The sequence below is a fragment of the Phyllostomus hastatus genome, unplaced genomic scaffold (assembly GCF_019186645.2).
Source record: "Phyllostomus hastatus isolate PE091 unplaced genomic scaffold, TTU_PhHast_1.1 phas_scaffold_585, whole genome shotgun sequence".
Taxonomy (NCBI): domain Eukaryota; kingdom Metazoa; phylum Chordata; class Mammalia; order Chiroptera; family Phyllostomidae; genus Phyllostomus; species Phyllostomus hastatus.
This window is the reverse complement of record NW_025334037.1, coordinates 3,227,368-3,489,850: the sequence shown is the minus strand read 5'-3', so window position 1 is coordinate 3,489,850 and position 262,483 is coordinate 3,227,368. Positions and strand designations below refer to the sequence as shown.

General features: G+C 41.3%; 2 protein-coding genes across 6 annotated transcripts; one reads left to right on the top strand and one right to left on the bottom strand.

The window, feature by feature from the left end:
* The first annotated feature begins 70,464 nt into the window (after window positions 1–70,464).
* On the top strand, window positions 70,465–113,642 carry DKK3 (dickkopf WNT signaling pathway inhibitor 3). Of its 4 annotated transcripts, none has more exons than XM_045825743.1 (8): window positions 70,465–70,483; window positions 71,554–71,798; window positions 78,264–78,401; window positions 81,524–81,607; window positions 108,731–108,823; window positions 109,949–110,093; window positions 110,869–111,025; window positions 112,023–113,642. In XM_045825743.1, the coding sequence occupies exons 2-8, from the start codon at window positions 71,586–71,588 to the stop codon at window positions 112,276–112,278; spliced, it is 1,086 nt and encodes a 361-aa protein (XP_045681699.1). In that variant the 5' UTR covers window positions 70,465–70,483; window positions 71,554–71,585; the 3' UTR covers window positions 112,279–113,642. The 4 variants fall into 4 exon arrangements, with proteins under 4 accessions (XP_045681699.1, XP_045681696.1, XP_045681697.1 ...); XM_045825740.1 differs by lacking the exon at window positions 70,465–70,483 and adding an exon at window positions 70,842–70,982; XM_045825741.1 differs by lacking the exon at window positions 70,465–70,483 and adding an exon at window positions 70,854–70,950.
* A 6,684-nt stretch (window positions 113,643–120,326) lies between these two features.
* Window positions 120,327–224,276, bottom strand: USP47 (ubiquitin specific peptidase 47). Of its 2 annotated transcripts, XM_045825180.1 has the most exons (29): window positions 224,033–224,276; window positions 192,390–192,449; window positions 187,822–188,025; window positions 184,089–184,202; window positions 182,149–182,287; window positions 177,454–177,550; window positions 173,111–173,256; window positions 172,490–172,569; window positions 168,368–168,517; window positions 150,431–150,526; window positions 150,201–150,353; window positions 147,158–147,325; window positions 144,689–144,820; window positions 144,171–144,247; window positions 143,563–143,618; window positions 141,114–141,226; window positions 140,291–140,395; window positions 137,722–137,929; window positions 134,659–134,774; window positions 134,216–134,335; window positions 131,677–132,451; window positions 128,108–128,283; window positions 127,688–127,768; window positions 126,363–126,478; window positions 125,898–126,016; window positions 123,669–123,799; window positions 121,935–121,982; window positions 121,718–121,848; window positions 120,327–120,886 (listed from the first exon to the last, which is right to left on the bottom strand). In XM_045825180.1, the coding sequence occupies exons 1-29, from the start codon at window positions 224,069–224,071 to the stop codon at window positions 120,712–120,714; spliced, it is 4,125 nt and encodes a 1,374-aa protein (XP_045681136.1). In that variant the 5' UTR covers window positions 224,072–224,276; the 3' UTR covers window positions 120,327–120,711. The 2 variants fall into 2 exon arrangements, with proteins under 2 accessions (XP_045681136.1, XP_045681137.1); XM_045825181.1 differs by lacking the exon at window positions 192,390–192,449.
* Between the last annotated feature and the right edge of the window lie 38,207 nt (window positions 224,277–262,483).

Genomic DNA, 262,483 nt, shown 5'->3' with positions numbered 1-262,483 from the left:
TTTTATTACTTTTAATTTTTATAATATCCATCACCTTATCTATAGCACAGTGTTCTCCAAATTAAATAAATTTTAGACTAGTTCAGGAACACTGTGGGCCAACCAAGTTTTATAGAGATAACATTGCTCAACACAGAAGTTTCTCATAGCTCAAAAACTAAAATTTATCAATGGGTTCCCATGACCTCTGCCTCCTCCCCCTATCCCACTCCCAGTGTTTTTATCTCAGGAGGGTCAGGTAAGAAAATCCTTTCTACGTGGGTCTCAGGACTGAGTGGTGAACTCTTTCTTGGATACAGGGCAAGCTGGGAGGTGATGGGGGCTAACTGCATGGAGGGAGATAAACCTTGGGACCTCTTGAGCCACTGCTCAGAGCCCTTCCCCACTACACAGAAGCCACCTTTGCTGGCCATCTCCTTGGGGGGCGGGTGGAGAGAGATGGGGACAGGAAGTCACAACTCCCCCTCCTCTGGACAAAACAGTACCATGGGATATCCTGCCTTACTCTGACTGTGTCTGGGAGTTTATACAACTAAGATCTTCACAGAAAAGAAATCATGCAATGTTAGAGTAGACCTTAGAGAAAATATCTAAGCCCTTCACTTAATAGATTAAAGGAATAAAAAATTAAATGGAGCCCTGGAGACGGGAAGGCACCTGTGAGCATCACCGAGTAGAGGAGTGGGTCCCAGGTTCCCAACTCTTAGCGTGCCAGGCAAACTCAACCTCTTTGTGCCACAACTCAGTATTCTATGTTTAATAGCAATCTCCTCCCCAGCCCCCTGTTCTAGGACGGTGGATGTGTGCTTGTGAAGGTTGTCTGGGAGATGCAGATGGCCACATTAGCATCAGAGGGAGGGAAAGAAAGAAGATCCAGATTCATCCTTAAAAATATCTCCATCTCAGACTGGAAGCGATGGATCTCAGCACCACTATGTGTTCCTCCCCGTGAGAGAACTGCCGGTGTTAACCTCCGTCATCACCGGTTACCCACCTGGTGGTGTTCCCGGAGGGCTGGTGGGGCGTGTGGCCTGGTGGCTTTTTATTTCCAGCTCAGCAAGTGGCTTGCAGAAAGGTAAAAGTTGAACTAAGTGGGTTCTTGATACAGAGATGTTCTGTACAGAAGCCAGGGTGCTTCTCACAGTGTTTGAAAGGCAGGGGAAAGAGTCACCACTGTGTCTCACCCCCTCCAAATGAAAAAGCGTCCAGGCCCCGGACATTTTCCTCCTGTGGAAATGTTCCAGGAAGGGGTAGAATAGTGAGCATGGCTCTCACTAGCTTCCTCCTCAAGCTTCTATCAAAGGGCTTTGGGCTTTCAGAAGGAAGAGAAAGGCTGGTATCTATACAGTCCAGTGACCTTGTAAAATGATGAGAAAAGTCTAATTGGCCTCAGGCCACCTTGGGAACTATCTTTGCAGAAGGACTTTTTAAGCCAGGAAGTTGAAACATTTGTACCTCCTGAAGGAAAACAAACTCAGGAATGTGTGAGAAGCAACATTCCCTGGGGCCTCATTCCAGTCTGATATACTGATAGGCCCCAGAATGCACCATTTTTCATGAATAGGACAGAAAGTTGTTCAAAGTCTTTTAGGAATTTATCAGGCCTACCCCACGTACGGTGCGTTTTTCAGAGACAGTTGGGGGAAGAAATGGCACTTGTCAAAATCAGTAATACTCTCAGAGGCACTGCGCCACAGCACTTTGGGGAATGTGTGCTTGTTGGCAGCAAAGACGGGAAAGTCAATGCTGGAGAGCTGAGGTTACAGGCAGGAGGTAATGTGCCAACCAGAGCACAGAGAGGGACAGAGAGCACGTGTGCAGAAGGAGGGAAGAAGAGACACAGGGTACTCCAGCTCCAACCCCCAATAACCTGGTGAGATGCACACACACACACACACAAAACACTCAAAGCCAACTGTGAAGTACAAGGGCATAATTCTAGAGATACAAGAGACTAAACAATGCCACAAAAACCACTGCACCCTCACAGCAGACTGGGCCATGCCTGCAGCCCAGGCAGACTATTGTTCATGCAAACTTGAAGCCCATTCTAGAACACACTGCTGTAATTGAATGGAGCTGGTGGGGAGGAGAGGCGGGCAGCTCCCAAACCCTCCACAGAGCAGCTGGCTGGCGATATTCTTCTCTGTTGTAGCCCATGGAGGGGACTCACTCAAGCTCATCTGTTTATCCACCCATGATGTATCCACCCCACAAATACGTACAGTGCAGTTATCCTAAGAGATGTCATAACCAAGTAATTAGTAGCACAGACTCTGAAGTCAAGATGCCTGAGTTTGAACCCCAGCTCTGCCACTTACTGGGTAACCTTGGGCAAATGACTTAACCTTTCTGTGCAACAGGTTCCTCACCTGTGATAAGGGCATCATAAGAGGAAGATATGTTCTATGCCCATATCTCACTCTATGATGCCCGTAACTGCTGGCAGTCTTACAAACTAAGCAGGGATGGCTTTTACTGAAAGTTCATCTGCAGGACATTAAACTCTGAGGATACTAAGAGAGCTGCCAGGTTGGACAATCCCTGGGCAAACCCCAAAGGCCTGGAGTAGCATCAATTGGTAAGAAGTAGAGAAAAACAAACAAGCAAATTCATAAGCCCCAAGTTTGAAGGGGGCAAGCTGCTCTGTTTGTACTTGCCTGGCAATAGAATATAGTCTTTCCAGAGGGTGGTCTGGTGCTGTGGAAATTCCAGCAGCCTAGAGTCACAGCACTGTTTTCTCAGTACTGTTGTGCATAGAACATACCTCCCTGGTACATAGTAAATGATTTATAAGGGTTTTGAATGATATAAACCGGAGGTTGATATTGATAAAGGCATAGAGAACTGAAGTCAATAAGAGGCATCATTTAAGCAGCTCCAGGTCAGAGACATGGCCACTTCCACCACTAAACTCATGAGTTTATCTGCCTGCCACATTTTGAAGTAAATACTATTATCACTGACACCTTAGCAATGAGAAAACAGAATCTTGGAGAAGTGATGTCACTAGCCCAAGGTCTCCCAGAAGCCAGTATATAGTAGGGTGGATCTAACTGGCTTGATCCTAAACCTGTGATGTTTATACCCTCCTCACTACAAGACTGGGCATCGCTCCCAGGGCTGGCCAACCGTATAGCTCCAGTGGTGATCGGTCCAATATTCATGCATGTGGTCCAAGCAGATTTCTTCTTCAGAATCAGCATATGCATATACTTGTGAGAGAAGCTCTGTTTTTCCACAGAAGTCAGGGCTTCTAGTAAATGTGTTCCACATGCAATGGAGGAGACCTGACTATAATAGAAAAGAAAGAAACTCCTATGATGAAAGAGTCCAGAAGTAAAAGCTCTAGTTGCCCTTCTTCGCAGTTCTCTTGGCTCTGCCCTCCTGTCTTCAGGCTGGTCTTCCTTGTTGTAGTCAGTGCTTAGAGCTCTTGTTGCCTCAAGCTACCTTATCAAAAAGAGAACATTTCTGGCCCTGGCTAGCATAGCTCAGTGGATTGAGCATGGGCTGTGAACCAGAGGGTTGCAGGTTCGATTCCCAGTAAGGGCACATGACTGGGTTGCGGGCTGGGTCCCCAGTGGGGGCCATATCAGAGGCAACCACACATTGATGTTTCTCTCTCTCTTTCTCCCTCCCTTCCCCTCTCTAAAAATAAATAAATGAAATCTTAAAAAAGAGAGAGAGAAAGAGAACATTTCTGACCCAGAATTCCAAGCAGGAGTTCTGAGATCCATTCTAAATAGATTGGGTCAATGCACACTCAAACCCCTGCCACAGCAGGAGAACTGGAATGTGCTGATTGGCTGTGCCTGTCAGGGCCCACATGTAGAGCTGGGGTGGGCTCAGCTTCCCCTGAGACTCACAGGTTGCATGGCAGAGAGGTGGATGCCTGACCAAATGTTGAGTACGGTTAGGAAGGGAGGAGAAGGGAGAGATGGCTATATGCTGGGTAGGAGTACCAGATGCTGCGGTTGCCCTATGTGCATGGCTTTCTATTGCAGGCACCTGTGACTATCTGCCTGTGGGTTTTCCCTTGCTTCAGCAGCACACTCAGACAATGCTCAGGGCCAGCTAGGGTACCAGAGATTTAACATCACTGGAGCAACCTTCAAACAAAGGTGGTAGGTGGGGTGTCTTGGAGCTGTGCGCACGCTCTTTCTCTCTCTTGCTCTCTCTCTCCCCCCACCCCAGAGATCCCTAGCAGAACTGAGTCCCAGATGCCCACAGCAGTAACCTGCTTGTTAACATACTCTGTACTGGTTTCCTACCGGCCACTTCCCAGTCCCATACTGGCATTTCCTGAGATTACTTCCCAAATAAACTGTTTGCACCCAAATTCTGATATCAGAGTCTGCTTCTGGGGGGACCCATCATAAGACAGTAGGGTCAGACAGTCAGACAGTAGGGTCAGCTCACCTGAGCTTCCTGAAATGAGCAACAGTGTGGTATTCGATGTGCGTTGTGTAAATAGCACCAACACATGGGAGTATCAGGAAGAAGAGAGGACCCTGCTTAAAAACAATCTACTAAGCAAGGTGTTTGTGTCATCGACCCACTGTTTCTCCAATGAGCCTGGACCACAGCTGTAGATACGGGCTCGTATGAACTCACAGAAGGAATTCATGCCCTTTCCCTCTCAGAAAGTCACCTGCCAGCCCTGCTGACCTACCCAACTTCGGGCCCACTGAGCACAGAGGCGACAGCTTCCATTGACCTCTTCACCAGCTCCCACAGTTGTATAGACTCTAATTCCTATAATACTCTCTTATTCCGTTCCACAGGAATGGCCCTGCTTCCCTGATCAAACCATCACTAATGCAATAGGTAGGTGAAACAGCCGCTTCCCTTGTGCCTATGATGGGCCCAGACATTACCTTATTAATCTTCACAACACCCACACAGGATTACTCCTGAGGGTTACTGATTGAAATCATTAATTCTATTTGACATTTGGTGTACTAGTTTAGGTTCTCCAGAGGAGAACCTTTAGGACATTAGATAGATAGATAGATAGATAGATAGATAGATAGATAGATAGATAATAGATAGACAGACATGTATCATGAAGAATTCACTCATGTAATTATGGAAGCTGAGCAGCTCTACAATCTGCCGTCTATAGGCTGGAGACCCAGGAAAGCTGGTGATGTATTTAGCTCCAGTACAAGACTGAAGGCCTGAGAACTGGGGGAGCCAGTGGTGTGAGCCTCAGTTCAAGGAAAGGAGAAGACTGATGTTCACAGAAGCAGTCAGGCTGAGTGAATCCTCCCTTCTTCTGCCCTTTTGTCCAATTTAGTCACTCAAAGGGTTGAATAATCCCTGCCCACCGGGGGAGGGCTAGCTGCTTCATTCGGTCTACAGATTCAAATGCTAATTTCATCAAGAAATACTGTCACAGACACAGCCAGAAATAATGTTTAACCAAATATCTGGGCAGCCTGTGGCCTGGTCAACTTGACACACAAAATTAACCACCACACTTGGAGAAGCCAAAGATCAAGGAGGTTAAATACTGTGTCCTAGTAGCTGGCAGAACTAGGATTCAAAGCCAGCTCTGTCTCCCTCTTCTGCCTAAACTCTTGTCACTTAGTCATCTGAAACTTATCAGAAGCGCGTATCTCATTCTAAAAGTACTGAAAATGTGACATGTACTTATTAGAAACAGGAAAGACTGCAAGACAGGTTGGTTTAAAATGTTTAAGACACCAAGGACATGGTAAAAAAGAGATGGACACATCTCGAAAGATGTGAAGACACTATCAAGAGAGAATAAATTGTAGGTCATAGGGCAAGTCACGCATTAGGCCAACTGGCTGAGACCATGTGTCACTGATGGGACTGATCCCTCTCTGCACAGGCATGTCTGAAAGAAATTCGACTTCGGGCAGAAAGAAATGCAACACTTGTTTCTCCGCACAGTGCAGCCCTCAGCACCCTCCCACTGGCCAACAGCCCGACAGTCCAACTGGGAGAAAATCAAAGGAGCGATTGAGTGAGGGCTGCTCTGGGCTTGTGCCCGAGAGTCACAGGATCCCCGGACAAAGTGGGAAGGCATGGCCACAGTGGCCTTCTAAGAATGCCTGAGAGGCCAGTCCTCAAGGTTTTCTATTTCCCTGAGAACCAAGGGAAGCGTCTTAGAACAAGGCTGTGGCTACCCTGTGGACAGCATGCAACAAAGCAAATTTATGTGGCATGGTTCACTCAGTTCCTTCTCTTGGGAGAGGAACCCAAGAGAAGGGCAGAGGGGACCCAGAAAAGAGGTGCCACAAAGCATCGCCCCACTGGATCCAGCCTGTCTCTCCCCATTTCCACCCCACCCCTCCTGGCTTCAGGGCATCATGCCTACTGTTTGCTGCCTCTGCAGGAGCCTCCCTCTTCTTTCCCACGCAGTGAGCACTGGCACTCCCTCAGACTGTGTTCTAGGTCACCACCTTCAGAAGTCTTCCTGTTGCCTTGGTCCGTGCTCCTTCCATACTCTGCATTCACCTGAGAAGATTCACATCCTCTCTAGTGGTTTCTTACATACCTATAACATCAGAGAGGACTGTACCTTTAAAGTTTTTTTCTTCCATATATTGAGGTAGGCTTTAGCCTATTTTAATCAAAGCTATGCCCAACAAAAAGAATATACAAAGCTATTGATAATTTCATCACCCTGAGATTTGGAGCATCAATGCCTTGATGGATATGGATCTTTTCACATTATCAATAAATCTATCTATGAAATCATGTAGCTACAGAGGCAATAGGAGAGAGGGGTTCAGAGCTTGGGCTTTATATAGTTAAATCAGCTTGGGTTGAAATCTCAAATCTAGCTGTGTGAGGTTGGATGAATTAGTCTCCCTGAACCTCAGCTTTTTCTTGTGTAAACAGCAACAGTAAAGTTACAAAGTTACCACAAGGTTGTCATGAGGATTAAATGATATGATCCACATGAAAAACCCAAGCAGGATATACAAAATCTCTGTGTGTGTGTGTGTGTGTGTGTGTGTGTGTGGTAAGAGACACATAAAAGTTCATCATTTCAACCATTCCAAGGTGGAAAACTCAGAGGCATTTAGTAAATTCACAGTGTTATGCCACTATCACCATTTCCAGGACACTTTTATCACCCCAAAAGGAAACCCCACACCCATGAGGTCATCACTCTCCATTCCCGCGCCCCAGCTCCTGGCAACCACTAATCTGCTTTCTATCTCAATGGAAAATCACTCTCTCTTCCTCCTTTCTCTCTCTTTTAGCTTTTTCCTGACAGCTTGGTCAAATGTCTCTTATCAAACAAAACAAATCAAACTTTAAAAAGGAAACAAGAATAATGCTACAAAACATATAAAAATGATTTGATGTTCATGGATTAGAAGAATTAACATCATCAGATTGTCCATACTTCCCAAAGCAATGTATAGATTCAATGCAATCCCTATCAAAATTACCTATGGCATATTTCACAGACATAGAACAAATATTTCAAAAATGTATATGAAACCATAAATAACCCCAAATAGCCTCAGCAATTTTGAGAAAAGAGAACAAAGTAGAAAGATTATAGTACCTGATATCAAACTATATTATAAGGCAACTGTAATCAAATACTCTGGTACTGGCATAAGAACAGACACATAGATCAGTGGAACAGAATAGAGAGCCCAGAAATAAACCCATGTCTTGATGGTCGGTTACCATATTTTTAGGACTATACCACTCACTGGACCATAAGATGTGCCTAGATTTTAGAGGAGGAAAATAGGGGGGGGGAGAAATTTGAAGCAAAAAATGTGGTAAAATATTTAATAACATAGGTCATCACCCCCACCCCCCACCCCCACCCCCAGTGAGCCAGGTAAGCTGCATTCGGACTATTAAGATGCACCCCACCTTTCCTCCCAAATTTGGGAGGGAAAGTGTGTCTTATAGTTCAAAAAAATATGGTAATATTTGACAAAGGGAGCAGGAACATAAAATTGAGTAAAAATAGCCTCTTCAATATATGATGTTGGGAGATCTGGACATGCACATGCAAAAAAACGAAGCTAGACCACCAACTTACACCATACACCAAAATAAACCCAAGATGGATAAAATACTTAAATATAAGTTGTGACACCATAGAAGTCCTAGAGGAGAACACCGGCAGGAAAATTTCAGATACCCCATGCAGCAGTATTTTCACCGGTATGTCTCCTAGAGCAAGTGATATAAAGGAAAGAGTAAACAAATGGGATCTCATCAAACTGAAAAGATGCTGCATGGCTAAAGAAACCATCATTGAAATGAAAAGGGAACCAACAACTATAAAGGACACACGGACAAAACCAAGGGGAGTAGAATCAGGGGAGGGAGGTGGGGATGGCTGGGGTAGGGGGTAGTGGTGAGGAGAAAGTACAGACAACTGTAGTTGAACAACAACAAATAATTTAAAATAACATATTTGCCAATGATACCTCAGATAAGAGTTTGATCTCCAAAGTATAGCAAGAACTCACATAACTCTACACCAGGAAGATAAGCTATCCAATTAAAAAATGGGCAAAGGGCCTAAACAGACACCTCTCCAAGGAAGACATACAGAGGGCCCATAGACACATGGAAAAATGCTCAACATCACTAGCCATTAGAGAGATGCAAATTAAAACCGCTATGAGATACCACTTCACACCAGTCAGAATGGCCATCGTTAATAAATCAACAAACAACAAGTGCTGACGAGGTTGTGGAGAAAAGGGAACTCTAATGCACTGTTGGTAGGAAAGCAGACTGGTGCAGCCACTGTAGAAAACAGTATGGAATTTCCTAAGAAAACTAAAAATGAAAATGTCTTTTAATTCAGCAATCTCACTGCTGGGATTATACCCTAAGAATCCTGAATCACCAATTCAAAAGAACCTATGTACCCCAATGTTCATAGCAGCATTATATATGATAGCCAAGTGCTGGAAACAGTCTAAGTGCCCATCAGTAAATGAGTGGATCAAAACCTGTGCTACATTTACATGATGGAATACTACACAGCAGAAAGCAAGGAGGAGCTCCTACCCTTAGCGACAGTATGGATGGATCTGGAGAGCATTATGCTAAATGAAATAAGCCAGGCGGTGAAAGACAAATACCATATGATCTCACCTATAAGTGGAACCTAATCAACAAAACAAACAAATGAGCAAAATAGAACCAGACACTTGGAAATAAAGAACAAATTGACAGTGACCAGAAGGCAGCAGGGAGGAGGATACAGGGGAAAGAAGGAGAAGGGGCCAGCAAAGGAATATGTACAGAGGACTCATGGGCATGGCCAATATGGGGGGTTGATTGTGGGAGTTGGGGGATGGCGACCAGGAAGGGGTGAGCAACGGGGAAAAGGCTGGACAACTGTAACTGAACAACAATTAAAAAAAAAAGATTCAGCACATCTCCTTGAGCCACTGCCCTCACCATCTCATTGCCAGACTTGTTGAAGAGTGATGGATCAGTGCTTAGTCGGTTTCTATCCTCCAGCTCACTCACCCTAAACCCTATAACCTGGCTCTCCTTAGGGTGTCAGGGGCCTCCCAGTTGTCAAATCCTTGTCCTATCTCCAGCCTTCATCCTACTTATTTTGTACCATGTGATGCTGTGGACCACTTTCCCTCCTTGAAACCCTCTTTCCCTTGACTCCAAAACCAGGTGTCCTATCTCTCTGGACACTACACCTCAGTCTCCGGTGCTAGTAAGTGCTCCTCAAAGCTCCTCTCCCTCCACATCTCTCTTCATGTGGTCACATCCATTGCCCTTGCCTCAGCTACCATATGGACACCAGTGACTTCCATCTCCCTCCTGAATTCCAGATCCAAGTGCCGATCTGCCCGTTGGACTCCTGGATGTCCTCCAAACATCTCAAATTCAACATGAGCAAACCAAATTGTCCAAAACCCATTTAGTGATCGAGATTCCTAATCTCACTAGTGGTGTACAAACTACTGAATTTCCCAAACTAGAAATTTCCCAATCATCTGTGGCTCCTCTTTTTCTAAATTTTCTTTTCCACCTGGATAACAAATTCTGTCCAGATAATTCAGAAGCATCTCTTGAGTCCTCTTCCTCCTGTCCACCCCTATTGTCACTCTCTTAGTTCAGATTCCCAACATCTCTTCTCCCAGCAGCAACGATAACCTTTTCTTTGTAGCCACGTATGTTCCTTCCATAACTGTCAGAGATATATTCTTAAAATACAAAAGTAGGCATGTCATTGTCCTATTTAAATATCTCCTTCTCCTAGAAAATAGTTCAACCCCTTACTTCCACCCCATCTGGCCCTGGCTAATCCTCGCCCTCAGCTCCCAGACATACGAGGGCCTGTCATATAAATACTCCACTCTTCACTGTGGGCTTTCAGGCCAAGCTTCCTCCAGTTCCTGGCTGCAGAGGGGGGACCCATGGCTCAGTTGAGCCAACCCCACCCCTCTGGCCTCAGTAATTGGTTCAGGCCCAAGTCAGAGCCAATGAAATACAATTCTGGGCTTTTATTTGAGCTTTGCATTGGATATGAAGAAAACCTCACCCTAGTGACATCCTTTGAGACTTGGATCAAACCCTACCCCAAAATACATTCCTTTCCAAATACTTCAAATTCTTTTTTGCTTAAGATAGTTTGAGTTGGGTTTTGTGTTACCTGCATAACATCTGGGGGTGAGAGCCAGGCATTAGCAGTATTTAGATATCTCAGGTGATTCCAGTGCATGGAACCACTTCTTTAAGCAAACCACACTGCTTTTTTCACTGCTGCCCCAGCTCCCTGCCCTCCAACTTCCCAGAGCTCTTTTCACACCATATGACTGCCCTACTTCCCTCTTGGAAGTCTGAGCATCTTATTGCCAGATTCATGTCTTTATTCCTCTGCCTTGCATATGGTAAGTCATCAGTAAATGTTAAAGAATAAATGAATGAGTGAATGAGAGAGAGAGAGAGAGAGAGAGAGAGAGAGAGAGAGAGAGAGAGAAGGCCATGCCATCTTCTTGTATGTTTTTTTTTCTTCAAGGTACCTTGTACTGAGTACAAAGTATAAGGATGTTCAGGCTCTGGAGATAGCGCCTTTGCCCAAATCCTGGTTCAGTGTCACACCCAGGCAAAACTCAACTGCTCCGTGCCTCCTTTTCTCATCTATAAAATGTAAATAACAATAGCACTTACATCACACTGATTTTGTAAGTTAACATGTATAAAATTCTTAAAACATTGCTTGGTACTTAATAAGAACAGAAAAAAATATCAGCCTCCTTCTTCCTTCCTCCCTCCCATCCTGCCTCCTATTCCTTTACTCCTCCCTCCCTTCCTTCCCACATGAATATTAAGCATAGAACCTTTTGGCTAACTAAGAGATGAATGGGAGGTGAGGGGGCAGCAAACAAACAGAATAGATAACTCCTTGCAAAGTCCGGCATGACTGGAAGGGGGATGCACTGTAGGAAGAGGCAGACCAAACCATGGTTTCTGGTGTTGTCATATTTTTTGACTAAAAACCTTATTTAAGTGTTGAAAGAAGAGCCAGGTGGAGAGGGAGCCACTGAAGCCTCAAGAGGGGCAGATTCAACACCTGATAGAGCTGGATGCAGGAGATGAGGCCACAGACCAAAGGGACATTTTCTTTCTCTCTTTCTCTCTCTCTCTCTCTCTCTCTCTCTCTCTCTCTCTCTCTCTCTCTCTCTCTCTGTCTCTCTCTCTCTCTCTCTCTCAACACTAGAGGAATCACAGAGAGTAAGGGTACAGAGGTATCCATGCCTGTCTGCACTTTGGAGGTTGTTTTGCTTTGTGTGTGGTCTGTTCATTTAGGGGCATTTTGTTCAGGTGGCTGGAATTTGACTATGCTGGGGTGGAGAGCCAACTACTGCATGGTGGCTGCAGAGAAGACCTATAAACTTCTCAGCACTGCTGGGCTGGTCCTGCCGCAATGCCAGTGGCACACAAGCAGGTGTTTTCAGAGTCACCTGATTAGAGAGCCTACTACTTGGACTGAGGTCAGGTGAAGGCCTGTTGTTTTGTATTATTCATCTCAGAGCATTTGGCCTGTTTTAAAGGAACGCTTCCTGCCTAAGGGGAAGAGAAAGTACTTCCCTATGAAGAATACAGCTTCATAATAGGATTTGTTGTGATGGAACTTCACCTGCCCAGGCTTTGTCTTTAAAAACCTATGTGCTTATAAATTTGGTAGCAGAAAGGTTTGAGAGGCAGTAAGCATCCCGCTAAGGACTTTATTGAAAATGTTACCGTCCCTCTCCAGCTCTCAGTTCTTATCTGCAGAAGAGGGAGTGGGCCTGGGGCCTGCCCGCTTCCTTCCTCCCTCCCTCCCTCCCTCCCATGACCACGCACCCTGAGAGCTGCTAGCAGATGCAGGGTGCAACTGCAGGCACTGTGGGTACACAGAGATAGACAAAACCCAGTTAAACCTTTGTTCCTACCCTCAGTTAATCTGCAGTTCTGCAGGGAAACCATAACCCAAGTCACTGTGCTGTAGTTCAGGTTTCATCACCTCTCTTTGAAACACTTCCAGTCTCTTCCCCACCAGTTTCCCTGCCTTTGTTTGTTCTGGTCTACCACTTCCAGGAGGATCTTTCTGAAGCACACGTCCATTCTGGATGCTGCTCTTCAGCCCCATCACACAACAGGCACTCCCATGCCCTTTCTTCCTACTCATGCTATCCTCTCCTTATACTCAATGTCTTCCAAACTCCTATTCAATTTTTGAGGCCCAGCTGCTTGCTTTTCCTGCACCCATTCCCCTGGCAGACTGAATTGCCCCGTCCCACTGTGCTATCCCACACCTCAGTTTTAGCAATTATTAGAGTATGATTATCTACCTACCTGTCTGTCTCATCTAACAGCCTACAAGCACCTGTCTTGGGGAGGAACAGACCTTAACTATTTGGTTTCCTCAGTGCCTGGCACTTAGCTGTGCTGAATCAATGACTGTGAAGTCACTGAATGTCATAGGGGAGGAGTGTGTTAAGAGAGGCACAATCTCTAGAAAAAGTGCTAGATATAAATGTAAGGGTGAAAACATTTCTGCCTTTACTCTCCCAAGCCATAGCCCTTGCATTTGGAGGGATCCCAGGGATCAGAGACCTGGCTTTGTTTGTTAAATTTCAAACATAAGAAAATAAAGTATTCAACACCAAACACTCATGAACCCACCATACAGTTTAGCAAATCTTGTCATTTTGCCATACTTGCTTCAGACATATTTTTTTAAAAGACATATTATAGGCAATGCATGCTCTGCATCCCAAAGGGATCTATTCTCTTTCTTTGTGAATTTGATATTTATCAGACTGATGTACATTTTTATACTTTTATTACATAGGCATACATTTCTAAATAATGTTTTGTATTGTTTATCATATTTTAATACATATTCACTTGATATAGATTCATACTAAATGCATGAAATTGCAATCTGTTTTCTCCCTTAATATTTTTTGAGATTTACCCATGTTGATATTTCAGATTTAATTATGAGAATATGCTAATTTGTTTTGACTGTTGCATTCCATTAAGTGAATATACCAATGTTATTTGCTCATTCCCCTGTTGATAGATTTTCTTTTTGCTATCATAATTGATATGACAGAAACATCCTTGCATATATGTAAGAGAGTTTTCCTGTGTATTTGGAATTGGTATTTCTGGGTTTTAGGGAATACTCATTTTCAACTTCACTAGCAAGTAGTACTTTGCCGTCCAAAGTGGCTGTACCAATTTACTCTCACTGGTGCTGGTTACCCAGCATGCAGCACTGCCTTCCACACTTGGTAGTGTCAGACTGGAAAGTCTTGTCAATCTGATGAGGATAAAATGATCTCCCACTGTGATTTTAATTTGCATTTCCCCAATTATCATGAAGGTGAGCTTCTTATGTTTATTGAACATTTGGGTGACATTTATTTGTGAATTTCTGATGCATACCCTTTGTATTCTATTGGGTGGCCTTTTCCTTATTGATTATAGGAGTTCTTTATATATTCTGGGTATAGCCTGTGACTAGTCTTATTTGGTTTATTGTGTCTTGTTTTGAACAAAAGTTTTCACCTTACCTCAGACACATTTTTGTATCTTATATGACCTATAGTCTTGCTGTTACTGTTATTCTCTCTTTAAAAGATATTTTCCCAACCCAATATCATATAGTCTCATTTACATTCTTTTACAAAAAATTTTAACATTGTACTTTCATGTGTGTCCCATCTTCACTGTTAACTTTTCCACATGGACAGTTAATACCCACACTGTTTATTGAATGGTCTATCCTTTCCTTATTAATGCCAGCTCTGTCCTTTATCAGGTGTTCAGACGTGTGTCGGTCTACTTCTGGGCCCTCTGTTCCAGCCCACCAGTCTATTTGCCTGTTCCTGCACCAATTCCTTCATATCAATGCCCCCACAATAGGTCTTAATAGCTGGCGGGGTCAACCTGCCCTCCTGATTCTTCAAAACCAATTAAGCCACTCTTTGGCCATCTTTTTTCCATATAAATTTTACAACCAGCTTGTAAATGTCTAGGAAAACCCTTACTGAGATTTTGATAGGCTTTTTATTAAATTATATATTGATTTGAGAGAAAGTCTCATATTTATGGTACTGAATCTTCCAACCCATGGGCCAGATAAAGCTCTTCAATCTGTTCAGGTTTCCTTTTGTGCGCAGGACCTGACAATGAACCCCAGAGCATCATTCCCAAAGGAATCCCCAGTGAAAGAGTACAGAGCATCTGAGAAAGCTATCACTGGGTGTGTGCAGAGCCAAGCCAGCAGGAAATGAAAGCAGGCTGTCTACACTGACTGTTAAAGTATGGCTAATCCAGGGATGGCAAATAAACTCCAGCTTACCCGTCCCACTGAGGCAGGTACTACTAGTCCACCTGGTCCTCCAAGCCTGGGGCTCTCCAATTCCTTCCCAACCTGTGGCGTGCAGAGTAATACCAAACCAAACCTCTCTAACCAGACAAGCATTTGCTGGGACACTCTGACAACCCAACATTGGTTGCTCCAAGGGACTTCACAGGCCTGCGCAAGGCTCTAAGCTTAGTCTTTCATAAATAGAAGTGCAGGTACATCACACATGTAACCTCCTCCTATTTTAGAGATTGCTTCCCCCTGGAGAAATGGTAGATTACGGCCAAACCAATTAGCAGAGTTGGCTGAATGGAGACATTCTTTGCTGCAGGATCTGGTTTGGGCTTTTCATTCCAGCCACCAAGCTACTCGGTTTCTACAAGTACAGAGAGCCCTTAAAATCTGGTCCCTGAATACTGGGCAGTGGAAGCTGTTTATGGTTCCTTACACCTTTTATGGAAACAAATCCTTAGCAATATATTATGAAAAGATTACAAGAAAGGCATAAAGATCTCCATCTTGCTCCCTTCTGGGCCTTTGTATCCAGCGCACAGTAGGTGCTTGCCTGATGCAGATTAGAGTCGGTTAATATCCATTAAGCACTTATTGTGTGTTAGGCCTTGGGTTAAATGCTTAAAAGATATGAAGCCATTCTGTCCTCACTTCAGTGGCATTATCTCCATTTTGAGATGAGAACAAAGGTTCAGGAAGCTGAGGTGACTCATCCAGTCAAGGTCACACAGCCAGTCAATGATCAAATTGTGAGCAGAGGTCTACCTACCTGTGACTGTGGAATTCAGGTCCAGTGCCAGTCCCCTGTTCTGCCTATTATAGAAGGCAGGGGAGTAGGGAGGAAAGGAAGAAAAGGGAGAGAGGAGAAAGAGGGGCAGGGAGAGACAATGGAAGAAAGAGACAGGAAGGAGGAAGCTGAGAGTGAGGAGAGCCAGCTGGTGGAGTTGAGGGCTGCAGGCCTCCTCCCTCCCCCAGGCTCACACCCTTGGGTCCCGTGAGTCTAGAAAGCCCATCGTAGCAGTCTTGCCAGAATGCTATTGTTTGTCCCTTGGAAGAAGGACAGAAGGAGGTCAGACTTTCATAGACGAGGATCCTCTCTGCAGGGGAAGGCACAGTGCTTTGAGGGCTGGTGAGGGTAGGGGGGAATCCTGAGCCTGATGACTGAGATAACTGCACCCTTTATGATGGGGACAGAAAAGCCATAGCAACCTCGTACCTGGAAGAGGGGCTCAGCTAAAGATGAAAGGGAACAACAGAGAGATGATCAAAAGACTATAATTTGGTTAAACATTTAAAAAAAATCTTCATCCCTGACTGGGTGGCTCAGTTGGTTGGAGCCTCATTCCATACCAAAAGGTTGTAAGTTTGCTCCCCAGTCAGGGCACATACCTAGGTTGCCAGTTCAATTCCCAGTCAGGGCTCATATAGGAGGCAGCCAATTAATGTTTCTCTCTCATATAGATGTCTCTCCCTCTCTCCCTTCTCCCCTTGCTCTGTCTTTGAAAACAAAACAAAAAACAAAAACATATCCTCAGGTGAGGATTAAAGAAAAAATTCTCCAGAATATAAAACTATTTATTTCTAGGGATAGAACTCTGGAAATTTTCTTTTTTCTGTTCGAATGTTCTATTATATGCATGTATTACAGTGGATATAATTCCCTTTGGCTTCATTTGCAGGATGTTCAAAGATCATCCCCATCTCTCAGTGGGTGGATGGAATGGAGGTGTGTGTGCAGAGGGGGCCCGGGGGAAGGCCAGTGCAGGGCGGGGCTGGCAGTACTGTGAGCACAGACTCAAAAGTGAGCTTTACATGTCACATTGCTAGGGCATTACCTCAGACAGGAAGGAGCCACTCAGGGCTTCTGACTTCACTTTCACCTCCCTCTTTCCTGCTCCCAGCTCCCCAGGACTCCTCCCTTTTCTGATGGCTGCTGAACAAGTTCCCTGAGGCCATCTCTTCCTCCAGGCTCTCTGGGGTATGGGCTTAATTAAAAACCAGTCCAGTTGCCCCCTCAATAGGAAATGGGGCAGACAGGATGCTGGTGCCAAAGCAAGCCAAAACCCCAGTCAGCGTGGGAGGCATCCACAAGCTTCCTGCCGTGACCCACTGGGCCCAGCTACAGGCCTGCCGGGACAGGAGAGGCTGGGGCCGGGTTCTCGGGGGAGCTGACTGGCTTTAGACCTGGCAGGGGCTCCTGGGCATGTGGGTGGAGCTCTGACAGGAAGAATCTTCTGCATTTGCCAAGGTTACTTATCCTCAGGTGGAGAGCAGCATCTTGTTTCTGAAGGGACTTCCTGTATGAAACTTCCTGTTTGAAATAGGAACTCATTTTAGAGTCAGGAACAGGATCTGGCTCCCAAGAGGAAAGGTGGGAAAAGTTAGTAACACCTTTGGATCCCAGCCAGAAGAGGCCCAGGGGGCTCCCTGTTCACTGGGAAACCTGTGAGAATCGGAGCCGGAGCTCAGTCACGCAAACTGGCCCGGAGAAGGGCCGGAGTTCAAGGACAGGTTCCTCGGGAGCACTCGGGTCCTGAACACAGATCTAAATCCTCCCTCCCCCACTGCGCAGATGAGGTTCCCACTAGGGCTCAGGCCTGGTTTCCCTCTCCATGGGCCTGGGCAGAGCTAAACAGGACAGTTTAAGATCTGACCTTCAGGTAGGCCTGGCTGGGGTGAGCAGAGACTGACACCTCCATTGTCACTGTATGAATAACAAAGTGAGAATCTCTAGTGGAACTTGTTAATCATCTGATTTTACCCTCTAAAGTTGCTGATACTGACAAAGCACTTGGCTGGAGTTGATTCTCTCTGTCCCTTCTGAAATTAGACATTTGCATTTCCTCATTCCCATACTGAAGAGCCCTCAGAAAAAATGAAAAAGAGGAAACCAAGGCCCAGGGTGGGTAAACAGTACCAGCTAACTCGTACCAGGTGGGCCACTTCCTCCTCTCCTGGCCCTTGGCAGGCAGTGAGTGCTGTTCAGTCACTGCAGTCTTTCCCACTGAGCCCACAGTTGACAATGCTTGGCTAGGCCCTGCAGGTCTTCCTTTCCAATTGCTCACCTTGAACCAACCCCTGTGTGATTACATGAGGAGCCAGAGAGGACAAACAGAAAGTGGGCTACAGGGAAGACAGGATCGTGGAGAACAAAAAGGTCTCTAGTTATCCTTGGCCACAATAACGTTCTGCTATGGCAGATTTTATTTCCCAAAGATGGTCCCAACATTGGGAACCATCCTCCCATCCGACATTCTCTTTGGAAATGTGATCTTGCCATTTCTACATCAAGAGGTGGTATTTATTCCTTTACCCTCTTAGATCTGGGATGATGCTGTGACTATTTTGGCCAACAAAATATGGAGGAGGTGGTACCATACTAGAGCTAGAATAGCTCTTAATTGGCCCTGCAGCTTCCTCTTCCTGCCTCTTGGAACCCAGAGGCCATGTTGTGAGAAGCCACACCACATGGAAAGGTCATGTGCAGTTAACAGCCCTGGCTGAGCCCCAGATGACAGTCAGCATCAAGCACCAGCACCTGCATGAGCTATCGCTGATGCCTCGTCTGCTTGCACTTCAGAGGACTACAGCCCCAGGTGACATCTGACTATAATCATGAAAAACTCCAAAGGGGAATTGCCCAGCTGACACCAATCAATGCATAGAACCATGGGAGATCATACTAAATTGTTTTAAGCCACTAATTTTGGGGTGGTTGTTACTCAGCAATAGATAGCTGGAACAGAAATATACTACTCCAGAGCAAATGCCATGAACAACCACCATAAGTTATTTCTCGTGAGTCTAGTTGCTCGTGTGTCTTCAGTCACTTGGCAGGTTGGCTAGGGTCTGGCTGGTCTGGGGTAGCCTCAGCTGGGATAGCTCAGGTTTCTCTGTGATTTCAGGTCTCTCATTCCTCAACAGGCCGACCCAGGCTGTTCTCATGACAGTAGCAGAGATTTAACAGACAGAATAGAAGATACAGGCTTCTTAAGACCCAAGTTTGGAAATGGCACACTATCACTTCCACTAAGTACTGTTCAGAGCAAATCTCCTGGCCAGCGTATACTCAAAGGGTAGGGAAATGGATTCTACCTCTTGATGGGAGGAGCCACAAAGTCACATTACAAAGGGGGAGGATGCTGGGATGGGTGGAGAAGTATGGCTGTTTTTGCAATCAGAGTATCCCAATATCTAAGGAGTATATTAAGAAGTCAACAAGAAGAACAGAGACAGAATCATGGATACAGAGAGCATTTTGATGGTTGTCAGATAGGAGGAGATTGTGGGGAAATAGATGAAGAGGTGGAGATATTAAGAAATACAAATAGGCAGTTACAGAATAGCCATGGGGATGTAAAGTACAGTGTAGCAAATGGAGAAGTGAAAGAACCTATACGCATGACCTTATGGACATAAACACTGGTATGCGGATTGCCTGAGGGAGTGGGGGGTGCTGGGTGGAGGGGGGCAAAAGGGGAAAATTTGGACAATGGTAATAGCATAATCAGTAAAATATAATTTCAAAAAAGAAGTCAGCTGGGGCTTGTGAGGTTTAAATTCCTCTTCTGTTATGACTGACATCATTAGTTAAATCTCCATCACTCAGTGTTACTTTTCATTATTTTAACTTTCCAGCCTACACATGGAGGTAAGCAGAAAAGGGGCCACCAGGAGGAGCTTTTGAATGGCCAGCCCTCTCTAGCCCAGCGGTTTTCAAACAGTGCTCTGTGAAGCCCTGCACTTCTGTGGTGGCCTCTCAGTGGCTACCAGGAGGGAGTAGCATGTATGAGTGTGAGGTCCCTGTCTTAACCAGGGCAGCTCTGTTCTCTCTTGTGATTTCCTTTGGAGAAATGTTATATAGCTTTGAAAAAAAATTTTAGAATGAGTCAAACTCCACTGAACTAGACCAACCTCTCCATCTTATAGAAAAGGAAACAGTCTTACTGAAGTTGAGTGTCTCCCTCAAGTTTCTCAGCAAAGGAGTTCTTGGCTGGTATTAGAATCCTAGTCTACTACATCATTCAATCCAAGACTAGTTCCCTACCCTATTTTCCCTTCCTTCACTGAGTGTAACATGGGAGAGCATTGCTGTAGCCTGGTGGACAGAGGAAAACTGAGGCAAGCAGAAGGTTATTCTAACACTTTCTCAATTCTCTACTTCCCCCAACAAAGAGACCATTCCTAGTCCTTGAGCCCTGAGCCTCAGTGACCCCCAACCACACACACGCATCCTCACATGACCCCCACAAGACTTGAACCCCAGAACCACAGACAGTTCAGCACATGGTATTGGCAGATAGGCTGAGCTTGCTGGTCAACCCCAGTGTGGAGCAGGGCACATGGTAGAGTTGACTCCTTCAAGGACAGGTGGAGCTCCATCTGGAAGAAAAGCTCATTTCTGAGATGAAGTGGCTGGTCTTGATGGGAGCCTATGATCTTCTTACTTTCCTTCCAGTGTGTTAATGCTATTTCTTTCCAAGTTAGTTTTTTTAGGACATGGGCTATTTATAGCTCCTCCTAAGCCCTTTCCAGTCTGTTTCCTGTTCAAGTACTGCATTAGTCACCAGAAAGAGACTCAGGCAATCTCGGAGTCCCTGAGTAATCTCAGCAACAGGGAACAGTGGCGCTGGTCAGATTCAGAGTGGGTCCCAGTGAGGAGGGGACAAGCAGAAGACAGCAAGCTGTGCAGGAAGGCAGAGGGAGCTTGTCCTCTGTCCTTTGTGGCCTAAAGCCCTGAGACCTTGTGGCTTCCTGAAGTTTACTTAGCCCTTGGAGACACAGACTCCCTGCACAGGCACCTCCACTTGGCTGCATATTTTTGCCATTACTTACTGACCTATTTGCATGCAGCTCCTTGCAGAGAATTTCCTCACAGGCCATATACGGTGATTTCATTGCACCACAAACAGGCTTCTATTTGAAGTAGTGATAGATGCTCCTTCTGACTTTTCTTCCTGCTTGTCCCTATGTCCTTGCCTTTACAGCAGGCTGCGTTGGCTGCTCTGAGCTTTCTCCAAGCTCAAGTCTCATTAAGAGTACTTTTTCTCCAGGAATTTACCAGCTTCATCTGAAGGGAGGGCCCCTGACTTTAGCTGAGTTTTTGTATCCACAGGCCCAGAGAGCAGTGACATTGAGGTCAAGGGGAGGAAAAGGAGACTTCAGGCAGGTGAATGGGCAAGAGGGCAGCAACCAAGCCCTCCATTCATTTCACCTCTCTGTGTCTTGTTCATGTAGGTTCCTTACCTGAAATGCACACCCTGGACTGGGGTGAATATTAAGGGATCCATTGCTAGAAATCTTCAGCATGCCACCAACATCTCCTGGCAGGCTCTGGCCACCTTGACTGCTTTGATAGACTTCTACAAATCTCTGGTAAAGGAGATGAGTACAAGGTTTTTGCTCTGCCTTGCTCCCTAGCAAAGGAGGGGAAGGTAGAGGGAAGTCTGAGCTTCTATTTGCACAGCAAGTCAGCAGGTGGCCCGCATCCCAGACACTATGATCTTTCCAACTGTAGCCTCCTCACCCCACAAACCCCAAACACAGGGATTCACATGCTTTGAACAAAGCTCCTGAAGGCTTCAGAAATACCTCACTCAAGGTTCTCCTCAGGGACAGTGGCCTTCTTAGCCCCAGTGTCAGGGTGCAAAGGACCACCTAATACCAGCCAGTCATTGAGAACCTGCTTTATGCCAGGCTGCATGCCAAGTGCTGTGGAGATGAACACTCAGAGATGTCTCAGAGAAACTCAGATGGTTTTGGTGAGAGGGTACCTGATCTAAACACAACCCTCCTCTCTAACTCAGACAGCTGGCATGGACACTAATGCCCTGAGCAAAGGAGGAAGAAGTAGAAAAGGAAAAGGAAATTGGACATGAGACGTGCCTGCCAGGCACCAGCCTGGGGCCAGGCATATCAGAACAAACTCTGAGCTGTGATTCACATCAGCAATCTGGCACAACTATGTTTATTTCCATCCTATTTCCATCCTAGGAAATTTATTATAGACTGTCTCCCACAGAACATGCTCAATTACATCCTCGGGAGTACAAGAGCCCAGAAGACACAATCAGGGATGGCTGACTCAGGCTTCGTCAAGGATAGGTTGCTTCTGCCAGCACATGAGGCCTTGGAACTAATTCCCAAGGGATGGATGACCCAGGGGCGGGACAGGGACATGAGGACCAAGCAAGGACATCTCTCCTCTGGGGCCATATAGTAGATTCTGAATCAGAGAGCATCAGTGGGTGAGACCCTCATTCAATTTTCTGTTAAAATGAGGCCCTCTCCCTCTTCCACCTTTTAAATGATGAAAATCAACACCATACAGAAAAGTACATGGAACATTATACATTCTAATAGATAATTAGAAAGCAAAAGCCAACATACTCACCACTCACATCAAGAAATGAAATATTGTCAATACTCTGAAGTCCCCTGCATGTCCCTACCTAATCACACCCTCCCTCTCCTTTCGACTTTTGTGGTCTCTACTTCTTTTCCTTTTAGTTTTACCACCTAAGTTCGCATCCCTAAAAAATAAATAATAAAGCTATTAATAAAGCTAATAATAAAGCTATTGCCTGTTTTTGAGCTTCATATGAATAAAGTGTTTAGGGGGTTTTGTGAGTCTGGCTTCTTTTGCTCTGCTATGTTTATGAGGTTCATCCATGTTGTCATGTATCTTTACAGCTGTGCAGTATTCCACTTCATGGATATGCCGTGTGTATTTATCCATACTTCTACTGATACACATCTGGGTTGTTTCCAGGTTTTGACTGCTATGAGCAACACTTGCAATGAGCATTCTTGGTATGTATGAACATATCCTGGTGCAAATATGCATGTATTTCTCCAGGGTTTATTCCTGAAGTGGAATTGCTGGGTCATAGGATATGCATGTTTTCGCCTTCACTACACAGTAACAAATGGCGTCCAGGTGGCTGCACTGCCTCTGGCTCTCTTTCTCCCTGTTGCCCAGTTGTAGGAAAGAAGGCTATGGGTTCAGAACCACAGGTCCCACAGATCCAGCTCAGGAGGAAGAACTTCTGTTGAGAAATCAATCCATGTGCCACTTGGTTTCTTTCCCTGTGTCACTTAGGGGGCCTGTCAGCTACTGCCTTGCTCCCCAGAGTGAGCTCATCACTCCCCAACCCAGGCTCACTTCACCGTGTCTCCCTGACCAGTCTTGTCAAGGGTATGGTGGGCGATTGTCATCTGGAGGGTGGGAGAACCCACCCATTAGACAAGAAACCAGAGGAGAGTGTACATGGTAGGGGCTTGAGCAGGGCTGGTGGCAGGACAGAACTGTCATGTCTGTGACCTGAGGCTGATGGTTTCTCATGGAATCCTGGAACCAGCAGCAGGGAAGAGATATAAAGATCCTCACTAAGCTTTTTGGGGTAGACGCAGGACTGCCTTCAGCATAGCCTATCATTTTTTAACCTATCTATCACACCAAAAAACCCAACCTGACTACTCTTAAACAAAAAGGGGAATTTATTGCTTTGTAACAACATATATGAATAGGCCTGCCTTCAAGAAAAGCTTGATCCAGAAGCTCTAACAATGTCATCAATGGGCTATCTTGCCTCTGCTTTAGGAGAGCCAGAAGTGATAAGATGAAGGGCTATAGAGAAGATAAAATTCTGGAACAGGAATAGAAACCAGTGGTCCTAGATGAGGCCAGGCCTCAGTAGGATCTAGAACAAGTTGAGGACAACTGTTCTCAAGTCGTTCCTTGAGGACAACTCAGGAAGTGAACCCCTATGTCTTAATGCAGTGGGTACCCCAGGGCATTCCTAGTGTTTAGTAAACTACATTTTTAAGTGTGTGGATAGGCAGGCTTGCACAACACTGGAAAGGCATGTGTGCAACCTCAGATTCCTGGAAAAAATAATGTATTACTATTCTGGGCATCTGGGAGAGGAAAGGAAAAAGAAGAATGTTCTTACTAGACATGAAAATGTTGAATATATTTTCTTTACTAGAAACTGGGAACTGAGGTCTGATTTGAGATTTGGCACTATTTCCAGGTAGATAAGGAAATTTAGGTTCCAACATACTGTCAGAATTTCTGGGACATTTCTATGGTGTATGTGACCAAAGGGACATCATATTCAGACTCAGCACTGTCTTGGAAATCTTACAGGTGCAGTAGCTACATTGATTTTGTAATAACATTTATTCATTTTTTAATAAAGGAAAAATAAAAATGAATTGGCCTAAAATCCCACTGATGAGAAAATGCCTTTGACATTTTTCAAAAATAACACCTCCATATGTTATTCATTACAGAATGGCATAAAGTGAAAAGGCTAAATCATCTTCCTTAGCACCTCCTCACCCCTCTTCCTTCCCACAGGGACCTACTAGTCAGACTTTCTTAGGCACATTCCACAAAATTATTTCTTCAGCAGCCAGACCCAGCATAAAGGAGCATCAGAGAATTGCTGTTAGCTGTCCCACCTAAATGAGGGGGGACCCAAAGCATTCCAGGCCCTCTGGCCTCCTCCCTCGCAGGCCTGGCTGCCCTGGCTGCAGATGAGATGAACTCAGCTACCTGGCTCCAGGTAGCCTCCCCAGCAGGCTAGCTATCCTGGCCCTCCACCACCCCCCACCCTGCCCCACCCACACCTTTTACCAAGGCAACCCCTTCCGAGAAAGTCACAGCAGGGGAATATTTACTGAATGACAATATGCTAAAGGGAAAGATTTTCCTAGTGATTACACATCTGGTGCTCTACAAAAATCAGTTTTTTTCCATGGTGATTCATCCAGGGATCATCAGAGACAGCCTGCTGAGGAAGATGCTCTCATGCTTCCCAAGCTTTGATCAGGACTATACAACCCTGTGCCGATCTGTGCTTCACAACCTCCTCACTTTCCCATTGCCACCCACCTCCAAAATTTAGGGAAGGAGACTGAATAGTGCCTGAGGTTTACATTGGTATTAAGTCATGTGTATCCACGAACATACTTTTGCATATGTGATATATCATATCCATTGATTTGTGAATATCATACCAACCTTGCATCCCTGGGATAAATCCCACTTGATCATGATGTATGATCTTTTTAATGTATTGCTGGATTGTTCACTAATATTTTGTTAAGGATTTTAACATCTATATTCATCATGGATATTGGCCTATAATTTTCTTTCTTTGTTGTGTCTTCATCTGGCTTTGGAATTAGGATAACACTGGCCTCATAAAAAGAGCTTGGAAGTCTTCCCTCATCTTGAATTGTTTTGGAATAATTTGAAAAGGATAGGCGTTAACTCTTTTTTGAATACTTGGTAAATTTTGCCCATAAAGCTATATGATCCAGGACTTTTGTTTGTTGGGAGTTTTTAATTACTGTTTCAAATTCATTTGTTGGTATCATTCTATCCAGGTTTTCTGATTCTTCTTAATTCAGTTTTGGAAGATTGTATGTTTCTAGAAATGTATCCATTTCACTCAGTTTGTCCAATTTCTTGGCATATAATTGTTCATCGTAATTTCTTACAGACTCTTGTATTTCTGTGATATCAGTTGTTACTTCACCTTTTTCATTTCTGGCTTCATTTATTTGAGTCCTCTCTTTTTCTTTGATGAAGAAAAAAGACTTAATTTCTCAATCTTCTTTATCTTTGCAAAGAACCAGCTACTGGTTTCATTGATCTTCTTTGCTGTTTATTTAGTCTCTATGAGCTCTGTCAGGAAAAAGTCCAGCCATTGTTAATGTAACAAGAACGGTTTGTGCGACATCAATGTAACCTGGCAGCCAAGGAGAGTGGACTGGAATGCACATGTACGAACAATGACAACTTCACTGTACTAGTCAGTGGGGGTGGTAGATGCCATTGAGTGAGCATACATACTCAATGTATGGCCATCACATTCAATATGACTGAGCAAGTAGAGCAACGGATCTGCATCAAATTTTGCATTAAGCTTGGTCATTCCTCTGTGGAAACTACTCAGATGACTTAAAAGGCCACAACTATAAGCAACTGGTGATTGGCAGCTTCATCACAACAATACACCCACTTATGTATCATGTTTCATACAGAGTTTTGGGGCAAAACATCAAATCACCCTGGTGACTCAGACCCCCTGCAGCCCACATTTGGCACCCTGCAACTTCTGGCTTTTCCCAAAACTAAGATTACCTTAGAAAGGGAAAAGATTTCAGACTGTTGATGAGATTCAGAAAAATAGGACAGGGCAGCTGATGGTGATTGTGAGAACTGTGTAAAGTCCCAAGGCGCCTACTTTGAAGGGGACTGAGCCATCATTGTCCTATGTACAGTGCTTCTTGTAGCTTGTATCTTCTTCAATAAATGTCCCTATTTACCATATTACATGGCTGGTTACTTTCTGGAGAGACCTCATATGTCATTTATTTCTGCCCTGATATTGATTGTCCCCTTCATTCTACTTGCTCTGGGTTTTGTTTGTTGCTGTTTTTCTAGTTCTTTTAGGTATAGGGTTAGATTGTTTATTTGAGATTTTTCTTGTTTCTTTAGCTATGTCTATAATGCTATGAACTTCCCTCTCAGGACTGCTTTCACTATGTCCCATAGGTTTTGGGTTGTTCTGTGTTCATTTTCATTTGTTTCTGGTAATTTTTTGTTTCTTTTTATATCTCATTGATAACCCATTCATTATTTAATAACATGCTATTTAACCTTCATGTGTTCCAGTGTTTTTCAGTCTTTTTATTGAGGTTGATTTCTTATTTCATGCTATGCTTGATGTGATTTTAATCTTGAATTTGTTAAGACTTCTTTTGTGACCTAACATGTGGTCTGTCTTTAAGAATGATCCATGTGCACCTGAGAAGAATGTGTATTCTGCTGCTTTGGGATGAAATGTTCTGTAAATATAAATTAAATCCATTTGATCTAGGGTATTATTTAATGTCACCATATCCTTGCTGATATTTTGTTTGGAAGATCTATCCATTGATGATAGGGGGAGAATGTTAAAATCATTTGCATGGAATATTTTTCTCCATACCTTTACTCTCAGCCTGTAAAAACTTTTCTTCTGAGATGGGTTTGTGGTAGACAGCATATATATGGGTCATGTTTTTTATACATTTGGCTACTTTATGTATTTTGATTGGAGCATTTAATCAATTTACATTTAAGGTTATTATATATAGGTACTTATTTATTGCCATTTTTTATTGTACCTGATCATATCAGTGGATGCAGAAAAAGAATTCAATAAAATCCAGCACTATTTATGATAAAAACTCTCAGCAAAGTGGGAATAGAGGGATCATCCCTCCACATAGTAAAAGCCATATATGAAAAACCTACAGCTAACATTATTCCCAATGGGCAAAAACTAAAAGTGTTCCTCTTAATATCAGGAACAAGATAGGGAGATCTACTTTCACCATTCTAATTTAATATAGTTCTCAAAGTCCTAGCCATAGAGATTAGACAAGAAGAAGAAATAAAAGGCATCCAAATTGAAAAGGAGGAAGTAAAACTGGCATTATTTGCAGACATAATATTGTATATAGAAAACCCTAAAGACTCCACCAAAAAACTACTAGACATAAAAAAATGAATTCAGCAAAGTAGCAGGATACAAAATCAATATTCAGAAATCAATGGCATTTTTATACACCAATAATGAACTATCAGAAAGAGAAACTAAAAAATATCAATCCCATTTACTATTGCAACAAAATAAAATCAGGTACCTAGGAATAAATTTAACCAAGGGTAAAGGCCAGCACTCAGAAAACTCTAGGTCATTGAAGAAAGAAACTGAGGAAGATACAAGAAAGGGGAAGCATATACCATGTTCAGAGATCAGAAGAATTAACTTCATTAAAATGTCTACATTTCCCAAAGAAATTATAGAGTCAATGCAATTCTTACTAAAATACCAATGGCATGTTTCATAGATCTAGAACAAATATTCCAAAAACTTATATGAAACCAAAAAAGGCCCCAAATAGCATCAGCAATCCTGAGAAAGAACAACAAAGTTGGAGGTATCACAATACCTGATATCAAACTATACTATAAGGCTGTAATCAAAACAGCCTAATATTGGCATAAGAACAGACATATAGATCATTGGAACAGAACAGAGATAACCAGACATAAACCCATGCCTTTATGGTCAATTGATATTTGGCAAAAGGGGCAAGAATATACAGTACAGCAAAGAAAGTCTCTTCAATAAATGCTGTTTGGAAAACTGGACTCATACAAGAAAGAAAGAGAGGGAGAGAGAGAAAGGAAGAAAGAAAGAGAGAGAAAGAGAAAGAGGGAGAGAGAAAGAAAGAAAGAGGGAGAGAGAAAGAAAGAGAGAAAGAGAGAAAGAAAGAAAGAAAGAAAGAAAGAGAAAGAGAGAGAGAAAGAAAGAGGGAGAGAGAGAAAGAGGGGGAGAGAGAAAGAGGGAGAGAGAGAAAGAGAAAAAGAAAGAGAGGGAGAGAGAGAGAGAGGGAGAGAGAAAGAGAAAGGGAGAGAGAGAGGGAGGGAGGAAGAAGGAAAGAAAGAAGGAAGGAAAGAAAGAAAGAAAGAAAGAAAGAAAGAAAAGAAAGAAAGAAAGAAAGAAAGAAAGAAACTAGACTACCAACTTACACCATACACAAGAAGGAACTCATACTGAATAAAAGACTTAAATGTAAGTTAGAAAACCATAAAACCCCTTGAAGAAAACACAGGCAGTAAAATCTCACATAGCAATATTTTTGCTGATACATGTTGTAGGGCAAGCGAAACAAAATAGAAAATAAACAAATGGGACTACATCAAATTAAAATGCTTCTTCACAGCTAAAGAAACCAAGATGAAAATCAAGATGAAATCAAGATGAAAAGGGAACCTACTATATGGAAGAATATTTTCATGAGTGATACTTCTGTTAAGGGGGTAATCTCCAAAAATACAAAGAACTAATATAACTCAACACCAGGAAAACACACAGTCCAATTTAAAAAATGGATAAAGGACCTGAATAGTTATTTTTCCAAAGGGGACATACAGATGGCTCATAGATATATAAGAAAAAATGTTCAACATCACCAATCATCAGAGAGATATAAATTAAAACTACCACGAGATGTCACCTCACATCTGTCAGAATGGCTACCATTGACAAGTCAACAAACAAGTGCTGGAGAGGATGCAGAGGAAAGGGAACCCTAGTATACTGCTGGTGGGAATGTAGACTAGTACAGCCACTGTGGAAAACAGTATGGAGTTTCCTCAAAAAATTAAAAATGGAACTGCCTTTTGGCCCAGTGATTCTACTGCTGGGAATATATCCTAAGAATCCTAAAACACCAATACAATAAAAAAAATAAATAAATGCACTCTATCTTCATAGCAGTACTATTCACAATAGTCAGGATTTGGAAACAGCCTAAGTGTCCATCAGCAGCTGACTGGGTAAAAAAAGCTTCAGTACATTGATACAATAGAGTACTGTGCAGCAATAAAAAAGAAGGAACTCTTACCTTTTGTAACAGCATGGGTAGACTTGGGGAATATTATGCTTAGTGAAATAAGCCAGTTAGTGAAAGAAAAATACCACATGATCTCACTTATATCTGGAATCTAATGAACATAATAAACTGATGAACAAAATGGAAACAGAAACATAGATAAATGGAGCAGACTGACAGCTGTAGGGGTTGGGGGACTGGATGAAAGATAATGGAGAGATTAATTGAAGAACATTTAATCATGATCCATGGATATGGGATTGACTGGGGCAGTGGGGAGCTGGATATAGATGGGCAGAGGAAGAGAGAGTGGAGACAACTGTAATACTGTAAACAATAAAAAAAATTAGAAATCAAACAAAAATATGCCTTTGCATAACATTGTACCTGGAAGAAAGGTACCAGGTTCTCAAAAATTCTCACTATTCATCCATTATACAATTCCTGAGATTTTATCATATACTAGGCACTATGGTAGACATTTAGTATCCTTGTATTAGGGCTTAAAAGATAGCCAGGTTTTCCTGAGCTGATGAAGAGAGAGGCAACTCAGACATAAGGAACAGTGGGCTCTCAGGTTAAATGACTCCTTATAATTTGATACTAGAGTAAGTGAAGGTCAGTGGCAAGAAACAGGCTGCAAAGGTAGATGTGGCTAAATAATGAAGGATCTTGAATCCCCACATCATCAATTTGAACTTCATTTTAAAGGATGTGGGAACCTTTGAGGGTTTTGAGTAGGAGGACTGAATCATCCAGGGATCCAGCAGGAGGAAGAGAAGGCACACTCAAATGAGGGTAATTTGACACGTGTTAAATGAAGGAGCTATTTACTAAGGTTTGAGCAAGGTGTAGTAAAAGTACAAGGTATAATGTCACACCTGGAACAAGCCACATCAGAGCTGTTAGGAGGGGTCAGGGAATGGGGCAGTTGCTATGCATCATGCAAAGGTCACCCTGCCTTTGGTTGGGATGACTCCACAGTGAGGGAGCCAGGGTGTGAAGACCCCAACCTCACTCTCCTCCCCTTTGATCTCTTGCCAGTGCTCTCCATTGGCTAAAACCAACCAGAGACCAGAATCCAAGGGAAGCCATTGTCATGGTCCTTACAGGCCAGGGCCCGGAGCCGAGAGAAGGGTAGAAGTGGATCTGCAGGGGCAAACAGAAGATGTCCTCACAAGAGCAGTGTGATCAGATGAGCCATTCAACAAGACCATCTTGGGCAGAGTGGAGGATAAATGAGGCAAGAGGGATGGGGACAGGAAGAGGTCTGAGGTCTGAGCATACATGGATCACAGAGATTGGGAAGAAGAGAAAGATTCAAGCAATATTGAGGATGTAGCATATCCTCAATATCCATGACCTATTGATAGGGATTAAGGACGAGAGGTGTCTTGGTGGATGGTGACACCATTACTTAGGACAGAGCTCAAGGCCAAGGGCAAACAGTGCTCCTGGAGAAAAGAAATCACTCTTTTCTGAAAGGAAAGGCCACCATGGGCAGAAAGACAGATGGCCTCCTACGTCCCTGTTCTGGGTAGAATTAAAACCACTCTGGCATCCTTCTTCCATTCCTGCTCCCCTTTTCTCTACCACTTAGCAGCCCCTAGACACCCGTTTTCGTAGAATCCTGACCTCCTCAAAGTGTCCAGGCTGCACATCGATTCTGTCTCCAAGGTCTCCTCTTTCCACTAATCAAAAAACTAGTTCTTCTTAATGAAAGGAAAAATTACAATGAAAAGAAACTGATTGCTATGGGCAGCTCTCAGTGGAGATAGATACATATTTTAACAAGATCTACTGGCATGGATTTCTAATTAATAGACTCTGAGGGGGAGGTTTTTATTTTTAACTCTAGACCTACCCAGGGGCACTCTGAAGGCTTAACGTCACCCAGTCCACCAACCCCATCCAGTCCTCCACCTCCTCAAAACAACAAGGTAAGCAACTGGTGCCCACTCAACAAAGCTGGCACCAAGCAGCCCCTAAATGGCATTATGTTTTACTCAGGACTTTCAATGGTGGGTGAAAATTTCAAGTTTGGCTCCTAAGAAATGTGTGATATGTTTGGGAATGGGGATCAGGGGGAACTAAACATGTTCTAAATCAGCAAGGCAACTTCAGGAAGCTTTGCAAGCAGGGTCTGCAGGGTGTCCTCTGCCTCCTCAGATGAAACCCAATTGTCCTACCTGCACAGAGGAAGTGTTGCTAGGCAGCTGACTTTGGTCCTGCAGTTGCCCTGGTGACGATGGTTTGTGTTCACAAGGGAGGTGCTCGTAGGTACTTGCTGTGTGTCTGTATAAATGGGCCGGCCTTTTTCGCCATGGTGCATTCCTGGAAACCATGTCATAATGTGGTTTGTCAAAATTTCCAAGAGGAATAGCATTTGTTCTCCTTGAGGTGTAGCATTCCTGACTGCAGATGCAGGCAGAGAGAAACCAAAACTGTGACCAATGATCCGTCATGAGCAGAAGGCACAAGCACCCACATATCCTCAACGAGGCTCAGATTACGCTCCAAGACTCACCATGACGCTATCACTTGACTCCCCGCAAAGCCACACATACCAAGGTCATTCATTCTATTATTCACTCATTTGAGGGCTTTAAGGGTAGTGACTGTGGTCACTCCCAACCTCCATCCACTTCAGATGATGAGTCTTCTAAGCCCACATTATGGGGTGTAGTCCCCCCAAAATATATGTTGACATCCTAACCCTTACCACCTCAGAATGTGACCTTATTTGGAGATAAGGTCTTTACAGAATAATCAAGCTAAAATGAGGTCATTAAGGTAGGCCAATCCAACATGAGTGATGTACTTATAAAAAGAGGAAATTTGGACAGACGGACATGCACAGAGGGATTGTAATGTGAAAACACAGGGAGAAGGCCATGTGAAGACAGGATTAGAGAGATGCATCTACAGGCCAAGGAACACCAAGGATTTGGGGCAAACCACCAGCAGCTAGGAAAGAGACAAGGAGGTATCCCCCTACAGGTTTCAAAGGGAGCATGGCCCTGCCTACACCTTCATTCTAAACTTCCACCTTCCTGAGACAGTTAATCTCTGTTGCTTTAAGCTGCCTGGCATGTGGTACTATTTTATGGAAGCCCCAGGAAACTAATACAGCCAGCCATGATGATCCCACACTCCTGGCCTAATCCTGGCAAAGAAGCTGTTACAGAAAAACTGCTCAACTGGATTCTGAGAAAGGTTTCCGCTTTCCCCTCTACACACGCATAAATGTGACCTTGGGGATTACTGCAGTCATCACGCTACAAATCTAAAGGGCAAAGCCTTCCCTGAGGAGGGTGAGAAGGGCCTGAAACAGATGACCTTGTTGAGTTGTTGTTTCAGCGAAGTGTACTCAGTCCTTGCACACTGTCTTGTGAGATGATATGTTTCTCTGTGGTTTAAGGCAGAAGGTGAAGTAAAGCCTCCTGACAGACACCAGGGTCCTCCATGTGTGGATTGACTGTCACCTGTCCTCAGCACTTCTGGCCACCTCCCTCATGCTAACTGCCCTCAGCCTCCTCCCAACCTCTTTTCTGCACCTCACTATTGACTATTTGCAGACTGTTTGCAAAGATGGCTGTAGTAATTCCTCCCTGCCTGTACACTCTGCAACGTGAATATGCTGCTTCTCCCATCAAGAGGTGGAATTTATTTCTCCACCCCTTGAATCCAGGCTTGGCCACATGACCTGTGTTGGCCAGTGGGAATTAGCAAATCCTAGCAGTCTGACTCCAGAAGCTTCAGAAGCACTTGTGAATTAGGGCTTGCTCTTTTGGCTGCTGTAGGAACCCTGAGACTGTGATGGAAATGGGCCTGCGCTTGTCTGTTACAAAGGCCACATGGAGGAGAACAGACGCACTGCAGCTGACAGTCAGCACTAACTGACAGGTGTGTGCATAAAGCCATCTTGGTTCATTCAACCTTGGTCAACTGCTCCCAACTGCAGCCACATGAAGGATCCCAGGTGAGACCAGCAGATAATCCACTGCACTGAGCCCAGCCTGAATTGTTGACCACAGAACCACGACAAACAAAATGGCTATCGTTTTAAGCTCCTAAATTTGGAGGGTGGCTTGTTATACAGCAATAGCTACCTGATACACTGATAGCAATCCCCAATCAGGCACAACCCTCTCGGGCTCATTCATATACCAGGCACCATGTACTGTGCCAAAGGCTTTTTAAAATGCATTAACCCAGATGACAATATTGTAGTTATCACCACTACCTTCCTGCTAAAGAAACCAAAGCTCAGAGAAAGTAATGAATTTGCAAATTGTTGCAGGCTGTTTTTCAAAGATGACTGCAACAGTAGCTGCTATCTGATTTATCTATTAGAACCTTGCCGCTCCCCACTGAGAGGCAGAATCTAATTCCCCTCTTGGCTCTGAGTGGGCTTGTGATTTGATTGTAAACTAGCAGAATGCAGCAGAAGAAACACTGCTGACTTGAGGCTAAGCCATAAAGGAAGCTGTAGGCTTTCCTTTATGATCTGGGGCATTTGCCTTTGAAGCCCTGAGCTTCCACATAAGTTCACGATCCTGCATGTGGACATGCCAGCTGACAACTCCAGCTGAGGATCCAGCTGGCAGCCAGCCCACATCAGACTCCAAGTGATTCTAGTCCCTAGCAGTTCAGTCATCCCAGCCTTCAAATATTGCCCCCTGCCACCAACCCAAAGGTCCAGAAATCACAGATCAGAGATAAGTTGTCTTCACTGTGCTCTGTCCAACCAACAAAAGGCATGAGCATAACACAAGTACAATGGTGGTTCTACACCACTAAGTTTTGGGATGGTTTGTTATGCAGCAATAATAACACAGCACCTAAGGTTACACAGCTGGATAACAGGAAAGGGAGTGAGGTCAGACTTTGAACCCTAGTAGTCTGACTGCAGAGCTCAAACTCTTAACCATTAACCCTTCCACCCATCCCCTTGGCAAGCCTTTTAATCCTATGCTTCTTTGCTTCCTCCCCAGAATAGAAGCTGGGCTCCCACACACCACCACCTTTCCATGAGAAACCACTCCACTCCACCCTGCAGGACTCAAAGGGTGACGAGGAAAGGAACAGTCTTCTTATTCTACTGCTTCCAGGCCACCACCTCCCAAGCCTCCTTCTTTCTGGAACCTCAGCCCCCTCCCTTACCTTGGCTCCACAACAACATGATTTCAACTTTAGGAAACAGCCCCACCTTCCTTGATGATTTTAGTTTCTGCTTCACAGATTTGCTTTGCTCCCCATCGAACTCCATGTGAAAAGGTACCTACTGTGGGCCAGCCACACAGTAGGGAAACAAAGTAGAATGTGCTCTGCATTTGTTTCCTATGGTTCTGTAACAAATTGCAATAGACTTAGTGGCTTAAAACAACAAAAATTAATTATCCCAAAGTCCTGGAGAGTGGAAGCCTGAAATGTTTCACAGGGTTGCATTCCATCCGGTGGGTCTAGGCGGGAATCCATCTCTCGCCTTTTCCAGTTTCTGGAAGCTGCCTTCATTTCTTGTCTCACAGTCCCATCCTCTGTCTTCAAAGCCACCAGTGTAGCATCATCAATCCCTTCTCTCTGACTCCCTTGCCTCCCTCTTCCTCTTGTAAGGACTCCACCCAGATTACCTAGGAAAATGTGCCCAACTCAAATTCTTAATCACACCTGCAAAGTCCTTGCTGCACGTCAGGTGACATAATCATGAGTTCTGAGGATTAGGATGTGCATCTTGGGGAGGCTGTCATTCAGCACACTATAAGTTCTTTGAAAGATCTCACATGTGGGAGAGGTTACATAGTTGTAGCAGAAACTGCTGCTCCTGGCCCATATTCATTCTCTTCTCACTACACACACACTTATTGTCCTTGCTTTCAGGTGTGACAATCATCCAACTGAGCTCTGGCCAATGAGGTGTTGGCAGCAGTGATAGGAACCATCTGCAGGCCTGGCCCAGACAAACCCATTTACAGGCCTGACTGCAAGACCCCTCCTACAGGCCCCTCACTTTTCCCATCCATGTGCTGAGTGAAGAGAACTCCAGGACCCAGACGAAGGTGGAACCACAGGGGAAATAGGTCAGGGCCCCTGAATGACCATGGAAACCATCTCCCTGCTAACTCACATCGTATTTTGACATAAATTATAACATTGAAATCTGAGCATTGTTTGTTGCAACAGTTAGCCTATACTGACAACACACAGCTATGGAAGTGTACTTTAAAAGAATTTGTAAAAATGTTCAGCCAAGATGGAGGCATAGGTAGACACACTGTGCCTCCTCACACAACTAAAAGAAGGACAACAACAAATTTAAAAGTAAAAAAAAAAAACCCAGAATTGCCAGAAAATCTAACTGTATGGAAGCCCAACAACCAAGGAGTTAAAGAAGAAACATCCACCCAGACCAGTAGGAGGGGTGGAGATGGCAAGGTGGCAGCTGGAGGATTGGGACAGGTGAGGCAGCAGCTGGTGGACCAGTGGTACCACATCGTGTGCAGATAACCTGAGAGGAACAACTGGGGAGTGAGACAAACTGCTCAACCCAGGGTTCCTGCATGGGGAAATAAAGCCTCAAAACTTCTGACTGAAAAAACCTGTGTGGGTTGAGGCAGTGGGAGGGACTCTCGGCCTCACAGGAGAGCTCGTTGGAGAGACCCATGGGGTCCTAGAATGTACACAAAGTCACTCACCCAGGAATTAGCACCAGCAGGGCCCAATTTGCTTGTGGGTAGGGGAAGAAGTGACTGAAAGCCAGTCGAGAGACAAGCAAGTGGCACTGTTCCCTCTTGGACCCCTCCCCCACATACAGCACCAAAATGAGGGGAAGTGGGTTGCCCCACCCTGGTGAATACCTAAGTCTCTGCCCGTTACTACATAACAGGTGCTCGGAGACAAAAAATATGGCCCAAATGAAAGAACAGATCAAAGCTCCAGAAAAAATCCAACTAAGTGATGAAGAGATAGCCAACCTATCAGATGCAGAGTTCAAAACACTGGTAATCAGGATGCTCACAGAAATGGTTGAATATGGTTGAAAAATAGAGGAAAAAAGTGAAGGTTATGCAAAGTGAAATAAAGGCAAATGTACAGGGAACCAACAGTGAAGGGAAGGAAACTGAGACTCAAAGCAATGGTTTGGATCAGATGGAAGAAATAAACATTCAACCAGAACAGAATGAAGAAACAAGAATTCAAAAAAATGATTAGAGACTTAGGAACCTCCAGGACAACGTTAAATGTTCCAACATTCAAACCATAGGGGTACCAGGAAAAGTGGAAGAGCAAGAAATTGAAAGCTTATTTGAACGAATAATGAAGGAGAACTTCCCCAATCTGGCAAAGGAAATAGACTTCCACGAAGCCCTGGAAGCTCAGAGAGTCCCAAAGAAGTTGGACCCAAGGAAGCACACACCAAGGCACATCATAATTAAGTTACCCAATATTAAGATGAGAGAATCTTAAACACAGCAAGAGAAAAGGAGACAGTTACCTACAAAGGAGTTCCCATAAGACTATCAGCTGATTTCTCAAAAGAAAATGTAACTGGGTACAGCCAGGCAGACACCAAATAGGGATTTGTAATGGGGTCCAAAACTCAGAGTATCCAGGAAATATTAAAAATATGGGATGTCCTCCCCACTGCAGGTCTGAACTGGGGGATGGGATGCATGGAGCAGGTCCCTTGAGAGTTGTTTTGCATAGCAACAGTTTCGAAAATAACCTCAGACATGGTCACTTAACACATCCATAAGTTTTACCTGGTTTCATGGATATGTTAAATAGCTGTGGCCATGCTTTGAGCCAGAGGGGATGGGAGTGACTTCCACACAGGATGTAACTGGGAGGCAACTCCCCCTGGTTATAGCGCCTGCGTGAGAGCTTGCAGATGATTGGCTCCATGCCATGAGGCCACACCTGCCTGGACTTACTATGACAGCCAAGAAAGGCCAGAAAAAAATACGGGAATGCTAGCAGGTGTAACTGATTGTGGGAGGAGTCGGAAATGGAGCTGCAGAGGAGGATTGGCACTGGCATTTAAACCCAGGCATGGCAGCCATGCAGGATGGTGGGGACCACATGGCTTTGGGGTGCTCCCTTTTGCCACATGGCTTAGGAAGCAGGAGAGACCTTGCTGGGAAGAAAGGGGTGAAAGGACTCTTGCTGGTGGGCCATGAAAAGGTGCCACATGGTTTTGGATTAACTGGAGATCACGGTGGTGACACAGCTGATGGTGCCAGGAACCAAAGGGCTACCTGAGCCATGGACTTCAACTTTTTTCCTGAGACACAGTACCCTGGACTGGGTAGAAGGAGAAGCAAGGACTGTGTGCGTTTGTGGGTGTTCTAAAGTACTTTAGTATTTTAGTGAAGACATTAAGTCATTACTCTAAGTTTGCATAACTTTTTAAATAAATAAGTCCTCTCCTTTTCACCAATCTCTGGCATTAAGAGACATCTTTCCCTGGCAGTGGACAAGGTGAACCTAGTGGGAAGGGGACCCCCAGAGCACAAGGGGGGTCCATCTGGTAATAGTATATCATTCACCTCCTCTGGGTCTGTTCTGTAACAAAGCCTTGCAGGCAAGAAGAGGCTGGAAAGAAGTATTCAAAGTCATGAAAGGCAAGGACCTACATCCAAGATTATTCTATCCAGAAAAGCCATCATTTAGAATGGAAGGGCAGATAAAGTGCTTTCCAGATATGGTCAAATTAAAGGAGTCCATCATCACCAAGCCCTTATTATATGAAATGTTAAAGGGACTTTCCTAAGAAAAAGATAAAAAATATAAATAGTAAAATGACAACAGACTCACAACTATCAACAACAAAACCTTAAAAAAACAAAAATGAACTAAGCAAACAACTAGAACAGGAATAGATTCACAGAAATGGAGATCACATGGAGGGTTATCAATGAGGAGGAGGAGGGAGGAGAATGAGGGAAAAGGTACAGGGAATAAGAAGCATAAATGGTAGGTACAAAATAGACAGGGGAAGGTTAAGAATAGTATGGGAAATGGCGAAGCCAAAGAACTCATATGTATGACCCATGGACATGATCTAAGGTGAGGGGGATGCTGGTGGGAGGGGGGCCCAGGGTGGAGGGGAATAAAGGGGAGAAAAGAATGGAACAACTGTAACAGCATCATCAATAAAATATATTAAAAAACAATTTGTAAAAATGTATTTTAAAAGTTTTATGTGGTATTCAATTGCATGTCAATATAAAACTTACTTGCACGAGTGAGTTAATCTATGACGTAGGCTCTGTGTGAACCAAGGAGGAGACTTGATAAACACAGACACAACCCCCCCGCCCCCCGGGTCAGCTGCAGGCAGCCCTCTTCATCTGCCTTATTTCTGGGTCTGTATTCCCAGTTTGCCCAATACTGAGGAGTCCTGATTAATAAGTAACTGCGAATGGTAACGAGTGTGTGTTAACTTACTGTGAGCTCCAGAAACTCAGCAAACTGAAATCTCCAGAAAGTCTTGACTCTGAGGTCAACAAAGAAACTAGTTAACTGGGCAACACAAATTAATATTTTAGACAGCTTCAACATAGATTTATTTATGCATTATTTACTTTCAAAAGAATCAAAGACAATTTACCCCCAAACTTGCAGGACATACGAAACCAAACCCAGGCAAACAAGAACAACAAAATAGGAGGTCGGTGGTCAGACAGCTGGGGTTAGGAATTTCATGGTCCGAGAAGCGAGGGAATGTGTGCATGTGAATGTGTGGGATGGGGTGTGTGTGTGTGTGTGTGTGCGCGCGCGTGCACGCTCGTGTGGTGAGGGGCCAGGGGAAGAGCGGCCAGAAACACTCTGTGGCCCAGAAACATGTACCCTATTTTCCACAGTGGTGCTTTCCAGACAGATGACCAAAGGGTCCTCGCATCTAGATGACCATGTGCCTGGCTAGAGGAAGAGCTGAGGGTCCCTGCAATCATCCATCAGTGACAGTAAACCCACACACTGAGGGACGGGGGGAGGCCGGAGTTCCAGAGCAGTTACCTTTAGGCAGTGATCTGTGTGTCACCTGTGATACATTGTGGGAGATTCGGTCTGTGGCCTCATCAGGACCGGGTGGAAGGTGAGTCCTGATGAGCCACTGTTCTCTCTGGCATCGAAAGAGATAGAATGTTCTGAAAGCCCAGTCAACAAGCAGGTAAGGCAAGTCTGAGAAGTGACCCCACCATGGAGCCCAGGACTGTGGTAGAAGGTAGCTTCTCCCAGACCGGCCTGAGCAGCCCACCCAGCAAGGCCCCCTGGGGGAGAGAGGACACTCTCAATGACCAAGCACACATTCTGTGCCAAGCTCTGTGCTCTGCCCTGTACATAGAGCTCAGCTGAGCCGTGTGTGGTAGGTGCATCTAACCTCCAATTTAGAGATGGGGGATCGAGTCTTAGCTGTACTGGAAAGTCAGCCCAGGCACACCCAGCCATGGCCATTCGTGGCTGAGCTGGCATTCAGGGCAGCACTGCCAGAGCCACAGTTCCTGCACTCAGACACCTGCCTAGAGCGCCCCAGTGCACCCTTCCGGCTGTTCACACCATGCCTGCCGATCCTTTTCCTCTTGACTCGGCTCAGACTGAAATAGACCAGAGGAGGAAGGTATTGTTGCCTCTTGTGCCACAGTTAGAGCTATAAATGTTACTGGGGGTGGAAGAGATGGCACAGCCAGGGTACAGGGCGTGCACTGGTGGCCCTCACCACAGGCACCAGGGTGGCGGGCACAACGTGCTCCCATCTTCACCGCCCTTTGGGCCTCAGATTTCACAGGCCCAGTGACACAGACCTTCCTGGAACAGCCTGAGGGCCCTTGGAACACTCCGAACCACTCATGGTTCACACAGCGCTGTTGTAGGCTTCCCAGGGTTCATCACCGTGTGACTGCCGGTGATAGAGTGGGGAGACTGAGGCACCTAAAGGTCTGTGTCTAAACCAGGACTCAGAAACTAGTGGGAGCTGATAAACTGGTAGGCCATGGTGGCAGTGGTATTGGCAGTGAACATTTCCTAAATAGAAGCCTGACTTGACCTCTGTGTGGGCCCTGCCACCTGGGGACCAGTGAGTAGCGGGAGGACACAGTGCTCAGAGTGCGGATGTCAGGGGGGACTGGCGGAAGAAGCACTCTCACCCCACTCCCCAGCCTAGTGGCTCATCTGCCACAGGAGACGCCTCACATACTCACCTGGCCACCTACGTAGGATGGGGCTTCTCCTCCTTGGGACAGCAGACACTGTTACACATAAGTCCCCGAACAACCAGCCTTGTCAGCTTTAAGTTGTTTGTTTTGTGACACTGTGTGATTTTATGTCACCTTTTCTTTCTAAGTGACATTGATAGTTACCTGAGTCCCAGCAGCCCAACCAGGGTTTCGCAGACAAAAAAAAATTGTTTTTTTCTCTAATAAAGTTGTCACCCCAATCTTTTTCTCCTCAGCATTCCCCTATTAGCTCTGCCGAGTCACAGGGATTTCAGAATAATACTGAAATGTGTAGTCTTCAGCGAGAAGTGACTTGAGACATTTTCTTAGACTGGAGCTTGGAAAGAGTGTGTGAGCTTTTCTACAAAATACTAATTTGGGGGCTTTATTATTTTTTTAACATTTTTAAACATGTTATTTACTTATTTTGTTAAAGATTTTTATTTATTTATTTTTAGAGAGAGGGGAATGGAAGGGAGAGAGGGAGAGAAACATCAGTGTGTGGTTGCCTCTCCCATGGCCTCTACTTGGGGACCTGGCCCACAACCAGGCATGTGCCCTGACTGGGAATCAAACCAAAAAACCTTTGATTAGCAGCCTTCACTCAGTCCACTGAGCTACACCAGCCAGGGCTATACTTATTTTTTAAAGAGGAGAAGGGAGGGAGAAAGGAGGAGGAACATTGATCAGGTGCCTCTCAAATGTGCCCCAACTGGGGACTGAACTCACAACCCAGGCATATGCCCTGGCCAGGAATTGAGCCTGAGACCTTTTGCTTTGTGGAATAATGCCCAGCCCACTGAGCCACACTGGTCAGGGCTATTTTTTAAATTTTGTGAAAATTAAACTTCATTTATACATGATTGCCTTTTTCTAGGCATTTGATTTTTATTGTTGAATGTCTTTCAATTGCCCACAAAGTCCTTGGGGAAGGAGCTAGGGCTGCTGGGGGAGGAAGGGTGAGGGGTGGATGCAGCACAGGGCCTGGCAGCGGCGGACCCAGGAGACGTGTCAACTGAGTGAACGAATGGATAAATAAATGAATGAAGCCATTATCCATCAGTGGATTCAACTGACCCTTGTTCATCCCATCCCTTCTTGTTATGTGCCAAATAGAATCCATCAAGTTCATGTACTTCACCCAGACACCCACCTGCTCAGGCCTCAGGCCCAGCTCAGCTTCAGGGACTGGATACCCGGGGCTCAGGCCAGGGCAGTGGCTGATGCGAGCCAGACGCCCCGAGGCAGCCTGCAGCCCTCGCCCACGAGGACACTATTGATTCAACAAGCCCCTGCCTGTGTCTCCCCGGCCACCCCTCAGAGCGCCCTGCCTACGAGGCAGAGTGGGGGTCAGTCCTGTTGTACACTTGGGGTCCTACACCTGGGGCCAAAAGGGCCACTGCTGCCCGTTGAGGAGGGGCAGTGGGGATCGATGTATCCAGCTGCACATCAGAGTGGGGAGGCTGCCCAAGGTCAGGGGTGCTGAGCAGGTGCAGAGCCCCAGCCAGCTTCCCAGCCCTTATGAGCTTACTCCTCAACAACACTCGCACACTTCATTTTCTCCCCCACCAGGCAAGGAAGTGTGTTGAACCTTGACTTAGAGATCAAATTATGAGAATACTAAGAATATTGTATATCCATTTTCAAATGCTGCGTCCCCTTCATCTCAGACTCTGTAGCATCCCCTGGGAAAAGACCCCCAGCTCCCCACCCCTCCCTCAGGCGAGCACTGCCCTTGAAGGGGACAGGGATGGTCCCTGCAGCCTCTGTGGGGCAGGACCACACAATGCAGTCACCTTCAGTTCCGCCCTTGTCACCTGGTCCTAAGAGTTGTGGGGGGCAGAGTCAGTAGAGATATTTGACCCCCCGAATCCAAGGGCCTCTACTTTGGGCTGCTGTCCACTGGAAATGTGGGGCAAAGGAAGGGAGTGAGAATGGATTAAATGCATCAATCCTCAGTTAAACCCACTGACTCCTCTCCCACCTAGAAACTCTGAGCATGAGGAAGCAAGCGACATGTTTGCTGGGGGAGGAGGGTCTCAACATCCGCAAATTGCCAAGACTTGCTAAGGGTCTCAGAAGCGTTCATCTATCTCATTGAGGGGCAGTGACCCATGCCGGGCCTTCAGAGGAGGGTGTCTAGGATGGTACTAACATGTGAGAGACAGCCAAGAGAAATGGCGATATTCATTCATCTTGAAAAACATGTGGGAGGCTGTTGTTTTCAAATGTCTGGGTGGTCCCAGTGGGGGAGGGGAATGGGTTTGCTTGGAGGGTCCCGATAAGTGAGGACAATGAAGAAGGCCACTTGGAGGTAGATAGCAGCATGCCAAGGAAGGGCCAATAGTCAAGAGCCATCCAGGCATAGGACAGACTGGCCTATAAGGTGGTGAGTTCACCATCCCTGGAAGTATCCAAATATCCATTTACTCTGTCAACATACATGTACTGAAGTCCAGCAATGATTTGAGTGCCAGACAGGCAGGGTTCTGGCTGTCGGGGAGCTTGCATTTAGTGAGGAAGGCAAAAATCACACACACACACCCATGAACCTAAAAAAGGAAAAAAAAACACAAAATACATGTTCAGTAGAGACAGAGTTATGCTACAAAAAATTAAATAAGGTTATGGCAGAGTTCATGCCGGATGTCACCTTTGGATCGGGTGGTAGGGGTGCATATCGAGCCTCTTAGCAAGGAAGGCATTAAGGGAGCATCAGGGGCTTTTGAAATCCCTTCTGCTCTGAGTCTACAGTCCCACATAATTCTATTCGCCAATTCATTCACTAATGACTTTTGGGTGACTCTTCCCCAGATGGCGGATGTGGCTGAAGACACCTTGAAGCAAGCCCCCCGTGGGTGCATGAATGGGTTCAGGGATCCCAGGTACAGCAGGGCGGTGGCTTCCCCCATGTCCCACCTGCCACCTCCTTGTGTTCCGCCTGCTTCACAGGCTCAATTGCGTAACCGCTGGCCCTGGGTTTAGAGCCTAGCGCCGCGTGGAGCTTGTAAATCTTCTCTCACATCATGAAATGCCAGCAATTTCACAGCCAGGGATTCCTGTTCTCATAAAGTCCCAACACCAGCAGCCTTGCAACTAAAAGTGTCCTCTGACTGATGGGTTGATGTCAGAGCTGCTGCCCTGGAGCCAAACACAGGGGCCTGCAGCCTCCACCACCTGCTTGGCTCCTCCGAAGCCCCAGAAGTGAAGGCAGTGATTGGCAGACCTGGTTGCTGGGGCTCTGCCTGCAATGTGACTCTCGAACACGTCTCCCGTTGGAGCAGAGGGACAGAAATGGCAGCCCCGCACTGGGAACAGAGGTCATATTTGTGTTAGAGACTATCTGAGGGGAAATTACACTTCTAATCAATAGGCACAGTTGCAAACCCTGTGAGGAAATATTCACTTATATTTACATTTGCCAGGTGACTCTCAGCTCTGGCTCCCATTAGAGTGACCTGTGGAGTGTTTAAAAAATAGACTTGCAGAGGGAGGTAGTTTCCTCTATGGAGTTTCTGAGCCAGTAGAATCTAGAATCCAGGAAGGGGTCCTTGCCTGTGTGTGTTCTACAGGTCAAAGTCACTACCTAATTCATAGGAAAAACAGAAAGCGAACGTGAAGGACCTTGTGGCAGCCCTCTAACCTGACCCCCAATGATCCCCACCTCCTAGCGTCCACACCCTTGTGTAATCTCCTCCCCTCGAGAGTGGGCTGAACCTGGTGACTCACCTCCAGGACTAGACCAAGGCACAAAATGACGGAATGTCACTTCCCAGACTAGATTGCAAAAAGACTGTGGCTTCTGCTTGGGCCCCCTCTCTCCTTTTGCTCCAAGGGAAGCTACCTGCCATGTTGCCAACTGATGCAACTTGACCAGAAACTGATGCCCCCACTCAACAGCCAGCAAGGACAGGAGGCCTGCCAGCAGCCACAGGAAACGCATGGGAAACGCGCGGTCTCATGGTCCAGCCCTGGCGGGACTGCCGCCCCGCAGACACCATGATTACAGCGCATGCGCGATCCCGAGACAAGGCACCTGGAAAAGTGCTCCCGGGTTCCCGGTCCACAGAAACTCTGAGATAATAAGTATGTGTCATGTTTGGGGGATAACTTGTTAGGCAGAAAGAGATAGCCAACACGGATCTATGCAACAAAGCGTTAATGGTGGCTTGTCCCTGGTCAGCCGGGCGATGAGTGATCTGCGTTTTCTTCCTTTTGCTTGTCTGCATTTGTTCATTGTTTTATACTACTATGGATTACATTCAAAATGAAAAAAAAAACACAAACAAACAAATGTCATTTCCAAATTATGTTCAAAACAACTTCTAGAGGAAAACAAAGGAGAAAATATTTATGACCTTATGCTAGGCAGAGCTTTCTTAGACAACTCATCACAGAGGGTTATCCAAAAAAAAAAAAAAAATTGGACATTATCAAAATTAAAAACTTTTGCTATTCAACAAACATCATTTTTAAAATATGAAAGACAAACTCCAGACTGGGAGAGAAGATTTGAAAATCATATCCGATAAAGGACTTGTTTTCAGAATCTGTAAAGAACAGTAAGAAGATAAACAATTCAACTAAAAAATAAGCAAAAGATTTGAATACACATTTCTGTAAAGAAGATACACAAATGGCCAATAAGCACATGAGACAATAATCAACCTCAGTTTTCAGGAAAAGGTGAATTCAAACCACAGAGAGATACCAAAGCATACCTGCCAGAGTGGCTGTAATCAAAATGATCAGTGTGGCTGAGGCTGTGAAATAAACATGCAACTTCATTCACTGCTGGTGCAAATGTAAAAATGATGCAGTCACTTTGGAAAAACAGTCTGGTGGTTTCTTAAAAATTAAATACAAATTTACCATATGACCTACTCTTAGAGAAATTAAAACAATGTCCACAAAGACTTGTAGGCAAATATTCATAGTAGTACTCTTCTTAACAGGCAAAACTGGAAACAATCCAAATTTCCATGGACACCAAGTGGATAAACAGAATGTGGTATATCCATGCAATGAAATACTACTCAGCAATAAAAAGGAACAAAGTCTGATGCATGATACAACGTCACTGGACCACAAAAACAGTATGCGAGCTGAAAGAAGCCACACAGAAGAGAGTACATAGTATATTATTCTGCTCACATGAATTGACCAGGGAAGGCAAGCCTATAAGACAGAAAGTAGACTAGAGGTTGTCTAGAGCTTGACTGGGAGTGAGTTTGACAGCAAATAAACAAAAGAAAATGTTTTGGAGTGATGAAAATATTCTGAAACTGGGTGTGAGAATGGTTGTATGACTATAAAAACTTATTAAAAGTCACTGAACTATGTACTTACAATGGATAAATTTTATGCTATGTAAATTATACCTCAACAAAGCTGTAAATAAGTTATGTTCATAACCTTGGACCCAGGAATTTCATGCTAAGGGTGTAATCAGAATTGTACACAGACACTGGATAGAATGGTATGCAGCCATTAAAAATGGTATTGAGAAAGAATTTTTAATGATCTGGAGAAACGCTTAGGATAGAGTACAAAGTTGTTCTTATGGCTAGATTTCCCCAAGAGTAAAAAGAGTCTATATATAAATATTCATTTTTTTAAACCTAGTTAAATTTTTTTGGTGAATATGTATGTATATGTATTATAACCAGATGCATGTATAAACATAGGTTGTTTAATTTTTATTCTGGACATTTATAAGTAGTAAACTGCTGGTGGCTATATTAGTAATTTTTGTTTTTTTCTCTGTCCTTCATTCTCTTTTCTGATTTTCCTTCCAAAAAAACACATATTCATTTTTAAATCTGGGAAAACAAATTGTTAGAAGAAAGGAAAGCAATGGTGGGTCCCTCCCATCCTGGTCAGAGGGAGGCTGTGGCCTCCTCAGTGACGGGAACGCCCGGCCTCAACAGAATGGTAGAGAGCCTGCCAGCAGCAGCAGGGGAGTGCCAGAGCACACCTGGAAACAGCCATCTCAGTCCCACTCATCCCAGCTGGACTCCGCAGTCCGCCAGAGACCCACTTCCCTCTCATTAGCCAAGAGGAGGAGGGGCTCCTACCATGGAATGGCCCCCAGGGCCGGTTTCTTTGTCACTGCACTGTGACAGGTAGGAAATGGAGCAATGGCCATAGAAACAGATGCATGAGGCTTGATGGAAACTGCTGGAAACCCAGTTCCCCAAGCTGTGTACCATAGAGAAAGCCCGCCTGGCGGGACAGAGAGACCAGGGTTGGAGTCCTGGTTTAGCTATGAAAGCCATTCTCTGTGGTGTCTGGGAGAAGTGTCCTCATAGAGCCTCAGTTTCTCATCTGTGAAGTGGGGACAATTAGATTGCTTATTTCCAAAGTGGAAATCTGTGTCACTAGTTCATAAAATTCAAGGAATAAAAGGGTTATATTAGTTCCCCAGGGTTGGTGTAACAAGTTATCACAACCTGGGTGAGTGAAAACAACAGCAATTTATTCTCTCAAGTTCTGGAGGCCAGGAGTCTCAAGGTATGGGTGGGGCCGTGCCCTCCCCACAGCCCAGGGAAGACTTTGTCTGTCTCCTCCCCTGCAGAAGCCCCACAGACCAGAGCAGAACCGGTACACACGAGATGCTCAACACGATGTGTATGGAGAGCAAACTGGTTAATGATTCAGGGGACAGTGGACTCCTGTGTTGTTTTATTATAAACTCTTCCTTCAGAAAGTGACACATTTATCTTATAAAATATCAAAAACACACACAAGCATAAAGATCAAAATACATCAGAATCATACCTTTTACAGATAAACTCCTGCTAATCGTTTTGCATATAGCTACGCAATATATTATTACATATAGTAATATTTTTAGCATCATACTGTAAACATATTTTTAAACTAATTTTTACACTTGACATGATATGAATACAGTGCCCCCCCATACTGTAATAAAAGTAATGTGGATGTGGTCTCTCTCAAAAGATCTTATTGTACGGTACTCTGCCTCCTCCTTGCAATGCTGTGAGATGGTGCGGTGTTACAAGATGAGAGGACCAGAGGTGAATGAATGACAGAGGCATCATCATGAAGCCTTTAGGCTACTATGTACCTTCTGACAATACATAACAAGCACTTGACAGCTTCTCTTTGGCATATATGAGTTGCCAGCATCACTACTCTTGTGCTTTGAGGTCAGTATTAAATAAAATAAAAGTTACTTGAGCCCTCACTGGTGTGGTTCAGTGGATTGAGTGCTGGCCTGTGAACCAAAGGGTCGCTGGTTCAATTCCCAGTCAGGGGACACGCCTGGGTTGCAAGCCAGGTCCCCAGTAGGGGGCATGAGAGGTGTGAGAGGCAACCACACATTGATGTTTCTCTCTTTCTCCTTCCCTTTCCCTCTCTCTAAAAATAAATAAATAAATTCTTTTAAAAAAAGTTACCTGAGCACATGCACTGCCTGTGCAGCCCTTGATCTGATAAGCAAGATGACTACTAAGTGACAGACAAAAGGAGCATATTTTTCTGTCCAGGGCCAGAAGGAGCAGGTGAGATTTCATCACATACCTCAGAACAGTGTGATATTTCAAAACTTACAGATTGCTTAATTCTGGATTTTCCATTTAATATGTGTGGACTTGGGTTGAGTACCAGTCACTGAAAGTGCAGAAAGCAGAATCACGGGTAAGGGAGGACTATTCTCTTATTCAACCCTGTCAGTTTCTGTGCATCTAGGTTAACACACCTTTGAAACGGCCACTTTCAGACCTCTCCTTCTAAGCAGTAACCACTCTCAAGAGAGCAAGTAATCTTAACTATCCTGTAATCCTATCCCCACCTTGCTTTCTCACACCTTTATGTATATTTCCTTGTTCTAATGCATAAAAGAAGCTAAACACTGTTATTTTCCAAAGCATTTGAAATCTTTCTCCCTAGCATACATCATCAGTTACACCCAAATAAACTCTTATAAAAATCCTCTACAGGTTTGGGTGTTTCTTACCTCGACAACGTGGCCAAGTGACCCAGTACCAGTCGGCAAGGAGGCCCCCTCTGTGTGGGCACCCTCCCACTGCCTCACCCCCCACAAATCCCTGGCACTACACACCCTGGAGAAAGGTCACAGCAGCCCCTGCGCTGACTGAGATGAATTTCCCTCATTCAATGAGATGGGTCTTAAAATAACTCATTTCAGGCAAAGGAAATTGTGCAATGTAAGCGTCTAGCCCAACTGAGTTAGTAGATCAAAATTTCTACTTGCTACAGCCATAAACTATTTTGTACATACTGGTATTGATATATGTAAATTTGAAAAATCCACATTTTTACAGATTAATACTGACACCCCTCAACTCCCTTTCAGATGCCATGTTCACACTCTAATCAGTCAGCTGAGAGACCATTTCTAAAAGTCACATGGGCAATGCTGGCCAGCTTGAGTGGGAGCATGCACTTTGGAGCGAGATTGCTCTGCTGTGTGTCCTCAAGCAGATTACTTAACCTCCCTGGGCCTCCCCATCTTTATCTGTAAAGTGGCAGTAATGGTAATAATATCCCCCAGGCAGCACTGCTGTGCGGATGGCATAAACCAGCCCATAGAGTACGTGTTTGTAAGTGTTGGCCATTGTTGTTATTTGTGCACTGACTTGCAGATTGCATTCAGTCCTTACTACTTTATAAGACCCCGTGGAAAATAGAGATGTAGATGCACTGATGTAGTGATCATTAAACTGTGACAGAGATGTGCAATCACGCAGAAAATCATTCTCAGGTGAACACCCTCTGGATCAGTGTGTCACCTGTGGGTTCACTCGTTAGAGAACAAGGCTGAGGAAACACACACAAAATCTAGAGATGCAACGTAACCCACTCTGTTAGTGTCCCGCCCTATCCCCTCAGCATTTACCGTTTCAGTGCACTCCAGCCTGGCTTCACTGCCAGCTCTGGGACTCCCCTGCAACCCAGGGCTTTCTCTGGCCTCTGGAGCCTGTTCTGCTTGTTCTTGCAGAACAGACAGGAAGTGCTGGAAGCCACCCTCTCAGGAGCAGCTGCAGCCAATGAGGATGGGAGGTAGCAGTTAAATACCTCAGCTCCCTGGCCCCTCGGGAAAGGTTTGTGCTACTCTATTTCCCAGAGGCCCTGGTGAAGTTAAGCTCCAGTTGCCTTCAGTGGTAACTTACTGCATAAATCACCCTTTTCCAGCTTTCTTTCCTTCCCTTTCTCACTTTCCTCTTTCCCCACCAGCATTTCCTGGGATCACCTTGCAAATGAACTACTTGCATTCAGCATTTTTGTCTCAAGTGTTAATTTTGGGGAAACCCAAACTAAGTGACGTATTATTAAAGAGTGTGTCTAAAATGTTAGGCACATAAGCACACACAACAGGGGCACACTCGTAGCCAGTGGCACACACTCTGAGTGCCATTCTTCCTCCTCCACCAGCCCCCACCCCTCCACACACACACAGGTGAGGCAACCACGTCAGCTTCAGAGCCTCAGGGGCCTGGGAATCAGGCATTGAAGGACATCAGGAGGCAAGATCAAAGAAGGGCAGCTGGAGTACAGGCGGGACAGGACACACATGTGTTCAGAGCTTGTGCACAGGCCGGAGTGCCACTGTGAATTTAGGTAAAAAGGGCTCTTGGCTACTTACCTGGAAACCCAGAGTCTCCGCCAACCAGTGTGCCCTCCCATAAATTAGTGTGTGTTCACCACGTGGACGATGTCCCTTAGACATACCTTTGAGCAGTACACAATCTGAATTCCTGAACATGAGCTGCAAGGCATCATATATGCAAGGCCTGTCAGCGGCATCCCAGGTGGTACCCTAGTGGCAGGCTTCTTCTTGGACCTCAGGTGGGCCCTGAGCCCAGGGATGGAGCAGAGATTTTGGTGACTTGAGCAGGGAGGGGCTGGGGAGGCAAAATCCAACCAGGCCTCAGCCATCATCAGGTAGTTCTCTGGGCTCAGACCTGCCAATTAAAGGCCTTGAAGATGAAAAAGGAAGGCTTTGTAAGCAGCCAGGAAAGATGAAAGCCAAGCCCAAGTGGTGTTTTATGGCCTCCTGATGGGAGGATTCTTGGTGCTCCTTATTATGCTCAATCAAGAGCCTGTAATTACAGAAACCCAGAGAGATTCTCACAGAGGAGGCCACCTGGCCTTGGCTTTCACTTCTGACTGGCTCTGACAAATCACGTGTTCTCATCTTCTCCCCACCATCAGGCATCTGGGGAACATGCTAATTGCCCCAGTCTCTGGCAGCAGGACCCACCCCTCCCGGACCAGATCTGGCACACCCGGCCCCTCCCCAGCCCAGGAGCTGTGAGCCTTAACTGTGCATCAGACCAGAGCCTGGGAGCATTGGGACCCAGCAACCCCTACCCCTCCAGCTATATGTACCCAGAGGGACATGAGAAGTGGGGGTGCCCACAGCTTGGGGTCAGCAGACTGACAAGCTCCAGCCAGGCTGTCCGGCTCCCTGCTTCATGCTGCTACATCTGCGCTCAGCAGCCCAGCTCACCGCCGGCAGGAAGGAGAGCAACTTCGCATCCCACACACCACTATTTTATTTATTTCCTTATTTTCTTTCTCCCCCTGTAAGAAAGTGAGCTCCATGAAGAAAGACTTACATTTACTATCTTCTTGCAGCTGAGAACAAATTCCCACAAACTTAGTGGCTTAAAACAACACAAGTTTATTATCCGACAGTCCTGAAGGTCAGAAGTTTCACTGGGCTAAGGTCAAGGTCAAGGGCAGGGCTGTATTCCTGCTGGAGGCTCCAGGGGAGATTCCCTTTCCTTGCCTTTTCTGGCTTCTATAGGCCTGGCTGCATTCCTTGACCCATGGCTCCCTTCCGTCTTCAGAGGCAGCGCTCACGTCACTCAGACCCCTGCCTCATCACCATACGTCCTCCCTGACTCTGCCTCTCCTGCCTCCCTCTTCTACTAAGCAGGAGCCTCGTGATGCCCTTGAGCTGCCAGGTAACCCAACACCATCTCCGTATCTTCTGGTCAGATGGTCAGCAGTCTTCATGCCCCCCTGCCACATAGCAGCATATTTGCTGGCTCTGCAGATTAGAACATGGACGTGTTTGGTGGTGGTTGGTAGGGACTCAACATCTACCTACGGGGTCTTGTTCACTGCTATATTCCCAGTGTCTAGCACATAGTAGGTCTCCAATAAATACTTGTTGAATACATAAGTGAATGAATACGTGAATAAACCATTAAGGATAATATTTAGTGTTATAGTAAACAGTAATCGTGCTTACTAAGTGCCAGGCACTGTTCAAAGTGCTTTATGTATATTATTAACTCATTTCATCCCCATCAATTCTATGAGTTTAATTTTGTAATTGTTCGCATTCTACAGATGGAGAAAACAAGGCACAGAGGAGCTGTCTACCCAGGCTACATGGCTAGTGAGTGGGGAAGGGGGGATCTGATCTCAAATGTATTGAGCACTTATGGTACCACCCGCCCTGACTGGGTAGATTACATTTCTGATCTCCTTTCATCCTCAGGAGAGGCCGAGAGGAAGGTGGCTGGAGTGTGAACTCTGACCTCGGGCATGGAATTACATCATGCATTTAGCTGAGAGGTTCTGAGGCATTCGCACCTCCGTGGCTGGGGCAATGGATTGCGTGTTGCTTCTTGAGTCCCCTTCAAGGCCAGTCAGACCAGGACCCAGAGCCCTCATGGAGACCACGGGGTGTTCATGTCCCTACCAGGAGTCCGGCTCTTGGCTCAGACCCTGCTCTCTGGCTCTTCTTCTCTATACAACTGGTGCCCAGGCCTCCAGTAGGCCTATAGCAGACCATGACTCTCACCCACAGCTGAGCTGAGCAGCCATGCCTTCTGAAAGCCTGTCCTCCTCCCCGGACAGGAGCGTGCTTCAGGCCCCACCCAGAGCTGAAGTGGCATTGCCTACTTCCTTGATGTAACTCTGGGGGCCCTCCTAGCTGGGCCCCACCCATATTTTGCAAGTGTTGGATCTGCTTGCACTCTGCATGCTGGTCCCTGTCACTGCCCCCTATGACAGGCTGTTTTTTCACAGCCCTGCCTGGTTTCCCCTGCCAGCTTGCTCATCAAGGCACACAAGCCTGCAGGAAGCTCCCAAACACAGGCCTCCGCCTGCCCCCAGCTCTGCGGGGCATGGGGGGGGGGAGTGATGCCAGGACAGGGAGGTGGCACCCTCCCCTCTCATTTGCATCTTAACCTTTGGGATCAAAGCCAAGAAGAGTGAAACTGCCTGTGCCTGCCAGCACAGTGGGGCATCGCACTTTCTGTTCCTGCCAGTACATTTTTCTAGGTCAATGTCAGGTCAGGAAAATCCAATTCCACATGTCCCAACTTTTTATTTGAAAACAGAGAAGTTGCTTTCCAAAATAAATAGTGTTTACAAGGAAAGCCTGGAGAAGCTTCCAGCAGAAACATACTCAGGGGCCAGACAGGACAGACGCTCAGGGGCTTGGTTGCTGTAAACCCAACCGCAGCCCCAGCACCAGTCCTAGAAGGACAGGCTGGGTTGGGGGAGAACATGTGTGTGTACACTTCTGTGTTGATATGTGCATCCATGCACATTTGCATAAATATGTGTATGCATGTTACCTTCAGGGTCTCTGGGTATGGTCAGCATGTGTATGCAAATTAGGAGCATTATACATGTGTACTTGTGTCTATGTGTGCATACAGGCATGTGTCCATGGGAGGGTGTGTGTTTCTGCCTTGTGATTTTGCATACCCTGTCCTCTCTGTAGATACTTTCCTCCTCTCGTCAGTGCTACTTCAGTCTCAGCCCTCATCCTGTTCTTTTTCTCAGCGGAATCTGGTGCTGGGGATCAGACTTTGATGTGCTCTAAATGCATCTCCCCCATCCTGTTTCCTCGTGGTGCCCACCCATGGCCGGCCCCCGCTGGATGTGGACTTGTTCTACAGACCAATTGAGGATCTTTTCTGGTTACCATGTGGGGCCCAGCAGTTTGAGCTCATACCTTGCTGAGGCTGCCTTGACTTCAGGATCTCAGCTCAAGGACCCACAGGCCTGGGAACCAGCCACCTGCCTCACCAAACTCAGTCAACGCCTCCTGGCTTCTGAGAGCTGAGTGGTTTTCTTAGCAAACCTGCCTGGTCTCTCCAGGCAGGCCTCAGCGGGGCTGCCCCTCACTGTGCATCAACTCAGGCCCCGCCTTCCCTGACCAGCCCCCTGAGCCTGCCCTCACTCCTGCTGCTCCCCGATCACAACACCATTCTCCACAGCTGCTTCTCTGCCCCAGCTCTGCCAGCTCTCACCCTCTGAGGCCTTTCAGACCAGTTCTACTCTTACCCCTCCCCCCAGGAGGCCTTCTCAGATAAACCTCCCACCCCACAAAACGCCTTATCCGTTGGCCCTGTATCACTGGATGACACACTGCCCTGATTATTACCTAAGAATTGCTTTCAGGTTGCTTCATGGCACGTATCTCGCCTTCCCACCTAGATCGCAATCTCCTTCTGGGTGAGAGGCAAGCCCTGTGCTCTCCTTGAATACGCTGTGGAACCTGACACAGGTTGGACACAGTGTAAACCAGCGATAAGGGCTGTGGGTGAGTGGATCCAAGGAGACAGAGTCAGGGGTGGGGGTGGTCAGGCCATAAAACTTTGTGCCAGGCCCTGTGTTCAGTGACTCATCTGCCTCACCTCATTTAATGCTCTGTAACCGGGGGAGCTGGGTAGTATTATCCCCATTTCGTAGATGAGAAAATAGAGGCAGGGAGAGGCTAAGTGACTTCTCCCAGGCCATAAAGCTGGTAAATGGCAAGGTCAGAGTTTAATCCTAGGTCATGTACTTCTCTATTAACTTCTCTATTACCTCTCAACAACTACATCAGTGGACGGCAGTGTTCTGGAGACTCAGGAACTTTCTGAAATCCTAAAGCACACCTATCCAGGAGAAGGTAAAGGTGGCACTTGATCCGTGCTGTCCAATTGAACCTTCTGCAATGATGAAAATTTCCCCCTCTGTGCTGTGCACTATGGCAGCTGCTAGCCACAGGTGGCCACTGACTGCAGTGGCCACCTGAAATGTGGCGAGTGCAACTAATGGCATGGATTTTCCATTTCATTTTATTTCAATTAATTTAAAAGTAAATAGTCACCCCTGGCTAGTGGCTACTGTATTGGACAGCATAACCCTGGATAACTGCTTCCCACCCATGTTCATGCTGAGCAAATACAGAAAATAGCAGCTCTGCAATGAATGAGGCTGCTTGTTAGTGGGGGCACCTGGCCCAAGGGGTTCTGCCCTCCTGGCCCACTTCAGCCATCCCAGGGGTCAATGTTACAACCACCTTGTAATCGGGCACACCAGCTCTTAATTATGGCCACCTTCCCTGCCAGCTCTAGCCCCCAAGCCCAGCACACTGAAACCACTGTGATTATGAAAATCCCAGCATAGGAAGTGTGCAGGGTCTTGCCAGTCCTTACGAAGCATCCTGCCCATCCATTCCCCCCAGGGTCAGTGCCAGGCCCTGGGCAGGGTTGGAGAACACAGAATGACTCAGAGTCCAGTCTCACTGAGAACAGAACAGCAGTAATAGACGGCGCCTTCTTGGCGGTGCAGCCCCAGACTTGTTGGAAAGCAGGACGCTGATCACAGCAACAGGTTTTGTCCAGGGCCCTCTCAGGTCCTGTGAGAGGAGAGCCCGGACACACAGAGACACACAGAGACGGAGGGATCCAGGCTCCCACCGGGCCTTCTTCTTGGTAGCACTTTAGCGCCACCTCCTGGGAAATTTGCATAATGCCAGTGGATCCGTTACTGATGGGGGCTATCCGACCTTCCCTGCCCGGATCCTGCTGTTGCCGAGGTCCGAGGGCCAACTGGTGCACAGCAGTGGGGTCAGCTCCCTTCCTGCAAGGAAAGGGCACGTTGGGATGGGAGGAAAATGGGCGAGGACAGCAACGCTGGGAAAGCGGGAGGGAAGGCAGCTCGAGCACTGCGTGAGTCTAGAATGGGAACCTTCCAGAATTCAGGATCTCATTCACACCTCCAACATTAAACTGCCAGGCCCTGGAGCATAGGGAGAAACCAGAGACAAGCTTGGTGGTAACTGCAGGAAGCAGGGTGGCACCTGCGCCGGCCTCTGAGGATGAGAAGAGCTGGGCACACATCAAGAAGGGAAAGAGGCATTTTCAGAGGAGAGAGAGGCTTGCGGGGACTACACCCTGAATGGGAGAAAGAGTCCACTGGGGAAGTGAAGTGGCTCAGGGTGCGGGGAAGGGGAGGATGTGTGGGAAAGGGAGGGCTGGAGGTGAGGCTGCTATGAGGGAGGGGCCACGAAGTCCAGCTCACCCGGAGCCTAGTCTTCTGCAGCCCGCACCCCATCCAGCAGACCCCCAGGGTCAAACCCCCAGGGGCCTCTGATTTTGAGTGGTTTTGTCCATGGCTATGGAATGACCAGCAAATGCAGCAGATGGGCACAGAGCCCCTGGGCTGCCTGGACTGGTACTGAGGAGGGGTGCAGGGAGGTGAAAGGAGAGCCCCAGAATGAAGGCTGCAGACTCTGACTGGCTCCATGTCCTGGCAACATTCCCTCCTGGGTCTGTTTCCTCATGGTTAAACTGCAGGTATTGATGGATGGTCTCCATCAACTCCTGTCTAACCAGCCTTCATCCAAACATGCAGGAAGGGAGTGGGGTATGGAGATGTTTGTGCTCTGGGAAATGGCCACCTGCCCAGGAAGGGTGTTGGGGAAGTGCTGTCCAGCCAGGTTCCAGGTTCATGCAAATTGTGAAAGGGCTTCTTAAGCTGAGTGTCCAGTTCTCCCAGTGGGAGAGCTGGGGGTGGGGAACACCCCCAGGGAGAGTTAGACACCCAGCCAAACCACAGAGGCACACAGGGTATGTATGGGTCTCCTGTTCAGACTTCAGCCTTGCATCATTCCTCCATAGCACAATGGGAGGCCTCTGTCAGGTGCTGGGGTGCAGGGGGAGCCTGGAGCGCTGACTAGCTCCAAAAGTCTGAGGGGCTCACCTCAGCCTTCTTCCCAAGGGGTTCCTAAGCCTAGGAAAGAGGGAGGAGACCCCTGAATGGGTCAGAAAATTATTTTCTGGGAGCTGCAAAATCGGCGACATCTTCCACAATGGAATCTTCTGGTAAACAAGTCAGGATGGCTTCTGGCTCTTCCCAGGAAGCTGAGAGGGGGAAATAAGGTCACCAGTCAACAGACACCAATTCAAAAGCACTTCCTGGGTAACAGCAAGTTCTCACAGGCTGCCCTCAGCTGAACCTCTTATCAGCCCATGCAGGAGGCAGGGCAGAGCAGGGTTTGGGCCTCATTTTATAGTCGTAAACCTTCCCTCCAGAAAGAACTGCCAGAGGTCAGCAGCCCAGCCCCATGTTGCACAGGAAAGGACAGCACGATCACGTTAGGGAACAGCGTGCACAGAGCCTTGAGGTTTGCTGGTGGCTGAGTGACAGAGGAGCCTCTCCAGGTCTCCTCGGAGGGAGGCATGCAGCAAGGGTGAAAGACCTGATTTCAAAGACGTGGTACAGAAAAAAAGGGATATAAAATATCTTATTACTGAATTTTATTTTAATTTCATGTTGAAATGACAAGGTATTGGATAGATTGGGTTAAATAAAAGATATTAAAAGTAATTTCTCCTGTTTCTTTTTACTACTTTTCGTGTGGCTACTAGAAAATGTGACATTAAATGAAGGGTCCGTAGCTGCAGCTTGTGTTATTTCTGTATCAGACAGCACTGCACCAGGTTCTCACGCTGGTGGGGCCAAGTTCATTACTGTCACCCCGATGTCTAATCCACAGAGTGTGAGAAGGTCAGGACAGGCCTGGGAACCAGACAGGCACGGGACTAAGTCTCTTACATCTCATTTTACTCTCCCAGCAACCCTATGCTGGGGAGGGGAGGGCAGAGAGAGAGGTGCAGAGCGGGAGGGTTCATTCAAGGCCCTGATCAGGGTCAGGTGAGGGCAAGGGGAGCGGGAGAGTCCTTGAGTGGCTCTGAGTTTCTGAACAGGAAGATGCCTCTTCTCGCCCTTCTGTCTACATACTTCCCGGTCAGTCGTCTCCCCACTTGGCCTCAGCCATGTCAGTTGTGAAATCTGTCCAATTTCCTTTCAAGCTCTGCACTCCTCTTCCAGATCCAGACACTGTTCCACCAGTGACCTGCCCTGGTGGCCATCACGGCCTCAGCAGGATGGTGGCTTTCATAGAAGTGCTCCTGAGTGAGGCAGCTGGGCCTGCTGCCAGGTGGAAACCTGGCCTCGAACCCAAGCCGAGGTCTCAGAAAGCCCCTTTCCAGCAAATTCAGAATCCCCAGTTCCAGGAGTTCCTTTAGAGACTTACCTTTAGCTCTGGGACCTGCTGAGGAAAGTGGCTAGGCCACCACAAGGTGGTGCTGTTTCCACACCCCTCCACTCTCCAGTGACCTCTGGTCACACCTGTGTCAAAAACGTTATTGAGCATTTGGAGGAAGTTCTCCCTGGACCAGCTGTTGAATCTCTTTCTCAGCTTTCAGCTGCTAAAGGTTCTCTAGACTCAGGAATTCTGCTATGAAAACAGGCCATCTCTGAGTGCACCCTTTGAAATAAGTCAAGCAGGCTACAAACTCATGGTCAATTCCCCTCTACAAAGGAATTCTGTGCCCAGAGGCGCTTGTGCACACGTAATACACACAAGAGGAACACATACCCATTAAGCAAATAGCACGCAGTCCACACATGTGTGTATGTGTGTGTGTGAAGTTGACCGTCAGAGTCAGAAAGATGTTACAGGTTACTTAGCTTGGGGTTTTTTTTTCCTTTTTGTTTTAGTTCCAGGAATTGTATTCCAAAGAAAAGAAAATGTTACATTAAAGCCAAATGTGTAAAATGAGGGGAATTTAAAAAAATTATGGAAGTTTCAGTTGTAGATGTGAGAATAAAAGAATGTCTTCCCAGTAGTTTTCTGGAGCAACCCTGGAAAACCATGGGTCTAGTCCCACTGCTTACTTCCTAGGAGGGGAACAAGACTCCAAAAGGAGAAATGACCTGCTCAAAATCACACGTATACTTGTAAATGTTTTCCCTTTCAATCTGAGACCCAAAGGCAGGTGTTTACTGGAAAATAAAATCTCTCCATTTTCTCTGACTTGTACCCAGATTCACTTCAGGTCATGGTGACAACCCAAGGCAGAATGACAGCAGCGCATGACACTTGCACTGGCTCTGTTTATTTCAAGCCCTTCAGCCTCCGTTGTCCTGCCTGGCCCTCCCAACGCTCCTGAGAGTTAGGAAGACAGCGGACAACCCAGGGGTCGGAGGAGAAACCATAGCACAGTCTGGCGGCTTGGTTTGCTCTTGAGCACAGTGAGCAAGCGTCAATAAAAATAATGAAGTAAAAGACTAGCACCCAGGACCCCCTAGACAGCTCTACACGTGGGTCTGGAGCTGAGGTTTTTTTCTCTAGGCTCAGTGGGAATCCAGTTTTTTAAAAAACGGAGGGGGCTGTTAGGTGTTGGTTCTCCAGGCAACAAGAAGTAAAAGTGAGAACAAGAGACTATGCTGCCTAAGGATGGGACCCTGCCTTCCTCGTTGTTGTATTTGCAGGGCCAGGCTTAGTGGCCAGTACATTGTAAACTTGTAACTATTCACTGGATGATTAAATAAATGTGACATAGACATGTCATAGATATTTTTGGCTCCCGAGACAAGAAATTAAGGTTCTGCACAAACTAATCCGTTTCCATAGTCCCCTAGACAGACGGCCTTGGAGAAGTGATGAGAGGAGGAAAGTGCACCACACCCAGGGATTTGTGTTTCTCTCTGGTTGCTCTGACCAGCCTCCTCCAAGAAAAGGCAGCTTCCGACAGGGCTGGGCTCCTGCCACATTTTTATTGTTTGAATCACGCATTTAGCTAATATTTTCTACCCACTTACTAAGGGTCACTGTGCATTAGGTCCTGAGGGGTATAAAATAGACAAGTCAGATAGCATATTTAATGGCATAATATTTCAGGACTTAGATTTAACAGGAGAACATTGAAGAGGAGCCATGTGATCCTGAGTAAGTGCTGACTCATAGTGTAGGTGGGGACAGGGGAAGCAATCATTAGCAATTCAGTCCAGCAATAGATTACTAAACCTTAACCTGCCCAAGAACAAGTGGTGGGTACGTGGGGAGACAGGGATGAGTAAGACAAGCCACGGAGCTCACCAGATGGATGGAACAAGATGAGCTCACAAATACGATGTGGGGAGATCCACAGCAAAAAATAGCTATCATCAGCCTTCCCGTGGAGAACCACTCGTTGTTCAGTATGCTTCCCATCTTTTACTCGTGGTTATATAACCAAACATGTCCTCTTAACACACACAGTGCATCTTTCCCCCCCACAGAAATGGAATCTTGTTGCACATATTTGTCTACCATCTTTCTACATTAACACATTGTGAGCAGCTTCATTCACTGTAAAGACTTTCCATGCCAGTCATTCTTCAAACACTGCCTGAAAGCTCACTGTGCACAAGGCACTGTGCTGGGTGTTGTATAACACAGACTAAAACGGGGTCCCTGCTCTCAGGTAGCTTAAACCATATGAGGATGCCATAATTCAGTAAGTCACTTCCCCATTACTGGAGATTTCTGTTGTCACATTTTTTCTTTATTGGTAGTGATAACAATAGCTAAGATTTATTGAGCACCTGCTATGGGCCAGGAACAAGGAGAAGCATTTCATGTGGATAACTTCATTTCGTCTTCGGAAACAGCCCGCTGTTGTGGGTTCTGTTGTAGATGAGGAAACGGAAGATGAGGGGTCATAACTCACTCCTGCAGCTGCTAAGGGGCAGGGTGGGGACTCAGATCCAGGTGTGTTGACCTGGAAGAACCCAGACTTCCATCAGGAGGAGCAGAGCTACAGGGAACATACTTACTCATATACCCTTTTCCCGTGAAGAATCAACTCTTGGAAATTGGAATTAGTGTGCCAAAGGGTATGCAAACATTTTTGTGTCCCAAAGAAATAAGCTTTAAGACAGAAAATGAAAATATCTGTTATGGATTGCTGAAAGATCATTTTGTGGCCAGCTAAGCCTGTGTGGTCCAACACGGCAGCCCCCAGCTGCGTGTGGCTGCTGAGCACCGGAAGTGTGGCAGTTCAAACTGAGATGTGCTACCAGCGTGGAACACTCCTCAGACTTTGAAGACTTACTAGGAAGAAAAGAGGGTAAAATACCTCATTGCTGAGTTCTCTTCAGGGGTGAACAAAAGTAGGTTTATAGTTGTGAGTGTGCCGAACACAGTTTATTCTTGTATTATTATTAATTAATTATTGTATTATTTTCCATACAAAGAACTGTAAACCTACTTTTGCCTACTCCTGTATTGATTACATATTGGAATGATGGTGTTTTGGGTGCATGGGGTTAAATAAACTATGTTGTTAAAATTTATTGTATCTGTTTATTTTTATTTACATTTGACTACTAGAAAATTTTACCCCTGGCTGGCATAGCTCAGTGGATTGAGCGTGGGCTGGGAACCAAAGTGTCCCAGGTTCAATTCCCAGCCAGGGTACATTCCTGGGTTGCAGGCCATAACCCCCAGCAACCGCACATTGATGTTTCTCTCTCTCTCTCTCTCTCTCTCTCTTTCTCTCTCTCTCTCTATCTCCCTCCCTTCCCTCTCTAAAATAAATAAATAAAATCTTTAAAAAAAAAGAAAGAAAATTTAAAACTACGTGTGCACTGGAGGGTGCTGGATTGAAGAATGGACCCAAGGGGGTTGAGAGTGGAGGCTGGAAGACCCCTTTGAAAAGCCCGTGTGTGGGTAATGGACGGGGGGCCCTGGGAGTGGGGTGGAGCGGAGGGCCTGCACCCGCGAGGTGACGAGGTTTGAGCCGGGTGCCCAGGAAGACAGTGGGTGTCAGACTCCTGGCTTCTTGTCTCTGTGACACCTCCCCATTCCCTGCAACCCAGGCTCTTTCTTCCAAGCGGAAGCCACTGCCCACACCAGCCAGGCTTAGCCAGTCTCCCAGTTTCCAAGTTTACTCCGGAGCCAAAGCAGTGTGCACCAAAGCCTCCCCCTCCCACCACCACCAGCCTGGCATCCCATTGCCTTTCCTGCCCCCATGTTTAAAGTCAGTTCTGAAATAAGAGTAAGTCAATGCTCACTTTTCACCTCTGCCGAAGAGAAAAGACACTCCGTAATCCTCACCAATATTTATTATTTATTATTTTTTCATTATAGCCATTCTAATGGGTGTGATGAGCTTTGACTTTCATTTCTTCAGTCACTAATGATATCAGGTGTATGGGGTAAGCTGTTGAGTTCTTTGCCTGTGTTTGTCGGTCATTTGTTTATCTACTTGGGAGAACATCTATTCAAGTCCTTTGCCCATTTTAAAGTTGGGTTGTTTATCTTTCTGTTGTTGAGTTCTAGGTGGTTTTTGTTTGTTGGTTTGTTTTTTACCTATTCTAGATGCTAGACCCTTATCGGATACCATTCCTCACTTTCTTCATGTCTGTTCCAATGCCACCTTATAAACGCACTATAAATAGCAGCTCCCATTTATCCTTTCAGTCTGCTTTCTGCTTTCTTTTCTTCATCATTGATTAGCACCTGATTAGCACCTGGAATATAGATAGGAAACATCATTTCTCTTTGTCTGTAGGTGTATGTAGGTTTGGAGATCGCTAGCCTGTGAAGTGCAAACTCTGAAAACAGAGGCTTTGCTCTTTTGTTCCTTTCTATTCCCAGCTCCCAGAACAGAGCCTGGCACATGTAAGCTCCGCACCGCCCCCCCCCCCAAATATTTGTGCAATGGATGGAAGCATGAATGAATGAGAATATTCTGCCACACTCTTTTGATAGGTGAAAATCGTATCTCACTGCAATTTCATAAAATGTGATTCTTAAAACACAATGTCTCTCTCATCTAAATCAAATTTTAAGGGAATTATGAGGTGTGACCCCCTGAAAACAATTATCTTCTGGAGGGCAGTCCCCTTGTAGTGAAGGCTTCCTCTCCTAGGTAAGTGTTTTAGGAACCCATCTGTATCAGTGTACCCACTGGCGTTGTTGTGAGAGGCTGCACTCGGCTTCAGTGAATTTTTTTAAGACTCTTTCAACACATTTGCCCATTTCATGATGGGCAATTTACAAGCACACCTGCCTACACTGCGCTGAGTGTTCAGCAGTTTTTGACTAAACACAGCATACCCCACCCTCCCTATTCACCCAATCTCGCCCTGAGCCGCTTTTATTTGTCTCCCCAGATGAAAAAATCCCTCAAAGGGAAACATTTCCCTGATGCGGAAGAGGTGAAAGAAAAAACGGCAGAAGCACTAAAAGGCATCAAAATCGATGAGTTCAAAAACTGTTTTGAGCATTGGAAAAAACGTTAGGTGTATTGCATCAAATACAGAGTACTTTGAAGGTGACTGAAGTTTAAACATGTAAGAATAAATGCATAATTTTTTATAAGTAAATCCCATTTTTTGGTCCCACCATTTGGTCCAGTCTGGTCCCAAACCATCAGCTGCCCACTCCAGGGTTTATCCAGCCATCGGCTCACAGAGGCAGGCTGCTACGCAGGTCCCATGCACCCTCTGCAGGTTTGGGGCTGCACCGCTTGCCCTGACCTGTATCAGGCACCCCATCCAAACCTGTTTCTAATCTGCTCACTTTTTATCATCTCCCTGTTTCTGACCTCGCCTTACCTTGGGTGTGACAGCCAGCCTTTCTTTGCTCAGCTCTGTCATGTGACTATCAACTGTATTCTATAAACATCCACCTTTGTCCGCTTGGTTTCAGGGCCTCTCCTCAGTTGTCCACTTTCTTTCTTTCTTTCTTTTTTTAAATTTACTTATTTTTAGAAAGAGGGGAAGCAAAGGAGAAAGAGAAAGAGAAACATCAATTGGTTGCCTTCCATGTGCGCCATGGTCCCCAGTCGGGGACCAATCCCACAACCCAGGCATGTGCCCTGACCGGGAATCAAACCAGCAGCCCTTCACTTTGCAGGATGATGCCCAACCAACTGAGTCACACTGGTCAGGGCAGTGTTCCATTTTCTTGAGCAGGTTGTTCACCAGTCTCTCCTCTCTTGGTTCTATAATTTAAACTCGATCAAGAATCTTTGATGGTAGCTGCTGGCAGGAGGTAGAATGTAAAATTTAGAAAACACTTCAATTTTCCATTCAATTTTTTCTGCAGTTTCCATCTCTCTTTCACTTGGACTGGGGTGCTACCGGCACCTCTTTCACCATCTTTTGACCATAGGGGAAGCTCAGTATCTCTTGCAATCATCAAGAATAGAGATTCTAGCCTTGGCTAGTGTGGCTCAGTGGATTGAGAACCAGACTGCGAACCAAGTGTCACTGGTTCAATTCCCAGTCAGGGCACATTCCCGGGTTGCAGGCCAGGTCCCCAGTGGGGGGCGCACAAGAGGCAACCACACATTAATGTTTCTCTCCCTCTCTTTCTCCCTCCCTTCCCCTCTCTAAAAATAAGTAAAATCTTTTTTTTTTTTTAAAGAACAGAGGTTCTAAAGATTAGTTTCTGAATGGCTAGGACTGGCATCACGTAGGAAATTGTTAGAGACACGAAGTATGGGGGAGTAGGTGTGTTAACACTGATGCCCCTATGCCCAGGTGATCCCGGTGCTTGCCACTGTCTGAGAGCCACCGGCTGAAGCAGTGATGGGCGCTGGCTGCACTGCCTGAGAGCGCTGGTCAGCCTCAGCACCGCCAGGGTGAATTTTCAAAGCAGCAGCATCAAACTAGCAAGGGGCTATCATTTTGCAGAGATCTACTACGCAAATGGACCCACTTCAAGTGTCTGCTTCAGATCAAGAAGGAACAGTCAAAGGAATAAAAGTAAGACACAATTCTAGCAGTATCTATCCAAATTGCGTCAATCATAGAAGTCTTTCCCGTGGGACCAGTGGGACTTTGAACAAGTCCCCTCCTTTGAATCTTGCACATGTGTCACCAGAGGGCGGGGGGGGGGGGCGGGGATCGTACTGCAGGAAGGAATGTGCGGACCCCGAGAGGGAAAAGAAAAGGAGTCTAAAACGTGAGAGCCTCGGCAGTGGGAGTTGGGAGCGTGTTTATCATGTGAACTTCTTCTGACCCAGCCATTCTGGCAACCCTATGCACCAAGACAGATAACAGCTTTGCCTGTGAAAACAGAAAAGAGCTTTCTGCACCAAGACACTCCTTCCCTGTCAGTGGTCTAAGCAAAACTGACTGTGGACACTCCCCTTACCCGGCCCTCCCTTGAGCCCCAGCTGAGCACACACAAAGGGGGCTCTGTTTGCTGCTGGCTCTGCAAGAGCCTTGTTGGCCAGGCCTGGTGATGGTGCTGAGGGTGATAATTGTCTTAATAGCTAACAATCAATGGGGCTTGCTAGGGGCCAGACACTTTGTTAAGGGTCTTACCGAACTATTTCTTATAAGACTCAAAATGGTCCCATGAGGCAGATGCAGTTCCTGTCTGCCTTTTATAGATGAAGGGAGTGGGGCTCAGAGAAGCGGAGAGACTTGTCCCAGTCACCTGGCTGGTTAATAATGCAGGACCGGGGCTGCTTGCTCCAGGGCCATTGCCCTCAACAGTGACACTGTAGTACCTCCCAACAAGGACTTGTTTCTTAAGGTCAGCTTTTATTGCTCTCCTTTAATAAGGAAAGATTATTTTTTTAAATGAGAAAACTAGGGTTTAGAGAGATAAATTAACTTATCCAAGAAATCTAGGAGGTGGCACAGCCGTGACTAGAATACAGTCCTTTTCCCCGCACCACGGTGTCTCACCTCTGGCTGCTTGTCTGACACCCTGACCACAGATGGAGCCTGAGACGTGCGGCCCTCACCTGCGGCACTGTGGGAGGCCGCAGGCAGCCACACTGCAGAACGGTTCAAAGTGTGGGTGTAAGGATTCAACGGCCCTGCTGGGATCACCGGCTCTGACCTTGGGCAAGCTGTGTCACCTCTTTTATACCCCATTGTCTTTGAATTTGGGTATAATTTACTTACACTCACTAATTGTCTTTTTAGTGTATAGTTCTGCAAGTTTTAACAAATCTGTATCAACATCCTCTGCCTACCACCACGGTCAAGGTATAGAATCCCACAAATATTCCTGCACCTTTCCCCCTCATCCCAGTCTCTGGCAATGATCTGTCTGTGGTCCCTACAGTTTTGCCTTTTCTAGAATATCATATGAATGGAATCCGTATGCAGTCTTTTGAGTCTGGTTTCTCTCACTTAGAATAATGCATTCAAGATGCATCTGTATTGTCATGTGTATAAGTAACCCATTCCTTCTTACTGCTGAGCATGAAGGATCTTAACACAGCAGAAACCAACAGCAGTTGCTCCTGCTTAATGGGAAACACCCTGCCAGGCAGTTGAGAACACCACTTGTTAAACCTTAACTCATTATTTTTACGAGGGCAAGACTATCTGGGGGATAGCAGTAATGAAGGTAACTGGAAACCAGGGCTGAACTCCAGATTTACAAACCCATCTTCTGGGGACTCCCCAGATTACCTTCTTCGTGACGGCAGGTGTGGGCTAGGGACCCTGTGGTCTGGGCAATAACACGCCCCTAAGCTAGAGAACCCTGGGATGTTCAGGTCGTGGCAGCTGGGATCAGAGCCAGAACCTAAACCCAGGATTATCTAACTCCAAATCCAGCCTTCTTTCCATTACTCCAGCAGCTTCCAACCACATCCATGCGAAAGCAAGCCCTGCTGGCCTGACCTCACTGTCCACAGATGGGAGGCTGATGGGATGGGAGGAGGGCTTTTTGTTGAGGTCTGATGATAACAGAATCCCCATCAAGGACCATTCCAAAATGTAGCCCGAGGGGCCCCACCTCTTACTTTGGAGATACTGAGTCAGCATCCCCCAAGGACACTCAGGCAACCGCATTACTTAGCAAGCTTCATGGGAGGTTCTGCTATGTACTGGGCATTGGAAATTGCTCCAGGGAAGGAATACATACATACTTCTGTCCCCAAGCAATAGATTGTAGAAACACATTTCTAGACATCCTTCCTCTGTAGTTGCCTAACAACACTAATTCTTTACTTTTCCTCTTTTGACTGTGGCTCTACCAAAATTCTCTTTCTCCTTAGTCAGCCTCCCCCACCTGAGACACACACATACAGTACAGAGCAAGAATCCACCTGCTAAATCAGACAACGAGACAGCCAGGCCCGGGGCTCAGCCCTCCTGTGCTGCATTCCGAGGGTGATGGTCAGGACCATGGTCCTCTGGGTCGCTTTTGTTCACCCACCCACGGAAACTTGGCAAAGTAAATGTATGTTTTGGATCTTCAGAGGCTGTTACTCATGGAAACCCTGAATCCACGTGAAAACTCTTTCCAAAGCCAGATGGAGTTTCCATTCAGAAAAATCTTGGCACCAGTTTCATCAGAACAATCGCGAGTTCCAGGCAGGACCTGGGAAGGCTCGACGAAAGTGGCGGCTGGCACTGGGTCAGGGGTCCTGGAACAAAGGGGAGGACAGCCTTCGCTGGCATGTCCCTGGCGGCCCTGTGTTTCTACCCCACGGGTCTTAGAGACTGGCAGTAATCTTTTCTAATGCAAACCTCCCTTGCAAAGGATTGCCTTGTTAAAAAATAACTGCCCAGACAGTTCAGTAGCCAGTAACAGAAAATTACTAAATCTAGCTCAAACAGAAAGAGAAGAATCCAAAAACATCTCACAGTGTCCAAGGGCAGATGGTGCAGCTGGGCCTCAGATTCATAAAAAGACTACAACCAAGGACCAGAATGACATCATGGAGCAAAGCAGCTACTCTCCTCCTCCCCGTCGCCCACCCCCCTCAGGCTCATGGGATCTCTAGATGTCCCTCACCCTCATTCCCTCTCTTTCTCTTTTCATATTGGCTTTTCTCTTCAGGCAGCTAAATGGTGTCTCCAGTCTCAAAATCTAAGAAAGAATCGGATGAGTAAAGAAAGAATCCAATCTCCAGTTCAATCAAAGTACAGGTAGGCCCTGGTGGGGTGGCTCCATTGGTTGGAGCATCATCCTATAGACCAAAATGTTGCAAGTTTGATCTCTCCCCAGTTAGAGTACGTACCTACATTTCGGGTTCGATACCCTGCTGGAGGCACATATAGGAGGCAGCCTATCAGTGCTTCTCTCTCTCTCTCTCAAATCAATAAACATATTTTCAGGGGAGGCTTTAAAAACAGTAAATGGAGATGGAGAGCTTATCCATGTGGGTACCACATGATACCCGACTCCCACTAGAGTTCATCGGACCAGGATGGACAACACCATAGACATTCTGGAAAGTTAGCTTTTATTATTTTCCCTTTTTAAATTTTATTTTTAAAATTTATTTTTCAACTACATGGACATACAACATTGTATCAGTTCCAGGTGTACATCATAGTGGTTAGACTTGCCAGGTGATCTTCCCACTAAGTCCAGTACCCACCTGGCACCATACATAGGTGTCGCACTATTATTGACTGTATTTTCTATGCTGTACTTTACATCCCTGTGATTGTTTTTATAACTGGCACTTTTACTTCTTCATACTTCTTTTCTTTAGTGCCACTTTCTCTCTGTGTTTTCCTCCATCTTACCGTCCTGGAATTATCTGCTTACTTCCTTGTTTTTTCACATCCTGTAGACTCCTTGTGGGCCAGGACCCCCGCCTCTGGCAGGCCCCTTGTTCATTCGGCATCTCCTTATTGCATGCTAATGCTCTGCAGGCCCCAGCGGGACTGGAGACGGTGGCAGGGACCAGCATCTCCCGTCCTGTGCAATCCCACTTGGCTTGCACTCTGGCAAGGGAAACAGATACTAAGCAGTCATGCAGATACGTTATCTCTGAGCCTACTCCACACTTTCCCAAGTTATGTTCAGTCCAGTTTATACAAGATGGAAAGGAAAGAAAAAGAGAGAAATGTGTAATCACATTTCTCCGCTGGTTTAATTAATTATTATGAATGGTTAAGTGTTAAAAATCAGTTCGTAACCATCACCAGTGCTGTCTGTACATTCTGGATATCTGAGGTTTCTGTACCGTCCCCTCCCAGGGAAGGGAACTGATAAGCCTTATCCGCTGCCCAGAGCATTAACTGGCTCCAGCCGCCTGGCACTCCCACCCACCCCGGGAGGAAAGCTCCCCACCATTCCAGCAGACAGAGGGCCTTTCATGAAGAGAAACGCCACTCCACCTGGGCCTTGTGTGGACCCCCCGACCCCTGCCATCCCAGCCTCACCTCACAGCAGTGCAGGCCGCTGCTGGGCCTGCAGGAAGCTAGTATTTCTGTCAAGAACAGATCTAAGAAAAGTCTGTTTGGCCATAAGAGGATTTTTGTTTGGCTTTGTGAGCGGGGAGTGGGGAGTTTGCCCTTTGCTTTGTTTGTTTGTTTGTTTGTTTCAATGTCTCAAATTTGTTTCAATGTCTAAATGTTTCAAATTTAATACAGTTGTTTCACCAACTGTATTAAATAAATCAGAAATCATACAACAGACACACTATACACCTACGTGTAATTAATCGACTGTGTTGATTAAGCAGACGTGAGTATTTGGACACTGGTGCTCCAGCGCTCCTGCACACTGGTGCGCTCTCTCTCACACAGAGAAGTAGAGTGTTACACATGCAACTGTAGATGGTCCCTGTCTCTTCCTCTGCTCTCCACCTCGGAGGCAGCCTGCCCGTCTCTGTACTTTCTTACTGTACTTGTAGCACCCATACACAATATGTACCGTTGATTTGTGTTTTCAAAATGCGCACACATAGTATTCTGTACATACCATTCTGCAAATTGCCTTTTCCACTGCACATTATGTTTCTTTGAGATTTATCCCAGTTGTTGCCTAGAAATATTGTTCAGTATTTTAACTGCTGTAGTCCATTGTTTGTAGAAATCCCAGTTTATCCATTTTCCTATTCATAAACTCTACTACGTGGATTTCACGTTTTTGCTGTTGAAATAGTGCTTCAGTAAACATCTTTATATGCAACATGTCCCAGCCAGGTTTATAGCAGAGGAGGCTGGCGGTGAAGGCTGAAGGCTCTGGAGCCAGACTCCCGGGTTCAAAATCACTTAGTATCTATGTGGCCTCAGGAAAGTGTCCTCATTTTACAAATGAGGATAGAAGTTGCAGGACCAACCTCAGAGGTAAGAATTAAATGAGTTGTACCTGTTCCTGGCACATAGCTGAGTGCTCAGTGATGGTGCTGCTGTATCGATGTATGGATAGCCATTGTTATATTAATCAGCCCACCCATTTCTCAGGGGCCAAGTGTGTATTATGGTTCCAGCCCTGGTAACACAAAAGTGAGCAAGTCTGCCCTTGCCTCCTCCTCTCCCCCGGTGCTCCTGGTCTCCGGGGAAACGGGCCAGGGACCAGGTAGATCATAGCGAGCCAGGGCTGCAATAGGGAAGCTCATGGTCCCAGAACAATGTCCAGGCGGAAAGAGCAATAGAAAGAAATAGGAGGAGGTTTGACACGTAAAACACTGGCTTATTCAAAAAAATATGTGAGAAATCTCTGTTCTCTGCACGCACATGGTTTTAAAATTGTTTTTTTAAAAAACAGTGCCACCTGTTCTAAGTGCTGGGGAAAAGGCTGTGAACAAGACGGTTCTGTTCCCATTTCGACAATGAACACATAGCCCACGCGTGCCGCACACTCCCCATGCCCGCTATGCTCGTTAGCTGTGAGGCGCACTTGCAACCAGAACCTCCCCGTTACATTCGGGCTCCCAGGCGCGCAGGCGGGGCTGGTAACCTGGCCAGACGAGGTCCCAAAGTGCCGAGCTGGGATTCCCCCAGGTGGCCTGGCTGCGGCCTGGCCCTCACCACGCGGCATCCGCCCTCGAGAGGCTCGCTGACCTTCTCCTGGCCTATTCTGGGAGCTCCAAGTGGGTTTTCTTGGCTGGAGTGCGGTGTCAGCCGGGGCAGGCAGATACAGGTCAGCGTCTGACGGGCCTTGAACACCAAACTGAGGGGCTGGGAGTTCACCCTGTAGGGCTACACGCCGAGTGGAGGGTGGCTTGGAGAGGGCCAGGTGGGACGCAGGAACCCACCCCTTTCCCGGTTCCCCGTACTGCGCTGTGGGAAGAATCTTAGGAAGAGGAGGCAATGGGTTGGGATGCGGGGATTAAGAGAAGGGGGCGGCTTCCTATAAGACTGGATCTCGGAGGCAGAGGAGGCAGGCCCGGGGCGTGAGGTCGCCGGCGCTGGTGGCCAATGGCAGCGGGCTGGGCGCGGCCTGTCCCGCGGGGCGGGGGCCGGGCGGGCTGGCGGGCGGGCGGGGCGCACTTGGAGCTCGCTCGGGTACCAGCGCCGCCGCATCCCCGCCGCGCTCCTGCACTCGCGGCCCGCCCACCGCGCAGCTCCGGCTCCGCAGCCCGGCGGCCTACCCGCGAGGCCCGGCAGGTCCAGCCCAGAGCACAGCTCTGTCCGGTCGGGTGGGTGAGGGGCGGCGGCGTGGATGGGGTGACTCTGCTTGATCCCGTTTGGGTGGGTGAGGGGCCAGACGCTCGATTGGGGCTCGAACCAGAGGGTAGTGTGTGGACCTGCGCTCCGACCACCCAGGTGGGGCCCGGGCAGGGTTGCGGCGGGCGCAGGGTAGCGGCACTGGAGCTACGCTCTGACCTGTTCGAGGAGAGGGCAGGGCTCGAAACCGCTGAACCCAGGAGGTGGGGTGAGCTGAGGGCTATTAGTGTAAGGAACCGGGGTTCGGATACTCGAAGCAGGGGGCCATCACCAGGCGCGGGTGCAGAGCTCAGCCCCTGCATGAGGATGGGGTTGGGGTACGGAGGGGATCAGGGCGTGAGAGCGCGGGGCGGGATGGAGGCGTTGCTTCTCGGTCCGAGGGAGCTGCGTCCTGGGGGCACTCGGTTTCTTCGCATCTTGGGGTGGGTGCGGGGGAGAGAGGCGCCGGGGGCGGACCTGGACTCGGAGTGCCCGGGGAGGCCGAGGGGGGCGGTGAGGCTTGTGAGGGTGGTCGGAGCGCTCTGACCGGGCTCTGGAACACAGGCGGAGGCAGCGGCGCAGGGCGCAGAGCGGAGATGCAGCGGCCCGGGAGCACCCTTCTGTGCCTGCTGCTGGCGGCGGCAGTCCCCACGGCGCCCGCGCCGACTCCGACAGCGACTTCGGTTCCGGCCGAACCCGGGCCGGCTCTCAGCTACCCGCTGGAGGAGGCCACCCTCAACGAGATGTTCCGCGAGGTAGAGGAGCTGATGGAGGATACGCAGCACAAACTGCGCAGCGCGGTAGAGGAGGTGGGTGCGCCGCAGGGCTCTGGGAAGCACAAGGCTCGGGGCTGGGGAAGACCAGGCAGCGGGACGTAGCAGGGTTCCGAGCTAGTCAGAGTCCTAGGTTTCGCAAAGGGGCTGGGAAGGGCCGGCCACAGAATCAGAGTGATCTGGAGGCAGCTCGGAATGATCCCACCTCCCACCTCCCACCTCGTCTGCCTCCCTGCCAAAAGATCTGGATGTGAGCCTGTCCACCGAGTAGCCTCTGGCTGGACCCATCCACGGGCAGCCAGTTCTGGGTCACCATCCGACTGCAGACTGCCCACCACAACCCAGTTTTCTTCACGTGTGCCGTCCCGCCCCCGCGTTGTAAGCAGATGTTTGTAAGGCCCCTGGTATTCCAACGCCGTGGTTTTACAGAGAGGCTAAGGAACCTCCAGGCATTTCACGTTCCAGCTTGTCCACTGGGCTTGAGCTTGTGCCATCTTCCCAAGACACAGTTAAGATGCCACGTGGGGACCAAGAGCCCTGAGCTTTGCTGGTCATCTCTGTAGACTTCCCCCAAAGCCATGTGGGGCAGAAAAGAAAATCGGAATCCTGAGCCCAGCAGTGTGAAAGGTCAGAACGTGCTGGGTGGGAGGAGGAGGGGTAATAAGAAAAGTAATCACACCTCCACCCCAAGAATGCCTTGGAGTCAGTCCCGGGCCCAAGGTCCTCTTCTGCCACTCACAGGTGGCATCGGACAAATCCCTTAACATCCTGTACCTCTGTTTCCTGTGTCAAGTGCTGTGATATGCGTGGGCACCTGGCATATAACATATAGCAGCTGATAGTATCAGATACCAGGAACCGAGGCAAAACTGCCTGGCTTCTTCCTTCTGTCACCTCCCAGGTCCAAACTCTGGTTGGCATCCTTTGTGGTGGGTATACAACTTTGCCAGGCCTGCCAGGCTGGAAGGTGCTGCTGGCCCAGGTCTCCCCACCCTGATTCCTGGTTCCGGGTTCCTGGTTCCTGGGGTGGGTGAAGAGCTCAGCCTGGGGGCATAGTCACAGTTAGGCCCAGGTCTGGCTGCAGCCTGTCTTTGGAGAGAAGGAGTTAGCAAGAGATTGTCCAGGCTGATGATGGGTCAGGTGTCTTCACATCCATTTGGGCAAAGCCTCCCATGCTGGCTGAGGTCTCTCAGAAGTTGCTTTATCCCCTCACCCCTGTGTAGTTTGGGGATATAGCCCCTCCTCCTGGTTACAATCAACCCAGAGTTTTCAGTGAGGGGGACGTGGGACTGGGAGGCTGTTGTTACATGGGCAGCTGTACCTGAACACTCACTGCACGGGCCAGATTCCAAACCCATGGACTTTCTATTTCCTGTTAAAACACAAGAATCATGACACGGAACAATTAAAGAGGGAGGGGAGTCAGGCCCCCACTGTCCCTTAATTCTGTACTTTCAGATTAAATTGAACTTGTGATCCCTCCGATCTTCTCTGGATTCCAGAGTTTTCCCTCCCACATGTAGATTCTCAGTGACACTGACTAGGTCACTGCCATGTTTTTATTCAGTGGGTGCTGGTCCACGCAACGTGGCCCTCGGACGGGAGCCCCTGGCGAGGGAGCAGCAGGGACCCTTCAGGATCTTCACTGATCAGAGCAGTTTGGGGCCCTGCAGGACCTTAATGGCAGGGCCCGCTCTATGGGAACTGTCCACATTGGCTCTGCCCAGGCCCCAGCTGTCCTCTCTCCCGATGTGACTCTGTTTAACTTGCGAAGAGGGGCAAAATGAAGTTTGCCACCAGGGTAGACACTGGCTACCACTTCCACCCCACTCAGTGGCTGTTCCCCAAAGAGTGTCCTCACTAGCAATGGGGACAGGTTGAGAGAGAGGCTAAACACCTGAGTGGCAGGAGAACGGGCCCTGGGGACCAACCTTCCTTTACACAACCCCAGCTGTGTCACTTACTAGCGGTGGCATCTAGGCTCTGGAATGGAGGAAATGTCTACACTTAGTGTAAAAGAGAGAATTAAATGGAAGGATGCAAGTAAAGCAAGTCGTCTGACCATCTAAAATGGGGTTAAGTTTAATTGGGATAAGTCAGCGTCTAATGGGGTTGTTTTAAGGGTTAAGGAGATTGTTACTCATAAATAATGGCTATTGTTATCATCATATCAACAGTACTAGGATGTCATCATAGTAACAGTGCTAGGATGAATAATAACAAAGAACCACCAGAGTCTAATATATAATAGATTCTCAAGAGATTGTGGCTATTGCTATTAATTGTCTTTTAAAAGAGACTGCCAAAAGGCCCCTTAAATCTCATAAACACAGGACAGTTGCTATTTACTCTTGTCCCGGGTAAGAACCAAAAGGACTGGGCCAGATGTATTAACTGTTTACATAGCTGCATCATGAATCTGCTTTCAAGTGACTTCCTGACATTTTAAATATTCCAGCTGACTCCACTGTGGATGTCTGTAGTGGGGGAGACGAAGGTAACTCTGCTCATGGCATCATTACTGGGGGAGTTTAATCTTCACATGGTGCAGTCCAGGCTGCCCCTGGTTTCCTCTCTTATTCTGTAAGTTGCTGACAAATGTATTTTGAGGATAAAACCACTTCACCCCCACCCCCCATACACTCATTGCCTTGTCTGTAACTGGTATATTTTAGAATATTCCCGGGAAGGACCCCAATACCAAGCCTGGATTTATCTTTCAGTTTTTCCTACTGTACTCCTTTGACACACAGATTGAACCAACCACAAATGCCATTTTAAGTAACATTCACATTCCTCCTCTGTGAAACAAGTCCTATTGCTTACGTTTTTTTTGCTAGTGGCAATAATAGTTGTGGTTGAAATTTCCGCTGCAAACTGTACTTTCAGTTCATGGTGCCATTAAAGAACTGTTAGCTCATTCTGTTGAAATAACCACTGGTTGAGAGGGAGGTTTTATGAGAAGACTATCTGCTCAGCCCAGAAGAAACTCTAGATTTGGTAACTTGTCAATTATTTGAAAACCAAACTGGAAGATTCAGATTCCCATGGGAAAGTTAAAAACATGAAGACATTCCCATCTCCTTCTGGATAATCAGCACTGCAGCACCTGCAGCCGCCTACTGTTCTCCAGCTCTGCCTAAACAGGCCAGGCTCTCTCGCTTACAAAAAAAATTGAGGTCGTTTTCTTGCCCATCTTTGTCTCCTTTCTTGAATCCATTCCACGTCTTCTCAATTTGTTAGCAAACTCTTCAAACGCATGATAGAGTCTGCTTTTTCCACTTCTACCCAAACCTTCCCTGGCAAGCTACCTTCTGAAACTGCCTTCTTAAAGGGCAGTACTGGGAGAGTACTCGCCATAGCTATTTATTACACCATTGCTGGTTGGCAAATACTGAACCAAGCACTTGGATTTTGTGATCTTAATTCTCACATCTGCTCAGCAGAGTAGGGTTATCCCCCATTTTATAAAAAAGAAAGCTGAGGTTTAGGAAACATTTGTCATCTTGTCCAAAGTCACGCAGCTGCTTTGTGGCAGAGCCTGGCCTTGGCCCCACCTTACCTGCCTCTAGGACCCTGGCACTATCTATTGTGCTGCCCTCTGAAGACCCTGGTGGCAGTTTTTTGTTTGTTTTTTTTTTTGCCTTATCCTGTGGTCAGCCCTCAGTGGGTTGGTCTGTCCTTCTAGACATAGTTGGAGCCTTTGCCACCCAGAAGTCCCCTCCCCAGCCATAACTTCCTACCCCCAGACCCGGTTCTAGCCAGCCCTCTGACTGTATTCTCTCCTTTCTCTGGCTGTATGATTTCCCAACTAGTCTTCAGCACTTGCTACAAGTCCCCATTATGACCTGGAGCAGAGGTTCTTACCTGGGAGCAAGTGGGAGGCAGGGAGGACCCCAGAATCATCTGAGAAGCTCATTGATATCTGAGATCCCACCCCCAGAATTTCTAATGTCACAAGTCTGGTGAGGGATCCATATATACTCATATATATTGAAAGTTTGGACCATGACTGCTGTACCCTCCTGGCTGAGAACCAGGACAATGACCTCTGCTTTTAGAACTGCTCCTGGATCTGCCTGTTGAACATTCTCTGCTTCGTCATCCACCACTTTATGCTGTGTCCAGCACGGACCCTCTGTGGTAGCTCTCAGCACACACCATTGCTGTCCAGGCTGCCAACTTTGCCATCTTTGGGTTCCTCTGTATCTAAATCCTACCCATTTTTTAGACCAACCCAATCATGCCTCCTCTTGCTCCTGGAAGCCTTTCTCCTCTCTTCTTTGAACCCCTTACTTGCTTCGAGAGACAATCATAATTCTCCTCAGACTGGTTTGTGTGGGGCTGTCCTATCTCCTCAGGAAAAGCATAAGCCACTCGGGCAGAATCATGTACTGGGACAGCACACAGTTTGCAGACAGACTGACCTGAGTTCCAGTTTGAGCTTTGCCCCTTACTAACAGTGTGATGCCCTAAGGCAGTCTCCTTAGCCTCTCTCAACCTTGTTTCCTTCATCTGCAAAATGAGAGAAATAACAACTTCCTCATAGGATTGCTGTGAATATTCAAGGAGGCATGGTAGGTATCTGGGGCAATGGCGCACACACAGCTTATGTCCAAACATGGAGGCTATAGTGATGAAGACGACGACGATGATGATGATGAAGCCAGTGATCGACTTTAAACATCTCAGCAGTCACCTCAGGGTCAAACACAGCAGTCACTGACCAAGTCCTTTTAGGATTATCTGGGCCTTTGTGCCTATCTGAATTTCTCCACACTTCTGGTTCAGTGTTTTTGAGACATGGAGATTCATGTCCAATATCCAACCCTGTCAGCAAGTCTGGTTGGAAGAGGAGAGAAAAGAGGGGCCTCGTGTAAGTACATAAGGAGAGAAAGGACAGTGATTTTTGAATAAAAAGGGGGGCATGTTTTTGAGGATTAGTTTTAAATAGGATCAGTTTTCATTAGTTTTAAATGAAAATAGCTCAGAGTGAAAGATAGCAGTGTAGGAAAATTGCCAACTACCAACTGGAACTTCTCTTTGTGTCTCTGATTTTTGATTCCTGGAGAGAGTATCTGATTGGCTCAACTATTTCATGATGTGGCTTCCCTTTGAGTCCAATCAGCTGTGAATAGGTCATGTTGTCAACTGCCCACTCATCAGGGCTGGGACAGGGTGATAAATCTGGAAGGAAAAATCAGGTGAAGATGAGTCAACCAATCCTCTCCAAAAGGGTCATTTTATACCTGAGAGGTGGAGTGGGGAAGGAGACATAGCCGTAGCCCTACTTGTAGGGGGTAAGGGGCTGCCTTAGTTTGGGTCCTCTCCACCACCACCACCAAATCTTTGCAACAAAGGTTTGGGAGCAAATAATTTATTTTGGAAGGAATCCCAGAAACACCAGGAAGAAGTGGAAAAGTGAGATGGAAGAGAAGAAAAACAATTAAGACTGTGCTGATGAGAAGGTTGCTGCTCAGGGCAGCTAGGGCTCGATGCCACCGGGGTCCTCAGAGAGAGACCGTCTGGTTGAGAGGTGAGGGAGCTGAGTACTGACCCCATCACCCGGCTCACACTGGTTGAGCATTGTTCCTGGTTAACTTTTTTGCACTGGGGGTCTGTGCACACTGAGCACACTTCAGCAACTAGAGATTACCCTCAGAGAGGGACAGAGTTGGTTGTTGGCATGGAAGAGAATTGAATACAGGTGACCTCCAGATGGGGCCATGAGGAGATGAGCAGGGCACCCACAGCATTTGTGCAGGGGCCAAGACTATGCAATGGGAACATGCTCACATCCCAACTCTGCTCTTCACTGGGAGTCTCAGGAAGTTGTCTACTCTCCCTGAGCCTCAGGTGCCCTGTTTATAAAATACCCACCTCATAGGGAGCTTGTGAGATTTGTGGCTGTGATATATGTAAAACATTTAATACAATGTCTTTTCCTAGTGGGTACTCAATTAAAGGTACCTATCATTATTATCAATAGTTGTAACTGCAAATAGGAAAAGGGAAGTAGTTCTTTTTTTTTTCTTTTAAAAAAAATTTGGGAGCGTGAGGGGAGGCAGGAGAAGGTAAAGGGGGGATACATGGTCACGGGAAGAGACATGACTTAGGGTGGTGAACACACAATGTGATATACAATACAGATGATGTCTTACAGAATTCTCCTGAAACCTATATAATTTTATTGACTAATGTAACCCCAGTAAAGTCAATGAAAAAAGTAAAAGAAATATTTTTGACTACAGCTTATATTCAATATAATTTTGAAGTAGTTTCAGGTGTACAGCATAGTGGCTAGACAATCACATACTTTACAAAGTGTTCCCACTGGTATTTCCAGTACCCACCTGGCACCGTACATAGTTACTACAATATTATTGGCTGTATTTCCTACGCTGTACTTTACATCCCCATAGTTTTTTTTTTTCCCCCTAATGGACTCTGACTTGTATAAAGAGAAAACAATTTTGCTCATTTAATTTACTGACTTAATAGATGGAGGCGGAAGAAGCTGCTGCTAAGATGTCCTCAGAAGTGAGCCTGGCAGACTTGCCTCCCAGCTATCACAATGAGACCAACACAGAAACCAAGGTGGGAAACAACACCGTCCACGTGCACCGAGAAATCCACAAGGTGAGGGCACTCATGGCCAGCACTTCCTTCTTTCTACAATGCCCAGTCCCATCCGAGAACTAAGATTTTCTTTACATATTTGATACACAATCCAAAAACACAGCACAGATTACAGACCAGAGGGAGTGGAGGAACTGTTAAAGGGGAAAGAGATGTATCAAAAACCCAAGTTGCTTTTACATTTAAGCAATAAATATGACTCCAGGCTTCCTGCCAGTCCAATTGCAAAAGAATGTTCAGGGATTTCTTGTTACTTGAAAAAAGGAAAAAAAAACACCAAGGGCCTACAGAGATACATTGTACTTTCCTAGTATTAGACTTGAGGAGTTTATCTCGTTGGTTTTTATCTATGTTTCTGTAGAGTTGAAATAGAGTTCCGGAGTCCGTGTTACTGTTTCCTTAGGAGGAACTCACATGGGATCTACTCTGTCTCCAGAAGGGAAAGCCTCAGTTGCCACAAGATTAAGCATCTTGTTTGCTGGTTATCCATTTAAAATTCTACAGCAGAGTTTTTCCAACGTGCCACCTGTCTCTTGGTCTAATATCTTGCAAGAAAAGCAAGCAGTTTCATTCCAGAACCAACCTGAGGAAGAAAACACTGCAAATCTAGAGGCACATAGTTAGCATACTCCTGCGGTGAGATGTCCCCAAGGAGACTGTGACAGGACATTGAGAGCAAGCTCTGCGAGCCTGTGTTAGCTTGAGGAGTCCTCTGTGCAGACATTCAGGATCACTGGGAGAGGCTGTAGAGTCGCCGTTCTGTTGTGGCCATTCAAGGAGCTTGACCTCTGATCCCATTTCAGCTCCTCTATGCAAGGCCACGACAGTGCTCACAAAACAGCCTCACTTTCATTCAAGTGTTCAGGTAATGACTTGGTTGAGACAATAGCATTGCTGCACCATAGCGCACAAACGGGTCAATTTTCATGGGCCACTGCCTTGACTGTAAAGCAGCTTCTGCATTTGGCTCTTCTCCTGCTGCATACTGATTAATGGGCCTGGCTCCAGGGCGTACCCCTCCCCCAGATATATGAACGAGTCATCCACTGAACAGAATCTTTTAGCATTTCTCATCTAAAGACCGGGGAATATTTCCAAAGGTGATTATTTTATTCTCGTCAAAACCAATATTAAGTCACCCTTTCTGACAATAATTAGTCAATGAGTTCAACTGTTTTTTAAAGTTGCTCCCTGTAGATGTCAGAATATTTAAGTGTGAGTTTTCCCAGTAACTATTGTGATATTGAAAAATTATGCAAATGTCCTGACCCTCAGTGACCACACTTATGAAATAGGAGTATCAGCAGCTGCATTACAGTATCGTGAAGGTCAAATGTCCTAAAGTATATGAGAGTTCATTGTAAACTGTAAAGTGCTATGCCACAGCAAATTGTTTTTATTATTACGGCTGTTGTTATAGTAAAGTTATGTTACCAGCACAGTGTAGTCGTCCCCGAGCGGGTTCCATGGAGCCCTGTCCTGTGCGATGAGTGCTTCAGGACAGAGGGCTCAGCATGGTGGAACATATGTGAAAACATTGTATAGTTTCTCCTCACGTAGATGCAAAAATCCATGTTAGTATAATAGGTTCTGAGACATCCTATAACCTGTATGCATAAGACTGCAGAATTTCTTAAAAATATGACTTTGGTTAATTCCATTAAAATTTGGAATACAGGGAGAAGACATTATGTTTTTGTTGGGGAGAGGAACTATTTAGACAAAAATTTTGAAGTATGTGGATGAAGACATGATTCTTAACTCCTTAGAAATGGGACTTGATCCACTACCATAAATTAGGCTGAGAGTTCCCACTTTGTTCTGGCTGCAGGTTCCTGCAATACTGAGCTGGCAGGAACCTTAAAGGTCGCCTAGAAATGAGGAAATCGTGAATCAGAGAAGGGAATGACTTGTTCCTGTTACAAAGCAGATGGTTGTTGGCAGCGGAGCCAAGGCTCGGAGATCACAGATCTCCCAGCTCTGGGGTCAGCAATCTTTCTGTTCTTCATCCTGAACCTAAACATTAGACGTGGCCTTGACAGGGGCCGGCACGGCCTGGGCTCCACATCAGGATCAAAGGCTCAGCTCTGAGGTGCCTGCTTCTGCGTACAGAATCAGAGGCAGACGACAGATAGGAACAGTGGGCCAGGTCTCTCCTGCTACTTAAGTACTTTTTTAAACAATACAAATTATTTGTATTTATCATTAAATATTTAGCACTTCTATTTTCTTACCACTCCTTGTCTTTTATTCATTTTTTGACATTCAAACATGGACTTTCTTGTACTTCTCAACAGTTTCACATATAAGTCATCTTTTCCCCCTCCCTTGACTGAAATCCCCAGGGGGGCAAGGTATACATTATACCACTGGTTTTAAATTCCCAGTGTGTTTCAGAATTGCCCGGGGAGCCTGTAACATTTAACCAACCCCAGCCCAGTCCTCAGGGGTTTTCTATCATTGATATTGGGCAGTTTTTAGAGCTCGCCAGAGCTTTGATCCAGTTCTCACACCTGCCTGCATGCTACACTCTCTGGGGAGCTTCATGAACTAGCCAGGCGTAGGTCTTTCCCCAGGGACTCTGCGTTAGTTGGTCTGAGTGCTTCCTTCATTGATCTGAGCGATGCCTTCAGTCATCCCAGGGGGGCTTTTGTTGATCTGTGTCCTTCACTGAGCCACGTTTGAGTTACCCAAATCCAGAGTGGGGCAGCTACAGCTAAAAGCTGCCTGCTTCTCATGAAATGTGTTCAGTTAGACCCCCAGACCTGTAGCTGTTGAAAAGAAAGTTTACCTTAGGTTTCAAGTGAGGCACCCTGAGAATGATAAAAATAGCCAGCACTGAGTATTTGCGAGGTGACGGGCTTTGTGTGGAGCGCTTTACACAGACCACTTCTTCGCGCCACATAGCAGCCCTGTGAGGTAGACTCTGTTACATCTATTATCACTGCACGGAGGGGAACCTGTTCATCTGAGGGCTGCTGCTGGAACTCAGAGAGAGAGGGGAGTGGGCAGTCTGTCTGCTTGGCTGGATGCCTCAGCTTCAGAAAACAGGAAAAAAGAGTTGCTGGATTTTCCCAGCATTCCTTCTATTTCGCATTCACCTTGTTGTTCTATTATTGCAGATCACCAACAACCAGACTGGACAAACAGTCTTTTCAGAGACGGTGATTACGTCTGTGGGAGATGAAGAGAGCAAAAGGAGCCACGTGAGTTGTCATCTCCCCTGCCCTCACACCCCCAGGCACACATGCCTCTGTGCCCCCTGCCAAGGGTGACCCAGGCTTCAGACCACAGGCAGGAGGGAGCTGACTCTCGGGCACCTTTCCTGCCTCATTGCAGCCAAGATTGTCTAATTCTTGACTAGGCCGATGCAATCTGGTAACGGGCTCTACTTTCATGCACTTTGCGTCAGAAATAACAGAGAATTACATTCAGTTGTCATTTGCATGGCTCCATCTCAGCCTTGAAAGGGGAACACGGAAGTACCAGGTACGTTGATTAGGGACCCTGGTCCCAAGACCTGGTGCATCCGACTGTGGGATGTCCCAGAGCCTCTGGCCTGGCCTGTGCCTTGTGTGATGTCAGCCCTGAGCAGGCAGTGTGAAAGCAGGAAAACCGTGAGTGGGACCCAGTGGCCTGCAGGGCAAAGGGTGCCCTCCTGCTGCAGGTTCGTGCTTGGCCCCCTCGTGACTACGCCTGCTACTTCGGTGCCTGCTGTTTGGTCCCAAAGCGAGGTGTTGTGGTTTTTTTCTTTAATAGAATTATAGAGTCCTCAAGTTGGAAGGGGTGTCATTTCACAGAAGGAAGACCTGGGCACAGTGACCCGATCGGACTCACTGGTCTCTAGACTCCCAGGTCAAAGGTGACTCACCAGCAGCCGATCTCCTCAAAGAAGGGTCTGCTTCAGATGTGCATGTGTGGCGAGGCCTGAACAAGGCGACTGCCTCGCCACGTGGCTGCAGTAAAAATATGCCTTCTTTGTGGAGACTGCGAGGACCAGCCTTTCTGTGCCCAGGTGCCTTTTGCAAATTTCCGAACTGTGAGTTCTTTCCCTCCGAGGATCAAGGATTTTCCCTGGCCTCTTCTGGCCTGACCTCCGGGAGAGAGCCTGTGTGTTCATAGCAGTTGGGGGGTGGCGTCGACATGGTCATAGTCAGTGGGTTCTTCTGGGCCTGTCTCTGGTACAGTGCTCAGACACATCCTACCAGCTGAGGGGTCCAGGTGGCTGTATGTGATGCTAGTGACCCGCCATTCGTGGGACGGGGGTGGGGCAAGCCGTGTGGTGAAATGAAAAAAGCTTGAGCAGCAAAGGCTAGAAGTGTGAGTTTGTCACTGATAAGCCGGGTCACCTCAGCATCCCCATCTGCAAGTGGGGCAACGATTTTCTCCGTTTCCCCCAACTCTGAAAGTACAGAAGCCTCTGAAACAAAGACAGGATTGACTAAGGTCAGGAGGAAAGAGAAGCCGGCTTTTGAAGTTGGTAAGAGAGAAGGCAGCGAAACAAGAAACAACCAGCTGTAGGTGTAGTCATGTTGCCCAGAAGGAGAAGCTGTCGGGTATTCTGGGTTTAAGTCTTGGTTTGGGGCTCCAGGAGGGCAGGAGCACCTGAGCAGAAGCCATGGCATGGAAAGGACAGGCGAAACAGAACTCACAGGGCTGTGAATTAGGGAGAAAAAAAGTCCATTGTCGTTAAGTTAACAAAAAATCCTACGATGCATGATGAAGGAGGTTTGCTCCAGGGAGCTTCCCGGAGCCCAGAGGGCAGCAGCCTTGGCCGTGAGCACGCCTGCACCTGCAGGAGGGCTGAGTACACACATGACCTGCATCGTTCAGATCCCTCCATGCTCTCCCCTGTGCTCCGCAAGGGAGATGGCTATTTTTCCCCTGTGATGGGGGAACCGAGGCTCTGGTCATGGTGAGCAGGTGAGAGACAGGATCACAAAGATGCAAAGGGCGTGCTTGGGTCAGAGAGCCTGCACATGTGTGTGCTGCTGCCAGTGAGTCTGTGCTGGCTGTCCCGAGAGCTCTTGGCCTTGTGTGTCCTGCTCAGCGGGGAGGCCCAGAATCTGCACGCCTCTGTACACCATCTCCTACCTCCATCGTGCGATGTGGACGTACTGCAGCACTTTTGTGCAGTGCGTGATCGGACTCCCTGTGCACATGGTCCTGAGAATGCAGGAGGCTGATGGGGCAAGAGAGATCCCAGAAACCCAGAAGGTAGAGGCTCACCATGTTTTTCTAGATTTCTGCTTGGGCACTTGAAATATTACCTCACTGAGTTTCTCTGTGAGAATAAATTCCAGTGTGATCGGTTAGAAGGGAGACCTGGGCATCTGGCGTTTGGCTAGCTAGTTTCTGGAGAATGGGTCTGTAGAGAACAGGCTGGGGACTTTTCAAGCCACCAGTGACAGGGATGTCCTGTTCAGAAATGGTGACATACGTATCCCACCGCAGAGCCTCACTCATTGCCGGAGTGGCTTGCTAAAAGGCAGAGAAGCAAGATGTAGTTTCAGATGCCCACAGAATTCTTCCATTTAACTGCTCATTGGTTCCTGGGTCGCCACGGTCCTGACACGACTGAGTAGGGCTCATGCCTCATCTTCACAGAGACACGAGGCTCCTCCTCCTGAGTGGGAAGCTGTAAGGACTCGAGTGCTTCCAAAGGAGTGTGCAGGGTTGAATATTGTCACCACTGTCCCATTCCAGAGTTTTATGATGTAATGCTTTTTACAGTTGGCTCTGAAATGCATTACACGCTCAAGAGCTTTCTCTTAAGTGGAAAAGGGAGATTTGCCATTCAAATGGACAAAAATTATATGCTGTTCCAATGTTCAGTTACTGTAAACAGGGGCCAGATTTCCAGGATTTAAAACTCCCAGATGAATTCAATTAAAAATAATCGCCCAAGCACCCCCTATTTTCCTTTCTTCAAATGCTGGTGTGCGTATTAATATGTATGGTAATCCGAGGAGGCCCGTGGAAAGTTACAGACAGTAACTCTATATGCCTGTCTAGAAAACTTAGCACAGCATGTGCAAGGCGTGGGCCTGTTTTTACATTCAGACGCGAAAGGGGAAAAGGACATTGCAGGTTGTTATTTCGCCCGAGTGCGCCGGGGATGGAGATGTGGCCTGACGTCTCTCTGTGAGGCTTCTGTGTGGGGCCCTCGGCCTGTCTCCCTTCATGGGCCAGCGGGCAGCTGACTGATATGCCGCTCCTGCTGTGTGGGGCGAGGTGGGGAGGAAGGTGGTGTGTCAGAAGCTAGAGAGCGGACAAGCCGTTATGCATCCATGGGAAGCTTTTATTTATTTATAGCCCGGTGTCCCCAAATAGGAGGAATCTGGCCCAGTTAGCCAAGGCAGCATTTTGAAGGGACGTGTCTTCTAATTAAAACACAGCTCACAGCCACCAAGCTCAGCACATCATGCATTTGTTGTCTTTTCTGTTTTTACATTGGAATATGAGATGAAAGAGTAGACTTATTTGTTTTTCCAGCTAAACGTAACTCGTTTGAATCTATAGGTTTAATTACATTACGACCAACTCCAAATCTTGGCCAAGACTTCCGGGGCCCCAGGGAGACAAATTTCAGTGCCAAAATCATGTAGATAGTAGCGATTTGAGTGACCCAGCAACTTTCTTGTCCCGGAGAGTGATCGGGGTGACGGTGCCTTTTTGACCTGAGGCAGTGGGTGGTGGGCGATGACAGTGGAATTCTCCACAAGCGTGAACCAAACATCTTCTCTGTTGTGAGGGTGCTTGCCTGTTATTGGTGCTGAAGATGGGGAGAAGTGGGAAGGCGGCTGAACTTCTCCGGACTCGTTTGTTGGTTTCCCATTGAACAGTAAGCTTACTGTCCCCTCAAAGCCCAGGGAGACCCAACAGGAGTGTGGGAGGAGCCAGGGTGTTGAATGACAGCCTTCTCCCCAGCTGGTCCATTCATCACTGAGGAAACATAGGTGGGGTGCTGGCTTTGTTTGCTCCCTATGCTCTGATTTCTGATGCTGGAGTTGCCGTTATCAACCTGATGGAAGGGCAGAGGGCACCGTGATGGCAAGTCATGGGGGCTATTTTCACAGAAATGCTCAGGGGGAAGGCACAGGCCTGTTAGAGAAACCCAGTCAGTTCCCAAAGGTCCCTGCCCCCTGAAGAGTCCTGCTTGGGGCATGACATTGGGATGGCCAGCCTGGAGGTCAAACTCTGATCTGACCCTTGCAAGCTCTGTCCTTTATGAGTCAGCTTCTTCATTTATCAAACGGGGCTAGTAATCCCCGCTTCACAAAACTGGGTGAGCATCGAGGTAGGCAAGGTTTATAAAAGCTCTTTGTGTGAGACTCATTATTATTGGGAAGTAATTACAAGTGGGTTCTAATTGGTTTCTCCCCTGGTGCCCAGCAAAGTGGAGGATGTGTTTAAGGACTCCACAGGCCTCTTTCCACTGACGTTTGCAGCCGGCGGCTAAGTTCTGCAGAGCCCCGCCTCACCCTCTGAGCAATGCACTTCCCCTGGCTCTGTGTTCCTAGCCACAAGGTTGACTCACCTGCTGCCCTTGCAAGTCAGATGTGTCTGGTTTGGGCGTTAGGGATACAGACGGAAGAAAGGATGGGCCATAATGAGTGACAAGAAGAGTGGTGGATGATGGCCAGGTGCTGACAGGCTCCAGGACAGGCCTCGGCCTGGCAGGATGTATACTGGTTTCTGCAGAGAACAGCAGCCTTGAGGTTCTAAGAGCGAAGACGCCCGTTTCATGTGAATGTGCATTTCCACCGCCTTGTAACCAGAGAGTTGGGTACCTCTGTGATTTTGGACTTACATTTTGAGTTGAATCTGTGATTTCTGGCCAAGGATGAGGCCCTCGTGCCTTCATCCAATAGGGAAAATTATAGGGAAAATGACAGAGCTCTGGATCATTCTGAGAGATGGATAAACAATCTCCAAGTTAATAAAGCTGATGCAGGCATTTCTTTGTGAGTTATAACCTGGTTGTATTGAGTTATACTCTCCTCAACCTAGCTCTCCGTCAAGAAGGAAGTCACTAAATGTACATATTCCATGTATAAAGTTAAAATATTGTTAAGTTAATAAATGAATTTCATATAAGTTGGTATAAAAGGATGTTTTCAACAGAAGGTTAAGTGGAAAACAAGCAATTGCAGAGCAGTATCTGTACTATACTAAGAATATAATATATGCTTTATATATGCAGTATATTAAAAATCTCATTTTTAGGAAAGAAGTGCATTAAAAACTTTGGCAAAATATATACTAAATCACTAATAGTACATATCACTGGAGGAACTGAAATTTGCAGAGACTTTTCCTTTAGCGTGTTCTATATTTTTAAATGTTTTAAAAAGAGCTTGTGAATTATTTATAGTTTTGCTATAAACATCTACTTATATTTTTTAATGATTTTGCAAGTATTTCTCTTGTGATGATCCTGGAAATTAAATTGCTAAGTCAAAGGGTGCATATATAAAATTTTGAGGAATACTGCTGAATTTCCCTCCAGAAAATTTACAGTAATTTTGCTCTTAGAAGAATTTCTGAAGCTGTGTTTCACTAACCCTCACCTCCAGTGGGTGTTACAGTGGGTGATTATTTATATCTGTTTTGTTTTCTTCAAATTCTCTGATTACTGGTAAGGTCAAGGGGAGTAGCTGTTTGACAACTGTAAGCTGCAGCAAACATGGAATGTTCCGCAGGTTTATCTCATCCCTCCCTCCCTTTTTGCAGGGGGCAAGGTCAGTTTTGCATTCCAGGCTGTTCCCAAGACCAGACCCCATCTGCCCCAGTGTGGGGCAGATTAGGAAGGTGTGGCGCTGCAGTGGCAGCTGTCAGAGTGCTCAGGGTCCGTGTGAGGTGGCTGCTGGGCTGTGAGTCACACCAGGAGGAGGTGATGGTGACGTGCAGCCTCCTGCCTTCACCCCTGTAAACACAAAAAGACAGGCACTTCCTCCTTCCTTCTTCTCTCACCTCCACCAACACCCCAAACACAGGCTTGGGTGCCTCCTGGCTGGAGGAGCACTCTGCAGGGTGCCTAAGTTCCCAGGCAGGTAGATTCAAAGTGCAGCTTTGTTGTTCATGAGCCATGTGACTGTGACTAAGTTTCCTAACTGCTCTAAAACCTTAGTTTCCTCATATGTACAGTGGAGTTAGGAAAAGTACCTTCCATGTATGTTGTCATGAGGGTAAAGTAAGATAATCTGAGTAAAAAACACCACACAGCACCTAGAATGCCAGAGCGAGTGGGGTCAGTAAGTGTGGGCCACTTACTATTTGATTACCCCAAACCCTGGCTGTCAAAATTCTCAGTATAGTTACTCAATGCATTCATTTATTTGCACATTCACTGAGCACTTATTGCATGTAGGGCAGATAAATGTAAAAGATAGTCCCTAACATCAGAAAGTACCCGGGCTAGCTGTGCACCAAAAAACCCCCAGCTTTTTCCGACATGGGTTCCTGTTTCCGAAGGCAGAGGCTGTACCCGGCATGGCAGGAGCATTGCGCGGCCACCAGATCAGGCAGTCCGGGAGGACTTGCTGGGAAGTGATCCTTCATGGTCTCTGGTGTTTCTGCTAATTTTATAAGTAGATGTGTTAATTACCCCTTTGTTCCAGACTATTCTTTCAAAGATGTTTCTATAGCAAGCAGCCTTGGAGACAGAGGCAGCTGTCCCTCCTTGGCAGAGGGCAGCTTTGCCTGCAGCCCGTTATAAACAATTTGGGCTCGCCAAGCTCGACATTCCTCAGCTGGGGTGTACCCCACTGCAGACACAGCAGCTGCCTGGGCCCCTCCGTAGTGTCACGTGGGTGTTGGGGCAGCGGAGCTGTTGAAAACATGAGGCTCCTGCTCCTTCTGTGCTGTCAGCAGGAAAGTCCTTTTATCCCTGACCCAGGAGTCTCATGTCTTCTGCTGGCATCCATGAAACTGGAAGGCTCACTTGTCACCTTGCAAGTAAATTCTCAGACCCTTCATACTTTCTGGCAGGCTTCCTGGAAGAGGTGGCAGTTAAGTTATATTTTGAATGATGTCTAGGAATTCTCTGTTGTGGAGGGAGAAGGGCATTCCTTGCAGATGGCTTCTTTGTTCAAAGTCAGGGAAGCATGTGGAAATAAGACCATGTTTGAGGAACAGTGTGTAGTTTAGAATTCCAGAGCTGCAAGTGTGCTTGAGGGAGCAGCAGATGAGGCTGGGGAGAGGCAGGAACTAGATCAGGGAGGGCTTCGAGAGCCCAGCTAAGGAGTTAGAAATGCATGCCGAGTTAGGAACACAACCCGAGTCTGAAATGCTTTAACGTGCCCTGTACTGTGTGCATACAGCATCCAGAGGCTTTGCGCAGTCCCCAGAGGCCCCCAGAGGAAAGAGCCAGGAAGATGTGGTTTGGAGGGCAGATTCATTGATGAGGACAGAGTTTTACTCCTGCTGGAGCTTGAGGCCTGAGTCCTGAGTCCTGTATGCCCTCCAAAAAGCCTGGCTTCAGGACTTGCAATTTGGAAACTTTTAGTTAGAAGAGGAACACTCTGCTTTTATGTGGTGCCAGTAGGCAGGCCAGATAATGAACAGGGATTGAATTTGAAATCTCATTAGGCTGAGGGCTGCAGAACAAGCCAGTGTCTGTGGTGTCTGAGCAGCCTGGGGCCGGAGAGCTCCCCTGGGGCCGGTCTGTGGCTGTCCACTGCCCTCAGAGCTTGGGTACCCGCCAGGGCTGCCTGGACAGCATTCCCCATGGGGCTTTGGCATCTGGCTGGAAGATGCCTGGCCCTGCCCTTCATTGATCTTTGGCATCATTCTGAAAAACGCACAAAGCTCATGAGTTCATTTTGTTTTATTTTTAAAATAATGTCAAGAACCACAGTGTTCCCTCACTCAGTCACTATGACTGAGAAAGTAACGGAATTAACCACCCCCTCTCCAAAGCTGCCTGTGTCTCATGTTCAGGTAAGTCCTGGTAACAGTTCAGGCCAACCCATCAGTGATGTGATTAAGTGCTCAGCATAATTAATGATCATAGTGACCAATAATAATAGATGATGATGAAGATAAGAACTGCCATTTATGGGGCCCATGCTATGTGCCAGGCCCCCTGCTTGGGATCTGACCAGCTTCCCCTCACACAATCTGCGTGGCAACCATGCAAGGCAGATGCACCCTTGACCCCATTTCACAGATAAAGGTACTGAGGCTCCAGGAAGTTACACCACAGAGCTGGGTGGTAGTGCCAGTGCTATGAGGGAAAAACAAAACAATCACTTAGGTCTCAGTGATGCCAAAGCTTCCAAATGCATGTTCTTAGTGGGACATTTCTAAAAGTTGTGATAAAATATGTATAGTGTGAAATTTACCACCTCAACCACGTTTAAGCATGTGGTTCAGTAGTAAGTACTTCTACTTCACTGTGTGGCCAACGTGTTTTCATCTTGCAGAACTGAAACGCCGCACTCATTACACAATCACTCTCCACTGCCTCGCTCCCCTGCCCCCCGCCCCTGGCAGCACCCTCTACTTTCTATGTGAATGTGACTGCTGCAGGTCTCTCCTATGATGGAATCATACACGAGTTGTCTTTTTGTGGCTGGTTTGTTTCATGTAGAACAGTGTCCTTGAGGTTCATCCATGTTGTAGCATGTGCCAGAATTTCCTTCCTTTGTAGGGCTGAACAGTATTCCAGTGTGTGTGTGTGTGTGTGTGTGTGTGTGCGCGTGAGCGCGCGTGCGCTGCATTTTGTTTCCATGCACCCATCGATGGACACTCGGGTTGTTTCTCCCTCTTAGCTATTGTGAATGATACTGTGCTGAACCTGGGTGTATAGATATCTCTGATTTCAATTCTTTTAGGTACATACCCAGAAATGGAATTGATGGATCATATCAACATTTTATTTTTAATTTTTGAGAAATGGCCACACTGTTTTTCACAGTGGCAGCAACACTGTGCATTCCCATCAATGGGGCACAAGGTGGGACATTTTTTAACCTCTGGTTTCCATGACTGTAGGAACAAGGTAATTCACGGACCCAGATTTGAGCTGAAGGGCTGCACAGTAACCCCTGGGCTCCGCTGCCCTTGCTCAAGGCAGTGCCTTCCAGCACTGTCCCAGGGGCTGCCTCTGCAGGGTGGCAGTCACGGTCTCAGGGGTGTCCCAGCCTCTGGCCAATGTGCTGGAAACTGCCCTGAGCTCAGGCTCCAGCTGTGTCTGGGAGAGTCATATCTAGCAGCCAAAGATGTGATTTTTTTTGACCATTAGGAATCTATGCCCCTCTCCACTCCCTTCTTTATGAGATCCCCCTCTGTGGTCTCCCAGGAGATTCCACATGCTCTGGGGGCCTTCCACTTCCCTATGAGGGCTCTGTAGACCTCAGGGGGCTCAGGTAGGGGGCTCAGGTAGGGGGCTCAGGCCTCCAGGGAAAGGGCTTTGTGCTGCTGGTGGTGGTGGTTTTTAAATTCCCACAAGTGGTAGGGAGGGTTTCCTGGGACAAGGGCCAGAGGGCAGTGCCAGTAGAGGCCTTGGTCATTCCCTCTCCACCTCCAGAGTCAAAGTCAGGGTCAGTGGAAGGGAACTAGATCAGGATGGGAGTTCAGGATGCAGAGAGACATGTTTGGTGCTCTCAAGGAGTTTGCAGCCTTGCCCCTCATCCGATGAGCTGGGCTGGTCTTCCAAGTCAGGCAGGAATGTGTGCTCTGGTCCCGTCCCAGGCAGACTGCTGGTGAGGTGATGGATAGGGGCTGAGTCATGGATGTTTTTGCCCAGATCTCATCTCTCTGTCTAGACCTGCTGTCAGTTCCATTTTTCACCTCTACATCCTGGAAGAGGAAGAACAAACAAGACATCGGGGGATGCTTTAGGGAGCGCAGTGTGGTGGGATTTGGAGTCCGAAGTGCCACAGGCTGGAATCTCTGCTCCTTGGGCAGCTGCCCCTGCCCTGGGCGCTGGTTCCTGCTCTGTGTAAGGAGAATTTAGTGACTGGCCCAGGGCAAGTGTTTTAGAAATAAATGACAATGTATGGAAAGTATCTGGCACTTAATGGATCCTCAATAAATGTAAATTCTCCTTCCTGGCCCTAATTTCCGGACCTTCAAGGGTAGGAAGCAGTAATGTGTTTAATTTTTTACAAGGTTGCTCTTACTGAAAACATAGTGCCTAAGAAAGTTTCTCCAGTGATGGTGGCTAAGGTGCTAGACCACACATGAGCAGGTTATGTGTTAAGACAGGCCTCCATCCAAAGATAAAGTACAACAGTATTTCACTGAGTCACAGAATTGTAAGTGGCAGAATTCACAAGGTTCTCTGAGCTCCTGTAGACCAGGGATAAGAACATGCGGCACCCACACTGCCACCCCCACCCCCATGCCTATGGCAGACGTTGCTAATCCATTGCAGTTCTTCCCTGGTGAGCCCAGATAGAGCTTAGAACTTGAGAGGACACAGTACTTCAAGCAGGTAATCAATGGGAAGAGCATTATATTTGAAATCTGTTTCTTACCCCTGCTTTACCCCAAACCTCACATTTTAACAAATGAGAAAACATGTGGGAAGGTGCATAATTTTCTCCAAATCATGCAGCTCTTGGAGTTGGGGCTTCACGTCCAGTTCGTTTCAGTATTCAATACACTGTGGACCTGGAGTTTCCTGTTCAGCAAGCAGGGTCTGGCTGCCACATTTCATAAGGGGATTAGTAACAGGGAAGACCTTCTGCCCAGGGCTGAGAAAGACAGTGAAGACCAATGGAGAAGGGTCTCCTGAAGCCCAGGGAGCAAAATCAGAAGCTCATAAAGTGGTGGCCAGGAGAAGTGTCCAGAGGACTGTGAGCCCTGGGAAAGCAGGGACATTATCACATTCACCTCTGTGTTGACGTGGGTAGGTGCTCAGTAGTCAAATGAACAGATTTATGAATGAAAACTGTATGACCCAGGAGTGAATTGGGGAATATAAACAGGAGTAGAAATCCTTGAAGATAAGATTCAGCCAAGAGCTGCAAGTATGAAGATGAGTTTTATTTGTTTGAAAAATGATTTTCTCTGTGTTTTTCTCTCACTCATTCATTCATTTATTCATCTACATTGGCAATTTTCAACCTTTTTCATCTCATGGCACACATAAGGTAATTAGGAAAATTCTGTGGCACACCAAAAAATATACTTTTGCTGATGTGACAAAAAAGTAGGTATAATTTTGATTGATTTACAAATACAATAAGAGTAGTAATTGCCTAACTTTTTGCTCCAAAGTGACTTTTTAAAAGTCAGGTGTCTATATACAGCGTCTGGCAGAAGTAATACCTGCTTGAGTGTGGTTGGTAGGGTAATAATATGGGTATAATAATTTATAGTTTTAATTAGAATATTTCACCTAAAATGCCATATGATACACTTGAGTGTGATATCAGTATGTTACAGAATTACATGCTTATGATTTTATAATAAAAGAATTTATAATAAAAAAGGGGTGTTATTTGTGCTGGACTCTGTACATATATACATATATATGTGAAATGCACACATATGCATGTGTATATACATATATATGCATTTCCCATGTTTATACACATACATGTGTGCAGGTATACATGTGTGTGCACACACACATATGTATTAGGCACCACAGCACCAAGAATTAACCAATCAGATGCAAACTTATTATGCAAGATGACCAATAAGATGCAACTCTATTATACACCATATGTATTAGTGGTTCCAGACAGGGCATTCACACCAGATGACTGTTGTTGTTTTGCTGTGGTCATTTTTTTATTTGATGATCTAAGAGAAAATAGGTCAGTACCCCTGAATAAATAGTCAAGTATTGCATGTTTTAAAAATCCTCGCAGTACACTGGTCAAAAATCGCTATCTACATTATTGAACATCTACCGTGTGCTCCGCTGTATGCCAGGTGCTTTTTCCACATGTTTTCTAACCCTTGTCATACTGAGAAGGAAAAGGAGGAGGACACTGGAGTTTAGAGAAGTTCAAGTCATTGTAAATGTTGAGGAGAAGAACTGGAGTATGAACCCAGATGTAAAGTTTGGCCTTTTCAATAGAAAGGTAGTTCTGATAGAAGAAGTCAGGGAAGTTTAGAGCCATAATGCTAGGTGGCTTTGCAGAGGCTATCACGAACCTCCCACCACCTGCTCCTGTTCCTGTCATTTACATCACATCATTGAACACCCCCAAACGCCCCAAAGAAAAACAAGAAACACAGGGATCATTGCCTCCAGGGAGGGTGGAGCCTGAGGGTCCCTGGGAGAGGGTATTAGAGGAGGGTGGCGAGGACTCTGTGGAATCTGTCACCCACTTTTGCTCTCGCCAGTGACCGGGAGTGAGACCTGCTGCCACTCAACAGGGACATTCTAAACCACTGAGGAGGAGTATTTTAAGTGGGTGGCATGTGCTCCTCTCTGGAGAAGTCGGCCACTGACACATGTCAGTGATGTGATGTGGCAAATATAGCCACAGGGAAACAGCCTGAATTTTCCATAGTCTCATAATTCAGGGCCTCCCCGAAGAGGGAGCAGGTATGAAAGGCAGAGAGAGCCATTGCCTCGTGAGTGGTGGTCAGGATGGAACACATTTTGGCTGGATGATGGGGGAGGACCTGCATTCCAGGCCAGCGGGTCCCCCAGTGGCTCAAGGTGGGCAGAGGCAGCAGGCCCCGTCCTCAAGCCCCAAAGCAGCAGGCCGTGGGCTCAGCTCACATGCACAGGTTCCCACCCAGCACCCTTCTGCTTTTACTGCATTTCCGGGGCCCTGTTTTTCCTGTCTGCAGGGGCCTCCTTCCCCAGAGAGAATACATGCGCTGCAGCAGAAAGGCCAACCCAGAGGCCAGGGGTCACACCTGGTAACTTTGGGTGGAGTGGCTCCCCTCCCCCTGACAGTTTTGCTAGGATTTGGAGGAATGAAGAAGAATTAATGTTCACTGAGCATCTACTATGTACCAGGTCCTGTGTAACCACTTCACATAAGCGTATTTCCTTAACTCTTACCAAAGCACCAGCACAGGGGTACTCCCCTGCTTTAACTAAAAGGAAGCATAGAGTGACCTGCCAAGGCCACACAGCTAGAAAGTGGCAGAGTTGGGATTTGGAAATAAGTCTGTTTGACTCCAAAATCTGGACTCCTGCTCTGTAACACTACCTACAAAAGGGTTGGATGGGAAAGTCACCAACAGTCATTGAGTGTCTGGCAAATGCCATGGTACATGGATACACTTAACACCCTTCCTTAATCTTACAGTACTTAATAGTACTGTATTTTGCTGTGTCCAATGCACACTTTTTTGCCCACATTTCTGAGGGAAAAAGAAGGTTGTGCACTATGCATGGGTAGCACCTGAAATACTTTGTGTCTTCTCTTGTGTTTTGTAACATTATTTGTTACATAAAGTTGCTTGTACCATAATATGTTCAGAACTAAATGCTAAAATTCCTTTATAGCTCAAAAAACCAAGTATCTAAAAATTGCATTAAACAATTAAAATGAAAGGTTTTTCTCCTGAAAGTTTGGGCCAAAAATGTGGGTGCACATAATGCATGGCAAAATACGATAAATGACTTACCCGGGCTTGGCCAGCAAGAAGAGCTGAGGAAGGAAGCAAACTTGGCGAGCTGACCATGGGGTCCCTTCTGTAGCCTGTGGCTGGGTCTCCATGTGGAGAGCCAGAGCAGACTGGATGGTGTGGGAGCTGGCACCTCCCCCAGCAGCCCTGGGGCAGCTCCAGGGCATCTGGGGTGTCTCGGGGTGCACAGACCACCTTCCCTATGCCACTGCACATAGCCGAAGCTTGCGGTGCTCCCTGTCATCTCAGTAAAGTGAAGCAAGTAAGACGTGGCTGCTTGGGAGCAAAATGAGGCCAAAGCACATTTTTCCAGGCCTGAAACTCATGAAGGTTTTTTTCATGCTCATTAACATAAATGGTTCAGCTTGAAAGGTTTAACAATTCCACAGGCCCCTTTTCAGTCCTCACTGTGGTGGAACTTTGTGGGCAGGGCTGGGGGAGAGAAAGAATCAATAGTCAGGGCAGGAAAGAGGCGAGTCCCAGGGTGAATGCCAGGCTGGTTCCCCCACCCAGCGGCCTGGCAGGGGGCTGGAAAGGTGACTTTTTTCTGCAAAGGGAAAAACAACTTTGTGTTTGTTTTATGTTGATTTAAACTTTCTTCTTTAACTTTTTTTTTAAAGAAAGCTGAAGGAATTCTTTGAGCTGTAGTTTGAAAAGAGGGCGATAGATTGCAGGCACTAAAGCGGAGGTTCCTAGCCTCGGATATGCCTCACAGCCACCTCTGTGACCTGGGTAGGATCAGGGAGAAGAAATGCACCCTTGTTTTCACTGACTTTTAAATTAAAGCTGCACTTCCTCCAGTCTTCAAAATCGGCAGCAGACTGCAGTATCACTAGCAGCACCTTTGTTTCCAGGCGCAGTCACAGATATCTCCACATCTTGCACTGTAGCTGACAATGCCTTTAAGTAGCATTTATGCTCATCGCCCCCTAGAGATGAAGATCGTTGTCAGACCTGCCAGTAGATCTTACTGTTCAGTGTGTGAGTAAAGAAGCCCAAAACACTGCATCTCAATTTGATAACTGTACTTCAGTGTAATCATGTTTCTCTGTAATCTTGTATTTTCCTTTATTCATCTAAGTGCATTATTCTGAGCAGGGGCGTGCAGCCTTTGCCTAGCCACCTAGGAGTCCCTGGTGGGTGGGCAGTGCTCACTATTGGTTGTTGGGATTTAGATAGTGCCCCTCGGGCAGAGGGGAAGTTGTTAAAGGAAATCAGTCTGTTGCATTTCCTGGAGTGAAATGGAGTGAATGGAGTGGAATCCCCACCACTGGAGATGGGACTTGAACCCTGGTTTTCCCAGGTAATGCCAGCCTCCATTCTGATGGTTTGAATCCTAAGGACTGTGAAACCCACCTGTAGGAAACTAAAGTTTGAACAAATTCCAGTCACCAGCAATGCTGGGGTCAGGGGCCATCTCAGAGGCAGGAGGGCGCAGGTAGTCTCAGATCTGCTGTCTGACACCTGTGTGGCCCAGGTGGGAAGACTGTAGACTCCTGCTGCTTAGGAGGGCATTGGAGGTTAGGGAAAGGAAGGCCGGGGGCCTTGGCTGCCACTTGGACGTGTGAAGTTGCCTTCCGAGGTATCTCCTGACCTCCTCACGCCAAGGCCCATTTCACCAATGGCCTGGGTTGAGGACCCAGACAAGACACCCAGGTGGAGGTTTTTGATGTGTCAGGAGGCCTCACATGCTGAACCCCCAGGGCCTGTCTGACTCAGAGAAGACATCACCTGCTCCCCTGAAGAGCCCAGCCCCCGCCCATGGGACAGAGAAAGATCTCGGCTTCATCTCCACAGGGCTCTCCAGCTCCTGTGTCCAGGGACCAAGTCTCAGAATGCCAGACTCTGAGAAACTAGGTCTTGTAGAGGCACCATCTCTAAGTGCTATGAGTAAGTAGGGACATGATACATTGATTACTTTTTCTTCCCAAGGCAAAAAAAAAAAAAGAAAAGAAAACATGGGTCAGGCCAAGTCAGCTCACTGACTCATAAGAAGAGTAAAGGAGAAACCAACTGAGTAAATATGAAGGAACTCCATCTTCAGTGATGGAGGGAGGGTCCTGAATAAACCCAGATCTAACTGAGCAGGACATTCTCGGGGGCTTTTTGTAATTACCGAAAAGCATAAGCATGCACTTGCACCCTAACCCTGAAACCTGCCCTATTTCTACCTTTCACCTTCTGCATTATTCTTTTCCTTGAAGGAATCTCAGCCCATGGTGTGCACAATACCAGGCTTGTTGGCTACAGGTAAATGATGTGAATGTGACTAAGTTTAGTGCTGTTCTGTGCTTTGTTAGAAGTAAGGTGATTTCCTGAGGGTGGAAACACAAAGCAGTGGCTACCCCACAAGGCCCTGATGGGACCCTGTTTGCCACAGTCAGATGGGAGCATCATCCTGGCCTGGAGGCCAAGGCACAGGCCATGGTGACGCCTACTCCTGAAGCATAAAGACCCAGAACACTGTTGTCATGACAACGGCTCTGCTGCCCTCCAAGGCCAAACGCTGTTTATCTGGGGCAGATGCCAGCACTGAGGGGAGCTCTGATTCTTGTTGCATGCATTGCGAAAAGTGTCCAAGGCCCGGCAGGACTGGAGGCAGAGGATGCAGAATGCGGATGAAGATGTGAGCCAGACAGCTATTCAGCACTGATCTGGAGGAGGAGGAGGCGGAGGTGGAGGCAGAGGGTGGCAGAGATTTGCCTGAGGTGGCTGTGTTTGTGCATAAGAGGTCAGAAGAGGTAAAGCAGATAAAGCCCTTCGGACCAGTGACAAAAGCTTATGAGAAACCAGAGCCAGGACCTGCCTTCCCATAGACATTCCAAGTGTGACTTCCTGGAGCTGTCTCCTAGGAGACCTGTTGCCATGACACCCCAGGTCCCTCTGTCCCTGGGAGGGCCCATCCTCTCCCCCAGGAGGGCTGGCCACAGTTCTCCATGGATCTCCTCCCCTATCTCCTCCCAGGCCCTGACTCATCACAGTCAGGGAGCGCTCTCGCTCCTCAGACTGTGGTGGGCCCACTGTCCCTCCCCCATATGATGCTTCTGATGCTTGCCATTCTTTGTCCAGAATGTTTATTTTAAAAGAGAGAGAGAAAACATAAAGACCCTCCCCATGGGCCTCCCTTCCAGCACCATGTAGTCAAGGCTGGGGTTGGGCGGTGGCCTTCTCCTCAGAGGACCACAGGGACACCTCCAGCAGGCGACCACCCCTGAGACCCAACATCAACAAAGACTGACACTTTATGAAAAATCACTTGGATTCATAGGAATGCTAGCCCCGCTGGACCATTAAACAGTGAGCAGGGAGTTGTCCAGCCAAGGACAGTGGCATCAAACCTGCTTGGCCAAAGCGACCGTAGAGTGGGCAGGGCCACAGAGGGTTGAAGTGGAGATGAAAAGATTCATGAATCAGCCACTGAGCTGCGAGGTGACCGAGCAGGGGGGTGTGGAGCTGGCCTCCTCACTCGAAGTGACTGCCTGGGACTGCTGAGAGAAAAATGCCCAACCCAAATCTTGGCTTTCCCAGTGTGAGTCTTGATAAGTCTTGTAAGCACCTGTTGGTCCTTTGAGCCCAAACACACTCCCATTTTACTCACCTTTTACTGGGAGGATTCTGAGGGCTGGGGATCCGGAGGGCAGCAGGGAGACAGGCTCCCAGTGGGAGAGTCAGGGAGGGCCTTATTGGCGAGGAGACATCGGCGCTGCTCCTTAAGGACGGACCAGTGAGGCATTCTAGAAGCAAGGACCAGGCTTGGGGCTTGGGGTGGGGCAGGGGTCAGACCCGAAAGCAGGTTGGAGACTGCCCGTGAAGGGCTCTGTGTGCCACACACAGCTGGGAGCTGGGTTGGTTGTCTGAAGGTTGCTGAGTGAGGGAGAATTAAGCCTTGGGAGGCCGATACTGTTGAGGGCAGGTCATGGCCCCAGGTGCTCCCAGGCCCCCTCTCCCAGGTCACTGGAGGACACAGCTGGTTTTTCAGTCACTCCACCCTTGTCACTTTATTTCACCATGCCAGTGTCACAGGTGCGGTCTGGCCGTTCTCCGGGGGTGCAGCCTGTCTCCTCCCAATGGGTGTTGATTGAATTAGTCTGATCTCTGTGTTCTCCAGGGCCCCTAGGTTGGAGCAGCCTTCAGAACTATGAAGATTAGGGACACGGGTCAACAGGTTTGTGTTTTAGGAAGATAAGTTGGGCTGTGGCAAGGAGCCAGGTAGAGAGGGAGAGGAGCAGGGGGCTGGGGCCCAGCCTCTGCTACCACAGTTGTGAGGCACTGCAGGACCGGCGCCCTAACGCGGTTGGTGCTTTCAAACGTGAGGTTCTCCTCCGGCCCTTTGGTGACTTGACCAGCAGCTCTGCTCTGCACGTGGTGCGCTCACTGGGTCCTTGGTGTGTTTGGTGGACGTCAGAACCAGGCCCAGTGGCTCCCCCGTATCTGCCTTTGGAATGGGGGGGGGGAAGCAGTACAGACCCAAAGCCCAGGAAACATTGCGGGGGGAGAGGGCAGAAGGGGCTCCCTCCACGGCTCTGACTCATTTGCTTGGAGAGGACTTGGGCACGTGAAGAAGTTTCCTTTGAAATTAAATATGGTGCAACTTTGCCAAGGGCAGCATCACGCAGACTAAAGGAAAATGTTGGGGAATCCTGTGAGCGTGGCCTGGCAGTGGGACAGCATCCCTGGAGCAGGGACCAGGCCCTGTTCTGGGACACGCCCTCCTCATCCCTGAAGGTCTCCCCAGGAGGCTGGTGAGGAGAGGGGGCTCCCAGAGGGTGGGTCCTGGGGGCTGCATATGCTCGGGGAGGGAACAGGAGAGGAAGGAGAACTGCAGGACTATTTTCTTAAATGACCCTGGCACGGAAGGGTCAGGAGTGAGCGGTCCCCACACCTGGGACGCCCAGCCGGGCTGCAGGGCACGTCCTCCCCTTTCAGGGCTGTGTGACTGGCAGCATGAACTGGCTGGAGCAGCCCCAGGAGACACAGGCTTTTGCAGACACCAAGACTTGGGGATAATAATAGCTGGCATCGGCTCCTGGCTCCTGCCTGGGTTTTTCCATAGGGCAAGCTCTGCATCGTGGGTTAGGCCAGAACCCGTGGTGAAGTCTGGGGCCCCTGCCTGCCCTGAGTTGGCAGGAAGTTTCTAGTGCAGCCTCCAGGAGAGGCTGGGGGTGGGGGCGCCCCGCTGTGTGCGAGACAAATGTGTATGTTACAGGTTTCTTTGACTGGCCTGTTCTTCAGGTCAGAAAGGACTTGGAAGAACCTGAAAACCTGACTTAGATTGTGAATGAAAGGCAGACTTCTTGCTATTCTTCCTCAGCACCTCCCCCAGCCCTCTGGACACCTGGGGCCAGTTCCCAGCCTTGGGGACCATGCCCTCCTGCAGAGGCAGCAGGCAGCCCCTCTCCCACCAGCCCCAGAGGCCTCCTACCTCACACTGTTCTCTCCTCGCCCCTTCCTGGTCCCCAGCCACTGGTGCCCAGCGTAACCCTCATCTCCATAGAGCACTGGTGGGTTTGGCAAGGGCCAGCCCTGCCCCTTCTCACCCATGACCTCGGTAAGTGACTTCATCTCACTGCCTCACTTCCCTTGTCTACAAAGGGGGCTTCACTTGCTCTCCTGAGAAGATAGTGAGGATGAGACGATGGGTGCTGAGGTGCTGAGCACCCAGAGGCAATTGATTTGTGTTGATTTTTTTCCTTGCCCCTCAATGCCTGCTTGTCCTCCTTGGCCAAATGGCCAATCTGGGTCCCCTGTAATTCTGTGTGACTGTCCTTCTCCTCGCCCACACACCCCCCACCCCAATAGCACAGGGCTTCCAGGTGAAGCAGGTGGTTGTCTTATGCTGATGGATCGAGAGCCCTGACTGGACTGACGTTCTGGACCTTTTCAGTGGGAAAGGTGTTCATTGCTAGAATGAGATCCACGGGCCCAGACCTAAACGTGGAAGGTTGTTCAAGCCTTCCCACGGATGCCAGTTGAACTCCTGCTGGGAGTTAAGCGGTGCAGATAGAGCTGTGCCCTTGGGTTTGGTCCTGGGGGCCAGGTGCTGTTCCAAGCATGCAGCTATTACCTCTTTTAATCTGTGCAACAACCTCACGAGGTCCTTCATTTTAAAGATGAGGAACCTGAGGCACAGAGAACAGAGGCCCGGTAAATTGCCCAAGATCACCCAGCGTGTAAGCGAGCCTGTTTTCAAATCCGCACGGGCCTCAAAGCCCTGGTCTTGCCTCATGCCGCCCCAGGTACGCTGGGCACCACGCAGCCCTGACCGGTGGAGGAAACACAGGCGTCACCCAGCTGTGTGGTGAGCGCAGCATCAGAGCTTCACACCTTCACAAGGTGACCCGCTGTCAAATGAAGACAATTGGTCCCCACAGTCCTCTTTTATCTGTGTTACTACCTCTGCTCAGGAGGGCCAGGGTCAGAGAGCAGCCCTGCATGCTTGGGAGGGACACTCGTCTGCCTCACAGCCTGTGCCAGGTGCTCTTCCCGGGGCGTTCAGGGTCTGGCACCACCACCACCCCGCGCCTGGGGCCAGAAGTGACCATCCACCGAAACCTCAGTGAAGCAGAGTGTGGGACTCAAGTGCCAGAGGCTGGAGCTTCCTGGTCGGTGGGGGGCTCAGTCAGGAAACTCTGTTCTGGTTTCTGGGCTCAGCATCCTTCAGAATGTTCCAGTGTCTCCCCACCGGCCTCCCTTCCGTCACCTCCCCCAGGGAGATGCTGAAACTCAGGAGCAGAGGCTGGGTGTGTGTGGAGGATCTGAAACAGAGACGATTGGGGCTGGGGGCCTTTGGGGGCGGGGCAGTGTCCGATTCCTAGGACCGTGGTGACAAAGTGCCACAGACTGGGCGCCTCAGCAGAAGTGGCTGTTTCCCAGATCTGGAGGCTGGAAGTTCAAAATCAAGGTGTCGGCAGGGTTGGTTCTCTGAGGGCTGTGAGGGAAGTACATGTGCCAGGCCCCCTCCGGGGCCTGTAGATGGCGATCTTCTCTCCATGTCTTCGCATCGTCTTCCTTCCACATGTGTCTGTCCCTGTGTCCAGGTGCCCCATTTTATAAGGACACCGGGCGTGTTGGAGCAGGGCCCACCCTCATGACCTCGCCATCTTAAGTAATTACATCTGCAGTGCCCCCGTCTCCCAATAAGGTCCCCTTCTGAGGTCCCAAAAGGTAGGATTTCAGCATATGACTTTGGGGGGAACACAGTTCAACCTTCAACTGTGTATTTGGAGGCAACAGGGTGCAGTGGAAAGATGGAGCCTCAGCTTAGGCATCTGAGTCTTGGGTTTGAATCTTAGTTTTTTAAAGTCCATCAGTAACCTTGGGCTCTGAGCCTCAATTTCCTTATCTGCAAAGTGGAGATTGACCAACAGTTCATCTGTTCATCTCTTCATCCCTTCGTTCTTCCTTTAATGGGTGGCAGCCATGTGCAAGCCCATGCTGGGGAGACGCAGCTGGTGGCTGACCTCAGAGGGCACTGTGGGACCGGAGGGCCTACCGGAGCTAGAGCAGGTGCAGACACACAGCAGGTGCTCTGAGCCTGCCCTGCTGCCCTGCCCGCCTCAGCTGCAGCGTGCAAAGCTCAGGGCCTGCAGGCTTTAGTTGGTGGTGGTGCCCCAGGCCTCTGTTTGATGTGTCCTCACTCCTTCCCCTGAAGATGTTCTTTCCAGACCTCTGGGCTCTAGAGGAGGCTGTGGACAGCCTAGCCCTGGAGAGGTCTCCCCACGTGGCCTCCTCTTTCACCGGGCCTCATGAGAGTAGGAATATCTGGGATTCCTGAGGAGGGTGGGCAAAATGCCCCTGGCCAGGTCTGCACCTGATGAGTGCTGGCCAGTGTGAGAAGGGAAGCAAGGCAGACGGAAGGCCACAGAGAAGCCGTGCCCCACCTGCCCCGAGTATAGACGTGAGGACAGCTCATGTCTCAGGGGTTCCGTGCTGTTTTCTTCCCTTCCTTTAGGTTCCTGCCTCTTTGGAGCTGCTCACTTCTGATAAAATCTGAGTGGGAAAATCAAAGATGCAGAACAGCCCCTTTGCCATTTCCCACTGTTTCATGATAGTGTCAAAGCACGAGGGCCATTGCCAGGCCCTGTGTTCTGCCAGATCTGTGGCATGTGTTCCCCCAGCCCCACCTCCCTGGGGCTCTGGCCAGAGCTTTCTAAATATAGCTGTCTCCTCAGGACAACAAAGACGCTGTCCTCTGAATGGCTTCCGTCGGACTGTTTGTCCAGCTTCTCCACCAGCAGCAGAGGGAGGAACGGGGACAGACAGGAAGTGACTGTGACGACAGGGACTAGAGAGGAGCTGCTGAAGCCAGTCCTGAGTGACATGGAGACTCAGACGTCCAGGGCCTCTGGCCTTGGCCCCGAGTTCCTGCCTTCCATCTGCAGAGAGGTGTGGGACTCAGGGCACTGTCCCCGGCAAGTCCTGTCCCTGAGGGGACTGACGAGTGCTGAGGGGAGAGAAAAAACATCTTCCCAAGAGGGGAGGGAGAGGCATCCTGACTTCAGGATCGGGCTGCTGGCCTGGACTCCCAGCTTCACCTCTCGGCCGGGTGACTCTGGGCAGGCCCTTCACCTTAAATCTCGGCATCCACATCTGTGACATGTGGAAATCCACATGGGGGGTTAAGGAGAACTTGTGACGCGCGGGAGGCAAGGGTGGCCCCGTGGCACCAGGACCCTGTGTCTGGGGGCGATGGAGTGCTGCTGTCTGCTCTCGGGCACCAGGCGCCCCTGCCCTCTGCACTGGTGAAGGGCTCTGGTTCCACTTCAGGGTGGCACAGAGTCCCTCCTCCAGTCCTGATGGTTGGAGCGGTGCCCCAAACCCAGGGCCTCCACAGCCTCTCACTTTGTAGCTCACCTCCCCAGACGCCCTGTGCCCAGTGTTACTGAGGCTCCTTTAAAATATTGGCCCACGTGTGCATATTTAACCCTCAAGCACAGGTAAGAGAAACCAGAATTATGGAAAAAAAAATCCTGGATTTCTCAGCTCTGGGCCTGGCTCTGCTTGGGGGTGGGGTGAGGTCAGGGGGAGCCCACCCATGTCCACCCCTCCCACCTACTAAGTTCTGTTTAATGGGGGTGGACCTGACCTGTTTCCCAAGTCCCTGACACCAGGACAGGTGGGATCCTGCCCCAACCAGTAAGGGACAGGAGACACCCCAGGAGACACCCCAAACTAACCACCTTACCATGTGGGAAGCCTGGTCAGCATCCAACGAGAGGCCACTCTGCCCCAGGAACTTTACTCCTATGGGCACACAGACTGCTGCACCCAGACGTGCTGTGCACACAGATGGGTCAGGGCTCAATGTGACAGCCCCAAGTGTTGACAGGGAAAGAGATGGCAAGTCACTGGTGGAAATGTTAGCCTCTGTGTGGACCTGCCTTTCTGCCACCCAGCTGGTCCCCTGGCAGGGGTGCTCCCTGGAGGACTAGGTCATGCAGCTATTAAGTAGCAAAACTGGGGGTCAAAGTTTGGGCTCTTTCAGCCTCTAAGGTTCACGCTTTGGAGTTCCAAGTTTTTCAGTATGATCACAGTTCTTAAAGACCTTTCGTAAGAGCTGCGGGGAATGCGCATCCACTGTCACCAAGCTGGCAGACTGTTAGAACAAACGCACCGGACTTTCTCGAGGGTAGGTCACGCTGAACTCACCTGCCAGGCCTCTGGTAGTAGCACAAACTGTCAGCAAAAGAAACCAGTAGCTTTAGTGGATGTACTTCCATGTTTCAAAAGTCTTTAGCATGGTTCCATGCCAAAATATTTTCCATACCTAGGAAAAAAGTTAATTGCTTCACAGTGGCTTTGCAGGGAATGCTTTGTCATGCATCGGAACCAGTTTAGGGGAAGAAAAATGTTCCTAAGGATGAATGTGTACTTTTCTTACGGGGAATTGTAAACAGCAGGGTCTCACAGAGATTGGTACTAGAAAGTCTTAGCTCATATTTTTTTAAATTACAGATCAGGAAGAGGCCCTGGCTGGTGTGGCTCAATGGATTGAGCCTTCAAACCAAAGGGTCCCTGGTTCGATTCCCAGTCAGGGCACATGCCTGGGTTTCAGGCCAGATCCCCAGCTGTGGGTGCGTGAGAGGCAACCACACACTGATGTTTCTCTCCCTTTCTTTCTCCTTCCCTTCCCCTCTCTCTAGAAATAAATAAATAAATAAATAAATAAATAAATAAATAAATAAATAAAATGTTTAAAAAAGAAAAAGATCTGGAAGAGGAAGCATACAGTGAAAATTCTAAGTCAACAGGATTCCTGGGAAATGAGAAATCAAATTAACGGTATCTGTGTGTTTTTTGCTTTGGTTCTTGAATCACAGCAGATGAGCAGCAGCATTTTGTTAGCCTGTTTGCCGCGGTAACTAACGTTCGAGTGATTGTCTCCATTCAACACACACCTGCTGTGTATGCCCGTGTGCCAGGCTCTGTGCCGGGCACCAGCATGCATCATACATGCTGTTGCTCTGCTTTACAAACTCGGGATTTCATGGTTTTTCCACTTGCTTTTATTTACCAATGTGAACGTCACAATGCGAAGAACAGCCCCCTTCTTGTTCTTGTCTTCCTGGTGGCATTTCCCCGGGACACAACTGTGCAGCAATTTAATCAGCCCCCCTTGCTGGGCATTTCCATTACTTCTGGATTAGAAGGAATGTGACAATGCAGCCTCAAGCACCCCTGTACTCAGATATTTGTACATGTGGACAAGCGTGTCTGAGGATGATCACCTGGAAGGGAAACTGGGTTACAGTGTACATGCATTCACATTTTGGTCGATTCTGATGAATCGCCTGCAAAAAACATCCAGCTCCTTTTCAATGCCCCTGAAGTGTCTGGTTCTGTCCCTTTCCTCAAATCCTTACCAACACTGGACATTACAGTAGTTTCCTATTGCTACTGTGACAGTTTACCATACATTTGGCGGTTTAAAAATAGCACAAACTTACTAACTTACAGCTCTGTTAGTCAGAAGTCCGGTGGGAATCTCACCGGACGGAAATCAAAGTGTCAGCCCAGCTGCACTCCTTCCGGAGGCTCCAGGGGAGGGGATTCTGTCCCCGGCCGGCCGTGGCTCTCCACTGCACCGCCAGTGCAGTCCGGGTGACTGGCGGCGTCTTTCCCGCGTGGCGTTGCCCCACCTCTGTTTCTGCCCCTGTTCTATCTTCACAGCCCCTTAGGACTACATGGGGCACACCTGGATAAGCCAGGATCCTCTCCTTATCGTCAGGTCAGCTGATCAGCAGTCTCAGTCTATCTGTGGCTTTCTGTCTGTTTGCCATGTGGCACGGCCTGTCTGCAGGTTCTAGGGAGTAGGAGTGGACATTTGCGGGGTGGGGGGGTGGCGGTGGCATTCTGCCTACCACAGATATTGTCAACCTTTCGAACTGTTTTCGTTTAAGTGAAAACATAGTATGCTGCTGCTCTTTTAAGTTGTATTTTCTTGGTTATTGGTGAGGTCAAACATCTTTTTCTGTGTGGAGAAGAAAAGCAATTTCTGTTCCTGGGAGTTGTCTGTTTATACCCTCTGTCTGCTTTTCTACTGAGTTGCCTTTAAAAAAAAAAAGAACTATAAATTCCTTGAGGGCAAGGACTTTCTCATCTTCGCCCCAGTGCTTCAGACTGTGACTGGGTTCAGAGAAGAGACTCAACGCCTGTGGGCCCGGGTCCCCCCTCCCTCCCCCTCACCCCATTCTGGTGCTATTCTGCTTGGAAAGAAAGGCCAGGGCGCTTCCAGCTGAACTGGCAGAGTCGAGTCTGTGCCTAGGACAGCATGGCGGCTGAGACAAAGCTCGTCTTGTGGTTCGCTTACAGCCCAGCGCGTTCAGGCCCCATGGGCCCCCACAGCCCGCCCCCGGCTCAGCCTCTGACTCGGCCAGCCCTCTCACCAACCCCTGCCCCCCACCACTGAGCCTTGGTTTTCTCCCATGTGAAAGCAGTGATGGTGGCATTTGGACATTTTAGGGCTGTTGGCATGGGGACCGGGACAAGCACCACTCTTTCCAGAGGGAGGACCCTGCTTGCCACGGTGATCAGTGGGCTGATATGAGTCAGACTCTGGGGAGACACAGAGAAGAGCAATTTTGGTCGTTTTGTAGAGCATCAGGCAACATGCTGTCCTTTGACGTTTTAAAAGAACTTCCAGGAAAGATTTAAATTGCTTTTCAGCGATGCTGGGGGTCAGCCCTGGTTTCTCCTGGAGCCCCTGGTGCAGAGTGGTGGGTTGTACCGCTGTCTCCAAGCTGGCCTCTTCCCATCATCCTTCAGAGGGGGCTGTGGGAAGCTGGTGTCCAGTGGGACAGACACTTGGTGAGCAGAGTGGGACCCTCTGTCTGAGGTGTGCCCAGCTGGGGGTTGGTACCAGGGCTGGTGTTGCAGAAGCCAAGCCTGCAGCCGCCCCAGACCAAATGCCTGCCCTCTCAGGCCTGTAGTGCTGGCTGGAGCACACCCAGACCTGGACCGGGGACACTAGCACTTCCCAATGACTGAGCTCATGAGCTCCTAAGCTGCCTGGCCAGGGCCTCCCTGCTGACCCCCAGCCTGCCCACATGTGCTGGCCCCCAGGCGCCCCAGCAGGCTCTGTTGGAAGTCTCCCTGTCTGCCCCCATGTGCACAGCTGCCCCAGTTCACAGAGCAGAGTGGGGACTAGTCTGGACCACAGGCCAGGGCCTGCCCGTGCAGGTCTTCCCAGGTCCAGCCCCACACCTGCTTTCAGGATGGAGCATGCCCTGGTCAGAGCCGGGAGGTGGGTCCCTCCCTCCCTCTAGAACCTTCTGTAAGGTTTGCTAGGGCCCTGGAATCCCACCTCAGGAGAGTCTTTCTCATCCGCAAGCCTCTGACAGCTGCATCTGGAGCCCTGGGCCCCTTCTCCCAGGGGCCAGCGGTGAAAAGAGCCCCCCTACCCTGAACTAACTGCACTATCCTGGGGTGGGAGGCTTGTTGGCCTCTCTGAGCCTCCGTTTTCGGTATGCAGCACAAGAACAATCAGTCCGGCAGCTGCCTGCTGGAAGAGTCACCGGGGCATCAGGACTGTGGTCCTTGTCATGGCCTCTCCGCCTCTCCTGCCCTTCTTTCCTGGCAGCTGCCAGTTCCTAGGTCTGAGCTGATGTAGCCCTGCTCCCGCCGGTGACCCTTCGGTGACCTCTCTCTCTGGACCTGGGTGGTGGACAGATTCCCTTCCTTCCTTCCCTCTCCCATTTCTCCAGCCAAGTGGGGTCAGCATCCAGGAGAAAGCACCTGGGCTGGTGGAATGCCAGCCACGCCCACCGCCCTTTTGGAAGCCGGCAGCTGCCTTTGGGTATCACTCAGACTCAGTACCCTGAGGTGCGCTCCCTGTGGCCACCCTTTTCCTTCTCAGTCAGCAAGGCCCCGCTGAACCACAGCCCCTCCCGTGCAGCCACTCAAGGTCTGGAGCTCATTAGCTCTTTTTATTAAATCCATCTGCTCTGTGCTAGAGACCGGCCCTGGGTCTCCGTGCTTCCCACCCTGCGTGTGGGGGGAGGCTGCACACAGAGGCGATTGTGTGAACTGGGTGCGGCATCCCAGAGGGCAGAAGCCTAGACACACCGTGTGGGTGAGGCCCTGCCTGCCTGGGGGAGTGGATGCTGGGGAGTGAGGGGACCGAGCCAGTCAGGGCTGCGGGGAGGGCGTCTCTTTCTGAGTCCTGAGCCTGGGGATGTGGAGGCAGGGGATAAATGGGGCTCTGCCCTTTTGCGGGGCATGGTGGGCTGCTGACCTGCCTTTCCTGACGAAGCTGCCCCCTCCCCTGCTCCCAGGAGTGCATCATTGACGAGGACTGCGGGCCCCGCAGGTACTGCCAGTTTGCCAGCTTCCAGTACACTTGCCAGCCATGCCGGGACCAGCAGACGGTGAGTGTGTCCAGAGGCCTCGGGGCTCAGCTCCAGGGCCAGGGGGCCCCAGCAAAGAGCCCTGGGGGAGCAGGCCAGCAGCCTGCTCCACATTCTCAGCCCGGCCTCCTGGAGGCTTCCCATGGAGCCCCACCACGTCCCTACTCTCTCGGAAGAACCTGTCTGTGACCGCCGCCCTTGGGGCTGTCTCCTGCAGTGACCAGGAGGCCGTCTGCAGAACCTGCTGCCGCAGGGATGGCAGGGGGAGGCTCCACACCTTCCCCTGGGAAGGCCCATCCCATAGAAACAGCCAGCGACACCACAGCAGCCCCTGGGCAGGGAAAGGGCAGCCCACTGGCCAGATCTTCCTCCCACCTGCCCTATCGGAGAGGGCAGGGGAGCCAGGAAGAAGCCAGAACACTTCCGTGACAGGGACTTTCAGAGAAGCAGGAACCAGGGGAGCAGAGACTCTCCCTCCACACAGCAGCTGTTTGGAAACAGCCATATGGCCTCAGACTTTTCTTGACCTTTTTCATCAAGACAGTCACATGTTTGGAAAATAGAGTGCTTCTTACTACTACCCAACCCAGCCCCGTGCACGGTTTGGAGCCGCAGTTGTCCCGCCCAGCCTGTCCTGCTGGGGGCCTTCACTGAGCACAGCCGTGGGGAACCCGCTTTGCTCTCTAATTACCACTCCCCACATGTGACTCCCATGTGCCTGACTGTTCCTGTGGCCTTCCTGGGCTCATGCAATCAGCTTACAAGAATCACATTGCTGCCTGCATCTGGCGCCCTGAGCCACCTTCCTTCCTCACCTGGGGACCTAATATGAAGGGGGCAGGGCACAAGTCTGTGGGCGCACCACAGAGACAGGCTACATCTTTTAAAGGCAAAATCACAAGCTGTGTAGGAAGACTCAGATGCATGCACCCCCTCTACCCCGTGCCATTTTCCCGGTATTCTGACCCTTCACATCTCCCTTACCAGCCCTGCTCCAATGGCTTCAACAACCGCCACTCCCCCACCCTGACCTAGGACCTCAGTTTCCTCCTCTGTGCAGTGGACGACGTGGGTTAGCTCACCTGTAGTGTCTTCAGGCCCTCCCAGGCCTGTGAGTCACAGGCTATTGCGTCTTCTCACCTCCAGCTCTGCACCCGGGACAGTGAATGCTGTGGAGACCAGCTCTGTGTCTGGGGTCACTGCAGCAGAACAGCCACCAGAGGTAGCAACGGGACCATCTGTGACAACCAGAGGGACTGCCACCCTGGGCTGTGCTGTGCCTTCCAGAAAGGTGAGTGGTTCCCTTTTCGGTGCAGCATAAGCCCTGTCCCAAGCTCCACTCTCCCACTCCACCTCACTCCCCAGGCCTGAGGTAGCGCCTGGCTCCTGTCCTGCTCCCCGTGAACTGGCTGGCCCCTGTCTCTCCCCATCTCCCATGCTCACTGCCCCTCCGGGGTGAGGTCAGCCCAGGCACTCTCCCCTCCCACAAGTGTTTCTGAAAACCTCTCCCTTAGCCGACCTACCCCACTCCTCCAGTCCACCTGGTACCTGCTGTTCCTGCAGTTTTCCTCAAGGATGGCTTTCTGGCTATCGCTCCTCTGGGGGCTGTAGCCACTCCTGATCTGTCACTTGAGTTAGACTCTCCAGTCCACCTTCCAAGCCTTGGCCAGCTCCAGCTGCCCTGCCCCCCTTCTGTCTTCACTCCTCCTCAGCCTGTTTGGGATCCTCACTGCCTCAGCCTGAGCCCAACCGCAGTCTGTTGTTGGTGCTGTGCCCCAGCCTTGAACACCTTTCTCACATTCTTAATTTCTCCAGACCTTTGGCCTCAAAATCCAGCACATGCCCGCCTCTTCCAGGCAGTCCTCCTTAACTACTCCAGTCCTCCCAGCTCATTCTCTCTTGAGCCCACATGGCCGTTCTTGTTTCCTCTCATTCCACTTTTTCAATCCAAACATCCACATTGGGGTTGAGGGTGGAAAGTGGGAGGCTGCAGCCCGTTTCTCTGCTCCCCCCTCCTGGTGCCTGCCTTGGTGCTGGGGCACGGGCATGACTTTGGCTGGTTCTAGGCCTGTTGTTCCCTGTGTGCACACCCCTGCCCGTGGAGGGGGACCTCTGCCATGACCCTGCCAGCCGGCTCCTGGACCTCATCACCTGGGAGCTGGAGCCGGACGGAGCTTGGGACCGATGCCCGTGTGCCAGTGGCCTCCTCTGCCAGCCTCACAGGTGAGGCCCCACCTGTTATCCTTGTCAGGGGCCAAGCGGGGATGAGATGCCACTCAGAGGGGACTCAGGGGCAGGAGCAGGGGGAAAATGTGGATTCAGTTTAGGATAAGTTTGATTCGAAGTTTCCTTGGGTTTTCCAGACGCAGGGGTTCAATAGCAGTCAGACTGGTAAGGCGGGCTGAGGAGAAGGTGGGGCCGGGGGCACAGAGCGAGGCTCGTCTAGATGGTGGTTGAAACCTCCCGAGTGGGTCATCTGGGAAGAGGGTGTGGAGGGAGAAGCGGTGAGGGCTGAGGGGAGCCCATTATGACAAAGGACAAGTGGAGAAGGAGCTGGCAGAGGTGGCTGAGAAGGCGCAGTCAGAGAGGTAGGAGGGAAACCAGGAATGTCGGCCCCCAAGGTGGAGGGCACCAGTGATGGTTGGAAGCTGCTGAGAGACCAAGAAGCACCAGGGCTGTGTGGCCATCTCCCAGTCCCTCTGCGACTCCTCAGCCTTCTCTCCCAAGAGAATCCAGGGCGGCTGGGTCGATGGCACCCGTCCCTGCCCCACAGGCCCCAGGCACCCCATAGGCACAAGCAATGAGGCGGTGAGGTCCTGTCCTACTGTCTGGGGCTGCTCCTGCCTGGAGGCCCGATGGGCAGCAGGCTGTCGTTCTCAGACCCCGTGCCCTCGGGGCCAGCCCTGGGGATGCTGAGCCTGAGAGGGTCGGTCACAGGAAGACAGACCTGCCCCTAGAGGTGGGGGGAGCTGCTCCTCAACTACCTTCTCCAAAAGTGAGCCACCCTCAGCAACCCTTGCTAAGGCAAGATGTTGACAGGAGGTCAAGACTGTTGGAGAGATGTTAGAGGAGGGGTCGTGAAGGTGAGACCCGGAGACACACCCACAGCCACCCCAGGTAGAGCCCCAGTCTCACACCTGGCTTCCCGTGTTGAGAGCCCAGGTTTGGCCCCACGGGGAGACAGGGCCCGAGGCTGAGCCACAGCCCCGTCTCTCCCCAGCCACAGCCTGGTGTACGTGTGCAAGCCAGCCTTCGGCGAGAGCCACGGCGAGGACGGCGAGGACGAGGACGGCGAGGATGGGGAGGGCGGCCAGGGCGGCGAGGGCCTGGTACTCAGAGAGGTTCCCGATGGAGATGGTGGCTTTATGGACGAGGTGCGCCAGGAGCTGGAGAACCTGGAGAGGAGCCTGTTGATGGAAATGGCTCTCAGGGAGCCTGATGCCACCTCTGAGCTGCTAGAGGGAGAAGAGATTTAGTTCCGGGCTTGTTCTCCGGGTAGACGTGCAATAGAAGTAGCTAATTTATTTCCCCAGCTGTGTCCTCTAGGTGTTGGCTCACCAGACTTTTTCCCATGGCCTCGCCCCAGAACATGTTCCCTCTGGCCCGAAACACAGCGAGGCGCTGCGCACTCGTCCAGCCCCCCAGACGGCACACCACGCACCCTCGCCGTTCCGGTGCCTGGGGGAGGCACCGCTTCCGGTGTGGGAGTGAAGGCAGAGCAGGGATGTGAAACTGGTGCAAATTATTGGCCGCTTTGCATCTGCGGGTTGGCAGATGGCACATTCTGTTCTACATCCCCCCCAGGAGGGGATGGGAGAGGATGCAGAACTTCCTTGTGACGGGTTTTGGGGAAATGTTGCTTATATATGTGGAGTAGTGTGCCCTGTTTGCAAACATCAACCTGGCGAAAATGCAACAAATGAATTTTTCTCCCAGTTCTTCGCATGGGCACAGGTAAGCTGTGCCTTCAGCTGCTGCAGGTGAATCATGCTGTTCATTTGTCCAGCTTTTCAGCAGTCCCTCAGCTCCTGCCTCTGTGACAGGTGTGCAGTTTCACATCCACGATCAAGTCATGCTGTTGCCACAGCCCGGGGAAGGGGCGTTGTTCTCCCCAACTGTCAGCATCGCAGGGGCTCGGAGACGTCACGTTGCTCGCCCAAGGCACACAGCTAGGAAAGACCCAAGCAGTGTTTCGCCCAGGTGTGACTCTGGTGTTGGGCTTGCCCACTGCTCCCCCGCAGCCTCGGTGCCACCAGGAGTACCCCCTAAAAAGAGAAAGAAAGGGGTTTTTCTTTTTCTGAGGCACATCTGGCATTAAGGTCAAACCAGTTCACACATCTCTGTAAGAACAAACTTCTCCTAGAAGTAGCGTTCTCCCCAGTGTCGGGGTGGCCATCACCCTAGTGGTGACAAGTGGTATTGACACGGTCCCCCATGGCAGTTAGTTATATTAGTAACTTTGAAGGTATGAGATTGGAGCATACTATTTAAGTTAATTTGCCAGAAACAGTACTTAGGTAACTGTAGGGCTAGGATTATAAATGAATTTGCAAAATCACTTACCAACAACTGTAGACCATTATCAACCACGTGGAGAAACTCAGACCACGCCAGGCTCTGTGATATATGGTTGTAATATCCACACTGAGAGACTGAACTGTATAATGTTCCACAAATGATGTTTTCAGGTGTCATGGACTGTTTCCATCGTGTATGCATCCAGAGTTATTAAATTTTACATTTGCACATGATTGTATAAGCATGCTTTTTTCGAGTTTTAAGTTATGTATAAACACATATGTTGCATTTAGAAATGAAGTATAAATCACTTTAACTCCTCTTTTGTAGTTCTTGGACTTCTTTTTTTCCTTTTGACTTTGAATAAATATTAAAGCACTTTCAGCCAGAAAAAATAAAATAGAAGTGACCTGTATCATAAAAAAAGAGAAAACTTTTCCATGTAACTAAATTTTTCAGACAACTAAAGCACACCTCTTTTACCATGAAAATATTTTAGCAATGTTAACCATTTTTGGACAGGAATCAGTCTTAAGAGTGTCAACATTTCGCTGTCTTCTGAAAGAGTAAATGGAATGTATATAACTTTTTTCTTGGGAGGCGTCTTTAATCCAGCACAGTTCTGTCCCATAACAGGGTAGGGTTTCCAGGGACTGTAATAATAAAGCTACTATATATTAAGGTCAACTGGGTAGCAGGCAGTCTATCTATATTAACTCATTTAATCTATTGACTTCATGAGTATTTCCATTTAATAAATGAAGAAATGGAGGCTCAGACAGATTAAGTGGTAGAGCTGGAAGTCAAATCAAAGCAGTATGAAGTATAGTATGCTCAGGATCAAGTGATAATTTGAATGTCAAATATAGAATTGTTCTCTCTTCAATGTTAAAAATCAGCCCTGGCTGATATGACTCAGTGGATTGAGCTCTGGCCTGCTAAGCAAAGGGTCACTGGTTCGATTCCCAGTCAGGGCACATGTCTGGGTTTCAGGCCAGGTCCCCAGTAGGGGGAGTGTGAGAGGGGACCACACATTGATGTTTCTCTCCCTTTCTTTCTCCTTCCCTTCCCCTCTCTCTAAAAATAAATAAAATATTTAAAAAGTTTTATTGAGCATCTACTATATGTCAGGTCCTATATTGTGCCAGGGAGACCATGGGGCATGAGTTAAAACCAGGTTCCTCCCTCGTGGAACTTGTATGCAGGCATATTATCTTGCTCTACTTTGCCATCATAGCCAGAAAAATTTATGCACAGGACAGGCTTTGCCAAACAGTTGGCTAAAATTCACAGAGTAGTTCTTTACTCAGAATTCTAAATGGAATGTGTAAGGGTTTGGTGGAGTTTGGTGCTTGAACCTTACTGCCTGCCTTTCTCTGGGACTCAGAGTTCCTGCCAAGGGAGTTAGGGCAGATGTCCTTTCAGCTACCCAAGGCTATGCCCGTCCCTCTTTCTGCTCCCTCCCTCACCACCGCAGAGGTTGGAAAAGCCCTCTACCCCCTGCAGCTAGGGATGACCACATGACCCAGTCTGGGTCCAAGACATGTGAGGGGAAGGCTGCCAGTTTTCTGGGAAAACTGAGGGACAGTTTTTCCTGAGGGACAAAAAGAAAGAGGCCTCACCCTCCACCCCTTTCCCTGGTTTCCTGCCTTTGAGTCCTGAGGTTTAGGATGTGCCATTTGACACTGGTAGCATGTCCTGGGCGGTCTCATGATGGAGGTCAAAGCGGTGTTCTTCACTGGAGGCTGCGGGGAAGAAACCAGTTCCCTGCCTCTTTTAGCCTCTAGAGGTCACTCTCATCCCTTGTCTCATGGTCCCCTTCACCTTCAAAATCACCAACAGGTAGATTGCTTTTCGAGAGTCACCTACCTCTTTGGGCCTGTGCAGTTGAGAAAGGTTTTTTTCACTTTTAAGGATTGATAGGATTAAATTGGGCCCACCTGGGTAATCCAGGAAAGAGTAATCTTTCCTGTTAGAGTCCTTAACCTTAATCACAGCACTCAGGGGCCATTACTCTGCCTACTACAGAGGGGTAAGACTCCAAGTCCTTGATGACGTGGGAGGGGAAAGTAAGACAGCTATTGGCCATATCTGGACTCCCTTTCAAGCAAACCCCCAAAATGGTTATCAAACTGCTGTTAGTCTTTTTGTTATTTGAAGTCCAAAGCATTTTCAACTAATGTGGGAGATACTGCCCTGAGGAACAAAGGCCAACAGGGGAACACAGTAGCGCTTTGAATCCCAACCCACCCACTTTCCACCCCCAGTGTACAGCTCCGGGAAAGGCAAGACTGGAAAATGAAATGTTTGGGCGTGAGGTGCAGGCTGTGTGTCTCTGCCCTCCCCTCCCCACAGACGAGAAAGCGGGTTCACCCGCACACGCAGAACGAACAGGAAGAGGAGTGCGATGGGACAAGAACGGTGGCCGCTGACCTAGCTGTTCGGTGTGTCCCACTCTGCGTCCCCCCATGCCTGGTGTGTCTTGCCTCACTAGCCTGGTTCTTTGGGCTTTTGACACGGAGAAAGGGGTGCAGAGCGGAAGGATGGGAGTTGAAGAGAAGCAAGGGGCACTGCTGTGGTGTGAGGGCAGACACTGGAACCAGAAAAGGGAGTGTTCCTGTGGTCTGTGTCTCTCCCCTTCACACGGTCAAGAGATGCAACTGATTGTTCTGAGATTGTTTTTAGGTAATTAGACTGGGATTCGTAAGTTCAGAGGCCAACAGCTGTGGAGTAGGTTCCTCCACACAGGGCTCGCTGAGGTGCTATTTCAGCAGCAGCCTGCCTGCCCTGGAGAACCGCTAGAAAGAGGGTAAGAAATCCCCTTTTGGGAAGTTAGTGCTTAGAAAGCAGGGTATGTCCTTCCCTGACCTCCCATGAAGGAGGGGACAATTAGACTTACTCCTTTGGCTAAAACTCATGGGGAGTTTTGTGTGGGTGCTATCGACACATTAAAGGGGAACAGCCGTCAGAAGCCACAGGTCCTGCTGACTTGCCAACAATTTACCACAGAAGGAGCACCAGGGAGAGGCAGCTGGAGAGAACAGCTGTGCAGCGGGGCAGGCAACAAAGATGGGCTCGGACAGCACTCATCGGGGACTGGGGTATGGAAGAAACAAGAACCAAGGGTCGAAGACTGGGCGGGGACCAGGGCAGCATGGGACAAAGTGGTGCCCGTTTCAGAGGGAGGCCCCTTCCCAGCAGCAGTGGCAAGAGCCATTTCACAAAGGACCACCACGGCTGTCTGGAGTCCTTGGCTGCTAGGTCTGCAGAGCATTCTTCACAGTGAATGTACAGACCAGACGAAAGGGGACAGTGACCTCACCATGACCAACAGGAGGCTGCCCCTGTCAGGGGACGTCCTCACCTCTCCCCCTCCCTCTCTGGCCGCCAGAGCTAGTGCAGGAAGAGCAGGTGGGGAGAGTGAGCGCCGGCCACACCTTCCCCTGTCCAGGCAGAGAGCAGCAGCACACACACCAGGCACTGCGGCATGTGATGAGGGCGGTGCCCGTGGGGAGCTTTGAATCAAATGACTGAAACTTTAAAAAGATCAGACTGTCTTAATAGAAAGTGACATAAAAGTTTTAAGATTGTATACTGAGAGCCTAATGACAGCTGACTTCCAGGGGAAACTGCATTCAACAGAGCAAACATGGCTGGCAGTTACTGGAAAAATAGAACCATTGCATATTTGTATCTCAAGTTGATACTCCTTAAATGGGTTATTTAAGCATTATAATGAAGCTGAAAACTGTGTGCCTCCTGTACCGGGGGAGGCGGCAGGTTGGGAGCAAAGGAAGCAGAATGCAAACGTGGTCCCCACCTTTTAGGCTATGCCACAGGGTCTGCTGGTATCTCCTGGTGGGTGGAGACCAATCAGAACACCAGCTTCTCCTGCACAGTTAGCTGGAGGGGAAGGGCATTGTGCCTCAATGCTTTCTTTCCTGCCCTCCTTGCTTGGCCCCTAGTAGTGATTGCTATGTTCTTTTCTAAATGGTTACATCTGCTTTAATGCACTCTTGATGTTGTCAGGTGCTCGTTTCTGAAAGCCAACTTTAGAAAATTAACAGTGTCTAACCATGTGATCACACCACCCCTCTTCCCCGCCTGACTTCAAGTACTCTAAGTCTAGGTGGGTACAAGCTTTAGCTGGGAAACAAACTCCTTTATAAACCCGAATAAAGAACTATCATACTAACCCCCTGGAAAACTATACACACACACAATTTTGCATTTAAGAATTTGTAGCCTTTTGACTGCTAGTGACCAAAGTATTGATTTGTTTTTCAAAAATTACACAGAATTGTTTAGGTGGAATAGTTTTATTTAGCAAACAAAAAACTTGCTACTTCAGATTCTCTTCTACTCCATGTGCTCTAGACTACAATGTGCAAGTCACAACAGCAAAACAACTAGTTAGGGTCTCAATTCTGAATAAAAGGACACAATTCAGAGGGAGGGCTTCAGTAGCCAATTAAAAAGGAAATACTAGCGAATGAACCAGAATAAAAGGTTTTATTGTATTCCATACATTCACAAGTCACTTTCAGACGCAGTGCACTCATTTAGCTTAGACCACAGTGTACATTGGCAGCTCTCTCCTCTCTCGGCCGGGAGACACATCACAAGACCATTCCTAACAGTGTGGCCTGGCAACCAACAGCTCCTTGACCATTTTCTAGCTGTGGCATAGGGTCACCCCTGCTTCCTCAGAACCCTGAAGTACTTTCCATTACATTACAGAAGAGAGCACCGCACATTCTACTGTAGGGAGCCTTCACTTGCTATTTCTCTCATTGTGACTGCTATCCATTTACTTCCTTGGCTTGTGAAGCAGACCTTCAACTAGCGAACGTGCCAGGTAACCACAGCACCACAGTAGGGTCCCAAAAGCACAGCTTTTCCTTCTTTGGCCAGAATGCACCCCTCATCTTCAACACCTGCCTCAGAAATGTAGGTATTTGGTTCTCACAAGACGTGCCGGTAGACATAACCCCATGTGCCCCACAGTAAAAACACTTCAAAACCTTGGTGTGGCCTGTGGGGAGCAGGGCCAGGCTGATGAGTGATGACCAGGCTCCACATCCTGCCCAGCTTGGGTACTTGATCCAGTTAGTGCTCTGCCTTTTGGCCTCCTGCGTACTCACTTGATCCTTTGAATATGAGAGGGGCGGGCTCATGTTTCCCTCCTTTACATAAACCACTGTTCCTATTACAAGTCCATTTGAAAAGTTAAGCGCACCCTTTTCTGAAATTACTAAAGTGCAACATTGTGTTCTCCACCAGGCACTGAAAAGCAAGAGAGCTTTATTCTCTGTAACGAAATGTATTTTCTTTACTCTTGGTATTTGTAATATGCCTGCAATCAGAAGTAGCAAACACAAAACAAAAATCAGGGCAGAAGGCACAGAAGAATAATTTTACCATTTACTCTGCAGGAACACTAGACCAAACCAAACCAAACAAGCCCGTAGCCAATTTTGTTTACTGATCAGCCTCCTCTGCTCCACAGTCAGTCAGTTCTTGAAAGCAGAAACCCCGTTTATTAGCCCCCCATGTCCCAAGTAAGCAGGCCTGGATCAGAACCAAAGAGCTGTCACGTTACATCAGAAAATCGGTGACCTTGAAAGACAACTCACCACAAGGCTTCCAGTTTTCCTCTGAGAATACCACCAATGCCATAATGCAAACTCAGAAAAGTACTTCACACTGAGCAGAATGCTACATAGTTTACATGAAATAAAAATTAGCCAGAAAAATACCTTAGAAAAGATTTTCCCTTGTGGATGCCAAAAGACTTTTAAGCTATAGTAAGAAATTCTCAATTATTATATTCAAACTGCAGAGCTAACCTCTAATATTATTTTCTAATTATATATTTCTTAAAAGGAAAAAAAGTAAAAATCTGATTTTGTAGTATTGACAGGATCCTCCAAAGTTAAATATTAACATCTTTTCATCTCTTATGAGAACTTTACTGTAAACATACCCTATCACAGAAGTGAAATAATTATTCAGTACACATTACAAAATGTTGTATTTAAAGAAAACAAATCTATTCTTAAACCCAATTCTTCATCCACAAAAGTTTAATGACTAAAATAACACAACAGAATGAACAAATGTTTTATTGGCATGTTCATTGTTGTAAACAGCATCTGGCATGAAAAAGTTTTACCAAAACCTCTTTATTGATTTTTATAAATTAGATGGCATTTTCAAAATTTACGTATAATTGTGTTCCTTTAATAGTTGTTTTTAGCAAAGCAAAAACTTGCTGACTCTAATAGACTTTGCAATGAAATCATGTTGACTGCATCAGCCTGTGCTATGACCTGACTTACTAGCAAGTTTATTCCACATGATGGTAAGAAGTTTCCCAAAGTTAAACTACATGTAACTACAAATCAATGCCCAAAATTAAACTGGGACTTACAAGGGTTCTATAAGATTCAAACTTGAAGGATATTTCAAAAGTAATGTACAAAAAGAAATAAAACTGAAGTCACTGAACAGAAAAACCTCATTAACAAGGGCAAATACAATCGTATGGAACCCAGCACTGAGGAATACATTTACAGAGACCGCTATACTTCTTGGTGTACACAAATGTACATCATGATGGGAAGTGGGGGAACTGCCATTGTGCTAACTCAACAGGATTGATTTTATTTACATGCTGAATGAACGAGTGAAAAGTATTCTCAACATCCATAACTTAAGTACAGTTATAATTACAATATTCAGCAATTTGAGCTGCCATCTGCTGGGAGTGGTCTAAAGGAAATGTTCTGATGTTCCAAAATAATGTTCTTTATACTTCGCAAAAAATGAAACAAAAAACCACAACTTCACAATTCTTGACTGGGTTACGGCTGGTTCTAAGAATTTCTTTCTTCAGCTCCTGTTTTTGCTGCTTTCCAAGAGTCAACACACGTTGCATTTACTTACAAATTGTCAATGAGGTAATGTGTGTATCAGTGAAATAAACAGAAAATCCATTCATTCATGGCCTTTGCACAGCTTTTATTATTAAACTATGAGAATCCTGTTTGAAGCTAGTTTTACTAGCGGCTATGCGCACATTTGTCCGCAAAAAAGACGTTTGCTCATTCCCCTTCCCCCTTTCTAGTAGCAGGTTTTGCTTTTTGTTTTTATTTTTTTGCACATCCCTTTTTACTTTACAGTACATTTGACTATAGTGCACAACATGATTCCAAGTCAAAACAGTGGCCCATTGGGCACTGGGCTGCTGATTGGTGAAAGGCAGTCCAATCAGTGCTGGTGTCACGGGGTTACCCCTAACCATGTCTGGCCATAATGGCACTACACAGTAGCAGTGAACCGTCTAATTAAAATCAGAATCCCCCAGGGAAAATGCTACACTAGTAGAGTCAGTCTTGAGTCAGATCTTTATTTGGTGCTCCATCCAGATATATTTTTAGTGCTTTTTCTTTCCGAGGTGAGTACGTTACACGATGTCCCGTCTTCTGGAGTCGACTGCTTTCTTTTTTCATCAGTTCATTTCTCTGCTCGTCTGTCAACTCCATTAACTCTTCTGTTTTATCCCTACATTTAAAATATTAATGACATATTAGACCAGGAGAGCCATCTACCTCTATTAATTTATGCCTCTATTAATATAATGCTCCTCAGTGAGAAAACAGAATCTGATGTCACCAATGAAATTAATCTCATATACTAAGATATAGGTTTCTAAACTGTTTATTAGCATGGCACTCACTTCTAAAAAATGGCATAATTTCCATGTTATCAGTATAACAGTTATCATTTATCGAACATCCACTTAATAGGAAGCACTGTGCCAGTTTTTGAAAATGTGGCAAACACTCTAATTCTCAAAATCTTGCAAGGCTGACATCACTGCTGCCACTTTACAGATGAGGAGTCAGGTAAACAACAAAGCTAAATTTGAGCCCATATCTGCCAGGCTCCAGTGACTTCCTTTTCTTCTACATCCGTGTTGTCCACACGTTAGTCAGTAACCACGTGTGCCTACTGATCACCTGTAGATGTGCCTGGTCCAGACTGCAGTGTGCTGGAAGTGTAACACACACACGAGATGTCTAAGACTTACCACAAGAAAACAGTGTAAAACAACTCAAGTAATTTTTTATATTGGTTACACATTGTAATCATATTTTGGACATCTGGGTTAAAAAATTATTAAAATTAATGTCACCTGTTAGTTTTTACTTTTTTAAATGTGGCTACTAGAAAATTTCAGAATGAAATGTGTGGCTCTCACTGTATTTCTATGGGTCAGAACCACTCTCTACCATAACAATAGTGAAGGTATTTATGAAAAACAAGACACTTATACAAAACAAAAATGTTACATTATGAGAAACAACAGAAACACTGTGCGTATTGTATTACCTATAAAATATGACTGCACCATCATCACAAATATATAGAGGCCAAACATTCAGGGTAGAAACTTTGGGGTTCCAGTCCAAATCCTGATGAATATCAAGGACAGAAATATCGCAGGGAAAAGTCCCTCTACCCTAAGGAAGAATGAAGGAATAAACCGTGCCATTAGCCACATTTATTGAGCAATAGTAACCTGGTGCAAACATTCTCAGGGCTTTACCTTGGCAAATTCAATATCTTCCAAAGGAATTCCACTGATTTCACAAAGCTGTGAAAGAAAACATTATATGAGTTCATTTAACATATACATTTGCTTTAAAAAGTTATTTTCCTTTTACCCAACATACAAATAACTTGATTTTTTTTTCAAGAAAAGGTAGTATGTTTGATGAAAAAAATTAGAAAAAAAGAACAAAGTGAATTATCTCCTCTATTTACTTTGCAAATGCTATGTCCCAGAAATATCGTTTAGTATATTCCTCCCAGAGCTTTTCCTATGCTTTTATAAATTATGCATTTTAAAAATACACAAAACTTTATAAAATATCTCTACATAATACCTTTATTTTATAAGGACAATCATCCTATTATAATAATAGGATATGGAGTAACCAACTCTCTTCAACCACTGAACTACCTTATTTCCAGCGGATGGAAATAAAACAGTAAGCCTGTTTTTAATTCTTGCCAGTCACAATGCCACATTATATACCGCCATGAACATCCTTGCACATTTCTGCAAGCATTTCTTTGGACTGAGTTCTTAGATGTGGAACTGTGCATGTGGAATGTTGATAATGCCAAACTAAACCTTAAAAAATTACATTACTTCACTTTAGGTATTCACTGATTTTCTAAATATTCGTCAATTTAAGAGGTGAAACACTGTCATTTTAACTTTTATTTCTTCAACAAATTGCCTATTCATGTTCTTTGCCCATTTTAAAATTAGATCATTCATCTTTTTCTTATTAATGTAGTAGCTCCTTATAAATTATGGACATCATGTTTCATATATGTTTCAAATATTTTGTCCCTTTCTTATTTTTTAACTAAATTATTTATTAACTTTTACTGTACAAAAAATTTTTTTTTGGCTATGCGAAAGATTTAACTTTTATGTAAGTTTACTTTTTTTTTTTAGCTTCTGGTATCATGATTAAAAATATCTTTTCCTCTCCAGGATGATAAAAATCTTTTCATCTAGTATGTTTATAATTTCATTACACTTTTAATATAAATTTAATATATTTAGAATTTATTTTTGTGTTTGGTGTAAAGTTTCAAAATAAAAGTTTTTCCAAAATGTTGTCCTAGAATCACTTATAAACAATTCACTCTTTCCCCAGAGATCTTTAGAAATCCCACCTTTGAAAATAAAATATTCAGCCCTGGCTGGCATAGCTCAGTGGATTGAGCACGGACTGCGAACCAAAGCATTGCAGGTTCGATTCCCAGTCAGGGCACATGCCTGGGTTGCAGGCCACAGCCCCCAGCAACCGCACATTGATGTTTCTCTCTCTTTCTTTCTTCCTCCCTTCCCTCTCTAAAAATAAATAAATAAAATCCAAAAAAATAAATAAAATATTCAAAAGAGACCTTCACCTGCATTCTCTATCTAATCCTACCTCCCTTATCAAAAAAAAAAAAAAAATACACATGGCAATTTACTCTGGTAACTCTGAGCTAATCTAACTACTTAGGACAAAGTTGATCCAAGTAACAGAAATTGATGGTCTACTTCTGGATGGCCCCGAAGCCAATGATATTTTTCAAGGAATCAGGAGCGCTAAGAAATAACTGGAATGTATGGCTCAAGGTGCCACAAAATATGACAGAGACAAAGAAAGGTTACTGCAGCAGTATTTGGCACTCACTTAATATGCTACTTCTTAGGCAACACAGGGGAAAATACAAAATGTATACTAGGTCATTTTGTTTAAAAAGAACTTACCTTCTCTCGCAACTCATCAACACTACTGCTTTCCAACACAACCTCCTGGAAGGGATCCAACTTCATCTCTGAAGGCCTCCACCGTCTTGACAAAACTGCAAGCTGTGACATGGATTTCATCTTCTCCACTCCTGTGAACATGCAAGATTAGGTTATCACTGCATTTTTCTCTACAGGTTCGTAATTCAACATTTTCTATGTTGCCTGACTAAAAAAAAAAAAAAAAGATTTACTTCAAGCATTACTCTTAAAAATTGAGCTTTTATGCCCAATTATCCCCAGGAGTTTTTGAGAATAAAATTTACTTTCCTCTTCAGTCTCAAAAGATAACTCCTAACTCTTCTTCAAGCTCTCCTTCCACCTGTATTCTTAATTCCACTCTCTCCTGCTTTCTGTTGGCCACCAGTTACTCTCTTCTCTGGATCTGCAATCTATGCCTCTCTACTGGCTATTACCCACAATCTAAAATCGTAATTAAACCCCGACTTCACTTTACCTCCTTTTTTCACTCAAATGATCTCATTAACCATTCCCTCTACATTTTCACCCAAACTTACTGATTCTTCAAAACCCGGTTCAACTGTCACCTTTCTCTCTAGTTTGTATAAGAACAAATTGTGCTGATTCGGTCTTCAGTACCTATTATTTTAGAATTATAGCTTTTGAGTTCTGGTTCACCCACAGACTATGTACATCTGGAGAGCAATCACTAGTTCTTATTCATTTTTGTAGCACTAGAAATTAGCAGTGTCTGACAAATTATAGGTTAATAAATGCTTCTTAGATTTAATTCTATCACTTACTTCTTACTCAACTATTTGATGCTAAAATATATACTGGAATGATACTGACTCAGGCACCCATCTTTCAATGACATTTCCTGGCCAATCCATCTCTGCTAATTCAAACTCAATCCTCCCTAAGAAGGGTCATTTCTGTGTTCTTCATGATCTCTTCCTGGCCTACCCAGACACAGTGAGTATTCTCTAAGGCCCCAGCCCCTTAGAGAAGGAATTACAATCTGAAGCATTCCCTTATGCATGATAGCATACAGTATCCTTCTTGATTTTCACTCTCTCCATAACTTGTCAATTAATTAGAATTTCAACCATTGAAATTTAAACCAAATTTGTCCTGAAATAGGTGAAGAGTTAGTATTACTGAGTGTCTGAAAGCTATCACAATCATATGCAGAAACATCCAGAATTTATGATATATTAACTTCTATGGAAAAAAGGAACATCAAAATCTAAGTGACAGCCAAGTCATAAAAGAATATAGAAACCCAGCTGTTTCCCTTGATATCACCTCCTAAAAGCCAACTTTCCCACACTGCCTCCTCCAAAAACCAGTACTTTAAATATACCAATGTTGACCATTAAAACCACGGTGTGTAACAAACACAAGCGCCTCCTCTAGGTCACTGTTACGGGTTGAACTGTGCCTCCCCCAACCAAGACTTACTGAAGTCTTAACTGCCCAGTACCTCGGAATGCGACCTTATTTGGTACAGGGTCATTAGAGAGGCAATCAAGTTAAAATGAGGTCACCAGAGCAGGCCCTAATCTAAAATGGCTAGTGTCCTTATAATATAGGGACATTTGGATAGGGATAGATAAACTGACAGGGGAGAACATCATGGGAATATAAAGGCAGAGATCAAGATGATACATCTACAAGAAAGGAACACCAAAGACTGTCAGCAAACCACCGTAAGTGAGGAGAAAAGCATGGAACAAATTCTCCCTCACAGCCCTCAGAGGGAACCACCGCTGCTGACATCTTGGTCCCAGACTTCTAGCCTCCAAAATGGTGGGGCCAAAAATTTCTCCTGTTTAAGCTACCCAGTTTGTGGTATTTCACTATGACAGTCTAGGAAACTAATACAGTCATTATTCTCTAAATCTCTGACAAATTATCAATAGCACATCCTCAAAACAAAATAAGCCATAATGAAAAAAGAAACTAAACAACAAATATGGCTAAGAAAATATTAGAAACATTTTCTGTAAAAGATACTAAAAATATAACCTTGAAATTGCAACATCCCTGTAAGAAGCAATAGTATTCTAAAAAATCAGAGAAAAAAGAAATATTTAAAAGGCAAATGGGATCCAGAGAAAATGCAGAAAAAAACTCATTCTTTGATTTAAAAAGCTATAGGCTTCTATAGTTTTAATTCTAGAGCATTTCTAACCAGTATTTCCCCCACAAAAATGTTAGTAATACCATCAAGAACTTCAAGAAAAACCTCCCAGTTGCTGGAAATATTAATATCTTCTTCATAAATATGGTAATCCAAAAAGACAGTGCCAGGATTCTTCCATGTCTTTTTCCTTAAACGAAACCTACAAATATGATAAGACATTTTAAAATACCATAACTTGAAATTCTTGACTTAAAAAAATGACATTGATCTAACATCAAGGAAAAACAAATTATGCTTAAGTCAAGCAGTTATTCATTAAAACTGGAGAAAATAAAATGCTCCCAATACTTCAAATTTAATAGTATTCTACAGAGGAAATTTGAACACAATTCTAGTACTTTTGCTTAGTTCATTAAACTAATTTGCAGTATTAAAATTCTGAATACTATAGAAATTTTTAATTCTTCTAGTTTTAGAAAATCATACCAATTTGTATCATTTGACCACACAGTCTTTCTTCCAATGACACCGTAACTGCACTTTACCTGTCAATACTGAGTTCCAAACCACACTGTTCCCTGAGTTGAGGAATTAACTCCTCTTTCGACTGCCGTACAGTCATTCCTTTAGCAAACACAGCATCCAGCAGAAACTTGCATGGCTAGAAACATAAATAATTAGAGCTTGAGTTATACATTTAAAGAAAGGATTAACGAGACATTTCACTTGCACTTTATACTGTACAATCATGGGCCAGAGTTTAGGTTCAAACCTTGACTCTACTACCTGTTACCTTGGGCAAGTTTACTCAGCATTTCTGTGCTTCAGTCTTCTAATCTATACATGGGGACAACGTCTTACTCACAAAGTCACCTTAAGATTAAGATAATACATTCATATTTCCCTTCTTGTGATAAAATGCTCAAAATTTTAAAAGTAAAAAGAATTATTTTTATGGACTAAAATGAGGAAAATACATAACTAATTCTCCAAGTACATTCATTACTTGTCTCAAAAGAGAAACAGTACCCACAGACCCACACTTGGAAGAAACATGTAAGTCAAAATGACTGTAATGGATCACACACACGAGATATGATTGGTGCCTGAAAAAATGTTTGTTGAATGAACAGAGGCATTTCATGAAAAATTTATCCCCCTTATTTGCTATTTGTTTTCCACATTTGTCTAGGTCCCCAATAAGATATTATAAACATTTTGTGAATAATATCACAAAATAATAATAATACTCAACTTCTCTGAGCCTCAGTTTCTTCATCTATAAAATTGGAATAATAAATAGTAGTTACAGAGTTAATTAATGAGGATCAAAGGAGTTAATACTTGAGCACTTTGAGCATATGGTAAACACTAGAAAAATGCCTGTTAAATATGAAAATGATACTCTGAACACAAAAAGAACCAATATACCCTACAGGTCAACTGTTACCCACCTGCAGCATTATACAATCATTCCCAGAAAATAAGCAGACACAAATCCCCTTTTAAAAGCAGGAAATTTTTGCCTCACTCCAGTGTTTATAGCTATACTTTAGAGCAGGGGCATGATAAAAAATGACCTGAGAGCTACATTCATCACATGCCTGTTTTATAAATAAAATATTGGTGAGAAACAGCCACTTGCATTGGTTTTCTGTATGGTCAATGTCTGCTTTCATGCTACACTGGCAGCACTGAGTAGTTACAAAGAGGCAGCATGGCCTGAACAACTAAAAGATATGCTAGAAAAAGTATGCTGACATGTGGCTTACAGAGGTAAAAAGAAGTGACTAATAACAAAATGTCTGCATTGTATGTTTTTAATAACTGCCAAAAGTGACTGTATCTTGCTCTTAAGTGTATTACTTACCTCTTGTTCATTGACTAGAAGCTGGTACACTTTAACTCTGTATTCTCCTTTTTTAAGTGCTCTCCCCAGTCTAATTGTAATCTATAAATTAAAAACATTTTTTAGATGTACATTCTCAGCAGAACAAACAACCCATTACCACTCATTGTTTAGCTTGTTTTCCAAAATTCTCTACATAATGGGCTCTTTTAGAACAGGAGTATCTTTTACCCTCGATTCCCCAGCACCTAGAACAGTAACTGACACAGTTAACATTTAACAAATGTTTGTTAGATGCATGAAAACAACAAAAACAACCACTAAACATCAAAGAAAAATTATACTTTTAGGGAATCAATTCCACCTTACTTGGATGTAGTGCAAGATGTTCTAGTACCTAACATTTAAAAGACACATTTATTCAAAATTATTTTAATCAACCTTATTGTCATCTGAAAATGATGAAAGTGTCTCATTCAGTCGGACGCTCTCAAACTCTTGATTGCTGGCATACACTCGAAAGACCTTGAAGTGAGAGGACAAAACTCCAACAAAGGGCTCTAAATGTTGTTTGAAAGCAGCCAGAGTAATTCTTTTATCAACATGCACCATCAACCCTAAGCATAAAGAAATCAAAACAGAAACAAAACTGTAAAAGAAACCTCTTAGAGTACAAAACAAATCATCTACATGTTACTCTACTGGAAGCAGGGAAAAGCCCCCCCTTTAGTTACTTGACTTTTAGCAAATATACAACATTAGAGGGACAAAGAATACAGAAACTGAGTACATGATAGGTATCATCTGACAGCTTTAAATGTTGAGATATTTGAGTGCTTATTTATTTATTTAGGCTGCTGACTTAAAAAATAAACTCCCAGGCAGACTTTTCAAATACATAGATCTGTAGTTGCGCATAGTAAAATGTGGGCACTGGCTGGGTTCCAACCCTAGCTCCTCTGCTTCCTTAAACATGGAGCAAGCTGCCAGCCTCTGTACTTGTATTTTTTCATTCAAAAGATAGAGGTAATAACAGTACTACCTCATAGCATTGCAGTGAATTCAATGAGGTAGTACAGTTATTGTGCTTTTAGCACAGTGCCAGGTAATATATAGCAACTGTCTCAAATTTTACTAGTAAATGTAATTCTGGGATTTCTACTAGGAGAAAAATGTCAAGACTAGCATATAGAGATATGACTGGACTGTAACAGAAACATCTCAGTGGATCAGAAATTCCCACCTCCTCCAAGGTTCAGTTTGGGTTTTCCGGGCATTTTAATGTTATCTTTGATGACCTTTATTTTTTCTAATGCTTATTATTTTAATCTTTTGTCCTTTATTATATGAGCCACTCATGAGTGTACTTCTGAAATATTTCTATTTATTCTGGTCTTTATATTCTAGTGAACAGCAAAACGCTCACTTGTCTCTCTCTTTAACAGGCAGTGCAGACTGCAATAGCTGGGGCACTGCCGCAGGCCCATGGTCTCCCTGCAGTCCCTGTTTTTCTGTGAAATATATTGAAGGTCAAAAATGAGACCCTAATATGACTGCTGGTTAATGTTTTCAGGTCATCACAATCTGGGGGACGCATTTTTCTGAGTGGACTTTTGCAATTTAATGTTCATTTACTGTTTTCCTAATTATTAAATACTGATTCACTAAATACTGATTCACTATAGGAAATGTCACAAGTACCAATTAGACGAAAAGATAAACAGGGTAATAAACTTTTTAAATGCCCACTTCTAAGCATTAAGGAGTGCCCTAAATATTAATATTCCGGCTTTAAAAAAACAAGCCTCTAGTTATGCTATCCCAGGAAGGCACTAAATTTCTTGAGAAGTGTGTAATGAAGACATTACTTGATTAGAAATGAGAAGCCTGTGGCTAAATTAGTTTTGCCTCTTTAGTCTGACAAAGGGCTACAGATGGGTCATCCAGTCTCTCAGAGCTGCAGTTTTCTCATGGGATCATTACACCAGTCCCAACTGTTTCTTTACAACAAATGTACTAAATTCTATAGCATTACTCAAAAACAAGTTACTACTCCCATTTTGGTTTCTCATAACTTGTAGTAACATTGTATCATAGGAAGACACAAAAGACTAGTCAATAATGGCGATTAGGACCAGGTGGTTCTGGAGTTAGATGGCCTGGCCTGAATACATTTCTGGCTCCTCCTTGTATAGATTTGTGACTTTGACTTCTTAACTTATCTGTACTTCAAATACCTCTATTATAAAATGGAGATAATAGTATTTATACTCCAAAATGTGTTTGTGGGTGAATTCATATAAAATGATTAACATAGACAGCCCTGATAAAAAGTGTTAGTGTAATTGACTGGCTATAATTATTTCGTAGTTTTAGAGTTTACCATCATATCAGTTTTCTTATCTACCTCTTCAAACTGAAGAGTTCAGTCCCTTCACTGTGCAACTATCTTCAGGGTTTTCCTTTTTCTTTCTTTTATGTATTTCTTGAATAAAGTGGTAACTAAAATTATACAAAGAAGTTTCTGTGCAAATGCACTACATTTTTATTACCTTTATTTTCCTGTTTATACCCAAGTATAAACAGGAACTACAGACTACAACTAGGTCCAATTAGAACAGTATTTTTAGAGAAAGGTATATAATTACTCACTGAAACAATTCCTGGATTGTAACAGATAGCTTAAAGATCATTCTTTTGAAAGAAGTTTGGTTATTAACTAAATAAATTGCCTATAGAGTACATAGAATGTCACTATTCAGTTTCCAAATTCTTTGTAGCTATTTTACCTTGCCATTTCAACACTCTGACAAAGAACCTATGGTTATTACTCATCATCTATGTTTCGCAGGCACCTTAGATCACTGGAGAACTGTGATAAAGCAGACTTACTGCAGACTTCTGAGACAGCTGGCTACCATTCCTACTTTCCTATCTCTAAGCCAGTTTTCTAAACATGAAAAGGCATTTTCCAGTTTTCTCTTTTTCATTTCAAACAAACCTTCTGTGTGGCTTCTGAAAGACTACATAAATATTTATTATTTCAATGAATGCTAATAAATCAGCCCACTATGAATTTCCAAAAAGGTTAAAATGGCCAGCATTCCCTTTTAAGATTTCATTAGCCATTCTAAGATGGAAATAAGACTCTTCAGACTATAATTCTTAAGGTTGAGACTATCATGCAAATTTTAAAAACAAACCACTAAAAAAAATTTCTAACGTTTCCCTAAAGAGGAGCTACTTTTAATTTTAATTTCTTCAATGCTCTTAAAGGGTTGAGAATGACAAGAAAACACAGTAGCAACTGGCTAATTTTCTTTTAGTATAATGTGAGGGAAGTAAAGAATAGTGGTAGTAGTAACGGGGTAGAAGAATTCATACTAGGCATGCAATCAGAAAACATAAGTCTAGCCCTGGCTGGCGTAGCTCAGTGGATTGAGCTCGGGCTGGGAACCAAAGTGTCCCAGGTTCGATTCCCAGCCAGGGTACATGCCTGGGTTGCAGGCCATAACCCCCAGCAACCACACATTGATGTCTCTCTCTTTCTCTCTCTCTCTCTATCTACCTCCCTTCCCTCTCTAAAAAAATAAATAAATAAAATCTTTAAAAAAAAAAAAAGAAAGAAAAGAAAACATGAGTCTGATCCCAGTAGTGTGACCTACTCCCTTTGTGACCTCAGGCAAATTATGTAACCTATTTGAGCCAGTATGTAAGCCTGCGCTCAATCCACTGAGCCACATCAGCCAGGGCAAAACACTTTTTTGAAAAAATAACTTATCTCACTAGAATTGTGACATCATTACTGTCACAGGTCTAAGAATACTGTTCACTATAACTGCATCAAAAATTAAAGGTAAGGCAATAGAAAACAGTCTTAGAATCCAGGAAGGTAATGGTGGTCTTAGAACAAAGTACCTAATTCTTAGCTGATTCTTTTAACTAAAATTTAAATAAGCTGAGAATAAATTGATGCTGTTTCAAGGAGTTTTTTCTTTTTAAGTACATACATTTATGTCCTTCCCCAGAACCTTCATCTGCAGCATACGGTTCTGCTTTGAAATACATGTACTGTATTTCTCCCCTACTCTTGCCACTCTCATCATATTCACTATCAGTTCCAGAGTCTTCTTCTGCTGTATCCCATGTCTCTTTTTTTCCTTCATTTGCTTTAGTTCTTCTACTACTCGTGATGCTATGAGAGTCAAGTCCATTAGCCAAAGGGATCTGAGCGTTATCTGCATTGCACAAAGTGTCACTGCTATGACTGGAGCTAAGAATATCACTGTCCACTGAACTTGTACTCCTGTCATTATTCACATCTGAGTCTGATCGTTCTTCAGACTGAAAATTTTCAGGATCAGAAGTCTGAATATGCTGTTCAAGTTCTCTATTTTCCACTGATGCTGAAGAGTCTCTCTCATTGAGAGGTGATTCAATATTTTCAAAGTCACTTGTCTCAGTACTTTTGCTGCTGTCCCCATTATCTCCATCTTGCTGTTGCTGTAGTGACAAGCTTTTGAGTTTCTCAGTGCTTTCTTCCAGAATAGCTTCCACAGACTTTAGGCTCCCCACAGGTTTAACTCTTTCACAATCATCATCCACATTACCAGAATCACCCCCAGCTTTCTGGTATGCTGTCCTTTTGGAGTACGATCCTGGGGATTGTTCAGGTAACAAAACAAATAATCTGATTGTATTTGCATGTCGATCCAGGAGTTTCCACAAATGAGAGTCTGTAAAGGCCATCTGGTAATCCAAAGTCTCAGAACTTTCAACAAACACCTAAATAGTAAGGCAGAGGGTTATATTGCATCATTAATTTTAGTGACATTCTCATCATCATAAGGATAATATCACATCAATACCAGAGAGTGCGTAAGTTATAAATTTTTGGAGAAGGACAATGTTTCTAAAGGACACATGCATTGTTTTTGGAAACCATACAAAATACTTTTTATTTTCATACGTCTTTATAGTTAGTCATAAAACAGTGCTAAGGCAGTGGAACAAACACAAGCAGATATCTTATTTACTGGGTTGCCCATTTTCAGAAAATTTCTGTATATACATCCTGCTTTTCAGGAAATCAAAGCTTAACATGACTACAGACATCTTGGGGATGCAACACCAAAATCCAGATTATGGAAAAAAATCTAATGGACAAATGATTTGATTCTATAGCAAATGAAACATGAAGAAGAATCTTTAGATTAAAATAAACTTTAGAGAGATATTATGACCTTTATTTGGATCCTGATTTGAACAGACAAATCCTATTAGGAAAATAAAAATTTATAAAATAATCAGCGAATTTGAACACTGACTAACAGTTACTGGTTGGTATTAATGCATTTCTCTTAATTTTTTAGGTGTGATAATGCAATTATAGTTATACTTTTAAAAAAATTTCTCATCTTTTAGAGAGATATATATTCAGATTCCTTATAGATGAAATAATATGATGCTGGGGATGTTTTTCAAGTAATCCAGGGAAGTAGGTGGTTAAATACAGATGAAACAGGAGTTTTTAATTATAGAAGCTGGGTGATAAGTACACAGGGGTTCATTACACTATTTTCTCTATTTCTGTATATGCTTGAAAATTTCCAAAATAAAGTTTAAAAAAATGAAATGCATATATACAAATTTGGCAATTATAAATACCATTCTGAGTTTTTCATAAAATATAACTATTATTCAATAAATGTTACACATCAGGACTAACAGCTAACCATTTAAAAACAAATCTCTCCCACTCCTTATCCTAAACCAGTATCATGTGGATTAGAGATTTTAATGTTACACACACATACAACACACAAAAGTACTAGAGGAAAATAGAGATAAATGAAAATTACACATTGGATTTATAATAAACAATACTAAAAATGGTTAAATGAGATAAGAGACAAAGATGAGTAAGACTGGAAAAGACAATAAATGAAAGATGACAAACAAGGCAACTTCTGAGTGAAACTCATCCAGACTAAACCATAGATGTTAGGAACAAACACATAGAAAAAAGGATAAATAATGAAAGACATAATTATATCAAGAGAGGAAACAAAAACATCAATATGAATGTTCTCTTTTCTAACAGATAAAAGAGTACATAAAGAAAATAATGTTGGGTAAAGCCACTATGATAATTTTCTCCATACTAGGCATGCCTCTCACTTTCACCATGCAGTACTACATTATGGGAAAAGCTCAAAAATGAATAAAATGCAGAGAACATAACCATAGTGGGTAAAAACTGTCATGAAGGCTTCACCGAAGAGGCAGGAGTAATCTGGGGCTTGGAAAAAAAAATGTAGAGAGATGGCAAGGAACACTGCAGGTGGGAGTAGCTTGTGAACAAGGCAGAGAGGAGAACCAGGAAGACTGATTCAGAGGACAGAAAGAAGCCTGATCTAACCTGACTACAAAGAAAGGTAATTATTGGGAGAAGCTAAAAGGTGGATAGCTCTAGAGGCTGGATTTATAATGTTAAACTTAATTTCATTTGTTATTACCAGAAAATAGTAATGAAAGAATAAGAGATACCTTGTTACTCCTAAAAAATCCTTCAGCTTTCAGGGTCTTACTGGGCACAGTGAGAAGACGCAAATCATTGTAGCAGCGTTCCAGCACTATTCTCATTGTTTCAGCAGGTAAATGAATAGCCTGTAATTAAAGTAATTTAATTGAAACAAGTAATTTAAAAAGCCTCCATGAAATAACTGAACATATATTTCCAGGCCTGTTTACAATGATCCAGCCAAACACATCACTGTTTTATACATGTCTCCCACTTTCTTACTTCAACACTTTGGCTGATCTGTTTCTTCTCCTAGAGTGTTCTTCTCGACTACCTACAGTTGCCTTGAGCTATAAATACTGACTTCTAAAAGTAAATACTGATTCTGATATCTTACTCATAACTATCACACAGCGCTTTGTACAGAGCAGGCACTCAAAAATATTCATTGACCAATTTTAAAACTTACCTTTGAAATGAGCTGTTTGAACTCTGTAACGGTTTGATTTAAGTAAGCACGAACAGTGACAGGAGCAGCTACAGATTCTGCCTTTAGATCGACAATGTGAACTTTCACCATCACTTCTGTCACATTTGAAAACAGTGAAAATGTAATTGGAGGTTAATTTTAAAGATGTACTGCACATAAGTAATGCATTCTTAATGTTTCTATAGATGGCAAAAATAACATTTTTTACTAGTTATTAAAATGGTAGATGTATGTAACACATGCTTTAACACATGTTGTAACTTGCATAATTTGTCACATTACAAACATATATAAAGATATGAAAATGAGCCTAATAAAAAAGTTCTAGATCACTTTAAAAAGATGACAAAAGTCAAAATGTAATTTTTAAAAATACATGGTTTGAGACTTTTGGTTAAGATGGTGGCATAGGTAAACTGGCTAGCCTCTTCACACAAACATCAAAATTACAACTAAAATACAGAACAACCATCACTCAGAACTGTCAGAAATTGAGCTAAATGGAAGTCTGACAATTACAGAATTCAAGAAATCACATGCATCCAGACTGGTAGGAGGGGCAGAGACATAGGAATAGGCTGGTCCCAAATCCATATGTGGTCGGTAAAAGTTCAGGAAGGACATCTTGGAAGCAAGGAGTCCCAGCTCCACACCAGGTCCCCCAGCTCAAGGTCCCAGTGCTAGGAAGATAAGTCCCCATAACTTCTGGCTGCAAAAGCCAGCAGGGATTGAGTCAGTGGAAGAAATTTCTAGAGTCCCAAGCAGCTCCTCTTAAAGAAATCACATACAAACTTAATCAGACTCACTCCCTCTGAACTGCAGCACCAGGGTAGCAACTTGAAAAGTACCAGTGGTGTACAGGAAGAAAGCGAAGTGTCTGGCATCAAAATGAAAGCTGGGGCAGCTTTCTTCCAGACTGGGAGACATTCAGTAATATCCCTTTTCTGAACACTCCTGCACAGAGCCACAAAGCCAGCTGGCCAATGCCATATTTGAGACTGCATCAACCTGGCTAACACTGTTTGCCCTGCCCTGGAGATCCCGAGGCTCTGTCCCACCAAAGGCAAGCGGCTTTTCCATAGGAATGGCTGGTCTTGCTTCATGCTTCACAACTTCCTAAATCCTCTCAAACAAGCAACAACCAGCCTCAGGGAGCCCGGAGCCCCCCCCCCCCTCACCCCCATACTACTTGCTAAGGAGCCCCAGGCCCAGCCCTAGTAGCAACCAGCCTAGATTCACAGCTTGACTTCACCTGGGAATCTCCAAGCCCAGCATGAGTAGCAGCCATCTCAGACTGCTTTAAAACTCAGGCAGGGTGGCACTGGGCAAAACACATGTGGGGGCTGAACTTAGCCTCCAATACCCTGGAAATCCCAGAGCCTGTGCACCCAGAAGACAGCTACAGACCACACTGGAGCACCACCACCCTGCTCCTGAACAGAAACTTTGCAGAGATTGGTGGTCAGTGTTCATAGCCAGTCTTTGCAGCTGACTGGCCTGGGTAAATTCCCCCATTGACCTGCCAACAGCAATCAAGCAACTACAAGAAGAGGGTGTACCTAGCCCACATGAAGAACACACCTCGAGTACCCAGCCTGGGTGACAGGGCAGGCTGTGCCACTGGACCCTATAGGACACTTACTACATTAGGCCACACTACTAAGACATGGAGTCAAAGCAGCTCTGTCTAACACATAGAAACAAACACAGGGCAGCTGCCAAAATGAGAAAAAGAAACATGGCCCAAATGAAAGAATAGATCAAAACTCTGGAAAAAAAAAACAAAACTAAACAAAATGGAGATAAGCAACTTATCAGATACAGAGCTCAAAATACTGGTTATAAGGATGCTCCAGGAACTTAGTGAGGACTTCAAAGCATAAAAAGATACAGTCAGAAACAAAGGATGCACTAATTAAAATAAAGGACAGTTTACAGGGAAACAGTAGAGTGGATGGAGCCAAGGATCAAATCAGTGATTTGGAACACAAGGAAGCAAAAAACAACCAAACAGACCAACAAGAAGGAAAAGGAATCCAAAAAAACAAGGATAGTGTAAGCAACCTCTGGAGCATCAAGGTGATGCAAGCAATCCAACCTTCTCATCATTGGGGTGCCAGAACAAGAAGAAAAAGAGCAAGAAATTAGAAATCTATTTGAAAAAATAATGAAAGAAAAATTCCCTAATTTGGTCAGGAACACAAACATGCAAACCAGAAAGCACAGAGTCCCAAACAAGAGGGATGCTAAGAGGCCCACACCAAGATATCATAATTAAAATGCTAAAGGTTAAAGATAAGGTGAGAATCTCAAAGCAGCAAAAGCCTTAAAAGCAGTTAGTTACCTACAGGGGAGTTCCCATAGGGCTGTCAGCTGATTTCTCAAAAGAAACTTTGCAGGCAAGAATGGATTGGCAAGAAATATTCAAGGTCATGAAAAGCAGAGACATACAGCCAAGATTGCTCTACCCAGAAAAAGTATCATTTCAAATCAAAAGATAAAGAGCTACCCAGACAAGAAAAAACTAAAGAAGTTCATCATGATCAAACCATTATTATATGAAATGTTAAAGGGATTTAAGAATAGAATCAAAACTATAAACCATAAAATGGCACAAATACATATCTATCAACAACTGAATCTAAAAAACAAACTAGGCAAACAAGAAGAACAGAGAGAGAATAATGGATATGGAGAGCATTTTGATGGTTGCCAGATGGGAAGGGATGTGGGAGAATGGGTGAAGAGGTCAGGGGATTGAAAAGTACAAATAGGTAGTTACAGAATATGTGTTTTGTGGTGCAGGGTCTTCTTATAAATGGGGACGGGAGGGGAAGGATTACTCAATACTGAAGAAAAATCCCACTGAACACTGTTTTTTAAATTTTGCATATAACTCTTTGAAAGTAATCTAGAATTTAATTCCAAGCTTGATATTATCAAAACTATTTTAAGAACATATAAAAATTAAATGCATTTCTAAAACAAAAACTTTATAAAAATGTTAAGTGCACTACTATGCAAAACACTAACATTCCTTACCCCCAGGTTTATAGGACTGAAAAACTTGGTCGGGTTTCCTAGTCTCCAACAGCAGATCAAACATGTACGTTGACTTGACTCCACCTAGTAGAAGTCCCATTGGTGTATCTTCTTCTCCTTCATATGATCGTTCAAGATAATCATGAAACTCATCATATTTAACAAGGCGACAACAATCCATGGGTATTACCTCTTCCAAATCCATCATCTAAAAGAAAATGGCCCCCAAGGACAAATACAGAATGTTTTATCCTGATGTGTAACTGCACTCACATTTAGAGTTCTCTTTTATAGCATCTCTTAGTAGGCCCTAACAAACACACCCGTGTTTACAATTTGCATTGAAACTCAAAGACATGAAAGTTAAAGACATAACTTAAATGCTACTTTTAAATAACCACATTTCATTATCCATCATACAACCTATGCACTAAGATATTTTAAAGACAACTGTATTTTAAAACGTTAATATTCTAAACTTTAGATGGACTCAAAATCAATGTATTGTAAGTTACTTCTCTATAATTACTAAGCTGGAATCAAGGGGAAAACTATCAACTAGAATAAACATCTTTTGTTTTCTTAATCCAATTTGGAGAAGAATTGATAACTCATGTACCTAGTAACCATCTTTAAGTACAGGAGGACAGCACACGTCAGAAAGCTACCATAAAATCTATAGCTTCCCTGCCTTCCAAGTGCTGCCCCATTTCTCGTTGGACTATCCCCTTCAATATTAGCCTACAGAATACGTACAGCTCAGGGCACAGAAATTCGTATCATAAAATTTTCCTCTATCCCATGTCACTAGCAGATAGCATGCCTGGATGCAACATCTCTTAAGTTGGAAAGAACCTCCTGGAGAAGCACAGACACCTCATGACTTCAAAGAAAAACGTGTGTGTCCCCACTCACCTCTACTCAACCTCACTCTCATCCCCAAAGATCAGCTCTATTTTTGGCACATAAGGTTGATTATTTCTCTGTTCTGTTTGTTTGATTCTTTATATTCACAAACTTTTACTTCCTACTTTTAAGACAGTATTTTTTTCTTCATGCCTTAAAAACTGATGGAATACAAACTACCCTACTGCTATCACTCATTGACCTTGCTGTGTAAAATTGTTTAGTAAAGCCATATTCTCCATTTTAGTCTAATTTGGTTTCACTATGATCTTGAAATGATGTCTGTATGTTTAAAGGATTTTTACTTTAATAGGGTCAATCCAGAGCCATCCATCCACCCATTTTATTGTTTGTTCACTGACTTACTCACATTACCATATAATTCTGACTCTCCTATATGCCTGGCAAAAGTACTGAAAATGAAATCATGAGCAAAACCAGAACACTCTTCACCCTTGTAAGTGCTTTCAGTTTAGTGAGGAATGATGACATTAAGTCACATAATATAAATTTTCAATACTGACTTCTATGAAGGGCCAGGCACCTAATAAAAAGTGGGTCTCAAACTTCAATGTGCTTGAAAATCACCTGAGGTAATTGTTTAAAATGCATATTTCCAAGCACCAACACAGAAATTCAGAGTTATTTGCAGGAATTAGTTGTTGTTGTTTTTTTTAAATAGGAATGCAATTCTGGTGCAAGTTGTATGAATCACATTTTGAGAAACAATGTCAGCTATCATGTGTACTATTTCTATTTCTCACATTGGTTCTAATACAATTGTAAGTAACAGTCTGGTATATAATTTTTTCTCTAGGTAATGACTGCTTAATTTCAGTCAAATGATATTAATGTTTATAGAAAAGGACATAAAATTTTAATTTGCCAAGTATCACAGACAATATTTAGAATAATCTGGTTAAAGAATACTTCCCTTTCTATTTGCCTTTCAAAACCCACTAATGACTTTGCATTGTTCTTAAAAATGCAAACTTCTATCATTGAAAAGTCCGTAATTTCATTTTATGCTTGTCTATTCTCATTCAACACAATCAAAACCTAATGTCCCTTTTTTTTCCCTTTCTTGATCATGCTACGCACTCCCTCACCTCAGTCTTGATACACACTGCTACCTCTAGTTAAAATATTCTTCCCTGAATTTTTGCATAGTTGTCTCCTTCTCATGGTGAAAGTTTCAGAATAAATAATCTCAATATACTACTGATTTACTTTATAGCATCTAAACAACAAAATATTTGCAAATTTTGTGTTTAATATGTTTTATCTGTCTTTTGCCCCAATGGATTATAAACTCTGTGAGGGCAGTGAGCATGCCTGCTCACTCTGGTATCTCTAACACCTTATGTTGTCCTGTGCACTTAGTGCCTCCGACGTCTCATATGGTAGGCACTCAATACGTATCTACTAGATGCATGTAAAGAATAAGTAAATATTTTTGAGAAATTTCTCAAAACCAACTTAGTATGTTTTAAAAAAGAGGTATAACCTACATTTTTAAAAAGATACATGACTTAAATGAGCTATCAACATTATTGCAAGTGCTTATATTATTACTGACTATAATAAAAAAACTTTGGAAAACATGTTAGTACCATTATCTAAGATATCAATAATTAAATGCTAACAGTGCAATTAAACATACCTTGTAAGCCATTTCTACTGCTTCCTTTAATGTCTTATCCTTATGAACCTCCAATTTATTTTCCATCATTACTTGTTTCACAGGATGCAAACAGAACAATTTTATCTAGAAATTGTAAAATATCATCATCAACTCAGCAGGTCATTAAGTCGAAGCTTAATTCTTTTACAGACAGAATTTTTTTCCTAATAGTCAAAATACTGTATGTTTTAAAAACATAATTGGAACCATTCTCTCTGGTGTCTTTTTCTTACTTATAATTGATAGTGATTATATTTCATGTTATTAAAAAATTTAAGAGCATCATTTTTAACATGTGTATCTTTCTTTTTGAGCATTTATCATAATTTATATAATTATTCCCCTACTAATATAATTTAGGTTGTTTCCAATTTTTCCTGAGTTTGGAAAATACTGTGATGAATGTCTCTGTGGTCAAAATTTTATAGCATCTATAATTATCTCACTAGGTAATATTTCCTTAAGAGAATTATATATAAAATAATATGAATTTGCGTAAGGCTCTTGATAAATTCTACTCAATAGCTATGCAGAAAAGTTTTAATTTAGTCTTTTTGTAGCAGAGTATGACAATGTTCATCTTACTGTAACTGCACCAGCACTGAGCATTACCACACATTAGTGTTCTTTAATGCATACTCTGAAACCCTGTCTTACCTCAGCAGTGTGGTTGGCTACAATGGTTAGTGGTCATGACTGTGTAACCACCTACAGAGCCAACCCCATCAGTGAGCTGTGAGAACTGCAGTTAAGCAGACTTCAATAGCACTTTTTAATTAAAAGTTAAATTATGAAATCTAACCTTGCATGTGTTGCGCTCGATTTCTCGTTGCCTCTTTTCTTGTTCTTCCAGTTCTCTCTCTCTCTGCACCAATTTTTTAATATGTTCTGGATATTCATCTACTTCTAGAAATTCTATTAATAATAAAAACAGGGTAAAACTGTTACTGAAATTGAGCTTCCTGTATTTTATTTTGTTCTACTATGTTCCCATTGTACATAATTCTACTATAGTTCTCATTAAAATATATCTCAAAGCCCTGGCTGGCGTAGCTCAGTGGATTGAGCGCGGGCTGTGAACCAAAGTGTCGCAGGTTCGATCCCCAGTCAGGGTACATGCCTGGGTTGCAGGCCATGGCCCCCAGCAACCACACATTGTTGTCTCTCTCTCTCTCTCTCTCTCTCTCTCTCTCTCTCTCTCCCTCCCTTCCATCTCTAAAAATAAATAAAATCTTAAAAAAAAATATATCTCAATTATGTAAATCTCTTGATTTGAAACGTGAGCTTCTTCCAGACAAGGGTAAAAAGGTAGTTAATAATAATACATGATTAGGTCTCATATTTTTAAAAGACATATATTTACCCATAATAGCTCCTGGCTCCAGGACAACTCTACGTAGATTACTATTTTTAGAATAAAAACATTTCTCTGAAACTTGGAAATAAAACAATTTCTGACTTCAAATTGCATTACCACCATAAAATTATGTGACCATGGACCAGTTTTACTTCTCCAGACTATGGTTTCTTCATCTTATTACCAGCACCTACCCCACCAGTTATTACCCAGGGTATAATAAAATGTAATAAATGCTGTTGCTATTGCTACTACTACAAATGCTACTTATTTATTATTCCCTAATATAATTATCCTGTCTTTGTTCTCAAAGCAGTCTTTAAGCTGCCTTCTAATAAAAGAATTTCATATGGAACTCAAAGTACTAAAAGTGACATTATGAGATTTTGTTACCATTTAATAAAGCCAATGATTATTATTAAGTGAGAACTTAATATAAATTTAAAATACATTTAAAAATCATGCCTCTGTGAAAGGTAAAAATCTACTTTTCTTAGAAGCGCACTCTAATTCTAAAAATATTCCATGTCATACATAGAGCGCCCTCTGGTGCTTCAGCACAAACCTACAGCCAGGACAGCGAATAAAAAGAAAGCTGAGTTTTTGTTCTACTGGAAATAATCTGGAATGCTGGGTGCTAAAGAGGACACGTGAACTATAATCCTGGCTCTGCCTCTGGGTAGCTATGACAGTGGATGAGTTACTTTTTGGGTTATATCAAATGGCTACTCCTACTCTAAAATCTTTGTTCTAAAATGACTTATTATAATTGCCTTTCTCTTCATTAATTCTATAGTAAATTATTGATAAACCACTATATGACAGACCCTGAACTATACTTTTGGTGAAAAGATGAGTAAGTCCTAAGTCTTGCACCAAGTGAATTCACAATCTGATGGAGTTTACAAAAATGTAAATAAAACACACTGCTTGAAATAGATTTACTCATAGCATGGTAGTTTCTAAATAAAGAACATGTTAAAATCAGTGACAGTGAAAATATTATTTTAATTATGAGAAGAATATAAGTAAACACCATCTGTGTTTATAACTATGTACATGCACAAACGCACACCTCTATTTGCAATACTGCTTTAGTCAGAGTTAGCAAGTTAGCTTTAGTCAGGAACTGCAATTTTTAAAATAATTACAAAAAAAAAGACAATCTCACATGCTTTGTATACAAGATTATTTGGGGGGAATTCTTAATAAAATTAAGACATAGTAAAGGAGGCATACTAGACTTGTAAAACCTTACTTGCTTTTTAAGCAAACAGCAAAGGTATTTATAACTCTAGCTCCTAAGAACTTTTAAGTGCTAACTGGGAATTTTATTCCATCTGTGGTCCCCATTTCAAAACATTTAGATTCTAAATACCCAAAAAGAGTATAACAGAGAAAAACAGTAATAGCTAAATTTGAGTTTTTACTATGTACCAGACATGATGCTAAATGCTTAAAATGTTACCTCATTTAATTTTTTAAAACAACGCTATAAAACACTAAGTATTCCTACTTCACAGACATGTAAAGTTAAGACTTAGAGAAGTTAAATAACTGGGTCTGGGACATGCACCTGGTGAGTTCTGACTGCTACACAGGCCTGGAGGTTATCATCACTAAACTACACACAGTACAATCTTACTGCAAATAAGGATCTGGTTTATTCAATGTAGAGTAAGTTCTGTCTCTTAATGTATTAGAAAATAGCTCATTTTATCCCAAGGATTTTTACCAGTTGGTATTCTCTTAACAGTTTTTATAATTAATTCTTCCATGCATAAAAAAACTTAATTATCCTATCAGTCAAAAGTGGTTACCTGGGTTGGCAAAACTTGCAAAAGAAATTAGTTTATACTACAGATTAAAATCAAATTACTATATGTTAACATACTTGCATTTCTTGCTGGATCCTTCAGTCTATATATCAGCATATATGCATTCGTGGAGCTGGTGGAAGTACAAATATGATTAATGGGGACAAAAAGTAGATTGGGAAGATTCCATTACCTAGCATCAAATATTTATTTAAAATATTTTTTGTTTTAAACAATTAGAAAATCATGAAACTGTTCTCAAAGAGGTTCACATTTAAAACATTCTAAGAAAAAAATCTACTTTGCTTTTACTGATACATTTATGAGAAGATTCCATACCACCTCTTGGTAACAGTATAGTTTTCAAAACAACCTGTGTCCTAGAATGATTACTATAGTTAAGTAAGGACTCAACAAATTTTTTCTGGAAAGGATCAGATAGTAAAAGTATGATCTGGGCTGCAATTACCTAACTCTGCTGTTGTAGTGCAATAAGATCAGCATACATTTAAACAAATGAGTATGCTGGTGTTTCAATAAAACTTTATTTCCCAAAACTAGAAGTAGGCTCGACTTGACCTATGGGTTACAGTTTGCCAACCTCTAGGTTAAACCTTTTTAATGGTAAAAAATGCTGAGAACCTAGCATTAATTTATAAACACTGGAAATTATGAAGTTATTTACCTTGCAAAAGCACTGGAGTAATACCCTCTGCTTCCTGAAGATCCACCATGTGTTTTCTTAATGTCTTCTTGTGTTATCTGAAAAGTTGGTACATTATTTACTTTTTGGTAAAATCTGTAACACCGTTACCTTTATGGCTATATGTAGCCCAATTTTTAACCTCAGTTAAATGGACCATACAGATACCAATTCACAAAATTTAACCATAATCAGTGGCTGCTAGTGGCCAATCAGTTCTAAGGCTTCTAAATGGCCATATGAAGGCTCAGGACAAGAAGAAAATTGGGAGTCTATCTCTGGAAACACTCAGCGAGCCCCAAACAAAACAAAACCAAGAAATAACATCAATAAACAAAGCAGGAAATTTACTAAAAGTAAGAACAAAAAGTCTGATTTGGTATGTGTTTTAAAATGCTTCACTGGTCATATTCAGTCTCCCATTTCAATAAACCCTGATATTGACAGAAACATCCCGATCTTGTCTTTTAGAATAATAATCTTTAAAATCCCCTCCTTACCCTGCTGACATGTTGATCATTGAAGCTGTACCACTGATCGTCACTGAATGACTTTATACAAGCATAATAATGACCACCAGCAGCGCTCCCCGAATGAACCATAACAGAGAAGAGCTCATAGATCAAGGAATTCTAAGGGAAAAAAATAAAGGTAGCTCAAGAAGAGGAAAAACACAAAATCCTTTATTTGTATATTTCCTAGTCTTTATTAATACATAGTAAAGTAACATGTTAGTTATCCTATATATTTATTGTAGATTAACCCTCCTCAAAGATAATTAAAATGGCAAGTCACCACGTAAATGTATATACTGCAAGTTTCACAAGTTTTATTCACTGTATCCCTTCACATTTTAATTATGCTACATCCTCTGGAACTATGCACATCTGAAAAATAATTTACTTATTGATGTAAAAAAAGAAAGTAATAGTCTAAAATTTGAGAAGCATGTGTCAAATATAAGGCTAATCTAATATGAATGGTCAAGATCAATAAATCCCAAATAACTGTTTTTGATTCAAATAAAATTATACTTCATTTACAAAGGAGATGAGGGATAGAATAATTTGCAGCATCTAATGTATTTATGTAATATCTGTGATACAGTGATTTACTGATGTGACATTTCAGGTATGCAAAGCTGGGTCAACATTAGAAAAGCAATCTATGCAAGCAATTTTCAACCTTTTCATCTCATGGCACACATAAACTAATTACTAAAATTCTGTGGCACACCAAAAAATATGTTTTTTGTCAATCTGACAAAAAAAGGTATAATTTTGATCCATTCACACCAGACGGCTATTGTTTAAGCCGTTGTCATTTTTTATTTGACAATCTCAGGGAAAAGAAATCAGTGCCCCTGGCTAAATAATCAGGTATTGCACGTTTTAAAAATTCTTGTGGCACTTCAGTGCACCATGGCACACTAGCTGAAACTCACTGATCTATGGAATGCAGACTGAAGAAGGAAAATTACATGATCATATCAACTGACCCAGAAACAGTATTTCACAAAATCCAGTACTCATTTGTGATAAAAACTATCTACAAATTGAGAATAAGGAAACTTTCTCAACTTGATAAAGAACATCCATAAGACACCTATAACAAACATCATAATCAAAGATGAGAGACTGAACACACTGCTCGTGAGCCTCGGAACAGTGCTAGAATATCCTCTCTCACTATATTACTCAACGTTGTAAGGGAAGACGTACCTACTTTAATAAGCCAATGGAAAAAAACTGTAATTGTCTATGCAGAAAACCAGGCACAGGGTTGGATTTTGCTCTTAAGTCAGTGTGCCAACCCCTTCCTTGAATGTAACGTTCCTTATACTAAGTTATAATGTATCCCCACATTATTCATTTCATAGCAATTCACACTCATCTATCCGCCCTGAAAGAAATAGGTAATTTTGGTCTTGGGCTAAAAATAGATTTATGTACTTGAAAACCCCATTCTCAAATATTGCCAAAAAAACCTGTATATGTAATATGACTCTAAGATTGAGCTAGTGATCAGTTTTCATGCTAGTGACTCACATCCACACTGTGTTCAAGATATCTGCTCTGTAATTCTCACTTCATTAAAGCAGATTATATGAATGTGGAAGAAATGGTTTGATAAAATGTTAAAAATCATTGACACAGTGACAAAAAAATGTTCTATCTTGGAGATTATCCAGCTTTGTAGTTTTAAAATTATAATTCATGGAACTATAACATTTTTAAGTGCCTTAGGGCTGTCATGGGGCTGGGGGCCGGGGGAGGAGGAAGTGGACTGAGGGCTTTGTCTTTCCCCTGCCTTGAAAAGATCAGTTCTGAGTGAGACCCAAGATGGCGGAGGAGTAGGTGGAAACTACACTAACCTCCTCCCAGGACCAATCTGGAATTACAATTAATTGTAGAGAAATCATCCTGAATAACCAACTGAACACTAGCTGGAGAGAAGCTTTATAATCACGGACAGGGGGAAGGAACCACCTCACCACAGTGTGGCGGGACATAAACAAACAAACAAAAAATTAAAAAATCAGTTCTATTATTAACTATTTCATAAAGGATTCCACAGGCAGAATTTTAAAAATCAAAAGATCTAATGTTTTATTTTGCTGTATGAGAAAACTCTAAGATACGAGATATCTGAGTTGTAGAGGCTTGCTGCAACTTTAGGGGCCAAAGTCCTGATTACTAGGGCCCTTTCCACACCATCACCCACCTTGCCTACATAATCGCAGTTCAGCCTCCCAAAAATTAATGCTCCCACCTGTAAGTAGTTTCTCCTAAGTTTAATTATAATCGCATAAATGCATAAAAAAGAATGTCTTAAAAAGTCTTAATTTTCAAAAATTAAACTCCTTTTAAAAAGAACTTTATCAGTCACACAGCTACATAATTGTATACACTAGCCCAGAGATACATTATTCTCTCTTTCAACTAAACACCACACACTGTAACGGCTACCTTTTCAAGACCAGGTTTTGAAATCTTTTCAGTTCCACTGTTGCTCTCAAGGCAGATGCCTTCATCAACACCATCATCATTGGAGAAATCATTGCTCATCTGATCGCTGTGACAACTGCCTTCGTTTTCTGCTCCACTGTCGGTGCAACTTTCAGTCTGAGGGGATTTCTTAATAAAACATAAATATTTCACAATTACAAACTAAACACAGGAAAAATATATACTCAAGTAAACTCTTTATCTATATGCTGCTTTTCACATAATTTAAGATGTTATTGTTAATAAAATATGTTAAGTGAATTTAGTTTTTCTCTAAAAGACTCTAAAAAAATAAAACAAGAGTGTATTTTAAAAACATTTATATTAATTCCTTAAAATTCTAATACACCAAATCAGTGATTCAGAATTCTATTAAACCATACTTACGTTTATAGTTGCAAAGTAACAATAAAAAGTATTTCTTTCACCAAAATGAAAAAAAGCAGAGAACCAAAGCTCCAAAATGAGCTGCTTTTGTTCCCAAATCCCCAAAGATCATATTTTATCATTATGCTAGGTATTATATCAAGGTATTATATTATTCAGTTTATTGGTATTATATTCAGTTTATCATTATGCTAGGTATTACAGACAATTAGAAAAACAAGATGTATCTATCCTCAATAATTTTATACTCTAGTATGTAGGAGGTGGAAATATAACAGTAAATCATACTTTTTCATGCTTTTATGGTTTTTAAATTCCTGCCATACATATTTAAATGGAAGAAATCTACTTCTAAGACTTCTTTCCTCCTTTTTGTTTAATGTTTTATATATATCTAAAATGTTTTTATTTAAATAATTTAAGAATTCTCATCTAAGGCATGGCATAGAAGTTCTTGAATTAACCAACTAATATAAAAGAAGCATCAATTTTTTTGCCAAGAACTTTGCTGTAGGGACTGCATCTGACATGGTCTTCATCCCTTTAGTTGGTTCAAGGAAAAATGGAGGTAAAAAGCAACTTTAGAACTCCACACTAAGTCCAAAGAGATCATTCCCAAAACTCCTTTAACTAAGCCAGAGCACCTTCTCTTTTCCTCTCCCAAGAAATGAATTTAGAACTTCCTAAAAGTTCCTGTCAAACTTTATATCTAGGTTTTCATCCCTTGAAAAAGATTTCCCTTTACAAGAAATATTGGCTTGGTTAAAAAGTCCACTGAGTTTTTTTTCTGTAAAATAAGACACATTTTTCATTTTCACCAATAACTCTATTGATTTGGATATTTTGAGTATGTTGGCTATTTCCCATGTTGGAGAACATTGACTGTTCTCAATCAATGTCTCAATTTGATCACTATCAACTTCAACTGGTAGACCCAACTGTGGAGCATCGTCCAGTGAGAAATCTCCAGTACGAAACTTGGCAGACCACTTTTGAGACGTTGGATCAGTCACAGCATCTTCTTCATACACTGCACAAATCTTTTTTGTTTCAGTTGCGTTTTTACCTTTGTTGTAATAATAAAGCATCGTACAGTGAAAATGTTGCTTATTTTCCTTCATCTTCAATATTAAAATGGCTAAACAAAAATTTGCTAACTTTAAGTTTTTTTAAATGCATGCTGATATGACAGCTGTCAATACAATCTATCAAAATTGTTTTGAATGAGGTTAAAAATAGCTAAGTGCTTCTAGAGACATCTTACAGAAAAAAACAAGCAAACTTTTTGGCCAACCCAAAATATTAGGAACATACAGAAGACTGAAGTAATAATGATCTCTGAGAAGGAATCATACAATGATTACGTCACCTTTGAAAGTTTGGTATACTTTGGGTGGATTTCCTAGCTTAAAGCACAATCATCTGGGATGTCATTTTAAACTAAACCTTTCAAAGTATTACCTGGTCATAGGTATCCTTCAATGAACACCTACTTGATCTAAAGCACTCTCTTCTCATAAAAGCCATAAAAAGCCAATTATTATCCTTACTTTACAGACAAGAAAAGGAGGCTCAGAAAGGTTGCTCTTTATACCATATTGTCTCTTAGCATTCAGCAGCACTAAATAAAATTTGATGAATGTTTAAAATTATTTTCTGAGCTTCGGGGAAAAAGCATTTTTATACTATAGTAATAAGTTCCAATCAGGAAAAAATGTTTCATGACAGTTTGCGAATTCTAAAGATTTATCACTCTAACAACTGTGTTAAGTAATTGTAAATATTTCCCATAATGAAATATTAAGAGTTTCCAAAAGGATATAGTGGAACATTATGAACCTTTTACTGGATAAAGAGAGAGAAATCAATCAGAGAATTCGAGCAGGTCAGTGAGTGGAAAAAACTGATGAGCATTACACCCGTGTAGTACAAAGTAACATTCTCAAACTATTTAAATAAGGTTTTAATTTAAAGAAACTAATTACAAAAAGAAAACAGACAAAATACCTTTCTTTCTTAGCGTTCTAATCTAGCCAATATGAGAAGGCAAACCTTAAGGGAGAATAACCCAGAAACCTTAATCCTTGAAAAAGACACTGAGACAAATATAAGGAATTACGGCTATTCTACCCAGTTTGCTTGTCCATTCACTCATATATATTTGTTCTCTGCTTTTTAATGTACAAGCGCAGCCTCCCTCTAGATTGGTTTATTTCAATATTGACAAAGCATGAAACATAAGATTACATCTCAAACTAAAGAAATATTCCCAGAGTTTTTAGGACTTCTTTATCTTTTCAAAAAACATCATAAGTGACTTTGATCAAGCAAGACTATTTGAAATACAATTTATGATGGACAGAGAAAGCTTATATGGAGTCAGTTGTTTTTACAGAACTTGGCACTAGAAAATAAGAAAAGCTAAGCTTCCAGCAAGAAAATAGTCTAGTGGGTAGAGGTAGAAGAGGGTATGGGGGGATAAATGGTAAGGGAAAAAAATAAAGTAAATAAATAGTCCAAACATCAGTGTTAAGCTACTCCACATAGTTCTTTTAAACATGACTAAACAAATGGACTAACAAAAAATCTTATAACAAAAAATATAATAAATATTTACCTCATCTTCAACATCAATAAATGTACTCATATCTAGCTCTTCAGGAAATGTCATCCGATCATTCAGTTTAATCCTGTGCATGGTTGTATAATCAAAATCAAACCTTTTCAATTGTAAGGTCAGCAGATAAGGGAAATGCAAAAACCGAAGACCCTAAAAAAAAGAGGGGGACCTATTAAATACTGACTATTACCTCAGTAATTTAGTATTAATTTCTACATGGCATCTACCTTTCTTGCATCACACTTCTTCTTACAACGTTCACAAAAATATTGATTTGGGCCATCAAGGATCTCTGGCTGAATAAATGCATGCAATGCTTCTTCCTAATTAGAAAAAAAATTATTTCATAATTATTTAATAATGTTATAATATTAATGACAAAGTCCTTAATATGAAAACAATGCAATTATCAAAATACTTATAAACAATGGCTAAAAATTAGCAACTCAAAATGCAAAAAGAAAAAATAGAATCAACAAAATATTATAAAAACTGAGCAAAAATATAATTATTCCATTCTGTATGAGCCCTGCCTTTCCTGCTATTATTGTACATCATAGTCATTTCTACCTAATTTTTGTTAATTTTACATTATGGTGTTTGCCTAAATAACCTAATAAAAATCCTTAGTCTTTAGGTTAAAAAGTAATCCCATGCTTCTTAGAAAAGCAGTTACACATACCATTTCAATCTTCTTGTAAAAGGAGATATTTTTAAACTGTACAGTAAATAACACAGAACTCTAAAGAATTTACACTATCCATATACTTAAAAATCTAATAATCATCCTTAATCACTATATTTAGAATCAATCAGTAATCCACCACTGCACTAGTATAAAGGTTGAAAGACACTGCACTCTTCTCACTGCATGTCAGATACTGCTGCATTTGAAAATGCATAATGAGAATTCCTGGACTATTCATCTGTGTACCATGTTGTTCTCTTTTCTCCATATAGCCTTAAGACAGAAGCAAGAAACTTAGTATGAACACTGCTAAAGAATCGGTGGACATAAAATTAATTTTTAATCAGTAATTTTTCACAATAAAAATGAATTATAGTTAATACAATATATAAGGCTGCATAATGTCAAACTGCATTTGATGTTCTCCCTTCACATGGTCTAAGCAGAAATACTGGCAATACATATTTATTACATATAAGGAAACATGGAATCATTAAGACAAAGTATTTTCAAGTATTTCAGTTGTTCCTCAAAACACAGATAAAGGGAACTTGATCTGGCAAAACGGACTTAGTTGTAAAAGAGCTGGCAAAGTTTTTAGAACTACTACCCACATATTGTTTGATATAACTCATTCTGAAATAAGATCAAAGATATGAAAAGATATTAAAAAGGTTTCTAGCATCATCCATCTCTTATTTGTTCTCAAAACACAAGGAAGACCAAGGCGGGGGGATCAACTGGCTGGGGGAGTTTCCACATGACCAAGCATTTTACTGGAAGTCATAGGAAAGAACACATTTAGAAAATATTTTTTTCTCTCTAAAGCATATTTTAAGCATAAAAAGGCAAGTGCTGTAAAAACAACAGAGTAAAAGAAGCTTTCATAGAAATCACACATACATATAGCTTAACACAGAACACCATCAAATTCATAATTTTTCAAATAGAGATAATTTGAATTGGTAAAACACTCAATATCTAAAACAATGAGGGAAGGAGTAAAGAGGGGGGCAGGAAGGACAAGAGGGATACTGAAAAATTATCTAACTCGAATTCCACCTTACTAAACTAAGGTGTGTGTGTGTATTGGTCTCTGGCTTATAGTTTATACCCAGATCTTTTCTTTTTCCTTTTTTTAAACTCAGAGAAATTTAAAGAACAGAAAATTCCCTTTAACCATTTACTCGGACTCACCAAGCTTTAACAGTTTGCCACCTTTGCTTTATCATTATCCCACCTACATACACATTATGTATTTTTCCCAACCATTTGAGAGTAGGTTCACACATCATGCTTTCCCCTTAAAATTTCAATGTAACATTTTAAGAACAAGAATATTCTTACACAGTAGAGTTACCAAGCTCAGAAAAATTTAAAGTGCTTTTTTCCATCCATATTCCAATTCTGTCAATTATCCTAATAATGTCGTTAATAGTATTTCTCCCCTTTCAGTACAGAATGGAATCCAGAATCACAGACTGCATTTGGCTGGCTGCCTCTTCAACCAAAGCCTTTCTTTCATGACATTAACTTTTTCTTTTTTGCAGAGGCCAGATATTATAATCTTTTTAAAAAAAATCCTCACCTGAGGACATTTTTTCATTGCTTTTAGAAAGACAGGAAGGAAGAGAAACATCAATGAGAGAGAGAAGCATCAACTGGTTGCCTTCCTTATGTGACTGGACCAGGGATTAAATCCACAGGGAAGGCTTGTGCCCTGACCAGGAATGGAACTGGCAACCTTTTGGTTACAGGACACTCCAACCAACTGAGCCACACCAGCCAGGGCAAGACCAGGTATTTGATAAACTGTTCCACAATCTGGGTTTCTCTGATGTTCCTCATGATCAGATTCAGATCATGCGTGCCTTTCTAGACTACTTTATGTCTTTTTAAGGGCTTCACTGTTACAGACCATTATGTCCCTATCCTCCTTACTAGTGATATTATTAACTTTAATCATGCAGAGTCTTGTTCAGTTTGTCCACTATATGAGGGGTACTCCCCTCAAAAAATCCCAGAATTATCTTCTGGAGGACAGGCCCCTTGTAGTACAGGCTTCTTCTGCTAGGTGAGTGTTCTAGGAACCCACCTGTATCAGTTGCACCAGCTGGTGGTGTTGTGAGAGGCTGCATTTGGTCTCAGTGAAATTTTTTTGAAAACTCTTTTAACACATTTGCCCATTCCACGATATGGGTGATTTATAAGCTCACCTGCCCACACCATGCTGAGTGTTCAGCAGTTTTTGACCAAAAACGACATGACCCCATGCCCCACCCTCCCTATTCACCCAATTTCACCCAGAGCACTTTCCCCAATGAAAAAAAATCCTCGAAGAAAACCGTTTTGCCACGTGGAAGGGGTGAAACAAAAACAGCAGAAGCACTAAGAGGCATTAAGACTGACAAGTTCAAAAACTGCTTTGAGCAGTGGAAAAACTGTTCTTGATAGGTATATTGATCAAATGGAGACTGCTTGGAAAGTGACTAAAGTTTAAACATGTAAGAATAAATATACAATTTTTAATAAATAAATTCTGGGGGTTTTCTTAGTCCCCCCCTTATATAGTTATTTTTTCTACTTGTGGCTAATAAGAAATCTGGAAGACCCTTAGAAACCACACAAAAATCCTCAGCCTTAAACTTTCCACTCTAGATTTAGCATCCACTAATGGATTCTTGTGTAAACCAAATTTTAATGTAATGTTTGCTTTTAGAAGCCAACTTGAATTTTTTTTCTTCTAATAGGCAATTTAAGCCCATTCATAGTTGATATGACTGATATTTTGTTTTACCTCAGTCACTATTTTATGCTACAATTACTGTATTGAATAGTATTTGCTATGTTCCTTTCTCTGTGTGGAATGTCTTCTTACTGTTTTTTATATTTTTTTGGCATTTAGGAAGGTTAGTAATTTTGTTGTAATCCATTTATACTTTTTTAATTGTCCTTAATCCTCTTATCTTTTCCCTTTTCTTACTTAGGCTTGTAGTGTCTAGACTGCCAGTTCTAGATGGTACTGTGTTTCCCACCTACTGAACAGCCTTTGATCTTGTTCTGCAATATTTTCCCTTTCTCATCCTTTTTTGAGAATGATATTCCTTGTACTTTGTTGAAAATAGAACATTTCATATTATTGTTCTACCCATGTCCCCATTCTTTCAAAATTTACTCATTTCTACAATATTAAATTAGTCCTTAATTCTACAACTCAATAAATCAAATGCTGACAGTCCTTTTCCTTAAGTTTCCCCAGTGACTCCTTGGTTGGATGGAGTTCATTCTCCAATAAACTCCAAAGATGGGCTCATGATTATAACATTCAAAGAGTTCCTCAATGTTCAAAACTGGTTTTCTATCACCACCATTATTGAAGGAATGCCGACTGGATATTGAATCCTTGGCCTGCACTTTCTTCATTTGAGTTTCTTGAAATTGTGATTCTGTTGCCATGATTTGAAATGTTGATGTTCAGAAGTATGATGTCAGTCAAATTTATCCTTAAAGTTTAATGGTTTACTAAAATATGTCCCAGAGTTGGTTATTCCAGGCCAATTTGTCCAGATAAATGGTGGGTCCTTCAAAAGGTAGGTTTAAATTTCTCTTATTCTCATAAAGTTTTCCTGCAATATAGTTTATAAGTTTTGTTTCACCTTCTTTTTATTCTCCAGACTCCTTATGTTGGACACCTCCTTTACTAGCCCTTCCCTTACAATCATTTTCTCTGAGATCCCTTTATTTAAAATCTCATTTTCATTTATGTCCCTTAGATTTTTATTCCATTCTATTATCTTTCAAGTACTTTATAATTTACTTATTTCTAGCATAGTTTTGTCTTTTTCTTTCTTTCCTGACTTTGACCACTATTCATTGCATTTCTTGTTTATTTATTATATTTTTTAATCCTCACCCAAGGACATGTTTCTTTATGGATTTTTAGAGAGGGTAGGAGAGAGAGAGACAGACAGAGAGGGAGAGAGAGAGAATGAATGAAGGGCTGCCTCCTGTACATGCCCCAACTGGGGATCGAATACACAACCTAGGTATGAGCAACCTTCTGGTGTAAGAGATAACGCTCTAACCTAGTAACTCAGCCAGGGCTTGTTTTTGTAAACCCATTTCTCTCTTTAAATTTTTGGATACTAGGTTGTTTTGTTCATTTGAAAACTATTTAATTTAGTCTAGGGTACTGTCCTACTTGGTACTATTCTACTTTTCAGCTATTTTCTGAAGGTTTTTATTTGGGGGGGATTTTCATAAACTAAAATGCTTTAACACGTATTTTTTGTTTTCTTCTGCTAGTGGTGCTAAGTTTTTTTCCCCTATTCATTTTGTGGATAGCATTCTTTAGTTTGAGAATAAATTTTGGCAACTTAGGGAAGCACAGTTTTTTGAACTGGCAATGAGAGGAGAGATGGGTATCTTCATTTTGTAGGACCCTTAATTTTTTTTCTACTTGCTTTCTCTTCACTTGCTTTGGGTAGGAGGCATTAGCCCTTCTCCATTTATCTCCTTCTTCCCCAAAAGCAATATTCCTCCAGGGCTGCCACTTCTATCCTGCTCACTCTAAAACTCCTTCCCTTTAGCTGACACTGTAAACTACCAAGTCCGGTCTATGTTGGCACATACTATGTTAGTACTTTCTCTTTTTGAGGGTGATTTTCTCTTTGTTTTGCCTAAGTCCTTCAATCCCCTCTTCTCTAGTTTATAGTCTCTAAAGCCTCCCACTCCACCCTCTTCCCATACAGACTTGCGGCAGCAGTGCAAATTCTGTTGGAACTTGGTGGTTATTTATTTTACTACTTACAGGTAATTTGAAGTTCGTGATATTCCTTCTCCCACTAATGCAAAAGGAACACAAATGAAACCCAATTAGCCCACACCTTCTCGAATTTGGGGGAAGGATGTGTGGAGGCAGCTACCATTATCCTCCAGGCTGAGAAACCAGTTAAAGCTATATTAATAACTTTTTTAGTTTCTGTATTGATAAGTTTCTATAGCTTCCTCACTCTAGCTTTTTAAAAAGTTTTAACCAGGATAATTATAAAGTTTAGTCAGTTATAAAAATTAGCTTCAATTCATCCATCCGCCCATTAAAAAATGTGTAAATGATACGTAAATGATGGGCTAATGTGGTTGTATACATTTATCTTCACTTAATGTTATATACAAGATAACTAAGAAATCATGCCAAACTATATTTTAGGGACTAAAAATTAAGTATGGATCATAAAATAGAACAAAATATTATCATTGTAATATTATTAATACACATACACACACACAAAAACCTATGCTGCTTACCATGAGCTGTCATCTTGAGTATGTTAAATGGATGTATCATGCTTACAAACTAGCTTTGGGTTAACTATGATTGTTTTTCATCATTCCAGAGTGAAGATTATAGCTTTATTTTCTAGAATTTACTTATATACTATACAAAATGTAATTTTGCACATTTTTTAAGACTGTAATTTTCACAGTTCAGAATAGTACACAAAGAATTCTGACATCCTTAGTTCCCCAAATAAAAAATATCAGTTGTGGCCCTGACCAGTTTGGCTCAGCTGGTTGGAGAACTGTCCCATAAATCAAAGCATCCCGGGTTCAATTCCCAGTCAGGACACAAGCCTAGGTTGCAGGATCAGTCCCGAGTAGGGCTGTGTGTAAGAGGGAACTGATCAATGTTTCTTTCTCACATTGATATTTCTCTCTTTTTCTCTCTCCATTCCTTCCCCCCTCTCTAGAGTCAATAAGCATATCCTTGAGTGAGGATTAAAAAAATAGCTTAGCACAATTTTATATTCAATGCAGAAAATATAGGTACAGTGCAATCAAAAATATAACCAAAGAATGGTATTGTCTATAAATCCTCTCGTTTTTCTTTTTACTCTTAGCCTATATATAAAATCTTTCTCCATCATTTAATCTCTATTTTATTTAGAATGGAGAAATGGATATTAAAATGTGACACTTTATTTTTCAAGTTGACAAGGATAAATCAGAACCTTGACTGATAACTATTTTTTGATTTTGATATACTTAGCGATTTTACGCCATTGCAAATATATCCAATTACCTTCTCAGGGTACAGTATATACTTTAATATACATATAATGTGTTTCTGTTGTGTTTCACTAGGGAAAAGACTCCAATTACTTTTAACCTAAGCCACCTACTTATTTTAATCGCAATTTCTGAGATCATTGTAGATTCACATACAATTATAAGAAATAACACAGGGAGATGCTTGTAGACTCTGCCCAGCTTCCTCCATTGATACAATCACCTATTTTATTCCTAGATTTTTCCAGTTTTGGTGTACTCATTTGTCTGCATATGTGCGCACAATAAGCTTTACACAGTTTTATCACCTGTATAGGATCATATATCCATCACTAGTCAAGAGACTGAACAGTTCCTCTACCACAAGTACACCTTATGTTGCCCCTTTATGGTAACCATCTGTTCTCCTCTTGACCCCACCAAATCTATAAGCTGTGGCTATGACTACACTGTCCCCATGTCTTAAAATTTTTTATATCATACATATCCTTTTGGGATTGGCTTTTTCCACTCAGCATAATTCCCTGGAGATTCCTTCAAGTTTTTGTGTGTGCCAATAATTTTCCCTTCTTATTGCTGAATAGCATTCTATGATATACAAGTTTGTTAATCACTCCCTTGCTGAAAGACCTATGGGCTGATTCTAGCTTTGGAATATTAACATAAAGATGCTATGCACATTTGTGAACAGGTTTTTGTGTAAACATAAGCTTTCATTTCCCTAGGATAATTAACCTAAAGTATAATTGCTGGATTTTATGGTAATTGCATGTTTAATTTTATAAGAAACTACTTGTAACATTTCATATTCCCACCAAAAATGTGAATGATCTAGTTTATCCACACTCTCACCAGTTTTAAGTGCTGTCATTATTTTTTATTTTAACCACTCTGTAGGTACAGAATGATATCCTTATTGTGGTTTGAATTTGTATTTCCCTAGTGACATTTAACATCTTTTCCTGTATTTACTTAATATCTGTATATCCTCTTCAATAAGATGTTTATATCTTTTGCCTATGGTCTACATGGATTGTCTGAGGGGTTTTTTAATATTGTATTTTGAAACTTCTTTACATATCCTATAAATTAGTCCTTTGTCAGATACGTGGTTTGCAAGCATCAGATATGTGGTTTGCAAGTATATTCTCCCAGTCTGTAGCTTCTATTCTTACCCTCTTTGCATGGGCTTTCAAAGAGCAAATTTTTAATTTTGATGAGCTCCAACTTTTAGAATCAAACCTAAGAACACAGAGCTTAACTCTAGATCTGGAAGACTTCTTTCCTATTTATATTACTAAAAGTTATAACTTTACACTTTATGTTTAAGTCTATGATCCATTTTGAGCTAATTTTTGTATACAATGTAAGGTTTAAGTAGAGGTTCTTTTTTGTACTTATGGATGTCTTATGTATGGTGTTCCAACACCATACAGTGGAAAGATCATTCTTCCTCCATTTAACCACTTTGGTGTCTTCCTCAAAAGTCAGTGGGGCATATTTGTTGAAACTATTTGTGTTTTCCATTCTATTCCACTAACCTCTTCGTCTATCCCTCCATCAACACCATACAGCCTTTATTACTATAGCTATATAAAAATCAGGTAGACTGATTCCTTCAACTTACTCTGCTTTTTCCAGAATTCTAGCTATTTTAGTTCCTTTGCCTTCTATATAAATTTTAGAATTAACCTGTGCATATCATTAAAAATCCTGCCACATTTTGAAAGTAATTGCATTAAAACTATATAACCTGGGAGAGAATGGACATCTTTGCTATGTTGAATCTTCCAATCAAATGAGCAAAGTGTGTTTCTCCATTTATTTATTTATTTCAGTTTGTAGTTTTTAACACATAGATACTTTGTAGGATACTACTTTGCTCAACTCACTTATTATATCTAGAGACTTTTTACATAAAATGTTATCTAAAATTGAGGGTGGGGATAATTTAATTTCTTCCTTTAATTGGTATGCCTTTCATTTCATTTCCTCTACTTGCTTTATTGTGTTGGCTAGGACTTCCAGTACTATACTGAATAAGAGTGTTGAAAGAAGACATCCTTGACATTCTAGGGAGAAAACATTCATTCAGTCTTGCACCGTGAAGTATTGTGTCAGCTGTAGGTTTTTTGAAAATGTTCTTTATCAAGTTGCAAAAATCTATTCCTAGCATCTACATTTTTTATCATGAATGTTGATAGAATTTTAACAATTGAGTCAATTGACGTGATCATGTAAACCTTCTGGTAGATTAACTCATTGATTTTTTAAAAATACTGATTAGCTTTGAATTCCTGGAATGAACTCTACTTGGCCATGGTATACAATTCTTTTTATATATTACTTATTTCTACCTGCTAATATTTTGGTAAGAATTTTCCTATTTATATGTCTTAAGGACATTGGCTTGGCCATAGTTTTGGTTGGTTGGTTGGTTGGTTGTAATTGTCTTTGGTTTAGTACCAAGATAAGACTCAGCTATTGTTGAGTGCAGAGTTTTATAAATGTCTATTAGATTCTGTTGGTTGATGGTGTTGTTAAGTTCCACATTTTTGCTGATTTTCTGTCTAGAGGTTCTACTTATCAATTATTGAGAAAAGGGTACTGCAGTCCCAAACTACAACTGTAGATCTGCCAATTTTTCCTTTTAGTTTGGAAAGTTTTTGCTTCATATATTTTGCAGCTCTATTATTTGGTACATACACAGTTAGGGCTGCTGTCCTCTTTATGAAGTAACCCTTTTATCATTATATAATGCCCCTGTTTTGCCTATACCAATATACTTGAAGGGAGTTTTTGTACATAGCATACTACTGGGTCATTTTTTTTAATCTAATATGCTGATCTCTACCTTTTAGTTGGTATAGTTAGATCATTTATATGTACGTAAATTCACCATTTTAGTTTTTTTGTTTTCTTTCTCCTGCCTTCCTATGGAGTACTTGAATATTTTTTGAATTCCATTTTGATTTATCTACCCTGTTTTGAAGGTATCTCTTTTTCAGTAGTTGCTCTAGGTATGATACTATATACATAAAATGCCTACTGGTGCCTTCCTTTTACAGCTCAAGTGAAGCAGAGAAACTGTACCTCCCTTTACATCTTTTCTTCCTCTCCCATTTAAATATAATTTTCTCACACATTTCCTCTCTATATATTTAGAATCATATCATACAGTATAATAATTCTGGTTCAACCATCAAACATACTTTAGGAAACTCAGGAAGAGAAAGAAAGCCAATTCTATTTACCCAAGTTTTTGCTTACCGTGTTCTTTTTTCATTCCCAATGCTCCAAGATACCTACCTTTTAATCATCCCCTTTCTGTTCAGAGAAATTTCTTCAGCCATTCTTTAAAGTTGGGCCTGCTCATGACAAATTCTCTTAGTGCTCCCTCATCCAACCATGTCTTGATTTTCTTCCATTCCTGAAGAATATTTTCGCTGTTCTTTCAACACCCACCTAAAAAATGTGTCACTTCACTCTGGCCTCCATAGTTTTTGATGACAAATCTACTTACGAAAAATCAGAGTGGTTTTCCCTATAAGAAAAGGTGTGTTTTCTCACTTGCTGCTTTCAAGATATTTTGTCTCTATTTTCTAGAAGTTTGATTATAATTGGACTTGATGTAGAATTCTTTTGGTTTATCTCATCTGGGGTTTGCTCAGCTTCTTGGATCTGAATGTTTATGCCTTTTACCAATTATGGGAAGTTTTCAACCATTATTTCTTTGAGTATTTTCAGCCTTGCCTTCTTTTTTTTTTTTTTCCTTCCAGGATTCCAATGAAATAAATAGTAGATCTTTCACTATATAGTGCCATAAGTCTCTGAGGAACTTTTATTCCCCCAATCTGTTTCTCTCTTTTTTATTTATATTGGGCATTTTCTATTGTTCCATCTTGAAGTGAATTCACTGATGCTTTCCAATATCTTCTGCATTCTGCTGTTGAGCCTATCTGTTGATATTTTTATTTTGTTACTGCATTTTTCAGTTCTAAATTCTCATTTCACTTTTCTTTATATCTGCTATTTCTTCCCTGAGGCTGTTTATTTGTTTCAAGTGGGTTTGGAATCTGTCATTGAAGTACTTCTATGATGGCTCTTTAAAATATTTGTCAGATAATTCTAACATCTGTTATTTCAGTGTTTGTGTCTATTGATTGTCTCTTCTTTCACTCAAATAAGGTATTTATGGTTTAGTACGTAGAGTGATTTTTTTTTAATTAAACCTGAACATTTTGGGTATTGTGGATCCTATTAAATCTTCTGATTTAGCTGGTTCCTTTGACACTGCTCCAGCTGGGGAAAAGGTTCCTGCCTCATTACTGTCAGGTAGAGGTTGAAGTCTAGGTTTCCCACTTGGCCTCTGTTGTCACCTCAGTTCGGGAGAAGTTCTTCATCACTACTGGGCAAGGGTATGGATTCTGGCTGCGCAGTAGGCCTCTGCTGATGTCACTTTGGCTGTGAGGGGGCTAAGCTCCTTACTAGCAGGAGGTGGTAAAAGTCATGATTCTCCCCTATTAAGCATTACTCCAGTGCAGAAAAAAAGGAATGCCTCCTTAAGGCCAGACTCCCCATGCAGTCTCTAGTAACATGATCCAGGAAAACAGGACAATGGCAGTAGGAAGATTAGTTACTACCCAGCACAGATGAAACTCCTGGTTAGCTACTCAGCCTTCTCTGAAACCACCCTGGTGTAGGGTTGAAGAACTTTGTTATAATTTGATGAAGGTGGAAGTTTAGGATCTGTACCAGTCTTGGCTAGCAAGGGGTAGGGCAGGGGTCAAAGTCTTTCTGTGGTGTTTTGCTATAGCACAGCAGATACTACATAAAAGTTTTGAGCCTTACTAGGCTGCCCTTTCCCTGGTCTTTTGATTAGAGAAAGCAGGCTTTTTAGTCTGTGCCTATTGCTGTTTCCAGGCTGCCAACTTCTTCAGCTCCAAGTCTGGGATATATTAGGCAAAAAGAAAACCCAAGGAATTCACCCCATGTCATTCTTTGAGTCCTAGGTACCTAGTCTTAATACCTTTTCTCAACTTTTCAGAGTCTTCTTATGTTTGTTTTATATATAACATTCAAGACTTTTAGTTGTTTTGGCAGAGGAAACAGGGAAATTGTACATCTATTGCATTTTTCTGAAAGCAGAAATCCCCACTTTTTAAATTGGCTCCCACTATGTCTAACCACACAAATTCCTGGAAAAATGAGGGTAGAGTCTGTAAAGAGATTGTTTTATGAAATGCTTACAAATTTAGATCACTCCACCATCCAAATGAGTTATTATGACTGAGCCAGCCATACAGGAATGTCCAAATCACCTGTTAAATCAGGGAGTATGTCTGAGGACACCAACTTGTATGCAGTGCAAGTTAATACCCTTATGATTTCATAAATACTTAGAAATTTAACAATTATCCATTCAAAACTTTAAAATAATCATTAAACTATGTTTACTTATGAAACAAAGTCTTTTATATAATCTGATCTTTCCAAACACACTATATGAAACTATATAGCTAAACCCATTTCACACCTTTGAACACATATTATTACAATAAAGAGATACTTAAATGTACTTACCCAATAATAGAATAAAAGTATCCGAATAGAAAATAGCCTAGAACAGTGCCAGTCAGAATAGGCAACTCAATAAATATGTTAAATAACAAAAAGATACCCATAAAATATAGTGTTGAAAATTTTACTGTTAAATAGAAAAGTGCCTCTCCTGTTAATGCCAAACATATGAGGCTCTATCATTTTTGTTCAGTTTGTGAAATAAGTTTCATAATTAACCAACAGAAATATTTCTAATCTTTATATATCATTAGAATATATTCTGTATCGAGGACTATCTCCTTATAATACATTCTCAAATTCGCCTGGCAATACGCCAATTCAGGGTTTCTTTGATTATTAAATTCAGGAAGACTGGTTGTATATAGATAGCTCTAATCAGTGAAAATAAAAGTTTCCAATTACCTAATAAATCATTAAGAACAAAACTTCTAAAAAGACTAACACACAAAGTTCCAGCTGATGTTTTTTAAGAGTAAAAACAAAATTTATAAAATATGAGGAAATTAAAACATATATTTTAGTATTCTCATTTCCCCTCAACATCCCAAAGACATAAATGTTAATATAATGAAGTAGAAATAGTTCTTAAATCACCTTAATCTACTGCAGTGCTTTCCAAAATCTGTTCCTCAGAATCCAAGTGTCCCTTGAAATATTAACAGATGTCCCACAGAGAGAGACAATGCTAGGTTAAACACAGTTAAACAAATTTCTCTACTGTAGGAATCCTCCGGGAATTTAAAATAAAATATGCACCTTGAACTTCACAAAGAGGACCATAGGTACACAGTTTCCCAAATTTAATCAAAGAAACGGTCTCTCAAACATCTATTAAATCCCACTGGAGACTAGTGTTGAACAGAATTGAATCTGAGGGAAAGAGAATGGCAGGAGAGTCCTTAAATACTGATGCCCTACTTGGCCAGGTAAAATGAAAGCCAGAAATTTAATAAATACCACAGTTATAATAACTAAATAATTCATTTAGGAAAACATAATGGTAAAAAGCATTTTTAAAAAACTATAGGCAATTCTAGTACTCATTAAAAAAAGTCTTCTATTACTCATGCTGAAAACTACCCTAAAAATTGATTATAGATAGTATAAGGATAAAGTAGCTAAGTGTTAATATCATTCATATTTTAATCTTAAATATTATTCTCAAGAAATTTATTTGAACATGGAAAGAAAAACTCCAGAAACTGGATGTTTCAGATGAAGGTTAAAAAAAAAAAAAACTACAAACACTCCAATTTTTAACAGAACCTCAAACTTAACTATCTGAAATGAAACATCAGGTGTTATTCAACCTCACTATATATATATATACACACACATCTATACTATGTTTTGTTTGATCTATACATATGATATATACACATCTATACTATACTTTTGTTCTGGTGGTTCACAGAAAACATACAATGAACAGAACATATAACCATCAATGTTGTATTATACATGTGTGTTGGTATTTGTGTGTGTGTATACATCCAGTAAGACAAAATACCAGAATCCAAAATTAAAAGTAGGAAAATAAATTTTCTAGAAGTTCCATTCAAATTATGGCCAAATATAAAATACAGCCTGAATAAGATTTTATAATGCTCCTTTTAACTAGATTTTTATAATCTACATTTATATCAATTCTTTAAACATACAAAATTAACAAAATACACAATGGCAAGCAGTGATATAAAACTAATATTAGTTACTGTATGATGATTTCTGTGAATTAAGAAGTGTTTTGAATTCAGAAAATAATGGGAAATCACTTACCTCTAACTAAAGTTCTCTGAAGGTAGTATCCTCCTTAGAACCCCTATCTTGGGTAGTTTCACCTGCTGTTATTCCCCTCAAAAGACTCCAGCAAATTCTAGGAAGTTTTGAGTTGCCTCCTGCAAGCCCTATTAGCGCATGTGTGCTGAAAACCCACTCGCGTACTGCCTCCTCAATAAAACTCCCAGCTCCCACTGAATCACCACCACCGCCATCCATGTATCAATGGAGGATATTACCTTTGGAAGATTTCACTTAGAAATGTGGTTTTCAATTCTCCAAAAATATTCTCCAAATTGCTCCACTGCTATGTCTATAATGTACTTAATAGAGTGGTGGCAATTCAGTAGGTGAATAAATCATGACAAAAAAAATTAGCTAAGCAATTATATTTGCTGAATACTCATATAACAATGCAACAAAACAAGTAAAACTAGCTTCCTCAACATTCAATTAATACATAAAAAACCTAAATGTGTATGTGAAAAATCCTTCATAAAAAATACTTTTGTAAAAGGAGAAAAAAAATATTCTATATCACTTGGGTTTATCAAATGTTTTCCTGGTGTATTTTGCTAAAAAATGCCCATATTTAAAAAAGAGAAGACATAAATCATTGAAAGACAAGTGTTAACCAATTTCCAATGGTTTTTCAGTTTATCATTTCTAACTGCCAAAATAAAGAAAAAGCAAAACAAAAATGAAAAACAAAACTAGTTACTTAAACCAGAGCCAATTTCATATACCTAGGATGACAGTTTATGAGGGGTACAATTGAGTACTTAATAAAATTTTTCAAATCTATTCAGGAAGCAGACTAAAAAGTAGCGGAGGAAAAAAGGAGACCTTATCTTCTGCTACCCAGACAAGGTCTTTTACTTTGGATTTCACTCATAGATTCCATAGCTGTTTGTTGATTATTTCTGATAGCCATATAAAAGTAGGAGAAAAGAGAAAAAGGGATCAACTGTCCTATAGACCAGAGGACTAAACCATACATATAGCACTATTTTAGAAGATCAAGAGCTTTAAAAACACTGATTTTAGGAGTTCCGGCCAAGATGGAGACGTAGGTAGAAACACCTTGCTTCCTTGTACTACCAAAAGGATTAACAACAAATTTAAAAACAATACAACCAGAACTGCCAGAAAATCAAACTGCATGGAACTCCGACAACCAAGGAGTTACAGAAACATTCACCCAGACCAGTAAGAGGGGCAGAGACAGGAGACAGGCAGTCCAGCACAGAGGATGACTGCACTGGCAAGGCAGTGCTGGCTGAATCGGAAACTAAAGACTCAAAGCTAGCTGTAAAACACTGTGGGAGATATGATGGTGGGAGAAACTTCCAGTCTCACAGGAGAGTTTGTTGGAAAGTGGGGCTAGAGTGGACCAAGTTAGTGGCATTGTTCCCTCTTGGACCCCTCGCCGACAGTGTCACCACGTGGCAACCTGGGTTGTCCACCCTGATGAATACCTAAGGCTCTGCCCCTTACAATGTAACAAGTGTGCCAAGACAAAGAAATATGGCCCAAATGAAAGAGCAGAGCAGCCCTGCCTGGTGTGGCTCAGTGGATTGAATGCTGGCCTGTGAACCAAAGGGTCACTGGTTCGATTCCCAGTTGGGGTGCATGCCTGGGTTGCAGGCCAGGTCCCCACTGGGGGCCATGTGGGAGGCAACCATACATTGATGTTTCCCTCCCTTTCTTTCTCCTTCCCTTTCTCTCTCTGTAAAAATAAATAAAAATCTTTTTTTTTAAAAGAGCAGATCAAAACTCCAGAAAAAGCTAAGTGACGAGGAAACAGACAACCTATCAGATGCAGAGTTCAAAACACTGGTAATCAGGATGCTCACAGAACTGACTGAGCTCAGTCGCAAAATGAAGAAGAAATGAAGGCTACCCAAAGTGAAATAAGATAAAATATATAGGCAACCAACAGTGAAGGGAAGGAAACTGTGACTCAAATCAACAATTTGGAACAAAAGGAAGAAACATCCAACTGAACAGAATGAAGAAAGAATTAAAAAAAATGAGGAGAGGCTTAGAAACCTATGGGACAACTTTAAGTGCTCTAACATCCAAATTACAGGGGTCCCAGAAGGAGAAGAACAAGAGCAAGAAATTGAAAACTTATTTGAACAAATAATGAAGGAAAACTTCCCCAATCTGGCAAAGAAAATAGACTTCCAAGAAGTATAGGAAGCCGAGAAAGTCCTAAAAAAATTGACCCAAAGAGGAACACACCAAGACACATCATCATTAAATTACCCAAGATTAAATATAAAGAGAGAATCTTAAAAGCAGCAAGAGGAAAGGACATAGTAACCTACAAAAGAGTGCCAATAAGACTATCAGCTGATTTCTCAAAAGAAACCATACAAGAAAGGGCTAGAAAGAAGTATTCAAAGTCATGAATGGCAAGGACATATATCCAAGATTACTCTATCCAGCAAAGCTATCAATTTAGAATGTGAGGGCAGATAAAGCGCTTCCCAGATAAGGCAGAGTTAAAGGAGTTCATTACCAAGGCTTTCTTCTGTGAAATGTTAAAGGGACTTATCTAAGAAATAGAAGATCAAAACTAGGAACAGTAAAATGACAACAAACTCATAACTATCAACAACTGAGCCTAAAAAACAAAAACTAAGCAAACAACTAGAATAGGAACAGAATCAGAGAAATGAAGATCATATGGAGGGTTTTCAGTGGGGAGGGGGAGGGTAAAAATGGGGAGGTGAAGGTACAGGGAATAAGAAGCATAGTTGGTAGGCATAACATAGATGGGGAGAGGGTAAGAAAAGTATAGGAAACAGAGAAGCCAAAGAACTTATATGTACAACCCATGGACATGAACTAATGTGGTGGGGGAGAATGCTGGAGGGCAAGGGGATGCAGGCCAGAGCAGGGATAAAGGGGAGAAAAATGTTGGGAAAACTGTAATAGCATAATCAATAAAATATACTTTTAAAAAACCACTGATTTTTAGCTAAGAGCCACCATCAGCTTATAAGCATAAATAAGACCCAAACAACATCATTTTGAAGTTCTGCATTTTAGATGTCTCAGTTGGCTCTGAAAGTTTTGCCTTGCTAAATAAATGTCACTAAACACTCTCATTTTAAATATCAACTAACTCCTTCCATGACTCTCCTTTCATATAAGTAAACACACATAATGATAAAATACAGTAATAAAATTACCAAAAAGCAATTAAATGGGTAACAGGAAAAATAGGAAAATCTTAATCTCCCACTTATGTACTCAATATATAAATAAACTAACCATATATAGGTCTGATTCTTGAAATTATCTGTGCTTCTACAATGCATGAATTTAAATTAAATTTTATAAAAAAGATGTTCCTTCAAAAATGTGGCCTCTGTTGATCATAAAACAAATGTTATTTTTCCAATTTTAAAAGTGTATGGAATAGTAGTGGCCAGTGTGGCTCAGTTGGTTGGAGCATCATCCTGTAACTGAAAGGTCACAGGTTCAATTCCAAGTCAGGGCACATGCCTAGAATGTGGTTCAGTCCCTGGGTGGGAGGGCCTATGAGAGGCAACCAATGAACGTTTCTCTCTCATGTCATTGTCTCTCTCCCCCTCTGTCCCCTTCCCTTCTCCTCTCTTTAAAATCAATAAGCATGTCCTCACGTGAGGATTAAAAAAATCGTATGGAACAAAATGCCCTACAAAAAAACAACAACATATCTTCCAATGCAAACAAAGGTCACAAAAGAGTACTTATAGAATAGATTGTTTATAGAGGTAAAAATAAAGTGAAATAATCTAGTCACTTATCAGAAAGAATAAAATACTGAGCCATGAAGCAGTACACATGTGTTCACTTTCTTTTACACATGCACTATTAGGACTCACTGAAGGGTCAAAAATCTTCTAGATCTTGCTAGCTTAAATGCAGGAATGACTAACAACCCAAGAAGGTGTATCTAGGATGATACTTACCTTATGATAGATTATACCACTGTGCTATTATGTATTCTGCATATGGATACAGAAGCAGTCAGCGGAAAGGTACACACCACACTAGCAAATGCTTGGCTGGACCCATAAGGTCGGATGACCAATGGAATATCAAGATATGTGTCGATTCTCCAGCCCTCGTAACCACATTCCAGACATCTTACGTAGTCCTTCAGCTTGCCTTGATATAGTTCATTTATAAGATCAGCCTAAAAATAAGAACATTTACATTTTAAAGTGTAAAAAGTAATTTTTAAAGTATGTAAAAACACAATTCATGCTTTTAAAAATGAAATTTCAAAAAGATATTCATTTTGTTGAACTTCTAAGAAAGCTTTAAGATTTACCTAAAATCCAATGGAAAAAAATCAAGGCTTGATAAAAATCAACTAAAAATAAATAAAATTAGATTAACACTAATTTAAAAATCAATGTAGAAAAATTAACTACTTCAATTCTTATATAAACACCCCACTATTAAAAAATGTTCTGTTGAAATCAATTACCAATTTATTATACTATTAAGCTTCATATCTTTTCAGTTAGCTGAAAATACATCCTAATCTATCACTTTAGACATATTAATAATTAAAGTTAAACAATTAGCTGTTTTTATAGCTTTATATATGCATATCACCACTCTTACAATATTGTATTCTGATTTCTAAAATCCTATCTGCTAGCTAAAATAAAACTTTTTAACTTTCAGTTAACATATGTAAAACAATTTTAAGGAAGATTATAACTTTTTAAAAATGTATGGGAATAAAAAAAAACACCTTAAATTCCATCTCCCTTAAAATATCCTCACCTAAAAGAATGGATTTCTCACCTAGTCCCCCAAACTTAGCCAACTAGGACTGTTCTGGCCCCAAAAAAGGCACATAACTTCCTAAGTAAGGACCCTCCATGTGAATGTCTTGCCTCAAGATTCTTGCACCCAAACTTTGGAACACAGTAGGAATGCTCCAGCTGATCTAAATGAAAAGTGTTAACCCAAAGAAGGATGTAACAAGAAGAATATCTTCAGAAAAAGAAACAGGCCACTAGTACCATCTACATAAATTACTAAAATACAATCCCATGGGGTTATGTAGAGAAGCTAGATCACTAAATAAACTTAAAATTTTTTTTTCAAATCTCTTAAGAATTGAAAAGAAATCACATTGCAGTTTACCTCTTTCATAAATTTACATCTCTTCAAATGTCTAGGTCTTAAATCAAGCTAGGATCCACCATCACTGTCTACTCTAATTAATTTAATGAAGCCTTCTTCATTCACCTGCCCCAGTCACATTTGATTTTGTCTTCTGTATCATTTCTAGTGGTTCAGTCCTGTGTTTTTCAGTTTTGATAGTAACCCACAGAAAGAAAATAATTTCCATTGCAACCCAGTATATATAATTGTAACAAAAGTTACATAACAACAATACTTGTCCTCACTTATGTGATACTCTCTGACATTTTTCTACATTTTCTTTTAAGTGCTGACATAGATTCACTAAACTGATTTCATAACCCATGAATGGATCACAATCTATAGTTTAAAAAACTCTGGCCCAAGCTATCATAATAGTTTGAAGGAGACATCAGACCCTCCAGGCTCCTGTCTAGATTCTCCACCTGCCCCACTTTGTTAATCCCTATCATCCTCTATTACTACATCCACTAGTTACCCCTCATCCCAATGGCATATCTGATATTTTTCCATCTTCTAAACCTGTTCCATCTTCCATTGGATAAGAATAGGGTCAGAATAACAAAAATTCGAAACATCAAAAGCATATGACTGACTATATCTCATTGCTCAAAACAAAGGTAATGCTGGATGAATATACTTCATAATGTGCTACAGACTGTAGCATAGTTTACTTAGTAAATATCTGAAAATATTGTTCAAAGACCATCCCCCTAAATTATATATACATATGTAGAATATATGAGTTATAGTTTTTAGCTAAAAAGAAACTATCTAGATAATAGAGCCCAACTTCCTCATTTTTAAATATATTTTATTGATTATGCTATTACAGTTGTCCCTTACTCCCCCTTCATTCCCCTCCACCCTGCATACCCTCTCCCACCCACATTCCCTTTAGTTCATGTCCATGTGTCGTAAGTTCTTTAGCGTCTACATTTCCCATATTGTTCTTGTCCTCCCCCTATCTATTTTCTACCTAACATCTATGCTACTTATTCTCTGTACCTTTTCCCCCTCTCTCCTCCTCCCACTCCCCTGCTGCTAACCCTCCATGTGATCTCCAGTTCTGTGGTTCTGTTCCTGCTCTAGTTGTTTGCTTATTTTGTTTTTGTTTTAGGTGTGGTTGTTAATAATTGTGAGTTTGCTGTCATTTTTACTATACATGTTTTTAATTTTCTTTTTCTTATCTTCTTTCTTAGTTAAGTCCCTTTAACATTTCATAAAATAAGGTCTTGGTGATGATGAACTCCTTTAACTTGACCTTATCTGAGAAGCACTTTATCTGCCCTTCCATTGTAAATGAAAGCTTTGCTGGATAGAGCAACCTTGGATGGAGGTCCTTGCCTTTCAGCTTGGAATACTTCTTTCCAGACCCTACTTGCCTGCAAGGTCTCTTTTGAGAAATCAGCTGCCAGTCTAATGGGAACTCCTTTGTAGGTTACTGTCTCATTATCTCTTGCTGCTTCTAGGATTCTCTCCTTCATTTTAATCTTGGGTAATGTAATTATGATGTGCCTTGGTGTGTTCCTCCTTGGGTCCAACTTCTTTGGGACTCTCTGAGCTTCCTGGACTTCCGGGACTTTCCTTTGCCAGATTGGGGAAGTTCTCCTTTATTATTTGCTACTGTTCCACTTGTTGCTCTTCCTCTTCACCTTCTGGTACCTGTATAATTTGGATGTCAGAATGTTTAAAGATGTCCTGGGGGTTCCTAAGCCTCTCCTCATTTTTTTTGAATTCTTGTTTCTTCATTCTTTTCTGTTTGGTTGTTTATTTCTTCCTTCCTTCTGGTCCACTCATTGATTTTGAGACCCAGTTTTCTTCCCATCACTACCGGTTCCCTGTGCATTTTCCTTCATTTCACTTAGTGTAGCCTTCATTTTTTCATCTAATTTGCAACCAAATTCAACCAATTCTGTGAGCATCCTGATCACCAGTGTTTTGAACTATGCATCTGATAGGCTGGCTCTCTCTCGGTTGCTTAAAAGTATTGATTCTGGGCTTTCATTTGTTTTTCTGTTTGAACCATCTCTTTTTGTCTTGTCGCACCTGTGATGTATGAGGGGTGGAGCCTTAGTTGTTCACCAAGGCAGGGCAACCCAGTCGCTGGATTGTGACGCTGTATGTGTGGACGGAGTCCAAGAGGAAACAATGGAACTTGCTCTGCTCTCCACTGCTTCCCCCAAGCAAACTGGGCCTTTCTGGAGCCAATTCCCGTGTGGGTGGGCTTGGGCACCACATGGGTCTTTCCAGTGACCTCTCCTGTGAGGCTGGGAGTCTCTCCCTGCACTGCAACCCCCCACAGGTGTTTTCAATCAGTGCCCCGAAGCCCTATTTCCCTGTGCTGGGACCCTGGGACTGCCCGGGTCAGCCAGCCACCTTGCACACAGTGCTTTGCTTCATAATTGCCACCTCACTGGGTCTGCCAGTTGCCACCCCTCGGCCAGGGCCTGCCAACCGCCACTTGCGCACCCAGGGTTCGCCCTCTGCGGTCTTGCGTGCCTGGGATGCCTTACGCAGGTTCCAATGCTCTACGTTCCTCAACCCCTCTCCACCTGGCTGCCCAACTCCACCCTTCCTACCGATCTGGATGAACCTATCTACTTTAACTCTTTGATTATCCAACTTCTTTACAGTTCAATTTTCTATCAGTTCTGGTTGTTATTCTGTTTCTAAATTGTTGTTGTCCCTATCTTGGTTGTGCGAGGAGGCACAGTGTGTCTACCTGCGCCTCCACCTTGGCCAGAAGTCTCCAACTTCCTTATTTTAAAATAAAGATGAGGAAACTGAGGTTTATAGTGGTTTAGTGAGAATTTTTATGACTCAGTTAGTGGCCAACTGAGAATCTAGCATTTTTACCTCCCCATTTTAGCACCTTCACAATTGAACTATGACCAAGCCAAAACATTCCAATAGAACAGAAGTCACTTTAAGGTAATAAATGATTTATTAGAAAACACTCGCATCACCTTGAGAGAATTACCTGTTCTGTTTGTTTCCACTTCTGCTCTAAAGCATCAAACATGACTCTGCACAGTTCTTGTACATCATGCTGCTGCCAAGCTATTTTGAGACAAAAATTAAAAATAGCAGTAAGTTTAGTGTAATAAAACATTAATTTATTATTTAAAAACAAATTTGTCAGATATATTCAGAAGTCTACACAAAATAATGCTAAATTTCAAAACAACATGAAATATACATTACAATCATTAAAAGGCAGTCACAGGAAAAGAATAAAGGGGTCTCAGCATTTACACATAACGTACACTTTACAGTCCTATGTATGATATTGGCTATTTTCATTATTTTTCACTAGAGTTACAAAAAAGATGACAAACTTTAAAATGTTTAAGTGCATGCAAATAGAGTATAACCAAATTTATTTTACAGAAAATTTTTAACTGATCAAAAATTTACCCCTCAGAATTTAAATTTTAAAAATAAGTTGTTTTTAAACCCCAGGAAAAAGCAATGAAAATGTTTACAAAGTTAATTATGTTCTTAACATAAATGTTGTGTTATTTTGTTCTTTGTTTATAATACTGTCTGCCAGAATTCCTTTGAATATTAGAAATACTTATCATTACAAGAGAATTAATACCCTCACTACTATCCCATCCAAAGCTCCTTGTAACATCAGTGGTTTCAATTGCTCTCTTTTTACTTGTTTGTAACAAAACAAAAAGCCTTTGTAGTTGATATGGGATACTTGTCACTGGATCTTCTTCAGATTCTTCAAATTCCCACCTATTAAAATAAAATGATTGAAAATTATTTATAAAACATTTTTATTCTTTAAAGCATAATTAATATTAACACCACAATGTCAGATCCTATGTAGAGTTTGAATATTAACTGAAGCTATTACTTTGTAATGAAACATTAATCTTTTTCCAATTCATAAATTCAGAAGAAACTTAGACTTTAATAAGAAAAGACATAAGAAAGCAACATGAATGAAAAGTAACTGTTGAATTTGAATCCAATCAGGATTCTTGTCCTAATTATTAACTCACAAAAAAATACAAGAAATAGAACAATATTAAATGACACCATGGCATTCAATCATCAAAATCCAAACTTGCAAACTACAGGACAAATGACATCAGTTATAGATATATATATATACACACACACATATATATGTGTATATATGTATGTATATATTTTTCTATTTTCTATTTTTTTCAAGGAAGAAATTACAAGGGGAAAAAGACAAAGAAATTAAAAATAGATTAAGTGTCTTATCAATCAATTTCAATACATAGATGCTATTTGGATCCTAATTGGAACAGATTGTTTAAAAAAATTATGGGGCAACCAGGGAAATCTTCGCATTGACCTGAGATATACTTCACAGATGGTATGATGGGGGCATGCTTCCAAAAAATCAAGAGTGGAGGATTATAGATAAAAAAGATTGATCATGAGTTGATAATATTCAAAGCTGGGTGACAGGTACAGAAAATTCATTCCAGTATTTCACTACTTTTAATGTTTGAAATTTTCCATAATAAAATGTTTTAAGAAGAGAATATAAGTAAATAAAATAATCCAGATACAATATGTACCCTCATATATTTCTGATAAACATTAGTCTAGCCCTGACTACAGGGACTGTCTGAATAACAAGCAAATTTCTAACAAAAGACCTTAAGATCAGATTCAAAAAATAATATTGGTGGGATCAAAGTTTGTAATGTACCCACAAAAGTCCTTAAAGTAATTTACATATAATAAAATGCCAAAGACAACATTAATATTAATAAGGATTATATTAATGGTTATCTTTATCTTGAGATGTCAATAAGATTATTATTTTCCACTTCCTCACTCAATTCTTAGAATCTTTTTAGATTCAAAAGGAGCCTGGAACATAACTTTCCTATAATGCAACTTACAAGTATACTAAAAATCTTTCATTTTTTTCTTCTTTTGGTATGGCTCTCTGTTAAAATATTCAATACTTTTCTTATTTGATGGCTTAGAAGTTGCAGCTCTGGGATCCTGTTCCTTTTTTTTTTTTTTTTTTACACACTGAAGCTCCCTTCTGTCTTGCAGATGTCAGTGGAATACATTTTGTTTTTTCCTTCTCAAAGCTTCCCTGCGAACACCTCTACTCATTATCCAATCTTGTATATTCAATCCCTAGCTCTCTTTTATTCTTATTTTTCTCAATAGAAGGAAGTTGTACTTGACATTATAGGATCTAAAATTCTCCCAAGAGCTGTAAAGAAACTGTGAAGTCAAAATAAAGAATGCTTTAATTTCTTGCCAGGAAAATTCACTAGTGGGGAGGAATTACTGTATACAAAGCTGAATTCTCACCTGTCCTTTAGTCCTGGTGCAAATACCTTAAAAAGGTCTTAAATCTTGTTGGTACTTGCTGTTACTCCAGTCAGCTAAATTAGAAACTTTGGTGCCATATTTGATTCTTCCTTTTCCTTTACTCCTAAATAAAATTTGTCACTAAGTCGTATCAGTTTTCAATCTGAAATATAATAAGCACTACCACCAGCTTCATTCTGAGCCTCATACATCTGTGCCAGGTTTAATAACAGATTCCTCCAGGGTTCCCTTATCTTTCAAATCAATTCTGCATGCTGCAATATATAAACTTTCCCGAAACAATGTATTTAACACATCACTTACATGCCTCCACACCTAAAGCAGCAGAGTCTCTGTTGACTATCGTACAACAAGCAAAGAAAAGAAAGAAATAAAACTCTATCCTTTCATGCCAGTGCTACCCTGTCTATAGTGCAGGGAGGCCCAGCCTTTTTAACAAGTCATCCCCCTTCCTAGGGTCTACATTAGGAAACAGCATTAGGCTCTCAGGCTTTGCTTCCCAGCTGGCAACAAACATCACTCTATTCTCACCATCCCCACAGCATTTTGCCTTCATGTTTAACCTTATGTCTCGCTTCCCCTCCTCACTCACTGGTCTCCAGACACAATGGATTTTTGTTCCTCAAAGGCCTTTGTACTTGCAGTTCTGTCTGTCTTGAATGTTCTTCCCCCAGATCTTCACAAGACTGGTCCCTGTGAAGTCTATTCACATGGTAGGTAGTTCCTTAGAGAGGAATTCCCTGACTTCTCCACCTGCTGACAGTTACTCTTTCCACATTGTCCTGCTTTATTTTCTTTGTTGCATACATGACTATGTAAAATGAACTCATTTATATAAACTGACTTATGGAAGCTTGAAGGGAGGGCCATTGTCTTAGATTCACCACTGTAATCTCTGTGCCTTAAAGAGTGCTTAACACACAGTAAGTACTGAATATTAATTTGCTGAGTGAGTAGCCCTGGCTATGCTTAGTCTTCTCCACAATACTATGTATTTACAGACCATTTTCAGGGATTAAGTCTCATGATTAATCAAACTCCTGGGATCCCCATTCCCTCCCATGCCCTGCTTGCCAAAGCAGGCACAACACCCTAGACTGTTCAGTTTGTTCTAGTTTTCAGGGCAGGTTCCCAACTTCATCTATTAACCTCAACTTCCAGTACTCTTGACGAAACTGCAATTATGCTATCTCCTGGAGGCCCCTAGGACATACATATTTATTGGCATCAGCTATAACATAGGCAGTATAGGGAAAAGGATTGTGACATGCACCTGGTGTGCCACTTCTAGCATGATGGACTCTAGCAAAGTACTTAACCTCTCTGTGCCTTCAGTGACCTCCTTTGTATAATGTGGATAATAACATTGTATAATTCATACAGTTACCATAAGAATTAAATGAATCTATATGTAAAGTGCTCAATACAGTATCTGATACAAACTAATAACTAACTTTCAAGTAGCACTTACTAGTGCTCGTTTTTGCTCTTGAAAGTATCCCCATCTGCAGTACTTTCTCTATCTTTCCAACCTGGCCAAATCATACCTAGCTTTATGACCTCAAATTCTACTTTCTACACTAAGCCACTTCTCCACATTTCATTAATCTCCCTTCTTTCTAAACTCTCATGGTATTTAGCTATCCTTAGATGTTATTGAAACTATTTCATAAATACACATGTTGCTATTGATGTATAGAGATCTGTGACTTAAGAACAAAAAGACCTTACTCCATCTCTAACCACCAAGTGGCTAGTACACATAAACGCTACTGGGTAACAAATACTTGCTGAATGAAAAAGATAACTTTTATAAGTAAATTGAGCTTACATATGAATGCAATAGTAGTATGTTGTTTGAACAATACAATAATATTAAAAGTTTCCAAAATACTTTAAATACATATTTATAGTAATTTCAAAGATGTTACTAAAAAATTACATGAAAAAGGAAAGAAATCAGTTTATTTGTACTTTAAAATGTCTTTTAAGTTAAAAGTAGAAGTTTGGTACATCTTAAAGGAAATATAAAAGGCAAGGGTATGTTAATAAACAAGGATGTGTAAATAAACTTTAGAGTTTATTTACTTATGGACTTCCTTCATAAAGCATTTTAAAATATCTGATGTATATGGAGTCTTTTAAAAACACACATGCAAACACAAAACACAGAACAGATGCTTCATATATTAATTAGAAACAAAGTTTGCATGTTTAAAAAGACAACTTTGTTTCTTAAATTGAGAAGTGAAGAGAAAGAAGATGTGGCTTACATATTCAGATTATCTCAAAAAGCAGGTAACATATTTCTTCATAAAGGTGTTAAAGCTTTAAGAAAGAGAAGCTTATAAACAATAGTTTATCCCAAATGTAAATCCCATCAATTTACCCCTTGCTGTCTATGCATTTCTGATTCTCTCTCTCCATAAATTTTTCATATGCCAATCTCTCATAAAAATCATTTTCTTATATACTATTCTGGTGTGTCTTATGAAGTAAGAAATACCCCAAACTTTACAAACAACTGTACAAAGATAAATTAGATTTTATTCATTAAAAACTATATTTTATTTATAGAATTTAAAAAATACTTACTTATATAATGCATTTCTAAATTCAGGAGTCATAAAAAGTGTTTGCAAAAGGCTATTCAAATAGCAAGTCATTGCTTGGTTTACTAATCCCACATATCCTTTAAAAAGAGAGCACAAAATATATATGAGTCAGCATTTATATTAAAAAATAACAAAGGAGAACTTATTACAAAGTTAAAACAGTACAAACTGAGAGGTTAAGGGTACTTTGGTGGAAATTATTTTCACTTTTTTCAACAGCACCTAAGAAATATGTGCACTATGTACACTTTGCTTCTCAGAAAGTCAGGATATCTTGTTATATGTCCAGTGGTACACATGAATATTTGGTAGCATTTAATAAAACTTGAAGAGAAATATGTTTAATACCATATGTTTAATTGACATAAAAATAATCTTTGTTCCCCAAATCTGAAAGTTGTGGTTTAAAAATAAAAAGGATAAACATACTCACTTTAACTAGCATGCCTGCCCAATCTAGGAAGGCAGAACTGATCCAGCTATCCCTGTTATCAGGTCCTATAACCCAATTTCCTATCAAGAATTAGTAACATGAGATAAACTCATTATACAAAAACTCAGAATGACTTCCTCTATTTTAACAAGCCTAGTAATTGTCAGATTCTATAGGTCAGCATGTTATACAAAGAGTGACTATAAAGTAAGAAGAGAAGAAGACAGGAGTGGAAGTAGGGAAGATCAGAGGGATGGCAGGAAAAAAGGAAAAGGAGAAACTTCTATGAACTTAAAATTTAAGCTGAGGAGATTAAGGGTATTGGGGAAGATTGTGTCTTGGTAGTTTGAAGCCACAGAGGAAGTTCATTAAATGCTCACAAGTGCTTTTCAAAAATGATATTAATAAAATAAAAGTATTAGCTTTCTATATCCACCCGGATATAGCTACCACTGTTGAGAACATTTTAGGAACTTTTCTTTACAAGTAGACCAAAGGCCCAGTTTATGAGATGTACATATACTTAAAAAAATCAAGAGTCACCATTTTAGTTATACCTCATTATTTGAGCAAAATGTAGTAAATACTTTGCCTAATAATTAAACTTATTTACTCTTACTTAATACTGAATAACTTGATTGTCTCAAAAAAACCTTAAATCTGCCCTGGCCGAGTAGCTCAGTCAGTTAGAGCATCACCCAGATATGTCAAAACTGCAGGTTCGATCATGGTCAGGGCACGTACAAGAATCAACCAATGAATGTATAAATAAGTGGAACAACAAATCGATGCCTCTCTCTCTCTCCCCTCCACCACCCTGGTCTTCCTCTCTCTCTCATGCGTGCTTAAAAGAAATCAGTAGAAAAAAGAAAAGAATCAAAACTTAAATCCTTTCTCAAAAGATGCTGAAGGTGTTCAACTAAAGCTTTTCAAAAGCTTTTCAGTTCTCCCAACAATTATTTAAAAATGTTTTTAGAAATGACAGGCTGTGTGGATAACTATATTGCCAAAGAAAGCAATGAAAGGACCAAAAAATATGCCTGATGAACCTTGGTCAGCTGGGAAAAAGAGGAGTAGATTTCACACTATTTGCACCTGCACAATTCTAAGAGACCAAGCTGCTACCACCTTTCACTTTGGACAAAAGTTCAAGCTTTGATTTGGAAAGGCTTTCACCTTTGTTTTAAGAACACTGTGTTTATATAGTTTATTTTACATTTTTTATAATTATAAATTGCTTCAATTACTACCCATCCCCCACATGAGTTTTTTTCTTAACACCCCATCCTAAATCTATATGAGAGACTTTAATCTCACTATTCTAAAATTACTTATTTACTCATATTTCTTCCTCATCAGACTTTAAGGGCGGGGTTCGAACCTGCAAGTAATGGGTGCACATGAAGGGGAAGAGTATATGATTTACAAGTAACTCAAGTCCGTATGATATCTAGCCTGATTATTAATAATTAAAAGTATTATTTCATTCTTCATATAAACAGACCCTTTCCCACAAAAAACAAAAACAAAAAACAGTGCTATAGTCAGGAGACCACTGTACACATAGCTTTAAAAATACTACTATTGTCTTTTGTGCACCTATAGACCAATCATGTATCATTTATTTGTGATCTTTAAAGATTTACAGTAATTTCTTAAGGAAAATGCAAATTCAATAGTGACTAAAATAGTAAGAGTTTTTAACTTAAATTTTATTTTTTCAATTACAGTTTACATTCAATATTATTTTGTACTAGTTTCAAGTGTATAGCATAGTGGTTACACAATTATATACATTACAAAGTGTTCCCCCAGTGTTTCCAGTACCCACCTGACATTACACATGATTATTACAATGTTACTGACTATATTCTCTATGCTGTGCTTTACATTCCTATGATTATTCTGTAACTGCCAATTTGTACTTATTAATCCCTTTACATTTTACCCAGTGCCTGGATTCCCCTCCCCTCTGGCAACCATGAGTCTGTACCTATTAGTCCATTTTGTCTATTCATTTATTTTGTGTATGGTATTTGTCTTTTGCTAACTGACTTATTTTATTTAGCATGATATGTTCTAGGTCCACCCATGCTGTCACCAATATCGAATAGTAAGATTTCAGTCTTTTTCATGGCCAAGTAATATTCCATTGTCTATATGTACCACTGCTTTTTTATACACCTGTCTAGTAACCAAAATGAATTTTGAAGTATAGCTCCCTGGGATGCTTACAGACTGTTTCAATTCAGAAAGGCAGTGCTTCAAAATACTGGAGAAAAAATACAGGTAGGAAGAAGGAGTGGAGCAGAGGTGTGCGAGGTACAATAATTGGAAATAAAGACTATGATTATATGGTAATGTATTTCAAAGGCCTCTAAATTTTTTAAAAATAAATTTCAACTTAGTAATTCAATTTCTGGGAAATTACCCTAAGGAAATAATCTGAGATGAAAATAAAAACTTACGTAAAAGAGTGTTCATTATGAAACCAGTAACGGACAGTTTAAAAACCTAAACCATATACTAAAACACTAATTTTCAGTCATTTTAATTTTCAACCTCATACTAAAATACTACTTAATAATTGAAAAATGCTCCCCATATAGTATTTAAGTAAAAAATATATAGACTAAAAATTTGCTATCATGATTACCTTATTTTCCTAAAAGCACACATGTAGGGAAAGACATAAATAAGCAAACCACTACAAGTAGTTTCTGCTAGGAGTACTATCAGTTATTTTCACTTTTTTATTTTATTGTATGTCAATAAATATGTATTATATTTATATAATCAGAGAAAAGGCATTTTAAAAGAATGTTTTAGTCTTTAGAAATTTATGGGCATCAAAGAGCCATATATACACATCACAAAGTAGGAGTTTTGTAAACACTGTTTGTGGAAAGGCTGAACTGGATGTCAGAATACAAAGCAAATATTTTAACAATCTTGATGTGTTAAATCTGGAATTTTCTCGGTATTCCAACTATCTCAGAATAATCTAGGATGCTCATTTAAAACAAAATGCAATTTATCCAGCCTGCTCCAGAGCAGCTAAATCAGTATTGCTTTGGAACCTATTAACAAGTATCCCCAAATGATTTTTTAAAAAATAAAAATTTGAGAATCACTATCATAGGCAGTGTAATAAGAAGTAGCCTTATTGTCTATTATCTGAAACAAAAGATAATTTTGAATTCCTTCTTATTCTTGGTAGTCTACTACAAAAAGTTCTGCTGATATAAACCATCCTAAATACCAAACATGACCAGCTTTTACTGCAATTTCAGAACAAATACAACATTTAAGCCTGAACAAATTATTAGCTATGAGAAAATTATTCTGTATTTTAATTATAAAATATAGTAAATGGAAGATTACAGATCACGTTCAAACTCAATGTGCAATGTAACTCAATAGTTTTCTTATTCCAGATATTTGTATGCAATATTTCAAATCATCTGTTCTGAAGTTCTAAGAAAAAAGGTTCAAAAGGCATACTGAACATCAACTAGCTACAAAATCAAAGGCTTTTCTGTACCCCAGTTTCCATTTATTTTAATATGAATAATACCATCTACTGCAAAGGTCTGTTGTAAGATGAAATGATATGTAAAAGTATGTATGTACATTTTATTTTTAGGCAATTTACCAATCATATGTAAGGGAATAGTGTTTATATTTAAAAATCAATTTCACTAGCTCAATAAATTGAAAAATTTCAAAAATCTAGGTTTAATCATGTTTGGAAAAAAGTTAACAGAACTTTTAAATTACAAGATTAATGTCGAATATATGATTAGATTAAACTGAAAGATAACATAGTGGGTCTAATAAAATAAGCCTGGCCTATCTGCTTTAAAATGCAAGTATCCTCCACAGTCTACTGTAATCCAAAAGAAGATAACAAGAGACATTCCTTTCCAAGGAAGTCAATATAAAAAATTTAACGTTAAATTCCAAATAAAAACTTACCAAAAATAACAGTTCCTTCAAAATACAAATTCAATATTTTTTATTTTATTACTAAATAGTGCCAGTAAGAATATGGTAAAAACAACAAGTTGAGGAAAACGGACACCACATTCTTATTCTAATTTTGCTTCTGCTAACCACTGATCTTACTCTGGGTCTCAAGTTTTGTAATCCACAAAATGAGGGGATTAGGTTTGAAACTGCTGATATTACTCTGGGCTAGTGCCCTAAACTTCATGAAAATACAGCAAAGACAAATCTTACCAGTTTCTGACTTATTCAATATAGATGAATAGGAGTAGCTTTGGCTGACATAATCATTGGTAGAGCCCACAGAACCTTCTCTTGGAAGTGGCCCTATAAATCTGTCATGGACACTGTCATCCCCAGCACTGGAATCCTCCTAAAATGCAACATAACCAATATTTACTAAACGGCAAATGTTGTTGAAACAGGAAAAACAAAAACATACTAATAATCGCTGAGGCAAGGAAAAAAACACGAGGCATTATTATTACTGTTACCAGCAAGATATTTAAAAAAATGTCTACTCTGAATGTTTCCGGTAGAGCTGTTTGAAAGATGGCTGATATAAAACACTTTGGAGAGGTGCTTATGTCTCCTTCCTGAGTTCTTACTTTCTCAATTTTCTTTTCTTTTTTTAAATGGATTTTATTTTTAAATATCACAGACATTTTATTTTATTACATTGTTGTTCAGTGTAGTCATCTAGCTCCATTTTTACCCTACCTCAGCAACCCCCCCACCCATCCCCACTTCCCACCCTTGAACCCACCCCCTTTGGTGTGTCCATGAGTCCTTTACACATATTCCTTGATGGACCTTCCCCTATTTTCCCTCATTATCCTTCTCCTCCCACCCCTCTGGTTACTATCAATTTTCTTCAATTATCTTTCAAATTTCATTTACATGAGAAGAAGATTTGTTGGTACTAATAAATCAAAAGTACCATCATGAATTACAGAATCTATTGCTCATTTTTACATCATCCTTGCCAACAGGCCTGGCTGGTAGGGGATACTAGTGTAGTAAGTGTTGAATCGAATGGGTAGTTTCCTTACTGTCTCTAATAAAAAATCTCCCATCAATGAGAAAAATGTTGAAAAGGACTTAAGATATAAAATCAGTGCAAACAATTAACATAGAGCTGAAGTTAATTACTATGAATTTTAAAATATGAATTCCCAAATTGTGAATCCAGAGGTTCTAAAATTTTTAGCTGATTGCAATGTCAAACTAATCAAAATCTTCTCATAATGTTACAAAAATCAATGAGATCTTAAAAGGTTGGAGGGTATATTTTAATATTGCTTCAGTATGGATACCCTATGTTTAATTACTACCTACTGTGCAGAGAGGCATTATACTTCACAATAGGCTTCTAAAGGAAAAGCATCACACAGAACTTTTCCTAAGGAAAGTTCCACTGAAGAGAAGAGTTCTGAAAAAGTCCATGAACTCTGAGCCTCCCTTTCTTCAGTCCATAAAATAGCAAGGTTAAATCAGACCAAGTTTTCTCAATCGTTTTTTAAAGAATGCCACCTGAATTGGGAATTACTGGGTTTAATCATCTCTAAGACCACTACACCAGACAGGAAATCATTTCAAAATATGAATTGGAGTCAACACTAAAAGAATAGAAATATATCATATAATTTACAAACTATTCATTCTCCCAAAAAGCAGGAATGGGGGTGGGTAGTGGGAGTGAAAATGGCAGAGTAGAGAATTCTGGGGGGGTCTGCCCCTTCTCCAAAATACCAAAAAATGTAGGGCAAAACTGTCAAAGATTTACAGCAACCAAGCAAATGCTTAACCAAAGGAAAGGGCACCAAAGCACAGTAGGAGATCTTCGTGTCACTTTAACTTATCCTATCCTAATCCCACCCCCATCCCTGTTGTGGTGGTGGTTTTGAAGATAGCAACCTGTGTTCCCCATGGCAACAGGCCATATACACAAACAACAGGGCTATGGATGCCCATTGTAGCCATGTGAACATCTACACTGTTAACAAACCAACATACTTTATTATAGTCAATTATATTTTTCTCTAAATAAATAAATTTATTTTTCTATAATAAATTAAATACATAAATTAAAAACACTCCTTCTTCCTTTGGAAAACTGCTTCCCAAGTAGTAGGTAACAATGCACAAAAAATATGAATGGCTTTCTAGTTTACCAGCAGTATTTGAGGCTGTTCACCATCTTTATCCGTTAAGTGCAGAAAGTTCTTCTTTCCAGGCTCAAAATTAGCATCAAGAAGAGACTTGTCACTGGTATGATCTAGTGGAGCCTATAGACATAAAGTAAAATATCCCAGATTATGAAAAACATTTGCTGCAACACTAAAATAAGGTAATATGCAAATGAACATATATCAACAATTATTGGGCTCAAATCATTTTTAAACAAAGATTCTGGTGAAGTTCATTAAACTACATTTGGAATTAACTCATCCACTCATGTACTGGGATGGCTAAATCCAGTGACAGTGCATACACTGACAGGCATCTCAGATACTGCCATTCCCCGATCGATGTCCAAAAAACAAAAAGGAGAAAAGGTAAAGGTTAAAGCACTCCACAAAAAAGAACTATAAACACTTGTGGTTTATGCTCTGTAAAATATATGCAATGTAGTATTTAACAGATTTTCATGAAAATCAACTGGAGGTAATTTCATATAACTAAAAACATGTTTTTATATATGAATATATTAAGAATTCCCAAATAAACAACACACTAAACAAGCCAAAATAATTATGTACTATAACAAAATGGGCACCTTTAGAAAGACCCCTTAAGGAAAAGCCTGTCCTAGTAAATGATACTTATTTTAAGTCCACTGCCAGGACCCAGGGGATCCCAGGAAGATAAAAGTGATCACCCTTTGAAAATTAAACATCTAAGATATTTAGTCTTTACCTAACTTTTTTATGTTAGAGCAATTTCAGCACTAGCTGTCATTCTGATACATTCCAACTGATGAATGTGAGATGGATCGCTATATACTCCAAGCCCTACGCACTCACACTCTAATCCAGGGGTGCTCAACCTTTTGGAGTCTCTGGCCACAATGGAAGAAAAGTTGTCTTGGGCTACATGTTAAATATACAAACACTACCAAAAACTGATGAGCAAAAATAAAAGGTCCATGCATAATTTTCATGATATCTGCCACCACAGATAGGCAAAAAATGTCCTCATATAATTAACCCTAACTATGTAGCCCGCAGACCATGGGTTGGACACCCCTGCTCTAGTCAATTGTTGAGAAAAATGTATGATGGGATGAATACCCACCCTATTCTTGTTTTAAAAAATTGTTACACTAAGAAATTTTTTTATGTTTCAAAGATATGGGGAATGTCTCCTTAAAAGGACTTATTTTATGGAAACATTTTTATTTCTTAGAAAAGCAACACTTTATGATATGAAAGTATAGGTATTGAGCCCTGGCTGGTATGGCTCAGTGGATTGAGCTCTGGACTGCGAAGCAAAGAGTTGCTGGTTCAATTCCCAGTCAGGGCACATGAATGAGTTGCAGGTCAGGTCCCTATTAGGGGGCACACAAGAGGCAACCACACACTGATGTTTCTCTCTTTCTTTTTCTTCCTCCCTTCCCCTCTCTAAAAATAAGTAAATAATTTTTTTTAAAAAGTACAGGTATTGAGGACAAAAAAATTAACTGATTTTTCCACTTGCTATTTATGTGACTTTGCGCAAGTTAAAGTTACTTCACTTCCCCATCACTCAGTTGCCTCAGCTGTAATATTAGGATGTAACATCACCTACCTTACAAAGTAGTTATAGGGATTCAATGAGGTTATATTTGTATAGAGCCTAGTATCAAAACAATACTAGATACCTAGTAAGTGCAAAAAGTGTTAGGGAAATAAAATAAACTATATGATATATTTCTTACCTCCGGCTCTAGAAATCTATGGGAAAAATAGGAAATAGTAAACCTGAAGCTACAAGAAGTTACATAGGAGGAGGAGAGATTTTGGGTCCCTTACATTCTCTGGCAGGAAATAAAAGATCAGATGATATAGTTTGAATATATAGTAGTTTTACCTCAATAAATGTGTTTATGTGTACCAGACAGTGAGTAGCTAAATGTACTAGGTTTTCAGAGAAGCATACACTCAGCATTTCATAGTAAGCAGCTGAAAATTTACTTTTAGAAATGTATAGTAGGCAAACAGGGAAACTGAGTACTTAAGAACAGCTAAAGTATAGCTTAAAGAATAACTGAAGAAAGAGAAATAGTAATCCTGACATAGAGCTATTTGAAATTATATAGATGTTAAATTAATAAACACTTTTTGAACACCTAAGGGGAATATCTATAGAGGACACAAAATTAGTGCTGTAAGGCCCTAACCATCAAAATACAGACCACCAAATGGAATGGCACAAATGAGTGACAACTATAATAAAAGGAGACTTTAAGTGGCACACTTAAGAAAAAGTGGCACTTAAGTGGCACAGCAGAACAAAAAAATGGAATAGGAAGACAAAGATAGTGAGATTACATTTAAAGTTGCATGAAGAAAGCATCAAGTAAGTCTTTTTAAAATTGAAATATAAAAAGGACTTGGGTAGACATGTATGACAGTATAGAGCTATACTTTAAAAAAGAGGCAACACTAGAAGTTATATGGTGATATAACAGGAAGTATTCAAAGTTTCAGATTAAATATTGTTTCTCTTTGTACAGTGTGTTGGACTATTAATTTTCATTGATCAATTTCAAAGGGAAAAGCTAGTTTAAAATATTAGTTCTATATTTAAAAAATATATGGAACAGAAAGCAAAATATCATGAATTTTAAAGGTGTATCAAGTTTTGATTATTCTATAGAGCCAATGAAGCTATGCCCTCCAAATACCATAGGGATACACATTTCATTTCATTTGCCATTAAAGGCATTTTCCTGAAAAACTTAAGACCAGCAACAGCAAAGGATAAAAAGAGGTAATATAAACAAAAACATGGATATGGAAAAGTATGGAAAATTGTGTTGAGAAAATAAATTAATCCAGTATCTGGGAGTTAAGGACCAAATGTAGCTTGTCTTGATTGCTAACGTAGGGAATCTGATTTTTAATTGTGGACACTGTGCAGTCACTGAAGAGTGCTATGGTTTAAGATGACTGAAGGTAACTCTAAACCAAACAGTAGTATGTGGAGTGAACCTGGACTGAGAGACAGGAAACAAAAAAGACTATTCAGAATACTAACAGTGCAATTAGAGCTAATTCAACAGTCTCCTCCACCACCATCCCATGCAAAACTGGTCAGTGCCTCCTCTTTGCACTCAGGGGAAATGTGTAATATAGTACTTAAAACATAGTAGTGTAATTATTTGTTGATACATCTGTCTCTACAACTAGATTGTGAGATCCTTGAAGTAGATGTCACGGTACCACGGAACTTCTTGATCAGAGGCTTACCACTCTATCTGTTGTGTAATCTCTGTTAACGCTGTTGTGTATATCCTATTACTCATTTCTTTCTATATACACTTTTTTCTTCTTTTCCAAAAATTAGATGATAAAATATAGATAATTCTATATACGCAATTTTTCATTTTAAAAATACAAGAGGAACATCATTCCATTCAGTAAATGCTACAAATTCTTTTGTAGTTGACACAAAATGATAGTCATATTACATGAATTAAAAAAAATGAAGGTGCAAACTTTAGGATAAGCAAATATTGAATCTAGAATGAAGGCAAAGGGATAAAGAGGGATGCAATTACTAAATTGCACATAGGCTCTTAATGTTACAGTTTTGCTCATACTGAAAAGGGTTCCAGGATTTAATATATTCACTTATAAGAACAATAAGAATGACTATATTATTATTAGCCACTTAAGATGCTTTTTAAGTGTAGGGTTTTACCATATCAGCAGTATTGATTCCATTTCCCCACACCAAATCAAAGGTTCCATTTATGTAGCCTACTTTATTGGCCACATCTTCAAAGAGCTTTCTGAGTGGAGTAGAAGCTGGTAAATTTAAAGTGATCCGTTCATTCACTGTCTTTGAATTAGTAGTATCTTGTATTATACATAAGACTCTAGGTTCTTCAGCAGCATTTTCTATCTGAAATAAAAAAAAATATTTATCTTTAAAGGAAAACAATTATAATTAGCCACATTTTCTATGATTAAATGTTTTTAAAATCCCACAAAATGTTATTTTCTTTGTGCTAGTAAATGTGTACATCAAACATATAAAGCACCATATTTGTTTGTTTTGGAGAAACTGGGACATACTTAAAAACCAACAGTCATTCTTGTGGATATTTGCTTTCACCTCTTAAGGCTGTAAATCAATGGCCAACAAGCCATGCAGACAGTATACATGAGCAATTTGCAGTTGAAAATAACAAAATCTAATCCTTAATAATGTGTCATTACCTTGCTAGCACAGTCAAATCAAGCATACCTGGGTCGCCTGAAGAAACAGAAAGGGAACTATGTAGAAATGCAGTGAGGATTGTCTAAGATAACAAAATCCATTACTAAGAGACACACAGGCAACAAGGCCTCCAGACCTTTTTGCTGCTGTACCCGTAAGCCAGATGTCCAAAAAGCCCATTACCATTGTACTGGGAGCTGACAAGGTTGTCCAAACAAATCAGCCAGCAGAGGGAGGAAGTTTTTAAAAGCAAGAAAAAAATCTTTTCAATTATCAATGTAGAAGAAAGTTAGAGTCACAAATTCTCCTTCCTTCTTTCTCAGTAATTATTAAAACAAAAAGAATTGTAAGGACATTTTCCAAAAAAAACTATGCCCCTCCTCAAGCTATTGAAGGATACCATTTTTCTTTATCACTTTCCACAGGGATCAACAGGCTACATCAGATACTTGTGGAAGTTCTTTCCCTCCTTCTCCTGTAACAGCCAATTCAATGAATGGCACCTTCATCCACCAGCTGGTAAAATCACAGAGAGCTGAACATCATCCTTGTCCTTTCCTCCTCCTCGCCAGCACACAATCACCAAATTCTTATCCGTTTTCTCTTTATTTCTGCCTGTAGCAATCAGAACCTTACACCATAATAATGGTAATGGCTTCCTGAGAAATATAACTTCTTCCAATGTTATCTTTCTTCAATCCAGAATAGTTATTTTAATATGCCAATCTGATTATGTAAATCTTGTGCTTTCCATCAAAGTCAAGTGTAACAGTCATTTTACTGGAGGACCTCTCAATATCTCCTTGATAAGTTTTTCAGAAATATGAACTGTACAAACTACTATAGTATGCAAAAATTTACTTCTTCCCTTATTTTTTTACAATATAACCTTTTGTTTCTTGTATATATACACTTTTAAATAAGAATAATTATCACTTACTAGTATTGAAAAAAGAATGGCCATAAGGTTTCTTTGTTTATTTAATGGGTTGATACAATTATAATTTGTTTCTGCCATGTACAATTTTGGGTTTGCAAGAGATTACTGAAGGTAAATTTAATCTGATTAGTTTAAAACAGAAATAAGTTGTTATAAAAAGAAGTATAATGTTTAAAACAGATTGGCTGGCACTATATTTCAGACAAATCAAAATATTTAATTACTAATAATAATCCATTTAAAAATGAAAAGGATAATAATTTCTATAAAATAAGCAGGTAACAAAAATTACTAATAGAATATGACTAATATATTAATACTTCTCACAAAGGAGAAAAAGCTTTCCCTATAAACTTAAGGTATCTTATTGAACATAGAATGAATTGTTTTACACATTTTAATCCCAAACTGAGAAATACAAAGTGGATCTTTTTAAAAACTAGTTTATAATAAAAGAGGGAGCAACTACATTTCAACTACAAAAGATCTACTTTTGTAATTTTAATAATAAACTTCAGAGGTAGATTCAAGTTTTCTGGGTTATAAAATAATACTGTGGTGGCCAGATTTTTAAAGTTTCAGATAGGTTGGAACTGATCGTCCAAATAAGATGACCTTACCTAAGAACTCAGAAATCAGAAGAGCTGACGCATTATACATAAGAATAATGATGCAGCAACATCAAATGGCCAGATGCTGACAGTTCCTAGTTCTTTCCCTAAATACCTGAACACAAGGTACAGGCACTCCAGCCTCCTCACTTTTCACCCAAATATGTGAGGAAATTATCCCCAATTGAATTTCTGAAGACTTTAATGTACAATAGTAAACACAATATTTAATTCCATGTATGCCTTTTAATCTTTTTAGTGACAAAAGTTTTCTTTCCTGTGCTTGTATATAATGCACAGCTTTCCTGTGAATTTCCTCTGCATCTGGGGGTTACAGAAGCCTTCTTGCATATTCCATCCAAAGCCAGCCACCAGCCAAATGGTGCCCAGTAATGATCCCAGATGATGCCATGTGAAGCGAAAAAACTCATGGGCTGAGTCATTGCCCAAATCCAACCTCGAAAGAACTGTGAGCAAATAATCTAGTTGTTACAAACACTAAATTTTGGGGTTGGTTGTTCCATAGCGATATATAACAAAAACACACCTAAATATAGTTAAGCACAGACAAGCTCTAACTGGGAAGGCTGGTGATGGTGGATTACTGAGGGGATCAGCAGGGAGGAAGGTGCCCATTTAAGTATACACCCAATGTAATTTAGGGAAGGGAACACAATTTTTTAGTTAAAACAGTTCTACGAGGAATAAGAAAAAATAGGTAAGAGAAAAGTGCAAAGTTTTACAAAAGTCTAAAGCATGTCCCACTAGGGAAAACATTTACTATCTTAGGGAAGCTATTTGAGAAGCACAAAGTTTTCTACACAGAAACTTCAGCCAAGTACAGAAAAGGCATAAAGCATAAAATTAAAACTACTTATTTTATGTACAATTCATAGCAATATTATACTTGTAAGAATAAGGAGAAAGTCAACACTATATATGCTAAGAGAGTGTTTTGCCTCTATGTTCACTGCAGAAACAAAGCTAGATTTTCTAGCAAAGTCTGAAGAAAGCAGCTAAAAAGTGAAAAAGAAAGAACCATAGTCTTATTTACAAAAGGTAAAAGACAATGGGATTTTTCATTGAAAACATTTTTCTTCCAAAGATTGGCTCACTGCTAGAAACATTTAGAAATGGTTGACACAGATAATTCTTCTAGGAAATCTCAGAGCCTGCTTAAGCCAATTAGTGTTTGCCTTGTGAGTCATTTTGGCTTTTCTCGGCTTTCCCAGCAGTGCTGATTTCAAATCTGAGTTCTTTGAAGCTAACATCAAAATTTTTGTTTCAAAAAAATACTTCCTAGGCGCTTCTTATTTAAAAAACAGAAAACGAGGTATATAATTCATGGTATATGTTCAGCATGGTATTAGTATGCAGAAAACAACTTTATGTCAAATAAAACGCAAAGTTAAAAAGATTCAATTTTTTTAGAGAGAAAAATTAAGATAAAGAGTTTTAAAACATTAGAAGGGACCTCTTTACCTACAAATTTAAGTCACTCTATTTTCTCTCAAAACTTTCTTCCTTTCAATGTTATTACAAAGAATGGCATTATGGTTATAAACTTAAAAATACACACACATGCACACGTTAAGTCCACCTACATAACACTTTGTATACTTTTTTAAAATCTACTTCTTGATATAGGATCTTCTATGAGCTAAGAAATTAGGACTTAACATAATACTCTTCTGAATTTCCACAGTTCATTTTTAATATACTGCAATACACCTAAAAAGAGAATTGATGGCGTGAATACTTTTGCTGATTGAAGTTTATTAAATGTATAAGCCTCATTCAGACTGTGCATTTTTACTTTAACAAGTGACAATTCTTGGTGTAGGGATGGCAATCCTAACTTATGTGGGGGGAAAAAAGAGATTAAGTTCCTCCCAAGACTCCACACCAACCATCTCAGCAAATTCTGATGTACTATGATTTGCGTCTAAATGGTATCTTCCCACAGGTGTCTTGGAGAAGACAGAAGAGGTTTAAGGAAATACACTGGGGAAAAAAACTTAGAGCTAAAGGGACCTGGAAAAAATGAGGTATTAAGTAAAAGTTAGAATGAGATGGTACATCCCAGGGAAGTTTAGGTTTGTAATGTATAACAGTCTGCCAGGAAAGTAACAGTTTTACTTAATTCTTAAAATAAGATTTCTGGGTTTGACTCTGTAAATTATTAAATGATTTAATCCCAGAACCATTAATATTTCAAAAAATAAATGTTAAAAAAAGAGAGACAACTAATACACTCAAAAGTCAAAGCAAAGGGTTCTTATGGATTTTATATCAGTTTCCCCCTCATCATATTGCTAAAAAACAAGCGTCTATCAAACACATATTTATGTAAGGTGACTTTATTATTAAAATTGGGTAGAAATAGTCAAACAAGCATAAAACTTAACACATGCCTTATTATTAAATAAAAGTACTGACATGCTGTTACTTGCTCTGCTGATTATCACACTAAAGCAATTACATCAGCAGTCTACCTGTAAAAATTTCTTCTTCATTTCATCAAAGATATTTTGTCTGCATCTCCAAAACACATCCTATAGTATACAGAGAACAAAATGAATTACAAATTATTTCTTTAAAATACAGAGGTTAAACAATGAAATGAGAACTAACCTAAAGACATCTTTTGTAAACAAGTTTTCTAGAATTTGATAGAGATTACTGAAAATTTCTGCTATAGTTATAAAGAATAATATTAACATGAAAAACAATTACATTTTTTAAAAAAGTGGAACCTTAAGATTTGGGTATAAATCAGAAATTCTAAGTCACAGAATATTTTTCCCAGTTTTAATGAGATGCAATTGACATATAACATTGTATTTGTATTACCACTATAAGTTTGGTGGTAATACACTTTAACATCCACCATCATCTCACATAGTGATGAGAATCTGACCACTGTGCTGTGTGGGAGCCAAGTAGCCACATGGAAAAGTCATGTGTAGATGTTCCAGTCACAGCTGAACATGAGATCACAGCTGGCAACCAGCATCAGCCACCATACATGTGTGTGAGAAAACATTCAGATGATTCAGGCTGACATCCTTCCAGCTGCCCAGCTGACACCTAGCAGAGCAGAAACAACCTGCCCTAGACTAACTTTGCTTCAATTAACATCTGTGAGTAAAATTCATTAAGTTTGGGGGCAAACTGTTACATAAGACAATCAGAAGAACAGTGAATGCCTCAATCTACTCCTTCTCTCACCTTCCTATAGAAAATCACAAGTGTCTTAGTATTCTTTAGTATTCTTCATTTCCTTTCCTTGTGTCAGGTTTTATAACTACCTGATATATTTGTTTATATTTTACTTCCGTATTGTCTATCTCCAAAAAAACTTCCACTATGAGCCAATATGAAATGCCAGCTTGGATTTACCCTTTCCACCTTAAACAACTAAAAATCTAGAAAAAATACACAAAGTGATAGTTCTCAAATATTAAACAACAAACAACACAGGACAGTGATCCCAGTGAAAGCAGCGACAGACAAGATAAGCCACCATCCAGGTTGCAGTGCTGAGGAGGGAGAAGCCAGGTAGAGTCCAGCAATCTCCCTGAATTCAAGAGATGAGGTGGGGAGTTCAAAGAGGCCAATTCAACTAGAATTTACAGGGCAGAATACTGAAGGGAAGAAAGCTGTACAAATATTAGGTTGGCCAAAAAGTTTGTTGGTTTTTTCCATAAGATGGCTTTAGAAGTGCTTAGTTATCTTTAATTTAATGCAAAACAATTTTGTTAGATTGTATTGTCATATCAGCATGCATTAAAAAAACTTATCAGAATTGGTGAATTTTTGTGTAGCCATTTTAATATTGAAGATGAAAGAAAATAAGCAACATTTTTGGCATATGATGCTTCATTATTACAAGAAAAGTAAAAATGCAACTGAAATGCAAAAGAGATTTGTGCGGTGTATGGAGAAAGAAGGTGCTGTGACTGACGAAACGTCTCGAAAGTGGTCTGCAAATTTTCGTGCTGGAGATTTCTCACTGGACAATGAATGTTCCACAGTCACGGAGACCAGCTGAAGTTGATAGCAATCAAACTGAAACATTAACTGAGAACTATCAACATTCTGTCACAAGGGAGAGAGCTGACATACTCAAAATATACAAATCAATAAAGTTATTGGTGAAAATAAAAAATTTGTCTTTTATTTTACATAAAAAGCTAAAGGGACTTTTTGGCCAACCCAACAGTAAACTCTAGAGATCTGTAGAGTGGTCCTCCTTTGAGTACTCAGCTGAGCACTCATCTGCATATGCATGTGAAGAAACCATCTGAAGCAGAGGGAAGAACCACAGGAAAGAATCCCTGGAACTCACTTCAGTTTCCACCAGCCAGAGTAGGAAAAAAAATTCTCATAATACACAGGGCACCAGATGAAAGCACTGCCAAGAGTGCTATCTCAGCAGTGGGACCAAATAAGGCCAGGTCTAAAGGCTACTCTGGTCTAAAGTTTAAAAGTTTAACAGCCTCAAAAGTATCAAACTGTAAAGTAAATTAGCTGCATCTGAAAACAAAGCTCAAGAATATTTATGGGAATAAAAATATCCAGTAGCCATCAAGGTAAAATTAAAAATATATGCCATCAAATAAAAAATAAACAGGTATGCAAAAAAAGAGAGAGAGAGAGAGAAAACATGGAAACTATTACTATTACCCATATTAAGGAGAAAAATCAATGAAAATCAACCCAGAAATAATACAGATGATAGAATAGATAAGCACATAACAAGTTTATAACTATATTCTGTATTTCAAGAAGGTAGAAAAGGTTGTGTTAAGGAAAAACATGGAAGATAGAAAAGACATCCAACTCAAATTTCTAGGAATGAAAAGTACAATACCTGAGATGAAATATATAATGGATGGGATTAACAAATTAAGTTATCATTGAAGAAAAAATACTGAACTCTTGAAGATACAGTAATAAAAACTATCAAAAATAAGACACAGAGGGGGGGAAAGTAAAAAAAAAGACTGAAAAGTGAGACAACTTTCTTATCAGAGGCCAGAAGTAAGTTGCTATAATGCTTTTCAGCTGCTTACAGAAAATAACTCTTAGCCCAGAATACTGTATCCCCCCAAAAATCTCCTTCAGGAACGACCCAGGATTGGGTTTAGTAGTCAAGTAGAATCCAAGACATTCTCAGATGAAGGAAAACTAAAAGAATTTGTCTCCAGTAGAAGTACTCTAAAGGAAATCTTCTAAACAAAAAGGAAATAATCAAAGAAGGAACCTTAGAACATCAGGAAGGAAGAATATGGTAAGCAAAATGTATCTAAATACAACACACTTTTCTCCTCCTATTGAGTTTTTACTAAATGGTTGTCAGTTGAAGTAAAAACTAAAGGACTGCTCGATGTAGTTACAAATATAAGCAGAAGCTGTATTTAACATAATTACAAATGAGGGAGGATAAAGAGACATAAAATAAGTTTCTACATTTCAATTTAACTGGTAAAATAATGGCACTAGTAGATTCTGCCAAGTTGACATATCTAATGTAACACTCAGAGGAACCACTAAAAAAGCTATCACAAAAGAATACAAAGAAAATCACTCTAGATAAATCAAAATGGAATTTTTTAAAATGTTCAAGTAATTCATGAGAAGACAACAGAAAAATGAAAAACAGAAAGAACAGAAAACACAAAATAAAATGGCAGACTTCAGCTGTAATACATTAATCATTACATTAAATACAAATGGTCTAAATAAACCGAATAAAAGGCCAATTGTCAGAATAGATTTAAAAACATGACCCAATTATACACTGTCTCTATGAAACTTACCACATACACACACATATGTCAAATATATGAGATTAAAATTTGTTACATGAATTTGTATATAAAATATATTTCATATAAACTATTTTATATGAAAATAAAAGGGTTGGGAAAATATACCATGCAATCATTAATCAAAAAAAGTACAAGTTAGTTTTAAGGATTAATAATCAGATAAAGTAGACCTCAAAATAAAGAAAATTATCAGAGATAGACAGATTATATAATGATAAAAGGGTCCATCCACCAAGAAGACAGCAATTCTAAATGTGCATGAACCAAAATTATAGTTAGGAGATCTCTGTCTCTGTCTCTGTCTCTGTCTCTGTCTCTGTCTCTCTCAACAATTGCTAGAACTACACACAGAATCAGTCAGGGCATGAAAAAACCAACAATACCATCAACCAACAGGATCTCATAACCAACATTTACAAAACACTCCAACCAAAAGACAAAATATACATTCCTGTCAAATGCCCAAGGAACACATAACCAAGACAGACCATATTATGGACCATAAAACAAACTTCGATAGATTGAAAAGAACTGAAATGCAAAAAACAAACAAACAAACAAACAAACAAACTGCAGAGTGTATTCTGCAATCACACTGAGATAAAAAAGACCCAAATAAATGGAGAGACATGATGTGTTCTTACATTGGAAGACTCAACCTAGTAAAGGCGTCAATTCTTCCCAAATAGATATACACTTTTTAAAAGTCACCCAATGGAGAAAAGATAGTCTTTTCAACAAATGGTGATGGAACAACTGGACATCTATAGGCAAAAATATAATAATCTAAATCTCTCGCCTTAAGAAATAATTAAATGAATATGGATCATCAATATGAAAAATATAAAACTATAAATTTTTTTACAGGGTCATAGGAGAAAATTTTCCAGAGCTAAGGCTAGGCAGAGTTCTCAGACTTAACATTGTAAGCTGGACTTCATTGAAAGTAGAAATGTTTATTTTGCAAAGACCCTGTTAAGTATGAAAAGACAAGCTACAGACTGGGACAATATATTTTGAACTACATAGTGAACAAACAACTAGTATCTAGAATATCTAGAGAAGTCTGAAAGCCTACCAATAAAAAAGCAAGCAATCTAATTAGAGTATAAGCAAAAATTATGAGAGACATTTCAATGAAAAGCATAACAGATGGCAAGTAAGCACATGAAAAGATGTTCAACATCACTAGCCAACAGGGAAATGCAAATAAAAACCAAAATGAGATATACCACACACCTATCAGAACAGCTAAAATTAAAGTGATTACACCAAATTCAACAAAGATACAAAAGAAACAGACATGAAAATTAACAAGCCCCATCTAAGGGATATATGAAGAAACTATACTTAACAACTGCTATATATATATATTTATTCTTTTAAAGCATACATAGAACATTTATAAAAACTAACCCGATACTGGTCTTCTCTATAAAGCAAGTCTCAACAAATTTCAAAGGACTGTTCTACAGAACTTTCTCTCACTATAATGCAAATAAATTAAATATCAATGACAAAAAGGAAAACCATATATGATCACAAAATTAAGAGGCACCAAATTATGGGTCAAAAAATAAATAATGGAAATTAGAAAATAGTTAGAACCAAATGATAATAAAAATATTACATATTAAAGCTGATATGGAGTATTGGGGGAAAGTCAGAAGTCTTCCAGCAGAACATGGGAATCTACATGAGAATAGGCAGAGGCAGGATGAAGAGTGATCTGCCCAACTCCAAATGAAGAGCTTGAAAAACCTAGACCTGAAAAACAGTTCTCTGCTGCTAATGGTGTATGGGCTGTAGGTGGTCCCCAGAAGGCAGAAAACAAAACCAAACAATAAACTGTGTCATATTGCTAAGTAGCAGAAGAAATAAAAAGGTAAAAGCAGAAATTAATGACACAGAAAATAAAAATACTATAAAGAAAATATCAAAGCAAAAAGCTAGTTCCTTTATAACAAACTACTGATATAAGATAATCTCCCAAAAAGGAAAAAACAAAAATATTATGAATAAGGGAATAGAAGTATATATATATATACAACAACAAAGATAAAAGAATGTCACAAGCAAATTTCTGCCAATATATATGAAAACATAATGAAATGGAAACACTTGAAAAATATAATTTATCAAACTCAAAGGAAAACAAAAGAAAACCTCAATAGTCCTTCAAAGGAAGATAAAAGAAAACCTCAATAGTCCTAAAGTCATTAAACAAATTGAGTTAGTACTTAAAAATCTTTCAACAACAACAAAAAATTCCAGGCCTAGATGAATTTCTAAAAGTTTTTAGCAACTACTCAAAGAGAAACCATTTGGGTTTTACAGATATTTTTCAGTTACAGAATATGAGGAATGCTCCCTAATCATATCATGAGGCTAGCATTTGGTACTAAACTAAAATACTAATATTAAAAAAAGGGAAGTTATAAACCAGTATCACTCATGAAAACAACTACAAAATATCTGAAACAAATTATTAGGGAACTGAATGCAGCAATGTATTTTTTATGACTTTTTAAATTTTTTTATTGTTGTTCAGTTACAGTTGTCCCCCATTTTTCCCCCTGTTGCTCCCCCCTGCCCTATCCAATCCTGGCTCCCAAAGACAATCCCCACCCCTTAGTACATGTCCCTTCCCCTTCTTTTCCCATTATCCCCCTCCTCTCTCCCCTCTGGTCACTGTCCGTTTTTTCTTTATTTCCATGTCTTTGGTTCTTTTTTGCTCATTTGTTTCTTGATTAGGTTCCACTTTTGGGTGAGATCATATGGTATTTGTCTTTCACTGCCTGGCTTATTTCACTTAGCATAATGCTCTCCAGTTCCATCCATGCTGTCTCAAAAGGTAGGAGTTCCTTCTTTCCTTTTGCTGTGCAGTATTCCATTATGTAAATACACCCCAGTATTTTGGTCCACTCATTTACTGATGGGTACTTAGGCTGTTTCCAGTCCTTGGCTACTGTAAATAATGTTGCTATGAATATTGGGGTGCACAGGTTCTTTGGCATTGGTGTTTCAGGATTCTTAGGCTTTAATCCCATTAATTTAATCACTGGCTCAAAAGGCAGTTTCATTTTCAGATTTTGAGGAAGTCCCCTATTGTTTTCCACAATGGCTGCACCAGTCTGCATTCCCAGTAGGGTTCCCTTTTCTCCACAACCTTGTCAGCACTTGTTTGTTGATTTGGTCATGATGGCCATTCTGACTGGTGTGAAGTGGTATCTCATTGTGGTTTTAATTTGCATCTCTCTGATGGCTAGTGATGTTGAGCATCCTTTCCAATTTTAATATATGTACTGCCAAAGTGAGCTCAAGCATCCTTTCATATGTCTCTGGGACCTTTATATGCCATCCTTGGAGAAGTGCCTGTTTAGGTCCTTCACCCATTTTATAATTGGACTGTTTGTCATCCTGGTGTGGAGTTCTGTGAGTTCTTTATATATTTTGGAGATCAAACCCCTGTCCAAGGTATCTTTGGCAAATGTATTTTCCTGTGTTTGGTTCCCTTTTAATTTTGCTGATGTTTTCTTTAGCCATGCAGAAGCTTTTTCATTTGATGTAGTCCCACTTGTTTATTCTTTCCTTTATATCCCTTGCCCTGGGGGATATATCAGTGGAAATACTGCTGCATGGGACATCTGAAATTTTCCTGCCTATGTTCTCCTCTAGGACTTCTATAGTGTTACAATTTATATTTAAGTCTTTTATCCATCTTGGGGGTATTTTAGTGTATGGTGTAAGTTGGTGGTCTAATTTTTTCCTTTCTTTTTGCATGTACCTGTCCAGATCTCCCAATACCATTATTGAAGAGGCCATTTTTACCCATTTTATGCTCCTGCCCCCTTTGTCTATTATTCATTGACCACAGAGACACAGGTTTATTTCTGGGCTCTCTATTCTGTTCCACTGATCTATGTAACTGTTTTTATGCCAGTACCAGACTGTCTGAATACAGAACCTGGTAGTATAGTTTAATATCAGGTACTATGATCCCTCCAACTTTGTTCTTCTTTCTCAAAATTGCTTTGGCTATTCGGGGTTTTTCATGGTTCCATATAAATTTTTGAAATGTTTGTTCTAAACCTGTGAAATGTCATTGGTATTTTAGTAAGGATTGCACTGAATCTATACATTGCTTTGGGTAGTATGGACATTTTATTGATGTTAGTTCTTCCAATCCATGAACATGGTATATTCTTCCATTTATTTGTGTCTTCCTTAATTTTTTTTCTTCAGTGTTCTGTAGTTTTCTGAGTACTCTTTGGTTAAGTTTATTCTTAGGTACTTCTTTTTTCCTTGTTGCTACAGTACATGGAATTTTCCCCCTAGTTTCTGTTTCTGATATTTCATTGTTGTTGTACAAAAATGCCTTTGATTTTCTGACTTTGTATCCTGCTGTTTTGCTAAAATGATTAGTTTTTTGGTGGAGTCTATAGGGTTTTCTATGCACATTATCATGTCATCTGCAAACAATGACAGTTTTACTTCTTCCTTTGCAATTTGGATATCTGTTATTTCTTTTTCTTGTCTGACTGCTGTGAATAGAACTTCTAATACATGTTGAATAGAAGTGGTGAAAGCAGACACCCTTGTCTTGTGACTGATCTTGGGGGAAAGCTTTCAGTTTTTGCCTATTGACTATGATGTTGGCTGTAGGTTTCTCATACATGGCCTTTATTATGTTGAGGTATGTACCCTCTACTCTCACTTTGCTGAGTGTTTTTATCATAAATGGGTGCTGTACTTTATTAAATGCTTTTTCAGCAACTATTTATATGATCATGTGATTTTTTGTTTATGTGATATGTTTATTGATTTGTGAATATGATACCATCCTTGCATGCCTGGGATGAATCCCACTTGATTATGGTGTATGATCTTTTTAATGTATTTCTCGATGCAGTTTGCCAGTATTTTGCTAAGGACTTTAGAATCTATGTTCATCGGTGATACTGGCCTGAATCCAGCAGTGTATTAAAGCATAATACATCATAACCAGGATCATTAACATTAGAAATATCAATTTATATAATGTAACATATTAACAGTTTGAGAGAAAATCATGTCAATACATGCAACACAAAAAGGTACTTGAAAAAAAACTAAAACATCTTTTCATGACAACTTTCTATAACTTTGTGAACATCTTTTGATGATAATGCATAACAAAATAAAGAGAATTTCTTTAAGTGGATGAAGTGCATTTACAAAATTTTACAGCAAGCATATTTAATAATTAAATGCTAAAAACTCTCACTTTAAGAATAAATATATTTATTATGCCCTGGCTGGCGTAGCTCAGTGGATTGAGCACGGGCTGCGAACCAAAGTGTCGCAGGTTCGATTCCCAGTCAGGGCACATGCCTGGGTTGCAGGCCATGGCCCCCAGCAACCGCACATTGATGTTTCTCTCTCTCTCTCTTTCTCCCTCCCTTCCCTCTCTAAAGATAAATAAATAAAATCTTTAAAAAAAAACTGAAAAAAAAAAAAGAAACATGTTCTGGCTGGGTATCTCAGTTGGTTATAGTGCCATCCCCATACACAAAGGTTGCAGAGTCGATCCTTTGTCAGGGCAGGTACAGAACTCAATCAGTGAATGCATCAATAAATGAAACAACAAATCCATGTTCTTCCTCTCCTCCTTCCTTCCCTCTCTAAAATCAATCAATAAATTTTTTTTAAAAGAATAAAACCAAAACAAGGTTGCATACTAGTCATTGCTTCTGGTCAACACTGTTGAGAGCACAATAAGCAAATATATGCAGTGGAATACCATGCAGCCCTTAAAAATAATGCTATGTGATATTTATTGACAAAGGAAAATATTCACTACATATTTCTAAGAAATAAGAGTAGCCTTATAACACAAAACAAAAGAACCTTTTAAAAAGTCTGTATTGGGAAGGAGAAGAAAACATGTACAAAATAAAAGAATTATGTCAGAATATTAAGAGTATTGTCTTTTAAGGATAGAATTAGGGGTGATTTTTTCCCCTTTCTCTTTTCTGGGACTTCCAAATGTTTGGCACTGCGCATGTATGTGTTTTTACAACTTAAGGTAAACCACAAAAAAGAAACCTCCGCACTTAACTTTTATATAAAATAAACATTTTTAAATGTTAGCCCACTCACCCTATCAAAAGAGACAAAACAACTAAGTGCACAGTAAGGGAATGAAAGCACGTTGCCTGGGCAGCGATATACACATTGAAGATGTGCAGAGTTCAAGGACTACACTCTCAGTGTGTACAACATGCAGAATGATCTGTCTATAGAAAATAAACAAACAATAAAACCCAGCATAATCAAGATTAGGTAACATTAACAGATACTAACATATATAGCTTTTAGGTAATTTGAAGTAACTACATAAAAATATAATGAAAGAAACTAAGGATGTCTAAAATAGAGAAGGCAATAAACTTCAACATCTAGGATTCCTCCACTTCAAGTAATATATATTTGGAAGAATACAGGGCGCAAGGAAGGGTGAAAACCCCTGAAAAGGAAATTAATAGAAAATAGCATTCATTTGCTACTGGTTAGAAAAGAATTATTGTCACTTATAGCCTTAAAGCCACACACACAATATGTGTTACACAGTTTAAAATATCTAATACTTTAATTTCTGGAAAAGGGAGGAGATGCATTTCTCCCTATTCCTCCTGCTAAATAAAACTAAAAATGTTATGTATAAGGAAAATATAAGAAGACACTGAAATGTGATGAGAAAGCAGACTGGCTAGGGGCCTAAGGAATTAAGGACACGGTGGTTAATTCCTGGATTTATTTTTTGCCTACTATATCCTGGTCTGAGTGGGCACACACTAAAAAAGCCCCAAGAAAAGAATGTCCTGCTCTAGCTCAAGGATCAGGAAAGGGGCACCCTTATAAAACAGAAAACTTTTAGACACTAACCACACTATACTACAGTCTAACACCACAGGGGGAAAAAAAAAGCTATTGCTCTAACTCCACTCTCATCATCAAAGTCTGAGAGAGAAGACAGGATTTCCAAACTTGCTGGCTATAATAAGGCACTCCCTTCCCTCCAGCAGGGTGGTGTCAAAGGAGACGTAGTGGGCAGCAGGGTCTTTCATCATAGCCCAGCGGTAAAGACAGCCTCCGCATTTCCCTGTCAGTGGAAGCCACATAGAAATAACAAAAGGCCCCACCACCTCCCAATCAAGCAGGTGTCCACAGAAGCTTAAAGGGAGTATGAACTTCAACCCCATCCACAGTAATAAGGCACACCTCTCACCCAGACTGTAAATAAAGGTGGAATGAGAAACCTGGACTCCCACTCCTACCTCCAAGTAACAAGGAAATGCCCCCTTTTCCCTGTTGGCATGCCATCAGAGAAAGTCTGTTAGGAGATTTAAATAAGATCCAAAGGCTCACAACATAATACTCAAAATGTCCAGAATATAATTAAAAAAAATCACTTGTCAAAGAACCAAAAACATGTCAACTTGGACATGATACAAATGTTGAAATTATCTGACAATGACTATAAAGTGGCTGTCATAAAAACATTCAGCAAGCAATTATGAACACACATAAAATAAATGAGAAAAAAAGTCTCAGCAAAAGACTACCAGCTAAAATACAATAACCAAAATTAAAACTCACTAGGTGGGCTCAATAGCAGAATGAAGATTACAGGGGAAAAAAGATCAGTGACCCTGAAGATAAGAACAAGAGAAATCTTTATCTGAACAATAAAGAAAAAAACAGACTTAAAATCTAGCTCAAGTGCCTGTAAAACTATAAAAAGATCAGTCTCAAGCACCCATAAGACTGTAAAAAAAGATGTAATATTTGTGTCATCCAAGTTCTGGGAGAAAAGGAGAAAGAAGGCAGGCCTGAAAAAGCTCTCAAAGAAATAATGGGTGAAAACTGCCCAAATTTGACAAAAGACATAAAACTACATATTCAAAGAGCTGAGTGAATCCCAAAGAAGATACACGCAAAGAAAAACCTGTCAAGACACATCACAATCAAACTTGTTGAAAACTAAAGTCAAAGGGAAAGCCTTTGAAAGTAGGGGGAGAGAAATGTCTCATCTGTTAAGAGCAAAACTATTCAAATGTATTGATAGCCTATTTCTGCTTAGAAATCACAGAAGCAGAGGTGGAACAATATTTTCCGAGTGCTGGAAGAAAACAATTGCGAATTCAGAATTCTATATCCAGCAAAAATATCCTTCAGGAATAAAGGGAAATAAAGATACTTTCAGATGAAGTAAAAGAGATTTGTTGTTAGCAGACCTACCCTAAAGGAATGGCTAAAAGAAGTTCTCTAAACAGAAAAGATGAAAATGTTATGAAACCACTTTATATTAAAAGTGAAATATAATTATTATATTCTATGATAATGTGTAAATGCTATGTTATGTAAGTAATTGGAGAACTGCCCTCATTAACACATTGCAGAACTTCACACTATAAAATAACTTAGAGTTGACTCAATGTGATATTTGGGCTATTACCACAAAAAGCTAGACATCATGAGCTCTTTTTCTTTGTCAAGTCTGTGAACTCCTGTTATATTCTTACCTATGCTGCAAAGTCAAATTCGACTTACATCATTTCAGCTTTCAACAATTTTCAAAACATGTGACCCTATATATATCACATCCATACATATACAAAAATAAGCCTTAAAAAGGCAATTCTGTTACATACTACAAACTGGATAAACCTTAAGAAAATAATGCTAAATGAAATAAGCCTGTCACAAAAGGTCAAATACTATATGATTTGTACATTTATGTACAAATACATTTGATACAAATACAAATGTATCAAAAAATACATTTATGAAATAAATGTGGAATCGCGAGTAGTCAAATTCATAGAGGCAGAAAGTAGAATGGTAGTTGCCAGAGATTAGAGGTAGGTGGGTAAGGAAATGGGAGGTTACTGCTAATGGGTAGAGTTTTGCAAAATGAAAAGATTTCTGTGGGTCGATAACGGTGTGTAGCACAACAGTGTGAATGTAGTTAATGTCACTGAACTGTACACTTAACAATGGTTAAGATGGTAAATTTCATGTTATATGTATTTTACCATAATTTTTAAAAAAATTTTTAAAGATTTTTTTTTTTTTTAGAGAGCGAAGGGAGGGAGAGAGAGAGAGAGAGAGAGAGAGAGAGAGAGAGAGACAGACAGACAGACAGACAGACAGACAGACATGAATGTGCGGTTGCTGGGGGCCGTGACCTGCAACCCAAGCATGTGCCCTGACTGGGAATCGAACCTGCCATGCTTTGGTTTGCAGCTTGCGTTCAATCCACTGAGCTATGCCAGCCAGGGCTACCATAATTTTTTAAAATATTAAAATTAAATAGAAGCCCTGGCTGGCGTAGCTCAGTGGATTGAGCGCGGGCTGGGAACCAAAGTGTCCCAGGTTCAATTCCCAGCTAGGGTACATTCCTGGGTTGCAGGCCAGAACCCCCAGCAACCGCACATTGATATCTCTCTCTCTCTCTCTCTCTCTCTCTCTCTCTCTCTCTCTCTCTCTCTCCCCCTCCCTTCCCTCTCTAAAAATAAATAAATAAAATCTTTAAAAAAAAATTAAATAGAGAACTTATGACCATAAATTTGTAAAAGTAGCAAAACTGCCTGTAAATTTGGTTTCTATTGGTCTGTGTTACAAACACATAATATAAACAAACATATTATGGATAAATGTAAATACATGAATAAGAAAAAAATTTTTCTTGTAATCCAAAACACATATAAAACCCTCCTATTTTAAGAGCTTTCATGTGATTTGAATGTATATATTCATACATGTAATGAAAAATATAGAAATAAACAGATTTCAAATTTATATGTGTGTGCATGTGTATTTTGTAGCTCCCTCAACTAAGAGAACCTAGAAGTAATGACATCCCTGTAGCAACAAATATATCTAGCATCGAGATTTTGGTTTCTGAATACCATCCTCCACAAAAAGGATCCAAGGTTTTTGTAGAAATGGCTGGTGTCAGGGCTGGGGCTGAGAAAGTCCAAAAGAACTTGGAACATCTTATATACAGTGCCAGAAAGTAAGGAAGTTTTCTAAGAATGGTGGGGTATGTCAGTTAAAATGGCTCTCACTAACCAAATCTTGACTAACTTAAACATCAAAATAAATAGATGAATTATTCAATTTAAAGTTAACATTAAAAAGATTGCTGTATAGAATGAGAGGTAATCAAATGAATAAGAGTATATATTCTAAAAACTTTAATACTATATCCTATTTCTGAATAATATTAAGATACTGCTGATGGGCAGTAAAGATTAGAGAATGGCTCTGTCTGGCCTAATACTTCTTAAGGAACCCTTAGAAAACTTATTTTCAATATTTAAAACTCACTTGCTTACTTAAAAGCAAAAATGTTAGCTACAGAAGTTATCTGCCAGGAAGTTGTGTTCCCAAATCAAACATAAAAACATTGCTCATATTTTTAAAAAATCTGATCATGAACTTTTTCTTCAACATATTTTAAATATTCAATTTAGAAACAAATGTGCATGTAAATAAATGAGAATTAAGGATAAAGACATTACTGTTAAATTTTACATAAACCAATTTAGAATTTTTAGTGCTTATTTCAGTTTTTAAATTTTTTAGAAATCAGGGGGAAGAGGGGAGAGTTGGGTGGGTGGGCTGGAATGGGAGTAAGTGGGAGAAAATTGTACTTGAACAATGATTAAAATAAAATTTAAAAAAATCATTCACTCTTTCCACTTTTGTGATTTCATGTTTTTTTTAAGATGTTATCTATTTATTTTTAGAGAGAGGGGAAGGGAGGGAGAAAGAGCGAGAGAAACATCAATGTGTGGTTGCCTCTCACATGGCCCCCACTGGGGACCTGGCATACAACCTAGGCATGTGCCCTGACTAGGAATTGAACTGGCAACCCTTTGGTTCACAGCCCGTGCTCGATACACTGAGCTACACCAGCCAGGGCTGATTTCATGTTTTAAATGTTCCATTTTAATGTGAATGAAAACTGAAGTTAAATATGTCATTAAAAGCCCTGGCCAGTTGGTTAAAAGCTCAGTTGGTTACAGTGCCGTCCCGATACGTGGAGGTTGCAGGTTCAATTCCTGGTCAGAGCACATACAAAAATTGATCAATGAATGGATAAATAAGTAGAACAACAAATCAATGTCTCTCCCCTGATCCCACTCTCTAAAATCAATAAATAAACAAAAAAATAAAGTATATTGTTAAAATATATCACATTTCTCAATTCCCATTTCTGTTCAATATTCCTAAACAGTCAAGCCTTTCTAATAAAACATCTCTATGAATCAGTATAATCAAAAAGTATTAAAAGCTATATATTACTAACAAAATTCAAGTCTTTTGAGTATCTACTTTAAGTCCATTCCCACTAGTATCCTTTATAACTTCCTCCCAAAAGTTCAGTCTTTTAAACCCTAGCTTTTTATAACATTCAGTGTTAGGTTTAAATTTCTAAAATTGTTTCTTATCTCTAGGATTTATATCATTTTTTCAAAACATAGACTTTAGCTCTTCTCTTTAAAACAAACATATCCAAAGATTTGAGATCAAGAAGATACCAGTATTTCAGAAAATCATAAACATACAATATGACATGAATGAAGACCATAACAAGTCTTTATTACAGAAAAGAAACTAAGCAGATTCTTACGAATGATTCTGCTTAGATAAAAAAATGAAAATGGTACTTTACAATATTTATTACTAAAAACTAACTACATAAGTAGAAAGTCTAATGCCATTAATGAATTCTCTAAATCAGTGATAGTCAACCCTTTTCATCTAATGGCACACACATAAGCTAATTACTAAAATTCTGTGGCACACCAAAAAATATTTTACCTTTTTTGCCAATCTGACAAAAACAATGGGTAAAATTTTGATTCATTCATACCAGATGGCTATTGTTGTGTTGGCCATTGTCTTTTTTTTTCATTTAACAATCTAAGGGCACTTCTTGAGGACACTGTCCAGTGTTTCTGGTTGGCTAATGTCGAAGCAGATCAGCACAGCGTCTGAATCAGGACAGGCCAGGGACCAGATATTATCATAGTAAAACAAACCTGAAGTGTCCCACACGCTGAGCTCAATGAGGCACTTGTCTATCTCAAAGCATGCAGTGTAGTTTTCAAACACAGTGGTGACATAACTCCCCTGGTAGGCATCCTTGGCAAACACTTGCAGCAGCACCATCTTGCTGCACATGGTGTCTGTCCCCAACCACAACTCAAGCACCACCACCAATCCCACCCTCACCCCCTCACCCTACAGCCTCCCTCCTTCCTCCTGGGCGGTGCTGCTGCCAACAGCAGCAGTCTCAGCTCACTGGCCCACACAGTGTCCCTTTGCCCTGTCCCCAACACCTTAAAAATTGTGTCACAGTGTGCTTCTTGCAGCATACCAGTTGAAAAATCTCTTCTCTAAACAAAATGTGTTCATTCAGGAAAACAGTTTCATGGTATGTTACAGTTGAGGCTTTTGGAAACAGTGTCTCTTAAAATTTTTAAGTAAATTTCTAAAAACTGATTATAAAACTGAAAAATTTTCAAGCAGATTCTAAATTCCGAAAATTATTTAGTGCAAGAGCTTTTACTTTTTTTAAAGAGTTTGTTTATTTATATTTAGAGAGAGGAGAAGGGAAGGAAAGAGAGGGAGAGAAACATCAATGCATGGTTGCCTCTCACATGCCCCCTGCTGGGGACCTGGCCTGTAACCCAGGCATATGCCCTGACTGGGAATCAAACCAGAAACCCTTTGGTTCACAGGCCGACGCTCAATACACTGAGCTACACCAGCCAGGGCAGAGCTTTTACTATTTGAAGTAAGTTTGAGAATAATCACTCCCTGCTTTAACCTGCTTTCTAAATTCAAATCTTCACAGGAATTTTCTAAAAGATGACTTTGTACCTGGTTCTAAAGGCTTAGTTTGAGGCATAAAAAAATTTTATTATAAAATTTTACTATGTTACCCATAAAACAAGCTCCCAGAGTCCCCATGATATAATTAGAAAACTAAATATACAAAACTCTTTGGAAACTGTTTTACTTGTAACAAATTATATCAAGTTTCAATTCAATTAGGAAAAAACTAACAATGTACAGTTTCAGAACTTTAAAAGAATACCATATTTTTTGGACCATAAGGCGCACCCAGGTTTAGAGGAGGAAAATAGAAAATAAAAATTTGAAGCAAAAAATTGTGGTAAAATATTTAACAACCTGTGACTCCGCTCCACTGCCGCTTCCCCCCACAGTGAGCCAGGTAAACTACATTCGAACTATAAGACACACCTACCTTTCCTCCCAAATTTGGGAGGGGTGTGTGTGTCTTATAGTCTGAAAAATACAGTAGTTTAAAATCTAACTATGATCAATAAATTAATTTGACAGTTAAGAATCAATCAGCTGAGTCATCATCACACATGACATATTAAAGCTAGATGGACCTTTGGACATCAGATCAAACTCCTTATTTTATAGTTGAATAAAAAGTAAGTCAGGAACTTGAAGGCACTTACCTAAGGTCACATATGAACACAGATCTCCTAAGAAATACAGGCTTTCTGAAGACTTTATAATGTTAGTATATTTGTGGCATTAACATTGTAAGGATATTATTTTTCCCCTCACTTCTATCCTAACTTCTTTCCACTTTTGCTTTATTCCTTTAGTAGTAGTTGTTTTCCTGGCAATGGGTAACTCACTAATAATGTACCATAGGTATCTAAACTTAGAAACTAAACAAACTCCTCTCTGGGGGAGAAATAATATGACCTTTACTATTCCCATTATCTTTATATTTCATTACAGCTAAGTTTTCTTCAGGTACAATACTGCTGACAAGCAGTGACTCAGCTTGTGATAAAACTGATTTGTTTGAAGGTCTTGAATATTCTGCATTATTACTAAATCAAAGAAGCTGTAACCATGCTGTTCATTTAGAAGCATGAATAATAATTTTCATGGAAGATTACATTCTTATAATACTCTGAACATGAAATTGTACAACTGAAAAAGTGTTCAAGTTATTTAAAACCACTTAAAGACTGTTTATTTTCTACTGGAGTAAACTATAGTGCAAAGAGCAATATACTGCAGAGGCAAAAGATCTAGACTAGAATTCTCAAGTCAAGATGGCTGGCTACTATTCTTTTAACTGTGTAATCTTAAAAAGTCACTTATCTGTGACTCTCAGGCACTACAAAATAGTTTTTCTGAAGATCAAAAGAGAATAACTTGAAAATGCTCTATAAATTATACCGTAATAGTCCCAGCTGGTGTGGCTCAGTGGATTGTGAGCCAGTCTGGGAACCAAAGGGTTGCTGGTTCAATTCCCACTCCAGGCACATGCCTGGGATGCAGGCCAGGTCCCCAGTAAGGGGCACATGAGAGGCAACTACACACTGATGTTTCTCTCCCTCTCTTTCTTCCTCCCTTCCCCTCTCTCTAAAAATAAATAAAATCTTTAAAAAATTATAACAATAATATCATATAAGAGGTATTACTTAGAATGTTACTGTCCTTATAACAGAATTTAAAAATCTCTAATCCTCAACTATAATAAGTACACATAATTTATATTTTTAAAATTTCAAAATAGGCATTTCATCAAATGGGAAAAAAATGGCAAATATCTTTTGTTTTCTGATTGCACAGCCTTCTCACAAATTTAAAAACCTACTACCAAAAAAAGTTGATAAAAACCTACTACTAAAAAGTTTATGTAGATTTATAATTTAGGGACAAATCTTATACCATATCTGGTCCAATTCCTTTATTTCACAGATGATATAATTTTTTTAATAGGCCCGGAAGGATTAAGCAACTAAGGCAAAGTCAAACCAGTGAATTTTCTGATTCCCAAACCATTGTCCTTTCAACCAGACCAGTTAGTATGTAAACCACGTTCTCAAAGAGCCTACCAAAATTATAACCATATTACCTCTTACATAATTACCCGTTTTCCCTATGTAAATCATTAACTCTTTGAGACTAGGTACTTTTCTCTCCCTTCTATCAGTACCTAGCAAAACTTTAACCATGTAAAATCTTCATAAAGAATGCTTTTTACATCAGGCTTAATAAAAAAAAGCTCAGGCACATGAAAAGATGCTCTACATTATTAGGCATTAGAGAACTGCAAATTAAACCCACAAAGAGATATCACTACACACTTACTAGAACAGGTAAAAAGCTAAACTAAACTTAAAAAAACAAAACAAAACCTGACACTGCCAAGTACCAAACAACTACAATGCTCATACACTGATGACTGCAATGCAAAATGGTACAGCCACTTCAGAAAGAGTTTAGCAGTTTCTTACAAAGTTAAAGATTCATTTACCACATGAAGACATGTCCACCCAAAACAATGTACACAAATATATGTAGCAGCTTTATTCAGGATCACCCAAAACTGGGAAAAACCCCAAATGTCCATCAGCTGGTGAATGGATAAACTGTGGCATTCAGCAATAAAAAGGAAGATTACTAATACATGCAACAGCATGGATGAATCTCAGTTTTATGACAGATGAAAGAAGTCAGACTCAAAATGCTACATACTATATGAATTTCAGTTATGTGGTATTCTGGAAAAGGCAAAATAAGAGGGCAGAAAACAGATCAGTGGTTTGCAGGGCCTGGATGTAAAAGGTGGTACTGACTTCAAGTTGCATGAGAAAACTTTTAAGGTGATGGAGATATTGTGTATCTTGATTGTAGCAGTGGTTATACAATAAGTTTGTCAAAATTCATACACTGTGTACACCTTAAATTACACCTCAGTAAACTTGACTTTTTAATAAAGATTTTATTTATTTATTTTTAGAGAGAGAAGAAAGGAAGGAGAAAGAGGAGAGAAACATCAATGTGTGGTTGCCTCTCGCACGCCCCCTACTGGGGACCTGGCCTGCAACCCAGGCATGTGCCCTGACTGGGAATCAAACCTGCAACCCTTTGGTTTGCAGGCCGGCACTCAATCCACTGAGCTACACCAGCCAGGGCATCAATAAACTTGACTTTTATAAAAAGGTCTCATTCTAGCTCTTCCACTACCTGAGACCTTGAGTAAGTTATTAAGCTTTTACAGCCTTTATGTTTTTTCACCTAAAAATGGACTATAATAGCTCATTGCTATCCTTTCAATGTTAAATCATGTTACTGAATTGTAGGAACATTTTCTGTGCTATGTCTATTTTTCTTAGAATTCTTAAAATTATATTTGTATATTTATGGTAAAGAAAGTAATGGTAAACAAGTATTTCAAGACACATGAATTTTAAATGTCAAAATTAAAGCAACAATATTTTGCAGATGTCTTTTAATAAGAAACTCCATTCTTAGGTATCTAATTATTTTTTACCAATTCCCTTTCATTACCTCTAAGTACTGTAAATAAAGTAATATATTTTACAAAGGCAAATTAAAACACCTAAACACAAATAGCGTAGACAGTTTATATCTATAAAATGAAAGAAATGTAAATAAATTCATAGATAACTTATTTATATTTACTAAAGCAACACATATCTTCCATGAGTCATAACAAAAATTCTACATTCTAATCCAGCCTGGAACTGGTTATAATCAAGAGCTCTTCTTAGTTAAATATTAAAGCCAATTTTACTTGGAGTATTGGGGATATCCTTGGGAAGATTTCATTAATCCCTTAATTAGAAATATTCCTTGTGGTATTCTCAGATGCTGCTGCTGCTGCTGCCGCCGCCACCACTGCCACTGCCACCACCACCACCACCACAATCAGATTCATCCCTCTCTAGCACAGGTGACACCTTTAGCCTGCTGACCTTCTGTCAAAAAGAAGGGGGTAAATAAGGAGTTCTCTGTCCTATGGCTCCTACCAAGATGAAAGCCTGCAAAAAGACCATCAGTAAATCACTCAGGAAGCAACCGGCTACAAATGTTGCTTTGAAAAGGTGAAGGAATCACATTATTACAAGCTTAGTACTGTGTTTGTCCATGAAAATCCTAAGTACCTTGAACTTCTCATTTGCAAACTTCTCTTCCAGCATCCAAGGGTAAGAAACTGCTCAGGACTTCCAAACAAACCTAAACTCCCTAGAGTGCAGGTACTGGCTCTTTTCTGGAGGAAAATGGGGCGGCCTATTCTTAGCCTTTTGAAGAAACCTATCTGTGTGCTATCCATATCAAATGTGTAACAATTATACCAAATGATATCCTGTCAGCACAATTCCTATGTAGAGAATGTGTTTAAGATGCATTATAATGAGAAAAAAATTATTCTTAAAATACAAAAAAGTAGCCTTGGCCATGTAACTCAGTTGGTTCAAGCATCACTCTGATACACCAAGATTGCAGGTTCAATCCCTTGTCAGGGCACATACAAGAAGCAACCAATGAATGCATTAAACAAATGGAACAACAACAAATGTTTGCTTCTCCTCTCTCTCCTCCTCCCTTTCTCTCTTTCACTAAAACCAATCAATAAAAAAAGTATCTAAGTATATGATTGCAAATAAAGAAGAGAAACAGGTGAGAGAATAAAGTATTAGCAAATTCCCCTTTCCCCCATTTTCATTTGTGTGTACATTTTTAATATTCAGGACATAAAATATTAATGTAAGCAAAATGCTTCAACGAACATGTTTCAATAATTAAATTTCATAACAATTATAAACAAATCTTTTAACCTGTTCTGGGGAAAGAGGGGGATATTTCCCTACCCCCTAATATCTACATAATAAAAATCTAAATTCCTTATAGGTATATAAATCCTTCAGAATTTTAAGACACAAAGTGCCAGAATTATCTTTTCACTCAACCACAGGCCCCCTATGCATCTACACTAAATTTTTGCCACTTCCTAAAATGCATTACAAATTTTGTTTTAAATGTTACTCCTTCTATCTAAATGTTCTCCTCCTTTACCTGGTAATTAAGTCATCCTTCGTGGTCTAGTTCAAATGTTACATTTTCACAGAATGCCCTAGATGAAGCCAATTGTGTTGGATTTGTGCTATACACATAAAGTTATTTAGTTATGACCTGACCTGTCAGGTCATAATCAGAACTATAACTTCAAGAAGCATATTTAATAACTAAAATATAACTTCATTTTCATTCTTTTTAATCCTCACCCAAAGATACTATCATTGATTTTAGAGAGAGAGGAAGAAGGTAGGGGAGAGAAACATCAATGTGAAAAACACTGATCGATTGCCTCCTGTGTGCACCCCAAATGTGGATCAAACACACAATCTAGGTATGGGCCCTGACCAGAGATCGAACTCACAACCTTTTGGTATATAAGATAATGCTCCAACCAACTGAGCCACCCAGCCAGCGCTGACTTCATTTTCATTTGATCAATAAATATTTATTGGACAACAATGTAAAACACATTGTGCTGGCCCCTACAGCGAATATGAAATAAAATAAGGTGTGAGGGAAGAAGAAACTTTCCTCTACCCCCAGGTTCTGTTGGCTGGTTTAATAATCAAATAGACATGAAACAGATTAGCAAGAGAAAATAACCAAATTTAATATATACACATGTATGGAAACCCCACATACACAAAATTCAGGGACCACATGCATAAGAGGTTCAAAGACAGAAAAGGAAAAATGGGTATATGTGACATTCTGAGCTACGGATGAGGTAAGGCACCATGGGGCCTCAGAAGGTCATTGTAAGGACAGACTTGTTTACAAATTAGTAGTTTGCCCTGCCCTACATATAGGTTGAAAGAGGTTATTTCTGATAATCCTTTATTATGGGAAAGGGCCCTATTTCAAGTTCTTCTAGGTAGTTAAGAGAGGGGCAGACGTTTCCCTTGAGCTAGAGTTGCCATTAGCTCAAAACAACTCTCATACCACAGAGGCACATCTTTGGGTGACCCATTCTGAACTCCCCACAAAAGTAATAACAGTAATGATGACAGTCACAATGATGATAAGCTAACATTAACAGAGTGCTTATTATGTAGAAGATACTTTACATGTATTAACTCATTTAATTTTCTCAACAACCCTACGACATAGTTACCAGTACCTCATTTAACTAAAGTACTGAGAAGTAACTTGCCAAAGGTCACAAAGCTGGCATTTAAGCCCAAGGCTCTCTGGCTATCCTGACTTTGAAGAGCTTCTTATCTAATAAAAACATTATTAACACATGTACCAGTTAACTTATAATAAAGGAGTATAAGTTTTTAAATGCCAAAAAACTACAGTGCTATGGGATTTCAAGGTTAGGAAAGTGCAATCAGATTGACAGAGGAGAATCAGGAAAGGCTTCTTATAGAAGACAGGCTGGACTTTGCTGTTTAGGCAGGATTTTAAGAGTATATTTTTAAAAATCAACAAAGTTCAAAACAGATATCTCAGTAATTTCCATAAAAACAGTAATCTCTCAAAAGTGAGTTGTAGGAAGTTTCATGTAAATAAAAACATTCATATACATGGCTACTTTACATATGCATGGTTCAGTTTAGCTTCATTAAACAAAAGAATAGAGCAATTATTACTGCTTCCACACCTACAAAGTAAATGTAGGGAGAGAGGAGACATCTGCTTACTTACATTACATCAATAAAATCCAGGGTCAAAAATATATGTGCTCTTTAAGAATCTTGGTGTAAAAGACCACATCATTTTGCCAATCATTTGCCATCACTGCCAAACACAATCATTTTTGCCACTTTTTAACAATGGGCAATGTTTGTACAAAATTAAATTTTTAAGACAGTGATATCTGGGCAAAATACTTTAAAGTCTGTGTGATAAATCTTAGAGAAGAACATGCCTCTGCATATCATGATACCTAAACATGTTGCCTGAGCTGAAAAAGGGATACCTTAATACCCACGAATCAGTTTTGTTGGTTAAATTTATTGAGGTGACATTGGTTAATAGAGTCATATAGGTTTCAAGTGTACATTACTGTGATATATTATCTGTACAAGGTCTGTCCAGTAGATATCCAGCCATGTAATATGAAAAATAGAGACATTTATTGAAGAAGATACAAGATACAAGAAATATTGTACATAAGACAATGATGCCTCAATCCCCTTCAAAGTAGGCATCTAAGGAGCTCTCCCAATTGCCATCAGCTGTCCCATCATATTTTCCTGAATCTCACCAATGGTCTGAAATCTCTTCCCTTTCAAAGATGATTTTAGTTTTGAGAAAAGCCAGAAGTCACAGGGTGCCAAATTTGGGCTGTTAGTGGGACTGAGTCACCTGGGTGATTTGATGTTTTGCCAAAAAACTGCATGAGATATAATGCACGAGCAGGCATGTTGTTGTGATGAAACTGCCAATCACCAGTTACCCATAGCTGTGGCCTTCTGAATCATCCAAATAGTTTCCACAGAGGAATGTTCAAGCTTAATGCAAAATGTGACGCAGATCCGTTGCTCTAATTTTAAATGTGAAGGCCACACAGCGCAGACACTCACTCAACGACATCTACCACCCCACCTGACTGGTACAGTGAAGTAGTCACTGTTTACGTATGTGCATTCCAGTCCACTCTCTTTGGCTGCCAGGTTACATCAATGTCGTGCAAACTGTTCTCATTATATTAACAATGGCTGGACTTTTTCCGGACAGACCTTTTCCTACAATGCATTGTGTACTCACCACCTAAAGTCAAATCTTTCTTTGGTCATCATATTTTGGCCCCTTTATTACTCCCCCATTCCACTGCCTTCTGGTAACCACCATACTGTTGTCTGTGTCCATCTAGCTTTTTAAGGTACCTCTTTTTAAATAAGTGTTGACTTCCAAGGATTACCAAATATCTAAGGAAAGCACCTAATAGGAAAGACAAAGCCCAAAGCAAACAAACAGGAAATCTGGAGAAAACAGAGTCTATGCAGAGAAGAAAACTACCAATGTTTCTTAAAGATAAAAGACATTGCATCCATGAAACAAAAATAGGATACAATTTAAAACTTTTCCCAGAAAAAAAATAGTGCTTGAAATTTATAAACATGACAGCAGATATAAAACCTTAGTAGAACTGGAAGACAAAGCTGAGAAAAATCTCCTATGAAGTGGGGGGGAGAAATGGAAAATAGATGAAACAAGAAAATAGATGAAGACAAAATTAGAGAAACCACTTAGCATAGGCCCAACATCTAAACAACAGGCATTCCAGACACAGAACAGGAAAACAAGCGGAAAGAAACAAAAGAAATTTCTCAGAACTGATGAGAGACCTTCTAGATCAGATAAGACTACCCTGAACAGGAGACATGGATAACAAGCAGACCTATTCCATGGAACCTAGTACGAGAATTTCAATGGGGAAAAGATTACCCAAGCTTCCTGAGAGAGGAAAAAAAGTTTTGAAATAGTGGAAAAGAATTTGCAGGAATCTCATATCCCAACAGCAATACTGAAGAAAAAAAAAAAAAAGCAGATAATGAAGCAATGTTTTCAAAATGCTGAGAGAAAATTATTTCTGATGCAGAATTATCTGTCCAGCCAAACTATCTTATAAAGGAAGGAGATAGAAACAACATTTTCAGGCACGTGAGGTCTTGAAAAAATTATATTCCATCCAGGAAGCTACTGAAAGTGATCCTCCAAAAAATAAGAAAGCAAGCAAAGAAAGTGAAGACGTTAGATACAGAACCAGGAGCCCCAACAGGAGAAATCTGAGGGGAACTACTAAGGTGACAGTAAAGGCAATCTAAGATAACAGCCAGAATTCAGGAAATTCAAATAAAAACTGGTAGGTTTGAACATAGTAAGAGATTTTATATACTTGAGAGAGAAGAGTAAATCAGGGTTTCTCAACAGTGTCAGTATTGACATTTTGGGGCACGTAATTCTTAGTCGGAGAGCAGCGCTGTCCTGTGCAGTGCAGGGTGAAATTTGGTAGCATGGCTGGCATCTACCCACTAGATATCAGTAGCACGCTCCCTACCCTCCCTCCACCTACCAAATGATTGCCAAGTGCCCTCTAAGTTGAGAGCCACTTGGCTAAATTAATAAGTATGTGGAAAACTAAGCAAAATCAAATTTAAAATATTATATTAGAGAAAACAAAATCTTGTGTAAGAAAGGAAAATAATCACAGTAAACTAGATGGCTGAACATTGACTAGTTTGGAGTCACACTGATAATAAACTTTGAATAATGATGTATGCAAACAGCTTGCAATATGACAATATTGAGAGGATTGGGAAGATTAGGAAGTGTGTCTCTGTATGGTTGGGGATAGTGGTATAAACATTTCTTCCACTATGGGAAGTCAGCAGATAATCCCTTTAAGCTGGAAAATCAAGAAGGAAAACTATAAGCATGCTATTTTGAGATGTGGAGATAAGTATCAAAAGGATGGATTGAAAATAATTGCCTCTAGAGAGCCTGAAATAAAGGGGAGAAAGAAAGTACAAAGGACTACAGTTTTTGTTAAGTAGTCCTGCAGAACTCAACTTTTAAACGTGCCCATGTATAACTTGGATAAAAATTAAATTTTAAAAAATCAACTGAGCCTAGATTATAGAAGACTTTCCTACTGGTTAAAGCCAAATGAACATAAAATCAAACAGCTATACAACTTCGAGCAAGTTACTTAACCAAATCTTACTTTGCTCATCTACAAAATAAATAATGAAAACAGCTGTCTTAAAGGGCTGTTATAGAAATTAAATGAGATACTGTATATAATTGTTTAGCATAGTGTCTGATACATAGTAGTGTTTATAAATAGCACCTATTATTCAATTTGCATAGAAGGTAATAATTATAAACTTTAAAACAGGTAAATCCCAGTATTATCTGCTTTTGAAAGTACTTCTGGCACTTGTGAGGAGGATGGCTAGCAAAGGGAAGAGCTCAGAAGCTGAGAAACCATTAGAAGAGCTACATTTGAATGAGAAAATAGAGTCAGAGCCAAGGATAGAAAAATAAGGATACCAGAGATATTTTCCAAGTGATGAATAAACTACAGTATATATGAGAAAAGGAAAAAGGTGGAATCCAAAAACTGTTCTTTTTTTAAAAACAGATTTTATTTATTTATTTTTAGAAAGAGGGGAAGGGAAGGAGAAAGAGAGGAAAAGAAACATCAACGTGTGGCTGCCTCTTGAGTGCCCCCTACAAGGGACCTGGTCCACAACCCAGGCATGTGCCCTGACTGGGAATTGAACCAGGGACCCCTTGGTTCACAGGCCAGCATTCAATCCACTGAGCCACACAAGCCAGGGCCCAAAAAATGTTCTTAACTTAAGCAAAGAAAATAGATCGTGATGACAAAAACTGAACAAGAGACTACAAAGAATTATGTTGAGAGAAGGATGTGAGAAATAAGATACATGAGATTGACATTATTCACATTTAATTTGTGGGTTGTATAGTACATGCAGGTAGACATCTGAATCCAAAGGAAGAGAGGTGAGGGCTAGAGATAAAAATATGTAAATTACAATCAAAAGTTGAAGTCCTACAAGTGGATCATGTTACTTTGTGGCAAATATACAAAGCATGAAGACAGGTGGAAAAAAAACCCATAAGCACGAAAAGCAAGACAACGCTATATAAATAACTACTTCAAAAACTACAATCAGATCATCTACATTTAAATCATCTAAATGTACATGCCTCATTGTTGAAATACATAAAGATAAAAATCTAAATATAGTCCAATAATCTAGATATCCAGAAATAGCAACTGTTAATATTTTAGAGTATTCTTTCTAAATCTTCCAAGTCATACAACCCTAAATTGTCTATTTTTTCTTGATAAAATTGGAATCATATACAACTCTGCATTGTTTCACTTTATTAAATTAGTATTTTCAATGCTATCTGAAATACTAATGATTTTTATTAAATACTCCAACTTTTGTAAGCCACTGATTACTGTTACCTAACATACTTGCTTCTTACTGGGAAGGGAGAATCTATGCCACAAATTTAAGGAAAAATAGGCTAATTTAAAAGAACCACCAAAAACAATAATGACCATTATAGTACATTTTCTCAAGTGATTTAATTAGGACAAATATTATTAAAATACACACTTGACATGCTCATTAATAGATATTGATGAATTTTATTTAAAAACAAAATAGAAAAAACTCAGACAACAGAGATGAAAAACAAGTTGTTTTAATGTTTTTGGGGGCTATCAATACCAACGGCCCTTATATAGTTGTGAGGTCATTGTGAAGTTCAAATGAGTTAATACACAGGAAGAACATACAACAGTACCTGACATATAATAAATGCTTAATAAATATTGGTTATTACTACCATCATCATTAGTTCTTGATGGAAGTAGTGTTTATTACATGGAAAAGAGAGGCAGAAAAAACCCAGACAGATGGAACTGCATTCTTTTTCTTTCATTTTTCCATCTTTTCTACATTAATATACTGCTTGGACATCAGTTTAAGTGTTGCAGTGAAAGTATTATTTTAAAAGCATTAGTAAATATGTACCCTAACCTTAATAAGATACTTGAGGGAAGAGTGAATTTTTTCTACTTCTTCTAAATTTTCACTACATGGCAAAGTACACGTAATATGGACAGTGAATACTCAATAAATAATAATGTCACAAATCCTTGTAAGAGAATAATAAAAACAACAAAGTAATAAAAAGAAATTGTGAAGACATTAAAATAGAGATCTCAAAGCCAATATTAATATGCAACAATTCTTAGACATACAGCAGAGTGAAAAAGTGAGGTGCAAAGCTTTATTGTTAACCACAATGAACAGACCACACTCTTTGCTCTTTTCTGGGCACAACAATTTAGCAGAAATACTAAAAACACTGAAATATGCCCAAAAGAGAACAACTGAGAAACAGTTCAAGAACTGAGATGCTCACTCAGACTATATGTAGAACAGAGAGGGTTTGCCCTCCTGCTCCTCTCCTCCAACTTCATCAGTGAGAAAAAGGCATCCTACAAAAAATGACTAAAAGATTTTTCTATTGTCCAAAGGCAATTATTAAAAGATGGCCACAACACAGATCTAGACATCTCTCAACTCAAAAACTTAATAGATCTCTTCTAAACCAAAGATATTATGAAAGATTAGTCATGAAGGTATTCAAGCAAAGACTGGAAAACAGCTTGCCAAGGATTTTGTGGAAAACACCCAAGCAGGGGGTAACCAGTCAGAATTCTAAGTTTCCATACAACCCCTAACCACACATCAATGACTATTTGCTCCAGGAAGGACAGTCCTAGACCTAAAATATATGCAAAAACGAGAGAGACAGAGGTAGAGACAGAAAGGTAGAGAGAGACAGACAGACAGACGGACAGAGATCTGCTGCCAAGAAATTCATAACATAATATATAAAATATATATTACAGTTTGAGACCATAATAGATGTCACAAAGCATTATTTGTTAAATTCCAAATGAATTCTATTAATATATAAGGGTCTCCTAAGAAGGAGAAATTTCTAAGGTTAAAATGCTCTCAGAAAGGTTTAAGAATAAATAAGATATGAGGTACTTGTGGGAAAAAATGTGTATGAAGGTTCTGAACAGGTGGAGAAAAGAAGAAAAGAGAGAACAGCAGAAATAGAAATGAAAAGCAAGTTAGAAACCTGTTTGGATGCATTAAAAACATGTTTCATGGGAGAAGAGCTAAGCTGAAAGGGCAGGTTATGGCCAGAATCAAACTGCACTAGGCCTTGAATATCAAGCTAAGTAGTTTCAACTTTATCCTTCATACACAGCAACTGTAGCAACTACTAGACTCTGCTGTAGCCACAGACAATGGTAAATAAATGCGGGGGCATGGCTGCATTCCAATGAAACTTTACTTACTGACACTGATATATGAATTACACCTATTTCTGTATCACAGAGTATTATTTTGATTTTTCTCAACAATTTGGAACTCAACTCTTGGGCCATAGAAAACCAGACTGTGAGCTGGGTTTGGCCCCTGGGCGATTGTGTGTCAAGCCCTGTCCTACACTAAGCTGCCTAAAAACTCTCCAAATTGTTGGCAATAAGCCATTAAAACAGAAGAAATTTTAAAATTTTGTGATTTATTTTCTCATAGTAAATGTACTTAGAGAGTTATAAAATATTCTTACAGAGCCTCTTTTTACTTGGAAGGACCTGTAAAAGAGAGTATAATCAAGGAGTTTGTCAGTTCTACTCCTAGCCCTGTCATTAACTCATTTTGTGACCCTGAACAAGTCATTCTCAATCCTCTGGCCCTAACCTTCTCATCTGTAAAGTGAAGGGATATACATTACTAGATGATCACTGTGCTCTCTCTCAGCTTTAGCACTCTATGATTCTACTACTACTTAAGGAGACTGGAGAGAAGAAAACATACACCAGACAAAAGTGATGACTGAGGACACAGAAAAGAAGAAAAAGGCACTGACTAGATGTGTGAGCAGACAGAACAGGCAGGAAAAAAGACCAGAAAAGTACAATATTACAAAAATCAAGATATGTTTTTTTAAAGTATCAAATGCAAAAGAAAATTAAAGGAAGAGAAGTGAGCAAGAAGTCAAGGAATATGGCCATCGAAAAAGAAAGGACCAGTTAGCTAGATTAAAAAAGGCAAGGACTTCAAGTGACAGTCGAGGCTTAAGAGTACTGTGCACGCTCCCAGAAATCGCGAGAGGCGCTGGGGAAAAGACCGAAGATGAGTCCAGGGAACAGAAAATAAAGGCACATGGTCCAGAAAAAGTAGAAAGAAAAAAAAGTTGAGGTAAACTTGAAGCTTCAGGTAAGGGAGTTAGCCTTAAAAAGGTGAGGCATTTTATCTCTAAAATCCAAAAGGGAAAAAAAAAAGCAGCATTACAGTATCAGTTTTCATGTTTTCTATACATCCAGTTAGGGAAATAAATCTAGTATTGGCTTTTCTTAAAGCAGAGTTCCACTTATTAATGTATTTTGTAATGGCCAAAAACTTAAAAACTAATTTTGATTTTCATAAGAATGAAAACCAGCAATGTACAGTTCTAAAAGAAAATGCATATTTAAATCTTCTTACAATACCTATCACTTCCATCCTTACTTATATGAGAGTTACTTTTGTAGTAAAGTACCTAAGCCCTAATTGGGGCTCAACAAATACTAGTGTTCTCTTTCTTAATAGCTCTGAAAGCTCCCAAAACAAGACTTCTGATTAATTCACCTGTTTATCTGCTTTGCACAGGTGATGGTTTATGAATACTGACACAACTGAATTAAAACTGTCCTTACAAAAACAATTACCGTCTGTTAAAGTTGGAAAAATATTTATATCATAGATACATAATTCCAATATCACTAGAGCTTGCTTTAAGTAGCAACAAATTACTACAAAGCAACTAAAAAATTAAGAAATTTTAATGACCGTCACTTATAAATATCAAGATCACAGCTAATTTCAGACACCTGCCTCTATTTAAGGTGTATGGGAAATAAAAATCCAAAGCATTAGCCTGAAGATCAACCAGTTAAAAATACACATTTGTATATGCTGAAAATATTTACAAAGCCAACAGGGATACTATTAATACATTGAAATTCACTGGCCAGTGCTGGATTCTACCATTAATCTTCCAATATTCAAGAGAAGCCAAGAAGTCGAGGCCTCTCATATCACTTGCTTTTAAGAAATTTAGTAAGTCACCCAAACTGGCATACACAACCCAAGTTAACAAAAAGTAGTTCAGCTCTCCATACGTTAATGTTAAGCTCTTACCTTTATGTCCAAGTCACATCTACTACTTTTCAGCGATGTTTGGTAGGCCCCATTTAGGCAGGACATTAGTGCTACCCAGTAACAGCAGTTCATAAAAGTCTTAACAGTTAACTCTGCCCTCCCACAGATCTCAAGTCGGGTGTAGATTTCACAAGCCCTGAAAGTTATACACTGCCACTGTCAAAACCAGAAGAAGCACCGTCACCCTGTCGAGCCCATCAAGAACTGTTGCAGAATTTTTTCTTTGCAATTACCTATCTTGGCTTGACATGTTAAATAAGGACTTAAAAAGCCATTTCCCCCAAAGCGGGACCTGATACCCTCCAGTACGCTCCTTTATTTGTCCAGTCCCACAAACCCGCGGGGGGACGTCTCTGCTTCCCTAGCCCCCTAGATCCACTCGGGTCTCCCAGCCGCTCGCCGCACCCACCGTGTACGGCACCCCCCACCACCACCTTTCAAGTCCTCCTTGCCCCACACCCAGGCCCGCACACGAGGTGGGCCCACAGCCGACCCCTCGCTCGGGCCCGCGCTGCCTCCAGTGGCCGCAGGCCTCAGGCCTAGCCGCCTCCGCTGGTCCCTCACCTCTTTCGGAACCAGTTGGTTCTCCTCTCCGGGCACCATCGCTCCGACTCTGGCCGCTCCTCTCCGCCCTGCCGGGGGAGGGGGGAGGTGGCGGCGGCTCTCTCTCAGGAGAGAATAGCGGTGGCAGTCATCCTCTCCACCGCCAGCGCTCTGGCAACCTAGGAGGCCTCAGCCTGGGCCTCAGACACCAGCGCGCAGATACCGACCCACCGCTCCGCCGCCGCCGTCGCCTTAGTTGTCGGCCCCTCCCCCAGCTCGCTGCAATCAATGGAAAAATGGCGGCGTCTGCTCTCGCGAGAATTCGAGCTTCGGGGCTCGGAGCCCGGCGCTTGGCTCCGAAGGTGGCGAGGCAGCTGTCACTTGCGTATAATTATGTCAGCTCTTCTTCAGCCTCAGGGGGTACAAAATTGGTTGAGCAGCTACGGAAACGCTTTTTGATAGAGGCAGTTTGGACTGTCCATCTCGGCACTCCCTTTGCCTGCAGGGAAAAACCCAGGCCTTAGAGTCCTCCATTCCTTCTCGGACTGTTCCTACTCCCTGCCCACCAAGGAAACACGGTGCCTAAAGCCCTTTCCCCTACCCTACCAGCAATATTGCTCTCCCTTACGGTTAGATAAGTGCCTGAACTTCATCCCCTCTTCACTTACTCCTGGCCTCTTCCTGGAAGAGAGAGCACCATGGTCTACCTCCTGGCCTCCGCCTTCAAACACAGCACAGCCAGAAAAGTGCGTTTTCTTTTTTCCCTTATCCCTGCCCTCCCCACGGCCCTGGCTGGAGGGACACCAGGGCCTATCTCTTGCTGAAGGGAGGCAATAGCCCTGGCCTCAGAGAAGTGGTGTCACATCTCCACCCCACGTACACCTCCATTAGAGCTGCATTCCCCTGTGGCCCTTCTCCAACAGGTTCCAGCCTGGGACTGAGATGGCTTCAGAGGGTAGGGCTGCAGTTTGAACCTATGATCCTCTTTAAACATGTTTTTTTAGAGGGCTTTAATCTCCTCTAGCAGTAAGCATTGTGCTATGTTTTACACTAAACAAATTCTCCAAGTTATTTTTCCAAATTCTATTCATTCTTCCAAAAAAAATTCTTTTATAAAGAATCAGTGCGATGTTTTTCATGAGAATTTCCATGGATACGGTGATTTGACAGCATGCTGGGATAATATAATCCTACCTTGTTCCGAACTACCTGTACCTGTGCTCTCCAAACTTTTTTTTGACTACACTTTATTACCTAAAAGAAAAAAAAGTCTATACACTTATGCAAGTTACATTCACATCCTGCTACCTATAATGTAAACATTTTGAATGTAAAAAGGATAAGATAAAGATGAAATAAACATTTAAAGTTAACTATGAGTTATTTTATACTAAAAATCCAACTTCAGGCCAAGATGGAGGCATAACTGGATACATTTTGCCTCCTCTCACAACCAAAAAAAGGACAACAACAAACAAAAACAAAAAAATGACCATAACTGCCAGGAAACCTGCTTGAACATACACAAACCCACCATCTACCCAGGAATCAGCAGCAGAAGGGCCTGATTAGCTTGTGGGTAGTAGAGGAAGTGACTGAAAGCCAGCAGAGAGCCTAGCAAGCAGCATTGTTCTATCGCTGACCCCTCCCCAACATACAGCACTACTCACAGTAAAGTGAGTTGCCCAGCCCTGGTGAATATCTAAGGCAACACCCCTTACAATGTAACAGGTACACAAAGACAAAAAAAAAAATATATGGCCCTAATGAAAGAACAGACCAAAGCTCAAAAAATAGAACTAGGTGATGAAGAGATAGCCAACCTATCAGATTCAGAGTTCAAAACACTGGTAATCAGGATGCTCACAGAAATGGTTGAGTATGGTTGAGAGGAAGAAGTAAATGTTATGCAAGATGAGATAAAGTAAAATATGCAGGGAACCAACAGTAAAGGGAAGGAAACCGGGACTCAAATCAACAGTTTGGACCAGAAGGGAGAAATAAACTTTCAACCAGAATAGAATGAAGAAATAAGAATTCGAAAAAATGAGGAGAGGCGTAGAAAACTGCAGGACAATTTTAAACATTTCAATGTTTGAATCATAGGGGTGCCAGAAGGAGAAGAGGAAGAGCAAGAAATGGAAAAGTTATTTGAAAAAAGAATGAAGGAGAACCCCAATCTGGCAAAGGAAATAGACTTCCAGGAAGTCCAGAATGCTCAAAAAGTCCCAAAGAAGTTGAACTCAAGGAGGAACACACCAAGGCACATCATAATTACCTTACCCAAGATTAAAGATAAAGAGAGAATCTTAAAAGCAGCAAGAGAAAAGGGACAGTTACTTACAAAGGAGTTCCTATAAGACTGTCAGCCAATTTCTCAGAAGGGACCTTACAGGCAAGAAGGGTCTGGAAAGAAGTATTCCAAGTCATGAAAGGCAAGGACTTACATCCGAGATTACTCTATCCAGCAAAGCTATCATTTAGAATGGGAGGGCAGATAAAGCGCTTCCCAGATAAGGTAGAGTTAAAGGAGTTTATCACCATCAAACTCTTATTACATGAGATGTTAAAGGGACTTATCTAAAAAAAAAGATGATCACAAATATGAACAGTAAAATGATAAGAAGCTCTCAACTATCAACAACTTAACCTAAAAAAAACAATGAAAAAACAAACTAAGTGAACAACTAGAACAGGAACAGAATCACAAAAATGGAGATCACATGGAGGGTTATCAGCAGGGAAAGGGAGGGGGAAGAATGGGGGGAAAGATACAGGGAATAAGAAGCATAAATGGTAGGTACAAAATAGATAGGGGGAGGTTAAGAATAGTATAGGAAATGGAGAAGCCAAAGAACGTATATGCATGACCCATGGCCATGAACTAAGGAGGAGGGGTACAGGGCAGAGGGTAATGGGGGGGGGGGAATGGGACAACTGTGTAGCATAATCAATAAAATATTTTTTAAAAAGACTTGTTACTCTCAGTGAAAATATTTAGTGAAAGCGATATGATTGACTAGGTCTCAGTGCTTTACAAAATCTTTAATATCTTGTGAAAGTTATTAAAATGTCTGATTCAACCTTCAGATTATTTCTGTAGTTCATTGTAATGACTGTCATAAGCTGAAAAAGATAGAAAGATATGTAGATCCTAATGGAAGAAGTACATCTTTGGCTGCTCTTACTAATGTGGTTCCATTTTTGTCACTTCTATCCATCAACCATGAAAAGTTTTTGTTGCAATTTAACTAATAACTTTTTATTTTACCTATTGTCAGCCAGGAGATGTTGCATTTTTATATTTTTAACAAACGGGTTCAAAAATATTTTTAACAAATGGGTCCATAACTCTCTGGAATCATTGCTTAGAGGATTTTTAAGTAGGTTGAAAAATTCTGTCTTCAAGTTTTAGTGTACATGTATAACTTTTTTTAAGTACCAATAATCTTGTCTTCATTTAAAATTTTGATATTTTTGTTCATCACAGATTTTCACATTTTGACTTTGTAAAATGTTACATTAAGATAATTATTTTGATTCCTGAGTTTTGGGGGCTCCCTTAAATTGTGTACCTGAGATGAATGCCTCACTTGCCTCACTTGCCTCACAGCAATCTCAGCCTTGGGTAGCATGCATACATTATTTTTGCATCAAAATCACACAATGGAAGTGTTTCCAAATCTCTGATTTCAAAATGTCATCCCCACTACTTGATAAGATGACTTCTATAGAACTCATACTAGAAGTAGACATGTCCTGTCTAGTATTGTTTTTTTGGCTTATGCTTGCATTTGTATCTCCAACTCATGTTTTCTTTACAGGAATCTTTTTCTAAAAGATTTTATTTATTTATTTTTAGAGAGGGAAGGGTGGGAGAAAGAGAGAGAGAGAAACATCAATGTGGGGTTGCTGGGGGTCATGGCCTGCAACCCAGGCATGTACCTTGACTGGGAATCGAACCTGCGACACTTTGGTTCGCAGCCCACGCTCAATCCACTGAGCTATGCCAGCCAGGGTGAAATCTTTTTTTTTAGCTCCTTTCATTTTAGTGGGTGTTAGTTCAATGAAATAATAATGTAATTGGTAAATTTACTTAGCCCAGGACACATAAACCAGAATAAATCACAATATATTAAAAAGAAAGAAAATAAATAAATCCCTGAATTATTCTCCACATTGCATAACTTGCACTTTTCACTCATCAATAGTGAGATGCCAGTATAAATCTGTATACTAAATACTTGTAAGACATTTTTTAGATAAAAAATATTTTGAAGGTACTAATGTTTTCTTCCTATGATCTACCTTCTCTGGTTACACACTCTTCTCTTCTCTTCAGAGGCCTTTAGCATGACTTTACCTATCAGCCTATTAGCTTGATATGTTGACAGGCATACAATAAATATTTCTGGATTAAAAATGTGAATGCACTAATTTATTAGTAAATAAGTGGACCAATAGAGATGTAGGGCTACTCTTCCTAGCAAGTGTAGTTACTGATATTACACATACATGTGCTTATTTTATAGATTGATTCTGACTCCAATCCTGACCTTTCCCATGGGCTCCAAACTCATACAACCAACTATCTTTTTGATGACTCTACATATCTCGAATTTAACTTGACTTGAACAAAACATTTGATTTCTAAGCCTCTCCCACCTTTCTCCTGCAACATATGTTCTGTCCGTTCTGCTACCTCAAGAGATTGCACCATCAATTCAGTTTATCAAGCCAAAAAGGTGGGAATCTTCATCTTACATTTAATTCATTAATAAACACTGTTGCTTCCTCCTCTGAAATATATCCAACCCAAGCACTTCTCCTTATGTCCACTGTTGCCCATCCCATTCCAATCATCATCTTTTCTTGCCTGGACTACTGCAACCGTCTCCTAACTGGGCTCCTGGCTTCTACTGTTACCCTCCAACAATTTGTACTCCACACAGCAGCTTTTAAAAATATTTCAGATTATGTGCTTCTCTTAATTAAAATCTTTCAAAGAGTCACCACTCCACTCAGCTTAAAAACCACACTCCTAGTGATGGCCTGTAAAACCCAATGCAATCTAGTCTGTCTGCCTTGCTCATCTCATGTACCACCCTTCCTCTTACAACAATGACACACTACTTAGTTTTTATTGAAGTTTTTCAAGTACAGCACATTTATCTCTGCTACAAAGACTTTGCACTAGTTATTCCCTTTCCCAAATGTTCTTCCCCCCAAATCTTTTCCCTTATCTAGTTCCATCTTGTCATTTGGGCCTCTCAAATGTTACCTCTTCAAAGAGGACTTCCATGACCATTCAATATAGACTGGTTGTCCTTAATGTGTATCCTCTGTGCCTAGAACAGTGCCTGGCACATAGTAAGTTGTTTAATAAATTTTTGTTAAATTAATGACCTTTTAAAGATAAGATTCTCATTGTTAAAATTCCAGGACTAGGGTAGATCATAGGCTTGTTGCTTTTCCTCATACATTTTTTTGGATTATTTTTCCTTTCCCCTTCACTCTAAAATGTTCATAATATAACTTCAGTCAAAACATAAAATATACATGACACAAAAACAAATTGAAGGACATCCTATAGGATACCTGACTGCTATCCCTTAAAATGGTTAAGCTCACAAAAAAAAATTTAAAAAGAGTAGTTGTCACAGACCAGAGGAGAATGGGGACACATGACAATTAGATGCCATGTGGTACCCAGAACTAGATCCTGGAACAAAAAGATAATATTATAAGAAAAATTAGTAAAGTTCAAATAAAATCTGTAATTTGCTTACTAATAATGCTTCAATGCCAGCTTCTTAGTTTTGACAACTGTATGATGGTCATGTAAGAGGTTGACCATGGGGGACCTGGGAGGGGTACATGTGGACTCTCTGCTCAGTCTCAGCAACTTTCTTAAAAATCTAAAATTTGTCTAAAATAAAAAGTGTATTTAAAAATGTTCATGATAATAAAAATACTTTTTTTAATATTTCAAGACCCTTTGTAAAATATTTCTATATTTTTAACTATTATTTTTTAATTTTTTAAAAGATTTTATTTATTTTTAGAAAGAAGGGAAGGACGGGAGAGAAACATCAATGTGTGGTTGCCTCTCGTGCATCCCCTACTGGGAACCTGGCCTGCAACCCAGGTGTGTGCCTTGACTGTGAATTGAACCAGCAACGCTTTGGTTCATAGACCCTTACTCAATCCACTGAGCTATCCCAGCCAAGGCTATATTTTCAACTATTTTTAAAAAGCCGTGTAGTCAAAGTCATACTGTACTATTTAAAGAGCTAGTGACAATATTCCCCACTATGATTGTAACTATTAGTAATAATGTTAAATGTATTTCATTAATGTGAATAGAAATTTAACCATAATTATGTTTTAATAAGATGTGATACGGCTTTGGAGACCAACTGACCTGTTTTGAGACCTAAGCTCTGACACTTTTCAATATAAAACCTCTCTGAACCTCTTTTTTCTCAACTAGAAAATGGGAATAATAAAGTAGACACTTGGCATTTATCAATTTAATATCTGCAGTTTGGACCAGAAAAGTGCATCATGTGTAGCTTTCTGTTATTGTGCCAAAGGAGTTTAAATTGTATACATTAGCCAGAATACAGAAGACTGTATGGCTGAGTACCTGAAAGAATAAGCTGAAAATTGGTTACCTGAATTTGAATCCTACTTCTGCTTTATTAATTGTATGGCCTTCCTTGGATAGCTCTCTTAAGTGCACTAAGCTCTTGTTTTCTTATCTATAAAATGAAGATAATAATAGCCCCACTTTATAAGGTTACATTAAATAGTAAAGAAAATAATAATAATCACAAAACTTTAACATTTAAGATTGGTTAAATATATATATTTTATATATAAAAAAATATATATATATAACAAAGCCTAGAAGTATAAAGAAAAATATGGTTAATTTATATATATAATCTCCTGCCCTATTCTAGGTGCTTTACACATGTTATTTGATTAAATTCTATCAACTATTCTATACATAGCTACTACTACTATCCTTGTCTTACAAATGAAGAACTTGATATGGAACCTTTGAAACCTGTAGCACACTGTCTAGCATATACTAAATAATCAATATATACTGGTTATAATTATCCCAGCACTAGACTGATCTCCACAATGCAGCCTTAACAATACCTGGCATATAGCAGTTTCTTTTAAATATTTGTTGAGTAAATGAGTAAATACACTAGTCATTTAGCTAATGAATGAATCTTGTTAATCACCCCACAACTATACTTTGATAGTTTTAATGGCGCCTACTCTTTTCCACTTACACAATACCTCCCTTAAAATGTTTAATTTTTATTTTTTTGAAAATGGCTCTGAATAGAAATTCAACTATTAGCATGAGATTGAAAAAATTAATAAAGTGACAGCTCTTAGCCACGAGATAGGCTCTTTGATTTAGTTAGAGTAAAATGGAAAATTAGTAAACAGTTTATATTTGTAATGGAAATGACATCATCAATAAAGAAACAAGAAAAGTCAATTTGGGAAACTATTTCAGTGAGTGTTTCCACCACTACAAAAAAAGTCTTCAATTGAGTAGGAAATCTAGTAAACATTAAAAAAAAGACTAATTATTGGTATAAAATAAGAACAGGAAACACGATACTCAAGAAAATGTAATCCAGGAGAAACCTAGGAACATGTACAAATATTTTTATGAAGCAATGGAGTGAGGACATTAGTGGAGCTCTCAATCCACTTTGGCCACAAAGAAAGATTGGTTTAAGGACTTAATGCAGAAAACTTAAGAAAAAATTATTCTTACAGACATGCTTGCGCTTTCTGAGGTGAGGTTCATAAAAAAAAGTTTACAGGTCAATGTGTTCAACTGCACAGAAAGAGGCTCACAGCAACAAAGAATGCCTTAGCAAACATGTAGAAGGAGACACCAATATCAGAGCTCACGGCAAGCAAAGACAAATCGACCATGATTCGTTTTAGCTTTCTCTAGTGTTCTGTAAACACTCAAATTTCAGGTCCAAAATAAGGAGCAACCCAATCAAACATAGTTGGAGTCACAGTGTTAATCTTTTAAAAATTATTTTTGTAAGATTTTGCAACAGAGTAGTATTTATAAATTTGGTGTTTGAGGCAATCTAAATATTCCTTGAAAATATCAGGTGTTCATTGTAATAATTACTTCATAGAATTGTGAGGGTGAGAAATGATGTATACAAAGGTGAATATTTTATAATAATACTGTCTTGGAACAAAACAAAAAACCAGAAGTATAAACAAAGATGATAATTTAAAAATTTTAGGCCCTGGCTAGGTAGCTCATTTGGTTAGAATGTTGTCCCTATATGCCAAGGTTATGGGTTTGATCCCAGGTCAAGGCACATAAAAGAAGCAACCAAAGAATGCATAAATAAGTGGAACAACAAAACCAATGTTTCTCTCCCTGTTTAAAAATCAATTAAAGTAAAAAATAAAAAATTTTAACTTGTGTCTCACAAAATATTAATATAAATAAAGTCTAAAGATAAAATATTACCTGGAAAGATATTTGTAACAAATATGACAAATGGCTAATTTCCTTAATATGAAAGAGCTCTTTTAAATCAATAAGGAAGAGATGAATAACCAATAGAAGAATACTTAAAGGAGATAAACTGGTACTTCATAAGAAATGAAACATGAATTGCCAGTAAATATCTGAAAAGACATTCTAAATTATTCTTTGTTAAAGAACTGCAAATGAAAGCAACAAAATACCACGTTTCACTCTCAGATTAGCAAGACTTATGGGAAAATAGCTCATTTAAATTTTGTGAATCAGTGTAAACTTCTTTAAGGGCAATATGGCAATATGCATATCAAAATTATACACAAAATGTACACATCTTTTGCCCAGTAGTACTATTTATAAGATTATCCTACAAGCACAAATGAACACAGATATACATGTCATGATGTTCATTACAGTATTGTTTGTAATAACCAAAAACTAGAAACAATATGAAAATTTGTCAGTAGGATTATGTAAATTTATGGTACACCCATACTATACAATACTATGCAGTTGTTAAAATAGAGTGAGGTGGAAACATAAAAACTGCCAGGGACTGAGTGCAGCCTGGTGTGCTGACTTGGCTCTTGGAACAGAAAAAGGCTATTAACAAAAAAACTAATGAAATCTGAATAAAGTTCATAGTTTAGTTAATAATAATGTGTCCATATTAATTTCTCATTTTTGACAAATGTACCTGATTATATACTATGTTTATATTACACATTTTATGTAAGTTTATATCACAATTTTCTGTAAATCTTAAATATTCCAAAACAATAAGTTTATTTTTTACAGTGATATAGAAAGAAAACCAAGACATAATAAATGAAAAAAAGCAAGGAGTGGAGTAGTATGTATAACATTAGTGTACTAAAAGATGGGGTTATGTGTGTATATTCTATTATGAGCATAGAAATCTCTAGCAGCATATGATTCTGTGCCATCAAGAAAGAGAGTTTATGGTGGTTATCTCCTTCTCCCTGGAATAGAGGTTGCCAATATCAATATTAATGTTGACTGGGATCTTTCATTTTTCACTTTTGCATTAGATCATATTCACAGTGTATTCTTTCAATTCTTTTACCAGGGAGCATGTGTGTCTTACATAATTCTAAAACAATTAATTTAAAAAAAGGTATGAAAATCGACTAACCTGATGACTAACACATTGTAGATGCTTAATATTTGATAAGTTTTATGTTTTTTATTTTCTGCTTTGATTTTTAAGTTCTCTATTATATCTCCAATAACAATTGTAACTTTTTATAGAGTATTTACTATGGTCCAGGCCCTGTATTAAATACTTTACAGATAGTACCTCACTACCTCTCACAACAACATTCTGAGTTGGGTACCATTGTTATCCACATTTTTAAAAAGATTTTATTCATTTATTTATTTTTAGAGAGAGGGTAAGGGGAAGAGGAATGAAAGTGAGAGAAATATTAGTATGCGAGAGATACATCCATTGGTTGCCTCTCACACGCCCCCAACCAGGGACCTGTCCTGCAGTCCAGGCATGTGCTCTGACTAGGAACCGAACCAGAGGCCTTTAAATTTGCAGGCAGGTACTCAATCCACTGAGCCACACCAGCCAAGGCTGTTATCCACATTTTACAGAAAAAGAAATAGGAATAAAGAAGTTAAGTAACTTGCCAGGGTCAGAAGACTAATAAATGGTGGAGCTAGGATTTGAACCTAAACAGTCTGAGTCTAAAGACTTTCATCAAAGGTAAGTCATTGTTTGCCTCTATAGATGCTATAGAATATATTTTAACTTCCTTGATGGTTATGTGATGAGTATAATTTATTTTCAGAGGGAGAAAGCAGTGACTAATCACTTTTAACTTTTAACAAAGTTGGGTGATTCAAAGCCTCTGGACCTTTTAAAATTTCAGCAAATGGACACAAGACGGTGATGGAGTGAGTGGAAGTTACACTGACCTCCACCCAGCACCAATCTGAAATTACAACTAAATTGTGGAGAATCATCCACACAAAAAAACAAGTGAACAATAGTGACAGAGAAGCCTTATAACCACAGACAGTCTGACGAAACAGCTTGAGCGCAATGTGATTGGTAGGGAGTGTGAGAGAGATGTGAGAAGGCTGGCTGGGTGCTCACAGGTGGCAGCTGAAGGGCCATAGGGATATTTAAGTGGCTGGTTGGATCTTCCTCAGAAGTGTGAGGTCTAAACCCTGAGGTGGGATCCCCATTCTACAGCATCAGAGCCCCAAAAGTACATAGATAACATCAAGCTGCGAAAAGTGAAGGGTTTCTCTCTGCAAAAGATGGATGGCTGGAGACACAAAGAGCCATTTAAAGAGCCAATGCAATGCATAAATTTTCATTTGAAGCCACTTACTTTGGGCTTCTGCAAAGGCGGGGGTAAAGTGGGCTGTTAACATCTGAGAAGAAACTGGGGATGGAAGCTTTGGGGTGAGAACTGAGAAAGTAGCCACTGGGATCCCAGTGTTGAGTCATCCACCATACTTCAGCAGCCATCCCGCTCAGGCAGACCACTCCCCTCCAAGTGGCAGCAGCTTGAGGGGAAGCAATAGCTCCACCTCCAGGATATACTTGGCCCCACCTGTGGTGCTGACTGCTGAGTTCAGAGTGACTAGATTAATGAATGAAGGTTCAGCCACAGATAGTAGACCCCTGGTAGTCTCAAACAGGCTGCCTAAGGCCAGTTGGGGTCATCATCTGACATCACCGGAAGTGGATCCAGAAAGAAAAACAGTGGTAAATATTAGATGCTACTGAGACAAAATCCTCTTTGGTCTTTTTTATGATTTGTGATATTTTCTTTCCTGAACAGCTTTTTAATATTCATTTCTTGTCCTTCAAGTTCATGCATACTAAGTCACTAGATTTTGTATTATAGTTTATTTCAATTCACATGTTTTTCTCCTCCTTTCTCTTACCCCAATTTACCTTCTTCTTTCCTTTCATTGTTTTCATTTAAAATTTTGTTTTCTCTCTTGCTACAACTTGTTTCCATTCTGCACTCTTACTATTTCTCCCCTGACCAGCCTCTCAAAACCAATTTTCTTATCAATGGTTATTTCACATTCCTTTTTCCCACTCTTAAAATACCCACATTATCTCTCCACCTTTAGCAATCTTTGCTCTTTGGTTGTGGATAGGGTAGTTGTTGTTGCATTGTTTCAATTTTATCTTTAGATTTTCACTAATTTTGTATTTCAAATCTCAAATTTTACTGTTCTCTTCTCCTACTCTTTTTATCTCAAATTTTATTTTTTCCCCTGACTTAGCCTTTTTCTTTTTTTCTCTTTCATCCTGCCCTTTTTGCTCCCTTTTTTCTTTCTTTTTATCTCAAATTTTAATTTTTCCCTGTCTTAGCCTGGTTTTCATTTCTTACCCTCAGTATCCTCTCTTCTTCCATCATCTCAAAATCACTTCCCTTTCCTCTAGACATCTCTTAAGCTTTTATGTCTTTCTTTTTTCTCTCTTATTCCCATCCCACCTATATTCACTTTAGCTCATTTCTTGTTGATAATGCTGTAGTGGATCTTTTTCTCCAACTTGGTTCCTATTTCTTTATTTACTTTTTTCCTTTTTATTTCTCTCTCTTATTTTATTTTATTCTTTTTTTTATTGCTGTTTAAAACTGATACTATACACTTCTTTCCTTTTACTCTTTCCCACCTTCTTCATTCCCTTTTTTATTTATGATGTAAATTTTATTTTCTCTCTTCACATTGCTCCAATTCCCTGCTCTTATCAGTGCTCCTCCCTCTACCCTCTCAAAATAATTTTTCTTTTGGTAGGTGATCTCATATTCTCTCTCCTTTCTTATAATAGTCTTAATCTCTATACACCCCTTTTCATACTGGTTCATTTGCTGTTGATAGTGGGATTGTGGGTGGGAATTATTTTTGTGGGTGTGGCTTTGTTTTCTGGGCTTCGTGGTTTTGTTCTGGCAGCACCTGCACAATAGCATATAAGGTGTGGTGGGTGGAGTGACCCCCAGTCAATCAATTGGAGGCAAGGATCCACCAAAGAATGACCCAACAATAATCAAAACCCAATTACTTCCATAGAGCCAACAAAAATGGCATAAAGGGCATCCCAAAAGCATCAAGTTGAGGAGATCGAGGAAACTGCACCACTAAATCACATATGTCTCCTATCATTGAAGTTCACACCACAAAGACAGGGAGTCAAAGCAGATTAATTTGAGAAGCAGAAACGAACAAGAAGAGTCTCCCCTAAAATGGGGAGACAAAGAAACAACCCCCAATCAAAAGGAGTGGAGAAATCCCCAGAGAGTGCTAAATAAAATAGAGGCAAGTAAACTCTTGGATATTGAGCTCAAAACAATGGTTATAAGGAAGCTCAATGAGCTTAGTGAGAATTACAAAAAACTACAGGGAAGCTACAAGGAACTTATTGAAAACTACAATGAAAAAGGACATAGAAACTATCAATAAGAGCCAGGAGGAAATTAAGAATACAATTTCTGAACTGAAGAACACAGGAGAAGGAATCAAAAGCAGGCTAGATAAAGCAGAGGATTGAATCAGAGAGCTGGAGGACAAGGTAGAAAAAAATTCCCAGGAAGATCAAGAAAAGGGAAAGAGACTCAAAATAATGAAGAGGTGTTAAGAGAACTTCAGGACAACATGAAATGAAAGAATACCTGTATAATAGGGATACCAGAAGAAGACGAGGAGCAAGGGATAGAAAACCTGTTTGAAAAAGTAATGATGGAAAACTTTCTGAATTTGATGAGAAAAAAAGTCATACACATCCAGGAAGTAGAGAGGATCCCAATCAAGATTAACCCAAGAGGCCCACTCCAAGACACATCATAATTATATGGCAAAATTCAAAGACAAAGAGAGAATCTTAAAGACAGCAAGAGAGAAACAGAAAATATCATACAAGGAAGCTCCGATAAGACTAGCAGCTGACTTCTCAACAGAAACAGTACAAGCCAGAAGGGAATGGCAAGAAATATTCCAATTAATGAAAAGCAAAGGCCTACAACCAAGACTACTCTGTCCCCCAAGGCTCTCATTTCAAATAAAAGGTGAAATACGGAGATTCCCAGACAAACAAGGCTAAAAGAATACACCTCCTCCAAATCAGCCTTGCAAGAGATGCTAAACAGATTGCTTTAAGAAGATGAAGAAAAAGAGTGAGAGAGAGAGAGGAACACAGGTACAAAGGGGAAAAATGGCAATGAATATGTACCTATCAATAATAACCTTAAATGTAAATGGATTAAATGTTCCAATCAAAAGACAGAAGGTAGCTGAATAGATAAGAAAACATAACCTGTATATATGCTGCCCACAAGAGACCCACCTCAGAACAAAAGACCTACACAGGATGAGAGTGAAGGTTTAGAAAAAATATTATAAGCAATGGACAGAGAAAAAACAGTTGGGGTAGCAATACTTATATCAGAAAAAATAGGCTTAAAACCAAAGAGACACTTCATAATACTCAAGGGAAGAATTCATTAAGAAGACATAAACACTGTAAACATATATGAACCCAACATAGGAGCACCCAAATATGTAAGGAACATCTTGGAAACTTCAAGAAAGATATAGACAGCAACACATTTATAGTAGGGGATTTTAACACCCTATTGTCAATATGGATAGATCTTACAAACAAAATATCAAGAAGGATATTGAGGCATTGAACAGTGCAGTAGACCAAATGGAACTGATATATACAGAACCTTTCATCCCAAAGAACCAAAATACACATTCTTTTCAAATGCACATGGAACAGTTTCAAAGACAGACCACATGATAGGACACAACAGAAGCCTCAACAAATTCAAGACAATTGAGATTATATCAAGCATTTTCTCAGACTATAGGGACTTGAAACTAGGAACCAACCTCAAGGGAAAAAACTCAAAAACATTCAAATTCATGGAGACTGAATAGTATGCTATTAAACAATGAATGGGTCAATAATGAGACCAAGGAAAAAACAAAAAAGTATCTGGAAACAAATGAAAATGAACTTACAACAGTCCAAAACTTATGGGGCACAACGAAGGCAATCCTGAGAGGGAAGTTCAAAACAATACAGGCTTACCAAAAAAAGACAGAAACATTTCAAATAAACAACCTAACCTTACATCTACAAGAACTGGAGGAAAAACAACAACAAACAAAACCCAGAGCAAGTAAGATAGACACTTCTCCAAGGAGGACATACAGAGGGCCCAGAGACATACGAAAGGATGCTCAGCATCACTAGACATGAGAGATGCAAAATAAAACCACAGTGAGATACCACTTCACACCAATCAGAATGACCATCATAAACAAATCAACAAACAACAAGTGCTGACAAGGTTGTAGAGAAAAGGGAACCCTAGTATACTGTTGGTGGGAATCCAGACTGATGCAGCCACTGTGGAAAACACTATGGAATTTCCTCAAAAAACTGAAAATGTAACTGCCTTTTGACCCAGCAATTCCATTGGTGGGATTATATCCTAAGAATTCTGAAACACCAATCCAAAAGAACCTATGCACCTCAATGTTCATAGCAGCATTATTTACAGTAGCCAAGGACTGGAAACAGCCTAAGTGCCCATTAGTAACTGAATGGATCAAGAAACTGTGGTACATTTACACAATGGAATATTATGCATCAGAAAGAAACAAGGAATTCCTGCTCTTCAAGACAGCATGGATGGAACTGAAGAGCATTATACTAAGTGAAATAAGCCAGCAGTGAAAGACAAATACCATATGATCTCACCCATAAATGGAACCTAATGAACAAAATACACAAATGAGGAAGATAGAACCAGAGACATGGAAATAAAGAACAAACTGAGAGTTATCAGAGGAGGAGGGGGAAGAGGGACAGGGAGGAGGATAATGGGGGAAGAAGGCAAAGGGTCACATCAAGGAACATGTACAAAGGACCCATAGCCAAAGGCAACGGACGGGGGGAGAGTGAATGTGGGAGATGGATGGTGGGTAGGGGATGAGGGAGTAATGGGGGAAATGGAAATAACCAAAACTGAACAGCAATAAAAAAAAAAGAAAAAATTTTTCAGTAAATGACTTTTGCTGCTTGATCCCTTACATTTTAAATGGTCATGCTGGTCTTTAAATTATTTGATGATTTTTCACTAAACTAAATGATCCCACTTCTTGAACACTTTTCTGATATTTAATTATTTGCCTTATAGTGGCTGTATTATGAAAGATTATCAGTCTCTCTGTGTGTATCCTAAAAGTGAATATTTTCTTTAAAAAGATAAAATAGTAGTTGTCGATTCTTTTCCCCTCTTCCTCTTCTTCCCTCTTTGTATAGAGCAGGCAATTTCTTTTGCAGATTATCATCTAAATTTTTCTACCAACCTTCCCCAGACGAAGACAAGTGAGTGAAGGAATATTTTCTCATTAGTTTACATCAGTCCTCTGGTAGAAAAAAAAGAAAATTGACACATTAAGTTGTTGATAGAATTTTCTGTGTGCACCGATAAGTAGCTCCTTTTCCTCATTTAAAAAAAAGTTTCGGGAGCTTCAGCTATTATCTGCTTTACTCATCTGTAGGCAGAATATAAGTTTTGAAACCCAATTGTCATCACAATTTTCATCAGTAGTTAACATGTGTTGGATTCCTACTGTGCATGTGGCACTTTTTTGAGGAATTGTAATTTCTTAGCCAGACTCAATGGCTCATTAGTTTAACTACAAAAACTTCAAAATTTATTGTGCGTGAGCAATACAATAATAAAAAGTTGTTTGGAAGATAAAATATAATAAATATAACTTAGAAATTAGATAATAAAATAGATAAGAAAATGTGATGGGAAGAATGAAGAGCAGACAAGGGTCATTTACAATCATAAACTAATGTCCACTAAATATTCCTAAGGTGTGATAGATGTTTAAAAGAATGTAAAGTCAGTGTGGTCACTGATTTCCTGCATAACTGAGTAAAGATTTAAATGATGGAGCCTGTAAGAGTTTTATGTCTGAAAATATACTCTGAAATTCAATTTGACAGAAATTTATTGAGTGTCTTCTGACAAGGCATGGTGCCAGGAGCCATGTCTGATGATGTACAAGTGTGTTCTCTACTCCTATGGAGCTTACGGTCTGGCTGGAAGTGTGCTAGCCCATGTGTGCATTGGGAGAGGCACTTCCTGAGTGTGTAGAGCAGTGTTTGGGTTACACTTCAGTCTCCACTCACCCGTAGCTGGGTACCCCTAGCTGGGCGCCCTTAGCTGGGCACCCTTAATTGGGCACTGCATAAGTTGCACAATCATGTAACTAAAACAAATATGTGAAAAAGATAAAGTACATGTACACATACAGTCCTGAGTGTGTAGAGAAATAGGGTTTGTCAGGACAAGGCATTTGAGCCTTAGATGATTGGTAGAGTGTGTGATAGTGAGAAAAAGGAGCCCCTCTGTTTATGATTGGCTTTGTTTGAGTCACGTGCCTAATGCAGTGGTCATAGACTGAACTGAGTGGGGACAGCCAAATGAGGCACCAGTGAGAAGAGATCCCCGAAGCCACAGGGGGCATTTTGAGAGCTGTAGAAGAGAATCATAAACATTATGGAAGATCCTAAATGCCATGCTAAGAGTTTAGGCACTTTGGGGGTGTCAGTAGAGACATAAAAATAAATTTTGTTCCATAAATTTTCCATATAAAATGTTTCATGGTTGTTTTAGAAATGCCAACATTATTTAAGTCTAGAGGTAGTAAGTTGAAAATTTAACTTAAAACTATTCTGTGTACTCAATCTCTTTTCTCAGGAAATAAGCACTATAAACAATTTGGAGTGTAAGCTTCTGGACACTCAGAGAAAGTTGTTTAGCTCTCTGTTAATCTCTAGGGCAGTGGTCTCCAAACTTTTTTTGACCTGGTGTTTATTTAATAAAACACTAACATATGTTGATTCGTTTAGTTGTAAATTCAATACATGTCCTACTAATTTTGGCTAATATCCCAAGACATAATCAACAACTTAAGGCAAAGTTCACCATTTAGGATGGTGAATGCAAATCTGTATTTCAAACACCTTCTTCATAGTTCCATAAAACTTTGTTTTACTGTCACGCTGGTCAGGCTTTTAACTTCCTAAGATGTCTGACTGAGATGTTGTACCGAGAGGAGGAAAAGTGTCCACTCTGCCATTTTCGGGTTTCCTGTGCGTGTAAAGGAGTATCATGTTGTGGTCAAGAGCACCATCTGAGGTGACTTGAGGCTCTGCCATTGACTAGCAACTTAAACTCTCCCTGCCCCAGTTTCCTCATGTTTAAAAATGACAGCAAAAACAATAGCATTCTCACAGAGTTTTTTTGAGGGTTAAATGAACTACTAGAGACAAAGCACGTAGGATGGCGCCTGGTGTGCAGGACACGCTGTGTAAGTATTTGGTATTGCTGGTAGTATATTCCTCCTTGTAATTTTTTAGTGCGAATCTTTTAAAGCCACTTCTCTATTTTGTGAGGGCAAGTTAGTTAAAACCAGATAACACAATCTGTAAATCTACCTCACTGAACCCTCAGTGACCCACTCTTTGCTGTGGGAGCTCCCCACCCCCCTTCCCTTCAAGTGACCTCGGTGTAGTATTGGCCAAGAGGCTATCAGACATGCGTGCTGAGTGGAAGTGCTGACGTCAATCCACACATAAAATGTTAGTAAATCTTCACTTTTCTTTTTTTAAAAAAATAAAAACCAAATAAGTGCCTGTGTGTTTGTGTGTGTGTTCTGATATTCCCTTCTTACACCTCATGGGTTTCTAGGGTATTTTCTGTGATGCGCCCACCCCCTCTGGAGGCCCCGTGCTCGGGGATGCACCGAGAATACTCCCGCAGCCTTGGTGAGCTGACCGCTGTGGAAGCAGGACGTGAGCAAGGTGGGGGCATGAAAGGACAGGTGGGGAAAAGGAAACCTGGCAAGAGCCTAGGAGTGGAATTTTGGCTGTAGGCAATCCTGCTCTGAAAGGTCTTCCTGGGCAAGTCGGTGAGGTCATGGGGTTTCAGAGCCAGCATTTTCCCACAGCTGGGCTGTGGACAAGTTTGCACGCAGCCCCCACAGGACCCAGCACTGTGCTATGGGCCTGAGGGTAAGTGGTCACTTCTCCAAGGAATTTATTGAGATGACTAAGACCAACATAGAATTTCAATATAAATTACTTATGTTTATTAATATGTAAATATACATACACTTTATGAATAAATCACACAGCACAAAAGGCTGTAATTTACAGAAGGAGGAACTACTGAAACTTACTTGAGTTTTCAGAGGAATTACTTCCTGGAAGAAGGAGATGGTGCCTGGGATAAATATTGAAAGACCAAATTCTCCGTCACTACAGCTAAAAAAAAAAAAACCCCTATAAACAAACAAAAGCCCTTCTTTTAACTGTTTATTAAAGATGCTATTCCTAATGACTCAGGATTTGTATAGGGCCACTACAGACACTGGAATATAAATTCCATGAGGATGTTTGTATTTTTATTTCACTGTTGTGTGCCTGATGCCTACACTAATACTTTGCATATAGTGGGTTCTCATTTGTCTAATGAATGATTAGAGAAACTGTCTGTGAAATGTTAGTTGAAAGTTTCATCGTCTCTCTTTGAATCATGGTATGACTATTGTGGTGACTGCAAACCAAATTTAGTCCAAATTCCACAGCTGAAAAACCAAGGTCCAGATTGTTCAGGAACCTACTCAAGGCAATCCAAGAAGCCAAGTCTATAACCGGAGTTAGAACTCCTATTTCCGAACTCCCAGCCCAGTGCTTTCTTCACGATCCAATGGCACCTCCCCAGAAGTACCAGATGGCCACAACTCGTCTTTCAATGTTCAGACCTTCTCAAGAGCCAGGAAAGAATCTGATCGCAAAGGTTGACAGAAATGAAGACAGCTAGAGATTTTTCTCTCCAGCTGCTGTGTCTGTGTCTGGCTTCCTAGACACCAGGGGTTTCCATTGTTATATGTCCTTTTTCTCTTAGGAATGAGGAAAAAGAAACAAAATAGTATTAAATTATGCTATTTATTATTTAAATTATGTAATATAAAGACATTTTATATCTACGTCCATTATTTTCTAAGCAAATTAACCAGGCTAATAACTCACTCTGTGTAGCCCAGTGCTCAACAGGATATGATTTGAATATCTCAGAGTTCTTCTTATTCTTAAGGGTACATTCTGAATATACATATATTATGTATATACATATAATATGAACACATATTCATATTATATTTATGAATATATATGAAATAAATGTGTCATCTATAAATTATTACATTTTATGTAAAATAAAATTATATACACACACACATATAATATACCCAATAGCCCAGGTTTTTAAGTTTTAGGCATAAAATCTGACCTCGTCATAACACCCTTTTGTTTCTGCATATATTTTATTATCTTAAAGTAAACTCTGTAACCTTTTCTGAATAGGAGCTATCTGAACCTTACTAAGTTTCCACCCCATTTAAACTTAAGTTCCTATCTAATAGTTTGAATTTTCAGGACTTACTTTTCTTCCATAAATTTTCCTTATAAAATATTTTGTGGTTCTTTTAGAAATGCCAACATTATTTAAGTCTAGAAGTAATAAGTTGAAATTTTATGTTAAAACTATTCTGTGTTGTTTGTCAGTTCTACCTCCTGAAAATTTTTCAGAACTGCCCAGTTTTGTCCATGTCTGCTGTCACAAGCCAGGCCAACAACTGCTGTCTCTCCGCTAGGACGAATAAAATAGCTTCGTGGTTCTACTCCCTCCCTCCAATACTTCTCCCACACAGCAGTTAGAATAACCTTTTTTTTAAAAAGAATCACGTAGCTTTTTTAGTTGCAATCTTTCCACACTTCCCATAGCTCATGAGGTAAAGACCAGAGTCTTATTTATTTATTTTTAAAAGATGTTATTTATTTCTTTTTAGAGAGAGGGGATGAGAGGGAGAAAGAGTGGGAGAGAAACTTCTGTGTATGAGAGAAACATCAATCAGTTGTCTCTGGCAGGCACCCTATCCGGGCCCTTGCCGGCAACCTGGGCATTACCCCAGTAGAAATTGAACCCAGCAACGTTTCACTTTGTGGGATGATGTCCAACCAACTGAGCCACATCAGCCAGGGTGAGACCAGGGCCTTTAACGTGGCCTGCAAGGCCCCTTATGATCTGGCCCCTGCCTGCTCACCAGCTTCCTCTTAGGCACTCTCCCAGATCTTTGCATTTCAGCCACATTCTTTTAGTTCCTGAGAGGAGTCACCTTTTCCTTCCCTAGAGTTTTTGCCCATGTTGTTTCAACTTCTTAGAATGCTGTCTATTGTGGCACTCCCCCCACCCCACATACATTATGCATTTCTGTGAGTGGGCAGTGGAGCTGGTGGATGCTTGAGAGCCCTCTCTAGTGGCTCGATGCAGGGAGATGTATGAAGAGGAAGAAAAGAAGACTAGTTCTTGGATAAACCACAAGATACTAAATTTATATTCCCCATTGAGTATGTGTGGCATATAGATGCTTTATGCATGTTCATTTACTTGAAATAAATAGAACAGCAGAAACAGTTTTTGTCTAGAATGTCTAAGAATATGTTTGAAATAATAGATCCTAGTCATCGAACTACATGTTGCAATTTTGCAAACTGTTTCATATTTAAACCTCATAACTAACTGCAGGTGAATGTTTTTAAGTTCCTATTTTACAGAGAAGGATACTGAGGCATAAGTGGTTAAAGCACTTGTCTAAGTCACAGCCAAGAGTCAGATCAAGAAATGCCAGATTCCACAGCCTGTGTTCTGCGTCATACTGCTATGCCTTTCTGTATTACTGAGTCATCAGAACTACGATAAGTTTCCAGATTGTTATTAATCAGATTTCCTGCAGAATTATTACTTATGTGTCTCTGTATGTTGCTAATCTGTGAACTCCTAGGGTGGAGAGAGCTGTTTAAGTCCTTGTTTTGTCCCTACTAGTTAACATAATGACTGGTGCATAATAACAATGCCATTCATTGAATATTAGATGTTAAGCACAGTTCAAAGTGCTTTATATATATTAACTTAATCATCACAATAACTTTATAAAATAGGCACTATCATTATCTTCACTCTACAAATGAAGAAATGGAACCACAAAGAGGTTAAGTAATTAGCCCAAGATGTCTTAGAGGCTTTTAGTACTCACCCTTCCTGGATCTCCTCTCTTTCTAAGCATGTGCGAGGACCATTTTTCCTACCCTCTTGTAGTTAGATGGCCTTGCGGCTGGTAATGTTCAATAAGCTAGAAGTAGAACTGATACATTTCACTTTTATGCTATAGGTCACTTCTTGCTAAAGCATGTATTACTGATATGAGACCCTCTAGGGCTCAGAAAGCTGAAGTGCATACACAGCTACAAGATGCTGAAATCTCCATTACCCTGGATTTCTGTGTGATTATGTGAGAACAACTCCCTCTCCCTCATAATGGAAATGGAGCATGAGTGACAAATAAACCCTGACATTTTAAGCCACTAAGATTCCCTTTTTGACTGGTTACCATATGCTGTAGACTGAATATCTGTATCCCCCTCAAAATTCATATATTGAAATTGAATCCCCAATGTGATGCATTTGGAGATGGGGCCTTTGACAGGTGATCAGGTCATGAGAGTGGAGTACACATGAATGGCATTGGTGCCCTTATAAAAAAGACCCATTCTGCCATGTAAGGATCCAGCAATAAGACAGCCAAGTGTCTGTGAGTCAGGAAGCAGGCTCTCCCCAGATACTGAATCTGCTGGTACCTTGATCTTGGACTTCCAAGACTCCAGAACTGTGAGAAATAAATATTTGTTGTTTATAAGCCACTCAGCCTATGACATATTTTTATTATATAATAAAAGCCCAAAGGACTAGATACCACAGCAAACATAACTTATGTTGACTAATACACAGGATTAGAACTCTAGTAAGTGATGGAGTAGAGATTTAAATCCAGGAGCTCTGGCTCTGAAGCCCATTCCTTAAATCACTATCTTGTAAGTTATTAGGAAATGTCAATTGACTAAATGAATGAATAAATGGCAAGAGGCCTTTGTTATTCACTCATGCTTAGTGATAAGGATCCAGCTTTGGTGGGGGTGGAATGCCTTCCTTTTACTAAGAATACCATCACGAGGTGAATATCTCATCAGCACAGCATTCATTTTGACCTTGTCTTTTGACAAGGAATTAAAGCTTTCAGATATAATAAAAATGGAAACATTTGGTTGTTTCGATTTTGTCATGTTTGGCTCCATGTATTTAAACATGACAGTACTGTCAATCAAATGAAACTTTAATCACAATTGCAATCTTAAAAAACTAACAAAAGGCATAGTCAGTTTGCTAGTAAATGACAGTTCTCCAAAGAAGATACCCATAGATAATTTTTAATTTACTTAAAAAGTCGATTTCTTCTTCTTGCTATAAGGCCACAGTCCTTTGGGATTAGGCCCCAGCCTTATGACCTCACTTAACTACCCCCTAGAAACCCTATCCAGACCCAGTCACGTGGGCAGTTAGAGCTTCAACCTATTCATTTTAGGGGGAAGGGGACAAAATCAATTTACAGCAAAATGTCACTAAGGAACATAGTTTACTGGCCAAAGAGAATGGGACATGATTCAAGTTTGACAGGTTTTTACATTTTAAACAAACATTTTCTACTTTCTGATGGCAGTCATGCCAGGTTATCAAGTTTCCCTCTGGGCCTTTCTGCCGGGAAGCCCCATTCCTGGACCTATCCCAGTAACTGGAGTGGCCCTTATTGTTAGAATAACTTGTCTTTTCTTTTTACCTTGATAGTTTCCCTTATTACTGTATTTATCTCTTTTTGTTAGTCAATTTGTATTTTTTCCCAGATGACATACAGTAAAAGTTAAAGAAATAGACAATGATTTCAGTAGCCATGGGTTTTTGTTTCCTTCTTTAAACATATTATCAGTTTATAGTGGTACTATCCTTTTCACTGGAATGTGTTGTCCTAAACAATAAAGAAACGGTGGCTGAAATATGCTTTCTTCCTATGGGGGCTTAGTATTTTTCCCATATCCTGTGTATTACTCTGTGTCTCAGGATTTTATCTTTTCTAACATTTAAATAACCTTAAGGACTGATTAAGGTTTATTCAACTTAAGACATTCATATCCTTTGAGGAAAAAACCAATATGAACATAATTAATTTGAGCATTGAACTAAGTTAAGTTGAAGGTCCTGAAAATACCAGATTATAATGAAAACATCTCTTTAACCATGACTGCAGTGGTTAAAATTTAATGCAACATTAACAGTGAAGTATGAGTCTTCTAATGGTCTCTGCTCCTGCTTTGTGGAAGCTAAGGCAGGATTTATGCGACAAACAGGACTCTGTATTCATGAAAATATGTAGCTTAGTTTCTAAATACACTCAACGCATAAAAGGACCATTTGCTCTGTTTTATGTTTTCATGTATTTATTAGTTTGTAATAATAACCATGCCCTCCAGAGGCTGGACATTTTCTGGGAGCTAATGATCTGTCAAGGTTAGAGGCCCAAAGCTTCATGCTGGGACCATTAATCAGCCCACCAGCTCCTAGCTCATGGGCAACACCTTCCATCAGTCATTGTGACTCAGGTCCTGCAAGCCAGAGCATGAGATTTGGAAAGCCTATCCTATGGGCAGGCTTTGCTGAATACCACAACACACTGCTACTCATATCCATGGAAACCAGTGTCAGAAACTTCACACCACAGAGGACATATCTTGTATGACTGTCACTCTTCTAAGGCCTATGGCCTTGGGACTGTATCTCAAAAGGTCAGAATATGAGACAGAGCATCATCAACTTCCTTTTCAAGCCATTGCTCAAGCAGTTTTAAAAATATTTCAAAATGTTTCCACATCATCAAACCCTATTAAAGAAGCATTTTTAATCATTTAAAACATAGGATGGGTTTTATAAACAGGAAACTCTCAAACAAGCCCAAATATTCCACTGTTTTTGTTTACAATTGTATGACGATTGACAGCTCTAGGGCAGGGTATCTGTTGATAGCACACCGGGCTCCAACATCTCACCCCCTGGAAGGCCTCAGAACACTGAAGTAGAGAAAACCAAGGGACTTTTCCTTTGGAGGCTGCTCCCCCTAGTTCCAGCTCAACTACTAGGGGCCTCTTTAGAGCCCTCGTCCTCCACAATCTCTCTCTGAAATATCGACCACTTTTCGCTCCCCCCCGCCCACTGCAGCTCATTCACTCAGTAGGAACATATTTAGCTCCTACAATGCACCAGACACTTGTTCCTCCCCTGGCTTCTGCACCATCTTTCTTTCTCAGTTCTCACACCTCTCTAACTACTCCTCTCCACATACCCTGTTTTTACTTTGTCTTTTCATCCTTGCGTTATCCAAGGTTCTCTTTCATCCTTCTTATTATTTTTGAAGTTTTTGAGATACACTTAGCATACCACAAAGATCAACCATTTTAAGTGCCCAGCTTTCTGAGTTTGGGAAAATGTACACAGATGTGCAACCACCATCACGATAAAATTTTGGAACACTTCTATCACCCAAAGAAGGATCCGACCTGCCCCATTTCTGCCCCCAGGCAACCACAGATTTGCCTTTGGTTGCTATTGTTTTGCCTGTTTAAGAGTTTTATATTAATGAAATTATTGTGTATGCTCTTCTGTGTCTGGCTTCTTTCCCTTAGCATGATGTTTTCAAGAGTCTCCCACGTTATTGAGTGTATCAGTAGTTTGTACCATTTTATTGCTCAGTAGTATTCCATAGCATGGACATACCAGATACTGTTTTATCCATAGATCTTAAACTTTTAAACCACCCTTTGCCTCAGTCTCCCAATTTGTAAAACAGGTACAATACTGGTAGGTTAGAACAGACTAACATCTGGTAGGTTCTCTTTTAGCTCATATTATTTTATTTACTTGTCCACTCCTGGGAGATGCAAATGTTTTATCCCAAGGGGCTAAAATCAAGAGCTCTGAGGGCAAAATTTGACTTCCTGTACCTAATTACTCAGGAATGGAGTCTCTCTGGGTCAGTCTTCACTGGGCCGGGGAAGGCTGGAGGAGAGGGAGGGAAGTGCGGTGCACCTGGGAAGGGTTCAGGGCAGCATGGGAGAGTGGGGTACTGCAGGGAAGGAGGAAGGTGTAAAGGGGTAGGAGTGGATGGAACAGCAGACCGCAGGGTGAATAGGTAAGTGAGAACTCAAAGCACCAGGTCTTGAGTCTGGGGGGCGGGGCCTGGAGAGAGGTAGTGGCTGGTGGTCTTTTGGCCCCCAGACCTGCGGCACAGTGGTCATGAGCAGGGGGCACACCAGGGTCTCCTGCCATGCAACTGTGGGGCCTAAACTGATGCGCTTCTTGTCCCCTGTGTGGCCCGCATTGAGTCAGAGCTCCGAAGGTTATTCTAAAGGGTGTAGGCTTTTTTCTTCCGCAGGAAAGCAGCCCGGTTAGGGGGACAGGGGCTGACCCAACTCTAACCCTCTGAGCTTTCCTCCTCATCCTGGGGCTAGGGAGCGCCTTGAATCCTCGGATCCTATATCCATTCTCCCAGACCCCCTAGATAGAGGAAGGAGGAGGAGGTTGTTTTGGAGAAGCAGGGAAGGCTGTCAGGCTGGGGAGAGGGTGCAGAGGGTACAAGAACCAGGCTGGTGTGGAGAGGATGTCTGTCAGTGGACGATCTAAGGATGTGAGACACTTGAGCAGTTCTAGGGTACAGACCTGAACAGCAGTTCTGAGACCAGGTCAAGCACATGTTCCCGAGGGTCCCCATTCCCCAACAGAGGGCTGTAACATGGATGACTAGTATAACCTGACCTTATCAAAAAGCCCTGTGTGATTGTGATTCACATAAAGGGGGCTGAACAAGGGGCGGAGTACTCTTGTACGTGGACTCTTTCAGGCCTGTATCTTACTCATTTGTTTCTCCCAATGGCCCTAGCAGAGAGCCTTGCACATGGTCGATTCTCATTTGTGTTTTTAAATTTAATTCCAGAATCGCAGAATGAAAAGCATGGTGGACTCTCCTTCCCACCCTCACCCCTGCAAAAAACAAAAACAAAGAACCTCTGATAACAACAATAGAAACCCTTCTCCAGTTCATATGATCCTGTTGCTTGCAATTCTTTTAATGGTAGACAATGACTTTCATTCTGTGTTTGGGCCATTCTTGCAATGTTGTGTTCCATTCTGGGCGATGTTTTTGAAGAGGGACTTTATTGAACTGCAACATGTCCAAGAGAGGGTGAGCAAGATGGTTAAGGAGCCTATAAACCATGACATATGACCAGCAGTTGGGCATGTTTGAACTGCAGGGAGATAGCACTCAGTGGGGAGGTGCAGCTGCCTTCATACAAAGTAAAAGGCTGCCAGGAGGAAAAGGACTTGTTACATGTTTTGTAAATGAGGAGAAATTGTAGGGGGCTAATTTTGGCTAACATGACTGTGAACATTTTAATGATTAGAACAATCCAGAAATAGAATGGGCTGCCCTAGGAGGCTTTGATTTACAATCAGGGGAGGTGTTGACTCAGGCTGAATTCCATGTGTGGGATTATTCTGGAATTGATGCAGAGGGTGAAAAATTAGAGAAAAAAAGACTTCTAAGGTTGCTTGCAGACATCTGATTCTGTTGGTCACATTCGGGTTAAGGCTGTCTGACCTCAACCAAATCACTGATGATCTTTTCCTAGATATTTCTAAGCCCTGGGAGTGCGAGGTTATGAATGGTTGGGGTTCAGGTGGGGGGACCAAAGAACTGTAAATAGGAGGGGCTCTTTCAAGGTGAGAAAGAGTCCAAGAAAGGCGGCACTCCTAAAGGAAGGCTGCCTTAGCCCACTTCACAGGTGTGCATTTGTTTGTTTGTTTGTTTGTTTCTGGGATCAGTTCTGTTGACCTTTGTATGGAGAGGTACCCTGTGGCTTCACAAGCATGTTGGTGTATAGCTTTTTCTCTCCCCTTCCTACTAGGTCCTCTCTGTAAACCACACTCTATTTGCTTGTTGTCAACCCTGATGAGCCAGACTGGCAGATTTAAGGATGGAATGACAAGCAGTTTAAATGAACTAGTGGAACCTAGACTTGTGTTCTATTTTTATTCCTCCCCTGTTATTGTGTAGGTCAGTGCATAGAGGTTTGATTCACATGTCCAATGTGCTTCTCTGGCCTTGTCTTTTAGTTAGTTTTGTCAGCCTTATTTGATTTTGTTTTCATTGGAGCCCAGCTTCATAGTCTGGGGTTTATCTTCATATAACACAACGTGCTAAAGACAAGCTGTCCTGCCTGCAGCCGCTGCCTAATGGTCCAGACATTTTTTCCTCTCATTTTATATGATAGTTGCATCTGGCATGCCGTACTACATCCTTTTTCATTTATTGGTATGGGATGTGAAAGCATTTTGAAAGTAGAAACATACCATATAAGTAAGTATAAGTTACTATTATGGATAATATGCAATTCTTAGGGGAAAGTTTATGTAGATATTTACTAATACTTTCCAGGAGAACATGACTTTTTTGGTTTTATATGTTAGTAGATGGATAAAGCCATTATTGTAAATTGGCACCTTTAATTTTAGATGACTTGATGTGTCTGTAGTTTTAAAATGGCTTTTCTCCTAGGTGCATGGTTCCCAGATGACATTTCATCATCACGGATGCTTTTCTTTCTTACTCAAAACATCACATAGCAGTTTGATACACTTTATCAAATGGAAATATTCTCTTCTTTAAACTTGACTAAGTTGGCAAGTTGGCAACAGAAACTTTTTTCCTGCTTAAAAATCAAAACCACAGCTTGGACTTTGTTTGGCAGCAAATACTTATAAAGTAACTATTTCTATCTAAAGTACATAAATGTTTATCATATGGTGTTTATTATATGGATGAATGGAGCTTACTGTTGTTTGCCATATTTTAAGTATCATCAGTTGTAATCAGATGAGCACCAGTGGGAAAGCTCTGTTGGCTATAAAGGAAAATTCAGAGCAAGTCATCATCACAGAAAAGATAAGGCAGATAAGGCTAGAAAATCAAATAAGAAATGGAAGGTTCCCATGGATCATTAAAATATGTTTTAGCTATAAAGAAAATGAAGATATAGTATTATATTCAGAACATGTAAATTTAAAAAATCTCAAGCATTTCTAATGCCTTGTCTTATAAAAAGGATAAAACTCCCCAAAGCAAACATTTTGAACATGACAAAAAGGGTCTGGGCTCTAGGCAATATCAAACCCACCAAAGATCATATTTATCAGGATCAAATCTTTTTCATCTTCATTCTTAGTAATTACTGACAAGGAAGGAAAGAAGAGACAACATATTGAAAAGTCTTAGTCAAGTCTCATTGTCAGACATCACTTATAAAAGGTTTTACAGAGCCCTGGCTGCTATGGCTCAGTGGATTGAGTGCCAGCCTGTGAACTGAAAGGTGACCGGTTCGATCCCCAGGCAGGGCACATGCCTGGGTTGCAGGCCAGGTACTCAGTTGGGGGGGGTGGTGAGAGACAACCAATCACTCTGTCTCTCACACATCAACATTTCTCTTCCTCCCATTCTCCCTTCCTTCCCCTCTCTCTAAAAATAAAAAAAAATAAAATCTAAAAAAAAAAGGTTTTATGGAAACCTATCTCTTCCCACAGAAAGGTGAAACCAAGACATGGCCAAAGAAGAATATAAGTATTATATACATTTGTCTATCAAAGATGAAGACAATGAACACCAGGTAGCTAGTACTTCTAGAGATAATTGCGATGAAGATGTAAAAACTGCCTTATACTGTTTTGATGACAGGATCCTAGCAGATTTCAAAAAGCAGAAAAAAGACCACAAGGAAATCATTGTTGGCCTTGTAGTGGGAGTTGCCATGCCTAAGTAAACAGCTGTCCTCCTAGCATAGAGCTTCCTTTGTCACCCAGACTGTCTGTGCTGGAATTCAAAACATGTGACTCCGAAGATGAATTTTGGGTGGAGAGCCTGAAAGATAAGAAGACTTCTCAAACCCTGAAAAAATAGACTGCAGTTTTGATCACAGTCAAGAGAATTTTCTGACTCAAAAGACTTAAAAAAACACAAAAAAATTGGGTCTTGTCCATCGTAGCCACAGCATCACTGTAGTTATTTGTCCTTAGCAACTCACGAGCGTGTCAGGGGTGGCAGTTGAGAAGGGAATCACCATTTTGAGGTTCTGCAGAAATGGGGCAGAGATCTCCAAGTGGAGAAACAGTTCAAGAGTACAGCCACCTCACTCAGAGCAACTGAAAATCCTCTAAGAGAGAATAAAATAAAATAAAATTCTCCAAGAGAACCAGAAGCCATGTGGACATATAAGAGAAGGCTACTCAGATGTGTTTTGTTCTTCTACCTCCTTGCTCTTCAGAAAGAAAGTAGATTTGGATAAACAGCATCTGGATTTGAATTTGACTGGAAGTAGCAGGTTATGGCTAAAAGGGTCTGGGAGTATATTTTGGATCATGCTGGATGCTAGTGATGGAGTTCATATGATGCCTAAAAATGTCTTGGAGACTATGAGCCTTATATAGAAGACAATAATGAAGTCTCAGGGCAAAAAATGAGGTCTCAGGTATCATGACTACAGTCCTTAGCAATTATAGCTGGCAAGAAGAAATGTGTTTGCATCAAGCTGTGAAAAACAGATGAGATAAAATACGTTCAGGCAAAAATAAATTTGTCTTAAAAAGCAAGCATAATACTAATATTGCTGAAGAGCCTTTAGTGAAAATAACAACCATGTGATTTTTCTTCTAAGGATATTAAGACCATTTTCTTTATTTCTTCCTCTCATTTGACCTGATTTATCTTTTTCCCTACTATTCTTCTGAGATCCTGAGGTCTTTTTTCAAATGCATAAATAGCATCCTTCTGGTAAAATCCAATGATGGGGTCTCAGTCCTCTTATAACTTAAACTGTTAGTAGCGTTTGAAGTAGTTGATTCTCTGTCTTTTCTTAACCATTTTTTTTTTCTGTTTGTTTTGGCAGCACCACACTCTTTTTGGCTTTTTTTTTTTCTCTTTGGGCGCTCCATCCCCATTTCCTTCCCCAGCACTTTCTCTTTTTTTCTGACTTCTAAATATTTGAGTATCTCTGAGCTTAGTTCTTGGTCTCTTCTCTGCTTTTTCTTTTCCACTGAGACAGCTCATCCAGTTCTATGGCTTTGAATACCATCTATAGGCTGATTATTCTCAAGCGTACATTTTTATCTTCAGACTTTCTTGTGAATTCCAGACTTGTATTTTCCAACTGTCTAAAAGGCATATTCCCTGGGGCCTCTAATAGGCACCTCAAACTCAACGTTGCCAAAGCAAAGCTCTTGGTTTTTCCCTGCCAAACTGCTCCTCCACAGTCTTCCCCATCCTTTTTGTCAAAGTCAAAAAGTAGCCATCCTTGAGTCTTTTTTTCCTCACCTTCCACATTTAGTCTATCACAACGTATCCTCAATCCATTCACTTCTCTCTACAAAAATTTCCCCACTTGCACACTTGCCCTGCCTACATGTTCCATAGAGAAGCCAGAGTGATCACTTAGCTGCTTAAATTAGGTCAAATCACTCATTGAGTAAAACCTCCCATCAGCTTCCCATGATACTTCAAATAAAATTGAAATTTTAAATCCTGATTCACAAAAAGTTCAATGTGACCTGGCCATGGTCTCACTCTCTGATCTTATTTTGTTCCCTTTTCTCCTCTGCCTATTCAGTTCCATCTGGGCTGGCCTGCTTTGGAGACTTCCAACCCAATAAGACACTTCTTTCTCCTGATTTTCACATGAACCTAGCAAGCCTAAATGGCATCTATCTACTCTAAGGGGTTTCCCTTACCATTTATTCTAATGGAGTGCAAACCCTATTGCATCACCATAATTTAATTGTCTGCACAACACATATCTACCGGGTATTTTTCTTATTTATTTGGTATTATCTATCCCAACTGGAAGGTGATCATAAGTCTTGTTCTGTTTATTCCTCTGTTTCCCCTGCATCATTTGACAAAATTCATGGGTCATGTACGAGACATTTATGTGAGTCTGAGGCACAGTGGAAGAGGTTGGAGATGTGATTAGCTGAAACCTTATGCAAGACTTACTGATTTTATCTTCTGTGTATTTCTCTGTTCCAGCACTTTACCTCCATCATCAAAGAGGTGGAGTAGACATGAAGATGTCATCATGTTTTCTCAGTATTCTGTAATTTTCCAGCTGGTCTTTCTGCCTTTTGTTTTGACCCCTCCCACCCATCCTCCATCTAAGTTTCTAAAATGCAAGTCTGATGTGTCATTCTCCTGCTTCAAAAGCTCCTTAAAAATTGCAAGATAAAGTTATTTGCTTAACTTGGCATATAAGGGCAACTCCGCCATCTATGTTTGTTCTTCATGCTGTATTCTACAGGAATACTCAGTTGCTTGTACGTCCCTGTGAGTCCCTTGCTTTTCCTCATCTACATGTCTTTGCTCTTCTTGCTTTGTACTCTGCCTTGGAATGTCCATTACTAGAAGCTGTGTGACCACGAGACTTAGTTATTTTTCCAAACCTTAGTTTTCTAATAATCATAATTCTTCATAGAAGGAGCATAAGGGTCAAATGATATCATATACAGATAATCCAATATAATACCTGGTATATAGCATGTGTTCAACAAATTATTTATCAGTAATGTTAGTATGAATGAGAACAATAAATAATAATATCATAGAACTAGTATAGAATTTCTGTTAGTTTCCTGACCTGCTTGCCTTGGTGGGAAGTAACTGGATCTGGTTAAAAATTCAAACTATCATCTCCAATGCTCTGATCCTCTGATTTAGCTCCTTCTCTCTCTTGTCCGGAAACCTTGCCATCTGTGTAACTGCTACACCAGGAACCTCAAATCTGCAGGGACAAGATAAGGACTTATTTTTTTGGAATGCCCCCTGGCTGTACACATAGGTGAATGGTCAGTTGGAATTTCCCCGCATTCCTGTGTTTTGGTATTAAAAATCAAGAATTTGAAGTTTTTCACCAATCTTTACCTTTGAAGTTTTTTCCCCCTCGAACCCAAAGAGCCTGGTTTCAGGGAGATACTGGAGCCTTCTAGTGGTGGCTTTTGGGTATGGGGATAGTCATAACAACAGGGTGAAAGGGACCTGTCAAGTTCTGAGTACTTTGGCCCCAGTAATCCTGCTATCATTTCAAAGGGTTCAAGCATCTACCTAGCATCTTGTAAACTGAGGCATAAAGAAAGGTAATGACATGTTCTGACCTTCCAGGGTGGGGTGGGAATGATGAGAAAGGTCTTTGGTGTAAGTGGGACAGTTTAGCCTGGAGTGCTTCATAGGAGCAAAAAGTAGGATTGCTGCACATAATGACAACCTTTACTGGATCAGAATGGGACCCAAGTGAGCCAGGTCTCCTGGTGATTTTGGTGATTGGAATCTACTTTCAAAGTTTAGTTGCTCTGAAACCTGTGAATTTCAAATAGTCTAATAAGTAGTTTGGCTTATACATTAATTTACTTAGAGACTTCAAAAGTTAAGCCAACAAATACCTACTGAACACTTACCACATGCTGGGTACCATGTTAAGTGATGTGGCAAATTCCAAGATGATTCATGGTTCCTGCCCTCCAGGGACTCATGGTCTTCATAGAGGATATAAGACATATAGTCCAATATCTGAAATAGAGTGGACAGTGATGATTCAAGACAAATTTAAATAAAATGCAAAGTGAGCAGAGGAGGGGAAATGTCCAACAAAGACTGGTGGCTACTGTTATCACTTGAAGTAGGATGTTAATGTATAGAATATAGAGAAAATACCATTAAATTTGGAAGGGGAATATATTCATTTGCTAGAGCTTCTATAACAGAGTACCACAAACTGCATGGCTTAAACAATAGAAATATATATATTATCTCACAATTCTGGAGCCTAGAAGATCAAGTTTTTGGCAGGGTTTGTTCCTTCTGAGGATATGAGGAAGAGTCTGTTCCATGCCTCTTCCCTGGCTTCTGGTGGTTTGCTGGCAGTCTTGGCATTTCTTGGCAGGTAGCCACAGCACCCCAATCTCTCTCTTTGTCATCACATGGTGTTCTCCCTGTATGCATCTCTTGTGTCCAAATTTCCCCTTTTTATTAGGTCACAAGTTATATTGGATTAGGGGCCCACCCTAGTCCAGTATGACTTAATCATAACTAATTATGTCTGCAACAACCCTATTTCTAAATAAGATCTGTAATGAGGTACTGGGTTAGGACTTCAACATGGGAATTTGGTAGGGACACAGTTCAGCTATAACAAGGAAGGTGGCCTTTAGAAGAGCAGTTTCAGCAGAGATCAGATTGTGCACAATATGAGAAGCAAGATACTTGAACTCAGAGAGGGGAAAGAAACAGAAGAACATGGGATAAATTGAAGCATATTGGCCATGAGGGTAGAAAAGATGTTTATATTGAAGACAAAGCAAAATGGACAAATGAGCAATAATCTGTGTCCATATCCAAGTCCAGAGGATGAAATTTTCTGCACCCTCCTGCCAGGCCCTATACTCTTTTTTTTTGTTTGATTGTTTGTTTTTGCCTGAAGTACATGAAGAATTGGTTTATCTCTCCAATTTGCTCATGAAAAATTTTGTTAAAAATGATTGCACAGAGAGAAAGCAAGCAAGCACATGCAAACAACCCTGACTGATGTTATATTATAGAAATATAATGAGGTTGGGAAGAAGGGAGTCCTCCTTTCGATATAGCTTGTAGAATTTCAGGATTTCTTTTAAAATATATTTTTTTTCCAAAGGAGATATGTAGCTTAGAATGAGCTACATTTGATAAAAATCTTTAAAGATAGTTATAATCTTAATTAGTTTTTCATATTCAGAAGGGAACAGAATTATAAATGTACATACAACTTTCTCAACCATATGTTCTTTTTAATGATATTAGTATGTCTCTAGAGATTATAGTAAAGCTTATTCCTAATTAGGTAGTATTTTATTAAACTGAATGTAATCTTATGTTAGTTTGAATACCATTTTCAAGAATTGAATCGCATCCATATTCTCAGATAAAGAGAGTTTTGCTTTCTTCCATGGAAATTATTGGTGCTTATTCAAAAACCAGTTTTAGGATGAAGGAAACAATGAGTCTGCCTGTTAAATGAAGACAATTCAAATTTCCCAAGATTTTACCAAGCATGAATATATTATTGCTGACTCTGCTGCCTAAAATAGCTATTTTAAGCAAAAATTAGAATAAACTTTGTAAAAATCTAATTTCTGTAATTGAGTAATGCATTCAATCTAATCAGTTGAAATGATTTACATTTACAGATTCAGCCTTATTTAACTTCTGAGGGTATTGTATGGAACAGGGGCATGAGAACTGGTACTGGAGTCAGAAGGGCTAGAGCTCAAACCCTGGTTCTATCCTTGAAACAAGAGGGAGAGCAAAACATATGTAAACTTGGAAATAATAGGGATTAAAGTAATTGTAAGGAGTATTATATGCATCTCTATGGCAATACATTTGACAACAGAAATAACAATTAATTTCCCAGAAAAAAATAAGTCCCCAAAGGAAATAAGCTAAAGAGGAAAATATGAATGTACCAATTACCATTCTAGATATTGAAAAGGTGATTAACAAGCTATGACTGAAGAAGACAACAGGACTAGACAAATTCATAACTGATTTTTTCACTCATTTTTAATGTATAGCTCAAATGTTTTATAAACTAGCCTAGATCATAGACAGTCATCACAAAGGATGATAGATGCCAAATTTCCAAGGAAAATATCAGCAAATAGATTTTAATAATGTATCTAAGAGCAGTAAAACAAATACAGCTTATTTCAAGAACACAAATTAAAGTTCAGTAGTGGAAGTTGATCAACAAAATCTATTAATAAAAAAATTTGGGGGGAAATCAATGTATTGATTAAAAAGACATATGATTAAATTTAGTAACTATTCCTAATAAAAACTGTCAATAAAATAAATATTTTCCAAAAATGAACAGGAAATATTATCTTAAATGACAAAATAGTAAAACATTTTAATTCAAACTGAGAACTAGACAGGAATGCCTATTCTTGTCAGAACTGCCTACTCTCACCATGTATTTTTTTAACATTGTCTTAGAAGTTTGTGCAATTATAATAAATAAGTAAAATAATTAGTAAAAAATACTCAGAAAGAAAAGGAAAATAATCTCTTTTTCTGACCATATGATTATATGCATAGAAAATCCAGTAAGCTGTAGTAAATACCTTCTTAGAATTAATATGATAATTTGGCTAAATATCTAGTTGCAAGAAAAAATATACAAAAATTAGCAATTTTTGTCTATTATAAAAATAAACAGGTACAAATGGAAACATTACCATGTACTTAATAACAAAGTTATAAAACAGGAAGAAATCTAACAAGAAAAGCAGAGGATTTACTTTTTTATTTTTTAAGAATAAAAATCTATTTATTTTTAGAGAGAGGAGAAGGGAGAGAGGAAGAGAGGGAGAGAAATGTTGACGTATGAGAGAAACATTGATTGGTTGTCTCTTGTACACCCCCAACTGGGAACCTGCCCCACAACTCAGGCATGTGCCCTGACTGGGAACTGAACCAGTGACCTCTCAGTTTATGGGATGACACTCAACCCAGTGAACAACACCAGTCAGGGCAAAAGGCAGAGGACTTATATGAAGCAACTAATTTATTAGAAGTCACGTGTCTTATAGAACAAAATAAAAACAAATAGAAATACCATGTGTTTGGATGGGAAGACTTTATATTAAAATTATCCATTATTTCAAATTAATATATAAATTTAAATCAATTCTTATTAAAATCCCAGTGGGTCTGGGGTGGGAAGGATTTTATAAAATAGTAATTAAAGTTTATATAGAAGAATAAATGCCCAAAGATGGCCCATAAAAATATGTCAAAAAGACTAACAAGAGAGAGTTTACAAGATGTTAGAACATACTATAAATTAAACATTATATTGGCATAAGAATAGTAGTAACTAGATTAATAGAATAGAATAAGACTCTGGAAATAGATCCTAGAATATATAAACATCTTCTATATTAGAAAGTTGGTAGTTTAGTTCAGTGGGAAAATAATGTATTCTATGATGAATGATCCTGGCAAAACTAGCTATCCATTTGGAAGAAAAACTTGGATCCCTATCTTATGTATATTTGAAATGAATCAAAGATAGATATAAAAACTAAATATACAAATTAAACAATAATATCTTGCAAGATAATTTGAGAGACTATATTCCTAGATTTTCAAAGAATTGGGAATGATGGGGAGAAGCTGTTAGACAGAAGTTTAATCATAAAAATTCACATTCTTGTATAGCAAAGATATACGCAAAGTCAATGAACAAATGACTGATTTGGAAAAAATAATGGTAATGCAGGTGACAAGATTAGTGAAGAAAACATATCAAGAATTCTTTACAAATGGCAAGCAAAGACAAACTACCCAATCATAAATGGCCAACTCATATAAACAGGCATTTCGTGGAAGAGCAAAGTTAGTTGCCAGCAAACATATGAAAAGGTGCCCATATCTGTACTCAGAAAACTATACAACACTGAAGAAAGAAATCAAGGAAGACACAAATGGAAGCATATATACTATGTTCATGGACTGGAAGAATTAACATCATTAAAATGTTCATACTACCCAAAACAATCTGTACATTCAATGCAATTTCCATTAAAATACCAATGGCATATTTCATGGATCTAGAACAAATATTCCAAAAATTTATATGGATCTGAAAAAAGACCCCTAATAGTTTCAGTAGTCCTGAGAAAGAAGAACAAAGTTGGAGGGATCACAATACCTGATATAAAACTGTAATACAAGGCCACTGTAGTCGAGACAGTCTGGTACTTGCATAAGAACATATAGATCATATAGATCAATGGAACAGAATAGACAGCCCAGAAATAAACCCATGTCTCTTTGATCAATTCATATTTGACAAAGGAGGCAAGAGCATACGATGGGGTAAAAACAGCCTCTTCAAAAATGGTGTTGGAAGAACTGGACTGGTATATACAAAAAAATTGAAACTTTACCACCAACTTACACCATACACCAGAATAAACTCAAAATGGACAAAGGACTTAAATATACATCTTGATACCATAAAAGTCTTAGTGGAAAATGTAGGCAGTAAAATTCAGACATCCCACATAGCAATGTTTTTGACAATATATCTCCTAGGGCAAGAGAAATAAAGGAAAAAATATACAAATGGGACTACATCAAATTAAAAAGTTTCTGCACAGCTAAAGAAACCATCATCAAAATGGAAAGGGAACTGACTGTATGGGAGACCATATTTGCCAAAGATACACCAGACAAGGGTTTGATCTCCAAAATATATATATAACTCATACAACTCAACCCAATTAAAAAAATGGCAAAGGACCTGAATAGACACTTCTCCAAGGAGGATATACAGATGGCCCATAGACATATGAAAAATTGCTCAACATCACTAGCCACCCGAGAGATGCAAATTAAAACCACAATGAGGTATCACCTCATACATGTCAGAATGGCTATTATTAAGAAATCAACAAGCAACAAGTGCTGGCAAGGGTGGGGAGAAAAGGGGACCTTAGTGCATTGTTGGTGGGAATGCAGTCTGCTGCAGTCAGTGTGGAAAACAGTATGGAATTTCTTCAGAAAATTTAAAAAAAACTGCCTTATGACTCAGCTATCTCATTGCTGGGAATATACCCTAAGAACCCCAAAATACCAATTCAAAAGAACTTATGCATCCTTGTATTCCTAACAGTGCTATTTATAATAGCTACATATTGGAAATAGCTCAAGTGCCCATTAGTAGATGAACGGATTAAAATATCATA

Coding starts and splice junctions, on each gene's coding strand:
- DKK3 (XM_045825743.1), top strand. CDS start 71,586: ATGCAGCGGCCCGGGAGCACCCTTCTGTGCCTGCTGCTGGCGGCGGCA. Junction 78,402..81,523: donor TGCACCGAGAAATCCACAAG/GTGAGGGCACTC, acceptor CTATTATTGCAG/ATCACCAACAACCAGACTGG. Junction 110,094..110,868: donor GTGCTGTGCCTTCCAGAAAG/GTGAGTGGTTCC, acceptor GGCTGGTTCTAG/GCCTGTTGTTCCCTGTGTGC.
- USP47 (XM_045825180.1), bottom strand. CDS start 224,071: ATGGTGCCCGGAGAGGAGAACCAACTGGTTCCGAAAGAG. Junction 134,775..137,721: donor TCAGTCCTATAAACCTGGGG/GTAAGGAATGTT, acceptor CAAATGTGACAG/AAGTGATGGTGAAAGTTCAC. Junction 126,017..126,362: donor TTGGAACTCAGTATTGACAG/GTAAAGTGCAGT, acceptor TCATATTTGTAG/GTTTCGTTTAAGGAAAAAGA.